This window comes from Coregonus clupeaformis, chromosome 26, assembly GCF_020615455.1.
Source record: "Coregonus clupeaformis isolate EN_2021a chromosome 26, ASM2061545v1, whole genome shotgun sequence".
NCBI classification, from domain to species: domain Eukaryota; kingdom Metazoa; phylum Chordata; class Actinopteri; order Salmoniformes; family Salmonidae; genus Coregonus; species Coregonus clupeaformis.
The window spans coordinates 20896077-21184434 of NC_059217.1; the positions used below are offsets into that span (position 1 = coordinate 20896077).

At 43.6% G+C, this 288358-nt stretch overlaps 7 protein-coding genes, 1 long non-coding RNA gene and 1 pseudogene across 17 annotated transcripts in view; 3 read left to right on the forward strand and 6 right to left on the reverse strand.

Moving 5' to 3' along the window:
* Nucleotides 1-6912, reverse strand: part of LOC121540300 (metalloprotease TIKI2) — a 107082-nt gene extending 100170 nt beyond the window's left edge. For both annotated transcript variants that reach the window (XM_041849070.2, XM_041849069.2), the window contains exons 1-2: nt 6353-6912; nt 2981-3550 (exon numbers count right to left, since the gene is read on the reverse strand). In XM_041849070.2, the coding sequence (XP_041705004.2) occupies nt 2981-3550; nt 6353-6460 (678 nt within the window). In that variant the 5' untranslated portion in view covers nt 6461-6912. The remainder of the gene's footprint in view (nt 1-2980; nt 3551-6352) is intronic.
* Nucleotides 6913-36019: 29107 nt separating this feature from the next.
* LOC121540299 (leupaxin) lies at nt 36020-43308 on the reverse strand. 2 transcript variants are annotated; one of them, XM_041849067.1, is made up of 9 exons: nt 43230-43308; nt 38683-38774; nt 38509-38579; nt 38239-38341; nt 37510-37791; nt 37211-37384; nt 36993-37074; nt 36704-36852; nt 36020-36496 (listed from the first exon to the last, which is right to left on the reverse strand). In XM_041849067.1, the coding sequence occupies exons 1-9, from the start codon at nt 43240-43242 to the stop codon at nt 36230-36232; spliced, it is 1233 nt and encodes a 410-aa protein (XP_041705001.1). In that variant the 5' UTR covers nt 43243-43308; the 3' UTR covers nt 36020-36229. The 2 variants fall into 2 exon arrangements, with proteins under 2 accessions (XP_041705001.1, XP_041705002.1); XM_041849068.1 differs by lacking the exon at nt 43230-43308 and having other exon boundaries at nt 38509-38608; nt 38683-38766.
* A 22766-nt stretch (nt 43309-66074) lies between these two features.
* LOC121540298 lies at nt 66075-70757 on the forward strand. Of its 2 annotated transcripts, XR_005995478.2 has the most exons (7): nt 66075-66454; nt 67008-67212; nt 67369-67400; nt 67514-67711; nt 68539-68644; nt 69502-69829; nt 69994-70757. It is a non-coding gene; the product is annotated as an uncharacterized LOC121540298 (long non-coding RNA). The 2 variants fall into 2 exon arrangements; XR_005995479.2 differs by lacking the exon at nt 66075-66454 and having other exon boundaries at nt 66804-67212.
* A 234-nt stretch (nt 70758-70991) lies between these two features.
* Nucleotides 70992-113675, forward strand: LOC121540297 (F-BAR domain only protein 1-like). The gene is given in 28 exon segments (XM_041849066.2): nt 70992-71120; nt 91212-91262; nt 100106-100197; nt 101702-101776; nt 102186-102327; nt 102718-102870; nt 103836-103940; nt 104590-104688; nt 104907-105003; nt 105092-105209; nt 105424-105448; nt 106622-106682; nt 107060-107244; nt 107741-107765; nt 107891-107947; nt 108589-108640; nt 108890-109017; nt 109162-109310; nt 109312-110176; nt 110316-110422; nt 110550-110718; nt 110840-110954; nt 111059-111214; nt 111602-111734; nt 111899-112095; nt 112302-112366; nt 112962-113129; nt 113263-113675. Coding segments are annotated over 27 exon segments (3594 nt in total). The 5' UTR covers nt 70992-71120; nt 91212-91235; the 3' UTR covers nt 113292-113675.
* A 1844-nt stretch (nt 113676-115519) lies between these two features.
* Nucleotides 115520-172237, reverse strand: LOC121540296 (DNA-binding protein RFX2). Of its 2 annotated transcripts, none has more exons than XM_041849064.2 (18): nt 172052-172237; nt 147843-147956; nt 141880-141969; nt 141330-141412; nt 130515-130782; nt 129196-129270; nt 127613-127794; nt 127339-127458; nt 126875-126996; nt 126508-126626; nt 124239-124351; nt 122422-122573; nt 120652-120749; nt 120384-120533; nt 120021-120229; nt 118462-118615; nt 118223-118265; nt 115520-118114 (listed from the first exon to the last, which is right to left on the reverse strand). In XM_041849064.2, the coding sequence occupies exons 2-18, from the start codon at nt 147945-147947 to the stop codon at nt 117999-118001; spliced, it is 2199 nt and encodes a 732-aa protein (XP_041704998.1). In that variant the 5' UTR covers nt 147948-147956; nt 172052-172237; the 3' UTR covers nt 115520-117998. The 2 variants fall into 2 exon arrangements, with proteins under 2 accessions (XP_041704998.1, XP_041704997.1); XM_041849063.2 differs by having other exon boundaries at nt 126875-127059.
* A 1221-nt stretch (nt 172238-173458) lies between these two features.
* On the forward strand, nt 173459-218654 carry LOC121540294 (long-chain-fatty-acid--CoA ligase ACSBG2). Of its 4 annotated transcripts, none has more exons than XM_041849061.2 (15): nt 173459-173574; nt 191430-191568; nt 191954-192069; nt 198218-198486; nt 202950-203038; nt 208113-208233; nt 208363-208443; nt 208669-208818; nt 211702-211878; nt 212506-212687; nt 212976-213218; nt 213428-213645; nt 213840-213979; nt 215067-215313; nt 216139-218654. In XM_041849061.2, the coding sequence occupies exons 2-15, from the start codon at nt 191453-191455 to the stop codon at nt 216255-216257; spliced, it is 2268 nt and encodes a 755-aa protein (XP_041704995.2). In that variant the 5' UTR covers nt 173459-173574; nt 191430-191452; the 3' UTR covers nt 216258-218654. The 4 variants fall into 4 exon arrangements, with proteins under 4 accessions (XP_041704995.2, XP_041704993.2, XP_041704994.2 ...); XM_041849059.2 differs by lacking the exon at nt 173459-173574 and adding an exon at nt 174630-174864; XM_041849060.2 differs by lacking the exon at nt 173459-173574 and adding an exon at nt 186818-186962.
* A 3626-nt stretch (nt 218655-222280) lies between these two features.
* Nucleotides 222281-242631, reverse strand: LOC121540293 (protein ENL-like). Of its 2 annotated transcripts, none has more exons than XM_041849058.2 (11): nt 242533-242631; nt 238406-238586; nt 236801-236883; nt 235839-235982; nt 234999-235124; nt 230210-230951; nt 229934-230042; nt 229484-229583; nt 226164-226232; nt 225797-225868; nt 222281-225446 (listed from the first exon to the last, which is right to left on the reverse strand). In XM_041849058.2, exons 1-11 carry the CDS (start codon nt 242542-242544, stop codon nt 225318-225320), a joined length of 1767 nt encoding a protein of 588 aa, XP_041704992.2. In that variant the 5' UTR covers nt 242545-242631; the 3' UTR covers nt 222281-225317. The 2 variants fall into 2 exon arrangements, with proteins under 2 accessions (XP_041704992.2, XP_045063705.1); XM_045207770.1 differs by having other exon boundaries at nt 226155-226232.
* A 7166-nt stretch (nt 242632-249797) lies between these two features.
* On the reverse strand, nt 249798-254827 carry LOC121539900 (annotated as a pseudogene).
* Nucleotides 254828-259631: 4804 nt separating this feature from the next.
* LOC121540292 (unconventional myosin-If-like) lies at nt 259632-286053 on the reverse strand. 2 transcript variants are annotated; one of them, XM_041849057.2, is made up of 28 exons: nt 285876-286053; nt 283454-283585; nt 281063-281152; nt 280621-280715; nt 279996-280083; nt 279781-279870; nt 278682-278813; nt 278313-278447; nt 277955-278087; nt 277647-277843; nt 277469-277549; nt 277262-277348; nt 277069-277155; nt 272578-272745; nt 272355-272440; nt 270483-270564; nt 270277-270383; nt 269937-270035; nt 269474-269618; nt 263375-263489; nt 263060-263229; nt 262763-262908; nt 262360-262506; nt 262076-262224; nt 261844-261906; nt 261445-261649; nt 261061-261236; nt 259632-260583 (listed from the first exon to the last, which is right to left on the reverse strand). In XM_041849057.2, exons 1-28 carry the CDS (start codon nt 285876-285878, stop codon nt 260507-260509), a joined length of 3285 nt encoding a protein of 1094 aa, XP_041704991.2. In that variant the 5' UTR covers nt 285879-286053; the 3' UTR covers nt 259632-260506. The 2 variants fall into 2 exon arrangements, with proteins under 2 accessions (XP_041704991.2, XP_045063707.1); XM_045207772.1 differs by lacking the exon at nt 285876-286053 and having other exon boundaries at nt 281063-281187; nt 283454-283529.
* Nucleotides 286054-288358: the final 2305 nt, after the last annotated feature.

Genomic DNA, 288358 nt, shown 5'->3' on the forward strand with positions numbered 1-288358 from the left:
AGCTGTGATGTCATCTCCCCCCGACAAGGGCCTGTGCCTCGGCTGCAATGTGACCCAGAGTAAATAAATATGGGTATTTATACACCAGGCCAGACGCTGAGAGGCAGAGAGAGACACAGGCAGCAGAGGCTCTGGTCTAGATGTAGATATAGACGTAACGCAATGAGCCGAGGGAGTGGGAGGGAGCAGGTTGTGTGGTTGTTGTTGACTCACTCACAAAGGCCGGTGACCAGCTTGCACCCCTCTAGACAGCCTGGCTTTCTGCAGGTTCCCCCTCGGTACAGATAGCGTGCCTTTGGAGAGTGTTTGGTGCTGGCTGGCCCACCCAGCTGTCGGCCTGCATCGCCCTCCATAGCGCTGGAGATTAAACATGCTTCCCCTCTGCCATTGTTTCCACAGCCTCACTGCTGCCTCAATACTGCTGCACACAGAAATCAAAGTGTTATCAGGTCTGTGAGAGCTCCAGAGCTCCGTCTGTAGGGTCCAGCGCCAACCTCTCAGGGCCCAGCATCCCAGCCTCCACACTGGCCTGTCCCCCGTACCACCACCTCCTCCACCGAGCTGCCGCAGGATGCACTACTCACCGTGGGGGGGAACTGTTTATCAGTTACACCTCTCATCCAGACAAATTACTTCTTGTGAGGTTAGGGGACCCAGGGCGATGGCTGACCCAGTGATGCCACTCTGTCCCCATGCTGAGAAGCCGAGGGGCAGGGAGGGGAGAGGAGGCTGAGCAGGGCTAGCCCATGCCCCAGGTCAAGCTACACAGTTCTAGGTCACTGACTGTGCAGGGGCCAGGTGCCTATGAAAAGCTTATGGCAGATGATGAATCACCAGCCTTCATGTTTCGGAGACCCTCTTGGCGATGCGAGAGCAGCAAGTTACAGGATATTGTAAGCGGCTACTTTTATAGGGAAAAAATAATAATGTGGGCCGGCAGGGTTTGGAGCTGTTCCCAAGTCAGATCCCCCACCAGAGAAGAAGTGGAGCTCATGTTTCAGATTAGGGTTCGCACTGACATGATGCACATCACTCTTTCCCTCCTCTCCCTCCCTCGCTTTCACTCGCTCTCTCTAGCTTCTTTCAGTCTATCTGTTAGCCTGACCTCATATTTGTTCCAATCAACCATATAGAGAGATCCAATCAACCATAGTGTTCAAATTATATCTCAAATTATAATAATTGACAATAATTGTTTCCATGTCACTTTCATTTCAGGCTTTGAACTCTTTTCATACAATTTTTGAGGGAGTTGCGATCTCAAAGGTCCAAAAGTCCATTCTGCTACACAGTTTAACTCAAGTTATTCATTATCCAGATTTTATTAAAATAACCTCCAACAATACACCTGCCTCATAAAACGGTCTCTTCCTAGGAACAACAGAAAGGCAGGCAGTCCTCCAACACTTTGTATTGGTGATTTACTAAAGTTCTCATTGGATATAAGTAAAAATTGGCTATATGTGCTTTTTGGTCTTCATTTAAGGTTATGGTTAGGCATAACGTTAGCACTGTGGTTAAGGATAGGGTTAAGGTTAAGGTTAGGGTTAAGGTTAGGGTTAGGTTTAAAATCAGATTTTAAGAAGAGAATTGTAGAAATAGGCGGGGTTTATGACGTTTTGGCTGTGGTAACTAGTGACCTCCAAATAACAGGCATGACACTTAGAGTTGTAATGGTAGAGTATTAGCTCCAGGTATGGTCATTAGAAACTACCCCTTATATTATCACTTTATTCTGTATACTACTACACTGAGAAGCAGTGCATGCCTTGGCCTTGCAACATTGCTCCGTTGTAGGGAAGTTGTGTTCCAGGTTCCCACGCAGCTGCAGGGCAACTGTGTGTGTGTGTGCGTTTTTGGTTTTACTATCCTTGTGGGGACTAGAAGTGGGGACATTTCACTGGTACCCACAAGGAAAAAGGCTATTTTAGGCTTAGGGTTTAGGTTTAGGGTTAGGGTTACAATTAGGGTTAGGGTTAGGGTTAGGGTTAGAATTAGGGTTAGGGGTTAGGTTTACGGTTAGGGTTAGGGTTAGGGTTAAAGGTTAACTGTTAGGGTTAGGGGTTAGGGAAAGTAGGATGTGTGCGTGCGCGCGTGTGTGTGCTTTTTGACAGCGTAGTTAGGAGGTGCTGATGAAAGAGGAGAGGCTGTGCCTGGGCCCAGTGCCTCTCAAATTAGCGCAGGAGCCCCGCAGCCTGTCACATGGAGGCCCAGGCACTCCGAGATTCTGTGTGTGTGTGTGTGTGTGTGTGTGTGTGTGTGTGTGTGTGTGTGTGTGTGTGTGTGTGTGCGTGCGTGTGTGTGTCGCTCTCTGAGGACCAGAGAGCACACGTATGAGCACAAATTACGGGAGAACATCCTCTCAGTCCTAGCTCGTCAAAGGCATGCCTGGAGCTCCCAGAGTTTGGAAAAATACACTTGAGTTGACCTCCGCCTAACCATTCCTGGGCCATCCTTTATTTAGACCTCCATGTTGCCCGTCCTCTATAGCCCTTCCAAGGAGAGATAAAAGATACTCCCCATGTTTATGTCATCAAGTAATTAGGCTATTCTGTCCATCTTTCAGTGTTAAGTTACAGAGCAAGATACTAGCAGTGGTAGTATCATGAGGACCCAGACAGGCAGTCAGCCCAGTAAAAAGAGAGCTACGCCTCCCACACTCTCACCTTCACTAATTCATCACTTACATCTGTCATCCTGACACCTCGTCAGCTGATTCAGCTCTGATGTCTGTTTGTTTTGTAAGGCTCAGGAGCATTCATAACTTTAAAACCATCTACAAAGCTTTGAAACATAACATTTCTAATAATCTTTTTCTCCTTCCATTGTCATCTACATTCTCCACCATCTCCTCCCAAGACATGTCTCCCTTCCCCTAAATCCCCTGCCCCCAGCCGCCAACAAATTGAATCCAACAATCATATCTAACTCCAATGATCATGTCCAACCCCCACCCCCTCCATGTAGCCCCATCTCTTACCTGGGAGAAGTTGAGTCCGTTGAGGGGGTGACACTGCTCCTCCACCCGCTCCACCGCTCCTGTCCTCTTCCCCATGCGGTCGGCCTCCTGGGCCAGGAACAGGTCCAGTACGGGGATACCCCGCGACCTCACGTCCGACTCCGTCAGAGAGTTGACCATCAGCATCACCCAGACAGGCCTCTTCCTCTCCCAGTTCCCTGCGATGGCGTTGAAGAGGTAGTCAGCATACAGCCCTCGGCCCCGCTGGTCCGCCGTCATCCAGTAGGGCATCATGTGCTTAACGTAGTCCAGGTGGCGTTTGAGGCGGCGGTACAGGTCCCGGGGCAGCAGGGTCTGCAGGTTCTCCCCGTGGGGCAGCAGCTGGCAGCTGGTCAGCTTGGAGATCGTCAGGGGGTCGGTCAGGTCCAGCTCGAAGAATACATTTCCGCTGGTCTGGAAGGCCCGTTTGGAGACGTCTGGGATAAAGTCCCATACACGGGTGTAGGGAACATGGATGGTCCCGAAAAGATAGGATGGAGGGTAGGGAGCTGGGTGCTTCACTGTCCAGAGGAATGAGTTCATGTCACTTTGCTATGGGGGTGGATGGGGGTTGAGGGGGAGGAGGAGGAGGATGAGGAGATGAGAGATTATGACAATCAGCATTAGGAATACAGTATCATAACCTTCTGAGTAAAGGCTATCTACAATAGTAAATTGAAAACTACTTTTTGTGATTAAGAGATTAAAAACAGCCTTTTTAGTACATCTGGCTGAGATACAGGTCAATGCAATAGAATCTGTTGAAATGTCATCTCCAGATACAGACAGGGGACCCAATGAAACCCTGTTAGCTAGCTTCCACTGTGCTGTACTATGCTGCTCTCTGTCTGTCTGCTGTTCTGAGGCAGTGAGTTTATAGTGAAGCTTTCTCCTTGTAAAGAGACCCCAGTGTATTGTCAAGGTGCATAGCTGTGCTGCCAATGCCTCTGTGAAGCTGGAAAGCTTTTCAAGTGTTGCTACAGCAGTATAAACATAATGAACCATATAAAACTGCTGCAATCCACCTATCTGGGATATGGTTTCCTTGAGGATTTTTTGTTGTTGTTGCAAAAGTCATTGGAACAGATAGCCTACACAAACAACAAAATGCACACACATAGGCCTTTGCTGAAAATTTGGTCAGACGTGGCTAATGTATCTGGTTTACTGAACACTATAAAATTCTGATCAAATGGAAAAAGCAATGTGTATGTGTCTATTTCTTGCAGTTCATTAACATTCCAGGGATTTCATAAGGGTCGATTATTCCCTCTTTCCACAAACATTTATAGATCATAGCTCTGCAAAACATAATGCAAATCATTGAGATGCTGTTTTGATGGGAATGAGGAAAAATGTAAACAAGCAACATAACTATGAAATGATCCAAGTGGCTATCAAAGTAGTTCTTAGAGAGATTTATGCATTGCACAACAAACTATTATTTTGTGAAATGCTTGCTTCTGTTCAAATTGATCTATTTTCATTGGCGTTGATAGTATAGTACACTGACATTGGACCAAAGAGAAAGCCACTTCAGTGTTATTAAACCAAATGGAAAGCCTGGTCTATGGGAAAGGAAGCAATTAAATAGAAGCATTTGGTAGGCTTAGTAGTACATATAATGTTATTAACTTCACATGCTCCTGCTGTATTTCAATTCATAAATTAAATTAGCATAATTTTCTGGCACAATCTTTGTATTGAGCATAGTTTTTTACTGAAATGTTTGCACATCATCTCACACACAAATTATTTTCACATTGGACATTCACATAGCCTAAGTACATCAAATAAATGCACGGATGATGCCCCCTCTCTAACCATCATAGTTTGATTATATTTTGACAACTTAATCATTAACTTGTCAAAGTATGTTCGTCAAATTCACGGAGACTTCTGTCCGATCGAATAAGGATAGTTGAACTCGTTGACTAGGCGGAGCAGAGTCCTGAGGAAAGGCTCTCTCCTCGCGTTGCGCGGTGTTTTCTATGAGCGCTCGCGCTGGAGCACTGACGTGAACAGCTCAATTTTATTGGGTAATTAATTACTTTTGACACAAAACAGGGAGCTCTGTACTGACGTATTAGAAATCACACGAAGGGGGAACACTTCTGCAGTTAATCTCTGACAACAATGCCATTATCACAGATAATGAAACAGATTAACAATACCAAAAATACAATCATTTTGTGGACTATGTTGTTGCAACGCTATCAAGTCATCCCTGATAAATATTTTCAATAATGTATTCTAACATTTGTATTTTATTAATAGATAACATCATGCCCGGTTAAAATGATCTGTAATTAACGTTAGTGCTGGGGTCATGCAATTTCAGCTCAGATGTATTGCGTTTCTATCTGGGAATTTGTAGCATGTCCAAGCCAGCGATGTGCGCGTGCGGCACGCACTGTGTCCAGTCATGATTCTAATTAAGTTCCTTCTGATCGTGTTTATTTGAAACTAGATCAGTTTTGAAAGGTCAGTGAAACTTTTACAAATAAATGTATGTGAAGTTAAATCACCCGTGGGTGTTCCCCACTTTCTTTTGTCACATGGCGGACGAGAACGATGTTTCGCTTAGCAACTGCTTCCATTTTTTCAAGCCCAGATTTCTGTGAGGAAACTCAGGAATATGTCAAGTAACATAAATTATTTTCAGAGGTGCCATTGGAAGCAACTTTGCTGATTGGAAAATGTTTCAATTCTAGGAAGCCTTTAAATAATGGATTATCCTAATAAAGTATGATGACATAATAATAACCTAATAATAATCATATTAATAACCTACTACTTCTACTACTACTAATAATAATAATAATAATAACCTACTACTACATCTACTACTAATAATAATAATACATGTGCTATAATAGACTATAATTGGGTAGCCTAATAAAGTTGCTATAAACAAAATTATTGTTCTTGTTACACGTGTAGGTAGTTATTATAGCATGTCAATATTTCAATGACAATAAAACTCAAAGTTGCTATTGTTATTGTTAATTTGGTTGTTACACAAAACCCAATAACAACACAATATCTCACTTTTTTGCTATAGGCCTACCGTTGCACATAGAAAAAACTCATTCAGGAACACTGTCTAAGCAAAGTGCATTTATTTTACTCAGAAACAGGACAGCCTTTTATTTTTATTTTGTTTTATTATTTGCGGTAGCCTATTGGGCCAGTTATAGGCTAGGCTAGACACATAGGCCGACATTTGCAATTAACTTAAAATATTTCGCTAGACGGCTATCCATTGAAGGATATCTTCATGTTTGACATTGCCTTAAGACATTCCTGAAACAGGTAAAGACCATGTAGCTGTAATGACCGAGCACAACTCACCGACTTCGGTGGGTCACATTGCCTTGGTCTCTCGCGGATGTCCAGGGGTGCGACAGCGTGCAATAGAGTGGTAAGTAGGAACCATCGAAGTCCTGGCGAGCAGACCATCTCGAGATGAGAGGAGAGTGGTGTCGACAGGCTGTCTTGGATACTTCAAGCCTCCCCTTGTTTTTTTCTCGCTCTTTACTGTCCTTTGCCTCCTAATACGTAATAAAATCGAGCCGGAGGAGACGGGGTTCGGCTCACATGTGCCGTTCGGAAGGAGGGCATGGACCATTCCGACTCTCCGCCATTCCCGAACCCCAGGCAGCTCGTAACCGGCTATGCGTTCTGCTTTCACTGTCTCTTCTCACTCGGCGCTGTCCTGTCGCAGGCAGTAACCTATTCAGCAGTTGCAGGGGAAAGTTTTCCCAGTGTGCTCTAGAAGTTGTGTGTGCCTGGCTGGTTGAGTGGAGGTGGAACGCTTTTAATATTTCCCCCCACTGCTTATTTTAAGAGGAGGGGAGCGCAGGTTCTGAGGGGATAGGGAGAGCACAGGTTTGCGTGTGAGTGAGAGATGATATGGGAGATCGAGTTGTATAAAAATCTGTAATTCAAGTGCGTAAAACCCTGCACGAATAAAAACAAATGCAATGCCCAACCACTGGAGGGCAGGTGGCAGGCACAATGTTGCCAGTCTGGTGCCGTTCATGCGAGGAATAATTCAAAAGTCTAAATTAGTTATATTAACATGTTGTCATCTGTTTCCTTTTCATTAGGTTCACATTTATCACTGTCATTGATTGTTTGACACTTTTTGTGCAAAACTTTAATATGGGTCCTTAGACCCAGTGTCCCAATCATGAGTGATTAATGCCTACAAATAAACATCTCAGTAAAGACAACTGTGAAGAGTGTTTTATTTATTTATCCTATAATAGCACTCTTAAGATATAGTAATCGTGTATAATTCTGAATGGTTCGGATGAATGGCCATGTTGAGAGCCCTAGTTGTCCCTCTCTTCAGGACAAGCCATTCTTTGTCCTCTGTCTTGTTTTAACTCTCTCCTGTCTCCTCTCCATCCTCTGTTCGTCTCTGGACAACTGGTCTGTGTTTGACTTTGACTGTCCTCACAGTTCTACAACTGGAGCCTACACATGTAACAACTTCTCTGTTTGTTCTGTGGTTGTTGGTTAAATGTTTTTCATCTCCTTCTATGTTTACATTGTGGACTCGTGATTGTTTCATCTAAGAACTGGTCCTACATCAGTATACTATGAGTTTGATTTATGGTTCTGTTTACCCCACAGTATTGGTATGAAAACATTTTCAAAGTACCTAATTTCATGAATCAGTGCATATATACATATATATACAGTGGGCTCCAAAAGTATTGGGACAGTGACACATGTGTTGTTGTTTTGGCTCTGTACTCCAGCACTTTGGATTTCAAATGATACAAAGTGCAGACCATCAGCTTTAATGTGAGGGTATGTTCATCTATATCAGGTGAACGATTTAGAAATTGCAGCGCCTTTGTACATAGTCCCTCCATTTTAGGGGACCAAAAGTATTGGGACAAATTCACTTATATGTGTATTAAAGTAGTCAAAAGTGTAGTGTTTGGTCCCATATTCCTAGCACGCAATGATTACACAGTGGTGTAAAGTACTTATGTAAAAATAATTTAAAGTACTATATAGGAGTTTTTTTGGGTATCTGTACTTTACTATTTATATTTTTGACAACTTATACTTTTACTTCACTACATTTCTAATGAAAATTATGTACTTTTTACTCCATCCATTTTCCCTGACACCCAAAAGTGCTCCTTACATTTTGAATGCTTAGCAGGACAAGAAAATGGTCCAATTCATGCACTTATCAAGAGAACATCCCTGGTCAACCCTACTGCCTCTGATCTGGCGGACTCACGAAACACACATGCTTCATTTGTAATTGATGTCTAAGTGTTAGAGTGTGCCCTTGGCTATCCGTAAATACAAAAATGGAGAAAAAAAATGGTGCCTTCTGGTTTGCTTAATATAAGGAATTTTTAATTATTTATACTTTTACTTTGACTTTTGATACTTAAGTATATTTGATGAATTACATTTACTTTTGATACTTAAGTATATTTAAAACCAAATACTTTTACACTTTTACTCAAGTAGTATTTTACTGGGTGACTTTCACTTTTACTTGAGTCATTTTCTATTGAGGTATCTGTACTTTTACTCAAGTATGACAATTGGGTACTTTTTCCACCACTGTGATTAGATCAAGTTTGTGACTCTTTTTTTATTTTTTTATTTAAAAGTTTGTGATTACAAACTTGATGGATGCATTTGCTGTTTGTTTTGGTTGTGTTTCAGATTTTTGTGCCCAATATAAATGAATGGTAAATAATGTATTGTCTCATTTTGGAGTCACTTTTATTGTAAATAAGAATAGAATATGTTTCTAAACACTTCTCAATTCATGTGGATTCTACCATGATTACGGATAGTCCTGAATGAATCATGAATAATAATGAGTGAGAAAGTTACAGACGCACAAATATCATACCCCCAAGACATGCTAACCTCTCACCATTACAATAACAGGGAAGGTTAGCATTTCTGGGGGGGTGGGGGGGAAATGATATTTATGCATCTGTAACTTTCTCACTCATCATTATTCAAGAATTATTCCGGATTTTCCGTAATCATGGTAGCATCCACATTAATGTAGAAGTGTTTAGATACATATTCTATTCTTATTTATAATAAAAGTTACTCCAAAATGACACAATACATTATTAACCATTCATTTCTATTGGGCACAAAACAGCAAATGCATCCAACAAATGTGTAAAGTCACAAGCTTGATGTAGTCATTGCGTGCTATGAATATGGGACCAAATACTTAACTTTTTACTACTTTAGTACACATACAGTATAAGTGAATTTGTCCCAATATTATTATTGGGGGGACTATGTACAAAAAGTGCTGTAATTTCTAAATGTTTCTGGAGTGCAGAGCCAAAACAACAACAAATGTGTCACTGTCCCAACACTTTTGGAGCTCACTGTAAGAATGCTTCCCTCCTACTTGGCCTACTCATATCTAATCTGATCTTAATCTATGTATTTGCCCTTGCAACTCAGTTTTTCCCCCTTGCAGTTAGTTATTGTGCAAGACAGGTGTGTGTGATTTCAGTTGCATCCTCATCTGTTGTAATGCAGACACAGTTACCTGCTTTAACCACACATTGTGAAAGGCTTCTCTTTGAAGGAGGCTGGTTGACATCCTTGGCTGGTTAGAGAAGGCTTATGAGCGGCTGCATGTAGGAGATTCCTGGACAGGGGCCAGGTGGATTTACAGCATATATGGACCAGAGACAGGCAGCATAAGAAAATACTTAAAAGTGAATGTTCTGTTTGCAAACCACAGAAAACACTCACTGCTGAAAATAGATGTCTGGGGACATATTAGCAAGACACAGGCACAGAGAGAGGGAGGGAGAGAGGGAGAGAGGGAGGGAGAGAGGGAGAGAGGTAGGGAGTGAGGGTGAAGGCGAGAGCACGAGCGGGGCAGCGGGCAGAGAGAGAGAAAGTAAGTGAGACAGAACTCTTATTCTCTGCATGTGGACATTGTTTCCATTCCATTCATAAGTTATCTTTGTAATTGGGAAACTTGTACAATAAATCCATGATTGGACCTGTCATTGTTGATATGCACTTTCTGACATTGATCACATACTGCAGCATAATATGTTTCTATAACAAAAAGTATGTGCATGAGTATGATGGACAAAGAGAAAGAGAGCACTAACAAAGGTCCTGGTAATGTATCCTGGTATTGCCTGCTGGCCCACAGGTCTATGGGTCCTTGTGGCTTCATGACAGCCGGCCTGATGTTCTGCAGAAGGCCATGGCCACAAAGCTGAGGTATTAGCTCTCAGTCTCTCTCTCTGCCTGCGTCTCTCTTTTGTATTGGTGAGTCATGAGAGAGTTACAGCCCCACCACATAAAATAGGACACTTTCATGTCCATTGTAACTGTTTTACAGTGTATGTTAGTGTTCATCATGTGAAGAGGGACCCCTAGTGGTAGGATATAGAAGTGGGTTGATACCATTCACACAACATTTGTACATTTTAGTAGTATAGCAGACACTCTTATCCAGAGCAACGTACAGTAGTGAGTTCATACATTTTCATAAATGTTTTGTACTGGTCCCCCGTAGAAACTGAACCCACAACCCTGGCATTGCAAGCGCCATGCTCTACCAACTGAGCCACACGGGACCTAGCCTGCAGTCAAAGGACAAGGGTTGAGAGAGACATAGCCAGTCAATAGTCAGAGACATAGATTTGGACATGTAGTGAATAATAGATAAAGAAAGAAAGAACATCACAGAGAATGTGAATAAGGATGATCATGGATGAAGATGATGAATCTAGAGAATGGCCCAACACTACTTTAGGCTTCTTTACTTCAGAGGAGACGCTGAAAATGTGATTATCTGTGGAGACCTGGCGTCAGCCTGACGTGCCCCTTTCACCCACACACTGCCTTCAGCTACACTACACACTGTCACCCCCCTCTTCTCTCTATGTTCAGCCTGCTGCAATATCTTCCTGCTTTGTGGACTTCGAATAATATTGATAAAAAAAGTTATTGTGGTTTTGCTTTCTGGATGTCCTGGGGTAGCGGGGGGTAAAGGGCTTTGTTGTGGGGAAGATAGGTGTCAGTTGATCCAGAGGAACTCTCCGTCATATATAATGGTCTCCAGGCAGCGATACAGTACTGTGTAGAATCTACCGCTAGATCTGTGTTCAACTTCTGTGTTCTTCCTGTCCATATGACTGGTTCTGTGTTTATGGAGCACACAGAGACTGAAACAGTGTTTTGGACAACATAGTCGAGAGGAGGAGGTTAACCACTGTACATCAGGATGCTCAGGGGTTGTGTGTGTGTGTGTGTGTGTTTTCCATTGTTTCTGCTGTAGGGTCACCCCTGGCATGTAAACACATGCAGTGGATGGCCGTAGCTATCTCTCAGAGATCAGAAGGAGTGAGAGGAGGGAAGAGATTGGAGATAGAGATAGATGGATAGGGGTGACAGTCTGAGGGTTGTTTTGCTGCTTGGAATCTGTTCTCTCCTCGTTTTGGATTATATACAGTGGGGATGACAAGTATTTGATACACTGCCGATTTTGCAGGTTTTCCTACTTACAAAGCATGTAGAGGTCTGTAATTTTTTATCATAGGTACACTTCAACTGTGAGAGACGGAATCTAAAACAAAAATCAAGAAAATCACATTGTATGATTTTTAAGTAATTAATTTGCATTTTATTGCATGACATACGTATTTGATCACCTACCAACCAGTAAGAATTCCGGCTCTCACAGACCTGTTAGTTTTTCTTTAAGAAGCCCTCCTGTTCTCCACTCATTACCTGTATTAACTGCACCTGTTTGAACTCATTACCTGTATAAAAGACACCTGTCCACACACTCAATCAAACAGACTCCAACCTCTCCACAATGGCCAAGACCAGAGAGCTGTGTAAGGACATCAGGGATAAAATTGTAGACCTGCACAAGGCTGGGATGGGCTACAGGACAATAGGCAAGCAGCTTGGTGAGAAGGCAACAACTGTTGGCGCAATTATTAGAAAATGGAAGAAGTTCAAGATGACGGTCAATCAACCTCGGTCTGGGGCTCCATGCAAGAACTCACCTCGTGGGGCATCAATGATCATGAGGAAGGTGAGGGATCAGCCCAGAACTACACGGCAGGACCTGATCAATGACCTGAAGAGAGCTGGGACCACAGTCTCAAAGAAAACCATTAGTAACACACTACGCCGTCATGGATTAAAATCCTGCAGCGCACGCAAGGTCCCTCTGCTCAAGCCAGCGCATGTCCAGGCCCGTCTGAAGTTTGCCAACATCTGGATGATCCAGAGGAGGAATGGGAGAAGGTCATGTGGTCTGATGAGACAAAAATAGAGCTTTTTGGTCTATACTCCACTCGCCGTGTTTGGAGGAAGAAGAAGGATGAGTACAACCCCAAGAACACCATGTCCCAACCGTGGAGGTGGAAACATCAGTCTTTGGGGATGCTTTTCTGCAAAGGGGACAGGACGACTGCACCGTATTGAGGGGAGGATGGATGGGGCCATGTATCGCGAGATCTTGGCCAACAACCTCCTTCCCTCAGTAAGAGCATTGAAGATGGGTCGTGGCTGGGTCTTCCAGCATGACAACGACCCGAAACACACAGCCAGGGCAACTAAGGAGTGGCTCCGTAAGAAGCATCACAAGGTCCTGGAGTGGCCTAGCCAGTCTCCAGACCTGAACCCAATAGAAAATCTTTGGAGGGAGCTGAAAGTCTGTATTGCCCAGCGACAGCCCCGAAACCTGAAGGATCTGGAGAAGGTCTGTATGGAGGAGTGGGCCAAAATCCCTGCTGCAGTGTGTGCAAACCTGGTCAAGACCTACAGGAAACGTATGATCTCTGTAATTGCAAACAAAGGTTTCTGTACCAAATATTAAGTTCTGCTTTTCTGATGTATCAAATACTTATGTCATGCAATAAAATGCAAATTAATTACTTAAAAATCATACAATGTGATTTTCTGGATTTTTGTTTTAGATTCCGTCTCTCACAGTTGAAGTGGCTCTCTCTCTCTCACTCTCTCTCTCTCTCTCTCTCTCTCTCTCTCTCTCTCTCTCTCTCTCTCTCTCTCTCACTCACACACACAGACACACAAACACATATTAATATTCTCTTTACCGAGGCACACATGGACCCCTGCATTTGTCTTCTGAAGCACATTGAGCACTGACATCAAAGGACTGACTGGCTGGCACACTCACTCATTCTCTAATCACATTATGCATTGTGTCTTCCCATTGATTCCAGGCCATGTGAGTTATTGTATGATGTATTTTCGAAGCTCCCTGCTAGCCTTCCCATCCATACTCCATACCCCTGAGAGGGCATGAGAGGAGGAGATGGGAATGACTGGAGTTTCTCCTGCTGATAAGTAAATCTATCTGCATTAGAATTGTAAAAGAATCATAGAAGAAGAATGATGGTCTGTCTTCACTCATAATGTAGGTTTACAGCAGCCACTGTAGAGCTCAGAGCCAGACAAAGGATGCTGTGGATATCAAAATATTATGGAAATAACAAGTATGACATTGTTGCCAGTCAACAATCCATTCACATTTGCTATTCTAGTCCATCAGACAGCTTATCCTGGTTGGAGTGGTTGTGAAACCAACCTGCCAAACCACTGCTTCAGCGTCATGGCTAGAAGGTATCCAGCTTTTGTCAAATGAATGTCAAAAGTTGAAATGTTTTGCTTTTTAGCTAACCCTAACCATAACTATTTTCATAACCTTAACCTAATTATCCTAACCTGCTACGTAAATTTTCCTAACCTGCTGCTTAAATTCTCCTAACCTGCTACAAAAAGTCAAATCTGACATTAATTTGACAAAAGCTGGATCCCTTCTAGCCATGTCCCTGCTTCAGGGCTCATAGAGAAACACACAAACACCCTGCACTATGATGTCATACCGGGTGGGTAATTCTTAAATTGCATTGGTAAATGCTGTCCCTTGACTTTGGCAACATGTTAAAACACTTTAAAATGAGAAAAACATGACAAACAATATTTGTTTCTATTTAACTGTTATTTTATATGAAAACATGTCCTTTATACAGCAAAACATATATTTGTATGCATTATAAAAACTACTGGTGGCTAGCAAATTGGCTTGTCCCACTGGTGATATGTAGAGGTGTAGTGACATGTTTTGGGGATGTAGAAATATACACTACCGTTCACTTAGAAATGTCCTTGTTTTCGAAAGAAAAGCAATTTTTTTGTCCATTAAAATGACATCAAATTGATCAGAAATACAGTGTAGACATTGTTAATGTTGTAAATGGCTATTGTAGCTGGAAACGGCTGATTTATTATGGAATATCTACATAGGTGTACAGAGGCCCATTATCAGCAACCATCAGTCCTGTGTTCCAATGGCACGTTGTGTTTGCTAATCCAAGTTTATCATTTTAAAAGGCTAATTAATCATTAGAAAACCCTTTTGCAATTATGTTAGCACAGCTGAAAACTGGCCTTCTTGAGACTAGTTGAGTATCTGGAGCATCAGCAATTGTGGGTTCGATTACAGGCTCAAAATGGCCAGAAACAAAGAACTTTCTTCTGATACTCGTCAGTCTATTCTTGTTCTGAGAAATTAAGGCTATTCCATGCGAGAAATTGCTAAGAAACTGAAGATCTTGTACAACGCTGTGTACTACTCCCTTCACAGAACAGCACAAACTGTCTCTAACCAGAATAGAAAGAGGAGTAGGAGGCCCCGGTGCACAACTGAGCAAGAGGACAAATACATTAGAGTGTCTAGTTTGAGAAACAGACGCCTCACAGGTCCTCAACTGGCAGCTTCATTAAATAGTACCCGCAAACACCAGTCTCAACATCAACAGTGAAGAGGCGACTCTGGGATGCTGACCTTCTAGGCAGAGTTGCAAAGAAAAAGCCTTATCTCAGACTGGCCAATAAAAAGAAAATATTAAGATGGGCAAAAGAACACAGACACTGGACAGAGGAAGATTGGAAAAAAGTGTTATGGACAGACAAATCGAAGTTTGAGGTGTTCGGATCACAAAGAAGAACATTTGTGAGACGCAGACCAAATGAAAAGATGCTGGAGGAGTGCTTGATGCCATCTGTCAAGCATGGTGGAGGCAATGTGATGGTCTGGGGGTGCTTGGGTGGTGGTAAAGTGGGAGATTTGTACAGGGTAAAAGGGATCTTGAAGAAGGAAGGCTATCACTCCATTTTGCAACGCCATGCCATACCCTGTGGACGGCACTTGATTGGAGCCAATTTCCTCCTACAACAGGACAATGACCCAAAGCACAGCTCCAAACTATGCAATAAATATTTAGGGAAGAAGCAGTCAGCTGGTATTCTGTCTATAATGGAGTGGCCAGCACAGTCACCGGATCTCAACCCTATTGAACTGTTGTGGGAGCAGCTTGACCGTATGCTACGTAAGAAGTGCCCATCAAGCCAATCCAACTTGTGGGAGGTGCTTCAGGAAGCATGGGGTGAAATCTCTTCAGATTACCTCAACAAATTGACAACTAGAATGCCAACGGTCTGCAAGGCTGTAATTGCTGCAAATGGAGGATTCTTTGACGAAAACAATGTTTGAAGGACACAATTATTATTTAAATTAAAAATCATTATTTCTAACCTTGTCAATGACTACATTTCCTATGCATTTTGCTATATTTCCAATTCAAACTCATTTCATGTATGTTTTCATTGAAAACAAGGACATTTCTAAGTGACCCCAAACTTTTGAACGGTAGTGTATATCTATTATTTGAATGCTAGACAGTGAACAAAAGTATTTCATATGTTGTATTGTCACGCCCTGACAGAGTTCGCTAGTTGGTTTGGTCAGGGTGTGAATATCTATGTATTTGAATATCTATGTTTTGTATTTCTATGTTGGCCGGGTGTGGTTCCCAATCAGAGGCAGCTGTCGATCGTTGTCTCTGATTGGGGATCATACTTAGGCAGCCATGTTGCCTACCTATGTTGTGGGATCTTGTTTCTGTGTGTTTGGCTTGTTTGATGTTAGCCTTTAGAACTTCACGTTACGTTGCTTTTGTTGTTTTGTTCGGTGTTTATTCAATAAACGAACATGTACGCATACCATGCTGCACCTTGGTCCAATCCTGTACTCAACGAGCGTGACATGTATAGATCAATAAAAACAAAGATAGCTGTTAAAATACCTATTATTCTACTAGTATAATGTGTGTCCCTCAGTTTTACGTCATTGGTGTTGCCACCTTGAAAATCACTGATTACAATGATATACAAGGACCTTGACGGCTCTCCACAGCCGACTGGCCGGTACTCTGCAGGGATCCCTCCCCGAAGGGGTCTCCCCCTTCCCTGGAGAACAGAGCTAGTAGGATGCTCCTGGATTACTTGGGGGATGTTCCTGTTCTCGACCCTACCAACCAGCCATGGAAATATGTCACTCGCCGTGGAAGTCGAATACAGCGTCCTCTTGCAACGGGGGCCTCCTTGGAGATGGTAAGCCCGGACCGGACAGAGACCAGAAACGGCTTCGCCGCCCTGGATCCAGAGGTTCCGGTGCCTTCTTCCTTGGGGGCTTCCGATTCGAGATCGGCTCCAGAGATACCTGCGCCTTTGTCCTCTGTTATGTCTCCCTCTCCGGTGGCTTCTAACTCAGGTTCAGATCCTCAGAGCTCCCACCCTCATCAGACCGTGAGGCTGCCTGAGAGTCCGGCCCAGTCATCATCCACGATGGATACTACAGCTGGCTCAGGTCGATCGGCCCCCACCGCCCTTTTGCGAAACCACTCGAGGCGAAAGAACGGACCTCCTCAGCCATTGCATCAGCTGTTGTCATCGGCAGCTCTATTGTAACAAACATCTAGGTTCCTTGGGCAAAAACCCTGTGCTATCCTGGAGCACGAGTACAGGACATTATAAGGCCGCTTCTGACCGTTCTACAACAAGGGTCAAACAACATCAGGAGGGCTTGCTCGTAACTTCTGAAAATAGATTTTAAAGGACTGATTCTAGCACTGAAAGATTCCAAAAAGCGGCCAATCATTTCAGGTCCGGTACCATCGTTGGGCCGCGGGTGTGAAAGATTCAGCAGGCTACTGACATTACACACCTGGCTAAAAGATTACAGTAGCTCTGTTAGAATCACTTTTATAGATAACTTCGACACTTCCTGGAAACAGAAGATGTTCTACAGGAATGACAGAGTCCATCCAAATCATCTTGGCTCCTGGACTCTGTCCACACGTTTCAAGGCTGCGTTAAGACAATGACTTATCAATGACCCAAGACCAGCTCAGTTAATCCCTACCATTGTGTCGCTGAGTTGTCATAATGCTGCAGCAAATGTACATTATCCCAGGGGTGTTGGCAGACATAATGTAAGTAACTTAATTTATGTCCCCCAAACTGCCCTGAATGCCTCTGATGATCCTACAGCTACTGTATGCAGTAATCATGTGCCTATGAACCAGAGTTATACTGTTTGCAATGAGGCGATGTGCCCTAGTAGGAAGTCCACTGAGTGCAGAGTGAGCTGCACAATAAGCTCCAAAATAAATAACATGAGCAAGTCTACTACTGATAAGCTTCCCAGTAAAACATTAAAAACAATCAAGAATCCCAGAAAGTGCTAAAAATAGCCCATATTAACATATGTAGCCTAAGAAACAAGGTTCATGAAGTCAATAACTTGCTAGTAACAGATTACATTCATATTCTGACTATCTCTGAAACTCACTTTGACAATACCTTTGATGATACAGTGGTAGCAATACATGGTTATAACATCTACAGAAAATACAGAAATGCCAATGGGGGCGGTGTTGCAGTCTATATTCAGAACCACATTTCTGTAAAGCTTAGAGAGGATCTCATGTTAAATACTGTTGATGTAATATGGCTACAGGTTCATCTGCCCATTCTTGTGGGAAGCTGCTATAGACCACCAAGTGCTAACAGTCAGTATCTGGATAATATGTGTGAAATGCTTGATAATGTCTGTGGTGTGTAATGAGGAGCAACCAGATGCTGCACTTGACACATTTATGAAATTGCTTATTCCAGTTACTAATAAGCATGCACCCATTAAGAAAATGACTGTAAAAACTGTTAAATCCCCTTGAATGTATGAGGAATTGAAAAATGGTATGGATAAGAGGGATGAGGCAAAAGGTATGGCAAATAATTCTGGCAGCACAACCGATTGACAAATGTACTGCAAATTGAGAAATCATGTGACTAAACTAAATAAAAAGAAGAAGAAACTATACTATAAAACAAAGATAAATTATATAAAGAATGATAGTAAAAAGCTTTGGAGCACCTTAAATGACATTTTGGGCAAAAGATAAACTCAGCTCCATCATTCATTGAATCCGATGGCTCATTCATCACAAAACTCTGATATTGCTAACTACTTTAATAATTTTTTCATTGGCAAGATTAGCAAACTTAGGCATGACATGCCAGCAACAAACGCTGACACTACATATCCAAGTATATATGACCAAGTTATGAAAGACAAGCATTGTACTTTTTAATTCTGTAAAGTGAGTGTGGAAGAGGTGAAATAATTATTGTTGTCTATCAACAAACTTGGATGGAAAATTATTGAGGATAATAGCGGAAAATATTGCCAATCCTATTTGCCATTTCTTCAATGTAAGCCTACTAGAAACTGAGTGCCCCCAGGCCTGGAGGGAAGCTAAAGTCATTCTGATACCTAAGAATAGTAAAGCCCCCTTTACTGGCTCAAATAGCCGACCAATCAGCCTATTACCAACCCTTAGTAAACTTTTGAAAGAAATGTGTTTGACAAGATACAATGCTATTTTAGAGTAAACAAATTGACAACAGACTTTCAGCATGCTTATAGGGAAGGACATTCAACAAGCACAGCACATACACAAATGACTGATGATTGGCTGAGAGAAATTGATGATAAAAATATTTTGGGGGCTGTTTTGTTAGACTTAAGTGCAGCTTTTGACATTATCGATCATAGTCTGCTGCTGTAAAAACTTGTGTTATGGCTTTACACCTCCTGCTATATTGTGGATAAAGAGTCCAACAGAACACAGAGGGTGTTCTTTAATGGAAGCCTCTCCAACAGAATCCAGGTAGAATCAGGAATTCCCCAGGGCAGCTGTCTAGGCCCCTTACTTTTTTCAGTCTTTACTAACGACATGCCACTGGCTTTGAGTAAAGTGTGTCTATGTATGCGAATGACTCAACACTATACACGTCAGCTACTACAGCGACTGAAATGACAGCAACACTTAACAAAGAGCTGCAGTTAATTTCAGGATGTGGCAAGGAATAAGTTAGTCCTAAATACTTCAAACTAAAACCATTGTATTTGGGACAAATCATTCACTAAACCCTAAACCTCAAATGAATATTGTAATGAATAATGTGGAAATTGAGCAAGTTGAGGTTACTAAACTGCTTGGAATAACGCTGGATTTTAAACTGTCATGGTCAAAACATATTGATACAACAGAGGCCCCGTGTAGCTCAGTTGGTAGAGCATGGTGTTTGCAACGCCAGGGTTGTGGGTTTGATTCCCACGAGGGGCCAGTATGAAAAATGTATGCACTCACTGACTGTAAGTTGCTCTGGATAAGAGTGTCTGCTAAATGACTAAAATGTGAATGTAATAATAAAGTGCTGCTCTGCCTTCTTAACAACACTATCAACAAGTCAGGTCCTATAGGCCCTAGTTTTGTCGCACCTGGACTACTGTTCAGTCATGTGGTCAGGTGCCACAAAGACTTAGGAAAATTACAATTGGCTCAGAACAGGGCAGCACGGCTGGCCCTTAAATGTACACGGGGAGCTAACATTAATGATATGCATGTCACTCTCTCATGGCTCAAAGTGGAGGAGAGATTGACTTCATCACCACTTGTGTAAGAAGTGTTGACAAGCTGAATGCACCGAGCTGTCTGTTTAAACTACTAGCACACAGCTCGGACACCCATGCATACCACACAAGACATGCCACCAGAGGTCTCTTCACAATCCCCAAGTCCAGAACAGACTATGGGAGGCGCACAGTACTACATAGAGCCATGACTACATGGAACTCTACGCCACATTAGCAGTAGAATCAGATTTAAAAAACAGATAAAAATACACCTATGTAACAGCGGGGACTGTGAAGAGACACACACAAATGGACAGACACGCATACGCACACAAACGCTAGCACACGCACTCTACACACATGTACATTGTAATATTGTTGAATGGTGGTATTATACATTTTGTATTGTAGATATGTAGTGGTGTAATAATGTTATATGATGTACTGTTTTATCTTTTGTTTTATATGTAATGTAAGTGCCTTAATGTGTTTGGACCCTAGGAAGTGTAGCTGCTGCTTTGGCTAATGGGGATCCCTAATAAATACAAATACAAAAGTGGCAAACTGTTATCCGGGGAGGGGTCTACAGTATATTAAGGACAATTATTAGCCAATCAGACCCGTTTAGTATGTCATCAATTTGAGGATTCCATTGATACAGTAATTTGATGTGTCTAAATCCAAAGTGTCACTTGGTGTTAGTCAATTTAAATGAAGGGAAATAACATTGTGAGCAAAATTATTAATCATACTGTATCACTTTAGTAACTTATTTAAAAACGATTTATGACCTTAGATTTGAGCATTTGTGGCCTCCATATCAGAAAATGTACCATACCTACTGGTGGCACAATGTTATTATAATGGTAAAAATATATATTAGTTGATTTAGAATGGGGAGATGTACCCAAATACATTTAAATATATATATTTTTATAGGAACATGAAGTACATTTTTCCCCAAATGCCATCATAATTCAAGAACAACCCGGGTCCTACTGGTCCACAGACACCACTGCATGCTGGTTTTAGGATCAGTCTTTCTTTAGAATCAGTCTTCAGACTGTATTGAATAGAGATCTGGACATGACCTTACTTTGAAGATTGCCATTTAATTTAGTTATTTATGACCTTAGATTCTGTGGGCTCAAATATGGGCTTGTTTTTTGGAGACGATACTCAGATATAGCTGGTCGTCCCATGTTGTACGGTGCTGGTTTTGTGCTCTACCTATTCCTTCTGTCTGTGAGCTGACCAGGGACAGCGGCCATGAATCCAGTGCTCTGCCCAGAGAAACAAAGCCAGACCTGTGTTGGAGCCGCAGAAAGCTGTGTGTGGCTGCTAGTGTTTTCATCAGGGGTGAAACCTTAACCCTGTTTATCCTGCGTTCATCTACAGTTTATTTAGTATTTGTCTAGAACATCTCAGACTGACTCACCAACTCTGGGGTGGGACTGTGTTCTGCTGCTGTGCCTTATAACATCATTCAGAATATTACTTTATTCGTGGGTGGTTGTGTGTCTGTTCTGAATACTCTTTATTCATTATTATTGAATTAACACCCAATAATGTTTACCCATCATTTATATCAATCATACCTGTATGTCAACCTTGACCAGAACCAACTCTTTGTTGTCAGCTGCTGAACACCTCCTAGTTGAGGCTTTCAGTAGTTCACAGTCATTACATTATAAGATTTTGGAGGAGGTCTGGTATTCGTCAGATCCTATCAAGACATCTATCCTTGAGTGCTGCCTGTCCAACATAGCCTACACTGTATGCCGCTGGGTCTTCCTGGACTGCAGTGCTGGGAGCAGGGACGGCCTGTTCAATAGGGCGATATGGGCGACGCACTGCCAAACGGGAAAAGGAAGGGATTTTTTTTCTAATCAATTATATCACGGCAACAGTAGTTATCAGTGTTGTAATCTGATCTGACTGCCACTAAATGTCAAATCAGGCTAAAGTCGTGCTTCAAATGGCCCCGCCCGTTTTTGGGCGATTTCAGTCAGGTTGAAAATCGCCCAGAAGTCTCTCATAGCCTGTCATGTAAAATCTATTTTTTCAAATTTCAAAGCTTTCAATACATTCTCTATGGGTGTCTGTGGGCTTGCACTTACACGCTTTCGTCATACGTGACGTAACCATGAACGTAACTAAGCAAATAGCGGCTAGCAGCGTCTCTTTGCGACCTGCAGTGTGGCGTTATTTTATGCTTTTAATTTGTACACTTAGTGGCGTTATTTTATGTTTTTAATTTGTACACTTAGTTTACAAACATTCTGCCAACCATGGATTTCGAGTGGTGGGTTTTGGACTGATCTTGTTGATCGTGTACATACCCGCTACGAACGGACTAAATAATGAAAACGTTGCTGGCAGCGGAATCCAATACAGCTGGGAGACTTGGCTGGATGACAGAGTCCCGGACAGAGAAGTGGAGCCGGCCGGCTTCACCCTGGTCGGAGCGGACCTCGATCTGACAGTCACAGGGAAAATCGATCCTGGTAAGAGAGCGACTCTGTACCCCCGAGCCCCCGACATTGAACTGCTTTCTGTGTCACTGTGACCTTACTATCTGCCCCGTGAGTTCCCCCAATTGTTTGTTACCGTTGTGTACTGTTGATAATCACAAGTTTACTGGAGAACTGAGACCAAGTAGAGACTTTGGACAGGGTGGATATGGTATAATAAAGGCAGTTTATTCAGAGGTAAAGATATCTGGAATCGCGTGCACGGACTCGTTCGTCAAACTCTTAGGGAGCTATCTGAAGAGAGCCCCGAAAACATTGTGTGCTGACATTTTATACAATAAATGATGTAGGTTGAATCTAGTAGTTCTGATCTTCTGATTGGTCCTGATGAGTTGGGCGAGGTCCCCTCCACTGTTGCATTGGCTCTGAGTCGGGTTCTCTGTCTTCAAATGTTCAGCCTAAAGAGAGGGGATTTTTTGTGTGTGTGTGTGTGTGTGTTTAACAGTGATGATGTGTGTGTGTGTGTGTGTGTGTTTAACAGTGATGATGTGTGTGTGTGTGTGTGTTATCAGTGATGATGTGTGTGTGTGTGTGTGTGTGTGTCCTCAGAGCAAGAACTCGTGAGTTGGAAGAACTGAGAGACCTATGGCGTGGGTGTTGTCCTTGGCCACCTGCTGACAAGGCTGACAAGATAGGACTCTTTTGTCCATTGTTATAGGATAGGAACAGCATTGATTGAAAACAAACGCCCAACACAAAATGGGTCATGCACAAGATTTTAGTCAGACCAAGCTATAACATTATATATTTACTACGACAGTACATTCAACCAAAAGCTAATATAACAAAGGCATCAGAGATTATTTATAATCTGTCACAGAAACTGGAATCCATCTCCCCAGATCAGTCAATAAATGCTTCTGGTATTGACTTATATGCTGCCCCTGTCTTCATGTTGTTGCTGGACATATCTTTTTTAAAATGTGTGTAGGTCACCTAAATCATCAGAAAAATTGCCCCTCCTGAGAATTTTTTCAGGAGCCGCCACTGGCTGGGAGCAACATGCCTCCAGCCTGTAACCCTATACCCAACTAACTCTCACAACCCACCCAGATATAGGCGCAAAAGGGCAAACTTTTAAACTCTGACGCCTTGACTGATAGCGAGCGCAGTATGGAGGCTTCACAGATAACGGTCCTCAGATCTCAGTGATTAATAAGGTCTAGAGAAATGCCAGGATGGAGCGTGAGGCCGTGGGAGAGAGACCAACTGAGATGTTTCTAGGGAAATACATTTGAAAGGCCCTTGTCTATGTATGTTATGTTGTTGTGGTAATGCAGAGCGACTTCTCTGTTTCCTTTCCATCATTATTTTGATGGTCTTCCCTCTTTTATTTTTCAAAATCCCTCTCTTGTCTTGTTTTCCGTTCCTTGATCAAAGCGAGGGGCTCAGAGTGACACAGACTCTGTGTCGGTCTCCCACAACCCAGAGGACCCTGGTCCATTTGTCATGGTAGTAAATCCCCCGAGTGACATAACTAAAGCCACTGATGGACTGAAAGAGAGGAGGAAAGATGGCGGAAAAGAGGAAAGGTCTGCTCAGTGAAGCTGAACCTGGCCCTGTCTCCCCAACCCCTCCACGTGTGTGTAGTCAGCCGGCTTCCTTGTCCAGACTGCACGCCTCTCTGGGCATCTCTACAGCCTCTCCTCACTCACACTTGACTTGTTCTCCTGCTTGACTTAGAGCAGAAGTGCTGTCAGCGGGGCCTGTCAGGAAGCCGCCTCAGCTCCCCCTCTCCCAAACAGAGCAGAAACACATGAAACAGCCAGGCCTTTATGAGTGAACTGTAACATACACACACACACAGAACAGAGAGGCCTTCCAGGAAAAGAGTAGAAGTAATTTTCTGCTTCTTCAGCTGATCCCAAACATGTGTCAAGGTTTATACTGTAATCTACTGTACGCCTAAGAAAAGAAAATACAACTTTCATTTTTCTATTTTTATTGTCCCGCCAGGATCCATGTTTGTACTGCTGGGAGGATGTTGTGACTGTGTCTCTTTGGCCATGTGTGTGTGTGTGTGTGTGTGTGTGTGTGTGTGTGTGTGCGTGCGTGCGTGCGTGCGTGCGTGCGTGCGTGCGTGTGTGTGTGTGTGTGTGTGTGTGTGTGTGTGTGTGTGCATATGAGTGCATGTGTGTATGTTTATATATATAGTATGCCTCTCATCTACTGGCACTGCACTGTATCTACAAGACTCAGCAGGTGTACTCTAATACTGTATGTGTTAGGTAAGGATACTATATCCTTCCTCAACCCGGTAGAGAGCTGAGTTCAGCTCTATAGCTCAGTCCCTTGAGGCTCCAGCCTAGCACATCAATAACAATAATACTGACAGCCCCTAGTCCCCACCAGGCCTCTTGCCCTCCTCATAGAAGATTAATTGTTGCTGATCTCGCAGGTATGTTCAACCTCGTCCCTAGCGGAGTCAGACCCAGACCAGACCCAGACCAGAACCAGGCAGCAGGCATGGAGTGACCGTTAACGCCCCACCAGGCTCCTGTGGGTAGCAGAGCCCAGCTCCATTCATTACCTGATACCTGATGGACACACATCACCTAAATGCAGTGCTGTAGAGAGGTAGAGAGGGCTGAGCCAGCAGGCCAGCCATGAAGTTCAGGTCCTGACCACTGTGAGTGGAGTGGAGTTTGTTGGAGGCTGGACCGCCTGTTCAGGTATACACAGGGTTTGTTTTAGTGATGTGGGTGAGAGGGAAGAACCACAGAGGGTTAAAACACACATTACACTGCGGGAGGTTAAAAACTCAGCAGCAGCACGCACAGCAGGTCGCCCACTTGATTTATGAGTGAGGGCTGAGCACAGAACAACTGGGGCGAGGAACAGGACCATGATTGAAAATCACATCGCCTCCAATATTACGGCCACTCACTCACTGGAAACGTTTGCCGATGATTGTCACATTTTGAAATTGCAGTTTTCATATTGAAGCTGCCAAAATATTATTTCATGAGTAATTTCGGCACACGCCACGATACAGAGCCCGCTGTCCAGCTGAATTGAATTTCTGCTCTGTCAATGAGTGGCGTGTCGAGTCCATAAAAGGTCCTTCACATGGCCTACTGCTCCCACTCTCACTGCTCTCTCTCACTCTCCTATCATGATTCTAAAAGTGCAGCCATTTCAGTTCACCCGGGTTATATTGTGAAACCTCTGAGGATTGTGTTTGTGTTAGATGCATTGTGGGCAACTGGGCATGTCATAACTGGTATCAGTGGTTAGTTTGCAGTTGATCATGTCTAAATGAGGCATGGCTGGTTGACAGGCATGTGAGTACAGAAAGATAGACAGTGGGCAGATAACACTGTGGTGATGCAGGCTGTGCTTTGACACCACTCACAGTGTTCACAGACCATATCATAACAACAACCCGCTCCAGATATGTAAAACATGATCCCTGCTCAATTAGTGGTTAAAGAGCATTATCATTTAGTTGGCGAAACATTACTGTAACTTTAATGGTAGATGGCTTATCTAAATTATAACAATGGCACACTTTGTTTACATCAAGGCCCTCCAGGTACCAACATCATGTGTAAAAGCACTGAAACACAAATTAGTAAGAGAAGTTGAAGGGGAGGCTAGAGACAACAGAACAAATACATTGTACACAGAGAGATAATACATAAATTAGATTACCATAGTTACAGGTCGCTCTCGATTGAAGACACAGAGACAGTTGTGTGTCTCTGGTTTTCTCAGTACTATGCAAGTCTCCATTTGTTTGACAATGTCACAATGTTTCCATACAAATTCAAGACGTCTGCATAATTGGAGGAGATCTTCTTTACAAATGTGGTTCTTATTTTCTGCTATTATCATTGGACATGTCCACACCACATGTCCACATTTTGTTTTGAAGACGCTGGATTCTGAGCCTAAATGAGCCGCAGAGTCCGTTATTTGAGATTTTATCCCCTTTAAGCCCCGACAGAGACTTCTCTGTTTGGTGGAAACATTTCAGAGCCCAACCACCAGTTACCATCCAGAGAGAGGGGGAAAAGATGGAGTGATGGAGATATATATGTTGTGAAGCTCAATATGTGACTGCTTTGGTCTTTGACAGTCTGCCACCATTGTAGCTTTGGGGATAAACAAGTAGATATGAAAGTATCTGATTTCGATATGAAAGCTTTGACCTAGCTGAACAAATGATACATCTTATACCATTATTTTTATATAGCCATGTCGCTTCATCAGATCTTGGCTCTGGAAAACTCTATGGGTCTATAGAGGAAACACCATATATGAGCAAGTTACATAAACATTACAAACATTTCTCTAATCTGTATAATTATAGTAATCAAAGAGGTCATCCTTGTGATGAAAGCTATGCATGGAGTTTTGAATTACAGTCCACTAAATAATTATTATGCTTTAAAAAAATCTATGCCTTGTCCTTCACCAGGTGCAGTTTTTCCCACAGACAGATGGACAGACAGGGCTATCTGTTTATAGTGTGATGGTTCCATGGCACTGACAGAGTGTCACTGTAAGAAATAGGAGGATTAGTGATTAGGAAAAGCCCTTCCCAGTCATTTTGTTTGGAAACATTGCTGAAGTGTCTTTCAGCACATTACTGTAAACCTGGATTGTCTCAGTGAAATCTAATGGACGTTATGTCAAACACAAGCTGAGGTGCTGGAAACAGGATGTCTGCTAATGAAATTACTGTAAGTTTGTGGCGGGATGTGTGTGTGTGTGTCTGTGTGTCTGTGTGTGTGTGCGTACGTGTGTGTGTGTGTTGTGTAGCCTAATGTTTTCTATGGCAGGCCTGCTAAAGGAAGGCTGACCCTGTGGTCTCCTCCTGCAGTGTTTGTGATTTATCACCCAGCCGCCCCTGTTCGTCGTTTGGCCTCCCCAAACCCAGGAGGCCATTCAGCTCTCTGTCAGCAGGGCCGTTATGTGGCTAACCATCCCTCTTTAAAACAAATCTCATAATGATCTGGTCTCAACCCACTGCAGGGTCTATACCCTCCTTTAGTACCCGGCCCCAACCCCAGCTTCAACCCTAGCCCCAGCCTGAAGCCCCAACCCTGGCCCAGCCCCAGCCCGAAGCCCCAGCCCTGGCCCAACCGCAGCCCCAACCCCAGACCCAGTCCGAAGCCCCAACCCTGGCCCAGCCGCAGCCCCAACCCTGGCCCAGCCCCAGCCCGAAGCCCCAGCCCTGGCCCAACCGCAGCCCCAACCCCAGCCCCAGCCCGAAGCCCCAACCCTGGCCCAGCCCCAGCCCGAAGCCCCAAATCTGGCCCAGCCCCAGCCCGAAGCTCCAACCCTGGCCCAGCCCCAGCCCAAAGCCCCAACCCTGGCCCAGCCGCAGCCCAAAGCCCCAACCCTGGCCCAGCCGCAGCCCTACACTACAGTAGCCTAACCCTATGGTAGCCTAGGTTATGGCTAGGGTTAGGGTTGAATCGGGGAGGGGAGGTTAGAGTTAGGGTAAGGGTTAGGGTTAGGGTTAGGGTTGAGCCGGGGTGTTAATCCTAGCTTCATTTCCACATCCTGCTTAACCTTAACCCTAGCCATGAACCTGACTTTAACCCTAACCTTAGCCCTAGCCTTATCTGCAATTCTATCTAAACCCTAACCCTAGCCCCATCCACATCTTTACTTGAGCCATAGCTTCAGCCTTTTCCCCAGTCATGATCCAAAACATACAGAAGTATAGTTACACATACGTAGCAATTCACATATTCTCATAGAGTCCTCAAACCCACTCACATAAATGGTAAAAATAACTATTTATCTTCTTGACATTGAAAGACAACAAACAGAAGTGGTTAATTGTCCTATAAATCTTTCTCATATCCCCTGATTTTAGTAAGTGTCTGGTCTCTGTGGTCAGTCCCTGTTGGGCCTTGCAGCAGACTCGGCAGCTCTCTCTCTCTCTCTCTCTCTCTCTCTCTCTCTCTCTCTCTCTCTCTCTCTCTCTCTCTCTCTCATTTCTCTCACGTCTATTGGTCTCTCGATATCTGTAGCTCTCTCACTCTTTTTCTCTCTCACTGCTCACTCTCATTGGGAGAGTCTGTGTGATGGGGAACATGAGGGTTCAGTGAGACTTTTGGCAGCAGATGTGAGAGAGTTGAGACTGTGGTGGAAAAGTATCCAATTGTCATACTTGAGTAAAAGTAAAGATACCTTAATAAAAATTGACTCAAGTAAAAGTGAAAGTCCCCCAGTAAAAATCTAAAGTATTTGGTTTTAAATATACTTTAGTATCAAAAGTAAATTGAATTGCAAAAATATACTTAAGTATCAAAAGTAAAAGTATAAATAATTTCAAATTGCTTATATTAAGCAAACCAGATGGCACAATTTTCTTGTTTTCTATTATTTACAGATAGCCAGGGGCACACTACAACACGCAGACATCATTTACGAACAAAGAATTTGTGTTTAGTGAGTCCTCCAGATCAGAGGCAGTAGGGATGACCAAGGACGTTCTCTTGATACAGTGAGGGAAAATAGTATTTGATCCCCTGCTGATTTTGTACGTTTGCCCACTGACAAAGACATGATCAGTCTATAATTTTAATGGTAGGTTTATTTGAACAGTGAGAGACAGAATAACAACAACAAAAAATCCAGAAAAACGCATGTCAAAAATGTTATAAATTGATTTGCATTTTAATGAGGGAAATAAGTATTTGACCCCTCTGCAAAACATGACTTAGTACTTTTTTTTATTTTTATTTTTTATTTTTTTATATATATATTCCCCTTTATTACTTTTCAACCCCACCATCCTTTCCCTACTTGGAGTAAATTAGTGAACAACAACGCCCAGGCCTCTACTTCCGGTCTATACTTACTATCTACACCTTATGGACAGAGTTAATTTTACAATAATTCTATATATATATATATATATATATATATATATATATATATATATATATATATATATATTTATTTATTTTTTTGCTCCTGAACTTCTTCTACTCTCAACCTCTCCGATCATTTTCATGATGTCCATCCGGTTTGCTTCTAAATGCCATATCTTTCTAACTGTGCTCTTTCCCAAAAGCTCCCAACATACAACCTATATACTTATTATGGACACAGTATGCTTACATTATTAGCTATCTTTGTTATTATTTGTTGTTATTTGTTATTAGTCCCATCCTTCAACTCTATTCAATACCTCCCATCTATCTCTTAACACCATCCATATAGGATTTCTATTTGCCATATATATTTCAACCGTACTGTGATGTTTTACAAAAGTTCTGAACCTTTCTATTCTCATTGCTTCTACAGATTGTGAATTAAAAATAAACATTTTTGCTAAAAGTATTATTATATTATTGATTGATTGACTATGACTTTTCAGATCACCCAGTAATGCTATCTGCAAGGTTAGTTCCAGGTAAATATTGACTTAGTACTTGGTGGCAAAACCCTTGTTGGCAATCACAGAGGTCAGACGTTTCTTGTAGTTGGCCACCAGGTTTGCACACATCTCAGGAGGGATTTTGTCCCACTCCGCTTTGCAGATCTTCTCCAAGTCATTAAGGTTTCGAGGCTGACGTTTGGCAACTCTTACCTTCAGCTCCCTCCACATAATTTCTATGGGATTAAGGTCTGGATTCTGGCTAGGCCACTCCAGGACCTTAATGTGCTCTTCTTGAGCCACTCCTTTGTTGCCTTGGCCGTGTGTTTTGGGTCATTGTCATGCTGGAATGCCCATCCATGATCCCTTAGCATAAAAACACCCCCAAAGCATAATGTTTCCACCTCCATGTTTGACGGTGGGGATGGTGTTCTTGGGGTCATAGGCAGCATTCCTCCTCCTCCAAACACGACGAGTTGAGTTGATGCCAAATAGCTCGATTTTGGTCTCATCTGACCACAACACTTTCACCCAGTTCTCCTCTGAATCATTCAGATGTTCATGGCAAACTTCAGACGGCCCTGTATATGTGCTTTCTTGAGCAGGGGGACCTTGCGGGCGCTGCAGGATTTCAGTCCTTCACGGCGTAGTGTGTTAACAATTGTTTTCTTGGTGACTATGGTCCCAGCTGCCTTGAGATCATTGACAAGATCCTCCCATGTAGTTCTGGGCTGATTCCGCACTGTTCTCATGATCATTGCAACTCCATGAGGTGAGATCTTGCATGGAGCCCCAGGCCGAGGGAGATTGACAGGTCTTTTGTGTTTCTTCCATTTGCGAATAATCGCACCAATTGTTGTCACCTTCTCACCAAGCTGCTTGTCGATGGTCTTGTAGCCCATTCCAGCCTTGTGAAGGTCTACAATCTTGTCCCTGACATCCTTGGAGAGCTCTTTGGTCTTGGCCATGGTGGAGAGTTTGGAATCTGATTGATTGATTGCTTCTGTGGACAGGTGTCTTTTATACAGATAACAAACTTAGATTAGGAGCACTCCCTTTAAGAGTGTGCTCCTAATCTCAGCTCATTACCTGTATAAAAGACACCTGGGAGCCAGAAATCTTTCTGATTAAGAGGGGGTCAAATACTTATTTCCCTCATTAAAATGCAAATCAATTTATAAAAATGTTTACATTCGTTTTTCTGGATTTTTGTTGTTGTTATTCTGTCTCTCACTGTTCAAATAAACCTACCATTAAAATTAAAGACTGATCATTTCTTTGTCAGTGGTCAAACGTACAAAATCAGCAGGGGATCAAATAGTGTGTGAATTGGAAAATTTTACTGTCTTGCTAAGCATTCAAAATGTAATGAGTACTTTTGGGTGTCAGAGAAAATGTATGGAGTAAAAAGTACATTATTTTCTTTAGGAATGTAGTGGAGTAAAAATAAAAGTAGTCAAAAATATAAATAGTAAATTACAGATACCCCCAAAAACTACTTAAGTTATACTTTACACCACTGAGTGTACAACACATTAACGAATGTTGAAAAAGTGTGTGTTCATATTTATTTGTGTGTATGCATGTGTGTGCACATGTGTTAGTGTGTGTGTATGCGTCAGTGTGTATGTGTGTGTCAGCCTGCGTTTACTATTGGTGTTAGACAGTAAGAGAGGAGAGCAGGTCGAGGAGGCTCAGCCAAGGACAACAGGAAGTGCCTGAGGACAGAGGAGCCAGTCATTAATCAGGTGTGATACCTGCACCCTCCGCCAGCCCAGCAAGGGCAGCAGGACTGGGCCAAGTGAAACACAGCCAGCCCACAGCCCAGAGGGACCAGGACTGGATCGGCCCCAGCGTGAATACACTGGCCTAATTAACTTCTCTGCTCCTAAGTCACCGCCTGTGTTACTGTGGAAGTAATTAGAGGGGTGTTGAAATTGTCACTTTTTCTCTCCACTTAAAAAACCAAATCCATTCACACCTCCAGGAACACTGACCTCTCATATATGGACATATGGAGTCTGACGTATATACAGCACCAAGGAAGGACCACCTTGTAAACCAATATCCTTATTACCTACCCTGGCTGTAGTCAAATTAAACTATTTTCCCAGTGTAAGATAATGTGAGGTAATGTTTTAACACTTAGGGACTTTGAAATGGACATGGACCATTGAGTCTCGTTAAAACGGCCCACATTTGTTGAAGTGAATATCTTTACAGGCTTTTTTCTCTGTTTGGTCAGTTAGAATAACAGCTTACTCTGCATTGCCAGCGCCTAGGTTCAAGCTGAGCACTGAAGCTGTGCTAATTCGGTTATTTATGAAAGTCAGTGATGCTGACCAGTGAAACCATGGATACGGGCCTATTTGTGGTGGAAAAGTACACCAGGGTCATTATTGTAGTTGGCAACAGATTTCATATTTTTTTGCTCCCCAATTAATCATGACTGTGTCTCACTGCAGGCAACTAATTCCATAACAATGATGCTCACACAGACACACAGAGGATCAACTGTTGAGAAAAAGCCTTAGTACTCTGAGGACTCGTCACTCGTCTTTGTGAGCCTATCTTGCCACCATTTTGTCTGTTTCAAATTTGCCTGCATCCACAACCCTCATATGTTCCTTGATACTTTGGGGCCTGGCAGAAGTATCAAGGAACATATGAGGGTTGTGGACGCAGGCAAATGACCCTTGTATCTGTTTGGGTTCAGAGAGTTTGTTTTCGCTGGTTTTCTCAAGTGTGTTAATGTCTGTTGTGTCTGCCTCTGCCCTCAGGTCATGAGTGAACTCCACTCAGCTATACTCTCATCACCATAATGGAATCTTCTTTAATAAACAGAACTAAGATGCCATCTACATGTGTGAATACTGGTCTGCTGGCTGTCAAACAGATTAACTGAGATGTATTAGACAGTTATTGGCTGAAACGTTGATTGAGGGTACATGTCAACTCTGGGTTTATGAGGTAGAAGGCCACCCTCGCCTGGTTGTGACCCTGCGTACCCCCCTGCGTACCCCCCTACCCCCAGTGGGGTGACACAGGGGCCTCAGGCAGTTTGGGGCGAGGGTAGGGTTTCAGTGTCACACTGGGGTAACTCTCCCTATTGCCCTCCTCCTCACCCTCTGGCCTTCTCCAGCCTCCAGCCGCTAGCTCAGTATGCCTTTCCATGCCCCAGTCCACTCCACGGGTCTCTGTTACCCCGTTACACAGCAGTAAATGTCACCTGAGTTACATTCCCCCCAGCACCCACAGACAGCCCTTTATTCACCGCCTTCTAGAAGAGCCACCACTCACATTTCATGTTCGCTAGGTTTATTATGCGCCAATAACCTTTTCCTCCCCTCAGTTGGATCACTCCTCTTGAAGTATGTAAAGTGCTTGTGTATTTTTGGCCTGTTTCGTTTTATATCTTGATTCGTTTTCTGTTTTAATGTGGTTTGAGACTGTCTTCATTGCTGTCTGGTCAAGAAGACTTACACACCCCAGCCAGGATTAATGTCAGCGTGTATGTCAGAGGCATTTCACTGAAATCTACATTTAACCTGACCAATATAAGTTTACAGCTATGAAAAGCTTTTATACAGGAAACGGTGTGTTAAACAAGGCTTAGAAATCATATGAGAGAGAGGTACATTAACAAACAGAGCAGAGGGCTTGGCCAGACACAGGAGTAGGTTGTGACACCAGCCCACGTTAATCCAGGATAGGAGAACAGGAGACTTGATCTAATGTGCTGATGACAACATGATTTATCCCCTCCTCAATGTCCAGTCACACACTGCCTGCACACAGCCAGTAGTCCTATACATCAGCAGAGAAGTGCCTCCTTTGTAGGCCCCCAGTATTACACCATATTACAACCTGGCTGTGTGCCTTGAGTTACCGTAAGTGGTGTGGGTTGGTGCTCACTTCTGTTGTTAAAGCTTCTCCTGGAACCTTCACTATTTGTTTCAGCACCCTACTCAATCTCTCATAGACTGCAATAGAAGGGTCAGTGTGGAGAATTCTTCAAAACCTGACACAGTAACTTGGTTCCAGAGAGAATATGCCAATGTAAACTGTCAGAGCCATAGAGAAGTCTCTTGATAAACTACAGTCGGAAAGCATCCTTGGCTCTGCCAGCATGGATCACCCCTCTGCCAACCCGTGGCACTGAGGACATCTTTATGGAGACCATGGATCTTCCTCCAGGAAAAACTCAACTGGATTTGGTTGATTTCTGTTATTCTTTCTCCATCTTTAAATATTTTGTGACCATGATTAATTCATTTAAACAGAATTTAGGCGATATTGATACACCTTAAGCGATTCAAAGTTCACAAATGTATAATTTGATTTAATGTTTCAGACATTAGAAATAATATTTTCATGATCTGCTCTATTATGTCATTACATTTCAATGAGGCATTCAGATGGTAACTCTTTTCCTTGGTAAGCCTATTCTAAACAAACACTCCTGTTCATTGCCACGAATACGTGGTTATACACTGAGTGTACAAAACATTATGAACACCTTCCTAATATTGAGTTGCACCCCTCCTTTTGCCCACAGAACAGCCTCAATTCGTCGGGCATGGACTCTACAAAGTGTTTTGAAAGCGTTCCACAGGGATGCTGGCCCATGTTGACTCTAATGCTTCCCACAGTTGCTGGATGTTCTTTGGGTGGTAGACCATTCTTGATACAAACAGGAAACTGTAGTGTGTGAAAAACACAGCAGCGTTGCAGTTATTGACACAAACCGGTGCGCCTGGCATCTACTACCATACCCCATTCCAAGGCACTTAAATCTTTTGTCTTGCCCATTCACCCTCTGAATGGCACACATTCATACACAATCCATGTCTCATATGTCTCAAGGCTTAAAAATCATTCTTTAACCTGTCTTCTCCCCTTCATCTACACTGATTGAAGTGGATTTAACAAGTGACATCAATAAGGGATCATAGCTTTCACCTGGATTCACCTGGTCAGTCTGTCATGGAAAGAGCAGAAATTCTTAATGTTTTGTACCCTCAGTGTATATCCACATGCAACGCAGGACAGGACACAAAATAAATTAAATGAATCGTTTATTTCTCTATTATTATTAATTTCACATATACACTACCGTTCAAAAGTTTGGGGTCACTTAGAAATGTCCTTGTTTTTCGAAAGAAAATCAATTTTTTGTCCATTAAAATAACATCAAATTGATCAGAAATACAGTGTAGACATTCTTAATGTTGTAAATGGCAATTGTAGCTGGAAACGGCTGATTTTGTATGGAATATCTACATAGGCGTACAGAGGCCCATTATCAGCAACCATCAGTCCTGTGTTCCAATGGCACGTTGTGTTTGCTAATCCAAGTTTATCATTTTAAAAGGCTAATTGATCATTAGAAAACCCTTTTGCAATTATGTTAGCACAGCTGAAAACTGTTGTGCTGATTAAAGAAGCAATAAAACTGACCTTCTTGAGACTAGTTGAGTATCTGGAGCATCAGCAATTGTGGGTTCGATTACAGGCTCAAAATGGCCAGAAACAAATAACTTTCTTCTGAAACTCGTCAGTCTATTCTTGTTCTGAGAAATTAAGGCTATTCCATGCGAGAAATTGCCAAGAAACTGAAGATCTTGTATAACGCTGTGTACTACTCCCTTCACAGAACAGCGCAAACTGGCTCTAACCAGAATAGAAAGAGGAGTGGGAGGCCCCGGTACACAACTGAGCAAGAGGACAAATATGTTAGAGTGTCTAGTTTAAGAAACAGACGCCTCACAGGTCCTCAACTGGCAGCTTCATTAAATAGTACCCGCAAAACACCAGTCTCAACGTCAACAGTGAAGAGGCGACTCCGGGATGCTGACCTTCTAGGCAGAGTTGCAAAGAAAAAGCCATATCTCAGACTGGCCAATAAAAATAAAAGATTAAGATGGGCAGTCTGAGATATAGCTTTTTTTTTTCCAACTCTGCCTAGAAGGTCAGCATCCCGCAGTCACCTCTTCACTGTTGAGACTGGTGTTTTGCGGGTACTATTTAATGAAGCTGCCAGTTGAGGACCTGTGAGGCACCTGTTTCTCAAACTAGACACCCTAATGTATTTGCCCTCTTGCTCATTTGTGCACCGGGGCCTCCCACTCCTCTATCTATTCTGGTTAGAGCCATTTTGCACTGTTCTGTGAAGGGCCAAGTAAAGCCCCCCTGGCCAAACCCTCCCCTAACCCAGACGACGCTGGGCCAATTGTGTGCCGCCCTATGGGACTCCCAGTCACGGCCGGTTATAACACAGCCTGGGATCGAACCTGGGTCTGTAGTGATGCCTCAAGCACTGCGATGCAGTGCCTTAGACCGCTGCGCCACTCGGGAGGCCTAATAGTTTATTTTTCATTTCGTATGCGGATATTGCCTTGATGATTTGTGTGGGATTTTCCACATAAGTATGACTTTTTTCAGGTTAATTTGATTACCTTATATATTAACTGGGTACTATTATTACAGTATAAGTCTTACACAAACAGTTTGGTGTGGCAGGCTGAGCAGTAGGGTTTCCCTGCCTGCTCCTTGAACACCCCTTGGCTGAGTTTACGCAGACAGAAGGCACACACAAAGTGCTCAGGGTGGAACTTGCGCTCCAAAGCAGAGATGCAGCGGCCAGAGATGGGCTCTCCACAGCCCCCACACAGTGTACCCTGTCGGGAGTGGAAGTGCAGAGAGCACAGGGGACGACCATCCAGCTCCAGGAAACAACCATCGGTGAAGGGCTTCAGACAGTCCTGGAGGGATGGAGAGAAGGAGAAACAGATCACTCATTCTATCTAGTTGATATAGTAGGCCTACTCTTTTTTGGAGATTGAAGAGGATTATGAAAATATCAGCACAATGTTGCATTGTGGCTGTTGGCTGTTCAAAGTGTATTGTCTGAGTAATGGTAGAAGTTTCGAAGCCGAAGCCATGTGTGTGATCTGTGGTGAGCGACTCACTGAGCAGACAAAGCAGTTGGGATGCCAGGTGCCATTGGCTGCAGTCAGGTAGTTCTCTCTCACAGGGTCTCCACAACCAGTGCACTTTGGAGCAAATAGATGGTAAAAGTCTCTGTGACAGTACGGCTTCCCGTCCTTCTCCAGAAAACCTATGGCACATCAAAGGACACACACACAAAGAGAGGAGAGTGTTCTCAGTCACACTGTGGTCTAAAACGTATGTTACCCTATAGGGAACAGTAGTGGTTGTTGTGCTATCTGTCAGGCAGATAGATGTGTGCTCCCTCACCTTCAGCCCCAAAGAGCTCCCCACAGTGGGAACAGAAGAAGTGCTCAGGGTGCCAGGAGCGGTCCATCGCTGTCAGAATGTTCTGAGAGAGAGGTCAAAGAGCCCAGCATGTGGTGAGGTAAACCCAACGACAACAGATCTAGAGAGGTGGTGAGTTGGTTTTGTGCAGCGTTAGATAATGGTGATAATACAGTCCAATCTAAAGAGAAGGAGTGTACCTGCAGAATGGGGCCCTTGCAGTAATCACAGCGAGGTGAGAAGAGGTGCTGGTAGTCTTTCTCACAGTAGGCCTTCCCCTCCCTCTCAAAAAAGCCACTGGTGCCCAGCTCAGCCTGACACACCACACAAACAAAGTGTTCTGGGTGCCACACCTGGCCCAGGGCTGTGATCATCTGCAGAATGAAATAAAGTGGTAAGAAATAAATATACTTTGTTTCATATGCTGTCCATAGTACTTTTGATTGATCATCTTCGCCTATAATGTTATTTTGAAATCAAGCTTTTGTCTGGTTTTTACCTTTCCCACAATGACCTTGCCACAGGAAGCACAGTGGCCCTTCGCCACTGTTCGTACACCCATCTTCTCCATATCAGAGCTCAGGCCTCCCAGAAGGTCATCTATGGCGTCCGTTTTTCTCTGTGTTGACGCCTTGCGCTCCAGATCAGAAGTCTTTGGGCTGTTGGTGCTCTCCTGTTCCGCTTGGGGGTCATCCTTTTCTTTATTTTCTACAACCTGTGTTTTTTTGACTGACTTCTGGACAAGTGGTGGTGGGGTTGAGGGAGCGGGAGGGTCTGGGAGCTAAAGATGAGAAAAAGCTGTGTGTCCTCAAAACAGAATTGCATCTGTTCATATGCATCTAAAACATGTCTTTAACAGTTGTATATCTCAAAATTATATTACATTTGGTGGCACTAGTGGTACTAAAGCTGACCAATATTTGTTTAGTTTGGTTATACTGCCCTCTGCTGTCAGATCAAGTCAACTTCACTGAAAGACACAGGGAGAATCTCAATTGCATTTGCTTGATTCTCCCCATCTCTCCTTGCCTCCTTCTCAAAACCCATTGGATGAGAAGCCATTTGATGGGAAGCTCAGAGGTCCCTCCCCTCTGACCTTCTCATACAATGGGTTTTGAGAAGGGGGCGAGGAAAGAGGACACAAGGAAACAAGGAAATGCATTCTTCCACAGTCGTCCTCTGCTCATGCTCTGACCAAAGGTGTATTCAATGATAGATGCTTCCTCACCCCCATCTCCAGGCCAAGTAACAAATCCTCCATTATGGAGTCCAGCTCTCTGGTAGCAGAGCAAGGACTCAGCAGACCGGCATCCACTGGAGCTGGTAACTCACTGACAAACACACAGAGAAAATCACAGATGAGCACTGGTATGCAGTGGACACTGGACAGATTCTACTGGAATCTGAGGTGATAAATCTGAGTCTCAGTTATATCTGTATGGTCTCACCCAGGGTCATAACGTATGGCTATCTGTGGGCTGACCTACCAGTGGCTCACCTGTATACATCGGTGCTGTCTGTCTCATTTTCTTTCTTTGGAGGGAGACCAATAGGACACACCTTTGGGACCTGTGGGAAATTCCACATAACACATAGAGCTAGAAGACACATCCAGTTGTAATACTTGGACAAAATACTAAACAACAACTGCTAGAGGTGATTTGGTCATTACCTGTCCATATGTGTTGGCTGTATCACTTTCTTTCTTCTGAGTAGCCAACTCTGGATCAGCTAAGTTGAAAGCCAGCTCTTCTAGGATAAGATCTGTAAAACACATATATGATGTGGTATGGTATGGTACTACAGTATCAATCAGAAAAAGCACTTCCGACAGACTTCCTCTGAGGTGAGTTATAATGCCTCACTACGTTCTCCTCTTGCCTATTGCAAGGTGCACCCATTGATCTGCTGTGGTTGCTTCCAGTGGTGTAAAGTACTTAATTAAAAATACTTTAAAGTACTTCTTAAGTAGTTTTTTTGGGTATCTGTACTTTACGTTACCATTTATATTTTTGACAACTTTTACTTTTACTAGTGTAATAAAAAGCATGAGCTGGCGCACACCCAGAGAACATTATTTAGTGTAGAGGTGCTGACTAACAGGGAATAAACTGTAAGCTATAAAAACAAATAAAGAGAGTTGCACACTCTATGTATAAACTCCCAGTCATTTATTGGGTAAGAATCCACCAACGTTTCAGCATCACTGTGCCTTCTTCAATGATGCCGAAACGTTGGTGGTTTCTTACCCAATAAATTACTGGGAGTTTATACATAGAGTGTGCGACTCTCTTTATTTGTTTTTATTACTTTTACTTTTACACCATGACATTCCTAAAGAAAAGAATGTACTTTTTACTCCATATATTTTCCCTGACACCTAAAAGTACTAGTTACATTTTGAATGCTTAGCAGGACAGGAAAATGGTCCAATTCACACACTTATCAAGAGAACATCCCTGGTCATCTCCACTGCCTCTGATCTGGCGGACTCACTAAACACAAATGCTTTGCTTGTAAATTATGTCTGAGTGTTGGAGTGTGCCCCTGGCTATCCATAAATTAAAAGAACATGAAAAATGTGCTTTCAGATTTGCTTAACCAAATACTTTTAGACTTTTACTTGAGTCATTTTCTATTAAGGTATCTTTACTTTTACTCAAGTGTGAAAATTGGGTACTTTTTCCACCACTGGCTGTTTCATAAAGTGCTGCTTCCTGAGGATATGATAGAAGAGATGTTACAGACAAGATCCTCAAAGAAGAAGTGACACTTTTGAAACTGATGCACTCTATGACTAAAAAACAGTCTTATTCTGACTTTTAACTCACATATATTCTGCTGACAGTAGCCTATGAAAGGGAACATTGCATATAACTATTAAGTATTGTGCTCATTTTAAGAGGAAGTTTATCATAAGTTCTTCACAAGTAAGTCATAACTAAAACATATATTAAGTGCCTTCAGAAAGTATTCATACCCCTTGACTTATTCCACATTTGTTGTGTTACAGCCTGAATTCAAAATATTTTAAATATTATTTTTTTCACCCATCTACAAACAATACCCCATAATGACAAAGTAAAAACATGTTTTTGGAAATGTTTGTACATTTATTGAAAATGAAATACAGAAATATCTCATTTACATAAGTATTCACACTCCTGAGTCAATACTTTGTAGAAGCACCTTTGGCGGCGATTACATATATGAGTCTTTTTGGATTGTACAATATTTGCACATTATTCTTTTGAAAATTCTTCAAGCTCTGTCATGTTGATTGTTGATCATTGCTAGACAGCCATTTTCAAGTCTTGCCATAGATTTTCAAGCCAATTTAAGTCAAAACTGTAACTAGGCCACTCAGGAACATTCTATGTCGTCTTGGTAAGCAACTCCAGTGTAGATTTGGCCTTGTGTTTTGATACACCATCCAAAGCCTAATTGATAACTTCACCATGCTCAGAGGGATATTCAGTGTCTGCCAAACGGTGCCCTTCTTTGCGAGGCATTGAAAAACCTCCCTGGTCTTTGTGGTTAAAACAGTACTTGAAATTCACCACTCGATTGAGGGACCTTGCAGATAATTGTATGTGTGGGGAACAGAGATGTGGTAGTCATTCAAAACTCATGTTAACCAATAACAGTCTAAGCCCTGTCTAATGCTATATGGAATTGTTTTAAGAAGGTCATACCCAGGATCATTTTGCTATTGATTTTGAATGTTAAGACCCCTTGAAGTATAAAAAATATATATATTTGATGAAAATTTTTATTTGGCCTTAGATTCACTACATTGACCAACAGATAGTCCCCCCAAAAAAATCTAAAGGAAGTTTGTTCTGAAGTGTTTGCCCTATATCTGAGAGATCAGGAAACATTTTTACTTTTTTTGACATGTACAGTGGGGGAAAAAAGTATTTAGTCAGCCACCAATTGTGCAAGTTCTCCCACTTAAAAAGATGAGAGAGGACTGTAATTTTCATCATAGGTACATGTCAACTATGACAGACAAAATGAGATTTCTTTTTCCAGAAAATCACATTGTAGGATTTTTAATGAATTTATTTGCCAGACGTGTCCCCCTGCTTAAGCCAGTACATGTCCAGGCCCGTCTGAAGTTTGCTAGAGTGCATTTGGATGATCCAGAAGAGGATTGGGAGAATGTCATATGGTCAGATGAAACCAAAATAGAACTTTTTGGTAAAAACTCAACTCGTCGTGTTTGGAGGACAAAGAATGCTGAGTTGCATCCAAAGAACACCATACCTACTGTGAAGCATGGGGGTGGAAACATCATGCTTTGGGGCTGTTTTTCTGCAAAGGGACCAGGACGACTGATCCGTGTAAAGGAAAGAATGAATGGGGCCATGTATCGTGAGATTTTGAGTGAAAACCTCCTTCCATCAGCAAGGGCATTGAAGATGAAACGTGGCTGGGTCTTTCAGCATGACAATTATCCCAAACACACCGCCCGGGCAACGAAGGAGTGGCTTCGTAAGAAGCATTTCAAGGTCCTGGAGTGGCCTAGCCAGTCTCCAGATCTCAACCCCATAGAAAATCTTTGGAGGGAGTTGAAAGTCTGTGTTGCCCAGCGACAGCCCCAAAACATCACTGCTCTAGAGGAGATCTGCATGGAGGAATGGGCCAAAATACCAGCAACAGTGTGTGAAAACCTTGTGAAGACTTACAGAAAACATTTGACCTGTGTCATTGCCAACAAAGGGTATATAACAAAGTATTGAGAAACTTTTGTTATTGACCAAATACTTATTTTCCACCATAATTTGCAAATAAATAAATTAAAAATCCTACAATGTGATTTTCTGGAGAGAAAAAATTCTCATTTTGTCTGTCATAGTTGACGTGTACCTATGATGAAAATACAGGCCTCTCTCATCTTTTGAAGTGGGAGAACTTGCACAATTGGTGGCTGACTAAATACTTTTTTCCCCCACTGTATTTAACCCCTTATTTTTGGCACTAAACAGTCTCCATATATACTTCCATTCATTTTTTCAACTGGGACTGGGGGACCTTCAGATGAGTCTTGTGAACACATGTACGTGTTCTTGAGAGTCTCACCTTTCCACAGAGGGGTCATATTAATGTGTAGCCCAAACTGTTTGGACGCTACAGACAGAAGTTGGCAGATCATCTGTACTGACTTCAGACGAGCTCCAAGACGCTTGAGGGGGGTCGTAGAGCAAAACAGAGAACACCATCGTGTTCGTAACAGTCTCATCATTCCATTGAGGAGTCACAGTTTGGAGGCCAAACTGTTTGGACGTTACAGACGATTTTGTGAGAAGACTGATTTTCAGGATGCCTCATGGTCTGACAAACACCGCTCTAGCTCTGTCACCTTTCACCACAGATGCAGAAGTGCGACATAGGCGGATGAGGGGGATTGAGAAGACACATCCAACGCAAAAAACAAATATGTTTCATTTAAACTGACAGATTTTTATGGGGATTTTTGTATTATGCTAATTCGATTTCCCCGGAAGTGCAGACATCAACCTTAGGGTTAACCACTATTACCGAACACAGAATGATTCAAAGCAAATTATTATGCGATTTGTTAAGCACATTTTTACTCCTGAACTTATTTAGGCTTGCTATAACAAAGGGGTTGAATATTTATTGACTCAAGACAATTCAGCTTTTAACTTTTTATACATTTCTAAAACGTTCTACAAACAAAATTCCACTTTGACATTATGGGGTACAAAATCTCAATTTAATCCATTTTCAATTCAAGCTGTAAAACAACAACATTTGGAAAAAGTAAAGGGGTGTGAATACTTTCTTAAGGCACTGTAAATCCCTATCCACTGGATTTCTCACAAATTTTATTTGGTTGGTAGTAGGACGGAATCATATCAGTGACTTCAGTCAACAACCTCAAGAATCCATTTGCCTATCAACAGAGAACCTTCTTTATGATTCACTGTGAATTTACATCAACAGTCATGTCTACAAAAATACATTTTATACAGATTTGATATGATCCATATGATATGATTAGCATGCCCAATGTAATACACGCTTCATTCACCACATACAACAAAACCTTTACATGTACATTTTCATGAGCATAGCATTTTTATATTTTATTTGTGCTCAGATTTATCGATGTGTGTATTTCCTTTATAGTTTTATCTATTGTATTTTGTTTTATAACACAACAGCAGCAGAGGAAAAAAGTATACTCACCCAGCTCATCCATGCTTGCTCAATGTACTTATCAATGTGCATGAGCCTACATGTTCGGTTGTACGTGTGTGTGTGTGTGTGTGTGTGTGTGTGTGTGTGTGTGTGTGTGTGTGTGTGTGTGTGTGTGTGTGTGTGTGTGTGTGTGTGTGTGTGTGTGTGTGTTACTGACAGTTACTGTGGTAACCGGCACACTTTAATCAGGTCGAAACTGTCATTTCCTTTTGTCAGTGTTTTTTGCTAACTTGAATTTCTCTTAGTGCACTGCTACCTTCCTGACGACACAGACTACATTCTAAGTCATTTTCTACTTATATTCTTAAAACATATGATCTGGTGAATAGTTTAACACATTTCATTTGGTTTATTTGATGATTTAAAAACCTAATACAACCACACAAGTGGATACAAAGCACAGGTTGCATGTACACAAATGTTTTATCAATAGCTATCTCCTAAATGCTGATGGTATATGGGTTAATGGGTCAACTATCAATATGAAAAATTAGAGGGTATACCCCCCACCCCCAAAAAATGGACTAGGGGTAGATTAAAACTTTTATTCAACTTTTTTCAAACAGGAAAGACAAGAGCCATGTACAGTGCATTCGGAAAGTATTCAGACCCCTTTACTTTTTCCACATTGTCACGAATTCCGCCGAGACTGCTCCTCCTCCTTGTTCGGGAAGGCTTCGGCGTTCGTCGTCCCCGGAGTACTAGCTGCTACCACTTGATGTTCTCTATGTTTGTTTGGTTTTGTCTTGTTGGTGCACCTGTTTCGTATTATGTATTGATTATGTCACCTATACGTTTCCTTTGGTTTTGTTTGCAGTTGTGTGTTGTTGTCCGCCTGTCCGTTGGTGATTTGTTATTGCTCTCTTGTATTTAGTGTATTGACGCACTGTATGCGTAATTGCTCGCCTCCGTTGTTTTGAGGCCCGTTATTTTGTATTGTCGTGTTTGACAAGTAAAGTCGGTTTGACTAAGCTTCTGTGTCCTGCGCCTGACTCCAACACCACATCCACATCAGCTCGTGACAGAACAACACACCTTACTATGGAGTCAGCAGGAGCAGCGGCGGCGACCGAGTCGCTGGAGGATCGGGTCAGCTGCCAGGACGCCATGATCCAGCAACTCGGCTCCGCCATGCAGGAGGTGATGAACACCCTGCGCCGATGGGAAAGGGGAGGCGTGCCCACACCTCCTCCTACATTACCACCACCATCGGCCAGCCCCACCAGACCAGCTCCGGAATCCAGTGGAATTCGGCTCTCGCTCCCGAGGGCGTATGATGGCACCGCAGCCGGGTGTCAGGGGTTCCTCCTGCAGGTGGAACTCTACCTGGCCACCATACACCCGGCGCCCTCGGGATACGAGAGCGTTTCCGCCCTCATCTCCTGTCTCTCCGGCAAGGCGTTGGAGTGGGCCAATGCCGAATGGAGGGGAATAGACACCGCCACCATCAGCTACGCGGAGTTCTCCCGCCGCTTCAGGGCTGTTTTCGATCACCCTCCTGAGGGTAAAGCGGCGGGGGAGCGTCTGTTCCACCTCCGACAGGGGAAGAGGAGCGCACAGGAGTTCGCCCTGGATTTCCGGACTCTAGCGGCGGATGCGGGGTGGAATGAGAGGGCCCTCATCGACCACTATCGGTGTAGCCTGCGTGAGGACGTTCGTCGAGAGCTGGCCTGCAGGGACACCAATCTGTCCTTCGACCAGCTAGTAGACATGTCCATCCGTCTGGATACCCTGCTGGCCACCCGCGGACGTCCCGAGTTGGGGCCGTCCATTCCATCCCCCAGCACCTCCGAGCCGAGCCCTATGGAGCTCGGGGGTGCTGGCGCTAGAGAGAGAAGGAGAGAGAACCCGAGGGGAGCCGTCCCCTGCACCAGCTGTGGCCGTGGAGGACACACTGCGGCTAGGTGCTGGGGAGGGTCTCAGGGGAATCGGGGCAACAGGTCGCGCACTGGGGGAGTCATTTCAGGTGAGTAGGCGCCCCACTCACCCAGAGCTCTCTGTTGTTCACTTGTGTATACCTGTGGTATTTCCTCAGGTTGCATCTCATTCCCAGCATAAGGCGCTAGTCGATTCAGGCGCCGCTGGGAATTTTATTGATCGGAAATTTTGTTCTAGGTTAGGGATTCCCCTCCTGCCCGTCGATGCACCCTTTCCTGTCCATGCCCTAGATAGCCGCCCGTTGGGATCTGGGTTGATTAGGGGAGGTCACAGCGCCACTAAAGATGAAGACGCAGGGGGGTCATGAGGAGATTATTCAGTTGTACCTAATTGACTCTCCTGCGTATCCCGTGGTGCTGGGGCTTCCTTGGTTAATCACCCATGACCCCACCATTTCGTGGCAACAGAGGGCTCTCAAGGAATGGTCTGGCCAGTGTGTTGGGCAATGTTTAGGTGTTTCCGTTGGAGCGACCACGGTGGAGAGTCCGAACCAAGTGCCCGCAATGCACATTCCCCCTGAGTATGAGGATTTGGCACTCGTGTTCAGCAAGACGAGGGCGACGCGATTGCCACCTCATAGACAGGGAGATTGTGCGATAAACCTCCAGACAGGTGCGGCACTCCCGCGGAGCCATGTGTATCCTCTGTCTCAAGAGGAGACGGCGGCTATGGAGACATACATAGCTGAGTCCCTGAGACAAGGATACATATGGCCCTCCACTTCCCCTGCGTCCTCGAGTTTCTTTTTTGTGAAGAAGGATGGAGGGTTGCGCCCGTGTATTGATTACCGTAGTCTCAATCAGATCACTGTGAAATACAGTTACCCTCTTCCTCTGATTGCGAGTATGACTGAATCATTACGCAGAGCGCGTTTCTTCACAAAACTGGATCTCAGGAGCGCTTATAACTTGGTGCGCATTAGGGAGGGAGATGAATGGAAGACGGCATTTAGTACCACCTCAGGTCATTATGAGTATCTTGTCATGCCATACGGGTTAATGAATGCTCCTTCAGTCTTCCAATCATTTGTGGACGAGATCTTCCGGGACCTGCATGGGCAGGGAGTGGTAGTGTACATTGACGACATCCTAGTGTACTCTGCTACACAAGCCGAGCATGTAGCCCTGGTGCGCCGAGTGTTGGGTAGGCTGTTGGAGCATGACTTGTATGTCAAGGCAGAGAAATGTCAGTTTTTTCCAGGAGTCCATCTCCTTCTTGGGTCATCGGTTGTCCGCGTCAGGGGTGAAGATGGAGATTGACCGTGTGTCAGCCGTGCGTAACTGGCAAACCCCAACCACTGTTAAAGAGGTGCAGCAGTTTTTGGGTTTTGCCAATTACTACCGGAGGTTTATCCGGGGTTTTGGACAGGTGGCAGCTCCCATTACTTCCCTGCTGAAGGGGGGCCCGGTGCGTTTGCAGTGGTCGGCTGAAGCGGACAGGGCGTTTTGTAAACTGAAGGACCTGTTCACTTCGGCTCCGGTGCTGGCGCACCTGGACCCCGCTTTAGCGTTCCAGGTAGAGGTGGACGCGTCAGAGGCCGGTATTGGGGCAGTACTGTCGCAACGCTCCGGCACGCCTCCTAAGCTCCGTCCCTGCGCTTTTTATTCTAAAAAGCTCAGCCCGGCGGAACGTAATTATGACGTAGGTGACAGGGAGCTGTTAGCCGTGGTTCAAGCCCTAAAGGTGTGGAGGCATTGGCTTGAGGGGGCTCAACACCCTTTTCTCATTCTGTATATCCGGGCAGCTAGGAGATTGAACCCTCGTCAGGCTAGGTGGAACATGTTTCTGACCCGGTTCGTTTTTAAGATCACTTACATCCCAGGGTCCCAGAACGGTAAGGCAGACGCCCTGTCCCGGCGGTATGACACAGAGGAGAGGTCCATTGAGCCCACTCCCATACTGCCGGAGTCTTGTCTGGTGGCACCGGTGGTATGGGAGGTCGATGCGGAAATTGAGCGGGCATTACGCACCGACCCTACTCCCCCAGAGTGTCCAGTGGGTCGGACGTACGTGCCGCTCGAGGTCCGTGATCGTCTCATTTATTGGGCTCATACGTCACCCTCCTCTGGACATCCAGGTATTGGCCGGACAGTGCACTGCCTTAGTGTTAAGTACTGGTGGCCAACTTTGGCTAGGGACGTGAGGGTTTATGTCTCCTCCTGCTCGGTGTGAGCTCAGTGTAAGGTGCCTAGACACCTGCCCAGGGGGAAGTTACAACCCCTGCCTGTTCCACAACGGCCGTGGTCTCACCTCTCGGTGGACTTTGTCACGGACCTTCCCCCCTCTCAGGGGAATACCACTATTCTGGTCGTTGTGGATCGGTTCTCTAAGGCCTGTCGTCTCATTCCAATGCCGGGTCTCCCTACTGCCCTACAGACCGCTGAGGCTTTGTTCACCCACGTCTTCCGGCACTACGGGGTTCCCGAGGATATAGTGTCTGATCGGGGTCCCCAATTCACCTCTAGAGTCTGGAGGGCGTTCATGGAACGCTTGGGGGTATCGGTTAGCCTTACCTTGGGTTACCACCCTGAGAGTAACGGGCAGGTGGAGAGAGTGAACCAGGATGTGGGTAGGTTTCTGAGATCCTATTGCCAGGGCCGGCCGGAGGAGTGGTCGGGGTATATCCCCTGGGCAGAGATGGCTCAGAACTCTCTTCGCCACTCCTCTACTAACCTGACCCCTTTTCAGTGCGTGTGAGGGTATCAGCCGGTTCTGGCACCGTGGCATCAGAGCCAGATCGAGGCTCCTGCGGTGGATGAGTGGTTTCGGCGCTCGGAGGAGACGTGGAACGCTGCACACGTACATCTGCAGCGGGCCATCCGCAGGCAGAAGGCGAGCGCCGATCTCCACCGCAGTGAGGGTCCAGTATACGCCCCTGGAGATCGAGTCTGGCTCTCGACTCGAAACCTGCCCCTTCGCCTGCCCTGCCGGAAGCTTGACCGGCGGTTTGTGGGGCCATTTAAAGTCCTGAGGAGATTGAACGAGGTGTGTTACAAGTTGCAACTGCCTAATGACTATCACATTAACCCCTCGTTCCATGTGTTTCTCCTCAGGCCGGTGGTAGCTGGTCCACTCCAGGAGAATGAGATAAGAGAGACCCCTCCGCCCCCACTGGACATCGAGGGGGCTCCGGCGTACTCAGTCCGGTTCATCGTGGATTCGAGACGTCGGATGGGGGGTCTACAATATCTCGTGGAGTGGGAGGGGTACGGTCCGGAGGAACGGTGCTGGGTGCCTAGGAGGGACATTTTAGATCCATCCCTCCTGACTGAGTTCCACCGTAGTCATCCTACACGCCCTGCTCCACGTCCTCCTGGCCGTCCCCGAGGCCGGGGTCGGCGCACGGCGTCAAGGGGGGGGTACTGTCACGAATTCCGCCGAGACTGCTCCTCCTCCTTGTTCGGGCAGGCTTCGGCGTTCGTCGTCCCCGGAGTACTAGCTGCTACCGCTTGATGTTCTCTATGTTTGTTTGGTTTGTCTTGTTGGTGCACCTGTTTCGTATTATGTATTGATTATGTCACCTATAAGTTTCCTTTTTTTTGCAGTTGTGTGTTGTTGTCCGCCTGTCCATTGGTGATTTGTTATTGCTCTCTTGTATTTAGTGTATTGACGCACTGTATGCGTAATCGCTCGCCTCCGTTGTTTTGAGGTCCGTTATTTTGTATTGTCGTGTTTGACAAGTAAAGTCGGTTTGACTAAGCTTCTGTGTCCTGCGCCTGACTCCAACACCACATCCACATCAGCTCGTGACACACATTTTGTTATGTTGCAGCCTTATTCTAAAATTGATTAAATAAAGAATGTTCTCATCAATCTACACACAATACCCCATAATGAGAAAGCGAAAGCAGGTTTTTAGAAATTCTTGCAAATGCATTAAAAATAAAAAACAGAAATACCTTATTTACATAAATATTCAGACCCTTTGCTATGAGACTCGAAATTGAGCTCAGGTGCATCCTGTTTCCATTGATCATCCTTGAGATGTTTCTACAACTTGATTGGAGTCCACCTATGGTAAATTCAATTGATTGGACATGATTTGGAAAGGCACACACCTGTCTATATAAGGTCCCACAGTTGACAGTGCATGTCAGAGCAAAAACCAAGCCATGAGGTCGAAGGAATTTTCCGTAGAGCTCCGATACAGGATTGTGTCGAGGCACAGATCTGGGGAAGGGTAGCAAAACATTTCTGCAGCATTGTAGGTCCCCAAGAACACAGTGGCCTCCATCATTCTTAAATGGAAGAAGTTTGGAACCACCAAGACTCTTCCTAGAGCTGGCCGCCCGGCCAAACTGAGCAATCAGGGGAAAGGGCCTTGGTCAGGGAGGTGACCAAGAACCTGATGGTCACACTGACAGAGCTCCAGAGTTCCTCTGTGGAGATGGGAGAACCTTCCAGAAGGACAACCATCTCTGCAGCACTCCACCAATCAGGCCTTTATGGTAGAGTGGCCAGACGGAAGGCACTCCTCAGTAAAAGGCACATGATGGCCCGCTTGGAGAACCAAGATTCTTTGGCCTGAATGCCAAGCGTCACCTATGGAGGAAACCTGGCACCATCCCTACTGTGAAGCATGGTGGTGGCAACATCATGCTGTGGGGATGTTTTTCAGCGGCAGGGACTGGGACACTAGTCAGGATCGAGGGAAAGATGAACGGAGCAAAGTACAGAGAGATCCTTGATGAAAATCTGCTCCAGAGCACTCAGGACCTCAGACTGTGGCGAAGGTTCACCTTCCAACAGGACAACGACCCTAAGCACACAGCCAAGACAACGCAGGAGTGGCTTCGGGGCAAGTCTCTGAAATTTCTTGAGTGGACCAGCCAGAGCCCGGACTTGAACCCGATCGAACATCTCTGGAGAGACCTGAAAATAGTTGTGCAGCGACGCTCCCCATCCAACCTGACAGAGCTTGAGAGGATCTGCAGAGAACAATGGGAGAAACTCCCCAAATACAGGGGTGCCAAGCTTGTAGCGTCATACCCAAGAAGACTCAAGGCTGTAATCGCTGCCAAAGGTGCTTCAACAAAGTACTGAGTAAAGCGTCTAAATACTTATGTAAATGTGATATTTCAGTTTTTATAAAAACCTGTTTTTGCTTTGTCAGTATGGGGTATTGTGTGTAGATTAATGAGGGGGAAAAAACAATTTAATCAATTTTAGAATATTGCTGTAACGTAACAAAATGTGGAAAAAAGTCAAGGGGTCTGAATACTTTCCGAATGCACTGTATCTACAAATTCACCTGGCTAATTGATAGTCTAATTGAGTCCTACCTCCCGAGTGGCTAAGTGGTCTAAGCCACTGCATCGCAGTGCTAGCTGTGCCACTAGAGATCCTGGTTCGAATCCAGGCTCTGTCGTAGCCGGCCGTGACCGGGAGACCCATGGGGCGGCGCACAATTGTCCCAGGGTAGGGAAGGGAATGGCCGGCAGGGATGTAGCTCAGTTGGTAGAGCATGGCGTTTGCAACGCCAGAGTTGTGGGTTCGATTCCCACGGGGGGCTAGTATGAAAAAAGATATATATATATATACAAAAATTATGTATGCACTCACTAACTGTAAGTCGCTCTGGATAAGAGCGTCTGCTAAATGACGTAAATGTAAATGAGGAGTGACATGATGCTGTGCTGTTACATGTGTAAATGACCTGGTATAACAGCAAAATGAGCTAAACAGAAACATCTGCTAACTACTTTAATCATTGCATTATTGCAAATGCTCAGGCAAGAAAAATTGCCCTGCACTTATATGTAATATAACCTATTCTTGGACCTAGGGAGTGTGTATGAACTATGTGGAATATGGTTTGACCATTGGCTTCTCTGAAAACAGGTACTGACAGGAGGCGCGACGAGAACGCTGATCCAGTGCCCCCCCCCAAAAATTTTTTTTAAATGTTTTGGGATTGGAATAAAACCTCAAGGTATGAATAAAACTGATTTGTGTGGAAAAACTATTTACAACATATTTACAGACTTTGGGAGCATGTGGTCCTTGAAAAACTCCTCTAGTCCAGCAATATGAGTCTACCAGAGGACGTCACGCTGGATGGGGATGGTGATGGAGCCTAGTGATCCACAAAACAAAGAAAAAAGTGTAAATTCCAGTGATGTGGAGCTACCCTTGGACCTGGTGCAAGTAAGGATGGTCTTCACGGAGGCGGTAAGACCCTCCCTCCTCCTGGATATAGAAATCCTTTGACTTCACTGCCTCTTCAATGGTAAGGTCCCTTGCACCATATGGACATCCGGTGAGGCACCCAAGATCCCAGACCCCGTGACCCAAAGCCCTGACTCCTGCACATCCATCCCTGTAGCCATTTTGAACGCCTTGATGTCCTCCTCTTCGTTATCTGTGCCCGACTTTACAGACAACGCCCATCCAATGACTGTGATCTGAGGACCCTTTTTAGCAGCGACAAGGTAACGCGCTTGGCCCTAACCACTACTCCAAAATTGCTGGCAGTCAACCTCCCTCTCCCGGTGGAGTGCCAATTGGGGTTGGTGCGCTGTCCAACTGTTGCCTGCTGTATAGCCTCCTGCTGCTCCTCTGACAGTGCCATGCCAGCCAGGATGCCTGCATGCCCCAGGTGCCCTTGTTTTTTAACAATGTCTGGTACAGACAGGGATAGCAGAGCCATGCCATTCCACTGAACCTGCCCCAGATACGGTTCCTTAGCCACTGAAGATCCTTCTCTGTGGGTTCTCGGGACAGAGGGTTGTAGTCTTCGGCCGGGGACAGGTCCTCCACTGACTGCACCTGGTTGGGCACGGCTGGCTTCCTACATTCGCATTCCACATCCGTACAGCCGATATTGTCAACCGCAAAAATAGCCAACGCAGTCGCATGGCTACACTTATGAGCTCCACGGGGGCATTCGCATGTGGTAGAGAGAATTATCTGGTCACCTATAGAGAGAGACCTGCCAAGAGTTAAGTGCCACATGCCTCTCAATGCATGAGTTTGAACACCATGAAATTAATTTGTTGCAAGAAATGTGCTATATAAATAAAGTTTGATTTGATTGATAACATTACAGCTGTATAATATTTAAGAAACTGTCATTTTCACATGAGGACAAGTGCAGTTTTTCAATAAACTTTTAATTGATAACTTAGGATATCAATCATAGCTTGGGAAGGATACTATAAACCAAGACTGTGTGAATGCATGTACCACTCTGAATAATAAATATAAATAAATACTGTGCCTTTGAAGATTTGTCTCTGGTCATGCAACTACAATACAGACTGGATGTCTAAAGTCAATTCTGAATGTCAATAGATTTTTTTATGCTCATCCTTGAAAAATACCATAAGGTCTAAAATAGACACCAAAGTCGACATAGCCTACTGTACAAACAATTATCTAGGCTAAGTAATACAACATTATTTTTTGATCTACTGCTCTGCTAACTAGCTAGCTAAAGTGTAGTCAGTGGCTAGCTAAAACAGAGAAAGGGCCCTGGTGGCACAACATAATCAAAGGTCTGACTGCACAGAGATGCTTGGGAAAATGCTTGGATCTGATCTCCATCACCTAGGACTTGACATAGGTTAATCAAATCTAAAAGTCTTGTCAATATTTGCTCAATCTTGCATGCTTTCTCAAACAGCTGTAACTGTATATGCATTTGTAAATCAGGTCCTTTCTTGAGTTGGGCTCTGGGATGTAACAACCATTGAGCATCTGAGCTTATGATTGATTGTGGAGGAAAGGGTTTGAGTGTGTGTGTGTGTGTGTGTGTGTGTGTGTGTGTGTGTGTGTGTGTGTGTGTGTGTGTGTGTGTGTGTGTGTGTGTGTGTGTATCCCACATCTGTTGCAAGGGGGTAAGGACGTTAGGGAGAATATAGGATGAACCACAATAATTGTTTGCTAAAATAATAATTGCTACAGGGCGATAGTCACTAGCCAGTCTCCAGACCTGAACCCAATATAAAATCTTTGGAGGGAGCTGAAAGTCCGTATTGCCCAGCGACAGCCCCGAAACCTGAAGGATCTGGAGAAGGTCTGTATGGAGGAGTGGGCCAAAATCCCTGCTGCAGTGTGTGCAAACCTGGTCAAGACCTACAGGAAACGTATGATCTCTGTAATTGCAAACAAAGGTTTCTGGACCAAATATTAAGTTCTGCTTTTCTGATGTATCAAATACTTATGTCATGCAATAAAATGCAAATTAATTACTTAAAAATCATACAATATGATTTTCTGGATTTTTGTTTTAGATTCCGTCTCTCACAGTTGAAGTGTACCTATGATAAAAATTACAGACCTCTACATGCTTTGTAAGTAGGAACCTGCAAAATCGGCAGTGTATCAAATACTTGTTCTCCCCACTGTATATGGACACTCAATCACTATGGTACTTCTTATTGGTAAATTTACAAACATATATTATGATAAATAGATTTGAAACTTGTATCTCATTATGTTAAGTGGTGAAATAATTATAGCCAGTTATAATTGTAATGGCTTAGCAGATAATAAGAAAAGAAGAACAATATTTACATGGCTCAAAGTGAAGGAATATACACTGCTCAAAAAAATAAAGGGAACACTAAAATAACACATCCTAGATCTGAATGAATGAAATAATCTTATTAAATACTTTTTTCTTTACATAGTTGAATGTGCTGACAACAAAATCACACAAAAATTATCAATGGAAATCAAATTTATCAACCCATTGAGGTCTGGATTTGGAGTCACCCTCAAAATTAAAGTGGAAAACCACACTACAGGCTGATCCAACTTTGATGTAATGTCCTTAAAACAAGTCAAAATGAGGCTCAGTAGTGTGTGTGTGTGGCCTCTATGTGCCTGTATGACCTCCCTACAACGCCTGGGCATGCTCCTGATGAGGTGGCGGATGGTCTCCTGAGGGATCTCCTCCCAGACCTGGACTAAAGCATCCGCCAGCTCCTGGACAATCTGTGGTGCAACGTGGCGTTGGTGGATGGAGCGAGACATGATGTCCCAGATGTGCTCAATTGGATTCAGGTCTGGGGAACGGGCAGGCCAGTCCATAGCATCAATGCCTTCCTCTTGCAGGAACTGCTGACACACTCCAGCCACATGAGGTCTAGCATTGTCTTGCATTAGGAGGAACCCAGGGCCAACCGCACCAGCATATGGTCTCACAAGGGGTCTGAGGATCTCATCTCGGTACCTAATGGCAGTCAGGCTACCTCTGTCGAGCACATGGAGGGCTGTGTGGCCCCCCAAAGAAATGCCACCACACACCATGACTGACCCACCGCCAAACCGATCATGCTGAAGGATGTTGCAGGCAGCAGAACGTTCTCCACGGCGTCTCCAGACTCTGTCACGTCTGTCACATGTGCTCAGTGTGAACCTGCTTTCATCTGTGAAGAGCACAGGGCGCCAGTGGCGAATTTGCCAATCTTGGTGTTCTCTGGCAAATGCCAAACGTCCTGCACGGTGTTGGGCTGTAAGCACAACCCCCACCTGTGGACGTCGGGCCCTCATACCACCCTCATGGAGTCTGTTTCTGACCGTTTGAGCAGACACATGCACATTTGTGGCCAGCTGGAGGTCATTTTGCAGGGCTCTGGCAGTGCTCCTCCTGCTTCACCTTGCACAAAGGCGGAGGTAGCAGTTCTGCTGCTGGGTTGTTGCCCTCCTACGGCCTCCTCCACGTCTCCTGATGTACTGGCCTGTCTCCTGGTAGCACCTCCATGCTCTGGACACTACGCTGACAGACACAGCAAAACTTCTTGCCACAGCTCGCATTGATGTGCCATCCTGGATGAGCTGCACTACCTGAGCCACTTGTGTGGGTTGTAGACTCCGTCTCATGCTACCACTAGAGTGAAAGCACCGCCAGCATTCAAAAGTGACCAAAACATCAGCCAGGAAGCATAGGAACTGAGAAGTGGTCTGTGGTCACCACCTGCAAAACCAGTCCTTTATTGGGGGTGTCTTGCTAATTGCCTATAATTTCCACCTGTTGTCTATTCCATTTGCACAACAGCATGTGACATGTATTGTCAATCAGTGTTGCTTCCTAAGTGGACAGTTTGATTTCACAGAAGTGTGATTGACTTGGAGTTACATTGTGTTGTTTAAGTGTTCCCTTTATTTTTTTGAGCAGTGTAATATCTATTGTTTACAGGAAACTCATTCAACAATTCTAGATGAAGCTGTGTGGAAAAAGGACTGGGGGGAGGGGGGGGAATATACTTCTCCAATGGGGTAAGAAACTCTTAACAGTAATTTTGATCCGAATGTGCAAATTGTCCAAACAGATCAGCAAGGTCGATGGATGATTTTAAATGAACAGATATGGCTCATTAACCTTTACGGACCAAATAATGATGATCCATGCTTCTTTGACAATATATATAATAAATTATCAACCCTGCAAGCAATACAAGACTCTATTATTATGGTGGGAGATTATAATACTGTTTTAAATAGCTCAATGGACCGTAAAGGAACTCACACTACAAACTATCACCCTCATGCTCTTAAGGAAATCATGAATGTCATGGATACATTAGAACTAGTTAAATATCCTGACCTAGTGAGATAAACATGGCGGAGACTCAATCAAGCTAGTCGTCTTGACTTCTTTCTTATGTCACTCATTGGCGCCAAAAGTTTTAAAAGTGTTGATAGGCGACATAATGCGGTCGGACCATCATATAATTGGCATATACATTACTCTTACTGAATTTCCACATGGGCAAATCAAATGTTATTTGTCACATACAGTGGGGAAAAAAAGTATTTAGTCAGCCACCAATTGTGCAAGTTCTCCCACTTAAAAATATGAGAGAGGCCTGTAATTTTCATCATAGGTACACGTCAATTATGACAGACAAAATGAGAAAAATAAATCCAGAAAATCACATTGTAGGATTTTTAATGAATTTATTTGCAAATTATGGTGGAAAATAAGTATTTGGTCAATAACAAAAGTTTCTCAATACTTTGTTATATACCCTTTGTTGGCAATGACACAGGTCAAACGTTTTCTGTAAGTCTTCGCAAGGTTTTCACACACTGTTGCTGGTATTTTGGCCCATTCCTCCATGCAGATCTCCTCTAGAGCAGTGATGTTTTGGGGCTGTCGAAGGGCAACACAGACTTTCAACTCCCTCCAAAGATTTTCTATGGGGTTATAATAATAATAATAATAATAATATGCCATTTAGCAGACGCTTTTATCCAAAGCGACTTACAGTCATGCGTGCATACATTTTTTTTTGTGTATGGGTGGTCCCGGGGATCGAACCCACTACCTTGGCGTTACAAGCGCCCTGCTCTACCAGCTGAACTACTGAGATCTGGAGACTGGCTAGGCCACTCCAGGACCTTGAAATGCTTCTTACGAAGCCACTCCTTCGTTGCCCGGGCGGTGTGTTTGGGATCATTGTCATGCTGAAAGACCCAGCCACGTTTCATCTTCAATGCCCTTGCTGATGGAAGGAGGTTTTCACTCAAAATCTCACGATACATGGCCCCATTCATTATTTCCTTTACACGGATCAGTTGTCCTGGTCCCTTTGCAGAAAAACTGCCCCAAAGCATGATGTTTCCACCCCCATGCTTCACAGTAGGTATGGTGTTCTTTGGATGCAACTCAGCATTCTTTGTCCTCCAAACACGACGAGTTGAGTTTTTACCAAAAAGTTATATTTTGGTTTCATCTGAACATATGACATTCTCCCAATCCTCTTCTGGATCATCCAAATGCACTCTAGCAAATTTCAGACGGGCCTGGACATGTACTGGCTTAAGCAGGGGGACACGTCTGGCACTGCAGGATTTGAGTCCCTGGCGGCGTAGTGTGTTACTGATGGTAGGCTTTGTTACTTTGGTCCCAGCTCTCTGCAGGTCATTCACTAGGTCCCCCCGTGTGGTTCTGGGATTTTTGCTCACCGTTCTTGTGATCATTTTGAACCCACGGGGTGAGATCTTGCGTGGAGCCCCAGATCGAGGGAGATTATCAGTGGTCTTGTATGTCTTCCATTTCCTAATAATTGCTCCCACAGTTGATTTCTTCAAACCAAGCTGCTTACCTATTACAGATGCAGTCTTCCCAGCCTGGGGCAGGTCTACAAATTTTGTTTCTGGTGTCCTTTGACAGCTCTTTGGTCTTGGCCATAGTGGAGTTTGGAGTGTGACTGTTTGAGGTTGTGGACAGGTGTCTTTTATACTGATAACAAGTTCAAACAGGTGCCATTAATACAGGTAACAAGTGGAGGACAGAAGAAGAAGTTACAGGTCTGTGAGAGCCAGAAATCTTGCTTGTTTGTAGGTGACAAAATACTTATTTTCCACCATAATTTGCAAATAAATTCATTAAAAATCCTACAATGTGATTTTCTGGATTTTTTTTCCTCAATTTGTCTGTCATAGTTGACGTGTACCTATGATGCAAATTACAGGCCTCTCTCATCTTTTTAAGTGGAAGAACTTGCACAATTGGTGGCTGACTAAATACTTTTTTCCCCCACTGTACATGTGTTTAGCAGATATTATAGCGGGTGTAGCGAAATGCTTGTGCTTCTAGCTCAGACAGTGCAGTAATATCTAACAAGTAATATCTAACAATTTCAAAACATATACCTAATACACACAAAACTAGTAAGGAATGGAATTTAAGAAAATATGCATATATGGACAAACAATGACAGAGCGTCATGGACTAAGATACAGTAGAATATTATAGAATAGAATGCAGTATATACATATGAGATGAGTAGTGCAAGATATGTAAACATTATTCAAGTGACTGTAAACATTATTAAAGTGACTAGTGTTCCATTTCTTAAAGTGCCCAGTGATTTCAATAGGCAGCAGCAGCCTCTGATGTGCTAGTGATGGCTATTTAACAGTCTGATGGCCTTGAGATAGGAGCTGTTTTTCATTCTCTCGGTCCCAGCTTTGATGCACCTGTACTGACCTCGCCTTCTGGATGATAGCGGTGTGAACAGGCAGTGGCTCGGGTGGTTGATGTCCTTGATGACATCGGGTGCTGTATGTGTCTTGGAGGGCGGGTAGTTTGCCCCCGATAATGCGTTCGGCAGACCGCACCACCCTCTGGAGAGCCCTGTGGTTGCGGGCGGTGCAGTTGCCGTACCAGGTGGAGATACAGCCCAACAGGATGCTCTCAATTGTGCATCTGTAAAAGTTTGTGAGGGTTTTAGGTGCCAAGCCAAATTTCTTCAGCCTCCTGAGGTTGAAGATGCTCTGTTGCACCTTCTTCACCACACTGTCTGCGTGGGTGGACCATTTCAGTTTGTCTGTGATGTGTACGCCAAGGAACTTGAAGCTTTCCTTGAAGTGGGTCTAGGGTGACAGGTAAGGTAGAGGTGATATGATCCTTGACTAGTCTCTCAAAGCACTTCATGATGACAGAAGTGAGTGCTACATGGCGATAGTCATTTAGTTCAGTTACCTTTGCTTTCTTGGGTACAGGAACAATGGTGGCCATCTTGAAGCATGTGGGAACAGCAGACTGGGAAAAGGAGAGATTGAATATGTCCATAAACACACCAGCCAGCTGGTCTTCGCATGCTCTGAGGACGCGGCCAAGGATGCCATCTGGGCTGGCAGCCTTGCGGGGGTTAACATGCTTAAATGTCTTAATCACGTCGGCCACAGAGAAGGAGAGAACACAGTCCTTGGTAGTGGGCCTCGTCAGTGGTACTGTGTTATCCTCAAAGCGGGCGAAGAAGGTGTTTAGCTTGTCTGGAAGCGAGACGTCGGTGTCGGCGACGTGGTTGGTTTTCCTTTTGTAGTCTGGGATTATCTGTAGACCCTGCCACATACGTCTCGTGTCTGAGCCGTTGAATTGTGACTCCACTTTGTCTCTATACTGATGTTTTGCCAGTTTAATTCCCTTGTGGAGTGAGTAGCTACAGTGGGGAAAAAAAGCATTTGGTCAGCCACCAATTGTGCAAGTTCTCCCACTTAAAAAGATGAGAGAGGCCTGTAATTTTCATCATAGGTACACGTCAACTATGACAGACAAAATGAGGGAAAAAAATCCAGAAAATCACATTGTAGGATTTGTAATGAATTTATTTGCAAATTATGGTGGAAAAAAAGTATTTGGTCACCTACAAACAAGCAAGATTTCTGGCTCTCACAGACCTGTAACTTCTTCTTTAAGAGGCTCCTCTGTCCTCCACTCATTACCTGTATTAATGGCACCTGTTTGAACTTGTTATCAGTATAAAAGACACCTGTCCACAACCTCAAACAGTCACACTCCAAACTCCACTATGGCCAAGACCAAAGAGCTGTCAAAGGACACCAGAAACAAAATGGTAGACCTGCCCCAGGCTGGGAAGACTGAATCTGTAATAGGTAAGCAGCTTGGTTTGAAGAAATCAACTGTGGGAGCAATTATTAGGAAATGGAAGACATACAAGACCACTGATAATCTCCCTCTATCTGGGGCTCCATGCAAGATCTCACCCCGTGGGGTCAAAATGATCACAAGAACGGTGAGCAAAAATCCCAGAACCACACGGGGGGACCTAGTGAATGACCTGCAGAGAGCTGGGACCAAAGTAACAAAGCCTACCATCAGTAACACACTACGCCGCCAGGGACTCAAATCCTGCAGTGCAGACGTGTCCCCCTGCTTAAGCCAGTACATGTCCAGGCCCGTCTGAAGTTTGCTAGAGTGCATTTGGATGATCCAGAAGAGGATTGGGAGAATGTCATATGGTCAGATGAAACCAAAATATAACTTTTTGGTAAAAACTCAACTCGTCGTGTTTGGAGGACAAAGAATGATGAGTTGCATCCAAAGAACACCATACCTACTGTGAAGCATGGGGTGGAAACATCATGCTTTGGGGCTGTTTTTCTGCAAAGGGACCCAGGACGACTGATCCGTGTAAAGGAAAGAATGAATGGGGCCATATGTCGTGTATGAAGATTATGACTAGTCTTGAGGGACAAAGAATAACTGTTTATCTTAAGTTTGAATGTAGCAGTTGGAGGGTGAAGCCCCAAGGGAGACTGGTGATTGGACGAAAAAGGGAGCAACCCATTTATTGCCATTGTTTATAAGTATGGGTTAGACAAAGGGAAAGGCAGAAGCATTCAGATTAATTTGGGACGGGGCTTCTCCAGACTCCGCGGGTCTGTAACTTACGCTGTAACCTCGTGATTTTAATAAAAGCCTTTGAACACGGTGCAGCCTAAGCGGACTCCTTGATTGACGGCAACAGCCACGAACAACAGACACGACACATGTATCGTGAGATTTTGAGTGAAAACCTCCTTCCATCAGCAAGGGCATTGAAGATGAAACGTGGCTGGGTCTTTCAGCATGACAATGATCCCAAACACACCGCCCGGGCAACGAAGGAGTGGCTTCGTAAGAATAATTTCAAGGTCCTGGAGTGGCCTAGCCAGTCTTCAGATCTCAACCCCATAGAAAATCTTTGGAGGGAGTTGAAAGTCCGTGCTGCCCAGCGACAGCCCCAAAACATTACTGCTCTAGAGGAGATCTGCATGGAGGAATGGGCCAAAATACCAGCAACAGTGTGTGAAAACCTTGTGAAGACTTACAGAAAACGTTTGACCTGTGTCATTGCCAACAAAGGGTATATAACAAAGTATTTAGAAACTTTTGTTATTGACCAAATACTTATTTTCCACCATAATTTGCAAATAAATTCATAAAAAATCCTACAATGTGATTTTCTGGATTTTTTTTCCTCATTTTGTCTGTCATAGTTGACGTGTACCTATGATGAAAATTACAGGCCTCTCTCATCTTTTTAAGTGGGAGAACTTGCACAATTGGTGGCTGACTAAATACTTTTTTTCCCCACTGTACACTGTTTGTATTCTGCCATATTCCCAGTCACCTTGCCAATCAAAGCCTATTGGATGATAACTTGTTTTTAACTATGACAGAGGAATTTATAACTGAATTTTTCCGACATAACATAGGTACAGCAAATCCCCTTATTGTATGGGACACTTTTAAATGTGCCTTTAGAGGCCATGCAATTCAGTACCCCACTCGAAAACAAAAGCAATTTAGGTCAAAAGAGTCCATACTAACAAAGGAAATAGAAGGTCTAACAGAACACATAGATAGCAATAAAAACTGTAACATAGAGGCTCAGAATAAATTAGAGGAAAAACAAAAAGAAATGGAGGAACTTATTCAAGAAAGATCAAGTGTAATACATTATAAAAATAAAGCAAACTGGATGGAATATGGGGAAGAATGCACCAAATTCTGTTTTAATCTTCAACATAGAAATGCTACCAAAAATAATTTACTGAAATTGGTTACAAATGACAGTCACCCATGATTCACCAAATGATACTTTGAAGGAGGAAGCAAAATACTTTAAGCATATGTTTTTGTTTCAGTTGCCTCCATCTCCTCTAACTGCAGCTAATTGTATGGATTTTTTTTCACTTGATAATGTAAAATTAACAGCCATACAGAAAGACTAATGTGAAGGTGAAATTACAGAGGAGGAACTTCTGGTTGCAATTAAAGACTTTATGTCTGGGAAAACTCCAGGGTTGGATGGCATACCAGTTGAGGTATACCAAACCTTTTTTTGATATACTCAGAGGACCATTATTAGCATGCTGTAACCACTCCTATGTAAATGGTAGATTATCAGACACTCAAGAAGGTCTGATTTCATTATTACTGAAACAAGATACAAGTGGGAAATATAAAGATCCAGTCCATTTAAGAAATTGGAGGCCCCTTACACTTCAGTGTTGTGATGCAAAAAGTATAGCAAAATGTATAGCACATAGAATTAAAAAGGTATTGTCGGATATTATTCATTCTAATCAGACAGGTTTTTTACATGGAAGATACATTGGAGATAATATAAGGCAAGTACTAGAAACAATCGAACACTATGAAAAATCTGGGAAACCAGGCCTTCATAGCTTACTTTGAAAAGGCATTTGATAAAGTACAACTGGAGTTTATATATAAATGCCTGGAGCATTTCAATTTTGGAGAATCTCTTATAAAATGGGTTAAAATCATGTATAGTAACCGTAGGTGTCAAATAGTAAACAATGTCTATTTCTCAGAAAGTTTTAAACTGTCAAGAGGAGTACAACAAGGATGTCCACTATCAGCATATCTATTTATTATGGCCATCGAAATGTTAGCTATTGAAATCAGATCCAACAATAATATCAAGGGATTAGAAATCCAGGGCTTAAAAACAAAGGTGTCATTGTACGCTGATGATTCATGTTTTCTTTTAAATCTACAACTTGAATCCCCCCACAGCCTCATAGAGGATCTAGATACATTTTCTAATTACAACCAAATTTTGATAAATGTACTATATTACGTATTGGATCACTAAAAAATACAATTTTTACATTACTGTGTAGTTTACCAGTAAAATGGTCTGATGGTGATGTGGATATACTCAGCATACATTTTCCAAAATAAATAAATGATCTCACTCCAATACATTTTGATAGAAAGTTAGCAAAAATAGATACATTCTTGCTACCATGGAAAGGTAAATACCTGTCTATTTGTGGAAGAATCACCCTGATTAACTCTTTAGTATTATCCCAGTTTACCTATTTGCTTATAATAATAATAATATGCCATTTAGCAGACGCTTTTATCCGAAGCGACTTACAGTCATGTGTGCATAAATTTTTACGTATGGGTGGTCCCGGGATCGAACCCACTACCCTGGCGTTAAATGCTCCACGCTCTACCAATTTAGCTACAGAGGACCACGGTCTCTACAGAGGACTTATGGTCTTGCCTAAGTCTAGCGAACAGTTTTTTAAATTATATGAGAAAAATGATTTCCATTTTATTAGGAACGGCAAGCCAGACAAAATTAAACGGGCCTATTTATATAATTAATATGAATTCGGAGGACAGAAATGATTAAATATTAAAGCATTAGACCTATCCCTAAAAGCTTCAGTCATACAAAAGTTATACTTAAATTCGAACTGGTTCTCTAGCAATTAGTAAGATTGTCTCACCCCATGTTCAAGAATGGCCTTTTTCCCTTTATTCAGATTACAACCTCTCACTTTCAGTTATTTGAAAAGGAAATAATCTCCCAAATATCACTATTTCTAAAACAAGCCATAGAAAGTTGGCTGCAATTTCAATTTAATCCTCCAGAAACGACAGAACAAATAATGCAACAAATATTGTGGTTAAACTCAAATATACTAATTGATTAAAAAAAAAAAAAAAAAGTTTAAAAAAGGTATAATCTTCGTAAATGTAGAGGCCTAAGCGTTGTTGTTCACTAGTTTACTCCAATTAGGTGAGGGGTGGTGGGGTTGGAAAGTAATAAAGGAAAATATATATTTTTAAAGGATATGTATATAAACATATCCCTTTTTCAGGATCCTGTCTTTCAGACCCATGGGGCGGCGTACAATTGGCCCAGCGTCGTCCAGGGTAGGGGATGTTCTTGTCCCATCGTGCACTAGCGACTCCTGTGGCGGGCCGGGCGCAGTGCACGGTGACTCAGTCACCAGGTGTACAGTGTTTCCTCCGACACATTGGTGCGGCTGGCTTCCGGGTTAATCGGGCACTGTGTCAAGAAGCAGTGCGGCTTGGTTGGGTTGTGTTTCGGAGGACGCATGGCTCTCGACCTTCACCTCTCCCGTGTCCGTACGGGAGTTGCAGCGATGGGCAAGACTGTAACTACCAATTGGGGAGATAAAGGGGGTAAAATACACACAAAAAAAACCAGAAAAAAAAAAAACAGCTTGAGGCAATTAAGGTCACAGTTATAAAAACATAGGACACTAATGAGGCCTTTCTACTGACTCTGAAAAACACCAAAAGAAAGATGCCCAGGGTCCCTGCTCATCTGCGTGAACGTGCCTTAGGCATGCTGCAAGGAGGCATGAGGACTGCAGATGTGGCCAGGGCAATAAATTGCAAGTCCATACTGTGAGACGCCTAAGACAGTGCTACAGGGAGACAGGACGGACAGCTGATCGTCCTCGCAGTGGCAGACCACGTGTAAGAACACCTGCACAGGATCGGTACATCCGAACATCACACCTGCGGGACAGGTACAGAATGGCAACAACAACTGCCTGAGTTACAGCAAGAACGCACAATCCCTCCATCAGTGCTCAGACTGTCCGCAATAGGCTGAGAGAGGCTGGACTGAGGGCTTGTTGGCCTGTTGTAAGGCAGGTCCTCACCAGACATCACCGGCAACAACGTCGCCTATGGGCACAAACCCACCGTCGCTGGACCAGACAGGACTGGCAAAAAGTGCTCTTCACTGACGAGTTGCGGTTTTGTCTCACCAGGGGTGATGGTCGGATTCGTGTTTATCGACGAAGGAATGAGCTTTACACCGAGGCCTGTACTCTGGAGCGGGATCGATTTGGAGGTGGAGGGTCCATCATGGTCTGGGGCGGTGTGTCACAGCATCATCGGACTGAGCTGTCATTGGAGGCAATCTCAACGCTGTGTGTTACAGGGAAGACATCCTCCTCCCTCATGTGGTACCCTTCCTGCAGGCTCATCCTGACATGACCCTCCAGCATGACAATGCCAGCAGCCGTACTGCTCGTTCTGTGCGTGATTTCCTGCAAGACAGGAATATCAGTGTTCTGCCATGGCCAGCGAAGAGCCCAGATCTCAATCCCATTAAGCATGTCTGCTTTGTTCAGGTACACATTATTCAATTTCTGTTAGTTTGTTAACAAGAAATGTGTGGAGTGGTTGAAAAACAAGTTTTAGTTACTCCAACCTAAGTGTATGTAAACTTCCGACTTCAACTGTATCTGTATATATATATATATATACATATATATATGTATGTATATGCTTTGCTGGTGACACTGTCTGTGATTTATTTAGAATTCAAGGCACACTTAACCAACATGGCTACCACAGCATTCTGCAGCGATACGCCATCACATCTGATTTGGGCTTAGTGGGACTATCATTTGTTTTTAAACAGGACAATGACCCAACACACCTCCAGGTTGTGTAAGGGTAAAGTTGTCACAACTGCGAACATGCTGCTCTCTCTCCTCTCGCTCACGTGACTCAGTAGTGCTCTCTCAACACAAACACACACACACTCACACCCACTCTTCCGGCCCTCCCCATCACTCACTTACTCAACAACAGCCTGCCTCACTGCCTGACAGTCAGCAGCAGGTCACAGTGAAATATATATTTTTTAAGAGAAATGCAATGGCGGCCGCGGTTTAACTTAGAAATAGCCCAAAAACCTGCAACCCGTGACCAATACATTTTTCACAAGCGACATCATTTTCAAAGTAGCCGAATTTAGTGGGAAAACCATGAACATGGCAACACTGGGTGACGTAATGTCCCCATGAGTGACAGAACACTGAGCTAATAACTAGAGAAGATTACCAACCCCTACGCTCTGTATTTTCCGCTGGCTGCCACTCCACCACTGAAAGCACTGAGCTAGGCTGAAACACCTGCGTTTTGGAGCTGCCTTACTCAAGAAAGCAAAAAGGAGACCATGTTTGTATACGGCTTTATTAACTCAATATTTATTTTTTACATTGTTTGCAAACTGATATGTGACACGTATTAATGCCAAAATAACATTCCAAACAGGCAACAAAATTATTTATTTAAAAAAGATATGTTTTAGCTAAACAGGTGGGGCTCAAAACAGGTGGTGCTCTGCCCCACCTGCCCTGAATGACGGGCCGCCACTGACTGAGTAATATTTATTGTGATGTTAATGTATTATATGTATTCAATTGACTGGATGTATTCAAGTTACCGGATGTATACCTCTAGAGCAGGCTTACCCTACGAGGTTTGGCGCCTGCTGGTTTTCTGTTCTACCTGATAATTAATTGCACCCACCTGGTGTCTCAGGTTTAAATCAGTCCCTGATTAGAGGGGAACAATGAAAAAACGCAGTGGAACTGGCTTCGACGTCCAGAGTTGAGTTTGAGGGCTCTGGCCGTTATTTAAGTAGGTGTGTTTAACAGTGGTGTATGACCTGACGAAGATCCAACTCGGATGGAAACGTTGTATTTTTTGTGCGTCTGATTAAATCGCCATGGGAGCACACCAGAGTTGAGGACATTAATTTTTTCTTTGATACGTTCTTCTGTCCTACACTTGATAAGTTGGATGTGAATATTTTCATATTTTGTTATGTTGCTCACGAGTATAATTCATTGGCAGATCCCTCCTGATGACTTGGATGGAATTATGTGATTCTTCCTTAACCCATCGGAAGTTCCACCCAGTTGACAAAATGGTGAAAGTCCTCAATGATGCTGCCCATGCTAAAACGGCTTTTGGGCACTAGAGTCCTATATCTATCTCTATAGGTCGCCCCCTCTTTTAGAATCAGCAAATGTATTATATAATTAAATATAAATGTACACAGTTAATCTTCCAAAATACATTATCACATGAATGTAGTCATCATGACTGTTTCAGACATTTCAGTTTACAGCTCTTTTGTGTTGTGTCTTGGGATCTTCTGTAATTTTGCTTACTAGCTCTGACTTTGCTGATAACTACTTTATTGAGGAAAAGTATACTCACTATGCCTATGATATGTGGTTGTCCCACCTAGCTATCTTAAGATTAATGCACTAACTGTAAGTCGCACTGGATAACAACAACTGCTAAATGACAAAAATGTAAAAATGTAAATGTAGGTGTCAAAGGATGGGGGAAATAATTTAAGCTGTAATATTTTGACACAAAGAAATTATATGGTATTACAATAACTATAGTGGCCAGTGTAAAGTTAGCATTGATATACATTGTAACGTTGGCCTCTTTCCTGTTGTTCATGCCAGGGCTGATGGACCAGGTTAGTGACCCTCTGACCATGGCGTCGGCGTCTACTCCAAAAGCCGTCAGACGGGAGCGGTGCACGGAGATAGACGCTCGGCGGAGTAAGTCTTGTGTGCATCTGGGGTCATGCCTGCAGACCTGGGGTCAGCTGAAGAACCACCTGGGCTTCTCTTTGCACTCTGAGCTCATCCACTACCTACTGCAGAGGTAAGACCTCAGACCAGACTGGGCTGATGGTGGCACTGGTAACAAACGGCATACAATCTTCATGGCTCATCTTTATTACACAACTATAACATTGGAGTAATATTATGTTGGCTATTATTCATTTAGCAAAATGTCTTCCCCCTCTCTTCTCTTCAGCTATTTTTCTAAAGTGTGTGCCAAATGCTAAGGTAAAGACATTTTCCCAATAACATACAATATACAGTTTCATTAATGTGAATATGTACTGTACATATAAGCCTGTTTTTTTAATGATGATGTAAAAGTGTGTTTGGTCCACTAGGCAGTATGAAAGGGGACATGGCTGCCTTGGTGACATCAAGAGAAATGTCCTATTGGTCCACACTCACCGGCAACAGTGCACCTTCCCACCCACCCTCCACTACCATGGAGAAGTAGGCAGCTGGCACAGATACGAGCCAGTCAAAGGGAGAGGCAGTGAAGCAGAGAAGCGGCCCAAAGCACTTACCATCTCAGACAGGTGTGAAGTACTGTAGCTCTCCAGAGGAGGTCCTCTCCCCATGTACTCAGGGGAAGGAAATGAGAGAATCTTCTGATGTGTTAGAGGCAGAACTGTGTGTGTGTTATGTCTGTGAGGGAGGACATCTGCTCTCATAGCAAACTAGTCAGAGTGGCTGTGAATAAGAGGGGGGGAGAGGGGAAACGAGGCAATGTGGAGTGGGATATTACCCCTTCAGGTTCAACTAGGTCCAAAGGGAGGAGAGGAGCGAAGGACTCAAAAAGGAGAGTGTCACAGGGAGGCGTTGTCTTACTGTGAGGAGGACCAGGGGTTGTGATGGAGCAAGGCCCGTGATGACCCAAGAGGAGGCAATCTTTTTTGACAATTTTAAAACACAATACAACCACACATGTGGATACAGTACAATGCCATTAAAATCATAGAAGATGACACAAAAAAGTAAAAAAAATATGTCCATTGTGGTCCTCATGAATATACATAAAAACAAAATAACACAAGATTATAACATGAAAACAAAATACATATCAAATTAATTTCATCAATAGAGAGTTAACCTTAAAATGAATAAAATAGATAGAGAGCAACTCAAGAGTTCTGAAATGCCAGTGTTGACTCAACATCACCATGTTGTTTGCTCATATCCAGGAAATGATAATGCACAGGAAGCTTCAGCTGCAGGAAATTACACAATGCCAGCAGAGTCCTTGCAGTCATGGCAGAATTGGTCAAGTTGAATAGTTTGCTTCATGCACAACTCCTTGCATGTATTTGTTGTTCAAATCATAATCAACCCAACCTCATGGTGATCTAATTGTATGTTTCCATAGGTGGCTGGCTGGCTATGTAATGTGATGATGATGATGATGACGATGATGAGGACCCCGGCAACATCACTGGAGAGAAGGATATCCCTTCACCCAGCAGGTTTTAATGGTACCATTTATTTAATAATCCAAGAAGGAAATAAAATGTGAATGAACATGTTGGAAACTTGTATCACCACTTTGTTGCACTTCGTGGTGATCTAATTGTAGTACCAGCGAGAAGCTGAAGGGGACACAGAGGAAAGCAGTTCAGTCAGAGGCAGAGAGAGATACTGTAGGTCAGGGACGAGGAGGAGGTGGCTTTTGATAGCAACAGGTGGCTTTTGAAGGTATTTTCTCACACTTCCTTAATTTGCCAGATTGGATTATTTGATTAAAACCATTAAATGGATTTTCAAGTCAAAGACGCTGGGATGAAAGTCATGAAAGTGAACATAGTTCAAAGGATTCCTATCTGCACATACTGTGCAATAAATTAAATTCATTTTCTTTCATTTGGTTTGGATTTTAAAGAGGAGCCAGCTGACAATGTTCCTCAGATTGTCAGCAAAAATAAAAGGTTTGTGCAGTGTCACTTCTAAGTTATTTCTATCTGTTTATTGTCATCCTAATTTAATATTCCCAGAAAAATAACACCAAAGGCAATCTTGCCTTGTGAGTTTAACGGCTGTGGGAAAATCTTCTCCTCTCGGCAGTACCTCAATGTGAGTCCAGCAGCATAGCTGAAGATGACCACTCACTATCTACTTATTACAGCCACCGCAAGGTCAAATACACTAAACTCCATTCTATCTTGGTCCTCTGTAGCTCAGCTGGTAGAGCACGGCGCTTGTAACGCCAAGGTAGTGGGTTCGATCCCCGGGACCACCCATACACAAAAATGTATGCACGCATGACTGTAAGTCGCTTTGGATAAAAGCGTCTGCTAAATGGCTTATTATTTATCTTATCTCACCTTTTGTTCAGCATCATATGAAGTACCAGCACTTCCACCAGAGGACATTCACCTGCTCTCACATTCCCTGTGGGACTTCAAGAAGCACCTGAAGGAGCATGAGAAGCTGCACAACAATGAGGCTCAACATTTCCGTGTTATGATTCTTTATTATCATCCTTTGCTTCTGCACAACATGCTGAAGTAATGATTGTCTGAGTAGCTATTTGTAGGGCCCTGCGAACTCTGGCTTTTGTCTTGAGATCAGAGGGACATCTGTGAGTTCTGTGCCTGGGTGTTCCGCACCAACAGTCACCTTCACATCCACCACCGCATCCACACCAGAGAGAAGCCTATTCAGTGAGTGTTCTCTGTCATAGCAACAGCACTCAAGGACTATTTTTCAGTTTATTTTATACTGAAAGTATAGTCAAAACTTGTTTGGTATATGGGTTGTGGTCCTTATGAGTGTCCATCTATCTATACTTTTGCCTCATCCCTCTTCCTCTCTCCATCTCTACCAGGTGTGAGGTGTGTGTGGCTTCACCTACTGTCAGAAGGCCTCTCTCAACTTGCACATGAAAAAGCACAACATTGACGACAGACCAGTTCCCCTGAGAGGTCTGCAACCGGCACTTGGAGAAGAGTTACAACCTGACCGCTCACCACCGCAAAAGCCACCCTGACCCTGACTAGACCTTGAGCTTAACCATCACCACCTCCAACACTGAATCACCCCTCACTGCTACCCCAGTCCATGTCCCAGCACAGCAGTGACACTACCGCCACAGCCACAGCCACAGCCACAGCCACAGGCGACTGCTTTATCCTTGTAGTGACATGAAACACTGAGACTGTGTTTTGCTCCACGTTTACACCTGTAGAGATGTGTGGCATATCAGGGTCCCTCTATTGACTGTAAATAATGGTCCTTTGGTGTTTTGTGACCCAAATGGCCAGCATGTCAGTTTCTCTATGCAGTCCATGGACAGTGTCCATACTGAAGACGAGCAGTCTCTCCTTCATTCTTATGTGTGTTTTTGTTACATGACCCAATGTTTTGGTAAAGAAGGGTAATGATTGAGAAGACCACCTTTGGGTGTTGCTTTTGTATAAATATTTTACAATGCAGCTTTATTTATGAGGAAAGTATGTCGAAGGGAGGGGGAAAATTAAATGTTTGTTACATTTTCTTCTATGATCTTGCATGACCTTGAAAGACAAATGACATTACACATTTTATCTATGAGGAAATGTGAATATATTATTAAACCCCCTTTAATCTGGCTTTCAATACGTCAGTTTTATTGATTGAAGCCCACATTGGCCAACACAGCCACTCACTAACAGGTGGGCGCTATGTTTAGATTTTTTTTCTTCATCCAATTGGCGCATAGAAATTCTAGAGGACCCGCCTTCAAATGCTTGCTATGCCTACAACATAGTTATCTAGGCTTGATTGACAAGTATATCAACCAATAGGGACAGATGGGTGGGAATTTGCGCGCACACTGAAAACTGCCTAGAGAAATTGTGCCTCTGCCTACTATCAAATCACTTTGGGCATTATACACGCTACGGCTGGAGCTGGACAGGTGAATGACTGAAGATGGAAAATGTACTATAAAGGTTTTCCAGGAAAAAAATACAGGTAATTAACAATTATTTAGGCTGGGTCCTGTAAAATAGCTTGCTTTGTAACTAGCGCGAGGAACTGCATAATGCCGTGCGGTCTTCAGCAGCATGACAGAAGACAATGTAGAATTCTAGCTTGTACGCTAACAGTAGCAGACAACTGACAACGTTTTTGACCTAAGCTTGTTGCCAACCTTTAACTGGATATTGGTCATGTTATATTATTAAATTATCAGAAATATAGATGAAGCTTTACTTGTTGTATTTGCTAAATAGACAGTTTAATGGCTAATTATGGAAAACTACTCAGTTTGCAAAGCTGTCAGATTATACTTTTGATAGTAAAAAAAACATTGATTTATGTACATTTTACATTGACATTTTAGTAATTTAGCAGACGCTCTTACCCAAAGCGACTTACAGGAGCAATTAGGGTTAAGTGCCATGCTCACGGGCACATCGACAGATTTTTCACCTAGTCGGCTCGGGGATTTAAAACCAGTGACCTTTCGGTTACTGGCTTAACGCTCTTAACCGCTAGGCTAGGCTAGGCTACCTGCCGCCCCATCAAATGTGTTATTAAAGATAGCGTAATTAGAGACTCGACTAATCGAATGCTTTGACAATGTTTATTTTGAACATGAGTAACTTGGTTGATGATATTGCTGGTTGGAAGAACTAAAAGTCACCGCTGACTGTCACAGATGCTGACTGTTTTGATGTTTTTCAGGTTGTTGTTTTTTACCACTTATTTGTGTGTGTGTGTATCCCTATACACCCCTTATATTCATCTTGGTAGAATCATATCCTCCTTCGATAGTCCAAGATGTCAACAGTCAGAGATACTTATTAAATGACCATGATGTTGATAAAAGGTCTAGAAAGTTACTTAACTTGAAAACTGTTCCAGAAATTGCCAGGTTTTCTATTTAGTATTGTATGGAATACCCTGTGCAATTTTCTTTTTTTAAATAATGATGATAGTGGAAGAAAAATTCCACATTGACACCTGTTCTCCAATTGTGTTCTAACCTTCTCAAAGTAAGAAATATAATGCCATTAGCTCTTATTCTAAAGCTAGTTTGAAACCAACTAGGCTTATATGACAATTCTGTAGGAGAGGTTGATGAATGCTCACTTGATGATGTTTCTGTGTTCAGATTGCAATCTGCATGTTTTTCTAAACAGAGAACAGAAATCTTCATAGAGACAAGTTTCTTGATCAGTGTTGAAAAAGTAATATAAGTACTGATATTGGAAGGTGAAGAAAACCCTCCCTTATGTCTTGAACAAGTGAAACTCTCTACTCAGCTAGAGGTGAGAGAGCTTGGTGATTCATGGAGGTGTGGGTGGGACTGGGAATTAAGAGATGTGGAGGGGTTTCAATTAGATTAAGAAATATGTACCAACTTCATGGCCTCTTGCCAGTTGACTTCTTGAGTAGTTGAGCATTTAGGTATGTATTCTGCAAAGTATTTTATCTTAAAAAAAGTATGTTTATTTATGAGTTGCACTCTGAAAGCTTAACCTACCTTTCTGTCTCATCTCTATTAGCTTTTCATTATGGAGATTTCTATCAGCTTTAGTTTGACCAGAGGCAGAAATTCACCTGATAATCATAGTGGGAAATATAGGTGGGTTGAGGTCCGGTTTCTAATCAGGTACCTATTGAAGCCAGCACAACATCCCTTAACTCAGAAAACCTCTGCATCTGAAATCATAACCATCCAATCTCTCTGGAGGGGTGAGCTGAGGTTGTGTGGTGCTGGCTGCTGCTGGTCCCAGCAGGTCTCTCAGGCAGCGGCAGGTAGGCCCTTACTGCTGGAGATCACACTGAGCTTAACAGTGGAGGCGTTGACCCCCGCCAGGCCTGTTGATCTGGGACCAGGCAGGCATCTCAGCAGCCTCTCTCTCTCTCTGCCCGCTGCCATCATCAGGTCCCTGCTAGCTCTCCTCCCAGAACAGAACAGAGACATCTGAAGCATGCTGAAATTACAGGCCATATTTCACTGTCAGACACCATCCACATCACCCAGCCTCGGCCCCTAAAAGGCTGCGATGTGGGGAGCAGCAAGGAGGAAGAGAAGAAAGGCAAGGCCAGGGGGAATAAGAGTCCTACTTTGCATTTAGATTAGAATTGACTGTGTGTCTGTGTTTTGCTGTTGATTAGCCTAAAGCCTGATCAGAGCCTGCCTGCAGAGCCGGCCACCTCAGCCTGCGAGGAGAATACTCGGGCTCCCGAGTGGCGCAGCGGTCTAAGGCACTGCATCTCAGTGCTTGAGGCGTCACTACAGACCCCCTGGTTCAATTCCAGGCTGTATCACAACCGGCCGTGATTGGGAGTCTCATAGGGCAGCGCACAATTGGCCCAGCATCGTCCGGGTTTGGCTGGTGTAGGCCGTCATTGTATATAAGAATTTGTTCTTAACTGACTTGCCTAGTTAAATAAAGGTTAAATAAAAATACAAATAAAAAATACCATATCAATATAAGGGGGCTAACTCCGCTCTGCAATCAGAGCACTCAATTCAATCATTTTATGGCACTGGGGAAAATAAGCATCTCACATGATCCTTAAAGCTAGAATCCTTAGTTGCTTCACACATTTTAGGACTTATAAATTAATTATGTATACCCATTGATTCTTGAAGAATATAACTTATAAATAAATGCCTCATGAACTTAGTTCAACTGTCGTACCCCATCAGAACCCAAAATATAAGCTTGTTTTATGCCAATGTTTGTAAACAACGTAAATGTAAACAAACACTGTTGAAAATTATACATTTGATCAGTCCTTAGTATTTTATTAGGATCCCCATTAGCTGTTGCAATAGCAGCAGCTACTCTTTCTGGGGTCCATAGCTTTGTCTATGAATTTGAGTGGTTACATTTCCCCAGCCCCATCCCCTAGCTTTTTAGCCAAACGGGCTGAGAGGACACTTTGTTATTGTTTCAATTAAGGATTCTAGCTTGAAGGATTTTCAGTCATCATGATCTAGCTGGCTCCCTGTGCCCTCACAGCTCTCCCATACAGTATAGTATGGTGCTACTATATGGTGGCAATGAATTAATGATGGACATCCCCTGCCTGTAATGTAAGCTACAGAGCTGCTGGCCGTGGCCTCCTTGGATCTTGCCAAGCAGAGCAGAGCCATGAGGCAAGGCCTGGGCTTGTGCAGCCGGTGGCCATGCTACTAAGCATAGGGTCTCTAGCAGATGGATCTCTCTGGCCACGAGTATCCACCGTGGGGCTGGCTGCAGGAACAGACCTCACTCTATGCTGGGTTACTGATTCATTTCAAGCTGTGCTAAGCGGACCAGTGATAAAGGGAGCTCGATATTAGGATTTCCCAGGTCGAAATGCATCACAGGTTGTTGACATGGTGGCTGACTACTGTGACGTCAAATCTATTTTGTGTAATTCCATATAATATGGGATGTTGCAGTACAAAAGGAGGAGAGTTATGATGTTGTTCAGCACCTTGTGTTACCAATCATGTTTCTAATCTGGGTCACCCAAAAGCACATGGTGACCCAAAATAAAACCATGCTGAAGGAGATGAGCGAGAGAGAGAGAGAGAGAGAGAGAGGCCTCCTTGTGTATAAATCTGGATCTACATAATGTTTTTTTCTGGTCGCTGTTTTGTCATCTCAATTAGCAGCTGGACTATGCAAATGTATTCTTACCTAATTTTGATTTGTATGATGTTTTTGAATGTTTTGTTATGCCATGTTCACAGACATCCATTCTGAATGGACTGCCAGTGCTCACCATGCTGTCATGCTCTGCTCAGTGCTGGGTCTGTCTGTGCTGGAAGTGATGCCTGGCAGGCTGGCTCCTTGTCATAGACTGTACTGGACTGCACCGTATGCTACAGGGACAACAACACATTCAGCTCCAAACAATGGGGAGCAGGGAGGAGAGCATACTCTGGTTCTGCCTGATTATGCTGCTGCTACCTGGGTAGAGGAGGGAGAGAACATTTGACACAGAGGTTTGTTCATGTGTACAGCTTGATGGTGTTGAGGTCCAAATTGATGCAGCAACAGCACATTACATCAAGCCAGTGAATAGGGAAATCAATGATTGCATGTAGGCTACGTTTAATTGCAATTCTGATGAACATGGGCCTTTGTGCTGAGACTGTTCTGATTAACATAGGCGTTGCTGAGAGTGCCAGCCTGGCTTCATTAGGAAATGCATCGGCGACGTTGTCCCCACAGTGAAGGTTCGCTGCTTCCCCAATCAATCTGGATTAACACAGAGGTTGGCACTAAGCTAAAGGACAGGGCTACCGCACACAGGGCTAACGCAGACAACCCTGGGGTGGAGACCCCATCCACATCGACGGTGCTGCAGTGGAGCGGGTCGAGAGCGTCAATCACTATGGACTTGAAATGGTCCACACACAAGTGCACAGTCGTGAAGAAGGCGCCTCTTCCCCTCAGGAGGTTGAAAAGGTTTGATATGGGCCTTCAAATCCTCAAAGTTCTACAGCTGCACCATTGACAGCATCTTGGCTGGCTGCATCACTGCTTGGTATGGCAACAGCACCTTATCCCTATGCATATCTACCTCTATCACACCAGTATCCCTGCACATTGTAAATAGGGTATTGGAACTGACCCTAATTTATTGTGTGTTTTTGTTCTACCGTACGTTATTTTTACTACTACATTGATATTGATTACTGCATTGTTGGGTTTCACTGTACTTGTGCATGTGACATTAAAACTTGAAACTTGATAATGGTCTGTCCCTTTCACATTGAATGAATCAACAGGAGCAAGTACAGCCAGCTCCATGTGGCCAGATGTGCCAGTCACTTTGGGGTGACTCAGACTGGCTCTGGAAGCATAGTCATTGGCAGGTGGGCAGGGAGGGTAGTGGGTACTTCAAAATGGGTCTAACAGGGAATTATCTCTTCTCCTCTCCCTGCCAAATCCGGTTTGATGAAGGACAGAGCGACATACTCTGCAGTGCAGTAGCTACTGACGCTGTCCTTGGAAAACACCTATAGCTACGACAGTTTGGCAAGATGCATCATAGATGTTACATCTGAGATTGGGGATTTAGCTATAGGTCACATGCATTTTACAGCTCTACTACTATATCAGTCTGTCATTTAGTGTAGGAGAGTGTGTTGATTGGTGGTAGCACTTTTCTCAGTTCTCTTCCATTTGTCTTGTTCCCCTATTCAGTTTGTTCTGTATAAAAGCCTTAGGCCTGTCTGTTCTTTTACGTGTCTCGTTTCACCATCCACCCACCCTGTCTTTCTGTTCCTCTCCCACCTCACTGCCTCTGCCAGTGACAGATGGGACCGTTAATAGCCTAGCAGACCGTATTCACTTGATTCTTGGCCGTGTCAATACTTTGACCCATTTTCTCTCTTCTCCAAGATGGAGGAGGCAGATATCTGGGGTTGTCATTAAGTCAGTGAAGGTGGGAGTTAGTCAATCCCCCCCCAGCCTCATGCCTTAAGAGGTGAGCTGAAGGAGGGTGGTGTGGGGATATAAGGACCAGGCAGGGAGCCTCCGCTGAACTGTCAACCCAGAGAGAAGCATCTGCCAGAAGCCCCACTTCAATTCCCTCCACCACAGGGAAGAAAGAGGGAGGCTGAATATGGGTGGAGAGATGCCATTTATTTGCTGCCAAAACAAGAGGAAGGGGACAGTTTATGGGGTGGGGGGACTGGAAGGTGCTTTTTATTTTTTTTCTTAAGCCCTAATTTTTTATGGCAGGCCATCTGGTTCTTGTCAGTAGTTGTTTGTTTGCTCTATTTCTACGGCATTAGACTCTAGACTACAGCCTGGGCTCTAAGTGCTGATGGCTTCTTCTCCACTGCTGTGTGCTGGTGATAGCGTAGCGCTGCCATGGCTGTGGTCTTCGACTGAGCCACCACTAGCCTGTCTGACACTCACAATCAGCAGGGGAAACGGCTGGAGCCCAGTCCAGGGTGGAGGCAGCACGACGCTTTACTGTTTCAAACTCACTAATGCTAAGCTGGTGAGACACAGAAAGGAACTAGGCCTATTAGCCCTTATGTGCTATTTTAATTATATTCCTTATCAGTCCACCCACCTCTGAGCTGTGTAACATGGAGAATGCTGTTCTCTCTCTCGCTCTCTCTCTCTCTCTCTCTGACCCTCTGTGTGTGACTCAGTGAGTCAGCTTGTACCAAATGGTTCCACCACAGTAGCTTCTACAGCAGCCCACCATGCTCAGCTCCTGTGGAATATACAGTTGAAGTTTACATACATACACCTTAGCCAAATACATTTAAACTCAGTTTTTCACAATTCCTGACATTTAGTCCTAGGAAAAATTCCCTGTCTTAGGTCAGTTAGGATCACCACTTTATTTTAAGAATGTGAAATGTCAGAATAATAGTAGAGAATGATTTATTTCAGCTTTTATTTATTTCATCACATTCCCAGTGGGTCAGAAGTTTACATACACTCAATTAGTATTTGGTAGCATTGCCTTTAAATTGTTTAACTTGGGTCAAACGTTTCGGGTAGCCTTCCACAAGCTTCCCACAATAAGTTGGGTGAATATTGGCCCATTCCTCCTGGCACAGCTGGTGTAACTGAGTCAGGTTTGTAGGCCTCCTTGCTCGCACACGCTTTTCCAGTTCTGCCCACATATTTTCAATAGGATTGAGGTCAGGGCTTTGTGATGGCCACTCCAATACCTTGACTTTGTTGTCCTTAAGCCATTTTGCCACAACTTTGGAAGTATGCTTGGGGTCATTGTCCATTCGGAAGACTCATTTAGGACCAAGCTTTAACTTCCTGACTGATGTCTTGAGATGTTGCTTCAATATATCCACATAATTTTCCTTCCTCATGATACCATCTATTTTGTGAAGTGCACCAGTCCCTCCTGCAGCAAAGCACCCTCACAGCATGATGCTGCCACCCCTGTTCTTCACGGTTGGGATGGTGTTCTTCGGCTTGCAAGCACTCCCTTTTTCCTCCAAACATAACGATGATCATTATGGCCAAACAGTTCTGTTTTTGTTTCATCAGACCAGAGGACATTTCTCCAAAAAGTACGATCTTTGTCCCCATGTGCAGTTGCAAATTGTAGTTTGGCATTTGGAAATTGCTCCCAAGGATGAACCAGATTTGTGGAGGTCTACAATGTTTTTTGTGAGGTCTTGGCTGATTTCTTTTAATTTTCCCATGATGTCAAGCAAAGAGTCACTGAGTTTGAAGGTAGGCCTTGAAATACATCCACAGGTGCACCTTCAATTGACTCAAATTGTCAATTAGCCTATCAGAAGCTTCTAAAGCCATGACATCATTTTCTGGAATTTTCCAAGCTGTTTAAAGGCACAGTCAATTTAGTGTATGTAAACGTCTGACCCACTGGAATTGTGATACAGTGAATTATAAGTGAAATAATCTGTCTCTAAACAATTGTTGGAAAAATGACTTGTGTCATGCACAAAGTAGATGTCCTAACCGACTTGCCTAAACTATATTTTGTTAACAAGAAATTTGTGTAGTGGTTGAAAAAACAAGTTTTAATGACTCCAACCTAAGTGTATGTAAACTTCCGACTTCAACTGTAAATTACCAGAGGAATCTCAATGCACAACACTGTTCTAGTCTTTGTTTACCGCTGGTCCAGGGTTTCCGTTAGCTGGTTATTGCCAACTTTTGTCCCCCCCACAAAAAAAGAAAAGCCGATGATTATTATTTGTATTTATTTACCATGAGGGAAAAAAGTATTTGATCCAGAAAAACGCATGTCAAAAATGTTAAATTGATTTGCATTTTAATTAGGGAAATAAGTATTTGACCCCTCTGCAAAGCATGACTTAGTACTTGGTGGCAAAACCCTTGTTGGCAATCACAGAGGTCAGAAGTTTCTTGTAGTTGGCCACCAGGTTTGCACACATCTCAGGAGGGATTGTGTCCCACTCCTCTTTGCAGATCTTCTCCAAGTCATTAAGGTTTCGAGCCTGACGTTTAGCAACTTGAACCTTCAGCTCCCTCCACAGATTTTCTATGGGATTAAGGTCTGGAGACTGGCTAGGCCACTCCAGGACCTTAATGTGCTCTTCTTGAGCCACTCCTTTGTTGCCTTGGCCGTGTGTTTTGGGTCATTGTCATGCTGGAATACCCATCCACGACCCATTTTCCATGCCCTGGCTGAGGGAAGGAGGTTCTCACCCAAGATTTGACGGTACATGGTCCCGTCCATCGTCCCTTTGATGCGGTGAAGTTGTCCTGTCCCCTTAGCAGAAAACCCCCCCCAAAGCATAATGTTTCCACCTCCGTGTTTGACGGTGGGGATGGTGTTCTTGGGGTCATAGGCAGCATTCCTCCTCCTCCAAACACGGCGAGTTGAGTTGATGCCAAAGAGCTCGATTTTGGTCTCATCTGACCACAACACTTTCACCCAGTTCTCCTCTGAATCATTCAGATGTTCATTGGCAAACTTCAGACGGGCCTGTATATGTGCTTTCTTGAGCAGGGGGACCTTGTGGGCGCTGCAGGATTTCAGTCCTTCACGGCGTAGTGTGTTACCAATTGTTTTCTTGGTGACTATGGTCCCAGCTGCCTTGAGATCATTGACAAGATCCTCCCGTGTAGTTCTGGGCTGATTCCTCACCGTTCTCATGATCATTCAAACTCCACGAGGTGAGATCTTGCATGGAGCCCCAAGCCGAGGGAGATTGACAGTTCTTTTGTTTCTTCCATTTGCGAATAATCGCACCAACTGTTGTCACCTTCTCATCAAGCTGGAAACTGGATGTTCTCTTTTAATTTCTGTTAGTTTTTAGCATTTATTTTGCCTTTTAATGTTTTTTGTAGGCCTTGTGTAGGTCTACAATCTTGTCCCTGACATCCTTGGAGAGATCTTTGGTCTTGGCCATGGTGGAGAGTTTGGAATCTGATTGATTGCTTCTGTAGACAGGTGTCTTTTATACAGGTAACAAACTGAGATTAGGAGCACTCCCTTTAAGAGTGTGCTCCTAATCTCAGCTCGTTACCTGTATAAAAGACACCTGGGAGCCAGACATCTTTCTGATTTGAGAGGGGGTCAAATACTTATTTCCCTCATTAAAATGCGAATCAATTTATAACATTTTTGACGTGTTTTTCTGGATTTTTTTGTTATTCTGTCTCTCACTGTTCAAATAAACCTACCATTAAAATTATAGACTGATCATTTCTTTGTCAGTGGGCAAACGTACAAAATCAGCAGGGGATCAAATACTCTTTCCCCTCATTGTAAATAACATTTTGCCGGCCAAATTGACCGGGAGAAAAAAAACTGTAGGCAGTCTATCAGCACGTCACCCGCCACAATGTGAGCTGGAGGCAGTATGCATTTTGAAAACATACTTAATTGTTTGAAACATGAATATTTTACTTCATATTATGAGGCATGTCTTACCTTGCTTGAAAATCTGACCATAGACGCATGGAGGCAATTCTGGTATAAAGACTTCATAGGAGGTGCATGAGTTTCAAGTTTGGGGAAGCATACAATTGATCCTAACATTTCTAACGATCTGCGTGCCGGTTACAGTGCATTCGGAAAGTATTTTTCCACATTTTGTTATGTTACAGCCTTATTCTAAAATTGATCAATTCGTTTTTTCCCCTCATCAATCTACACACAATATCCCATAATGACAAGGTGAAACAGGTTTTTAGAAACATCAAATGTATTTAAAAAATGGAAATTTCACGTTTTACATAAGTATTCAGACACTTTACTCAGTACTTTGTTGAAGTGCCTTTTGGCAGCGGTTACAGCCTTGAGTCTTCTTGGGTATGACGCTATAAGCTTGGCACGCCTGTATTTGGGGAGTTTCTCCCATTGTTCTCTGCAGATCCTCTCAAGCTCTCAGGTTGAATGGGGAGCGTCGCTGCACAGCTATTTTCAGGTCTCTCCAGGGATGTTCGATCGGGTTCAAGTCCGGGCTCTGGCTGGGCCACTCAAGGACATTCAGAGACTTGTCCCGAAGCCACTTCTGCGTTGGCTTGGCTGTGTGATTAGAGTCGTTGTCCTGTTGGAAGGTGAACCTTCGCCCCAGTCTGAGGTCCTGAGCACTCTAGAGCAGGTTTTCATCAAGGATCTCGCTGTACTTTGCTCCGTTCATCTTTCCCTCGATCCTGACTAGTCTCCCAGTCCCTGCCACTGAAAAACATCTCCACAGCATGATACTACTACCACCATGCTTCACCATAGGATAGGGATGGTGCCAGGTTTCCATCCAGATGTGACGCTTGGCATTCAGGCCAAAAAGTTCAATCTTGGTTTCATCAGATCAGAGAATCTTGTTTCTCATGGTCTAAGTTATTTAGGTGCCTTTTGGCAAACTCCAAGCGGGCTGTCATGTGCCTTTTACTGAGGAGTAGCTTCCGTCTGGCCACTCTACCATAAAGGCCTGATTGGTGGAGTGCTGCAGAAATGTCTTTCTGGAAGGTTCTCCCATCTCCACAGAGGAACTCTGCAGCTATGTCAGAGTGACCATTTGTGTTCTTGGTCACCTTCCTGACCAAGGCTCTTCTCCCCCGATTGCTCAGTTTGGCCCGGGTGGCCAGCTCTAGGAAGAGTCTTGGTGGTTCCAAACTTCTTCAATTTTTAAGAATGATGGAGGCCACTGTGTTCTTGGGGATCTTCAATGCTGCAGAAATGTTTTTGTACCCTTCCCCAGATCTGTGCCTTGACACAATCCTGTCTCGGAGCTCTACGGACAATTCCTTCGACCTCATGACTTGGTTTTTGCTCTGACATGCACTGTCAACTGTGTGACCTTTTTATATAGACAGGTGTGTGCCTTTCCAAATCACATCCAATCAATTGAATTTACCACAGGTGGGCTCCAATCAAGTTGTAGAACTATCTCAAAGATGATCAATGGAAACCGGATGCACCTGATCTCAATTTCGAGTCTCATAGCAGTGTTTCTGAATACTTATGTAAATAAGGTATTTGTTTTTTATTTGTTATATATTTGCAACATTTTCTAAAAACCTGTTTTCACTTTGTCATTATGGGGGATTGTGTGTAGATTGATGAGGGGGGGAAATATTTCATCAATTTTAGAGTAAGGCTGTAACGTAACAATGTGGAAAAAGTCAAGGGGTCTGAATACTTTCCGAATGCACTGTATGATTTTCATATGCGTATTTTCATTTCAATAATTACATTTTCATTTTTCAATCATTTGTCTCGTGGTTAATCATAACAATCTTAATTAAAATGATACAAATATAAAAGTACAATTTAAACTAATGTGAGAGCACCGGCCTCTGCCCATATGGACACATTGATACACCGTGATCATTGCTGTCTAAATGAGCGCATGGAACTGAGAGATGGCCAATGCAGACGTTGGCCTATAACTTCCATTGTCAAGTAAGTAAAAATACATAAATGCAGGTCTTTCAATCACATTCATCTCTCTACTCAGCCTGTCTGCCTGCCTTTCTGTCTTGACTTGAGCTATAACTAGTGAAGTGCAACATTATCAAATCAATCAACTGGATCCAGGAAAGCTGTCTCTAGTGAACTTGCAACATTGTATCAACTATTCCAGGCCCTCAGTTTCTGGCCAGTGAGCTCGGGATAGACAGCTGTTTTTGCGCAAGGGAAAGTGATAGAAATAAGAAGAACATGATTAAGTAAGCATACAGGGTCAGTTCCAGTGCCATATTTACAACTTCTACAGTGCCTTGCAAAAGTATTAATCCCCCTTGGTGTTTTTCCTATTTTGTTGCATTACAACCTGTAATATAAATTGCTTTTTATTTGGATTTCATGTAATGGACATACACAAAATAGTCAAAATTGGTGAAGTGAAATGAAAAAAATAACTTGTTAAAAAAAAAAAAAAAAAAAGATAACGGAAAGGTGGTGCATGCATATGTATTCACCCCCTTTGCTATGAAGCCCCTAAAATAAGATCTGGTGCAACCAATTACCTTCAGAAGTCACATAATTGTGCAATCTGTGTCACATGATCTGTCACATGATCTCAGGAGTGCGGGACAAGAGTAACAAATGTCTTCGGGAAAATTAACGAAAATATAACAAAATTCTGTTCTCTTGTGGCTCTTTAGGGGTTAACAGTTCAGGGATGTCTCTTCCACATCCAAAGTCATAATTCTCACTCGCTCAGATAACTTTTCCCCAGCCTTACTGTAGTCCACGTTGCAGCTAGTGGCCAACCCAGCAAAAAGTCCTTCCAAATGTCTCTCACGTATTTCCACAGGTGCATATATCCAAAGGTGAGTATTTCCCAAAGGTAAGTATCTCCAAATCCTTATATTCCTCATGGAAGTGGACGTGCAGCACTCTTGTCCTCCAGAGAGCCCAGGTTGGAGACTGTGTCTCTTCCCTTCCCAAACCTTCAGCTCATCAGCTCCTCATTTGTTTCAGCTGCGTGGGAAGATTGGCCATAGAGGGGTGGAGTTCCCGACCATACCAGCAGATGGAGCCATAGCTGTCTGGGTTTGCAGCCACCTCAGGGATGTAACGTCCCTCCAGGACACAGCCTCTCGTGACATCACACATCCCCTCTCTCGGGACCGACGTCCTGTCGGGGTAAAGGCAGCGAAGAAGGCATCACGCCGGGAGAGGGCGTCCGCATTGCCGTGGTGCTTGCCAGACTGCTCTCTCTTCAACTCCTCCAACTCTAGGACCAGGGACTCAGCCTCCTGTTGTCTCTCCTTGAGTTTCTTACTGAACGCATCAGCCTTGGTTTTAGCAGAGTTTAGCTTCTGTTGAGCAGCTTTCAGTTCCTTCTCTCTCTCTGCCTCCGCATTCTTCATCTTGTTCTCCAACACCTTGTACTTCTCCTCTGCCTTCTTCTGGACCTCCTTACTACTGCGCAGGGTCTCCTCACACTCCTCGATGGTCCTGCGCAGCCTCTCCAGCTCCTCCTGTTGCTTAGGGAAGGAGCTCTGTTGGAGTTTAGCCTGGAGGATATCTAACTCTTCTGTCTTCATGTCTAACTGTTGCTTTAACAAACGATACCTCTCAGCGGTCCCCTTCAGACCAGACAGTTCTTTGTCCAGATTCTGTAGCTCCGTCTCTGTGTCGGTCTGGGCACCTGCCATCCCTATCCGAGCCCGGGCGGGAGTGAGTAACTCGGAGGATTGCACCGGAGCCTTCCCAGGATGAGTCTTGCCTCTCCGTTTCCGAGGTACTCGGGTTATCCTCTCCTGAGACTCTCTCCAGAGTGGGTAAAAGGCTGGGCAGTCTCGTCCAATTAGGGACAGGGACGGGGAGGGGAATCAACCACCCCGCCGTCGTGTGTATGGTTCCCCGTGTGCTGGTCATTGTAAGTTCAGTAATGGGGTATTCTCTGGTGTCCCCATGGACACAGGAAACTGGGAGGACTTTTCCCGGGGTCAGACACGTTGGGCCCACCAAATCCCCTTACGCACCAGGGTGGCCCGGCTACCAGAATCCAGTAAGGTCTCCACATCATGGTGATTCACAGTTACCGGGCAGGTGGGGGGGTCGATCTGGGCCGCCATCTACGACTCCCAAGAGCGAGGCAAAACGGTGTGTGGGTGCTGAGCTGGAGGACTCCGCAGTGGGCATAGGTTCTCGGCTGGTTTCCCACACTGCCAGGAGATATGTCCCATCTCCCCACACCGGTAACACTGTCGAGTTTCCCCTCCTGGTATACTCTTCTTGGACCCGCCTGGTTTCTGGCTCCCCCTGGAGCCGGGATAAGTCCTGACGTGGCTGGGTTCGAGACCTTGGGGGTCCTTTGGACGGGTTCTTCCCATTTGTGGTGGGGCCGCCTCCTGGGGTCTTTTTCGGGAAGCATTCAGCATCTCCGCTGTGGCCTGGTACTTTTCCACAGCTTCCACGGTCAGATCAGCCGTGGTCAAGGCCTGTTGACTGATGAACCGCTTTTGCCTCATAAGGCAGGGGCGCGTAGGTAACGATCCACCACAACGGCCTCCACCACCGCCGCTGCTGTATTCCTCTGCGGATCCAGCCATTTCCTTGCGATTCGGACAAGTTCATGCATCTGCGCCCGAGGAGGTTGGTCTGGTTGGAAGGTCCAGCTGTGAAAGCGCTGGGCCATACCAAACTTTGTGAGTCCATATCTGCTGAGGATCTCAGACTTCAGGGCATCATAGTCAGTAACCTGGTCAGGGCCCAGGTCCCGGACAGCATTCAGCGATTCCCCCGGTTAGAAAGGGGGCTAACAGACCAACCCACTGTTGCTTGGGCCAGGCTTCCCCTAGTGGCCGTGGCCTCAAATGCATGCAGGTATGCCTCAATGTCATCGGTAGCTCCCATCTTAGATATAAAGTCACTTGCCTTTATTGGGCGGGTATTTTGGACCACCCTCTGTCTCTGCAACTGCAATTTCCTCTGCCTTCAGAAGGTTGGCTTTCTTTTGCTCCTCCAAGAGAGCCACGTTTGCTTGCATCTGGGCTTGCTGGCCAGCAACAAGGGCTTTTCAATATGTCCTCCATTTCAGTCGGCGGGGAGCCTACGGCCAACTTGGAAAAACTGGGTGATCAAACCTTCGGTATCCTCCTCTGACATGCACTATTAACGCGAGCGTGCCCGTATTCTCCACCATCTGTGACGTCACGAGAGGCTACACAGCTTTCAGCGGGATTGCTCAAGTAGTGCAAGGAGACAAGGTTCAAACAAAACAAGGATTTTATTATAGGTCTTGGGAAATTAACGAAAATATAACAAAATTCTGTTCTCTTGTGGCTCTTTAAGGGTTAACAGTTCAGGATGTCTCTTCCACATCCAAAGTCATAATTCTCACTCGCTCAGATAACTTTTCCCCAGCCTTACTGTAGTCCACGTTGCAGCTAGTGGCCAACCCAGCAAAAAAGTCCTTCCAAATGTCTCTCACGTATTTCCACAGGTGCATATATCCAAAGGTGAGTATTTCCCAAAGGTAAGTATCTCCAAATCCTTATATTCCTCATGGAAGTGGACGTGCAGCACTCTTGTCCTCCAGAGAGCCCAGGTTGGAGACTGTGTCTCTTCCCTTCCCAAACCTTCAGCTCATCAGCTCCTCATTTGTTTCAGCTGCGTGGGAAGATTGGCACCATAAAGAGGGGTGGAGTTCCCGACCATACTCAGTATATATACACCTGTTCTGAATGGCCCCAGAGTCTGCAACACCACTAAGCAAGGGGCACCACCAAGCAAGCAGCACCATGAAGACCAAGGAGCCCATCTTAATCTTTTCTTTTTATTGGCCAGTCTGAGATATGGCTTTTTCTTTGCAACTCTGCCTAGAAGGTCAGCATCCCGGAACCGCCTCTTCACTGTTGATGTTGAGACTGGTATTTTGCGGGTACTATTTAATGAAGCTGCCAGTTGAGTTTCTCAGAACAAGAATAGACTGAGTTTCAGAAGAAAGTTATTTGTTTCTGGCCATTTTGAGCCTGTAATCAAACTCACAATTGCTGATGCTCCAGATACTCAACTAGTCTCAAGAAGGCCAGTTTTATTGCTTCTTTAATCAGCACAACAGTTTTCAGCTGTGCCAACATATTTGCAAAAGGGTTTTCTAATGATCAATTAGCCTTTTTAAAATGATAAACTTGGATTAGCAAACACAACGTGCCATTGGAACACAGGACTGATGGTTGCTGATAATGGGCCTCTGTACGCCTATGTAGATATTCCATTAAAAATCTGCCGTTTCCAGCTACAATAGCCATTTACAACATTAAGAATGTCTACACTGTATTTCTGATCAATTTGATGTTATTTTAATGGACAAAAAAATAGATTTTCTTTCGAAAACAAGGACATTTCTAAGTGACCCCAAACTTTTGAACGGTAGTGTATATTCAAGAAACATTATCTTCACACACATTTTAGATGCTTTTCACTGACAGCCGCAACTCAATAATCAGCTAGGCCTTTTGCCTCGCGCCCCGCCTATGAAAGACTTCCTCATATGCCATTTCTCTCCTGTTCTATTGGTTTTCATATCAACTTTCTTTCGTTGTCCAGAAGCCGAAGGCACTCATGTTAGCAACCCATTATAGTTTCACCCTCTTTCTAAGTTTATAATGGAGATTTTCATCTGTCATATACCGCTCGCATCAGGTGCAGTGTTTAGAATTGGTGTTTTCCCGCAAATTGCATTTTGGCAAATGTTTGAAAATTACGTTTTATTGGCTGCTTCATTACAGGAGTTGCATGGTATGTTAAAATGAATTACCATCATCTAAATGTGATTTTTGTCATTCTGAGAACCGTGGGTGGACACCCTAATGGGACGCCCAATGCATATGGGGACGGTAAATTAAAATCTTCCCGGTCACGTTGTATGGCGCCACATTTTCCTAACAGAAATCCTGTTCTGGTTACTCTCAAATCCACACTCTTTTAATAGAACATCCAATTGTGTTGTTTTCTAAGTCCACAACAATGCTTAAACCACAACAGGAGACCACTTTTGAGGTCTGGGAAAAATCGAAGAAATGTTAAATTATGTGTAGTTAGACTTTAATTCAAGTGCCCCTGCACCTAGCACTGTTGTTTGGTTAGCGTGTTTCTGTAGCGCACATGACATATACCCACTGGATTGATGCAAATAATCATGATATCATTCTGGTAGGCATACGCTACTTTGTAGCTACCAAATGTTTTAATTGAGTAGGTTTCTGGGAAAGCCTTTCTATCTACCAGAAGACTGTTATAGCCTGTCATAAACCTGGACATTTTACTTCATATTATGAGACCGGTCTTAACTTGCTTCAAAGAAGCCAAGCCAAAATCCTACCAGAGAAATGTTGAGGGAAATATTTGTTGCGTCTTTAGATCTCCCCTCTTTCTACATTTTAACGGAAATGTCCATCTCTGTCCATGAAACCGCTCGCATGCGCATTTTAGAACGTTGTTTCCCCACAAATTGCATTGGGAACATTCACGCTGGGTATATGGAATATTTCTTTTTTTATATATATTTTTATTTAACCAGGTAAGCCAGTTGAGAACAAGTTCTCATTTACAACTGCGACCTGGCCAAGATAAAGCAAAGCAGTGCGATTAAAAACAACAACACAGAGTTACATATGGGGTAAACATAAAGTCAAAAATACAACAGAAAATATATGTGTGCGAATGTAGTAAGTTATGGAGGTAAGGCAATAAATAGGCCATAGTGCAAAATAGTTACAAATTTCGTATTAACACTGGAATGATAGATGTGCAAATAGAGATACTGGGGTGTAAATTAGCAAAATAATGGGGATGAGGTAGTTGGGTGGGCTAATTACAGAATGGCTGTGTACAGGTGCAGTGATCGGTAAGCTGCTCTGACAACTGACGCTAAAAGTTAGTGAGGGAGATAAGTCTCCAGCTTCAGAGATTTTTGCAGTTCGTTCCAGTCATTTGCAGCAGAGAACTGGAAGGAATGGCAGCCAAAGGAGGTGTTGGCTTTGGGGATGACCAGTGAGATATACCTGCTTGAGCGCAGACTACGGGTGGGTGTTGCTATGGTGACCAGTGAGCTAAGATAAGACAGGGATTTGCCTAGCAGTGATTTATAGATGACCTGGAGCCAGTGGGTTTGGCGACGAATATGTAGTGAGGGCCAGCCAACAAGAGCGTACAGGTCACAATGGTGGGTAGTATATGGGGCTTTGGTGACAAAACGGATGGCACTGTGATAGACTACATCCAATTTGCTGAGTAGAGTGTTGGAGGCTATTTTGTAAATGACATCGCCGAAGTAAAGGATCGGTAGGATAGTCAGTTTTACGAGGGCATGTTTGGCAGCATGAGTGAAGGAGGCTTTGTTGCGAAATAGGAAGCCGATTCTAGATTTAACTTTTGATTGGAGATTCTTAATGTGAGTCTGGAAGGAGAGTTTACAGTCTAACCAGACACCTAGGTATTTGTAGTTGTCCACATACTCTAGGTCAGACCCACCGAGAGTAGTGATTCTAGACGGGTGGGCGGGTGCAAGCAGCGTTTGGTTGAAGAGCATGCATTTAGTTTTACTAGTGTTTAAGAGCAGTTGGAGGCAACGGAAGGAGTGTTTTATGGCGTTGAAGCTCGTTTGGAGGTTTGTTAACAGTGTCCAATGAAGGGCCAGATGTATACAAAATGGTGTCGTCTGCATAGAGGTGGATCCGAGCGTCACCAGCAGCAAGAGCGACATTATTGATATACACAGAGAATAGAGTCGGCCCGAGAATTGAACCCTGTGGCACGCCCGTAGAGACTGCTAGAGGTCCAGACAACAGGCCCTCCGATTTGACACATTGAACTCTATCTGAGAAGTAGTTGGTGAACCAGGCGAGGCAGTCATTTGAGAAACCAAGGCTATTTAGTCTGCCAATAAGAATGCGGTGGTTGACAGAGTCGAAAGCCTTGGCCAGGTCGATGAAGACGTGTGTGTGTGTGTGTATGTATGTGTGTATATATATATATATATATATATATATATATATATATATATTATTTTATATATATATATAATATAATATATACCTGCGTATAGCCTCCACTACACCACTGATTCTAGCCCCACACCAATCTCTCCTCTCAGCAACTATGTGTGAAGCATGGCACTTTATGCTTGCCGCTCGCCACCACCAGCCAGTGGTCCAGCTAGACAGCCAAACAGATCCCTCTGTCTAACTGATCCCACCTCTCCTCGTCTACTCTATCACCCTGGGTCTGTGTTGGAGAGCAGAGTGGGTACTTGGGAGCTGGTTGCAGTATCTCACTTTCAGCCATGCTGCCAAATGAGAGCCCTCTCCAGGGGCCCCGAGTCCAAGTGCTGAGTTAATTAATGGTGTGTGTGTGTGAGAGCTTGTGTGTGGTGTGTGTGTGTGTTCCCCTGTCCAACAGCAGGTTGTCCTGCCTGAGCTAGGGTCAGCCACTCCTCTGAGAAAGCCCTGCCGTCAGCACAATATAACATATCCAGGCAGGGACCATACCATCCCCTCTTACCCTCTCCTCTTAGCAAAATAACAGGGAACCTACAGCCAGGCCTTCCCTGGAGAAACGCTGAGCCTGCAGAGTCACACACACACACTCACACTCACTCACTCACTCACTCACTCACTCACTCACTCACTCACTCACTCACTCACTCACTCACTCACTCACTCACTCACTCACTCACTCACTCACTCACTCATCTTTGCTATGTGCTTGGAAGGCTACTATTATTCATGATGAGCAGATAGCTAGGAGCTAATTGAGCAGGAATGAAATCCCCCACAGTGGAAGGCAGTGTGGATGGGTGGAGAAACGCTATAGGGGGTCAGGAGGTGTATGTTCAGCTGTTGCTGTGTTTCCTCCTGCCTCCAGTCAATTGAAATCTGCTCTGCCAGAACAGAAGCCAATGGTCACGAATCTCACTTCACAGTCAGAAAAGAGACCATGGTTCTTGTTGAGTCACTGTGTTGTAGAGGCTCTTTGTGTGTGTCCTCACCTTAGTAGACCTGCTGCTGTCAATCTCTCCAGGCCCAATCTGGGAGGTGGGTGACTGGGGAGGGGGAGGCGCTATTAGAGGTATGGCTAGTCTCTCAGCTCTTTACAACCAGAGTGAGTGAGCACACCGGAGAGATCTTTATTCATCGTGATAGGGCACACTCCTTGGTGGCTGTGTCAGATCAATCTCCCTCCCTCCCCTGTGTCAGCCTCTCCATCTCCTTTGAAGTGAACGGTTAAACAAACCCTGGCTGTCCCCTCAGTACACTCTGGCCTTCATTCAGCTAAAGGTGTCCATTGTCTACTTGCCTACGCCAGCTTGTTTTTAATAAGACCACTCCCTGTCCGCCTCCAGAAGTTTTCCTTTATTCTTTGTACAATAAAGTGTCAGTGTGTCTATTTTTGGGTCTGAGAGGAGGCTTTTCATGAAACCCAATACATTGTTACAGTACCTGTACAAAGGGAGATTCAGCCCACTGCAAGAGCAAGATATCGATAGCAATTCAGCACAGGGAAAACAACATTCCATTTGTAGAGTTGTCTCATTATTGGTGTGAATGTTGGTTCAGTGCCACTGGCTAACTCTGGTCAATGATACAGGAGAGCAGAGGGCTGTAGCCTCGTTTCTGTTTCTGTCCCATCTGTAATGTTTTTTTCCTCTCTTTATTGCAGATCCCTATAAAACTCTGAGTGAAGATGGAATTCTTTAAAAACAACTTCTGGGTGAGTCTATTGGATGTATTATTATGTTATATGAGGATCATTGGCAGCTCAACATGGAGAGGTGAAAACAGACAGTCAGATTGCTTTATATGACAATTTATTTTATTTGGCCATTATGCTTGAAAACTTTAGACCCTTTTACTACTCATTTCTATGCAGATTGCAGAAGCTAATAAAAACCCAAACACTCAGACCGTATGTGACACTGACAGTATAAATAATGGGCCTACCCTTCAGATAATGCTGTACAACTCTTCTGTACATGGCGGACACCAATGCATGTAGGTTGACTGGCCAATTCCATCCTTTCCCTGAATCACATATGAGTCATGATGCCTTACATTCAGAGTTCATATTCTGTGAATGATACTGAACCACCACCCTACAGCACGACATGTTGCACTCTACCAATCTGTCTCCTGAGTGATCTATCTATCTGAATCATAGAGCGGAGGCTGCCTAGTCTCCTTGGTGATGGTGGGAGTAGGGGCACAGGGTTCATTCCTGACACAGATGAACACAGATCATTACATCTTTACAATGCCTGGAAAGGGAACCAACAGGAACCACATCAATATGTTATAACAGTCCTATAACCTGTGTATTAACTGCACAGAATAAGCATGACAGCAATGTAACCCTGACTGTAGCCCCACTAGCCTGATAAGAGAGACTGGAACAGGCCTTAGTCAGCTATTCCTAGGGGACTATGACTGTGTTCTGCTCTCCTCTGCACACCTGGCTGAGCTATTCAGGTGTGTCCTAGTTCTAATATACCACCACTGCCCATTCACCGTGAAAGGGGAAGGATATTTTGGGTAAGACACTGTGCCAAAAAGTAAAAGTAACAATTGAGTCAGAGAGGAAACCATACCAGCCAGCCAGGAATTCAATTTGCTTAAGGAAATGAGATTCCTATCATTGATTGAATTCAAAGGTTTTTATAGGTCGCAACATTTAGAGAATCTAAAGTTCTTATTATTGTTTAGTTGTTGGGGGATATCTGATTATGCTGATTATGATCATTGTTTGTTTCTCTCCCCGTTCCTCATTCACTGCCTCAGAAAGTATGTGCCAGTGTGTGTGTACATGAAGCCTCTCTCTGTGGTGCTGGATCCCCGCTGTCCTCATTGTGTAGAGTTGTGTTGTGTGACTGACTGTGATAGAGGCAGAGTTGAGTGTGTTATTGTGAGGAGCAGAGCGAGCCGGGCTGTCTTGTCTGCTCTGCCTGCCTGCTGGCTTACCAGCAGCAAGTCATGTGATCCTGGCTGCCTTTGTGTGGCTGCAGGCAGCAGGGCCTCCATGCCTATGGAGGGGAGAGGAGACCTCCATTGTGTGGAACAAAGACCGGTCAAAGGTGCTTCCCTCCAACTCAAACCAGGAGGGATGCAACTCTCTCTCTGACAGTCGAACATCATTCTGTGTCTACAGGCGGCACTGTGTGAATTCCATGTTGGCCATCTACATAATGATGTTGGCTTCTCTTCCTAGTCTTAATTAGTCAACAGAGGGATGGAGGAGGAATAGCCATCTGTTATGATTAGGTGCATTCTTAATGAAGTCCTCACTACAAGTCCTTGGGAGTAGAACGACTCCTGCCTTTCAGATGAAAGAAGGGTGTGTACAGTTTGGGTGTGACGCTCCATTCAGTGCTTTCATCAAAACCTGTGGCGACCCGTCATTCAGGGCACCTGTTTTAAGCCCCACCTGTTTAGCTAAAAAAATAAAATAAATGTTGCCTGTTTTCCATGTTATTTTGGCATTAATACGTGTCACATATCAGTTTGCAAACAATGTAAAAAAAAGAAATTGAGTTAATAAAGCCGCATAGAAACATGGTTTCTTTTTTGCTTTCTTAAGGCAGCTCCAAAACGCAGGTGTTTCAGCCTAGCTCAGTGCTTTCTGTGGTGGAGGGGCAGCCAGCGGAAAATACAGAGCGTAGGGGTTGGTAATCTTCTCTAGTTGCGCTGTGATTGGCTCAGTGTTCTGTCACTCATGGGGACACTATGTCACCTCAAAATCTACAGGGAGAGCTAGGCAGTTCAAGCCCCCTTGGGTGCTGCCATAGATTTACATTAGAAGTGCCCAACCAAGAAGGCTCAAGGTCATTGGCCACAAATAAAATGACATCAAATCACGTTATATCTACCGTAGCTTTGATTGGAGTGATCATGTCAACATCATACTTTCAAAATCTTAGCTAGCAGTCATCATCATGAATCACATGGACAATCTACTGGTAAATCCTTGTATTTTTTGTAGTCCTTTTTATTTTTTTATTTAACTAGGCAAGTCCGTTAAGAACAAATTCTTATTTACAATGATGGCCTACACCGGCCAAACCCGGACGATGCTGGGCCAATTGTGCGCCGCCCTATGGGACTCCCAATCACGGCCGGTTGTGATACAGCCTGGAATCGAACCAGGGGGTCTGTAATGACGCCTCAAGCACTGAGATGCAGTGTTTTAGACCGCTGCGCCACTCGGGAGCCCATCCTTGTCATATGAAGAGAAATTATAGATAAAACGTATCGGTGTTCATCGACCATTGGACAGTAACATTACACAACAAGTTGGAAATTGCAAATTCAACAATGAGTGGTTTGGAAGGAATCAGTGGCTAACTGCAAGCGTCCCTATTTTGCTTCCCCTGCCTGCTATTTGGTGGAGAGTGTGTGTGTGTGTGTGTGGTCCAAGTCTGGGTTTAAGGGTCTCTTTTCCAAGCTTAAAAGGATAAACATTCACACGCAACACCATGGGCCAGAAAAGGTTGAATATATTGGCTGTGCTGTCAAGCCAGCATGACTTCTGCCACGTTCAAAACAACTGGAAACTCAGAACTGGGAAATCTCAGACTTCAGTGAGTTCAAGACAACTGGGAACTCGAGTTCCGACTGGGAAAATAAGTTTTCAACGGTCGTCCGAATCGGAATTCAAGTCGGGAACTCAGTCCTCTTTCTAGAGCTCCGACCTGAAATTCACTGACGTCATGATTCGACCTTGTTTTTTTCAGAGTTCCCAGCTATCTTGAAAGCACCTTAAATCCAGAGAATGCCATACTTTGACAAAGTTTCATGACAAATATTGTCCACAAGAAGGACCGCCGCGCCACCTTCCTGTTCAAGTGAGCACAGCACAACTGTGAGTCCAAAAATATATTGTATGCTGCTGCATAAATTATGCAATATGCCAGGGAGATATGTATACTGTAGCTAAGAAAGTAATACTAAGTGTATGTTGTGTAGTAAGCTGTTAGTAGCCCATGTGCCTCACCCTAATAATTTGGTCCCTTTCCCCCTCATAACTTAGCCTACTGTTCTGACTTGGTGGTGCACATGTAGCCTATAGCCTGTTTTAGAGAAGTGTCATCATCGAATATTGTAAGAGCTTTCATTGTCTGCTTATATGCCCCCTTTATTTATCCTACGGTTCTGACTTGGTGTACAGGGAGAATACTGTAAGAACGGCCCATGTTCTGAATGCTGTCGCTGTACAAGTGCTGAACAAATAGTTATATTGACTACATCAGTCTTAGCTCGCTCATTTCATGTCTTAATCGGAATTACGGGTTGCCTCTTATCTGCTCATCGTTCCCTAATGCCATAGTTTGTACATCTCAATTGTCAGTAGAAACCATATTTGTTTAAGCAAGTCAGCGATATCAGCAATGTTTTTAAAAAAAGGCAGTAAATGAGGCTGAATTAACTGTTTTGCTGCCAGACAAGGCTCCGCTGATAGCCAGGTGTAACAGTGGTAAGGATTCACTCCATGGTGCTGAAAAGAAAGCTCTGCTGTTGGGACAGCTTTATGTAGGACCTAACAGTTTCTGGGCTTGACATGCTAAAATCGCCACTGATCCTAACACAGACATGTTAATGCCTGTTAAGTTCATGAGAATATGCCCCTGATATCCAATTCCCCTTTGAGATGGCTGAATGGGCGCTCTTGCATTGAACACCATGAATCCTTAAATGTCTCCTTTTTACCGAAGAACGGTCCGTTCAGTCCGTTCCTCCAGAGTCCAGACCCACTAATGCACTACCAGTAGGAATTCTAGCAGGACTGTGAGTTGGATGAATCGTCCATGTCTTTTTATATAGTTCTCTGCTAGGCTTCATCTGGGCACACTGTCCGTTTGTTCCAAGAAATGGGCCCTGCTCTCCTAGGTGAATTTATACCCAACCAATCATTCATCAGCAGAATGAACCCAGTGTTGCATCTGCTCTGCTCTTCCCTCGTCAATTTGTGCCTGGCTGTGTCTCTGGGACTCACAGGGCTCTGAGGTCCGGAGTGGACGGATGTAAACCCAGTGGCCAGGAATGTTACCAGAGGACCCACTTTCTCTCTCTCTTCACATCGCTCTCTCTCTCCCTCTGCCTCTCTTTACCGCTCTCTCTCTTTCCTCTTTAAATCTTTATCTCCCCTTCCTCCATGTGGAACTGTTCTTTGCTCTGCTAAATTAGATGAATGGCAGCAGGATAGTGGCTCACTGTCCAGTTACATAAAGAGACATTTCAGGGAATTTGCCGTCAGGTTCCTGAGGCCAGATGCAAATGTTCTGGTGATGGTAATAAAAGCATGAGCGTGGACTGCGGTGTGTGTGTGTGTGTGTTAGTGCATTGTTCTCAGTCTCTGTCATGGGTTAGTCCTGCGCTCAGGGTCTCACGTGTACCACTGGGCTCCATCCACTCACCTGCGGCCCAATGGGGCACTGAAGCCATTAATCAGTGTGGCAACAGGGACAGGCGTGTGTGTGATCTGATCTCATAGTGCAGCGCTACACTGGTGAACAACCACAAACCCTCTGGTAACTGGCCAAGGAGTGAACCATATTCCCCTCCGGTTTACTGGTCAGGGACTGAACCACAACCCATAGTATGTCTCTACTCTGGTCAGGCAGTGAACCTCACCAACACTGCATCTGAGGCTGAGGTCTCTAGTCCACACCCCCCATCCTCCACTTACCCAATTAAGCCGGACACGCTCTAGCAGGGGGATCCAGACACAGCTTCTTTATCTAACCACGCCAGTTCCCATTGAGGTTTGCCTTCCAGCACACCATTTAAAGGAGCATCCCATGCCTCGTCTGTACAGTAATTAACTTTGTTCAGACCTGAGGGGGAAAGCCAGGGATACTTCTAATTTGAATCAAGTGAGAGTCATTAGCTGGCCACCGTGCACTGCACAGTACAAAGATGAAATGGGGCTGCAAGTCTTGGCTGGCTAACAGCAGTGAGCAGGCAGGGAGGGAGGGAGAGAGAGAGGGTGAGGAGAGGGGAGGCTGCTGGACGTGGGAGCACCGCTCGCTGGGCGAGAGATTAGGGAGTAATGGAAGGAGTGAGGGAGAAGACCCCCTCCCCCAACCCAAACATCCCACGGGGCACCCTGCTCCTCAGGAGGAACAGATGGGTCCGGTGATGTGTGTTAAACAACAACTGTGTAACTAATAGCTGTAAAACATTAACCTGGCCATTACCTGACCTGACTGGACTGACAGAAGATGCTGCTCAGTGTTGCATGGAGTACTAATGAATATCAGCCATGGTGAGAAATTTGTGAGTTGTCTGGATGCCTCCACACAGACCCTCTGTCGCTCCTCTCGTCTCCCACAGCTCACATTGTAATTGTAATGAGCTCTCTCTCTCTTGCATGAGCAAAACGCTCTTCGTCTTCATTGATTTAAAAGGAGGGAGGGAGAAGTAGGGGAGCTGCATAAATCAGACCGAAAAATAACTGTCAAAGACCACTGGTCATGGTGTGGAATATGAAACAGATCTGTATGATGAATGATCTCAGATGGTGATAGGTTTTGCTATAATTCATAATTTTATTCATGGATTTAACTCTTAGGACATCTTTTGGATTCTACGTTTTTTAGGGTGCGATACTGACACACCTCAACATATACACACACTCACACAAACACACTCAGCAAAACACACACACACGTCTGTCTGTCACATTAATGAAAGAGCGGTCATCCTTCTCTCCCACTGTGTCTGTTACCAGAGGAACACGCCACTTCCATACAGCTATGACTTTGTTGTAACAGGTTAGGCGAATTAGGTTAAGGTTAGAAAAAGGGTTAGGGTTAGCGAAAATGCTCTCCTAACCTGCTTTGAAAAGTCACTTTTATTGTGTTTTTAGGGAGTCCCAATTAGCTAGCCATTATTTCTCCTTTCAGGAAACACAAAGGCCTAGCCACCATATTAAATGTACCTCTTGTTTTCATTAACTGATAAAATAATTGTCATACTAACTAAAGCACAAATGTGTCCATAATTGTCAGCTTCGATTGAGACCAAGAGTAAAATGGGAATTAGGCCTCACTCTAGATTAGGCTATTTTGTTTCTGTGAAATAAGCCTTTATTATTGTCTAGCTGACTAAGGCCTTGTTGTCTCTTTTTAACTCCTTTCACAGAAGTTATTTGGCAGTTGAACAGACTGAACAGTAGTAGCTTTATGTATTGTTTGTTTGGGGTTCCTCTTCTGAAAATGACCTGTCACTCATCGTTACATTCACTGCGTGGATGACTGCTTGGGACCTGGTGGTTCAATATCCTTGTTGCTTTGTTTTCAACTCTAATTTGACTATTTGCTAATATGTTTGAATGATTGCCTAGGCCTATGCCTTATATGAATATACTGTAGGCTATGTTTTAGATGCTGTGTGTGTGCACGCGGCATTCACACGGGCGATGCAGCACCTGGTCAGAGAAGTCAGCGTAGTGAAGGGAACTAGATACCTGCTTTGTTTAGGGCTGAGCAGGGCAGCTCACCTTCCTCTGGGTGCAGATGGGAGAGAGGGACGGACAAAGACTCTGGCATCATTTCACTTTCATAGAGAAGGAAAGGTATTGGAGAATCACATGTGAATTAACATCTCTGCATTAACTAGTGTACTGTATGTCTGTAGTTAACTAATCAAATGGGTTTGAACCAGGGATGAAAGTAGATTGAATATCTTCCTGCTACGGGACCTCCTATGTGTGCACGTGCTTGAGCATGCACCCAAAACATGTATGGGCCTAATCATAGAATTACATATAGAATCCCTATTAATTCAATAGTATCTCTGTGGGCCTAGTTGTAAAGATTTGTCATTTCACTTATAAAATGTATTACCTTTTATTGTGGCATAAACCAGTCATGATGTTCTCATCTGATTTGTGAAACAATCACTTCAAAGGGATCCTTTACTAGGCTACCAGCACACGTTCATCCACTCGAAACAAATTTCCATCCTCTAAACAGTGGTGAATGGAAAGAGACATCTGTTACACAAAACACCAAAAAGTGTCATGACATTTGGTAATTGTCATTAGGTGTCTCTGCGTCGGCCACTCATCTCTGCCTTGGCAAAATGTCAGTTCTCGTTGGAGCGTAGGCTATACCACACGTTTTCAAGTCCATTCACACATTGTTCATACCTCTGACATGCGTTAATGATAAATAATGATGTAATAGCCTACAGTTTTCTTGACATTTTCTTGTAGTTTTTGTGATGGGCTCATGTTTTACCAGTACCGTGTACCCCCACTATTTATTTTGCCGGGACGCCGTACCGGACCGTACCGCCTTACTTTCACCCCTGGTTTGAATCCAAATCCTATGAACCCTACTGAGGCCATCAGCCCACCACCACTCTCCTGCCTGAGTAGACCGATGTCTCAAAGCAACGACTGTGTTTGTCTGTTTGTTTGGTGTCTGTGTGTGTTTGGTGTCTGTGTGTGTTTGGTGTCTGTAACTGACGGTGGTTGTGGTGTTGGCCTGCTCCTAGCTTCTCTCTGGGAACCTTGGCATTCCAGCCATTCCCCTGCTACTTGGGAAAAGTGTGTGTCCCTCTTAGCAGGGTATTTATAGTGTTGAGGTGCAGCTGCCTGCCTGTCTGGACAGCCTACACAACGGCCCTGCTGTTGACATCAAAGTGGGTGCTTCAAGGAACAAGATATTTTTAATGCTGCCTCGGTTAACTCCACTGTTATGGGATGACTCTGTTTTGTATTGTCTGTAGGAAGGGAATCCTGTTTTTTTTAAATGGGACGGCTCTTAAACTTCTTGTTCACATTGCCTTCCTTATGCCAGTCTTGACGAAATCTGCACAAGGCTGCTAAGGTGCAGGAAGACAAAAGAAGAAAGCTTCTGCACACTTTGGGTCAATGCAAATTCTGATTTATGCTATTGTAGCACAATAGATCTGAAATTTGCATCGCCCCTGTGGAAAGACTTCTTCAGCCTATGAATATTACATTTTTGAAGAACAACTCGGCTTGCCCTGTCTGCCTGTCTATGAAAGATGGAGGAAAAATACATTTATTTTTGTTTCCTTAAACCAGTGTCATGATTGCTTGTGGTTCCCCACCAACAAGAGAAACAAGAAAAACATCCAGAGTATTAAAGGTCATGGAAGAAAACTAAATGACTTGTGTTTATGTGATCACCAGCTCCCAGGCATGCTTCTGTTGGAGAGATAAAGACATTTCTGTTTTCTCCAACCCTGTGTCAAGCTTGGTTCTGGTTGCTTAACAACAAGAGAAACATCCACAATATTAAAGGTCATGATGAAATAAAACAGTATTTGTTTTGTTTGTGTTCATTTTTACCACCTTTTTACCTTTAAAATCAATGCTACTATGCTCCAAGGGTCCTCAATGAATAAGTAACAGAGAGAAGTGTTAACCGAATTTCAATAAGAAAAATATATTTATTGGGGTCATAGGTTTGTCTGACATTGCCTGCCATTTGTCACGTCTTTCATATTGAAGAATCTATAAAGCTCACCTCATAGAGATGCAGTACATTCTAATTCTGTGGCTCACCCAAGGTGTTTGTGTTTTTGCAGGGGGAGAAGAATGCAGGTTTTGACATGTTGTACCACAACATGAAGCATGGCCAGATTGCTACCAAGGAGCTGGCAGAGTTTGTCCGCGAGAGGTGAGGTGTTGTTTGGGCTGGGATGTATAGGAGTGATGTTTCTTAATCAGTTTTTCTTTCAACTCATCCATCCATTTGAGACGTTCATAAATGTTTTGAAGTTTGCCTTTAAAAAGACTGATTCCAATACTGGCTACAGGGCCTTGCTGTTTCCTTTCAGATCACGTCTTTGATGGAGCCGCTCCTCTCCACTGTCACACCTGCCTTCTAATCCACACAACTGTGCTGTATTTGAACTCAGACCAGCACACAGGAGTGTTAAGAGACACACACACATTTGCGCACACACACTCTCACGCAATACAAGACACAGCCCTCAAGACAAGGAGCTCCCTGTCTTACTATACAAACGCACGCACGCACGCACGCAGTAGCTGTGTTTTTGCCTGTTATCTGGGCACTCAGCTCAGGTAACATGCTCAGTCTGAATAATCCTCCTCCTGGATTGTTTTCCCAGAAGTCGTCTGTATTTATTCAGTCTGTTAATGAGTCAATTAGCTGGTATTAGAACACTCATTGTAGTATTTAAGCCTGGGCTTTACAGGGCCTTTCTCACAGAGGGGAATACAACAACCTGCACTGTCAGACTGTCATAATCTTGACTTTTATTCATAAGATCCGAACCACTGCACATTCCCCACAGAAGGGAGGAAATTCAGTTATCTACTTGGAGACAACAAAGTGTCAGTCAGGAAATGAAATAAGACGTTGTAGGGAAGCTGGCTCTCTCAGCACAGACAGAGTAACCAACCCATTGAGCTGATTGATTCCCCACGCTCAGCTCTTCTCTATGGGTCTGAGCTCTTTCTCAATCTGGATCTTCTATGTATCTAAAATTTGAATCTAGGAGTGGTTGATTTAGAAATGTCAAGTATTCGAACCCTTTGTAGGCCTAGCTACCCATCTTCAAGGTGTACTACTTCTCCAAGGGATTTCTCTGTTGCCGGAGGCCTGTGAAACTGCAGTGATTTCTCTGTTGCCGGAGGTCTGTGAAACTGCAGTGATTTCTCTGTTGCCGGAGGCCTGTGAAACTGCAGTGATTTCTCTGTTGCCGGAGGCCTGTGAAACTGCAGTGATTTGTTTTCGGTTTGTTTGTTTTACTTTTCTCTTTCCTCGTCAGGGTGGGAGGAGGGGTTTTTACCGCGGGTGCTACAGATGGTTATTAAAGTTGTATGTTCCTCCTGCAGAAATGAGGCCATTTATTATTTAAATTCGGGTTAGGGCAACATTTACAGAGTACTGAAGCTAAATCTTTATTTTCCCTTTGCCTGGTTGTTTATGCCTTATGTTTGTGCTTTATTATGCTCTGTACATAATAATATGACATATTATGCTAGTAAGATATGCAGTCGTTTTGTGTGAGCCGGAAGGGTATGAGTGTAGATTTATCTGCAGTTGGATGCAGGATTTCCAATGCTGAGACTGCATAGACCATCCCTGCCTGGTTTGTTACTGACCAGCCACGGGCTCATAGGGAATGACTCGATCTATCTGTGGTTCTCAGGGCTGCCATCGAGGAGACCTACTCCAAGTCCATGAGCAAACTGTCCAAAATGGCAAGCAATGGAAGCCCACTAGGGTGAGTATATTAGAAAACTCTTGCCATCAACATCTCAGTTTAGAGAGCAGTATTCTTATCATAATGAAATCAACTGTTTCATATGCTGGCAGGGTGCCTAGAGGATTTACAGTAGTTTGTCTGTATGGTTTGATTCTCTAGGGCAGGGTCTATGATTACTAGCAGGTCAGGGATGTGGTCTACTCCATCCTCCCAGATTTCTCTGCCTTCTTCACTTCCTGTGTGTGTTGCTTTGGTTTGTTTGACTCTAGAAATGCACCATAAAGATGAACTTTAATGTCATATTACCTTTCAAACAAAATGTATGAAATTGCGTCTGTTAATGTATGTGATTTAATAGATTTTTAAAAACACGATGTTGGTGTTAGGACCTTATAATGTAGGTGACATATTTCTCTGTGTCCCTTAGGACGTTTGCTCCTATGTGGGACGTGTTCCGGGTGTCATCAGACAAGCTGGCTCTCTGCCACCTGGAGCTGATGCGTAAGATGAACGACCTCATCCGGGACATCAACAAGTATGGTGACGAGCAGGTTAAAGTTCACCGCAAGGTAACATGATGCCCCACTTCTCACCATATGACCCCTCTGTCCCCCCCATCACTCATTATATTATAAACTGGGTGGTTCGAGCCCTGAATGCTGATTGGCTGAAAGCTGTGGTATATCAGACCATATACAACGGGTATGACAAAACATTTATTTTTACTGCTCTAATTAGGTTGGTAACCAGTTTATAATAGCAATAAGGCACCTCGGGGGGTTTGTGGTATATTGTCAATTTTCCACGGCTAAGGGCTGAATCCAGGCACTCCATGTTGCGTCGTGGATAAGAAAAGCCCTTAGCCGTGGTATATTGGCCATATTCCACACCCCCTCGGGCCTTATTGCTTAAATATATAATTACCATTTAATAATATGTGCATGGTGTGTTTCTCACAGACCAAGGAGGAGCAGGTGGGGACCCTGGAGGCTGTTCAGGCCGTCCAGGTGCAGAGTGGTCACCTCCAGAAGTTCAGGGAGGGCTACCACGCCAAGTGTATTGAGCTGGACAGACTGAGGAAAGAGGGAGCTCCCCAGAAAGAACTGGAGAAGGTCTGTCACTAGGCATCAATGAACACATTCCGTATAATACAGTATAGCTGTCTTAACTGTTATAAGAGCACAGGGTGCCTTATGTTAATGAATGAATAGTTGCTGAAAGTACACTGAATAAGAGAAAGTTGAACAAGGTTGTTATTATTATAACAGATAATTTGTTCTCAATGATGACTCACCAGGATGAATAAAGGTTACACTAATGACTGGATGAAGTCTATAATCTTCCCCTCTCTCTCACTAGGTGGAGATGAAGTCTATAATCTTCCCCTCTCTCTCACTAGGCGGAGATGAAGTCTATAATCTTCCCCTCTCTCTCACTAGGCGGAGATGAAGTCTATAATCTTCCCCTCTCTCTCACTAGGTGGAGATGAAGTCTATAATCTTCCCCTCTCTCTCACTAGGTGGAGATGAAGTCTATAATCTTCCCCTCTCTCTCACTAGGTGGAGATGAAGTCTATAATCTTCCCCTCTCTCTCACTAGGCGGAGATGAAGTCTATAATCTCCCCCTCTCTCTCACTAGGCGGAGATGAAGTCTATAATCTTCCCTCTCTCTCACTAGGCGGAGATGAAGTCTATAATCTTCCCTCTCTCTCACTAGGTGGAGATGAAGTCTATAATCTTCCCCTCTCTCTCACTAGGTGGAGATGAAGTCTATAATCTTCCCCTCTCTCTCACTAGGTGGAGATGAAGTCTATAATCTTCCCCTCTCTCTCACTAGGCGGAGATGAAGTCTATAATCTTCCCCTCTCTCTCACTAGGTGGAGATGAAGTCTATAATCTTCCCCTCTCTCTCACTAGGTGGAGATGAAGTCTATAATCTTCCCCTCTCTCTCACTAGGCGGAGATGAAGTCTATAATCTCCCCCTCTCTCTCACTAGGCGGAGATGAAGTCTATAATCTTTCCCTCTCTCTCACTAGGCGGAGATGAAGTCTATAATCTTCCCCTCTCTCTCACTAGGCGGAGATGAAGTCTAAGAAAGCTGCAGAGTCGTTTGCTGTGTGTATAGAGAAGTATAACCGCGTGGGAGGAGACTTTGAGCAGAAGATGAGCGAATCAGCCCAGGTCAGTCAGTGCACTGGGCCTGGGGCGGGTTACTTAGACAGACTCCCTGGAGGAACCAGACCTGTTATATCACTGTGGCCCAATCCTGGGGTTCCCTTAAGTTAACATAAACCTTTTTTGTTCACAATGAACATGTCTCCATGGCAACCTTCACAGTTTCCAAGGAAACCCTCAACAAACCCGATGAACGGTGCTATATTTGGTTATTAAATGATGGCTGGAATCCTGGTGACCAATTACCTGTTAATAGCTACAATGGGAGATCTGTCCCTAATTATGAGTGAGAAGGAGAGAGCTCAGTGTGTTTTCATGAAGACAACAGCCCAGAGCATGACAGGGGGAAATGACCTGTTCTTTTAAGCTATTACTCTAGCCCACATGCAGTGTTGTGATTATTACCTGGGATGGGAGTTATATTATGCTCCCCTGCCTTGGTCTGTACCTGGTTCTATTCCTGTACAGTTGCCTCTGGTCTTTGTCTTGGGGTTCTTTTGGTTTATTTCTTACCACTTAGCTCTACTTAAGTAGCATTTTGTGATGTTTTATGGGTATTTTGAGTAGCATTTTGTTGTGCTTTGGGGTAGTTTGCTGTAATTAGGACCCATCTTGGTGTCTGAACACCGTTGTTGGGTTCTCGTCCTTTGTACAGAAGTTCCAGGACATTGAGGAGGCCCACCTGAGGCAGATGAAACAGCTGATCAAGGGATACTCCCACTCCATAGAGGACACCCATGTCCAGGTGGGACAGGTAGGTCACCCAGGCACTGACCCAGGCCAGGAGAGTCTGTCTGGAGGGATTTAACTGACCTCTCTGAGGGGTTGTCTCCTGCTACAGTCAAACTGAACCACAGTCAAATTTCACACACAGAGCACATCCACAACACACACTCCAGTCCAAACCCCTCTCTCTTCTCTTTCTCTTGAGCTGCTCTCTGACTGCATTGAGCCCCTCTCTCCTCTGTTCAGGTCCATGAGGAGTTCAAACAGAACGTGGAGAACATCGGCATAGATAACCTCATCCAGAAGTTTGCAGAGCAGAAGGGCACAGGCAAGGACAGACCAGGTATACCACACAGACACCATAAACAGATGGTTTGATCCCAGCATGGGCACGATTAGTCCTCACTGTGGTGTGTCCCTATGTGTGGCAGCCCTGGTGGGGTTTGAGGAGTACATGACAGCTTTAGTACCGGAGGGGAGTAAGAAGAGTCGAGGAAAAGCCTTCAGGATTCCTGGACTGGGCAAGAGGGACAAAGAGCCAGACTCAACGTGAGCACACACACACAGACGTGCGCGTACAACACAGGCAGACAGAAACCCAGCTATTTTTACCAAGCAGCCAAGATAAATGGAAATTACTGGAGAGATGTCGTCACACGCACTCAGATGATAAATCCCAATTACCCTCACTTTCTTTTGTCAGCTCCATCTGTGATACTATCTTGTTACTTCGCTACATTCACCTTTGTGTTTCTTTTTGCAGGGATTCGGCTGTGACGGAGACACCAGTGAGTATATGCTAATTCACAGTTGTACACAGTGGCTTAAAAACCATCAAGTCAATGGCAGTTCTTCCATTATCAGTTCTACATCCCTGGTGGTGGTGATTTAAACAGCATATCACTGTGCCCCCCTGCCAACTTACTGGCAGACACATCAATGCTGTGTGTGTGTGTGTGTGTGTGTGTGTGTGTGTTGCGGTTTGTGTGTCGAATTTGTGCGTGTGTATGAGCAAGGGAGAGTAATCATATGTGTGCCAATGGCATGTCTGGCAGCGTTTGGTTACCTTGTCTAGTTTTATTATTGTGAGCAGTGGCGGATAAAGTACCCAATTGTCATACTTGAGTAAAAGTAAATATACTTTAATAGAAAATTACTCAAGTAAAAGTGAGTCACCCAGTAAAATACTACTTGAGTAAAAGTATTTGGTTTTAAATATACTTAAGTATCAAAAGTAAATGTAATTGCTAAAATATACTTAAGTATCTAAGTCATTTCAGATTCCTTATATTAAGCAAACAAGACGGCACAATTTTCTTGATTTAATAAAAACAATTTTACAGATAGCCAGGGACACAGTCCAACACTCAGACATCATTTACAAACAAAGCATTTGTGTTTAGTGAGTCCGCCAGATCAGAGGCAGTAAGGATGACCAGGGATGTTCTCTTGATAAGTGTGTGAATTGGACCATTTTCTTGTCCTGCTGAGCATTCAAAATGTAACGAGTACTTTTTGGGGTCAGGAAAATGCATGGAATAAAATGTAAATTATGTTCTTTAGGAATGTAGTGAAGTATTTTTTTTTTTTAAATATATAGAAATTACAGATTCCCCCAAAAACGACTTAAGTAGTACTTTAAAGTATTTAAAGGGGTTTTTGAGGTTGGCTGGAGATCAGTGGGCTGCCAGGACTGTTTTAACAGACAAGTGTCACATATGAGGAGGAGGAGGGGTGGGTTGTATAGAGCAAACAGAGATCTTATTATATAAGAACCTACTGGGCCCCTCAAACCACCATTTATCCAGGTCCTAGTTTTCACACATTGCTCCTAAAGCTATCTAACACTCCTGATGATAACATCACAGGGTTAAGGGTTGTTATGGTACTTTAAGCATATCAAACACTTGGAGAAAGTGTTTGTTTGTATCTAACATGGGTATTCTCTATTCTGCACACAGAACTCTCCCCTGGAGGTGGATGAGGAGGGGTTTGTCATCCGAGCAGACGTCAATCAGAATGATATCCTTTGCAGTGACAATGACTATCAGACGAGAGGCTATCTCTACTGTATTGTAGTAATAATACCTTGGACAGACCTCTTTATCTTCATAATGAAAACAAGGCTTCCTGCCACTGTGTAAGAGAGTATTCTAGATGGTCTCCTATGAGATGAGTAGAACATTAAGTCTCCCTGCCCCCTGAGAGACATTTAAATGGACTGAAATGCTCTCTGTCTGACCCTAGTCCAGCTCCATTCCATTATCAGTGAATGAGGCTGGACAATGGAAACCCTGACACTCCCAAAGTTGTCCAAGGCATTAGGCTCTTCCCTGTCCATTTTAGTCAGTCCACTGTCCACCCTCAGTCACATCACTTTTTCTTGACTCTGTCTGCACGCTGCTCGACGGAGGACAAGGAGGACAACTTCTACTCCAGCGACTCTGACTTTGATGATGAGGAGCCCAAGAAGTTCCACGTCCAGATCCGTCCGGTGGGCAGCAGCAGCTGCAGCAACTCTGCTGCTACAGAGATGGAGCTAAAGGCCACCGTGGGGGCACTCACACTGCCCCCCAACAGAGGGGTACGACGGGGAGAGAGAAGGGGAAAGGGGGAGGTTTAACCCAACCCCTCTGAACCAGAGAGGTGCGGGGGGCTGCCTTAATCGACATCCATGTCATCAACGCCCGGAGAACAGTGGGTTAACTGCCTTGCTCAGCGGCAGGATGACCGATTTTTACCTTGTCAGCTCGGGGATTCAATCCAGCAAACTTTCGGTTACTGGCCCAACGCTCCTACCCGCCAGGCTACCTGCCACCCCTAGGGGGAAGGAGTGGGTACAGGACCAGAGGGGAGGCATGGGATGAAATGTGTTGTGGATTTTCACATGGTGTGGGATCAAAAGTCTAAGATTTATGAAAAAGATAAGCTCAGAAATGTTTATCTGTTTATTATGCCATGTTTGTTTTTCCTGCTATTACCTCTCCATGTTGGTGCAATAACAGCAGGATGTAAACATTCTAAGTTGTTTAGATATTGCCAGACAGTGTAATTAACAACTCTGCTCTCTCTCATTCCAGGTGTCAATCAAACGACATCTCTCCAGTAAGTTCCATTAAAACCGGCTTCTTGTTAAAAATATCTGTATCTGTTTGTCTCTGTCTGTATGTTTTACGCATTTCTCTGTGTGTGTGTGTTGTCCTCTGACTCCTCTTGACCTCTCTCCACAGGAAACAGCAGTACTACAGTACGTTCAGAGGGGGAGGGAGAGGGCGCCACCCACAGGGGTAAGTAGTTAGCACTCTCACTCTCCACTGTTTCTGCAGCATCAGCAGTCCACTCTCCACTGCCCTGACCCTTACCATGTACTTTATCATTTCACCGTATTCTATCAGTGTTAAAAGGTCATAAACATCTGTTTCATATGGTATTCATGCACAAGGATACTATTACTCTATCTTTAAGGTTACTACCAGTCTGAAGTGATGTTGTGAATGGGATTTACTGTATTGCTTCTGGATAGGCTTAACAGTGCATATCCATCCGGTGATGCATCGTCAAGGTTGCTGACATTGGCTGAATGACACTGTCTATTTGTCACACTTCGGTCTGTGTGGCACATGATTTATTAGTGAGGGATAAGCAGCCTTTGATGCTACAGTAGGAGGCTATTTGTGGAGGAGATGGGATAAAGCAGGGGAAATGAGCAGGCAGGATTAATGATGAGTGCCTTGATTAAAACAGTAGCATAAAGCGCTGGGCTGATGTTGCTTAGAGAAGCCAGGCTAATGGCTGGTATTTATCTTTATGGAAGGTAATGGGTATTCCCTTACAGCTGCCCACCATCAGCACTCTAGCTAATCACATCTCCCCCTGATTGGGGACCAGTCACAAATTAAATTTCACTAACTGTGTGTGTACTTTGCAGAGGGAGAGCAGGACGGCCTACGCAGATCCACCTCCAGTCCAGATCACAGTAGGTGAGTGAATGTCAGTCACACTCCACTCCTCCCCTCTCTCCTCCCTCTGAAGTACATAGCTGTAGCAGGGAGATGGAGAGATGCTGTGGGAGAGGAACCCAGCAGGAGATCTGATGATAGTACTGCATCACCTGACATTATCTCTGGCTGTGCTTTTTGTTCGCTCCTGGTAATGTATTATCTCCCTCTCTCCTTCCCTCACTGTCTCTTTCCCTCTCTCATTCCATCTGTCTCTCACCCACCCTCTAGGTTGAGTTCTACTGCGTCAGGCTCGGACAGTCTCTTTGGACCTCCTCTGGAGTCGGCCTTCAAGTCAAAAAGCTTTGCTGGTAGAGATCAGCTACAGAGAGCAGAGAGTGCATTTGGTGCATCTGAATGTAAATACGGTTTAAAGTATTATGATGTATGATTGATAGGGACAGAAGTTTTTCCAGTCAGTAAAAACTCCTGATCCTATATATGCATGTATGATACATACTGTTTTAGATAGTAGAATGATCGTCTCTCCTTGTTCCCTCCAGATGCTGCCTTCTCCTCTGACTCCTCCTCTCCTGAGAACGTTGAGGACTCAGGGCTGGACTCACCTTCCCATCAGCCCCTGGACCCCTCCCCTGAGCCGGCTGGTTGGGCAGCGTGGCCGTCAGCAGGTCAGAATAAAGAACCAGCAGGACTGGGCAGGCCAGAAGACCCCTTCCTCACTGTCTTTAGAGACCCTTCCCCGGGACGCAGCCCCCACCCCCCAGGATGACCCTGCCAGTATCTGGGCAGCTGCTCCACGATCCCCCCGCCCCCCTCCAGACATGGACCCCTCAGCCCTCTGCTTCCCAGCCTTTTCCCAGTCCCTGGCCCCTCCAGAGCTGGAGCCGGCCCTGTGGAGCTGTAAACACATCCCTCCTGAGGACCCCTTCCTGGTCGCCTTCGAGAGGACCGTCATCCAGGAGACCCTGCCCCCCCCTGACGCCTGGGCCCCCCCACGCCCGCGGCCCTCCAGAAACGGAAGGGGGATAGAGGTACAGGGCGAGCCCTTCTCCGGCTCCCTTAGTGACAGTAAAACCCTCCCCGCCCCCTCCTCCTGCTCTCGCAAGGATAGGGACAGGAAACGAGACCGTAGTGCCCCGCCCCCAGAATCACCTGACGACCCATTCGCTATCACTATGATTGGCAGCCCCACCCACCAGTCAGCCCTAGCTGCTGCGACAGGAGTCCTGACCCACATCGGCAGCAGTAGTAGGCTGACCCCCAACTCCAACTCCCTCCCCTTATCCCATCCTAAGAAGGAGCTGGTCCACTGGAACTCTGTCCACAACCCCTTCAGTGAGGGGACCTCGGCTGGGTCTCTGGCCCTGGGTGGACTGGTCCAGGAGGGAGGGAGGAAGCAGCGCGAGTCACGCAGCGAAAGCGAGCCACGCAGGAGCGGCCTGCCTCTCACACGGCATTCTGGGCCACAGGAGGACCTGTGCTTTTCTACTGATAAAGACCAGAACTGTCTGGACCTGAACACACCACAGCCGCCCTGCAACCTGGGCTCACACAAGGGTATGACTGTTGAACACTACATTACTGGGCTCAGATGTCTATGCGCTAGCTATCTTTTGAGATTGTACAACTATGTTTCACTCTATTCAAAACTCCACGCTGTCTATTACAGGTTGTAATATTGGTAATATTCCTCCAGGTTCGAAGCATAGCTTCAGGCAGGACAGTGCAGAGCTGCTGGTGGCAGCCCCTCCCAGACCAGCCAGAGCCAAGAGGTCCTCAGGCAGACAGAGTGGCTGTGAGAGAGTGAGTGTCTTCAGGAAAATCAACCTGACTACAGAAGCTCTGGTCTGGTCTCACTCCCAGACCTGTGAATTTTACAGCTATAAGCCTGTAGACTACTTAATGAAACCTGTTTCCTGTGTGTCTTCAGTCCAGGTCAGTGTGCTCGTCTCCTCAGCCGGACCCCAGCCCAGACCTCACCTCGTCGTCCTCCTCCAGCCCCAGTGAGTGGGGGGCCCAGACCCGCGCCCCCAGCCCTGCCAGAGGTGGGCAGCCCTCACCCCTCTCACACCTGCACCAAGACCATGCGTGCCTACACAGTTAGTCTGAACACAACCCTTTTCATACCAGTTTTTTTAAAGATACTCAATAGCATAAAGCGCTTATGAATAAGGACATTGTGCCTTGAACTTGTCATAGACATAGCTATTCTTCCCACAGTGCATCTGTCTCGCGGTCCGAGCCCGATCTCCCTGAGCACCCAGGAGTCCTGGCCTGTGGCTGCAGCTATCACAGAATACATCAATGCTTACTTCAAAGGTGGACAGCATAACCGGTCAGTATACATAAGCCGTCTGTACACCAGATCCAATGTTATTACCTTTTATACACAGGCCTGCTGAAAGCTGAGTGTGCGCGTTTCTCTTCTCTCTTCTCCAGCTGTCTGGTGAAGATCACAGGAGATCTCACCATGTCTTTTCCTGCTGGAATCACTCGTATCTTCACTGCTAACCCCAACGCCCCGGTCCTCAGCTTTCGATTGGTCAACATCTCCCGGGTTAACCACTTTCTGCCCAATCAGAAGCTGCTTTACAGGTAGATTAATATGGGCTATGGGATTGGTTGTGAGGTTATGATGTATAGACAGGTTGCGTGACAACTTCACACAAATTATCTGCGCACATCGCAGGGGTAGAAGGCTGTGTGTCGTTATGATTCTGAATGATCCGATAGCTAGTAACAATGACAAGAAGCTGCCATGTGGGGAATCATAGGGGGCTTGTTTCAGCTAGTTTTATCTGGTTCTTGATACCATGTCTTGTTTTTAGGTGTTTTGACTTAAACCACGTCTATGACAATACGGCTAAAATTCGCCCCCGAAGATGCACACGCATTGGTTTTGTTGCTAAACAACACACCCGTCTACAGATTGCTGAAATGGTAGGATATATCTCATTCTCCTGAGTGTGTTATACTCTACAGTGACCCCTCTCAGAGTGACCCAGACACCAGGGACTTCTGGTTCAACATGCAGGCACTGAACCTTTACCTGCAGAGAGAGGCGGAGCTCAACCCCCAGGCGTCCTACTATAACGTGGCCCTACTCAAGTACCAGGTGAGTGATGAAGTACAGTGTTACTCTCTTACCCTCTGTCATCTGAAGTTACACACAAGTATTTTTCAAGATACGTATTTTCCTCTGTCTTCCAAATGACAGCATTGTCCTAACATCAACAACCTTTTCTCCTTTCTTCCCTCTCTCCCTCCCACCCCTCTCAGGTGTCGTCCCAGGACCCTGGTCGTGCTCCCCTCCTGCTGTCAGCAGAGTGTCAGCGTAGTGGCACAGTGACCCGTGTGTCACTGGACTACCACTGCTGCCCTGCCACCGCCCCCTCCACCCAGCTCACTGCTGTGCAGGTGCTGCTGCCCCTCGACCACACCGCCACAGACCTGCAGTGCCAGCCCCCAGCCTCCTGGTGAGTGGGGATGGAAGCATGGTAGTGGGATTGAAAGGGGGATATAAGGTGGGCGGAGGATGGAAGGTGGGCCGAGGGATAGAGGGATAGTGAGAGTAGGAGAAAGGACAGATTGAAGGTCAGCGAGAGGGTGAGGACAGACTGGGAAAGAGAGAGGAGTGGGAACTGGGTTGGCCCCACTGACCCTCTATTGTCTGCCTTCACAGGAATGCTGAGGAACGACAGCTACTGTGGAAACTACCCAACCTCTCCCCCACCAACCACAGCAAAGGTTACTGACCTGTCTCTGTCTTTCTGTCTGGCCGTCAGTCTGTCTACAATACATCCGCACCCATCTCACTCAGTGGCCACATATCGGTCATATTCTAGCTATATAAATTATAGGTAAGGAAATATAAATGCAGTATAATGTTCTTTATTCCAAGTCTGGCCCTTGACAACATAATCGCATTGAGTGCCACCCTCTTCTCTATTTTAATATGCAGCCTTTATGAAGGTATCATTATCTTAAATATCAAGATTAGCATATGAAAGCTGAGCCTGTGAGTGGAAGATGGGTCAGTGCTGGTGATAAGATAAGGGAGAATTGGCAGGGATGGTTATTACAAAAAAAACATTTTAGTCATTAAGCAGACACAGTTATCCAGAGCGACTTACAATTAGTGCATTCATCTTAAAATGGTTAGGTGAGACAAGACATCACAATCGTATAAAGTAGATTTTCCCTCAAAGTATTTATCAGCAGTCAGTGCTAGTGGGAAAAGACAAGAGCCTTTTTTTTTTTTTTTTATAACAAGCCAGTGTTATTAACTTGCTCCTGTTAGTGTAGGGGAACTGAAGAATGTGTCAATTGTTGGTTGTTCCAGGCTCTGGCACTCTGTGTGCCAGCTGGCAGTGCCTGGAGGTTCCTCGCGGACCTCCCCCCAGCCTGGCAGTCCAGTTTGTGGGCTCCGGGGCCTCTCTGTCGGGCATGGACGTGGAGCTGGTGGGCAGCCGCTACCGTATGTCCCTGGTCAAGAAGAGATTTGCCACAGGTATAGTACAGTAACATCATATGTTATTAGGCCTGGCCAATAAGATAGTGTGTGGGCCTTGGAGTTTCACAAAAGGTTATATGAAAAAAAAAGTTAATGGGTTTCACCACATATGTTTGTGTCTCCTTGGCAGGGAAGTACATGGCAGGCTGCTCCTTGTGAGGAGCAGTAGGAGTTCCTGGAGTACACATTGCACTTTTAGCCCTCTGGGCCATACTGACCTCCTTCCCAGGGAGGTAGAGGACAGACAGACTGGGACCAGGCACCGTGCTCACTCCTGCCTTTGGAGGAGAATGTGCACTTAACATGTCCTTGCTGCTAAAATGGACCAAGCTCGTTTTCAGACCTATACCTTTTTTTTGCTCTGTGTTGTACACACAATCCTCTCCCTTTTCCAGGGGAGTGTACCCTTCTTTTTTCTTGTATTGAATCTTGTTTGTTGTGTTTGCATTGTGTTCTGTGCACCTTTTATATCAGGAGTTTGAAAACTGGATGTAAGAAGTTGGTTTTATTGAAGAGAAAGAACTGTTTATGAATGAATATAAACATATACATATACTACTTACATAATGTCTTGAACAGAATTTCCATGGAGACTTGAATTTTAAATGTATGTAAATGAAGAATATTTCTGCGCATATACAGTGGATTTAAAGTCTACACACCCCTGTTAAAATGCCAGGTTGTTGTGATGTAAAAGAATGAGGCAAAGATAAATCATGTCAGAACTTTTTCCACCTTTAATGTGACCTATAACGTGAACAATTCAATTGAAAAATAAACTGAAATCTGAGGGGGAAAAATACAAAATAAAAAAACTCACAATAACCTGGTTGCATAAGTGTGCACACCCTTAAACTAATACTTTGTTGAAGCACCTTTTGATTTTATTACAGCACTCAGTCTTTTTGGGTAGGAGTCTGTTAGCATGGCACATCTTGACGTGGCAATATTTGCCCACTCTTCTTTGCAAAAGTGCTCCAAAGCTGTCAGATTGCGAGGACATTTCTTGTGCACAGCCCTCTTCAGATCACCCCAGAGATGTTCAATTGAATTCAGGTCTGGGCACTGGCTGGGCCATTCCAAAACGTTAATCTTCTTCTGGTGAAGCCATGCTTTTGTGGATTTGGATGTGTGCTTTGGGTCGTTGTCGTGCTGAAAGTTGAACTTCCTCTTCAGCTTTCTAACGGACGCCTGAAGGTTTTGTGCCAAAATTGCCTGGTATTTGGAACTGTTCATAATTCCCTCCACCCTGACTAAGGCCCCGGTTCCAGCTGAAGAAAAACAGCCCCAAAGCATGATGCTGCCACCACCATGCTTCACTGTGGGTATGGTGTTATTTCGGTGATGTGCAGTGTTGTTTTTGCGCCAAACATACCTTTTGGAATTATGGCCAAAAAGTTCAACCTTGGTTTCATCAGACCATAACACATTTTCCCACGTGCTTTTGGGGGACTTGATGTTTGTTTTTGCAAACTTCAGCCGGGCTTGGATGTTTTTCTTTGTAAGAAAAGGCTTCCGTCTTGCCACCCTACCCCATAGCTCATTCATATGCAGAATACGGGAGATTGTTGTCACACAGCCAGTACTTGCCAGAAATTCCTGCAGTTCCTTTAATGTTGCTGTAGGCCTCTTGGAAGCCTCCCTGACCAGTTTTCTTCTCGTCTTTTCATAAATTTGAGGGACGTCCAGTTCTTGGTAATGTCTCTGTTGTGCCATATTTTCTCCACTTGATGATGACTGTCTTCACTGTGTTCCATGGTATATGTAATGCTTTGGAAATTATTTTGTACCCTTCTCCTGACTGAAATCTTTCAACAATGAGATCCCTCTGATGCCTTGGAAGCTCTCTGCGGACCATGGCTTTTGCTCTGAGATGCAACTAAGACAATGTCAGGATAATCCTACTAGAACAGCTGAACTTTATTTGTGATTAATCAGTCACTTTTAAATGATGGCAGGTGTGTAATGACTTCTATTTAACGTGAGTTTGAATGTGATTGGTTAATTCTGAACACAGCCACATCCCCAGTTATGAGGGTGTGCACACTTATGCAACCAGGTTATTGTAAGGTTATTATTTTTAATTTTTCCCCCTCAAAGATTTGTTTGTTTTTCAATTTAATTGTTCACATTATAGGTCACATTAACAGTGGAAAAAGTTATTACGTGATTTATCTTTCTCTTCTTTTACATCACAAAAACCTGGCATTTTAACAGGGGTGTGTAGACTTTTTATATCCACTGTAGACTGAATCATTGTGAGCGGTTACAGTATTAACAGTTCATTGGCCAGGAAGACACATTGAACATTTTTAGTAAAGCTGCTGTTCTTCCAAAATATACATTTCATTTGACTTTCTAATTAATAAATGAATGTGGCCAAAAACGATGGTTTCCACCAATTTATTACACATTGATCAGTACAAAACAGTTGAACTATGCAGTTTGTTACAGACTGTATGCCCTCAAGCTAGGTAAAGTGTAGTCAAGAATAGGTTTAAAAATACATAAAAATAAGGGTTCAATATACTTGTAAGAAGAACCAGATTTAGTTCAATAAAAAATAATCCTCAGCCAAAAGTCTAAACAGCATTACAAAAAACATTAAAGTTCACATAGAAATTACTTTCCCAAGCACTTAAAAGGCAAAGTACTGTGACAGGCACAAGTTACAAAGAGCTCAGGATTCTCAAGCTACTACAAACTGAGGGGGAAAAGTGAAATTCAACCAAAAGTGTTTTGAAATTAAAGTTCATGTAAATCAGTAATTAAATCAGTTATATTTATTCATAAATAGAAATGGAAATTCTCCCAATATGGACACGTGACTGACGTTTCATAGTTTAATTGGGCACTTACACCCCAAATATCAACATTGTTACAGTTAAATATTGATGTGTTGACCATAAGACACAGAAAATGATCAAAACAAGACAAAACGTCTGCGTCACACATCAGTCCCAGCCACTAAATAATCAAAGCAAGGAGGACATCCCCTTTAAAAGCACAAACAGTACAGTATGGGAAGAGGGAAATGATTGGGGAAAGACCAAGTGCTGGATTCAATCCGTATCGCGGAAGATCCGCATTAAAATGTTAAGGTAATTTCCAATTGAGCCGACATATGCAGCGTTTACCGTGAATGCAGACTCCGAACATTGCCTTTAAATTTAAATCGTACTCTAGCGCAGATCTTCCACAATACTTCTGTGTGATATGGGTTGAATCCAGCCCCACGTGATCCCGAAGGCCATTAATAAACACATACATTTTCTACATCATATTAAGAAATATATTTATGTATGAACGTTTAACAGTTTGTTGGTTTCGCACAATCAGTCCTCCTACAGTACAATTGTACGGCTATATAATATGTAATCATCTTAGAGCAACAGCCTCGAGCCGTTTGCACTTTCATATATCAAGCAATAGAAACTAAACATGGATTGGGATATTCTGAATATTTCCCTCTCCAATCAAAATGGAACGAGTCCATTTGAGTAAACGGTAACATTAAGGGGGAGAGCCACACTATCTGAACTCAGAGCATCAGTTGAACTGAACAGATGCAACTAGAGTTTCCTTTAAAAGGGTTTTGGCTTCGGAGGTCCAACGCTCTTTCACGTTTTGGTAAATACATACTATTTTACATCCCTTAAGAAATTCCACATGGCCCAGTTTGGGCCAGACATACGGCTCCACAAAATGGATGCCAGACACACCTCCAGTTAACCCAGAAGGTAGAGCATCATATATACATACAATCTGGTGGTTTCCTGAACACAGTCCACCACTCTCCTTTCAGTCTTTAAAACATCAGTCTTTAAAACATCAATCTAAATGTCTCATCAACATAGATGCAACTGGCTTGTCCTAGACTCTGGGGTGTGACATCTAGAAACACCCCCAAAGTTCTACAGTCATGGATCAATGAGACCAGCATTGTGTGCATCCTGAAATTGAGTTGATGCCAAACACCATCATAGAATTGTTACAATTTGGATGAAAAGTGATATATATACATGGAGAAGGTTACTTGAGTATGGGGGAGTTGGTAGAATTAACAGTAACAGTGGCTACTCTTTATATAGTTGCCTCATAAGAACAGAGCAGAGCATAGAAAAGGATGAGGTAACTAATCATCTCATACAGCCAGGGTGTTAGAGGTCCCTGCCTTCCCATCAACTATGAGACTAGGGGCTTTTTTCTGCATGAAGCCCTACTGACAGAGCCAAGGGAGTGGCCACGCTGGTGGGACAGGTCCTTTGGGTCAGTGGGTTGCATCAATGTGCGTTGAGCTGCCAGTAGCAGCAGAGGCAACACGTATAGAATACTCCTACTACACCTACAGGTTTAAAGGTGCTTTAGAATGTCTGAGGTTCTGAAACAATACATTCATACTGCGGTAGAGGCACAGCTGAGGGAGGAGATAGACATCTGTAGTAGTGGCGGTTAAAGAGAGCATCTAAGGCACTGAAATGACACTATGGCACAGCTAATAAAGGATAAGAAACACACACCACTCATACGAAGTTACACGTATCCAACATGGGTACTGCACATAGTCATCCTTATTCACAGTTGCAAAACAGGAAAAAAAGAACTGTATACCCCTATCAGGTCAAACCAGCCCCCCTTGGTGAGCATTCATTGTTTTCCCTGGGATAAAGAGTCCCCCTTTAAATACACTAACTAGGAGGAGTGGTAGGGTAGGGGCTGAGCCTGCTGCTCTTCTCTATATACACTGAACACACTGGCTGTGTAGCAGGCTGGGCTAGCCTCGCGGCTCTTAGTGTGCTGACAGGACCAGGAGAGCCCAGAGCTTCAGCAGGGCTCCTGAGGGTGGGTCACGGGCCTCATCTGGTCTCAGATCTCCTGCAGCGAGTGGTTGATTTCGATCCTCTCCCTTTTCACGGCCGGCTCGTTGGGCCCCCGGCCCTCGTCACTGCCCATGTCACTCATGTCGTCTGAGAAGGAAGGGTCTGAGATGGGAACAAAAGCGGTTAACAAGAGGTAAGGTTTAGATTTATACCACATTGAGACATAGGGATAACAAGTCAAACACTAGGAGCCAGGGGGAGTAGACCGACCTTTGTCCATGAGCATGGGCATCATCGAGTTTAGGTCACTGAACTGTGTTTCAGAAGAAAGGAGACATTTTATTAGTAATGGGCTAATACAGATTTACATGCTGTCAACAGGCCATTTTACTCATAACCAGAAACTCTCACCATAGAACCTGGTGTGCGATAAAATATGCATAATTATTTTTGCAGGAGTTCCACATGATAGCTCAAGGAAACCGGTACTTGAAAGGCCGCCCACTCACCTCTCCCATGACAGCGATGGGCGTCTCTCCGGTTGCCTGGGCGACGCGGTGCTCCACCAGGTAGAACATGTACTCGTCATAGAGCAGCCTGATGAGGTGGAAGGAGCCGAAACTAGCGGCACTACGCAGGGTCAAGTCCCTGATCACCATGGAGCTGGAGAAGGGGAGGAGGCAATCAGAGAAATTACATTAACACAGCCCCACTGAGCGTCAATCTGCCCCTGCCACACGAAGCTAACCACCACATTCATCAGCCTGCAAATACTACCATGCCTTAGTGAAAATGCATACTGTATATATACACAGGTAACTGCCAAAATAAAGGAAACGCCAATATAAAGTGTCTTAATAGGGTGTTGGGCCACCACGAGCCAGAACAGCTTCAATGCACCTTGGCAAAGATTCTACAAGTGTCTGGAACTCTATTATATGACCCTAAGCATGACCCTAAGCACTTAAGCTTTCAAAAATATTTGTATTCCTCATTTACTCAAGCGTTTCCTTTATTTTGGCAGTTACACACATACATTCATATATACATTAGTGGATTCGGCTATTTCAGCCACACCCGTAGCTGAAAGGTGTATAAAATGGAGCACACAGTCATGCAATCTCCATGGACAAACATTGGCCTTACTGAAGAGCTCAGTGACTTTCAACGTGGCACCGTCATAGGATGCCACCTTTCCAACAAGTCAGTTCGTCAAATTTCTGCCCTGCTTCATGAAATGTGTTTCCACGGCCGAGCAGCCGCACACAAGCCTAAGATCACCATGCGCAATGCCAAGCGTCGGCTGGAGTGGTGTAAAGCTCGCCGCCATTGGACTCTGGAGCAGTGGAAACGCGTTCTCTGGAGTGATGAATCACGCTTCACCATCTGGCAGTCCGACGGACAAATCTGGGTTTGGCCGATGCCAGGAGAACGCTACCTGCCCGAATGCATAGTGCAAACTGTAAAGTTTGGTGGGGGAGGAATAATGGTCTGGGGCTGTTTTTCATGGTTCAGGCTAGGCCCCTTAGTTACAGTGAAGGGAAATCTTAACGCTACAGCATACAGTGACATTCTAGACGATTCTGTGCTTCCAACTTTGTAGCAACTGTTTGGGGAAGGCCCTTTCCTGTTTCAGCATGACAATGCCCACGTGCACAAAGCGAGGTCCATACAGAAATGGTTTGTCGAGATCGGTGTTGAAGAACTTGACTGGTCTGTACAGAGCACTGACCTCAACCCCAGCGAACACCTTTGGGATGAATTGGAATGCCGACAGCGAGCCAAGCCTAATCGCCCAACATCAGTGCCCGATCTCACTAATGCTCTTGTGGCTGAATGGAAGCAAGTCCCCGCAGCAATGTTCCAACATCTAGTGGAACGCCTTCCCAGAAGAGTGGAGGCTGTTACAGCAGCAAAAGGGGGGACCAACTCCATATTAATGCACATGATTTTGGAATGAGATGTTTGACGAGCAGGTGTCCACATACTTTTGGTTATGTAGTGTATCTATCTATCGAGATCAAGCCATCTATCGAGATCTATCTATCGAGATCAATAGGGTCCATACCTGTAGAAGGACCACTTCAGCAGGAACTGTCTTGCAGCCCTGGGGAAGCTGGGGCTGCCCTCATGGGGCTTGAGGACCTGGTTGACCACGTTGTCCAGCCAGGCGGCCCACTGGTCCAGAGAGCTCTGCTGCTGCAGGGTCACCTTGAAGTCCTGCTCCAGCCGCTGGACCACAGTCTCGTCACACTGGCATACCCACGACGCCTGCTCCTGTAGACCAACACACACACACAGACAGACACACCAAGTCAGAGGATATACAAGGTAAAGGTACAAACAGAAATGCGCGCACACACACACATAGTGGGAAGAAAACACTACCAACAAAGATGTACCCAAGGAATTATTAGTTGAATGGACCTACCTGTACATTGGCGAAGTCGACGCGGTTGAGGTCGCTGAGCATCTGATTGATCTGGGAGGTGTTCTGCAGCACGGCGCGGGCCGCCTGGGCCAGGTGGTTCAGAGAGGTGTACCGACGCAAGGTCTGAGCAAACGCACTCACCACCGCCGCCTACAGGACATACAAGAGAGATGGTTAACTTCACCTGGGAATGTACCGCGTGTAATGTATATCTGGGAGTTCAGCTGTCCCCAGAAAGACTACGAGGGTGTTGGAGGGTGTTTTGTACCTTGGTGCGGACAATCTCATTGGGAAAGTCGCTCATGGCTGTGGTCAGCCAGCCCTCCAGACTCTTGGCAAAGTTGCGAATAGCCTGAGTGAGAGTACCTGCAATACAAAACAGAGCTGAAATAAAAGTCACTGACCATTGAGTGCGATAATGTGGTAATGATAATGTTATGATCATGTACAGTCGTGGTCAAAAGTTTTGAGAATGACACAAATATTAATTTTCACAATGTCTGCTGCCTCAATTTTTATGATGGCAATTTGCATTTACTCCAGAATGTTATGAAGAGTGATCAGTTGAATTGCAATTAATTGCAAAGTCCCTCTTTGCCATGAAAATGAACTTAATCCCCCAAAAACATTTCCACTGCATTTCAGCCCTGCCACAAAAGGACCAGCTGACATCATGTCAGTGATTCTCTCGTTAACACAGGTGAGAGTGTTGACGAGGACAAGGCTGGAGATCACTCTGTCATGCTGATTGAGTTAGAATAACAGACTGGAAGCTTTAAAAAGGAGGGTGGTGCTTGAAATCATTGTTCTTCCTCTGTTAACCATGGTTACCTGCAAGGAAACATGTGCCGTTATCATTGCTTTGCACAAAAAGGGCTTCACAGGCAAGGATATTGCTGCTAGTAAGATTGCACCTAAATCAACAATTTATCGGATCATCAAGAACTTCAAGGAGAGAAGTTAAATTGTTGTGAAGAAGGCTTCAGGGCGCCCAAGAAAGTCCAGCAATCGCCAGGACCGTCTTCTAAAGTTGATTCAGCTGCGGGATCGGGGCACCACCAGTGCAGAGCTTGCTCAGAATGGCAGCAGGCAGGTGTGAGTGCATCTGCATGCACAGTGAGGCGAATACTTTTGGAGGATGGCCTGGTGTCAAGAAGGGCAGCGAGGAAGCCACTTCTCTCGAGGAAAAACATCAGGGACAGACTGATATTCTGCAAAAGGTACAGGGATTGGACTGCTGAGGACTGGGGTAAAGTCATTTTCTCTGATGAATCCCCTTTTCCGATTGTTTGGGGCATCCGGAAAAAAGCTTGTCCGGAGAAGACAAGGTGAGCGCTACCATCAGTCCTGTGTCATGCCAACAGTAAAGCATCCTGAGACCATTCATGTGTGGGGTTGCTTCTCAGCCAAGGGAGTGGGCTCACTCACAATTTTGCCTAAGAACACAGCCATGAATAAAGAATGGTACCAACACATCCTCCGAGAGCAACTTCTCCCAACCATCCAAGAACAGTTCGGTGACGAACAATGCCTTTTCCAGCATGATGGAGCACCTTGCCATAAGGCGAAAGTGATAACTAAGTGGCTCGGGGAACAAAACATCGACATTTTGGGTCCATGGCCAGGAAACTCCCCAGACCTTAATCCCATTGAGAACTTGTGGTCAATCCTCAAGAGGCGGGTGGACAAACAAAAACCCACAAACTCCAAGCATTGATTATGCAAGAATGGGCTGCCATCAGTCAGGATGTGGCCCAGAAGTTAATTGACAGCATGCCAGGGCAGATTGAAGAGGTCTTGAAAAAGAAGGGTCAACACTGCAAATATTGACTCTTTGCATAAACTTAATGTAATTGTCAATAAAAGCCTTTGACACTTATGGAATGCTTGTAATTATACTTCAGTATACCATAGTAACATCTGACAAAAATATCTAAAAACACTGAAGCAGCAAACTTTGTGAAGACCAATACTTGTGTCATTCTCAAAACTTTTGACCACGACTGTAGTAATGCTGAAGTTAGGCAGGTGTACTGACTGGGGACAGGGCGCAGCACGTCAGGGATGAGGATCTCCACCAGGGCCTGGTACAGGATGTGGTCACAGCTCCTCATCCACAGCTTGACAGGCTCATACTTGCACAGAGCCATCAGCTTCTCCCTGGGGATCACCCCCTCCATGTCCTCATCACTGTACACACACACACGGCATACAATCACTAAAAGCACCGTTTTCAATCACAGAAAACATACACTGCTCAAAAAAATGAAGGGAACACCAAAATAACACATCCTAGATCTGAATGAATGAAATAATCTTATTAAATACTTTTTTCTTTACATAGTTAATGTGCTGACAACAAAATCACACAAAAATTATCAATGGAAATCAAATGTATCAACCCATGGAGGTCTGGATTTGGAGTCACCCTCAAAATTAAAGTGGAAAACCACACTACAGGCTGATCCAAATTTGATGTAATGTCCTTAAAACAAGTCAAAATGAGGCTCAGTAGTGTGTGTGGCCTCCACGTGCCTGTATGACCTCCCTACAACGCCTGGGCATGCTCCTGATGAGGTGGCGGATGGTCTCCTGAGGGATCTCCTCCCAGACCTGGACTAAAGCATCCGCCAACTCCTGGACAGTCTGTGGTGCAACGTGGCGTTGGTGGATGGAGCGAGACATGATGTCCCAGATGTGCTCAATTGGATTCAGGTCTGGGGAACGGGCGGGCCAGTCCATAGCATCAATGCCTTCCTCTTGCAGGAACTGCTGACACACTCCAGCCACATGAGGTCTAGCATTGTCTTGCATTAGGAGGAACCCAGGGCCAACTGCACCAGCATATGGTCTAACAAGGGGCCTGAGGATCTCATCTCGGTACCTAATGGCAGTCAGGCTACCTCTGGCAAGCACATGGAGGGCTGTGCGGCCCCCAAAGAAATGCCACCCACACCATGACTGATCCACCGCCAAACCGGTCATGCTGAAGGATGTTGCAGGCAGCAGAACGTTCTCCACGGGCGTCTCCAGACTCTGTCACGTCTGTCACATGTGCTCAGTGTGAACCTGCTTTCATCTGTGAAGAGCACAGGGCGCCAGTGGCGAATTTGCCAATCTTGGTGTTCTCTGGCAAATGCCAAACGTCCTGCACGGTGTTGGGCTGTAAGCACAACCCCCACCTGTGGACGTCGGGCCCTCATACCACCCTCATGGAGTCTGTTTCTGACCGTTTGAGCAGACACATGCACATTTGTGGCCTGCTGGAGGTCATTTTGCAGGGCTCTGGCAGTGCTCCTCCTGCTCCTCCTTGCACAAAGGCGGAGGTAGCAGTTCTGCTGCTGGGTTGTTGCCCTCCTACGGCCTCCTCCACGTCTCCTGATGTACTGGCCTGTCTCCTGATAGCTGACAGACACAGCAAACCTTCTTGCCACAGCTCGCATTGATGTGCCATCCTGGATGAGCTGCACTACCTGAGCCACTTGTGTGGGTTGTAGACTCCGTCTCATGCTACCACTAGAGTGAAAGCACCGCCAGCATTCAAAAGTGACCAAAACATCAGCCAGGAAGCATAGGAACTGAGAAGTGGTCTGTGGTCACCACCTGCAAAACCTGTATTGGGGGTGTCTTGCTAATTGCCTATAATTTCCACCTGTTGTCTATTCCATTTGCACAACAGCATGTGAAATGTATTGTAAATCAGTGTTGCTTCCTAAGTGGACAGTTTGATTTCACAGAAGTGTGATTGACTTGGAGTTACATTGTGTTGTTTAAGTGTTCCCTTTGTTTTTTGAGCAGTGTACATGCATTTTCCTAATTCAAATATTACTTTCTCAATCCTCTCAGTTGTCTGACCTGTTGGGGATGGTGGTGGTTCCGTCACTAGATGGTGCTGTTGAATACCAGAAGGTCTGCCACAGCTTCTCAATGTAGTGGAACTGGAGGTTCATCACCACATCCAGAGTAGCCTACGGGAGAGGAGGAGGAGGGGAGAAGGGGAGGACAAAACACAGAGCTGAGCCATGGCAACCAGACACACAACAAAGTTTCTCTGTAGCAGCCTCCCGACTGAGCCCTCATGGTTAGAGGCTGATGCCAAGCTAAACGCTGCCTTCCTTCCAACCCATTGATCCCAAACCAGAACAGATCATATTTGAGAGTGATATTTACTACTAATTCAACTCTAATATGGCTTTAACATGGACTACAGTGTGTGCTATAATTGTGTAGTTCCCTGCTCCCTGTAATATTGGGAAGCCTCAACTCCCCACCCACACACGACTTCCTCATTCCTGTTTGCGTGTTTGAACTCTCACATACCGAGTTCTAAGCATGCACTACACACTAATCAACTCGCCAATCAAATCTCCACATGACAGATTTACTATACTAAAGATTTACTAACTCACTATACAATTTTCCAGTAACTTTATGGGCTAAAAGGAGACATCGTCACAGTGACAACGTCAACATAATTGAAATGACACCAAAATGGCCACAGATATAGCCTAAGGTATGTTTAAATATCACATAATATGGACAGTGAAGCCGCAGCCAACCCTCAGTAACAGAGCAGCAGTTAGCCTCCTGTATGTTCTGTCTATCAGTGCTCTGTGGTTAGTGGTACAGTGTCTCTATTCACTCTTCACACCATGCCCAGAGATTCTCCTTTGGCAGGACATGCTCCCAGTCTCCAGTTACAGCCCAGCAGAGTATAAGCTTTCCTTCAATCACATGATATGTTTTTGCTTCCTCTCCAAGGATCACTATGGCAACCGTGTTTACCGTTGCCCTGGACAACAGCTTAAACACTAAACTCCAAAACGAAAAGAAGAATTCCCCTGCCCCTACAAACAAGTGTTTTACCTCTCCAGTTGACACAAAGGAAAAACAGCATGCCTTAAAAACTATGGCTAGAGAGAGCGAGAGAAAGAGCGAGAGGAGCATGCTGGGACTGAGGTTCCTTAACGCTGCCCCCACACACATACACTTCTTTATGTGGTTTCGACTGATTTATACATTTCCTTCCACGCTGGAGTTTTTATTGCTAATTTTATAATTCAACTCACAACACCCGCAGGCTTCATTGGCGTGGTTGATAGCAGGATATTTTGCTCTTATTAATAACTGACATATAATAATAAATGCATGTATGGACGCCAAAGCCAATGAATATGAATGTGTATAGATAATTAATGCATTGCTTGTTTGGACAAATGTTCAAATACAACATCTACAGCTGTATTTCCACTAAAAGCAGGGTGAGGAATAAGTTCTTCCTGGACCTACACCTTGATTTGTCCTTTGTATGCTTGTTACCTTTATTTGCATTGTACATTTCAATTACCATCAATAAACCTCCTAGTATAAAGTTAACAGATGGTTGTTTGTTCACAAAGAGAAAAGCGCATAAACATTAAACACACACAAACACACAGAGAGCTGTGAGTGACAGAAATGCGCCGGCCAGACAAAGGCAGGAGCCCATGTGCCCGTCCAATGACAAGGCAACACAAAGGCCCACGGGGAGGTGAGCACAAAAAGATACCAAGATGTCCACCCAGCACGCTGAAAGGTTAATTGGCATGTCTTGAAAGCTGAGCTGAGATGAAAGGAGACTGGAACAAAAGGAGCGTGGTGTGGCTGGACAAAGGGAGGCCACAGATAATATGATAAACCCACGGCTTCAGTGCTTTAATGAAGCTTTTCAGGGCTCTCTCCCTTTCTTCTCTCTCTGTAGCTTGGAAAGTCCCCCAAAAATGTACATTAAACATTTCACCCCCTCACTCATCACTGTATCCCATCCAGGGAGTTGGTATTCTCTTCAGTCACATTCAACAGTAACTAAGGATGTTCTAGCACCAACTAGCACCAGCTCTGAAATGTTGCTTCCCCCATACATAATTTCATCAAATTTGCAGTGCCGTCGACTAGGACAGGACACCTGTTGAGGGCTGCAGTCTCTCGCTCTCGCTGGCAGCGCCTGCGGCACCAGAACAGACCACACCAGAGCAGTGCAGTTTGCAGCTAGTTGGCGCTGTGTCGTACGCTGTGTCGTACGCTGTGTCGTACGCTGTGTCGTACGCTGTGTCGTACGCTGTGTCGTACGCTGTGTCGTACGTACCTCACAGTGGTCCCTGTACAGGTTCTGCAGCTTCTTCACGTCGTTCATGTTGATGCGCTCGGGGAGGGGCTGGGTGCCCATGTCAGGGGTGGGGAACGGGGGCAGGACATGAGACACATCTGCGGACACGATGACACAGTCAAATCCCAAACAACGACAAAGAGGTGTTTAATAATACTGTGAAGCGACATAATTAAATCTTGCATCCAGTGATTAAACTGGGCTGGCCCTACCCTAGGCTGCCATGCAAGCAGTCTAAAAGCCCTTCATCATTACGGTTTTATCCTCAGTGTTCACAAACTATGGCATTAATGCGAGCTCTGTTTTGGTACAGGGGACCTGATGCTCTGTCAGTGTGGCTCCTTACCGATGTACTGCTGGTGGTGCTGGCTCTGGGCTGCCACAGACTGCTCTGGGGTGCTGGCTGAGTGCTGGGAGCCTCCTGACAGGCTGTCCCCCATGCCATCCACCTTCTGGAGGGGCTTGAACCTGCGGAAAGGGGAGAGGGCAGCACAGCTATGTTGGGTGGGGCTGGGAAGAACTAAAGGATGACTGGGAGAGGAGAGGAAGCACAAACGAGGAGAGGAGAAGAGGGTGGAGAATAAAGGCAGGTGTGAGGTTAAATAAACCATGTCTCTGAAATGAGGACGAGTGCAGCGTTTCACTCAATTGCAGAGAAGCATTTCAAAATCTACAAAAGTCATGTGGGCAGAGGCAGGGGACATGAAGTCAAATGTTTAAAAAATATCAAAAGGAACTGGATCAAAGCTTTGGCAGACAGTATGGACAGATAAGAGAGAAGAGGTGGAGGATGTGAGCGGGAGGGTTCACCTCTGTTTCTGGTGCATGGGTTGCTGTCTCATGGCCATGTACTGAGAGTCCTCTTGCAGTCTGTTGAGTGGTGAGTCTGGCTTCAGTCTGATGCCGTAGTAGTGGTACTTGGAGTTGCCCCTGGAACAAACAGGAACATCGGGGGTTAATAAGGACATTTTGTAAATCGGTGTTATCATCATCAGAATAAATACTATCACCATCATCAATCAATCATTCCAATCCATCATTAACATGATCCTACACCTGCTCTTCATCTCCATCATGGTCATACCTAGTGCCGAGGCGGCGGGTCCTGAGGCCCATGAAGACGGAGCGGATGAGTTTCCCGAAGGAGGCAGCGTTGACCGGGTCCAGTTTCTGCTCCTGACAGTGGCGCAAGTAGTGGTTGTAGAGGGAGCTCCGGGGCAGGCTCACTCCCTCCGCTGTCTCATAGTTATCCAGCAGCCACTGCAGCTACACACACACCCAGCACAGAGACACACCGTCAGTCCCACCTACTGCTGCACTCTGATCCTTACAGTACCTCAGAGGAGGCTGGTGGGAGGAGCTATAGGAGGACGGGCTCATTGTAATAGCTGGAATGGAATCAATGGAACGGTATCAAACACATCAAATATATTGAAACCACGTGTTTGCCTCTGTTCCATTTCCTTCCATTCCAGCCATTACAATGAGCTTGTCCTCCTATAGCTCCTCCTACCAGCCTCCTCTGCAGTACCACCATCCTGCAGCTGTCTGCCCAACCAGAGGGAGAGCACTGCCTTCTATTATCACATCAAAGGAGAGCAGAAACACACACAGGTACACGTACACACACACACACACCTGTTTAGTGAGTTTAAACATGAGGGAGAGAATGTAGATGTTGGCTTAAAATTGTCGGGGGGGTGAATGAGTGTATTTGACGTGATAATTGCTCATTCATTGCCTCATCAGAAGACCACATATTATACCTGTGGACTAGAGCAATATAGAACCCTGCTCGCCCTATTCTCCAATAGAGAGGACTTCCCTGTCTGTGTGGATGGTGAATGGTGGAGAGGTAAAAGGATGATGATCGGCAGTTGGAAAATAAATACAAGCTGTGGGCATGGATATTTATCTCTATTTACAGGGTGGCCAGACTGAGTGTGGCAGACACAGCATGAAGTGGACTAGACACTTGATGACAATAATATAAGCTGTCAGGAGCTGCTTGATAATATAGAGATTCTAGATAGGTGACCAAGGGTTAAGAGCGGGAATGGAGAAGAATCCCCTAGCGTCCAATGAAATAGCTGGTTTAAATGGCAGCTCTGGTAAAGTAGTCAAGTAGTACTGCATCTCATTACCATAGCACTCTGTTATTATGGAGATGTGTGTCGCTGTTGCCAACACGCCGGCTCACATTATACAACATGTAATTGTTGACAAATAGTGAGTGTGTGTCTTGATTCGCTTGTGCATGTGTGCGTGTGTCTGGTTCCCTGACAGTTGAAAAGGGGGGAGGGCGTTGTGTGGCTATAACAATCACATAGCGGTCATCATGTGGAATCTGAAAACGCAAGAGGTTAAATATGCATAGCTTCTGTCAAAACATGGCCAAGGCAAGCCCAGCCAGCAGCAAGTCTCCCAATCAACAAGTTGTGGTTGAGCAACAAATGGCAGCAAATGCAAGGAAAGCCTATGGTCAGACGACAATGTAGTGTTTTGGGCCACAGCACAGTAAGGCTAGCATTAGCAGAAGTCTGTCAGTATGGTCCCTTCAGCAGTAAGAGAAGAGACCACAGTGACAAGTGGTAGTGTAGCCCACAGCCAGGGAGACAAAGGCGGGCCTTTCTAGTCCTTTTCAAAGAAAGTTCCTGGTTGACTTACATGGCTGTTGAGCAGGCTGCTTTTGTGAGTTGCAATCCCTTCAGACTTTTGGAGGTTTTCAATCGCCATTTCAAGCTAAAGAAAAAAAAGGAGCATGCAAAAAAAAGTATTAAATGTGAGGAAGCAAAAAAGGAGGGAAACGAAAAAGAGAGGGAGAGAGGAGTTGAGGTGAAGGGGGGTAGACAGGGAAAACAAAATCACTAAACAGAAAGGAAATAAGACGGTTAGCTGCAGCCAGATCTCTGCATTTCTATTACACTCAGTCAGTCAGTGTTGCGGCCAAATTCATTATTGGCTGACAAAAGCATGCAAATGAGGGGGTCTCAAGGGGTTAAGCTGCTGACTGAAGGCCTTCCTGGTTTGACACTATGCAAATAGCTCCGCAAACAGGGCCACGTTAACACCATGCTCAATGACAATGAGTTGACAAATTCCACCTTTCCCCCCCAAAAAAAATCATCACACAATGCAAAACATGACTAGTTATATGTAACGGTCGGTCACTGTTGCAACCAATTCAAGACAAGGACTGGCCTAATACAAAATACATCTTACAGGAGATATAGATTTCCATATAATCCCCCTCTTTTCTTTCCGTTTGTTATCCCAAAGGAACCATTTCAATGAATTTACCAGATCATTTAGATACTTTTCTGCAGTATCATGGACTAGAGAAAATAGAAAGAGGTTAAACTAGTGGGCATAGTGAATGATAAAACCAGGGGCTGGGTTTGCTTTAAAGAGGGGGGGGGAGAGAAAAGACACCCACAGAAAGATGCGTGGTATAGTGGCCAAACCTGAGAAGAAAAAGAGCAGGCATCGTTCCAAGGCTTTAAAAAGGCTCCCAAGGGCTGTTGGCCAAATGGTAATGAGGCCGAGGGGTTGCTTTGTTTCGCAGGGCGCTCAAGTGCCTGTGAAAAACTCTAAAACAAGGCAGCACTGAATTATTTAAGCCAGCCTGCGCCCTGCGTCCCCTGTCCTGCTCTTCCCGTAACGCCATGGGGCACTGGGGAGGTTGAGGCCCATCCCATACTCAGGTTTCCCTGAGGCTCAGCAGCTTAAAAAGCTGTTTAGTAATGGCAACCATAAACCATCCCTCGTGTATATAATGATTTGGAATTACTGACTCTCAGAAATGGGCATTAATTTCTCAATTGTTGGTGCCTCTACTATTCCATAATGTTTGATGGATTTACATAGTCACATCACAATAATTTCACTGAGAAACCTACTGGACTGGAAACATCATTCTCCCTACTAAATCCTAACAAACAGCCAACAAGGACACAGAGTATATGTAACCCATCCAAGGTGCTCACCATAGCAGAGGAGGAGCGGGAGGAGTGTGAGGCGTGGTGGCGACCCCCATCCATGCCCCCGCCGTGGATCAGGTAGGTGCTGCCGCCAGAGATGATCTGACTGCCGCCCACATCCATGGTGATGCCCACCATACCGTGGGGCGGCCCGCCGCCGGCCGAAGAGACCACCGTGGTGACCTGGGCACCCCCACCCTGAGAGTCAAAGTAGGCTCCTCCACTACCTTGTCCATACAGCTGGGCCTCAGGGTTATAGGAGTAGGCTGTCCGGCTGGGGAGAGAGGTGCCATAAGGTAAAGGCATGACAGATCTATACAGAGTGAAACAATCACATACTGTAACATTACATCACTTAGCTTATGTTTCTATTATAGTATTACCTTAGGGTTGCAAAGAGAGGGTACTGTGCCTTGAATTTTTCCTCATTTTGTTGTGTTACAGACAGAATTTTAAATGGCTTAAATTTAGATTTTTTTGGTCACTGGCCTACATACAATACCCCATAATATCAAAGTGGAAATTTGTTTATTTTTAATTTTCAAATTAAAATCTGAAATGTCTTGAGTCAATAAGTATTCTAGCCCTTTGTTATGGCAAGTCAAAAATTAGTTCAGTAGTAAAAATGTGCTTAACATGTCACATAATAAGTCGCATGGACTCACTCTGTGTGCAATCATAGTGTTTAACATGATTTTAGAATGACTACCTCATCTCTGTACCCCACACATACAATTATCTGTAAGGTCCCTCAGTCAAGTAGAGAATTTCAAAACACAGATTCAACCAGGGAGGTGTTCCAATGCCTCACAAAGAAGGGCACCTATTGGTAGATGGGTAAAAAAAAAATATCCCTTGAATATCCCTTTAAGCATGGTGAAGTTATTAATTACACTTTGGATGGTGTATCAATACACCCAGTCACTACAAAGATACAGGCGTCCTTCCTAACTCAGTTGCCGGAGAGGAAGGAAACCGATCAGGGATTTCAACATGAGGCCAATTGTGACTTTAAAACAGTTTAATGGCTGTGATAGGAGAAAACTGTGGATGGATCAACAACATTGTAGTTACTCCACAATACTAACTTATTTGAAAGATGGAAAAGGAGGAAAAGTAGGCTATAGCAGTTATTTATTCAGACCCACAACCATTCAACCTTCATGAAGAGAAGTGAAAGCTTTCTGCATCTAATTCTAGTCCTATATTATTGAAGGAGGTCATTAGAATGATAGGACAACAAAACGTATTTCATTTAACTGTTGAAAGAGAGGAAGGAATGAAGCAACAATAGAGAGAAATATTATGAAAGGTAGGCTATATACAGTACATTCGGAAAGTATTCAGACCCCTTCACTTTTTCCACATTTTGTTACATTACAGCCTTATTCTGAAATGGATTAAATAAAAAAATTTCCTCATCAATCTACAAACAATACCCCATAATGACAAAGTGAAAATAACTTTTAGGCCATTTATGCTCATTTTTAAAAACAGAAATACCTCATTTACATAAGTATTCAGACCCTTTGCTATGAGACTCAAAATTGAGCTCAGGTGCATCCTGATTCCATTGATCATCCTTGAGATGTTTCTACAACTTGATTTGAGTCCACCTGTGGTAAATTCAATTGATTGGACATGATTTGGAAAGGCACACACCTGTCTATAAAAAGGTCCCACAGATGACAGTGCACGTCAGAGCAAAAACCAAGCCAAGATGTCCATAGAGCTCCAAGATAGGATGCTGTCGAGGCACAGATCTGGGGAAGAGTACCAAATAAAAATCATTCTTAAATGGAAGAAGTTTAGAACCACCAAGACTCTTCCTAGAGCTGCCCCCCCGGCCAAACTGAGCAATCGGAGGCGAAGGGTCTTGGTCAGGGAAGTGACCAAGAACCTGATGGTCACTCTGACAGCGCTCCAGAGTTCCTCTGTGGAGATGGGAGAACCTTCCAGAAGAACAACCATCTCTGCAGCACTCCACCAATCAGGCCTTTATGGTAGACGAAAGCCACTCTTCAGTAGTAGGCACATGACAGCCCACTTGGAGTTTTCCAAAAGGCACCTAAAGGACTCTGACCATAAGAAATAAGATTATCTGGTCTGATGAAACCAAGATTGAACTCTTTGGCCTGAATGCCAAGCGTCACGTCTGTAGGAAACGAGGCACTATCCCTACGGTGAAGCATGGTGGTGGACGCATCATGCTGTGGGGATGTTTTTCAGCGGCAGGGACTGGGAGACTAGTCAGGATCGAGAGAAAGATGAACGGAGCAAAGTACAGAGAGATCCTTGATGAAAACCTTCTCCAGAGCGCTCAGGATCTCAGACTGGGGTGAAGGTTCACCTTCCAACAGGACAACGACCATAAGCACACAGCCAAGACAGTGCAGGAGTGGCTTCGGTACAAGTCTCTGAATGTCCTTGAGTGGCCCAGCCAGAGCCTGGACTTTAACCCAATCCAACATCTCTGGAGAGACCTGAAAATAGCTGTGCAGTGACGCTCCCTATCCAACCAGATAGAGCTTGAGAGGATCTGCAGAGAAGAATGGGAGAAACTCCCCAAATACAGGTGTGCCAAGCTTGTAGCGTCATACCCAAGATGACTCGAGGCTGTAATCGCTGCCAAAGGTGCTTCAACAAAGTACTAAGTAAAGGGTCTGAATACTTATGTAAATGTAATATTTCCGTTTTTTTTTATTTTATACATTTGCTAAAAACCCGTTTTTGCTTTGTCATTATGGGGTATTGTGTGTAGATTGATGAGGGGGAAAAAACAATTGAATCCATTTTAGAATAAGGCTGTAACGTAACAAAATGTGGGAAAAGTCAAGGGGTCTAAATACTTTCCGAAAGCCCTTTTATATTTCAAAATTAAAATCAAATTCGCTAGCCTACACGTGTAACTTTGTAGGCCGCATGTGCTGCCCCAGAATCGCATGTTCTTGTTTGCTTTATCATGGTTTGAACGACATGCGTAATTCCAGTCCATATACAGTGGGGAAAAAAAGTATTTAGTCAGCCACCAATTGTGCAAGTTCTCCCACTTAAAAAGATGAGAGAGGCCTGTAATTTTCATCATATGTACACGTCAACTATGACAGACAAATTGAGAAAAGAAAATCCAAAAAATCACATTGTAGGATTTGTAATGAATTTATTTGCAAATTATGGTGGAAAATAAGTATTTGGTCACCTACAAACAAGCAAGATTTCTGGCTCTCACAGACCTGTAACTTCTTCTTTAAGAGGCTCCTCTGTCCTCCACTCGTTACCTGTATTAATGGCACCTGTTTGAACTTGTTATCAGTATAAAAGACACCTGTCCACAACCTCAAACAGTCACACTCCAAACTCCACTATGGCCAAGACCAAAGAGCTGTCAAAGGACACCAGAAACAAAATTGTAGACCTGCACCAGGCTGGGAAGACTGAATCTGCAATAGGTAAGCAGCTTGGTTTGAAGAAATCAACTGTGGGAGCAATTATTAGGAAATGGAAGACATAAAAGACCACTGATAATCTCCCTCGATCTGGGGCTCCACGCAAGATCTCACCCCGTGGGGTCAAAATGATCACAAGAACGGTGAGCAAAAATCCCAGAACCACACGGGGGGACCGAGTGAATGACCTGCAGAGAGCTGGGACCAAAGTAACAAAGCCTACCATCAGTAACACACTACGCCGCCAGGGACTCAAATCCTGCAGTGCCAGACGTGTCCCCCTGCTTAAGCCAGTACATGTCCAGGCCCGTCTGAAGTTTGCTAGAGTGCATTTGGATGATCCAGAAGAGGATTGGGAGAATGTCATATGGTCAGATGAAACCAAAATATAACTTTTTGGTAAAAACTCAACACGTCGTGTTTGGAGGACAAAGAATGCTGAGTTGCATCCAAAGAACACCATACCTACTGTGAAGCATGGGGATGGAAACATCATGCTTTGGGGCTGTTTTTCTGCAAAGGGACCAGGACGACTGATCCGTGTAAAGGAAAGAATGAATGGGGCCATGTATCGTGAGATTTTGAGTGAAAACCTCCTTCCATCAGCAAGGGCATTGAAGATGAAACGTGGCTGGGTCTTTCAGCATGACAATGATCCCAAACACACCGCCCGGGCAACGAAGGAGTGGCTTCGTAAGAAGCATTTCAAGGTCCTGGAGTGGCCTAGCCAGTCTCCAGATCTCAACCCCATAGAAAATCTTTGGAGGGAGTTGAAAGTCCGTGTTGCCCAGCGACAGCCCCAAAACATCACTGCTCTAGAGGAGATCAACATGGAGGAATGGGCCAAAATACCAGCAACAGTGTGTGAAAACCTTGTGAAGACTTACAGAAAACGTTTGACCTGTGTCATTGCCAACAAAGGGTATATAACAAAGTATTGAGAAACTTTTGTTATTGACCAAATACTTATTTTCCACCATAATTTGCAAATAAATTCATAAAAAAATCCTACAATGTGATTTTCTGGATTTTTTTTCTCATTTTGTCTGTCATAGTTGACGTGTACATATGATGAAAATTACAGGCCTCTCTCATCTTTTTAAGTGGGAGAACTTGCACAATTGGTGGCTGACTAAATACTTCTCCCCCCCACTGTAATACAATAAAGTAATACAGTTCACACTCAAAAAGATTAGCCTACTGGAGCTAGTTTCATTTATTTACCCAAGAGAGCATATAGCTAGCTACATCTATGTGCTTTTGTGTTTTTCTGTAGTGCGAAATGTGCAGTAGCCTATATCATATATGTATTGGATAATGGCACAATCATTTTGGCTTTTTTGGGTTTGGGCTCATCAAATGTCGTTAATGTAGGGCTCATAAAATGTATTTAATATATGGCTCATCAGGCTCAGGTAGCATCAAGTTTGAATTTTCATGCTGATCAAAGCTCTAATCAAATCCAGACATATTTATATGCTTTATTATACTTTTGAATGACACTTCCGGTTTTGGCGGAAAATACCGGGTGACCCAGGAGAAAAGTGATTTATTCTTGGGATGGAACATTTGTAAAATACCGGGAAAATATTCAACCCTAACATGAACTAATGCCTTGTCATTAAAACCACTTCAGCCTACTCTGATGTTTTTATCCTGAACTGTACCCAATGATTTATGAAAACTTGCTTGATAGGTCGATGTCCTCATTGTGGTTTTACAGACGTGTTTAATATGTTTTATGTACATACTTTATTTGAATATTTATGAAATGCACATTGTTATATTTGGTAACACATTTTTATTTGTCCTTGACTCCAACCCCATTCGATGCACTGAACGGATGTGGGTGGAGCAATGTCTACATAAGTGACAAAGGCTTTGAGACCGATACGTAGCTTAATAAAGAACAGTGATACTAGCAAGAGCAGTGTGCGGTTTTCTCTTTTCTTTCATGTAAGCCTACCTTAGATTGGCACATAATTCACGGCGGGTTTAGATTCGCGGGCAATTGATCAACCGCAGTGCTGTCCATGGTGCTGAATCTCCGCTACTGCTTATCTATTTGATTAGCGGAGAATCAGATATGTAGACTTTGTTCCCTCTGACAAAATCCCCACAATAAGAGGGTTATCATAAAGTAAAAAAACGCCCACAACCTTCAAAGAGAAAAGGACTAAACTGCATCTTTCGGTCAAAGGGCTAAAGCTAATGTAGTTTTCACTAGATTGTAATAACATAGGCCTAATATTGTACCAGTTGGCCAACAGTGCTTCATAGGCCTACATTAACAAAATAGTGTGGTAACATTAATTGATTAAATTGCAACAAATACAACAAGAAACCGTTAGATTCATTTACATTTTAGTCATTTAGCAGACACTCTTATCCAGAGCGACTTACAGTTAGTGAGTGCATACATAAAAAATTAAAATAATAATCATACTGCCCCCCCGTGGGAATCGAACCCACAACCCTGGCGTTGAAAGACTCAACTGTAATCACTGCCAAAGGTGCTTCTACAAAGTATTGACTCAGGGGTGTGAATACTTATGTAAATTAGATATGTGTATTTCATTTTCAATAAATTTGCCACATTTTCTAAAAACATGTTTTCACTTTATCATTATGGGGTATTGTGTGTAGATGGGTGAGAAAAAAAATGTGAATCAATTTTGAATTCAGGCTGTAACACAACACAATGTGGAAGGCACTGTATATTACTGGAAACGTTCAAAGTTTACCAGTAAACTACCAGAATTTGGTATCTTTTAAGGATTTTACAGTGGGGGAAAAAAGTATTTAGTCAGCCACCAATTGTGCAAGTTCTCCCACTTAAAAAGATGAGAGAGGCCTGTAATTTTCATCATAGGTACACGTCAACTATGACAGACACATTTAGATTTTTTTTCTCCAGAAAATCACATTGTAGGATTTTTTATGAATTTATTTGCAAATTATGGTGGAAAATAAGTATTTGGTCAATAACAAAACAACTCAGCATTCTTTGTCCTCCAAACACGACGAGTTGAGTTTTTACCAAAAAGTTCTATTTTGGTTTCATCTGACCATATGACATTCTCCCAATCCTCTTCTGGATCATCCAAATGCACTCTAGCAAACTTCAGACGGGCCTGGACATGTACTGGCTTAAGCAGGGGGACACGTCTGGCACTGCAGGATTTGAGTCCCTGGCGGCGTAGTGTGTTACTGATGGTAGGCTTTGTTACTTTGGTCCCAGCTCTCTGCAGGTCATTCACTCGGTCCCCCCGTGTGGTTCTGGGATTTTTGTTCACCGTTCTTGTGATCATTTTGACCCCACGGGGTGAGATCTTGCGTGGAGCCCCAGATCGAGGGAGATTATCAGTGGTCTTGTATGTCTTCCATTTCCTAATAATTGCTCCCACAGTTGATTTCTTCAAACCAAGCTGCTTACCTATTGCAGATTCAGTCTTCCCAGCCTGGTGCAGGTCTACAATTTTGTTCTAGTGTCCTTTGACAGCTCTTTGGACTTGGCCATAGTGGAGTTTGGAGTGTGACTGTTTGAGGTTGTGGACAGGTGTCTTTTATACTGATAACAAGTTCAAACAGGTGCCATTAATACAGGTAACGAGTGGAGGACAGAGGAGCCTCTTAAAGAAGAAGTTACAGGTCTGTGAGAGCCAGAAATCTTGCTTGTTTGTAGGTGACCAAATACTTATTTTCCACCATAATTTGCAAATAAATTCATTAAAAATCCTACAATGCGATTTTCTGGAGAAAAAAAATCTCAATGTGTCTGTCATAGTTGACGTGTACCTATGATGAAAATTACAGGCCTCTCTCATCTTTTTAAGTTGGAGAACTTGCACAATTGGTGGCTGACTAAATACTTTTTTTTCCCCACTGTAAAAGAAAACATGAATCATCAGCGTACAATGACACCTTCGTTTTTAAGCCCTGGATTTCTAATCCCTTGATATTATTGTTGGATCTGATTTTAATAGCTAACATCTCGATGGCAATAATAAATAGATATGCCGATAGTGGACAACCTCATTTCACTCCTCTTGACAGTTTAAAACTTTCTGAGAAATAGCCATTATTTACTATTTTACACCTAGGGTTACTATACATGATTTTAACCCAATTTATAAGAGATTGTCCAAAATTGAAATGCTCCAGGCATTTATATATAAACCCCAGTTGTACTTTATCAAATGCCTTTTCGAAGTCTGCTATTAATAGTAGGCCTGGTTTCCCAGATTTTTCAATGTTCTATTGTTTCCAGTACTTGCCTTATATTATCTCCAATGTATCGCCCCATGTAAAAAACCTGTCTGATTAGAATGAATAATGTGCTATACATTTTGCTATAATTTTTGCATCACAACACTGAAGTGTAAGGGGCCGCCAATTTTTTTAATGGACTGGATCTTTATATTTTCCACTAGTATCCTGTTTCAGTAATAATGAAATCAGACCTTCTTGAGTGTCGGATAATCTACCATTTACATAGGAGTGGTTAAAACATGCTAATAACGGTCCTCTGTGTATATCAAAAAAGGTTTGGTATACCTCGACTGGTATGCCATCCAACCCTGGAGTTTTCCCGGACTTTAGTCTTTAATTGCATCCAGAAGTTCCTCCTCTGTAATTTCACCTTCACATGAGTCTTTCTGTATGGCTATTAATTTTACATTATCAATAGGGAAAAAATCTCTACAATTTGCTTCAGTTAGAGAAAATGGAGGCGACTGAAACGAAAACATATGCTTAAAATACTTTGTTTCCTCCTTCAAAATATCATTTGGTGAATCATGGGTGACTCCGTCATTTGTAACCAGTTTCAATAAATTATTTTAGGTAGCATTCCTATGTTGAAGATTAAAAAAGAACTGTGCATTCTTCCCCATATTCCATCCAGTTTGCTTAATTTTTATAATATATTACACTTGATCTTTCTTGAATAAGTTTCTCCATTTATTTATTTTTTTCCTCTAATTTATTCTGAGCCTCTATGTTACAGTTTTTATTGCTATCTATCTGTTCGGTTAGACCTTCTATTTCCTTTGTTAGTGTGGACTCTTTTGACCTAAATTGATTTTGTTTTCGAGATGAGTACTGAATTGCATGGCCTCTAAAGGCACATTTAAAGGTGTCCCATACAATAAGGGGATTTGTGCTGTACCTATGTTATGTCTGAAAAAATAAGTTATAAATTCCTCTGTCCTAGTTAAAAACAAGTTATCATCCAATTGGATTAAATGATTCTACTGCTTGCATCAGTTACCTGATGTGGAATAGAGTTCCATGTAGTCATGGCTCTATGTAGTACTGTGCGCCTTCCATAGTCCGTTCTGGACTTGGGGATTGTGAAGAGACCTCTGGTGGCATGTCTTGTGGGGTATGCATGGGTGGCCGAGCTGTGTGCTAGTAGTTTAAACAGACAGCTTGGTGCATTCAGCTTGTCAACACTTCTTACAAAAACAAGTAGTGATGAAGTCAATCTCTCCTCCACTTTGAGTCATGAGAGATTGCATATAATTAATGTTAACGCCCCATGCACATTTAAGGCCAGCCGTGCTGCCCTGTTCTGAGTCAATTGTAATTTTCCTAAGTCCCTCTTTGTGGCACCTGACCACACGACTGAACAGTAGTCCAGGTGCGACAAAACTAGGGCCTGTAGGACCTGCCTTGTTGATAGTGTTGTTAAGAAGGCAGAGCAGCGCTTTATTATGGACAGACTTCTCCCCATCTTAGCTACTGTTGTATGAACATGTTTTGACCATGACAGTTTACAATCCAGGATTACTCCAAGCAGTTTAGTCACCTCAACTTGCTCAATTTCCACATTATTCATTACAAGGTTTAGTTGAGGTTTAGGGTTTAGTGAATGATTTGTCCCAAATACAATGCTTTTAGTTTTTTTAATATTTAGGACTAACTTATTCCTTGCCACCCATTCTGAAACTTTGCCACCCATTCTGAAACTAACTGCAGCTTATGTTAAGTGTTGCAGTCATTTCAGTAGCTGATGTGTATAGTGTTGAGTCATCCGCATACATAGACACACTGGCTTTACTCATTAGTAAAGATTGAAAAAAGTAAGGGGCCTAGACAGCTGCCCTGGGGAATTCCTGATTCTACCTGGATTATGTTGGAGAGGCTTCCATTAAAGAACACCCTCTGTGTTCTGTTAGACAGGTAACTCTTTATCCACAATATAGTAGGGGGTGTAAAGCCATAACACATACGTTTTTCCAGCAGCATACTATGATTGATAATGTCAAAAGCCGCACTGAAGTCTAACAAAACAGTCCCCACAATCTTTTTATCATCAATTTCTCTCAGGCAATCATCAGTCATTTGTGCTGTGCTTGTTGAATGTCCTTCCCTATAAGCGTGCTGAAAGTCTGTTGTCAAATAGTTTACTGTAAAATAGCATTGTATGTTGTCAAACACAATTTTTCCCAAAAGTTTACTAAGGGTTGGTAACAGGCTGATTGGTTGGCTATTTGAGTCAGTAAAGGGGGCTTTACTATTCTTAGGTAGCGGAATGACTTTTGCTTCCCTCCAGGCCTACTTTCTACTAGGCTTAAATTGAAGATATGACAAATAGGAGTGTCAATATCATCCGCTATTATTCTCATTTTCCATCCAAGTTGTCAGACCCCGGTGGCTTGTAATTGTTGATAGACAACAATTATTTCACCTCTTCCACACCGACTTTACGGAATTCTAAATTACAATGCTTGTCTTTCATAATTTTGTCAGAGAGACTTGGATGTGTAGTGTCAGCGTTTGTTGCTGGCATGTTACACCTAAATTTGATAATCTTGCCAATGCAAAAAAAATCATTAAAGTAGTTGGCAATATCAGTGGGTTTTGTAATGAATGAGTCATCTGATTCAATGAATGATGGAGCGGAGTTTGCCTTTTTGCCCAAAATGTAATTTAAGGTGCTCCAAAACTTTTTACTATCATTCTATATATTATTTATCTTTGTTTCATAGTATAGATTCTTATTTCTCAATTTGCAGTACGTTTGCCAATCGGTTGTGCTACCAGACTTTTTTGACATAGTAACACTGGATTTTCGGTGGGTTTATTGAAATAATGTTGATTAATTATGAAAAATATTAATAACATTCCACCCATGAGGCCACTAGAGGGCCGATTTGGTCATTTGACTGCAGGAAAGGGTTTTAATTACCAGAATTAATGAAGATTCCAGTAACTTTGGTAAATTACCGGTAGCTTTGCAACCCTAATTACACATATACAATCTCACATTAAGTGTTCTATTAGCTTTAATGGTATTCTATTTAGAAGCATTTTAAAGGTGTCTGGAACACGTTCCTTTGCCTTAAATGAAGAGCACTGCAGTACTTACATGGTTCCATTAGTGTAAACTGCCTCTCCCCCCTCTCCTACATATTGAACCTGGGAGGGATAAACATGCTGGACCTGCTGAACCTATGCAGAGAGAGAGAGAAACCCATGAATCAACCTTTGAGCACTATTATCAAGAGGGAGTATCCACCTCTAGGCTGTTTCTCATTCCTTGAAATTAGATAGGATATCTATGCTTGTTATGAATCAGAAGAAACCTTCAATGTAACTCATGTCTTGCATAATCATAATCTTGATCATATCTTAACGCAGTGCTGTCAGTAGGTGGCAGTGAGACCAAAGTGTCAAACTGTGAAAAAAGAAAATCCCTGCTGAGCACTTGAAGCACATCTAATTGAGATCTAACAGTTAGAAACCCATACCATTCCAGAAAGAAAGCTTACAATACAGTGGAGAATGTAATCGGTATCAATATGTCTGATGCTACTGTGAATGGAGCCATGCTCTGTGCATGTGGCTAAAGCTAGACTGACTGAGTGTCCTGGGTGCTGGGGAGAAGGAAGGAGGGGTGAGGAGGAGACAGTGTGTACCTGCTGAGGGACCTGTTGCACCCGAGGGACTGACAGCTGCTGCACCTGCGCTCCCTTCTGGGCCGATCCTGTGGCCTGAACCAGCACCCTCTGGAGGGAGAGGAAACGCACCATTATTGGTAAGCACATAAAATGCCCACACACAGACTATGCCTATTTAGAAAAAAAATATTCAACTACAATCCCTAAGCCCCTAAAGAGCATCAGAGAATCACAGAAGAAACAGGGAATTTGACTGGATTTTCTACATGACTTTTGATATAATATCCTTCCTTATGTGCATTGTGGCTTGTGCAAAACCTTTCTTCTGTCAACTTCAACACAAATATGAAGTGAATGCTGGTGGGAAAGATGATGCTATCCAATCCAGCAGCAGTGCAGCAAACACATTTTTGTGTCGGCCCATTCTAGGCTTTCAGTAATTACAGGCGACCCACACATTTTTTTTTGTTTGTTTTTTTGTAATCTTTATTTTAACAGGGAAAAACAGACTGAGACCTGGATCTCTTTTACGGCTGTGCCCTGTGTAAACATGTTGACATGTACAGTTTTAGACATACAGACAAGAACATTTCAAACATACAAAACAAAAACACAATTCAACAGAAACAATCACAGACAACATCATATTGATCCTCCATAACATTTTTAAAATGGGCAAGGGACACCAGAGTGTCTAACTTAAGCTGGATCTGTGGTTTGTTCCATAAATAAGGTGCAAAGGAACTGAAGGCAGTCCTACCCAACTCTGTGGAGACCACAGGAGTCTCTAATGTAATCCACATCTGTGATCTGGTTTTAAAATTAATATATCTAGTGGAAATTAATGATGATATATATGGAGGTGCTTTATAAATAAACAAGAGAGCATGTTGCTCTCGCCTCACAGATAGAGAGGCCCAACCCACATGTTGATATAGGAAACAGTGATGAGTTTTGTAACTATCACCTGTGATAAACCTGAGTGCACAATGGTAAATAGCATCCAGTGGTTTTAATGTGTTTGCCGATGCATGCATATAGATAATATCACCATAATCTAAAACGGACATAAAAGTAGCCTGCACAATTTGTTTTCTATTTACGGAGGACAGACAAGCCCTGTTTCTGTAAAGGAACCCTATCTTGAATTTGAGCTTTTTTCCCAATTCAGTAACATGTTTTTTAAAAGAAAGCCTATCATCTAACCATACCCCTAAGTATTTATATGCAGAGACCTGTTTGATTTGAGTACCATCCAAGCTAGTGATTACAAAAGTGTTTCTAATTGAGAGTTTAGACCTAGAAAAAAACATGACATTTGTTTTCTTAGCGTTTAAAACAAGTTTAAGCTGTAAAAGAGACCCCTGTAGTATCCTAAAATCAGACTCCAACTGCATTAAAGCTTGGTCCGCTGTTGGAGCAATAGAGTACATCACTGTGACATCAGCATATAAATGGAATTTACATTATCTGATATCATCACCAATGTTGTTTATATAAAGTGAGAACAATAGTGGGCCAATTATTGAACCCTGAGGGACCCCTTTAAGTAACTGTAAGGGGTCAGACTTGACCCCGTCGACCATGACGGCCTGAGTTCTATCTTTAAGATAGTCATAAAACCATCGACAGGCATCAGTGCCCAGTCCTATAGATGACAGCTTACTCAAAAGGATAGCATGGTCTACTGTGTCAAAAGCTTTTGACAAATCTACAAACAACGCAGCACAGTGCTTTCTATCATCTAAGGCATTTGAAATATCATTTACAACAAGCATAGTGGCCGATGTGGTACTGTGTTTAGATCTAAAACCAGATTGATTGGTGCTAAAAATACTGTTAACAGAAAGAAAATATTGTAACTGTTTGTTGACTATAGATTCTAGGATCTTTGCCAGACAAGGGAGCCTAGAGATGGGTCGATAGTTATCCAAATCACTATCGTCACCTCCCTTATGTAATGGCAGAACAAAAGCTGCTTTCCACACCTTAGGGATATTTCCTGTGCTTAATGTTAGATTAAAAATGTGTGTCACTGAACCAGCAATGATAGGTGCAGCACACTTAAGTAAGTACGGGTCTAAATTGTCAGCGCCTAAGGATTTCTTAGTATCAATGGCACACAGGGCAGCTAGAACCTCTGCTTCAGTTATTTTCTGGAAACTAAAAACAGGGTTACCATTTTTCAGAGTAACGGTTGAAAAGCAAGACGAAAAATCAACTAACTGGCCAGTACCACAATGGCCACTTTTCTTTTCAAATAAAAAATCAGCAGAGATGAAACGCTTATTAAAAGCATCACAAATATCATTTTTTTCACTTAGAATACAGGAGTCTGAGATAATTTGCTTAGGAAGAGAAACAGCAGAATTCCCCCGTTTCAGTGAATTAACGGTTTTCCAGAATTTTGCAGGATCTCCTGCAGAATCTGTCATAGCATTAAGGAAGTAATTTGATTTTGCCTTTTTGAGAGCTGCAGTACATTTATTTCTCAATTGCCTAAAAAACAGCCAATCAGCTGGAGTACCTGTTTTCCTCGCCAAGGCCCAGGCCCAATTCTTTTGCAGAAAAAGACCTGACAATTCAGGAGAGAACCAAGAACTGGTTTGGTTTCTTACTCTGTGATTCTTAAGCGGGGCATGTTTATCAGACATAGAGGTAACAATAGAAGAGAAAAAAGCAAGGGCTAAAACCGGGTCCAGAAAGCAGCAAGTGGATAAAAGCTGTATGTTTATTTGGGGCCAGCGTTTTTCTTTGGCGGTCGCTGATGACCACTCCTGGTTTCCCTCTTTAGGGGAATGTTAAATTGAGATTTGTTTACATGACAACAAAAATAAATACCATTAGTTTTCTCTAAAAGCCTGAGATATGTCAGTGGCAGACTGCGGTGTAGTATAGGCCTTCAGTTCAGAACTGGCTTCTCTCAAGCATAGCCAGCTGTCAAGGCAAATATGATGCGCTATCCAAAAATATTAACATAAGGATATTTACTGCTTGGTTTCTATGGATTCTCTCGTCGACCAATGTCCTTTTCTCAGAACGTTGAACAGCTGTGGCAATACAAGGTTATAGGTCCTACTTGTACTAATCAGAAACTCCTGCCTGATCACACACAACAACATGGTATCAAATTATTTATGATGCCTTTATCTACATGTAGGCTAATGCTTGCGTGCATACGTAAAAATGTATGCACGCATGACTGTAAGTCGCTTTGGATAAAAGCGTCTGCTAAATGACATATTATTATATTATTGTTGATATATTTATGGTGCCTTCAAAGTATTCACACCCCTTGACTTTTTCCACATTTTGTTGTGTTACAAAGTGGGATTAAATAGTCATTTTTGGTCAACGATCTACACAAAATACTCATGTCAAAGTGGAAGAAAAATTATTACATTTATGAAAAATAAAACACTAATATATCTTGATTAGATAAGTATTCATACCCCTGAGCCAATACGTGTTAGAAACACCTTTGGCAACAATTACAGCTGTGAGACTTTTTCGGTAAGTCTCAAAGCTTTGCACACCTGGATTGTACAATATTTGCCCATTATTCTTTTCAAAATTCTTCAACTCCAGTGTAGATTTGGCCTTGTGTTTTAGGTTATTGTCCTGCTGAAAGGTGAAGTCATCTCCCAGTGTCTGTTGGAAAGAAGACTGAACCAGGTTTTCCTCTAGGATTTTGCCTATGCTTAGCTGTATTCTGTTTCTTTATATCCAAAAAAAAAAATCCCTAGTCCTTTCTGATGACAAGTATACCCATAACATGATGCAGCCACCACCGTGTTTGAAAATTTGCCCCAAACATAACCCTTTTTTATTCAGGACAATTTTTTTTCTTTTTTGCCATGTGCCTTGATGCAAACCGGATGCATGTTTTGGAATAGTTTTATTCTGTACAGGCTTCCTTCTTTTCACTTTGTCATTTAGGTTAGTATTGTGGAGTAACTACAATGTTGTTGACCCATCCTCAGTTCTCATATCACAACCATTAAACTCTGTAACCGTTTTAAAATCACCATTGGCCTCATGGTGAAATCCCTGAGCAGTTTTCTTCCTCTCCAGCAACTGAGTTAGGAAGGACGCCTGTATCTTTGTAGTGACTGGGTGTATTGATACACCATCCAAAGCCTACTCACCATGCTCAGAGGGATATTCAGCGTCTGCCTATATTTTAAATTATTTTATATTTTATTAATCAGTGGGTGCCCTTTGTTTCAAAGCATTGTAAAAACCTCCCTGGTCTGTGTGGTTGAATCTGTGCTTGAAATTCACTACTCGATTGAGGGACCTTACAGATGTAAGAAATAATGTTAACCACTATTATTGAACACAGAATGAGTCCATGCAATTTATTATGCGATTTGTTAAGTACATTTTTACTCCTGAACTTATTTAGGCTTGCTATAACAAAGGGGTTGAATACTTATTAACTCAAGACATTTCAGTTTTTCATTTTGTATACATTTTGAAAAATTCCTACAAGCATTCCACTTTGGCATTATGGGGTGTTGTGTGTGTAGATCAGTGACACAAAATCTAAATGTAATCCATTTTAACTTCAGGCTGTAACAACAAAATGTGGAAACAGTAAAGGGGTGTGAATACTTTCTGAAGGCACTGTATGTGGTTCTTACTATACAGGAAATACATTCACATTAAAGGATTGCTCTGAAGTGTAATAAATCTGGAATCTGTCATGATACATTATTAATGAAATCAACAGGTTTTTGAGAATTCTGCTGCTCTTCCCCAGTGCATGGGTGTGAGAGGGGTTTGGCTCCCATTGGGAGAATATCATGTTTGTGAGCGAGTACTCTGATGTGGAAAAACACCTGGCTACCCCTACCCCAGCCACCAGCTCTGCACCCTCCGCTGCAACTTGCCCATGACCCCCCTGCTTCTCCTTCACCCAAATTCAGACAGCTGATGTTCTGAAAGAGCTGCAAAATCTGGACCCCTACAAATCAGCTGGACTAGACAATCTGGACCCTTTCTTTCTAAAATTTGCCGACGGAATTGTCACAACCCCTATTACTAGCCTGTTCAACCTCTCTTTCGTATTGTCTGAGATCCCCAGAGATTGGAAAGCTGCCACGGTCATCCCCCTCTTCAAAAGGGGGTGACACTCCCTAGATTCAAACTGTTAAAGACCTATATCCATCCTGCCCTGCCTTTCGAAAGTATTTGAAAGCCAAGTTAACAAACAGATCACCGACCATTTCGAATCCCACCGTACCTTCTCGGCGGGTCTGACTTAGAATATGTGGACAACTACAAATACCTAGGTGTCTGGTTAGACCGTAAACTCTCCTTCCAGACTCACATTAAGCATCTCCAATCCAAAGTTAAATCTCCTTCCTTCCAGTTCTCTGCTGCCAATGACTGGAACGAACTGCAAAAATCTCTGAAGCTGGAGACTCTTATCTCCCTCACTAACTTTAAGCATCAGTTGTCAGAGCAGCTTACCGATCACTGCACCTGTACACAGCCCAGCTGTAATTAGCCCACCCAACTACCTCATCCCCATATTGTTATTTATTTTGCTAATTTGCACCCCAGTATCTCTATTTGCACATCATCTTCTGCACATTTATCACTCCAGTGTTAATACTAAATTGTAATTATTTTGCACTATGGCCTATTTATTGCCTTACCTCCATAACTTACTACATTTGCACACACTGTAGATAGATTTTAAATTTTTTGTTTTTGACTGTACGTTTTGTTTATCCCATATGTAACTCTGTGCTGTTGTTTTTATCGCACTGCTTTGCTTTATCTTGGCCAGGTCAATGTTGTAAATGAGAACTTGTTCTCAACTGGCTTACCTGGTTAAATAAAGGTGAAATGTAGAGTTCTGTGTTGTTAGTAGTGGGGTGAGTGCTGTGAGGAAGAGTGTTGTGGTTGAGTGAGATAGACCACTGCGCTGCATGTGAGGGAGTGCAGCCTGGTTTTGTGTAGTAGTGTACCTGTTGTGAGGCTGGGACGGGCTGCACCACAGGGGCCTGGGTAGAGGTGGACGTACGCAGCGCCACACTGGACGTCGAATCGGACCCTCCCTCTGAACTCTGCATGCTGGGACCCTACAGGGCAGAGCGGGATGAGAGGAGGAGGAGAGAGGGAAGAGGAGTGGGATTGAGCACAAGGACATACAAGAGAATAGTCAAGACGCGCAGCCTTGTCAGACAGGACAGGAGAACAGTCAGAATGCATCCCTACTCAGAGCCAGGCCTGCACATGTGCTGCCATGAAGGGGGTCCAAGTCACCTCACCTCTGGCATTTATCACTGGAATATTAACAACCCTGGTAAAGCCAGCAGCAAACTGCTACTTAGTATTAGTCCAGCTGCTAGGAAGGAAGCAGGTGGAAAAGTTATGGTGAAAACCATTGTTGTGAGTATTGTCAGGACTTACTGGTACCCCAAACTCTGACTAACATTGGGTGAAAATGTGCACCGCATGGCAAAAGGGAGTGAGGAGAGCTAAAAATGGAGTGACACAAAGGCTCTCTCTTTTAGAGAGAGAAAGAGAGGGAGGGGTTGTAGGGAAGAATGGAACTGCAAGGGGGTTAAGGAAAAAAAACTTCCACAGCCTCTCCAAAAAAATGGCAGTGCTGCTCCTAGCACCGCCAGGGTCCTGATGATATCCAGCATTTGTTTCAAATGAGAGCCGTTCTCTGGGGGCTCCAATAATCCAGCTGATATGAGGAAATTCTTTAATGCTTTGTAAACGTTTGCCAGTTGCTATGGTGAGGAATCCATGACGACCACCCTCAACCCTTGCCCCACTCTTCTCCCTCCCCCCGCTGCTCCCTCCTTCCTCTTTTCTTTTTAAAGCTCATGCACAGGAACTTTCGAGTGTGGCTACAGAGCAAGGGAGGGTTGGGTGTCTTTGCGGGAGGGAGGGAGGGAGGCAGCACATCTCTAGAAGATCAGCAGCTAAACAAATGAGGCCTAATCAGTCAGCAGACATGGACAAGCCTCTTCCGTTACTTATTCATCCTCAATCAGTGGCCAGGAGGAGCAGCCGTAAAGGGGCAATATGCGATTGCTACATCCATTTGTGGACTTTTAAAATTAATTATGTATACCTATTGATTCTTGAAGAATAAAACGTATAAATGCCTCATGAGCTTAGTTCAACTGTCGTACTCCATCAGAACCCAAATGATAAGCTTGTTTTAATTCCATTGTTTGTAAAAACAGTGTAAATGTAAACAAACACTGTATAGTGTTAAAACGTGGTTAAAACTATAATTTGGATCTCATTGGTGGTCAGTCCTTGCATCCATAGCCCTGCCTATGAATTTGAGAGTGGTTACATTTATCTAGCCCCATTCCTCAGCTTTTTACCAAAACGGTGTCGGGGTGTCCCATTGTTGTTGTTGTTTCAACTGCAGATTTCCCCTTTAAACAAGGCCACCATACCAGAAACATGCTCAACAAGGAAAATAATTTACAGACTGATAACCACTCCCTATATATATACACAATTACTGCTATAAAAGCCCCATCATTACACAGGATAATAATACACAAAGCTTTATCACATCTACCATAATCAAAGCTGATATGTAAACAGTATCACTGCTTGCTTGCTTGCTGCCTGTTAGATCAGTACTACACTGCCTGAAGCACGAATAGCTTACAGTGCCCATTAACAGGCTGCTTTTAAGACTGTTTGATTAGACAGTCATTAATCATCAAGCTAGTGGGTAGGCAACAGGTGCTGTTCAGCTTTGCTCAAACACCCCCAACTCTTTACATTTCAGTATTTTTAAAAATCTGTTTTTACACATAAGAGAGAGTAGAGTTAGAGAGTGAGTGAATGTAAAATACATTGTGATTGCTAAGATTCTGGTGGCAAATTTCTTCAGAGCTGTACACCAAATGAAAGACAGATGACAAATACAAAAATATTAACATTAGGGCATGAGGACAATTACATATTACATTTTAGTCATTTAGCAGACGCTCTTATCCAGAGCGACTTACAGGAGCAATTAGGGTTAAGTGCCTTGCTCAAGGGCACATCGACAGATTTTTCACCTAGTCGGCTCGGGGATTAGAACCAGCGACCTTTCGGTTACTGGCACAACGCTCTTAACCACTAAGCTACCTGCCGCCCAATTAGTTGTGAGCAACACCATACCTAGGCTAATCAAACGGAATTGTGAAGTACTATTTTTCACAACAATGGACGTGAACCAGGGTTTCCATTAGCCGGAAATAGACGGCTTTTGGCCGATAAAAAAATTGAAAAGCCGATAAATAAAATTGGTGCAGGCCAATTGATCAGGAGAAGAAGAAAAAAATCCCATTGCGAAAATAATGCTTTTTAGTCCATGTAAATCCATTTGACTGGTCATGCTTATCAGTCTATAGGGATTAAATTGGCACGTGTTACAGTATTTCAAACAGCAAATGCATAGGCAACGGAAGGCAGGCTTCATCAGCCACTTTGCAATGAGCTGGAGGCCGTATGCATTTTGAAAACATATACTTAATTGTTTGAAACCTTAACGTTTTACTACATATTATGAGGCATGTCTTACATTGCTTCAAAGTAGCCTAGCCAAAATCAGACCATATCCGTGGAAGCAATTATTTGACATACATTTTCTTTCATTGCCCAGTAGCCAAAGGCACAATCCTAGTCATATTAGAAAACCAAGCTAGTTGTTGCATATTAGATCTCCCCTCTTTCAACATTTCTAATGGATATTTTCATCTCTGTCACATGCTTTTGACGACAGGGATTTCCTGCTAACTGCATTGTGGAACAAATTCACACGTAGACTACTGCCGTGTGCACATTGCTACGCTTATAATGTGAAGAAATAATAGTTCAACATTTTAAGCTAAACGTTCTGATCTGTGGCATCAGACACATTGCTTCAAAAAAATATAAATAACATTTTGCCTAGGCCTACTGGTTGGATGATTTTGGGATCTATCGTCCCACAACTGTCCCAGAGTCTGTTTGGAATATGCTATTTCTTTCTCAACAAGCTGACCAATAGAATAGGTACACTTTTCTACTATGGGGGATAGTAGATTGACATAGGCTAGAGTGATTTTGCTGTTCCTTCCTCGTCTTGTTAGCTGAGGAAAAGTAAATGTGGACAGTTATTCTAACATCTTCAAAGTGCGCATCAGAATTGGGTAATAGTCATTGCATCCTTGACTTGCATGTTCTGTTAATGTGAATTACCATAATCTAAATGTGATTTGTCATTCTGAGCACCGTGGGTGGACGCCCTAATCCGGTTACGCACCCAATGCATATGGGTCCGGTAAATTTCTCAAATGTCCAGTACATTAAAATGCTGCCGGTCAAATGTCCGGCGCCACATTTTCCTAACGGAAACCCTGGCACGGACTATCACAGAGCTGGTGTGCCACTGACATTTTCCACACAGGAGGATTGGCAAAGACACTCCTGTCTAGATGAGTAATAGCCTTATAGCCAAATGGTGTAGCTGATGTTGAAATTCTTCCATTACTTTAGGCTGCCATTTGTCAATCGTTGTCTAACCATTAATCACAGGATAAAACTCAATATAAAACTGTTTGAGGAGACAGCCAAGTCCTCTATGTAACCTCTCGAAACAGTCACAAAAAGCCTCTGTCACTTTCAGCCACCTCTAGTCCCTCTCATATGTATTTGTCAGACAGGAGGCAAAATTAGCACCCGTCTGTAAGGGTCCAGAGCAGACTATAGACAGACAATCCTCCTTTATTTGTCTATTCCTCACATTATTCCTTGTGGCAAACTTGTAATACAAAAGCAAATAATCACAGTACTCATTTAGCATTTTCTGAAGAAGTTAATGTGATGCACCAGAGCTTTTGGATAAATTCAGCCAGTAGTTTTGAAAGTAGTGCTCACAAGCCAAAACGGGTCCCCTAAAATTGTGCATAAAAAATATATGTATTTGTTTGTAAAATTTGTATGATATGTTAAGAATGTTTAAGTGCTTAAGATCCCGGACTACATCTTTAAAAAGGAAAACATTTTTATTTAAAGCTCCAGCGGCCAGATGTTTCAAAAGGAAGGAATTTGTCCGTGGGGTGTCAGTTGAGTTATAAATACACTGATAACAATCCCTGCAGTTATCTTTGGACTTCTTTCCTTAGCGCGGTTATTATGCACTGAAGGGAGGGAGTGGGAGCAGTGGAGTGGGGTGGGGTGGTGTAGGGGCTCATAAACCTAGGCTTTGTCCTTTAAAGTTTTCATGCTTAAAGCTCAAATAAGTGGGTGTTTTGGTAGTAGTGGTGAAGGGCGCCATGCGTTGGACTGGAGGGAGAGAGTGCAGGCAGACAGGCTGGTTAGAGGGCTTTCTCCCCAAGCCTCTATGAGTTGAGCCCCCCATGAAGGTTAAAAGCCACACAAATTCCCCACCAGCTGCTATGAGCGGCAGGAACACTGCGGGAGCCCCAGCAAACCACTGCAGAACCCAACTGTGAATGGGCTGCACTTTATAACAGAAACATTCTCCTCACAGCCGAGACCACTTCACACACAAACCCCGAAATAATTAGCTCGTCTTCACTCAAGCAAATCACAAATGAGCAATTAAGACAATTGTGTGAGCGGACCAATTTCCCTCTGTTAAACCATTTCCTGGTTGCTAAAATTCAAATAGTTAGCTTAATTTCATTTTATATGACAAAACAAGCAAGTATAGTGTAGAGAACCATTGTACCATCTAAACTGCTGCGAAATATATTTTCCATAACCAAAAATATTGTATTTTCAGCTGTTTGAAGCTGGTGTACAAACCCGAAAGTAAAAGACACAAAAACGAAACTTAAGAATGGGTAGCATAGAAATAGCACATATAGAACAGATCTACCGCTTCTTAGACTTGCTTTCAATGAGAATGAAAGATCTATAACACACATTTCTATGTGAATTTGGTAGGATCGCCCTAAAAGTTACATATTGCAGCTTTAAAGCGTCACCTGAGTTTTAAAAGCTGTGAGGGAAAGGGAGAAATTAGGAACATGTCAATTTTAGACCTCTTAAAGTTAAGCGTGCAGTACTATAAACTTATACCTGCTATTTGGTATGAAAATCTGGACAATATTTAAACATCTGTCACTGACAAATCTAACTTAAACAGCGCTCAATCTAAGAAAAACACATACAGATGTTCAATTAAAAACAGGAGCCCACAGTCTTGGCTCTTGTTTGCACTGGCCCACATTGTTTGCAGAGCAACAACGGTTGCTAGTGGCAACACCGTCCACTCCCGTTTCCAGGAGCCTGTTGCTATGCAACCAACAGAATACTTCCCAAACCAAACAATGCCATCCCCCCAACTGATCCCTCTATCTCACACTAAGCAGAAACTTACAACAATAAATAGGTAAGCTATTCATTTCAGACACCGGGGGGGGGGGACAGAGGGCAGACTCATTCCTGTGCCATGGAGAGGAAAGATTATATAAAAACTCCATGCTGGTTTCAACTGTTCTCTCTCTTTTATGCACTCAGTGGTCAAATGAAGGAGGAATGTTTAAGTCATCAGAAAGGCCACAGCCGATCCTCGAAGCTTGGCTTACACCTCCACATTCCAAAAACAACAATTACTTTTAAAGCCAAGCAAAGATTACTTTTCCAACATGTATAATCCATGCAGCAGGAAGGAGACATAAGCACCTTGAGGAGAGCACTGCCACAGACTAGTCCGACTCCAGGGGCTTTTACTGCACATCGGAAGTTGAAACAACCAGGCAATAAAGCATGGACACTTGTTGCCATTAAACTCCTGTCTATGGGGGACATTTGTGCACCACTGCTTTGTTCACCATATCCTGCCCCCACCCCAACGCCCAATCCCTAGCCTATTCCTTAAGTTATATAACAGATAAATGTACTTCAAAAGAGAAGCAACAAGCTTTCCATAAGACTTTCTACTCTGAAAAAAGTTAAATCAATGTAATCTTTATTGGGTAACCAATCTAACAGCCATCCCCATTGTAAGAAACCCAGGTTGGCTTCTTTTTTATTCTATAAAAAAAATAAAAAAACATAGCACAAAGGCGCACGCACAAAAAGCAAATTAAGATATGATAAGAGATTTTCACGACAGAGGCTGTTCTTCAAGCCTGTCTCATGAATTTGTGGCTAATCCAATGAAAGCAGCTCTTGGGATCTGCAGATGGCGAAGATGGAGGGAGAGGAGGGGATGTGGCCAGCTATCAGATGAGAGGTGCTGTTCAAGGGGCCGATAAACCAGCCACTGATCCTGGATCCACTCTCTCCCCGTTTCCACCTCTGGTCACAGCTCGTCGACACGCCATTTGTTACCATGTGGAGCGCAGGCCTGACAGCCAGAGAATTATCAAACGGTTGCCAAGGAGACTGTGTTAACCCATACACCTCCCCCAACCCCCCACCTCTGTAACCCTTTGCAGATTTCCTCCACCACCACCACCTCCCATCCCCATTCTACATACACCCCTAAGATGAATAACACTGTGTTAGAGGATAATAAAGTACAGTTGTGAGGAGCAGTCAACCTGCTGGAAAACAAAGCAGAAGGGCAGGGATGAATTAAGTGTCCTGAAAGTAATCTGTTGCATGTGGTTGTCTCTCTCTTTAATTATCATTTATCTCCTGTTTTTCCGGCGGGGTGATGACAGAGTGCAGGAGGGAACATCAGTCTTTGTTGTCATGCCACCTTGTTGCCCATAGAGATAGAAAAACTGTTTGTGGAATGCAACGAAACTGTTCCAACATGGCAGCTAGCATGGAGACGGTTTTATGTTTCACATCCATCACATCTGAAGGTGGCGATATAGCCTAGACAAAAGCTAATTGAAACATCACTAAGTGATGCTCAATGTATTTTTACCAAGTCATTGTCCGCAAAAAATATTGATTCTAATAATTTTGGATTTCAAATAAACTCATTGCATGGCACCATAGACTTGGTGCCATTATCAGCACAGACAAATACACCAGCCAATTGTGGGCACCAGATGAAACACAACCTAAGGCATTCCTATAATAATGAACTAATAATGCAAACATTAAAACAAATAAACTGCTTTGTAGCTCCCCATGTTGCCTATTACCATTTAGTTTGACAATGTAGAACATTTTACAAACAATACATTGTCTAGACCTAGACAGTTTGACTCTACTGGTAATGGGTGAAGTGTGCACTGTAGACACATCTTTTCAAGCATTCCAGAAAATCCATTCCATCTGAGTGTCAAAGCAGATGAGGTCGGAACGGCATCTTAAAAGAATCATACACAGCAAGATGCAAAGAAAAAACTCCTAAAGCTACTCTGTCATGCAACATTTTCTAGACATTACGTGTGCTTTCTGTTAGAAGTCTTCCTCTGATTTCTTACTACACTAGTTGAGCAGCTTTCCCTTTGATAATCCAAAGAAAAACATGACCTGTTGCATGGTATCATCATAGATGGATCACATTTAAACAAAACAACCTGTGACTAAGAACATGAAGTGGGTTAAGGCTCATTGGGTTAAGCTTTAGTCCAGACCAGGGTTTCTGCTAGGAAAATTTGCCGCTGGACAACGTGACCGGCAAAATTCTAATTTACCGGACATTTGAGAAATTAGGGTTTTTCTTTATTTTTACTATTTTCTACATTGTAGAATAATAGTGAAGACATCAAAACTATGAAATAACACATATGGAATCATGTAGTAGCCAAAAACGTGTTAAACAAATCAAACTATATTTTATATTTGAAAATCTTCAAATAGCCACCCTTTGCCTTGATGACAGCTTTGCACACTATTGGCATTCTCTCAACCAGCTTCACCTGGAATGCTTTTCCAACAGTCTTGAAGGAGTTCCCACATATGCTGAGCACTTGTTGGCTGCTTTTCCTTCATTCTGCGGTTCGACTCATCCCAAACCATCTCAATTTGGTTGAGGTCGGGGGATTGTGGAGGCCAGGTCATCTGATGCAGCACTCCATCACTCTCCTTCTTGGTAAAATAGCCCGTACACAGCCTGGAGGTGTGTTGGGTCATTGACCTGTTGAAAAACAGATGATAGTCCCACTAAACCCAAACCAGATGGGATGGTGTATCGCTGCAGAACGCTGTGGTAGCCATGCTGGTTAAGTGTGCCTTGAATTCTAAATAAAATCACAGACCGTGTCACCAGCAAAGCACCCCCACTCCATAACACCTCCTCCTCCAAGCTTTACGGTGGGAAATACACATGCGGAGATCATCCGTTCACCCACACCGCATCTCACAAAGACATGGCGGTTGGAACCAGAAATCTCCAATTTGGACTCCAGACCCAAGGACAAATTACCACCAGTCTAATGTCCATTGCTCGTGTTTCTTGGCCAAAGCAAGTATCTTCTTCTTATTGGTGTCCTTTAGTAGTGGTTTCTTTGCAGCAATTCGACCATGAAGGCCTGATTCACACAGTCTCCTCTGAAGAGTTGATGTTGAGATGTGTCTGTTACTTGACCTTTGTGAAGCATTTATTTGGGCTGCAATTTCTGAGGCTGGTAACTCTAATGAACGTATCCTCTGCAGCAGAGGTAACTCTGGGTCTTCCATTCCTGTGGCGGTCCTCATGAGAGCCAGTTTCATCATAGCGCTTGATGGCTTTTGCGACTGCACTTGAAAAGTTCTTGAAATGTTCCATATTGACTGACTTCATGTCTTAAAGTAATGATGGACTGTCGTTTCTCTTTGCTTATTTGAGCTGTTCTTGCCATAATATGGACCTGGTCTTTTACCAAATAGGGCTATCTTCTGTATACCCCACTACCTTGTCACAACACAACTGATTGGCTCAAATGCATTAAGGGAAAAAAGTCCACAAATTAACTTTTAAGAAGGCACACCTGTTAATTGAAATGCATTCCAGGTGACTACCTCATGAAGCTGGTTGAGAGAATGCCAAGAATGTACAAAGCTGTGGCTATTTGTTTAACACTTTTTTGGTTACTACATGATTCCATATGTGTTATTTCATAGTTTTGATGTCTTCACTATTATTCTACAATGTAGAAAATAGTAAAAATAAAGAAAAAACGTTGAATGAGTAGGTGTTCTAAAACCTTTGACCGGCAGTGTATATGCATTGGGTGTGTAACGCTAAAAATCACATTTAGAGTATTGTAATTCATCTTAATCCTTAAGAGCCTATGCGTCAATCTAATGAACATAATAAAAAAAAATCCACATCAGTCTGTCAATTTAAACTAGATATCTTTTTTTGGGTTGCATGGGCAGCGTCTTAATCCACCGCATCCTCCTATGTCGCCCTTCAACATCTGCAGTGGAAGGTTTGTCAGACCAAGACACATCCTGAAACTCGGTCTTCTCACGAAAACGTCTGTAGCGTCCGAACGTTTGGCCTACTAACTAAAATGACCTCCCTATGGAAAGGTGAGACTCTGACGAGCACTATGGTGTTCTCTACGACCCCCACAAGTGTCACGGGACTCATCTGAAGGTGACCCATAACAAATTAATGGAAATATGGAGGTAGTTTTGTGGCAACAAAACTAAGAGGTTAAATATGTGTCCAAAAAAACTAAAATATTTGCTGAGCTTTCTTATATCTCATAGATATAAAAGACACTTCAAAACCTTATTCCTTATTTTTTACTGTCTTTATTGCCATTTATTAATGTGTTATTCAATGTGTTTCTATTGGCCATAGTAGTAAAGGCCAAATTCTATATTTTACATATATATTTTTATACCTAAAGGGGTCCTAAAATTTAAAATCAAATAGCTAAATGGTCCATGGTATGACAACCTTAAAACAATTCCATATGTTAGCTTAGTAGAACCCTTTTATTCAGATTACAACCTCTCACTTTCAGTTATTTGAAAAGGAAATCATCTCCCAAATATCACTATTTCTAAAAACAAGCCATAGAAAGTTGGTTGCAATTTCAATTTAATCATCCAGAAATTACAGAATGCAACAAATATTTTGGTTAAACTCAAATATACTAATAGATAAAAAACCATTTTATTTTACAAGCTACTAACAAAAACATATGGAAATGTCTGCTCTACCCAAAATTACAACCAACTAATTGCAGCATTACCACAAAAATGGAAGAGGAAAGTGGAAGGAGGAAAAAGTAAGGAACTTGTCTGTCGGCCTTGCATTAAAGACCATAATTGGTTAAAGAAAATTGTGATGAATAAACAAGTTTACCAGTTTCATTTAAGGACCAAAAGATTGACAGCCGTCCCATACAGATTGCAAAATAGTTGGAATGAGATTTTTGACGTACCGATTCCATGGCATAGTGTTTATGAACTGATACGCAAAACGACGCCGGATTCAAAACCTATAATTTTTCAATTTAAATTACTATATAAAATTCTTGCTACCAATAGAATGTTATTTGTATGGGGGATACAATCTTCCCAGCTCTGCAGATTTGGCTGTGAAGAGACAGAATCATTAGTTTTGGTACTGTCCATTTGTAGCTTGTTTTTGGACACAGGTCCAGGAATGGCTGAAGGATTGCAATATTTGCATGGAGCTGACCCTGCAGATAGCACTACTGGGTGATCTGAAAGGTCAGTCAATCGATCAATAATATAATAATACTTTTAGCAAAAATGTTTATTTTCAATTCACAAACTGTAGAAACAATGAGAATAGAAAGGTTCAAAACTTTTGTAAAACATCACAGTACAGTTGAAAAATATATGGCAAATAGAAATCCAATATGGATGGTGTTATTTGAAGTTGAAGGATGGGACTAAAAACAACTAACAACAACTAATAACAACAAGATAACTAATGTAAAGCATACTGTGTCCATAATAAGTATATAGGTTGAGAGATTTTGTGAAAGAGCACAGTTAGAAAGATATGGCATTTAGAAACAAACCGGATGGACATCATGAAAATGATCAGAGAGGTTGAGGGTAGAGGAAGTTCAGGAGTAAAAACAAACAAAATATAATTATTGTAAAATTGACTGTGTCCATAAAATGTATATAGTATGTATAAGCTGGAAGTAGAGGCCTAAGCATTGTTGTTCACTAGTTTACTCCAATTAGGGAAGGGGTGGTGGGGTTGTATATGTGTATGGTAAGGAGATATATATATATATATATATATATATATATATATACACAGTGGGGAGAACAAGTATTTGATACACTGACGATTTTGCAGGTTTTCCTACTTACAAATCATGTAGAGGTCTGTAATTTTATCATAGGTACACTTAAACTGTGAGAGACGGAATCTAAAACAAAAATCCAGAAAATCACATTGTATGATTTTTAAGTAATTAATTTGCATTTTATTGCATGACATAAGTATTTGATACATCAGAAAAGCAGAACTTAATATTTGGTACAGAAACCTTTGTTTGCAATTACAAAGATCATACGTTTCCTGTAGGTCTTGACCAGGTTTGCACACACTGCAGCAGGGATTTTGGCCCACTCCTCCATACAGACCTTCTCCAGATCCTTCAGGTTTCGGGGCTGTCGCTGGGCAATACGGACTTTCAGCTCCCTCCAAAGATTTTCTACTGGGTTCAGGTCTGGAGACTGGCTAGGCCACTCCAGGACCTTGAGATGCTTCTTACGGAGCCACTCCTTAGTTGCCCTGGCTGTGTGTTTCGGGTCGTTGTCATGCTGGAAGACCCAGCCACGACCCATCTTCAATGCTCTTACTGAGGGAAGGAGGTTGTTGGCCAAGATCTCGCGATACATGGCCCCATCCATCCTCCCCTCAATACGGTGCAGTCGTCCTGTCCCCTTCGCAGAAAAGATTCCCAAAGAATGATGTTTCCACCTCCATGCTTCACAGTTGGGATGGTGTTCTTGGGGTTGTACTCATCCTTCTTCTTCCTCCAAACATGGCGAGTGGAGTTTAGACCAAAAAGCTCTATTTTTGTCTCATCAGACAACATGATCTTCTCCCATTCCTCCTCTGGATCATCCAGATGGTCATTGGCAAACTTCAGACGGGCCTGGACATGCGCTGGCTTGAGCAGAGATACCTTGCGTGCGCTGCAGGATTTTAATCCATGACGGCGTAGTGTGTTACTAATGGTTTTCTTTGAGACTGTGGTCCCAGCTCTCTTCAGGTCATTGACCAGGTCCTGCCGTGTAGTTCTGGGCTGATCCCTCACCTTCCTCATGATCATTGATGCCCCACGAGGTGAGATCTTGCATGGAGCCCCAGACCGAGGGTGATTGACCGTCATCTTGAACTTCTTCCATTTTCTAATAATTGCGCCAACAGTTGTTGCCTTCTCACCATGCTGCTTGCCTATTGTCCTGTAGCCCATCCCAGCCTGTGCAGGTCTACAATTTTATCTCTGATGTCCTTACACAGCTCTCTGGTCTTGGCCATTGTGGAGAGGTTGGAGTCTGTTTGATTGAGTGTGTGGACAGGTGTCTTTTATACAGGTAACGAGTGTAGAGCGAGTGTACTGTAGCTCAGCTGGTAGAGCACGGCGCTTGTAACGCCAAGGTAGTGGGTTCGATCCCCGGGACCACCCATACACAAAAAAATGTATGCACGCATGACTGCAAGTCGCTTTGGATAAAAGCGTCTGCTAAATGGCATATTATTATTATTATTATTATTATTATTCAAACAGGTGCAGTTAATACAGGTAATGAGTGGAGAACAGGAGGGCTTCTTAAAGAAAAACTAACAGGTCTATGAGAGCCGGAATTCTGACTGGTTGGTAGGTGATCAAATACTTATGTCATGCAATAAAATGCAAATGAATTACTTAAAAATCATATAATGTGATTTTCTGGATTTTTTTTGTTTTGATTATGTCTCTCACAGTTGAAGTGTACCTATGAAGGGAAAAAAGTATTTGATCCCCTGCTGATTTTGTACGTTTGCCCACTGACAAAGACATGATCAGACTATACTTTTAGTGGTAGGTTTATTTGAACAGTGAGAGACAGAATAACAACAACAAAATCCAGAAAAAACACATGTCAAAAATGTTAAATTGATTTGCATTTTAATTAGGGAAATAAGTATTTGACCCCTGATTTAGTACTTGGTGGCAAAACCCTTGTTGGCAAAAATCACAGAGGTCAGACGTTTCTTGTAGTTGGCCACCAGGTTTGCACACATCTCAGGAGGGATTTTGTCCCACTCCTCTTTGCAGATCTTCTCCAAGTCATTAAGGTTTCGAGGCTGACGTTTGGCAACTCAAACCTTCAGCTCCCTCCACAGATTTTCTATGGGATTAAGGTCTGGAGACTGGCTAGGCCACTCCAGGACCTTAATGTGCTCCTACTTGAGCCACTCCTTTGTTGCCTTGGCCGTGTGTTTTGGTCATTGTCATGCTGGAATACCCATCCACGACCCATTTTCAATGCCCTGGCTGAGGGAAGGAGGTTCTCACCCAAGATTTGACGGTACATGGCGCCGTCCATCGTCTCTTTGATGCGGTGAAGTTGTCCTGTCCCCATAGCAGAAAAACACCTCCAAAGCATAATGTTTCCACCTCCATGTTTGACGGTGGGGATGGTGTTCTTGGGGTCATAGGCAGCATTCCTCCTCCTCCAAACACGGCAAGTTGAGTTGATGCCAAAGAGCTCCATTTTGGTCTCATCTGACCACAACACTTTCACCCAGTTCTCCTCTGAATCATTCAGATTGGCAAACTTCAGACGGGTCTGTATATGTGCTTTCTTGAGCAGTGGGACCTTGCGGGCGCTGCAGGATTTCAGTCCTTCACGGCGTAGTGTGTTACCAATTGTTTTCTTGGTGACTATGGTCCCAAGATCATTGACAAGATCCTCCCGTGTAGTTCTGGGCTGATTCCTCACCGTTCTCATGATTATTGCAACTCCACGAGGTGAGATCTTGCATGGAGCCCCAGGCTGAGGGAGATTGACAGTTATTTTGTGTTTCTTCCATTTGCGAATAAATCGCACCAACTGTTGTCACCTTCTCACCAAGCTGCTTGGCGATGGTCTTGTAGCCCATTCCAGCCTTGTGTAGGTCTACAATCTTGTCCCTGACATCCTTGGAGAGCTCTTTGGTCTTGGCCACGGTGGAGAGTTTGGAATCTGATTGATTGATTGCTTCTGTGGACAGGTGTCTTTTATACAGGTAACAAGCTGAGATTAGGAGCACTCCCTTTAAGAGTGTGCTCCTAATCTCAGCTCGTTACCTGTATAAAAGAAACCTGGGAGCCAGAAATCTTTCTGATTGAGAGGGGGTCAAATACTTATTTCCCTCATTAAAATGCAAATCAATTTATAATTTTTCTGGATTTTTTTGTTGTTATTCTGTCTCTCACTGTTCAAATAAACCTACCATTAAAATTATAGACTGATCGTGTCTTTGTCAGTGGGCAAACGTACAAAATCAGCAGGGGATCAAATCCTTTTTTCCCTCACTGTATACCGGCTAACGGAAACCCTGGTCCAGACTTTCCCTAAACTGTAGGTGGAACTGCTTTAGTGCTCTGGGCTCACTAACGTGTTAACCTGGTCCTAAAACCCAAGCACATATCCATTAAGGTAGGTTGACTAATCTTGCAGCTGTAATTTGAGAAAATATTTAATTCAAGGGTTTCTGGATAACTCCTAATGAACATAAGGCTCAAATAAATTCAGTGCCTCTGCTGCTTTGCAAGTTCACTATCACAGTAAGCCATGGACTATGACTTTTCATAATCACATCCCAGGCATATCTAAATATAAACCCACATTAGCTTCCTGTCGAGATGTGCATATTATCTTTTCACTTTCAAAGACTAAAGTATGCAAGCGGTAACTGCCTGTAGAAGAAAGGCTGAGAGCAGTCAAAACAGACAAAGCACATTTCAGATCTCTTTTCAGTTGCTCTTGTGCAGGGGTGAATCATTTTTTCCAGACTGAGAGATACCGGAGAGATGACCTCAGTAGCTGGCAGAGGTAGTGCTCCAGCTATCATCCTGGCCTCTGAACCCAAGTAGCAGGTTTTATCTCACAAGAGGAATCTGCATTTCCTTGACAGGGGATTCACTCCATGCAGACATGACACACAGTAATTGATCATACAATTTCACAAGCAATACGTTAAACAAACCAATGAGTCACCCAGTAAATGGTTTCCCCATTAAACGTACAAATGGTTTATCATGCAATGGATAGTATGCTGACCACTTCTAGTCTTCTACTATCCGATGAATGTGACTCAACCAGTCTGTTTTATCCTTACAATACAACATCACAATCTCCGTGACTGCTAAATGGCAGCAAGGTTCAATATAATCTATCTATTAATTCAGCTAACACGCCAAAATCTAACAGCAATATGATGGGCCTCTTCCTGAGTTGATATTAAGAACTTATTAGTAGTAAGAAGATATTACAGATGGGTGTTGGTTCCTACATTTAATGACAACATGACTGTGTGGTTGTATATGACATCAGTCAATGTCAATTTCTTAATAAATCAAACATTTAAAATGGTTAATGTAGTCTTACTGGCTGTTGTGTCAGAGAGGAACTTTTTGGATGTCTTATCATTGTGACTCATGGGTTCATGTTGATTAGAGGAAGAAAAATGCTACAATTTGTCTGAAGGACAATTTGAGGAGTGCTTTCAGCTAGGGCTGTTACGGTGACCGATATTACCGCCACACCGGCGGTCACGAGTCATGATGGCAGTCAAATTCCACGTGACCGTTTAGTCACGGTAATTATGCTTCTCCTAGCTCTGTTGCTGCTGATGGTCATTAGTATCCTACCAAATTTGCTAACTGCCTGGTACTCAGCACTCCATTGTCCCTCTAATCACTCTGACATCAATGCAAATGTTATCGAAAGTCTAATCAAACACTTAATGAGAGCCCATGAGCTCATGTTGCGCAACATTTCTATAGGCTATGCAATTGCGTGAGAAAACAGAGTTTTGATGGCCTCTATTAAAAAGAGGAGGATCCCATCAGCTTTCTATAGGCTAGGCCTATTATTTTTATTTCTCAACTTTCCTAATATTAAACACATTGCTTCTCTTTACAACAGGAGTATAGCCTACCTGGCTGGCATGATGAAATGAACCACGGGAAAAGCGTCCTCCATTCGCTATTTAAGCGCATAGATTACATACATTTTTTCCCCTGTCCCTGTTTCGAGACAGGTGCATGATAATGGTCCATTCTAAATCAAAACAAATTTCACACATATTATTTAGTATATTTAAAGACAAGATTAAATCAAGAATAGTGTGATGGGGTGCCAATATTAGCCTATCATTTGTGAATGACGCCCAGCTTGTGTGCATTAAGGAAAGAAACAGCGCATGCCTTTTTTAGCAACTTTTTCAAATCATAGTCGCACACCTCATGTAGCCTAGCCCATAGGCCTATATGTTTTAATAAGGTTTGTATCACAACTTAAGTGGCCAAATAACTTCTTAAAATTAAGCACATGAATCCACTTTACAACGGGTGTAGAGCCTAACTGGCATACATATGCAACGCGTGAGTATGAAGTTTGGGGAAGATTTTCACCATAAAAATGCTCCTTTATAATAAAAGCATTTCATGCATAATCGCATTTGCGGTCACTTTTGAGAATGGTGTTTTCCCGTTAATTGCATTTTGGAACATTCGCGCTTATAGCCTACAGCCGTGTGCACATTGCTGCGCTCATAATGTGAAGAAATAGCCTAATAGTTTATCAACATTTTAAGATAAACGTTCTGATCTGTTGCGTCAGCCTCATTGCTTTTAAAATGTTTTTTGATGCGAGTGGGTGTATTAATTTGGGATCTATTGCATCCCACAACTGTCCCAGACTATGTTTGGAATATTTATTTCTCTCACAGAATAGGTCAACATTTGTACTATGGGGGATAGTACATGGACATAGGCTAGTGATTTTTCTGTTCGTTAGGCCTACTCATCTTGTTGCTGACAAAAAGTAAATGTGGACAGTTCTTCCAACATCTTCAATATGCGCCTTGGAATTCGATAAGGACACGCGCAGTTGCGTCCCCGATGTGTCTGTCTTCACTTGTAGCCTGTGAGAAGGACCCGATCATGTGACGGGCATTGGCTAATAAGAATGTATATATCTGAGAGAGCCATGTGAGTGCGAGGTGTTTCGGAGCACGCAGCCGGGAGAAGATAATTATAATTATTATATTCAGCCCAAGGGCACAATGGCCACTGGTTGCAAAAGGCATGGATTTTTTAAGGGGCATTACGGCCAAACAAAGGGGATGCTGACGGGAAATTCGAGGCATTATCAAGTGCTTGTCAAATTATGAATGAGAGACTGTTGCAGAGACTGTGCAGCCCGCGCAAAAAACAAAGCAGAGCTCATGCCTTTCATGCAACTTTTTTCAAATCATCATTAGAGTCGCATCATGCAGCCTTAGAATGTATTAAAAGTCAAAACATATAACCCAACGTTTGGATCACAACTACAGTTGCATAAATAACTCTAAATTAAGCATATAGGAGGACCTGTTTCTTTGTTAACCATTCAACACAGAATAGCCTTGTGCGTACTCCCTCAAATATTTTGGAGAAAATATCCTTTCTATTCTATTCAGCTATGTTCAATTGTATTCTTCATACTACAAAATAATGCCATGGAATTCTAAACTAATCTAAGCTAAATGAACTAGTATAGCCCACAGCCATATGACATAGTCAGATCAGGGCCTAACATAAGGACAACTCAGAGTATGCTATTCTGTTCTTCTGAAATAAACTACATTTTCTTCATATTGTGTTTCTTTAGACCTGTCTAAAATAAATAACAGATTTATTGTGATGGTATGGGCTATATTAAATGGATTTATTAGACTTTTTAAAATGTAGATGTTCTATCAGTGGCTTGTAGGCTATGCGTGGATGCCAGGAGCTGCTAAATGTGTTTGTTAATTAACGGTCAATTACCATGAGACCGGCAGTTATTTGCTTGACAATCACCGGCTGACAAAATGTCATGACCACCACAGCCCTACTTTCAGCCCTAAACCCAGGAAGCCTTCCACCTGCAAGGCCTGCGAGCCTCCTCTGCCCCTGTTCCTTGTCAAATCCTCTTATTAAATTGCTTCTGAAGTGCAGCCATGCAGACAGCAAAGAAACGGTAAGTAGCCTGCTCACAAATCTAAGCAAATCTCTTCTCAATGGACATACCGTTATTATTTTGAAGCAAGTTCATGGTCATACTTGTTATAATACAGTGAGGGAAAAAAGTATTTGATCCCCTGCTGATTTTGTACGTTTGCCCACTGACAAAGAAATTATCAGTCTATCATTTTAAATGGTAGGTTTATTTGAACAGTGAGAGACAGAAGCAATCAATCAATCAGATTCCAAACTCTCCACCATGGCCAAGACAAAAGAGCTCTCCAAGGATGTCAGGGACAACATTGTAGACCCACACAAGGCTGGAATGGGCTACAAGACCATCGCCAAGCAGCTTGGTGAGAAGGTGACAACAGTTGGTGCGATTATTCGCAAATGGAAGAAACACAAAATAACTGTCAATCTCCCTCAGCCTGGGGCTCCATGCAAGATCTCACCTCGTGGAGTTGCAATGATCATGAGAACGGTGAGGAATCAGCCCAGAACTACACGGGAGGATCTTGTCAATCATCTCAAGGCAGCTGGGACCATAGTCACCAAGAAAACAATTGGTAACACACTACGCCGTGAAGGACTGAAATCCTGCAGCGCCCGCAAGGTCCCCCTGCTCAAGAAAGCACATATACAGGGCCGTCTGAAGTTTGCCAATGAACATCTGAATGATTCAGAGGAGAACTGGGTGAAAGTGTTGTGGTCAGATGAGACCAAAATCGAGCTCTTTGGCATCAACTCAACATGCCGTGTTTGGAGGAGGAGGAATGCTGCCTATGACCCCAAGAACACCATCCCCACCGTCAAACATGGAGATGGAAACATTATGCTTTGGGGGTGTTTTTCTGCTAAGGGGACAGGACAACTTCACCGCATCAAAGGGACGATGGACGGGGCCATGTACCGTCAAATCTTGGGTGAGAACCTCCTTCCCTCAGCCAGGGCATTGAAAATGGGTCGTGGATGGGTATTCCAGCATGACAATGACCCAAAACACACGGCCAAGGCAACAAAGGAGTGGCTCAAGAAGAAGCACATTAAGGTCCTGGAGTGGCCTAGCCAGTCTCCAGACCTTAATCCCATAGAAAATCTGTGGAGGGAGCTGAAGGTTCGAGTTGCCAAACGTCAGCCTCAAAACCTTAATGACTTGGAGAAGATCTGCAAAGCGGAGTGGGACAAAATCCCTCCTGAGATATGTGCAAACCTGGTGGCCAACTACAAGAAACGTCTGACCTCTGTGATTTTTGCCACCAAGTACTAAGTCATGTTTTGCAGAGGGGTCAAATACATAATTCCCTCATTAAAATGCAAATCAATTTATAAAATTTTTGACATGGGTTTTTCTGGATTTTTTTGTTGTTATTCTGTCTCTCACTGTTCAAATAAACCTACCATTAAAATTATAGACCGATCATGTCTTTGTCAGTGGGCAAACGTACAAAATCAGCAGGGGATCAAATACTTTTTCCCCCTCACTGTATATAATATATGCCATTTATCAGACACTTTTATCTAAACGTGATGTGCAGTAATGCGTGCATACTTGTTGCTTTTTTAACATGAGAAATGAAAACATCCACATAAAAATAAATATTTGGACTAAGGAAAACTCCACAAAAGAAAAGAACCAGAGAGAGAAAGTGGAGAGAGGGTTGGGGGAGGTCTACGGTCTCTGGCTGAAAAAAGTTGAGGGGGGGCCATCATTGTGATGCAAATGTCAGAACCCTGTCTGCTGTTTGTGGCAGGAAATTTAATTAGCAGTTGTGTAGCTACGATACAAATCAGGTGGAATGTAAAGAATGCCCCTGGTGACGAGAGAGAGAAAACAACTGAAAAACATTTAATTTCACAACAAGTTTTAACCTGTTGCTACTGAGAGCCAATCATGGGTTACGTTTTTTGTACCTGGTGAGACTGGTTCTCAGTAGCTTGGAGACAAAAACCTACTTTGTGATTTCCAAATCGCACTACCTGTGTCGACAACTTAACACTGTCTGCAAGACAAAACAGATTTACTGCACGTGGACACTTGAAATTAAAGAATTTCCCTCGTTGGTTTTGTACAAGTGGTGGCGGAGTTAAGAGTTAACTGTAATAACAACAGAGAAAAAAACAACCTGAGTCCTGCCCCTTTCTTATGTAGAAAACCGCCACACCATTACTTTCCATGTACACATTAACAACTCCCCAAAGGTATTAATCTTCTTCTCTGTGCCTCTGCTCTGTTCAGTGAATTCATGACATTTCTGACTGGAGGTTTGGCAAATCTCATTAAAATCAGAGTTAATGTCAGATAATCAAATGTACAGAGACCAGATGGCTCAGTAAGCACAGCAAGGACGAATTCCAATTTTAAATGCTCTTGGATCTTAACACCATAACTGTAAAAACAACAGTGATGACATCTACATAAATTAGGCATGCTGCTGCTAGTGCACCAACTATTGGCTTTTAAAATAGGATGTGAATCAAAAGCTACTAAAATAATTGAATGGCTGATAACTCGTGTAAAAAAAAATGGGCCATCAGCACCACACATTGATTGACTGGGTTCTGGCAAATGCTCCAGCAGTGAACCATTGCCAGCAATCGAGATTAGCCTACTCTGTCGTGATGACAATTCTTTGAAAAAAGTATGTTCTTAACATTGTTCATTTGTGACATGCAGAATTGCTTCTATCAAGTGGTCTGATTTTGTGCAGACACTCAATAACTTATCAGGCAGCCATTGGCCGGGTATTAGACTGAGCGCCTCTCCTCAGTGCTGGAACTCATCCAGATTAGCTAAATACAGCATAAACACATACACACAGTGGACATTTGACCTCCCCCCACCCACAGGGACCACTGCAGCTGTCCATTTGAGAGCTGCACTGTACCAGGGACCTTAAAACCTCAACATGGTATAGGGTTACTGTGGACACTGCTAAAACCATCACAAAAGCAACACCAGAGTGGATGCTTAAGACAGGGGTCCATAGGAAGAGTACAGACAGGACTAAACCTGGACCACAGGCAGCAGTGGTGAATCACAGGTCACAGTGGCATTCATCGCTGGGAGGCACCGAAGTATGACCACAATCACAGGCTGTATGTAGGCTGTGTCAATAACGAAGCCACTGGCAGACCAAAAGAAAATATATGTTGAAAGTTACCCAGTAAACTCAAACAGCATGTATTCCTTCACCTGATCCAAATGTTTTTTTTTGTTTGTTGCTTGAGCATGCCTTAAAAAAGGTTTTGATGTTTGTTGATTAAGAAGGCTACTCAAGAGGAAAGATGTCATTTTCAATGGAGCACAAGAAAGACACCCACTTCCCAAAATACAATTAGTACAAAACCTCAGAATGGGTTTAACTAGTCAGTACCAGCTTCTTTCCATTCCGTCTCACTCTCCTCTATTGAGCACCTTTTCCACCTGACCTGCCTCTGCTAGCCAAAACTTTGTACACCCGCCACATCCAGGGAGATGAAAATAACCTGATTAAAAACACTGACTTTTAAAAGAATAACACGTTACCCCCTGGCCCAACCCATCCCCTCACTTTCCATGACTTTGGGTGTATTTATATATCAAGTTGCCATGTAAACATAACAGCAGCACGATCGGATTCTGGCTGCATGGAGGTTCAGGGACATTTATTTTCTTTGTAGACCAATCAAAGCTAGATTACTTCAGAATTAGGCTACTTTGTCAAAAAAAAGTGCAGTAATCCCTTAAACATTGATTTTATCCTTGTTCAAGATCAGGGTGTATTAGTAAAATAAGAATTAGACTGCAAGAAATTTAGTTTAGTTTTGAAGGAAACTTTAAGAGCACAGTCCCTATAGGCCTATTTAGTGGAGTAGCAGACTAACAACCTTCAACAAAAGACCCATTAAGAGATGGCACTCAAAAAGCCACCATCAACCTAACTCTCATAAATATACAGACTGGCTAATGAAAATACACAAAATATACTCCCCATTTCACATGAAAGGAAACAGGTATTGGGCTTCATCAATAATACATCTCAACATGAATCATTCAGTTCTCCGCCTTGGGAGAGGCATCCTATGGGGAAGTGCACCTGTGACGGTGTATTCCATTACCAGAAAACAGATATTTAATTAAAATAGTTAATTAAAAGAGTGCATTTTCATGCCACAAAGATTATTAACAACTGTTGCAACTACAGCAAACAGGTCTCACAAAGGAGCGTCTGACAGCTGTCATTAGTTTAGGATGAACTCAGTTGGGACCAGAGACAAAAAAACAAAATCTTTGAAAGGCAACCCAACCAAACTGCATATAAATTGTCAGCGGAGACAAATTATTCAAGAAATTAATGCAATATCAGAGTACAGTGAAGGGCTTCGCTGTAGTCATTGCATTAGCCACTTCCGTGCCTATTATCCTCATTATCACCATGGTTTTCACTGGTATGGGCACTCGGCTCTAAAGATAATTATATAGCGCAGCACGCCTAATGAGAACTAACACCTGGACGATATGTCACTATCTTGGATAGAACTCATCAACTGCCCTGGCTCTGTTGAACAGGTGTAACATCACCGTGGTGAATGGTGATGAACTGTTCCTAGAAATTTGGACTGAAGTCAGACAAGCGGAGTCAAGCTGTTAAAGTTAATGTCTCCTGATGTCCATCTGATCTTTGAGATATTTTGATCTGGGGCACAGTTTAGGGTTCCACATTCAGCTGAATTGTATAATAAATGATAAGTATATTTGTTTCAAAGGTGTGATAATGTCTCAAATTTCATATGGGATAACTATATTAAACCACTCAAAATAATTAGCCACAAATTAGAAAAGGACCACTGAGGAGGAATAACTATCATAGCACCACCTAGCTGTAACATCTTTTTGGTAATCATATTTTTTAAGGTGTGGAAAATATGTATAGTTAGCTAAGAATATGGTTATTAACGTGTTATAGCATAATTACTATTTGCTTTGGCTTAGCCTACTTACAGCTTTTCAATCAGCTTTTACACAGCCTCTTAGTAAAACAAAAAAGCATGCGAAATAAACTGTGCCATCAATGCACCCCCTTCCCAAAACGAGATCGACACGACAGTGGCACCCAGGTACCCTGAATTTGATGTAGCCAGTAAGCCGGCAAGCTTTCCGCGTGTTGTGTAACAGGATAGGTAATAAACATAACTAGCAAATAACGACTAACGTTACTCACTGTTAGTGAGCTATTGGAGATGAGCTCGCGCCACTGTTCCATGTTTAAAAAGTTTCGCATTGCGAATAGAACGAGTAACGACTGTTGGCAGCGAGATTCAATATTATCGATCTATTAATTCAGCTAACACGTCGACATTAGAGATGGGTGTTGGTAAAATATAATAATTGTCCGTCCAATTTTGGAATAGCTATGCTTAGCTATTTAAGGTAGACTAATGCTAACGTTAACTGACCCAGCTGGAGCTAGCTAGCTAATGTTGGCTAATTCGGATAGCTGTGCGATAAACAGTTGGTATAGTAGGTGAATGCATTTGGTGTGCACCATGTATAATCGAGCTAACTTAGCTAAATTGAGTTAGAAATTTCAGCAAGTTGTCAGTCACATCCACAAAGTAAAATTTAACAAAATGTTCACCCATGATGAGATATTTTAGCTAACGTTAGCTAGCTACTGTACAACATGTAGGTAGCTAGCTTGGCGGCTTCAGAGCAGGCATATATGATAGCAGAAAAAAACGATAATTCCATTCTGCATACAACCTGGCACAAAGCTTAAACCCGTGTATAAAAATTAAAAATGTGTACAAATATGGAACTAACTTAGCTAAATAGTTAGTAATACGATAGTTCACTTGCTGGTAAACTTATAGAAATGGCTAACAAGCAATCGCGTTGGATGGAGTAAACGACGTTAGCTTAGCTAACTGGCTAGTTAACGTTAGGTAGCTAATGCTTGACAGAAGATTCGTGGGGTGGATGTGACGAAGGGAAAGTAACGTTAGCTAACGTTACCTAGAAAGCTAACTAGGGTATGAAAGATAGATTGGTGTGCATTCAATACCACAGTATCGTTATCCCAAATTAGAATACATGTATCGTCTCAACTCCGTAAAGATATATTCACCTTTGCCTTGTATAAGTTCTGCCCTGGCTGTGCTCTCTTTCCCCTCTCTCACTTGCTCGTTGAGTTCCAATTGCTTCTGCTGCTGTTGCTGAGTGTTGCGCCCGTTGGTAAGTAACTGTCTCCACGGCTACAGTCACTATGGCGCGCGGGGGTCTCGAGGCAACTGTTGCTATCCTCTCCTTCTTACGTCAGTGGCCAAAATAAATAAATATATATCTTTATATATATATATATCTATATATATATATATATATGAGGGCGGAATACTGCATTGACTCCGCCCACTAAGGCAAATCGACCACTAGACCACTAGAGGGCGCTCTGACCTTATTAATCTCAGGTAAGGCCAGAAACGTATACATTTGGTCACGAATTTTAGATGTATGTGTGAGGGATCCAACAATCTGCAGATTTGTGCCATTTGTTTCTTGCAACATTTCACAGAATGTATAAAACATCTATGGTAATTCATTAATTGGGTAATGCCAGAGCGAGAGAGTAGAAGTGGATACCACAAGAAAGTTAATGTGCAGCTGCTGAAAAAAAAGCATCTATTGAGGAAAGGTCAACACAAAAAAAGAATCAACAATAATGCTGTAATCAGTAATGTGTGTAATAAATATAAATGTAATGAATGTAACCTCTAGTCTAGTCTAAATAGGACCTTGCCAGTGCGTAAAATCTCAACCACTTGGTAGCAGTAGTTTTTCCATAGCTGCTAGACAGTGCCTCTCAATGTTCTCTTTCTCTTCCACTTATTGCTACTTGTACTATCTATCAACCCTAATTTCACCTGGGATTTGAAACACGGATTTTCTCTACAGAGACCAAGACCTTGCTCTACCTGAAAATCCTCGGCATGCTCGGGTCTGCTACCCTTATTTAGAGCAAAGGAGGACACAAAAATGGTTTATATTGCATCTTAAAATGGTTTTATGATGTATATGGTTTTGAAGACATTATCCCAGAAGAAAATGCTGTAAGGACCTAGCTAGGGTCATATCCTTTTTGTGTGCTCATGTTTTTTTTGTTTTTTTATCAATGTATTACCAGAGAGAAATATGGTCGGTTATTGTTGGTACAGTCAAAAATGTTTTTATGGATGTAGGTTTCCACATACTTTAGAAGTCATTTCAAGATATTATAATAAAAAAATAGAATAAAACACATTTGTAACACGTTTATCATTATTATGGGCACCAACATACAAACAACGTCATCCCCTGAATGTGGTGGATGTAAAATGTTTCATCACCACTATTATTTGTTCTACTATTAGGGAAATTATTTCAAACGACACGTTGATCTTTTAAGTCAGATACAAAACTTTCGGTTTGAAATTACATGGCCAAATTAAAGGCGTGCTTAAACTCCGCCACGTCACATTCTCCTCACAAAGAATCAGCATGCGCACACTTGCAGGCCAGGGCAGGTGACGTTCACGTGTCTGTATTCCCTAATCAACAACTTCGGCGTCAAAGTTTGTTTCTATCAGGAAAAAGGTTGATTGTTTTGTTTTGACGGTAAGGTCCAACATTACTTTGACTTACTAGCAAATACTTTTGACAACACAAGTTAACTAACGATATCGGTGCTGAACGCGTGCTGCTGACTCAGAAATGGTGTAGCGAACGTTCGGAGAGGAGCTGTAGGTTTTGTTCACGATGATGCGCTTAATTGAAATGGAATATCTTAGTTGAAACGGGGACATTTGTAATTTGAACCTAATTTGGTTAACCTTCGCTACAATTAGCCATTCTTCTAGCTGACGTTACTTTTGTTTGCACACGACGGCTGGTTTGACAGCTAATTAACTAGGTAACGTTACCGGTAGTAGAGCTTAAGTTACACTAAAGCTACCCTTAAGAAAACTAAAGTTACTTTAAGAAAGTTCACTATATCGATATACTTCGTGATAAATGATCGTATCTAAGTCTGAAATATCATAGATTACAAATTGCAAGAATTGAACACTGGAGTCGGATGTTAACAGAAGTAAAAAGTAATTAACTACTGAAAACACTACCAAGAGTTGAATTTAGTTCAACTGCCACCAAGCTACTGTAAAATGTAGTTGAATTACTAGTTGGAACTAAATGTAGTTCACTCCAACACTGCAAACTAGTTGCTTTCAGTTTATAAAACTTATAAAACGTTAAAAAATTATATCCAGTGTAATAGGATATAATTAGGGGGCCTGGTCCGCCCTACCGTATTTAAATATTGGTAATTTATTTGCATGATGGAGAGGGGCGCCGACAGAATGAATCATCAATCGCACATAAAGCATCCGAGCGAAAAAGCCTGTCTCAGTATGAGTAGTCCATGTGTGATGCTGTCTGGCCAAAAAGAGTATGGCATGTCGTGCTTTTGGCCAGACCGCATCAGATACATGGGCTACATATAGTATTTATTTTATTTTTAGGTCATTTAGCAGACGCTCTTATCCAGAGCGACTTACAGAAGCAATTAGGGTTAAGTGCCTTGCTCAAGGGCACATCGACAGATTGTTCACCTAGTCGGCTCGGGGATTAGCCACTCTTAACCACTAAGCTACCTGCCGCCCCAGTATAGGGCTTTCCAACCCTGTTCCTGGAGAGCGACCATCCTGATATAGTAAGACACAAGGGCGCTGTTTTGCTTGCTCGGATGCTTTCTCCCACTTGCAAATTGAAGGAAGTTGGCGGCGCAATGCACTGTTCAGATGCTGGAATTATTTTTTCACGAACGTGTGAAGGTAACCTGCTTTTTGACGTGATTTGACAATTGGAAGAAAACACGACTGGTTTTGTCATGAATGGTCACATTAAAAGGTAATACATTTTTACAGTTAAATTACATGTATTTACTATAAAACCCATTTAAATGTGTGCACGCAACTGCGTGCGTACATAGGAGGTCCTTTGAAAAAAACTTGGCCCTATAGAAATCAAATGCCCGTACTACTGATTCGTTCTGGTGCCGGTCCTGCTTGATTCACTGTACTGTGAACGGGGAGAATTCATGAAGGGGATGTCAATGATATGTAGTAACATCGCTGGATGCAGCAGCACAGCCACGCAAGCCTCGCCCATCACGGGGAGATGGGCTCACCAGCGATCATGTGATGGTCCGGTGGATCTCTGCGTTTCTCATGGCAATTGGCTGAAGCGATCTTGCTATAGTGGAAGGACACATCTTGTCTCCTTTTATTAATGAGCATTTTCAGGGCTGGTCCTTGCCGTTCTGCTGCCCTAGGTGACACCAAAAAAATGCTGCCCCTTGCAAAACTAAAAGTCCCAGTGAGCAAAATGACATTGAAAATGTGTATTTTCCAGACGTTGAAGTTAGGTTCAATTTAGGTTCTGAAAAGTAAAAAATACTTATTTTCCAGATGTTGAAAATGCGTATTTCCCAGTAGTTGAAAATATGTATTTTCCGGATTTTGAAATCGGGCTCATTTTTGGTTCTGAATGAAAGTTGAAAAGAAGTCATTTTATATAGACTTCTATGTTTGGGCCAAATCAAGGCTGGTCCAGACCGGACAAAATATGAACCAAACATAGACATCTATGATTGGTTCAGATTTGGCCCGGGCCGGACCAAAAACCAATGTTCGTGGATGTGGAAATGAAGGCTGGAACGAACTGCACAAAAAAAGACGTCGGCGTTGGTCCATGCTTACTGAGGTGTAGCCCATCTGTGTGGTAAGCCAACCATTTGTAAAAATCCAAAGAAAGACTTCGGCTTGTGCTTACTGGGGTGTAGCCTACAATGTTGCCTGCAATGGAAATGCCCATCCATGTTGTAGGCCCACCGTTTGTAAAACAGGCTGTTGCATTTGCTTTGTTAGTCCTGTTAGATTCTTGTGACTAATCAATTTGGCTATTTAAGCTCTGGTCCTGTGTAGCTCAGTTGGTAGAGCATGGCGTTTGCAATGCCTGGGTTGTGGGTTCGTTTCCCACGGGGGGCCAGTATGAAAAAAAATAATAATAAAGAAATATGCAGTAACTGTAAGTCGCTCTGGATAAGAGCGTCTGCTAAATGACTAAAATGTAATATCAGCTAGCCAACTTTATCAGGAGTTATCGTGAGCCTATTTGCAATGTGTTTACACAATGGGAAATGCAGAAATATTAAATTTTTTCGCTATGATCAGCTTGTCAAAAATTGATGGATACAAACTTGAAACCACTGATCGTGACAATGGGGTGAAACTCCTGGACAATAGTTGTGATTGTCCATTCCATATTGTCCATTTTACTTTGACCTGTCCTGTTAGGATATGTTTTGTTAACATGACAGCGCATTTATTTGATTGAGCGCCATTTAGGTTAGGCTATTTTATCATAGAAACCTGCATGATGTAAAAAGTGTCAGTCTCGTTACATTGTCATACATTTTATCTCCAGCCTGTAGGCTACAGAAAAGGCCACATACTCGTTCTATCATATCCTATATCTGCTACATGATTTATGTTAATTTTTTTGGCAGAATGTTGGTGGAGCGCCACAGCGATGCGTTTCTCCAACAGCACCCTGGAGAGGCGCGCTTGGACTGGACTAGCAAAATATTTTGCACCCCTGCCTATGACAAAGTGGGCACTGCTTATCACAGGGCGGCATCAGCGCTCACATTAAAAGCCCATATGCCACTGGTTGAGAGAAATTGTCATTGTTTTTGGGCAGAATTATGTGAGGTTTTATGTGTTGTTGTTGGAGGTGCGTCTTGATCAGTTTAGCCATCGGCGGCCGCCTAATCCTTCCTAATGAGCGGGCCGACCGTGAGCATCTTCATTCTCCTGTGACTGATTGTTCGTCCCTCAAAGTAAGGTGCACATATAGTAGTCCTGGCAGGCTGTCACCTTGCACAGTTCTATGTAAATTAGGGCTGACCCCATTGTTTGGTCAATAGGCTGTTGGCTCTCCCTTTCAATAACCACTGCATGAAAGGGAAAAATGTAATGCTCTGATCCAGTGGAAACGTCATAAAATACCTGATTACTACTTATCCCTTGCACACATAGCCTACAGCTGTGTTGGGCCCAAGCTCACTGGCACTGGAAACTGAGGCAGTGTCATGCAGCATAAGTATTCTGATCATGGAGTTACGAACGCGTCAAGCGTCTACATCTACATTTAAATGAGTCCACAGTGTGTCCGGATTCCCTTTTCCCGCGCTATAATCAAATGCCAGAATGCATTCTACAAATAGTGGAATAGGCGCTAGCGAGCAACGCTAAAGGGATTGCAAATGGGTTAGCATAACTCTAGCCAAACTAAAAATAGCAAACACATTCCTCACACGCTAGGAATGTATTTCTTCCAACGTTATAATGAAAAGGTGCCTCTCGGTCCCAAAACGCATGTTTTCTGGAGACTTGTGGGAGGAGTGCTGATGATGTCGCCCACTGAATGCGCTTTCGGTAGCCTGATTGGTCCAGACTGAGGAGAAATGCGCGCACAATGCATCCCTGACCACAACCTGAAGTGGTCAACCAGATCTAAACACAATCAGACCACAAAGCGACGTTTTTGGGTTTTGACCCCATCTTTGGGTCTAGACCCCAATTAAATTATTAAAATTATTAAATTTTCAATGTGATCTTCGTATTCTGATAGCAGAAGTCGCATGTAAGTGTCGAGTGTAGACACGACCTGAGGCACCAGAATATTTTATACGATGTTGCAAGTTTGCTAGCTTTCGGGCCAGACACATTTTGATAGTTGATACAATGTTTCAAGTTCATTGCAGACAGGCCATGCATAGCCAATGTGGTTTTATAGGATATTTATTTTATCACTGTGTTTTCTACCTACAGGCTGCAATGTTTTTATTTGTTGGCTTTATTTAGGCAATTTTTACATATATGCCAATAGAAGTTACTTTTAGATTTGTATAATTTTCATTTAGAACTTTTTACTTTTTATTTTTTTGGACTTACAAGGACTATTATAAATGAAACTGTTCAATGAAAATGTTTATGTGAAAATTAGAACTGGCATGCAGATCGGCAGAAATTGTAAGATAAATTGCCGACCCCTGATGTAGCCTATTACCAGCAACTTCAGGAGCGTAACTGCAGAATCTGCGAAGGCCAGCAGCAGCGGGAGGAGGGGGGTCGGGAACAGTTATTTTTCTTCTTCTGGTTAGGCTATCTTGATCTGTGGCTCCTCTTGAGTCATTTGTGTGTCTTCATAATTTAATCAAACAGTGTGCTTAAAGCATCAGCCAAGCCCAGTACATATAAACTCAGCAAAAAAAGAAACGTCAACTGCGTTTATTTTCAGCGAACTTAACGTGTAAATATTTGTATGAACATAACAAGATTCAACAACTGAGACATAAACTGAACAAGTCCCACAGACGTGACTAACATAAATTGAATAATGTGTCCCTGAACAAAGGGGGGGTCAAATCAAAAGTAACAGTCAGTATCTGGTGTGGCCACCAGCTGCATTAAGTACTGCAGTGCATCTCCTCCTCATGGACTGCACCAGATTTTCCAGTTCTTGCTGTGAGATGTTACTCCACTCTTCCACCAAGGCACCTGCAAGTTCCTGGACATTTCTGGGGTGAATGGCCCTAGCCCTCACCCTCCGATCCAACAGGTCCCAGACGTGCTCAATGGGATTGAGATCTGGGCTCTTCGCTGGCCATGGCAGAACACTGACATTCCTGTCTTGCAGGAAATCACACACAGAACGAGCAGTATGGCTGGTGGCATTGTCACGCTGGATGGTCATGTCAGGATGAGCCTGCAGGAAGGGTACCACATGAGGGAGGAGGATGTTTTCCCTGTAACGCACAGCGTTGAGATTGCCTGCAATGACAACAAGCTCAGTCCGATGATGCTATGACACACTGCCCCAGACCATGACCGACCCTCCCTCCAAATTGATCCCGCTCCAGAGTACAGGCCTTGGTGTAACGCTCATTCCTTTGACGATAAACGCGAATCTGACCATTACCCCTGGTGAGAAAAAAACGTGACTTGTCAGTGAAGAGCACTTTTTGCCAGTCCTGTCTGGTCCAGCGATGTTAGGCTTGTGCCATAGGCGACGTTGTTGCCGGTGATGTCTGGTGAGGACCTGCCTTACAACAGGCCTATAAGCCCTCAGTCCAGCCTCTCTCAGCCTATTGCGGACAGTCTGTCACGAGAATATCTATCTCTAATATTCAAGCTTTGAATAATTCCCAGAGGTTGTAAGGCTGTAGTTAATTAAGAATTAAACAAATTCTCCAGTCTGCAATGGATCAGCAATTTTATTCAGAGAGCGCTCTGGCGCTAAAAACACACAGCCTTTTTATATGCGTCCACACAAAGGACTTTGCTCTGCCCACCTTTAGGCGGCCTGTAAATTTACACAGAATGGTTAGTTTGACAGTTTCTAGGTTTCCTTTCTCCTGGAATGTTTGTCTCAGCAGTTTCTAACCCCCTTCTCTGTTAGTGGGTTTATTGTCTTATATAACTAACACAGTTTACACATTTATACAGTATTGGGGTGGAATCTTTTTAGTAATTATAATAAACATACAAATTCATCTATCACAGTCTGAGCACTGATGAAGGGATTGTGCGTTCCTGGTGGAACTCGGGCAGTTGTTGCCATCCTGTACCTGTCCCGCAGGTGTGATGTACCGATCCTGTGCAGGTGTTGTTACACGTGGTCTACCACTGTGAGGACGATCAGCTGTCCGTCCTGTCTCCCTGTAGCGCTGTCTTAGACGTCTCACAGTACGGACATTGCGATTTATTGCCATTGCCACATCTGCAGTCCTCATGCCTCCTTGCAGCATGCCTAAGGCACATTCAGGCAGATGAGCAGGGACCCTGGGTATCTTTCTTTTGGTGTTTTTCAGAGTCCGTAGAAAGGCCTCTTTAGTGTCCTAAGTTTTCATAACTGTGACCTTAATTGCCTACCGTCTGTAAGCTGTTAGTGTCTTAATGACTGTTCCACAAGTGCATGTTCATTAATTGTTTATGGTTCATTGAATAATAATAATAATATGCCATTTAGCAGACGCTTTTATCCAAAGCGACTTAGTCATGCGTGCATTTATTATTATTTTTATTTTTTGTGTATGGGTGGTCCCGGGGATCGAACCCACTACCTTGGCGTTACAAGCGCCGTGCTCTACCAGCTGAGCTACAGAGGACCACAAAGTACAGAGAACACGCATGGGAAACAGTGTTTAAACACTTTACAATGAAGATCTGTGAAGTTATTTGGATTTTTACAAATGATCTTTGAAAGACAGGGTCCTGAAAAAGGGACGTTGGGTCCTGAAAAAGGGACGTTGGGTCCTGAAAAAGGGACGTTTATTTTTTTTGTGTGTATGTGTATATATGTATATATACGTACACACACGGCTCTGGAAAAAATTAAGAGTTTGGGAAAAATTTACATTTTTGTTTTATTCTATAAACTACTGACAACATTTCTCCCAAATTCCAAATAAAAATATTGTCATTTAGAGCATGTATTTGCAGAAAATTACAACTGGTCAAAATAACAAAAAATATACGGTTTTGTCAGACCTCGAATAATGCAAAGGAAAAAAAGTTCATGTTCATTTTCAAACAACACAATACTAATGTTTTAACTTAGGAAGAGTTCCGAAATCAATATTTGGTGGAATAACCCTGATTTTCAATCACAGCTTTCATGCGTCTTGGCATGCTCTCCATCAGTCTTTCACATTGATGTTGGGTGACTTTATGCCACTCCTGGCGCAAAAATTGAAGCAGCTCGGCTTTGTTTGATGGCTTGTGACCATCCATCTTCCTCTTGATCACATTCCAGAAGTTTTCAATGGGGTTCAGGTCTAGAGATTGGGCTGGCCATGACAGGGTCTTCATCTGGTGGTCCTCCATCCACACCTTGATTGACCTGGCTGTGTGGCATGGCGCATTGTCCTGCTGGAAAAAGCAATCCTCAGAGTTGGGGAACAATGTCAGAGCAAAAGGAAGCACGTTTTCTTCCAGGACAACCTTGTACGTGGCTTGATTCATGCGTCCTTCACAAAGACAAATCTGCCCGATTCCAGCCTTGCTGAAGCACCCCCAGATCATCACGATCTTCCACCAAATTTCACAGTGGGTGCGAGACACTGTGGCTTGTAGGCCTCTCCAGGTCTCAGTCTAACCATTAAACGACCAGGTGTTGGGCAAAGCTGAAAATTGGACTCATCAGAGATGACCTTACTCCAGTCCTCTACGGTCCAATCCTTATGGTCTTTTGCAAACCTCAGCCTGGCTCTTCTTTGCTTCTCATTGATGAAGGGCTTTTTTCTAGCTTTGCACGACTTCAGCCCTGCCCCTATGAGCCTGTTTCGAACCGTCCTCGCCATGCACTTCACCCCAGCTGCCGTTTGCCATTCTTTTTGTAGGTCACTTGATGTCATCCTACGGTTGTTGAGTGACATTCGAATGAGTTGGTGGTCAGTAGAGTCATTTTCGCGTCTGTAGCTTTGTTGTCAATGTCTGCTGCTTGACCTTGTTCTTATGAACCGTTGTCTTTGAGATTTTAAGGATGGAAGCAACCTGACGCTCACTGTATCCCTCTGCGAGTAAAGCCAGAATTGAACCCTTCTTTTCCTCACTCAAAACATTCCTTTTCAACTCTTTTGGCATGGTCAATAGTTATTTTTTGATTTAATATTACTTTTGAGGTACTTTTAGGACCAGCTGGATAGCAAAACAGTGCTATTGCAAGAGGATAGTGATGACCACAGCAGTGGTTTTTATACTTTTCCTCGTTAAATAAGATTTGGTTCAGGTGATCACCTAATCAGTACCTAATTCAGTAGAATGAGGTGTGCCTGTGTTGGAATTCAACAGACACTGGAATGGAATGGCTGTCATACATGTAGAGATGCTGATTTAAGAAGAAATTGCAGTGGTCTCTTAATTTTTTCCAGATATATAGCTATATATTAGTTGATTTTATTAAAACAAATGGGGTGTGTCAATATATGGAAAAATACAATGATACAATTTCTACTAATCGATTGGTTGAAAGAAGACTTGGTTGACCAAGGTTATTATTTTTTTTGTCTGGGACAGTCCTAAAAATGTAGGCTATATGATAATGCAATGGCAAATGACCGGTTTTGTCTTTCTCTCCATTTCCCATGACCTGCAAATTCTCACCAATCAGTGTTGTCCAGTTGGGAAGCTCTTTCTCAGCCTTGGTGTCATTGGCTACATTCTTGTGATCAGCACTAACTAGTGTGGCATGGTATTCTGAAACTTTGGTACTTTTTTGATACTAGAACATGAAAAATGGTTCGGTACTAGAATTTGTTAATTTTGGTTAGGGTTGGGCGGTATGCAGATACCTTCACAAGGGGCGCTATTTTTTATTTATTTTTGAAACTTAAAGGCCCCAAAACCGTCACTTACCAGAATGCTAACAAAATGCTAACAAGTACTAAGGAATCCTCATAGAGTATGCTAACAAGCGCTTTGTAAACATTTTGTACAGTTCCTGACCTAAACTATACACGCTCTGGATAAGAGCGTCTGCTAAATGACTTAAATGTTAAAGTAACTCAAAGGCTACATAGTTTGCCGCACGCACAAAACGAATATTAGCCAGCAAGGCTAATGATCCAGGAGGGGGTTCTCTGCTGTTACCAAGTGAATGCTTGATTTTTGGAAGAAGCTAGCTAACCACTTAGCTAGATGGCTAACTAGCTACAAAATTAGCAAAACAGATGCACAACTGCAGAGCATTTAGCACATTTTAGACAGTTAACTTAATAGTTATAAGATATCTAGCTGGCAAGCATTTAGTTGTGAATTCCATACTGTAATTAGATCACCTGGCGCATGCTGCACAACAGTGAGTGACTCAAGGCTCCGGTCTCTCGTTTTATGTTTGTAAACAAACATCACGTGACTGGGGACTACCATATGCTACATAATAATGTAATAGGTGAAATGAAGAACGCAATGTTCTTTATCTCCTAACGTATTGCACAAGTTGACTAGGTATTTACTTAAGTAGCTACAAATATTCATATTTATTAAACTTCAAAGAAATAGTTTCAACTTTATTAACTGTATTGAAAAACCATCCTGTGGCTTTTTCTAAATACCCTGGCATACGGTATATACGTATATATGGTATACCGCCCAAGCCTAGTAGCTGAGTTTGTCTGGATCAAGTGCCATTCTGTGACATTGGTTTATTAATATGCCTTTTTTGCAGTGGTATCGTTTTGGTATTGAGTATCGAGAATTGTGATATAAAACCTTATATCAAAGTCAATTCTGTTATCGGGACAACACTAGCACAAACCCTCTATGCAAAAGTAATTTATGCTAGTACAGTCACCACCACATTAATCACATCCTCTGTGCTTTAAGTCTGGGTTCAATAGTTGCAAAAAACGTGGGTAGTTTTACTTATCTTGGTCATTCAGTTTGAAAGAGAATATGGGAACTTCCCGGTTTCCTTTTTGCATTGTGACCCTAAACTGCCCTAAAGAGGTAGGAGGGGGATTCCCTCTATCTAGTCATCAGTTAAGACACCTGCTAAACTACACTGCTCAAAAAAGGGAACACTAAAATAACACATCCTAGATCTGAATGAATGAAATAATCATATTAAATACTTTTTTCTTTACATAGTTGAATGTGCTGACAACAAAATCACAAATTATCAATGGAAATCAAATTGATCAACCCATGGAGGTCTGGATTTGGAGTCACCCTCAAAATTAAAGTGGAAAACCACACTACAGGCTGATCCAACTTTGATGTAATGTCCTTAAAACAAGTCAAAATGAGGCTCAGTAGTGTGTGTGTGTGTGTGTGTGTGTGTGTGGCCTCCATGTGCCTGTATGACCTCCCTACAACGCCTGGGCATGCTCCTGATGAGGTGGCGGATGGTCTCCTGAGGGATCTCCTCCCAGACCTGGACTAAAGCATCCGCCAGCTCCTGGACAGTCTGTGGTGCAACGTGGCGTTGGTGGATGGAGCGAGACATGATGCCCAGATGTGCGCAATTGGATTCAGGTCTGGGGAACGGGCGGGCCAGTCCATAGCATCAATGCCTTCCTCTTGCAGGAACTGCTGACACACTCCAGCCACATGAGGTCTAGCATTGTCTTGCATTAGGAGGAACCCAGGGCCAACCGCACCAGCATATGGTCTCACAAGGGGTCTGAGGATCTCATCTCGGTACCTAATGGCAGTCAGGCTACCTCTGTCGAGCACATGGAGGGCTGTGTGGCCCCCCAAAGAAATGCCACCACACACCATGACTGACCCACCGCCAAACCGATCATGCTGGAGGATGTTGCAGGCAGCAGAACGTTCTCCACGGCGTCTCCAGACTCTGTCACGTCTGTCACATGTGCTCAGTGTGAACCTGCTTTTATCTGTGAAGAGCACAGGGCGCCAGTGGCGAATTTGCCAATCTTGGTGTTCTCTGGCAAATGCCAAACGTCCTGCACGGTGTTGGGCTGTAAGCACAACCCCCACCTGTGGACGTCGGGCCCTCATACCACCCTCATGGAGTCTGTTTCTGACCGTTTGAGCAGACACATGCACATTTGTGGCCTGCTGGAGGTAATTTTGCAGGGCTCTGGCAGTGCTCCTCCTGCTCCTCCTTGCACAAAGGCGGAGGTAGCGGTCCTGCTGCTGGGTTGTTGCCCTCCTACGGCCTACTCCATGTCTCCTGATGTACTGGCCTGTCTCCTGGTAGCGCCTCCATGCTCTGGACACTACGCTGACAGACACAGCAAACCACCTTGCCACAGCTCGCATTGATGTGCCATCCTGGATGAGCTGCACTACCTGAGCCACTTGTGTGGGTTGTAGACTCCGTCTCATGCTACCACTAGAGTGAAAGCACCGCCAGCATTCAAAAGTGACCAAAACATCAGCCAGGAAGCATAGGAACTGAGAAGTGGTCTGTGGTCACCACCTGCAAAACCAGTCCTTTATTGGAGGTGTCTTGCTAATTGCCTATAATTTCCACCTGTTGTCTATTCCATTTGCACAAAAGCATGTGAAATTTATTGTCAGTCAGTGTTGCTTTCTAAGTGGACAGTTTGATTTCACAGAAGTGTGATTGACTTGGAGTTACATTGTGTTGTTTAAGTGTTCCCTTTAATTTTTTTGAGCAGTGTACTAAGACTTAATTTTAGGTTCAGGAAATGGATGTTTATCTCAAATTAATAGTACAATCCGGAGTCTTTCAGCTCAAATGCACATGATTTACTTACTTAGCCTATTTTGTTGATAATTGAATAGGACTAATAAATAGCCTAATGCATGGCTGACTACTACTGTCTGCATTTATTCCAGATGAGGGTAGGCTAATTCACTTGGCCCATATATTGTTTCAATTTCGAGAGGAGCAGAACTTTTCTCTCCCGACACTTATGCCACATTTCTACAATCTACATTTTGTCATTTTTATTTTCTAATGATCTGTCGCTCAATAAACATGCCTGGGTGAGAATAAATAATAATAGGCTTGGATAACGACATAAGGACAGACATCATCAGCAATGGAATAATGACTAAGTAGGCCTACTAAACTACGCGAAGTAGACAGAATACGGCTTCAGCAAAGTCGACAGGGAAAATGAGAGCGGAGGGAGAGCTTGGACTCAGCAGGCTCAACCAATACCCCGCCCGTTTCTTTAGACAGAAGATTACTGTTTTCCGATCACTGATAATTGCAAAAAATACTTGTCATAATCGTATTCGGAAAATTCTCCATATCCGTTACGATACTCGTTTTGTCCGAGTACTCAGCACACCCCTAGTCTAGAGGATTTGTAAGGGGCCGGACAGACAGATTTTGTATCCTTCAAAAACGAATAGGCTAATGGTTTTTCAATGGAGCTCATACGTTGACAACTGAGCGCCTCCATAGTTTGGTCCTTAGTTTTACATATGAAACTCTCCTGAGTTTTTACTGTCAAAAGTTTGTCTGAACTTTGAGGGGACAAAACGGTTTGACATTTTGTCTGTTTGCATCAGTCTGTCTGACCTAACTCTTCGCCTACAGCAGTGATTACAAAATTGTCTATTTTGATAATTTGGTGATTCATTCTCCTGTAATCATTATTCTGTTTGCACCTTTTCTATTACATTTCAGTAAATTCAGTCCTGAGACTCAGTCTTGTGTATTGGGCCTTAAACCTTTTTTTTTTTTGTGGTGAATGAGTTATTAGTGGATGGATTTATTAACTACAAGTAATATAACATCCTATAAATGTGTATATATATATAACTGATGGAAGACCAAAGGCGCCAATAGTTTGGGTTACTTATTTGATGTAGCAACAGTAACTAGGTCAGCAGGATAAGGATGTCCTGGCAATGTTATTATCCATTTAGTCTCTGGAAAGTCAAAGCTCAGCTAGCACAGCTGCTGGATTGCTATAGCAACCTGGCCTGATAACCAGATGAACCGCCCCTTCCTTGTCCTGTAGTAACCCCAGCTGACATCTGCATTGTTTGTGTGTGGTGCAGAAGTGTGTGCGGGGGGATAGGTCTGGTGGGGTCCTCACAGCATCATCCAAGAGAAGAGGGAGGAAATGGTATTTCACCAACTGCAGACCCATTCCCCTCCCTCTTGCATTCATTTGGCTGACGTGACCGTGTATGTGGGACGAGTCTTGTGGTGTGAGCCCTTTCAGCCAATGAAAAGGGCTGTAGTGTTGGAATACTAGTGGGGGAAGTGTGCAAGGATGTCTGCAGGAAAGAGGCTAGCGCTGAGAGGGTGGGGTTTTGGAGGAGGGACAAACTCAGAGTTTGAAAATGAATGATGTGTTACAGAGACTGACGCCAGCATATTTTGTGTCTAGCGGCTGACAGAATACAACGCGTGTTTACGCAGTCCAGAGAACCGGCAACCAGAACTGAAACAAGAGATCAGAAGTTTGCTTACTAGGATGCACTGTAAGTCCTTCTACATGATTTAGAATTAGATGTACAGCCCTTTCACTTGGGTAGCCTAAATCTGACAGGCAACCGCTTACGTCAGTTGATACGTATGATCTTTATATCAATAATCTTCTGGCTTTGGCTTTTGGGAAGGCATTTCTCTAGCATCATTGGGCTCTTTTTAAAGGTGTGGCATTTCCTTTAGGATGTGAGCTGATGGTTCCTTTGTACCATCAGTATTTACATCTGAGTCCCTCTGTCTGTGTTCTTTGTTTTAAATTTGAACCATGTCCTTAAGGTTTAGTTCTTACATTAACAGTACGTTATTGAATTCAAAACAACTAATGTACTACTGCTATGAAGGCTGATATGTGGTACTGGTTCATCCACCTCACTAGCCCATGTGGTTAGCAGGTATGTGTGCTGGCTGGGATGCAGCATCCAGCCCTCCATGTAGAGCTAATAGGACAGGGTAGGGTGAGGCAGAAAGAATTACTGGGACTCCTTGCCAGGCTGCTGCTGCCAGAAACAGCAGTTGGGTGGATGGATTGATGGGAACTTGATTCACCCCCAGTGTTTGAGCAGCCTTAGAAACAGGTCCAGGCAGAAGGGTGAGTTGGCCATCTGGGAGAGGCAGGCAGAGCGAGAGATGGGAAGGAGAGGGATTTGAATAATGTAGCAAGTGCTTTCTTTGCATCTGAAATTCTCTAAAATGTTGGGTATTTAAATGCTGTGTGGGTGGAGAGAGGGCTTGGTTTTTGTGTGTGGGGAGACCCTGCTTGGTTTTGGAGACGCCCAGTTTTGGGGAGGATTTGTTTCAGTTGTAGTTAATGCTGGTGTCTGAGAATATATTTAATGTGACTTTTTCAAGAAAAGCCTCTACTCAAATTAGCCAAACAGTCTATGGTTGCAATCAGTTTTTGAATGGACATCATTTGGCAGTTATGTGTACTGGACATACTGTTTGGGACCTAATCCTCTCTTAATTGAGTGGAACGAGGCAGTCATTTGCTATTGTGATGAAACTGTGCGCAATGTAGGGCTGCACGATATGGGCAAAAATCTAATTGCTATAAAAAAAAAAAATATTACAAATATTGCGATTTGATATGCAATATGGATCAAAACACTTGGGTGAACTGTTGGAATCTTAGAAATACAATGATTTATATTAAGAAGCAAAGCCCCAAGAGGAGAGAATGAAGTAAACAATAAAAACGGACGCTGCGCCTCATATTGCATGCGATAATGATCTCTCGCGATATGGATATTGCACATGTCAATATTCCAATGCGATTTTGATTAATTCTGCAGCCCTAGCACAATGCTAAATCCATCTGAGCTGTACCCAGTGAGCATTGAGGGAATCTTCATGGCAGGCCATCAGCATGTGCAACATCATTCAGGCATTATAATGAACTGGGCCTGGTGGGTCGGGTGGTGACCACCCATTCAAATTGAGGACCACAAAAACCTGTTGACTGCATGCTTTTTGGTCAGTGCATGCATTGCAGAGTGAATCTTGAGCATGAGGAACTGCCTGCTTAAGTGATGGGGCGGGGCTTGGTGTGTGGGGGATTGGGATGTGGCCAAACGAGCACTCCATCAACTCTAGTAATAAATTAAAAGTAAAAAGAACTGACAGACAGCAAAGTGGCGTTTCAAAATATCGCAGCCTCTTGCAATATGGATTATCGTGCAGCCCTAGCACCCACCCCCGTACATTACAGCCATGCAGCGTGAGCCCTGGCCACAGCTGTGTCTGATTGTGTGTGACCATGGGGAATCTTGCAGCTGCTCTGTTACTGGTGGAAGGAAGAAGAGAGTACAATGGCAACTATTGTAGGGGGGCTGTCGGGTGTAAGCGGTGAGCTCACTCCATGGCATCTGCCTCCTTGGCTGGGCTGAGACAGGCTCTGCAGGAATGGGTAATGAGCTGACAGCAGTGTCACCGAGGGAGCGGGGAGGTAGAATCTATCAATCTGCTGAGGTACGGCCCATAAACCATGAATCAGATATTTGTTTTTTTTTTTTGTTTTTTACAACCAACCACTCAGCACCAGGTTATGAAATTTGACTGAGTTTTAATAAGGGTTTGCTGCACCCTGTCCCTGGCTCAGGAGAATGTTTCTGCTCTGTGACCTCCCCATGGAGGCTGTTTTCTTTCCTCCTGCCGCTGCTTAATTGTCCTCAGCTGGTGAACTAAGATGGCCTATTGTGGAATAGGCTAAAAGGGCCGCTGGTATGTGTTTTCAATGCACAGAGAGCCAGGCCTAGATAAACAGGACCGCAGCCGGTGTTGGCTCTCCAGCAAGGGGGTCGAGTCGATGGTGGAGCGGGGTTACGTGGTCGTGGTTATTGTTCTACAGCGCTGACGTGTTTCCTGTGCCGTGTTGATGACAGATGGGACGTGCGCTCTGCTCAGCTCTCCCCCTCTTGGTTAACCTCCCACAATGGAACAAACAGATCAACAGGGGCTGAACTGTGCTCCGTTTGAGTCTCTTTCACACAGATGGAGCCATTGAAGTTCAATAACCAGAGGATGAACGAGCCAGCCAAATGAGTCCATCTTATGCAACCTCTGCTGCCCCGTTGTCGTCATGTGTCCACATGGCTTTATATCTCTGAAAGGGGGTTTCATAACACGATTAGGCCTAAATGTTAATTTAGGCTTCTACTGATTTTAGGAAACGACCACATTGAATAAACATGGTTTATTAGTTTTGGCTGAAAGCAGTTACTTAAAAGGAAGCCTCATTTGTTTAAAAAAAAGCACAGTTCAGTCTACAGTAGCTGTTTTTGTAATGGCACCTCTTGGATCTGTACCCATTTGAGTCCTGTCGACACTTACTGTTGTAAAATACCGTTGTAAAAAGATGTCCATAAAAGCATTTGGTGATCAAAACTATTTAGCTTTGCCGACTGCTCTCCAAGCAGTGTAATGACTGAGACCATGTGTTATGTTTATCCAGAGACCAGAGCATGACCCTGTGACATGCAGCACAGTGGTGGGAGTCTTGTGAGCCGTTTGGCAGTCACATGCTACAGCAGGTTCTACTCTAAGGCAGTGGTTCCCAAACCGTGGCGTGCGCAAAATTGCACAAGGGTGCAATTTTGAAATTGGGTAGTGGGGGGGGGGACTGTCAAATTATGACGTCAGTGAACTTCAGGTCGGGAAGTCTGAGCTCTAGAAAGTTTCCGAGTTGGATGACCGTTCAAAACTATTTTCCCCGGTCGGATCTTGTTTCTTTCGGAGTTCCCAGTTGTTTTGAACACTGCATTAGTCTCAGCAGAGAGAGGGTCTGCCTCTCACGGTCCCTGCTCTCTCCTTCGGTGAGGCTGACTAGAGAGAGGGGACACAGTCTTCCACCGGATGGTGAAACTCGAGTCTCACCGCATCTGCCTCAGGTACAAGTTCATGTTGTTCCTATGACTAGACAAAGTGAAATATTCCTCGATATTAAAATAGACATGACGAGCTGCTAATAATAATAAAAACGCAGGGCTATTGATACACTTGGCTACTCATTCATTGCAACTGCAGCGCGAGTGGAAGTAGAGAAGCATGTTTTATGTTTTGTAATAGTGTTTGAATAAAGTGTTGACAGTGCTGAATACAACTTAGACATGAACTCGCGCATAAAAACAGCAGCTCTTTGCTGTGTTCTTTGACAGTCTCTCTGGTCATGGTTTTAAAAGTTATGAAATCTCACGTAGGCTAGTATCAAACTTTGCTGGGGTTGTGGAAGCTATTGGTAGGCATGGTGATTTGAGCTATACGATTGGCCAGCGCAGTAGGCACACTCGATTTATCCAGAGATCTCCCGCTCCGCCGGGTAGGCAGAGTTTGTCTTTTCGGACAAATGATATGGTTCAAAATGGGAACACTTTGCCTACCGGTGCGCATGACTTCTGAATCAAGTGCACTTACCGCCAACAGCGCAACACGGGGGAAAAAAGGAGCGCAAGCCTTTATGCCTTTATCGTTGGCTTTTCTACAGAAATGTTTGGTGATGGACTAGGATGCCTTGAACATCCATCGACTGGTTGGTGACCACTGCCTTAGAGCTATTCATAACTACAATAACAAGAAAATGAGCTTTAAAACGGCCAAATTCTCTGCACCCCATGATAATGTGTAGAATTGCAGAAAATTAGCTTTAAACCTGCTACATTTTCTCTCCACCAACAAGAGGTGTGTGTGAACAGTTTGTCATGAACAGTGCTTGTGCCCATAGAAATAGACTGGGTGCGGGATGTTCCCCAATGCTGGTTGGGGGGCCTGAGTGAAAACGTTTGGGAACCCCTGCTCTAAGGAAGGACTGATGCTCTTTGTGTCACATTTGTCTCGAAGCCTGACCGAAACTTCAGACACTTACCGCTGGGGAAACTCTGTCCCTGAGATTTGTGTGTGGGTCATGTGTGAATGAGTCATATGCTGTGTCTTACTGTCCCCTATCTCCATCTCTCTTCCCCCCGCAGTTACTGTGTGTGAGCCTACTGCCATGTCCACAGCTGTGGTGATGGACCCCCCCAGGGACGTCAGCTACCTGCGGTCACCCTGTGGCATCGGGGACAGCGTCGCCTCACTGGATGACGTCACTGTGGATTTCATAGCCAAGTACGTACCTGGATTGAAACCATTATCTGGTCCGATGGTGTGACGCTTGTTTGGACTGTTGATCGAAAGGCTCTCGTCACACAGGAATGATGCAATCTGATAGGAAACGATGACCAGCACCCTGTCACTGTCTTAACACCTCCACATCAAATGACTGCGTACAGAGATATTTGACCTACTTCATCACACAAAGATGACAGGGCACATTCCTTACACTTTGTCATGTCAACATTGTAAACTGGTTTCGAAAGAATGTGCTGTCAGTTAACAAGACAGGTTCTTTACCTTCTGACACTGAAAGGCTTCATCTTAGACATGGCAGTGGAATGCAGCAGGACAGGACTGGGAATCCACTTAACATTGTTTATAACGTTTTTCCCCTCAGTGAGTCATCAGAGGAGGAGTCAGCCGGTGAGAGGGAAGAGGAGATTGGGGCCAACACTGAGCTCACCAACCACCCCACAGACATCCCTACTGAACAGCCCACACACACAGAGACTGGTGAGCTGACATATACAGACACACATTTACATGGCAAACACCACAAGGAGAGCATTTTAGAAAGGACGCAAAACAATGTAGGAAACTGGCTTACAACTGTTAGTGTACACAAACTGGTTCACACACACTCTTGAGGTTGGCACTTGGGTACAGAAGGTATACCAGTACATTAATTGTGAGGTAGACAAAATTCATTGTCCCATTTTCAACTTTGAGGAAATGGGCCAAAGGGAAGGGAGGTGAAGTGAGGTCCCAAACTTCCCTTTCCTGTCTCCTCTGGCCAAGAACATTCAGTCATCAACATTCCTAATGCCCTAAGTATGAAAACTATATTAGGGGGGGCTGGCGTTTAGAAAACCCCATCCTAAAGCTATTCAAAACTTCAAATGAATAAATTAATTCACATTTCAAAGTGTTGAGATTTGTCAGTTGGTCAGTAAACCCTATGTTGCTCTTAAATCAGTGGAGCTTTCTCTTCCATCACATCCACCTGTAGCATGAGGATCTGGCTGAGGCTGGCACCATGGCCTTGTGCGGCTGTTGAATAAAGAAGTGTTTGGTCATAAACAGTCCCCCCCTGAATTCCCAGGAGGTTCAACCCACAGCTCTGTGCTGTTGACAACACACAGCAACACGGTGCTCTATGAAAACGGGGTCAGCATAACACCAGGCCAAATGATCCCTAGCTTCTCTGTTGCTATTTCAGTTTTATACTTCTTTCAAAAGCTTCAAAATATTGGATTATCTATAGTTCCAGTCTTAACATGGTGACCTTTCAATTTTTTTTATTAAGACTGCTAATAGTACTAGGTGAGTTAGAGCTTCTGTTTCTCTGGCTAACCTAGCATAGCAGGCGTAAAATAAATACCTGAAACTACACTACATAGTATGTGGACACCCCTTCAAATTAGTGGATTCAGCTATTTCAGCCACACCTGTTGCTGACAGGTGTATAAAATCGAGCACACAGCCATGCAATCACCATAGACAAAAATTGGCAGTAGAATGGCCCGTACGGAAGAGCTCAGACAACGGCTCAGCCGTGAAGTGATAGGCCACACAAGCTCACAGAATGGGACCGCCGAGTGCTGAAGCGCGTAAAAATCATCTGTCCTCTGCAACACTCACTACCGAGTTCCAAGCTGCATCTGGAAGCAACGTCAGCACAAGAACTGTTCGTCGGGAGCTTCATGAAATGGGTCTCCATGGCCGAGCAGCTGCACATAAGCCTAAGATCACCATGCGCAATGCCAAGCGTCGGCTGGAGTGGTGTAAAGCTCACCGCCATTGGACTTTGTAAACGCGTGAATCTGTACTTCCAACTTTGTGGCAACAGTTTGGGGAAGGCCCTTTCCTGTTTCAGCATGACAATGCCCCCGTGCACAAAGCGAGGTCCATACAGAAATGGTTTGTCGAGATCAGTGTGGAAGAACATGACTGGCCTGAACAGAGCCCTGACCTCAACCCCATCGAACACATTTGGGATGAATTGGAACCGCCGACTGCGAGCCAGGCCTAATCGCCCGACATCACTAACGCTCTTGTGGCTGAATGGAAGCAAGTCCCCGCAACAATGTTCCAACATCTAGTGGAACGCCTTCCCAGAAGAGTGGAGGCTGTTATAGCAGCAAAGGATGTTCAATGAGGTGTCCATACTTTTGGCCATGTAATGTATACTGAACAAAAATATAAACGCAATATTTTAAAGATTTTACAGGTCATGTAAGGAAATCAGTCAATTTAAATACATTCATTAGGCCCTAATCTATGGATTTCACATGACTGGGAATACAGAAATGCATCTGTTGGTCACAGACACCTTTTAAAATAAAATAAAAGTAGGGGCGTGGATCAGAACCAGTCAGTATCTGGTGTGACCATTTGCCTCATGCAGCGCGACATCTCTTTCACATAGTTGATCAGGCTGTTGATTGTGGCATGTGGAATGTTGTCCCACTGCTCTTCAATGGCTGTGCAAAGTTGCTAGATATTGGCGGGAACTAGAGCACGCTGTCATACACGTCGATCCAAAGCATCCCAAACATGCTCAATGGATGACATGTTTGAGTATGCAGGCCATGGAAGAACTGGGACATTTTCAGCTTCCAGGAATTGTGTATAGGTCCTTACGGCATGGTTGTGTACAGGTCCCTACAACATGGGGCTGTGCATTATCATGCTGAAACATGTGATGGCAGCGGATGAATGGCACAACAATGGGCCTCATGATCTCGTCATGGTATGTGTGCGTTCAAATTGCCATCAATAAAATGCAATTGTGTTAGTTGTCCGTAGCTTATGCCTGCCCATACCATAACCCCACTGCCACCATGGGGCGCTCCGTTCACAACATTGACATCAGGAAACCGCTCACCCACACAACGCCATACAAATGGTCTGCGGTTGTGAGACCGGTTGGATGTACTCTAAAACAACATTGGAGGCAGTTTATGGTAGAGATGAACATTCAATTATTTGGCAACAGCTCTTATGGACATTCCTGCAGTCAGCATGCCAATTGCGCGCTCCCTCCGAACTTCAGACATCTGTGGCATTGTTGTGTGACACAACTGCATGTTGTAGTGGCCTTTTATTGTCCCCAGCACAAGATGCACATATTGTAAGGGTCATGCTGTTTAATCATCTTCTTGAGATGCCACACCTGTCATGTGGATGGATTATCTTGGCAAAGGAGAAATGCTCACTACATGTTTTGTTTATATTTTCAGTGTAGATTTCCTACATACTGGTCTTAAGGAAAAGAGACAAAACTGTCGGGAGGGTTCTTCTGCAATGTAAAACCAATTCAGTAAATGTGGAGGAGGAGTTAAGATGGAACATCATCTTGTTAACGTCCAAAAGCGGAAGTCGCTTGACTCGTCACAGGCTCGCTTTCCATTTCCCCTGAAAACCGGAATATCCATTGAGGATGTTGAGGACTCTGCAGAGGCTAGTTTCTGGCTAATGGGCCCCCATTTTTTAAATAACTGGCTATAATATTTGTATTATGTTTTTTTACAGAATTAATTATTGAACAGGACAGTCTGATAACTAGCTCTGAGGGGTTCACAGTTCAGTCTCCTGCCCTGTTAGTCCCTACTAGTGGGAGCTCTCCTTGTGCGGCCTGTGTGCCCGGACTCTGTAGGGGCTGCCAAGGCAGTCATTGGGATCCCCTGTCTGGCCCTCCCTTGTTTTGTCTGGTGTTGGGCTGATTGGCGACTCACACTGGGCCTGGTGTGTGTACCGGCAGAGACTGGGGGCCAGGGTCAGCACAACCCACTGCCTCTGGCTCTCCACAAACACTGCAGACAACAGTGGAGCAAACACGAGGACAAACGGCTACTGGGATTTAAGACCAGAAGTCAGAGCAGCCTCCCTGTCACGAGAATTTCTATCTCTAATTAAACTCAATGCTTTGAATAATTCCCAGAGGGTGTAAGGCTCTGGTTTAATCATGAATTAAACAAGGTCCAGAGTCAGCAAGAATCATCAGTATGTTTATTCATGAGAGCTCTGGTGCCCAAACACACACACAAAGGAACTTAGCTCCGCCCACCTTTAGGCGGCCTGTACATTTCCACAGTCTAACCCACTCTGTTAGTGGGTTTATAATGATAACCCTAACACAGTTTACACAGTCATCAGTATCGGGGTGGAACAATTTGTCATTAACCATAATTCCTCTCACTCCCTCATGTCCCTAAAGAGGGTCTAAGCTAATTTCTGTGAGTGCCTGTGTAAGCAGGAGGCACGCCATTCAAAGTGATTGGTTGGACTTCCTCGTGGGGTTTGGGAGCCGTTTGACAGATTGATTTGCATGTGTCTGCATACTGGGCATTTACGCCCATCACCAATGTTCCTTCTAAGTTGCGGGTGCTCACAAAATGTGTATATTTCTAGCCATCTTTGAAAAGTGAGTCAGGTAAGAGCTTTTTTATGTCTTAAAGGGGCAGTGTTTTATTTTGGGACAGGCTTGACTAAGCTAAGCTGCCAATTGGCGGAGGATAGCATACAGTGAGGGAAAAAAGTATTTGATCCCCAGCTGATTTTGTACGTTTGCCCACTGACAAATAAATGATCAGTCTATAATTTGAATGGTACGTTTATTTGAGTGAGAGACAGAATAACAACAACAAAATCCAGAAAAACGCATGTCAAAAATGTTATAAATTGATTTGCATTTTAATGAGGGAAATAAGTATTTGACCCCCTCTCAATCAGAAAGATTTCTGGCTCCCAGGTGTCTTTCATACAGGTAACGAGCTGAGATTAGGAGCACACTCTTAAAGGTGCCAGAAATCCACCATGGCCAAGACCAAAGAGCTCTCCAAGGATGTCAGGGACTAGATTGTAGACCTACACAAGGCTGGAATGGGCTACCATCGTCAAGCAGCTGGGTGAGAAGGTGACAACAGTTGGTGAGATTATTCGCAAATGGAAGAAACACAAAAGACCTGTCAATCTCCCTCGGCCTGGGGCTCCATGCAAGATCTTGCAATGATCATGAGAATGGTGAGGAATCAGCCCAGAACTACACGGGAGGATCTTGTCAATCATCTCAAGGCAGCTGGGACCATAGTCACCAAGAAAACAATTGGTAACACACTACGCCGTGAAGGACTGAAATCCTGCAGCGCCCGCAAGGTCCCCCTGCTCAAGAAAGCACATATACATGCCCGTCTGAAGTTTGCCAATGAGCATCTGAATGATTCAGAGGAGAACTGGGTGAACGTGTTGTGGTCAGATGAGACCAAAATCGAGCTCTTTGGCATCAACTCAACTCGCCGTGTTTGGAGGAGGAGGAATGCTGCCTATGACCCCAAGAACACCATCCCCACTGTCAAACAAGGAGGTGGAAACATTATGCTTTGGGGGTGTTTTTCTGCTAAGGGGACAGGACAACTTCACCGCATCAAAGGGATGATGGACGGGGCCATGTACCGTCAAATCTTGGGTGAGAACCTCCTTCCCTCAGCCAGGGCATTGAAAATGGGTCGTGGATGGGTATTACAGCATGACAATGGCCCAAAACACACGGCCAAGGCAACAAAGGAGTGGCTCAAGAAGAAGTACATTAAGGTCCTGGAGTGGCCTAGCCAGTCTCCAGACCTTAATCCCACTGACGTTCGAGTTCCCAAACATCAGCCTCAAAAACTTAATGACTTGGAGAAGATCTGCAAAGAGGAGTGGGACAAAATCCCTCCTGAGATGTAGCCACCAGGTTTGCACACAAGAAACGTCTGACCTCTGTGATTGCCAACAAGGGTTTTGCCACCAAGTACTAAGTCATGTTTTGCAGAGGGGTCAAATACTTATTTCCCTCATTTAAAATGCAAATCAATTTATAACATTTATGACATGCGTTTTTCTGGATTTTTTTGTTGTTATTATGTCTCTCACTGTTCAAATAAACCTACCATTAAAATTATAGACTGATCATTTTTGTCAGTGGGCAAACATACAAAATCAGCAGGGGATCAAATACTTTTTTCACTCACTGTACATTTTTATCTGATCAATAATTAATGAATTATTAATTAATGGTTTCTTGCATCAAACACAATACAACATTTTCTGTCACCTCCTTGTCTGAGTGGCTAAACAGATTCATGTCAAGGCCTGCATTTTCTTCAACCATCATGGAATGTAGGCCTACATTGAACACCACACGTTGGCTGCTGCTGTAGGCTGTATCATAGAACGGCTATTTCAATGGCTATTTCCATATTCAGATGTTATGGGATGCATTTTCTCCATTGTTTTCTCCATTGCCTACATCATGATCAAATAGTCACAGTAGCCTACTTGGCCAATGTTAAAACTAACTCAAAGTGGGTACAGCCTCAGTGTTCACAGTAAAAGCATGCCAGAAGTTGCACAGAATTTTCACAACTCAGGTTTGCGCTCAGCAGACCTGAAATTTGCTCAGTGCCGGAAAAAATTGGAGGGAACATTGGCCATCACCATCACTAAAGTGTCCAGAAAGGGAAAGAAAGCACTCAAATCATCTCGCACATTTTATCCACTTAATATCCCTCTTTTCTGAGGTGCTATAAAAAGTGAGTCTAGACAAAGCTCACCAATCAAACACTCCTTTCCTTCTCAATTGACTTGCCTTGGTAAAAAACTACAACCCTCTCTCCCTCAGTGAGTGCCCAGCGACCAGACTCCCTGTCCCTGGCGGTGGCTGAGCCAGAGCGGTGGACGTCCAGGGGTGACGGGGAGGTGAAGCTGAGGATGGGAGAGTCGGGCTTTGCCGCTGAGCCCTCACTTACTGTAGACCAGATGTTTAAAACTGCAGTGGAGAGGTTTGGCAGCTACACCGCCCTGGGCTGGAAGGAGGGAGAACAGACTAAGACCATCAACTACCAGGAGTACTACCAGGCCTGCCGCACCGCTGCCAAGAGCTTCCTCAAGGTGAGACTAAACACACAGACCAACTGTACTTATGGAAATCAGACCATAACTGACACTTTACTGCTGTAAATATGGATGCCAGAACAGTGTTGCAATAGGAAACGATAAGGGTTCCATACCGATAGGAGATGTAAAGTATTATAAAATACTGGTGCTCATGTCTCCACATTTCCAGTCATAACAAAGGTTTATAAATATCAGTTCCTAAAGTGCAACAAAGAAACAAAGTATGAGAACAAGTTCTCTGTTGGCAAGGCAACAATGTATCCTCAAACCAAATATGAAGCCAAGCAGAAGAGAACCACTGTGGAGGATGTGTGCCCTTTTTAAGAAGGGAGGCTTTCGATTACTTCCCCTCTAACTGATCATAGTCCACCATCCTAACCTCAGATCAGTGTGTGTTTTAACCTTGTGGTGGCCGTGTCACTGTCACCAGCATGCGTAGGGTGAGATGAAAGGTCAGTGACGTGGGAGGTAGAGGCAGCGTGCTGCTGGGGGCAACCTCTAGATGCAGGCCATGCTAGAGTGGGGCGATATGGACCAAAAATCCATATTGTGATAAATTGCCTGAATTAATGCGATAATGATAAATAGAACGATACAATTATAATATTAATGTGCAACACCGTTTTTTAATTATCCTTTAAACTACTAGTTTGTTAATGGGACAATTGATGGCTACAAACATAAATCATATCTCTAGTATAGGCTACGTATCGTGATGAACGATAGCCGCGAAATGCCTGCGATAAGTGGTCGGTGTCTAATGTTCGGTTTATCGTCCCAGCTCTAGGCCACGCTACTGTTTATTGTGAAACTCCATACTGTACACCAGAGTGAGGGCTAGGGCTGGCTCAGGCCCAGGGGAAGCCACACATCCACAAATCTCAACCTGACTGCCTCCACTTGGAAGGAGAGGGAGAACAATAGTGTCTGGGTGAGGGTGTAAGTGCTACTCTGCATTGACCCACAAACGCAGGCAAACAGCCGTACATTTCTGGTTGAAGTATCATGATGCTGTATTTTATTGCTACTCCTGTTATGAAAGACTCTAGTCATTCAAAAATAATTTTCTGGCTGTGCCTCAAGCAAGGGTTCATTTTGTTCATATTTGGTTTCGCTTCACCTTCCCCTTTTATCTGAACTCTTAGAAAAATTAATATAAACAAGCATTGTATCCATTATGTACCTCTTCTAGGTGGCAATGTGAGATCTACAGTTGAAGTCGGAGGTTTACATACACCTTAGCCAAATACATTTAAACTCAGTTTTTCACAATTCCTGACATTTAATCCTAGTAAAAATTCCCTGTCTTAGGTCAGTTAGGATCACCACTTTATTTTAAGAATGTGAAATGTCAGAATAATAGTAGAGATTTATCTGAGCTTTTATTTCTTTCATCACATTCCCAGTTGGTCAGAAGTTTACATACACTCAATTAGTATTTGGTAGCATTGCCTTTAAATTGTTTAACTTGGGTCAAACGTTTCGGGTAGCCTTCCACAAGCTTCCCACAATAAGTTGGGTAAATTTTGGCCCATTCCTCCTGACAGAGCTGTTGTAACTGAGTCAGGTTTGTAGGCCTCCTTGCTCGCACATGCCTTTTCAGTTCTGCCCACACATTTTCTATAGGATTGAGGTCAGGTCTTTGTGATGGCCACTCCAATACCTTGACTTTGTTGTCCTTAAGCCATTTTGCCACAACTTTGGAAGGATGCTTGGGGTCATTGTCCATTTGGAAGACCCATTTGCGACCAAGCTTCAACTTCCTGACTGATGTCTTGATGTTGCTTCAATATATCCACATAATTTTCCTTCCTCATGATGCCATCTATTTTGTGAAGTGCACCAGTCCCTCCTGCAGCAAAGCACCCCCACAGCATGATGCTGCCACCCCCGTGCTTCACGGTTGGGATGGTGTTCTTCGGCTTGCAAGCACCCCCCTTTATCCTCCAAACATAACGATGGTCTTTATGGCCAAACAGTTCGATTTTTGTTTCATCAGACTAGAGGACATTTCTCCAAAAAGTACGATCTTTGTCCCCATGTGCAGTTGCAAAGCGTAGTCTGGCTTTTTTTATGGTGGTTTTGGAGCAGTGGCTTCTTCCTTGCTGAGCGGCCTTTCAGGTTATGTCGATACAGGACTCGTTGTATTGTGGATATACACTGCTCAAAAAAATAAAGGGAACACTTAAACAACACAATGTAACTCCAAGTCAATCACACTTCTGTGAAATCAAACTGTCCACTTAGGAAGCAACACTGATTGACAATACATTTCACATGTTGTTGTGCAAATGGAATATACAACAGGTGGAAATTATAGGCAATTAGCAAGACACCCCCAATAAAAAAGTGGTTCTGCAGGTGGTGACCACAGACCACTTCTCAGTTCCTATGCTTCCTGGCTGATGTTTTGGTCACTTTTGAATGCTGGCGGTGCTTTCACTCTAGTGGTAGCATGAGACGGAGTCTACAACCCACACAAGTGGCTCAGGTAGTGCAGCTCATCCAGGATGGCACATCAATGCGAGCTGTGGCAAGAAGGTTTGCTGTGTCTGTCAGCGTAGTGTCCAGAGCATGGAGGCGCTACCAGGAGACAGGCCAGTACATCAGGAGACGTGGAGGAGGCCGTGGGAGGGCAACAACCCAGCAGCAGGACCGCTACCTCCGCCTTTGTGCAAGGAGGAGCAGGAGGAGCACTGCCAGAGCCCTGCAAAATGACCTCCAGCAGGCCACAAATGTGCATGTGTCTGCTCAAACGGTCAGAAACAGACTCCATGAGGGTGGTATGAGGGCCCGACGTCCACAGGTGGGGGTTGTGCTTACAGCCCAACACCGTGCAGGACGTTTGGCATTTGCCAGAGAACACCAAGATTGGCAAATTCGCCACTGGCGCCCTGTGCTCTTCACAGATGAAAGCAGGTTCACACTGAGCACATGTGACAGACGTGACAGAGTCTGGAGACGCCGTGGAGAATGTTCTGCTGCCTGCAACATCCTCCAGCATGACCGGTTTGGCGGTGGGTCAGTCATGGTGTGGGGTGGCATTTCTTTGGGGGCCGCACAGCCCTCCATGTGCTCGCCAGAGGTAGCCTGACTGCCATTAGGTACCGAGATGAGATCCTCAGACCCCTTGTGAGACCATATGCTGGTGCGGTTGGCCCTGGGTTCCTCCTAATGCAAGACAATGCTAGACCTCATGTGGCTGGAGTGTGTCAGCAGTTCCTGCAAAAGGAAGGCATTATTGCTATGGACTGGCCCGCCCGTTCCCCAGACCTGAATCCAATTGAGCACATCTGGGACATCATGTCTCGCTCCATCCACCAACGCCACGTTGCACCACAGACTGTCCAGGAGTTGGCGGATGCTTTAGTCCAGGTCTGGGAGGAGATCCCTCATGAGACCATCCGCCACCTCATCAGGAGCATGCCCAGGCGTTGTAGGGAAGTCATACAGGCACGTGGAGGCCACACACACTACTGAGCCTCATTTTGACCCTTTTTAAGGACATTACATCAAAGTTGGATCAGCCTGCAGTGTGGTTTTCTACTTTAATTTTGAGGGTGACTCCAAATCCAGACCTCCATGGGTTGATAAATTTGATTTCCATTGATAATTTTTGTGTGATTTTGTTGTCAGCACATTCAACTATGTAAAGAAAAAAGTATTTAATAAGATTATTTCATTCATTCAGATCTAGGATGTGTTGTTTAAGTGTTCCCTTTATTTTTTTGAGCAGTGTAGATACTTTTGTACCTGTTTCCTCCAGCATCTTCACAAGGTCTTTTGCTGTTGTTCTGGGATTGATTTGCACTTTTCGCACCAAAGTACGTTCATCTCTAGGAGACAGAACGCATCTCCTTCCTAAGCGGTATGATGGCTGCGTGGTCCCATGGTGTTTATACTTGCGTACTATTGTATGTACAGATGAACGTGGTACCTTCAGGCTTTTGGAAATTGCTCCCAAGGATGAACCAGACTTGTGGAGGTCTACACATTTCTTTCTGAGGTCTTGGCTGATTTCCTTTGATTTTCCCATAATGTCAAGCAAAGAGGCACTGAGTTTGAAGGTAGGCCTTGAAATACATCCATAGGTACACCTCCAATTGACTCAAATGATGTCAATTAACCTATCAGAAGCATCTAAAGCCATGACATCATTTTCTGGAATTTTCCAAGCTGTTTAAAGGCAGTCAACTTTGTATGTAAACTTCTGACCCACTGGAATTGTGATACAGTGAATTATAAGTTAAATAATCTGTCTCTAAACAATTGTTGGAAAAATGTGTCATGCACAAAGTAGATATCCTAACCGACTTGCCAAAACTATAGTTTGTTAACACGAAATTTGTGGAGTGGTTGAAAAACAAGCATTAATGACTCCAACCTAAGTGTATGTAAACTTCCGACTTCAACTGTATGTGTACATATTTTATCATGCTGTGTGTGTGTGTCCACAGCTTGGCTTGGAGCGCTACCATGGGGTTGGCATTCTGGGCTTCAACTCTGCTGAGTGGTTCATATCTGACATTGCTGCCATTCTGGCTGGGTGAGTCTCTCTACACTTCTGTTCACAAGGGGGTCTGACACACTCCCTGTCACTTACACTAGCCCTGTCATGTGTTCGTGTGATGTGCAGAATGTTCCCTGCTCACTGATCTACTGTAGCCCAGTCTATATTGTGTAGGTAAGTAACTTATGTGACTACTGCCAAAGACCTGAGATCAAAATCAGATCCTATGTTCTTCGTCACATGCTTCGTAAACAACAGGTGTGGACTAACAGTGAAATGCTTACTTACGGGCCCTTCCCAACAATGCAGAGAGAAAGACAATAGAGAAATTATAGAAGAAAAAAGAACAAACGCATAATAGTAATAGATACACGAGTAACGATAACTTGGCTATATACAGGGGGTGCCTAGTCGATGTGCAGGGTCTTATGGCTTGGGGGTAGAAGCTGTTCAGGGTACTGTTGGTTCCAGACTTGGTGCATCGGTAGCGCTTGCCGAGCAGTCGCAATTGTTTTGTTTTTTTCATGGTGCACAAGACACCCGTCTGATTGGCGCCCATCTCAGTGGACTAATCCATTGCGGAGGCCATGGGGATGTCACTGTCCATCACTCTAAGACGTGATGCTGAAATTGTATATGGTTATATTATGTACAAATAATGGTGCAACACTAATATCATTTTAAATAATATTATTTTATAACTAATGCACTTTCTCCCATGGTTCTGGAACATAATCTTCAGTGCGCCGTAGAATTGGCACCTTTCCCTATGTTGCTATGTGCATAATAGAAAAGCTAACCAGCCTCTTGGGATTGAGAAAAAGGTGGCGGAGGCAGCAGCAGCAGAGATGAGAAAACAGCCCTTGCCTTAGCCTAATTGTCCAAGAAAATTGAGGAGAGCGTAAACCCCAACTTAATTAGGACTATAGTCAATAGCCTGACAGTTAAATGTGCCTGGCTTTATTTATTTATTTATATATATATATATATATATATATAATCTACAGCAATAAGACAGATCTTGCTTCTGTTGAGTGTTTGTTTAATAGCCTACTGATTCCGTGAGCACCAAGCCTCATGCAACAGCAAAATGTCGGATAAAGCAATTTCACAGATTCGTCTGTTTTTTATCTTTGCTATGCTGTAATAAAGGCTTTACAAAAGTTTTCATTAGAACAGACTGGTATTACTTATAATTTATTTAGTGTTTACACTGTTCCAAACAGGCAGAAAAATAATATTGTAATCTAACAAAATATGCACTCAGCTCTCACTCCTATACCCTCCCTTTTCTTGAGCTCCTTATTGTTGTTATTATTATTGTCATTATAATAATGAGTAATGTCGTTATCATTCGTAGGCTTTGTGTAGTAGCTTTGTATAGTAGCCTTGTATAACCACCATCGAGCTGTAGGCCTAAGAGCGCGTCCTGTTTAGTCTTAAAACCGTAACTTACTTAGGCCTATATTTCAATATATAGGCTACTGTATCAATCAATCATTCATGCTTTGAAATGCAATCAAGCATTTTAGTTTTAAAATTAAATAACAAAGGGAGCTTTGAATAATTAGTCTAAACAATAAATAAACCGCAATTCACAAATGCATGCAACTGTTTTTAGTCTGCTGTAATACAGGCTTTTTCTTTCGTTAGAACAGTCTTCGTTAGACTCTTGTACATTTATTTAGTGAAGAATATTATTGTAATCTATCAGCAACTGTTTGGCACACACAATACTCACGCAACGCTTGCTCCTATATGCTCCTTTTTCTTGATCTCCAGTAGTTTCCACAACTAAGTCAAATGTCTTCCACAGATCTGACTTCCCCTTTCCCTCCTGAGCAACCAGTAAACATTTGCCTGTTTCAATTATTATTATTTTTTCGTCCTCCGCATCCATTTTGCTCTCACGTGTTCGCAGTTTGTTATAACCAATTTATTGATGCGATTATGATAGGCTGTAGGTCAGGCCCTATTGGTCACAGAGCATATGAGCGGAGTGGAGCGGGAGCGAGCGTGGAGCGTGAGCGGACGGATTTTGAACAGAGCGCAGAGCGGCATTTTTAAAAGGACGGTGCGTCGCCCTATGTCCCGCTCCAATTTCGCTCGCTCACACCACGAGTCTGAAGCATGCTCAAGCCTGACCCAGAATCCATCTGTTTAATTTAATTTGTGTCGTCCATGAATTTGTATTTTATAGAGCGAGAGGAGCAGCAGCAGCAACAAGAGAAAAGGGTTGAGGAATTCAAAAGTTTATTCACTGCACGCAAAGGCCCAACCATAACAAGGGAGAGAAAAAGAGAGCTGGATGTAGCATTTTTTAAAATGATTTTCATGGACTATGAACCGATGAGTAAAGGAGAACGTGAAGGGATGCAACACTTCACCAGCGCAGCTCAACCGGGCTACACCCCCCCAAGAAACTATGATAAATCAGTACTTTACTTTGTCAAATTGACATCTGAGATGCCCCATTCACATGCTTCAGCTGGCGATGAAAAACGCTGTTAACGAGCACGACAACATTAATAGGCTGTTAGTGAAAGTCGGGCACCTGGTGAAAAGTGTACGCAAGAGCACAGAGGAAACCGACCAATTAGGTGTCCGCCCCACAAATGCCTGCGCCATTCGATGGAGCAGCCAGCTGCGGATGATTCAGTCGTTCATCCGGTTGTTCCAAAAAGACCCGTTATGGCAAAACAAACTCAAGTCTAATGTTGCTAACATCACCCTGAATCAAGTACGGCAGCTGACGCACCTTGTCAGTGTGCTGACACCACTAGCAGACCTCACAGACAAAATGCAGAAGGAGCTGGGGAACCTGGGGATGATCCTCCCTGCTGTCACAGAAATCAAAATCCCTGCTCACCGATTACACTCACGCTGCACTTCCAATGGGCATCGCTGCTTTTGCAGAAACATTGGCAAACAACGTGTCAATTCGCTATGGAATATACTATACTGATTAACATCTAATTTTAGCGTCAGTGTTAGATCCCCGTTTCAAGACAGAATGGATAATCCGAGATGAGTCTGTATGCAACAAATTCGGGGAGATAAAGTAAGGCTGTGGTTTAAGCTAAAAGTGAAATACATGCAGATTTTGTTCCTTTTTTGGAGTGAGCGGGGGCGATTTGAGTGGAGCGTGATGCAAACTGCGTTGAGCGCTGAGCGATAATGAGCGGACTGGCCTGATGTGGCTTTGAGCGGGGGGAGCGGAGGGGTGAACAGCTCCGTGAGCGAGGAGCTGAGATTCTCACCGCTCCACTCCGCTCATATGCTCTGATTGGTCACATGCATGCAACGCTTAAATGTTTCACAAAGAGAGCAAGGGTTGAGGGAATAGGGAATGTTTTTCCTAAACAAATGAGGGATTTCAGTAACGGAACTTTTCAGTCAAACAAGTAAGAAACGAAATGGAGGAAATTATGTTGCAGCTTCAGCACGGACAGCGCAATAAACACTTGCTGTGCTGTGGTGCCTTTTTGCTGCAGGAGAGGCGCAGCCGGGAACTATACTGAACAAAAATATAAACGCAAAAATTTCTAAGATTTTACTTGAGTTACTGTTCATATAAGGAAATCAGTCAATTGAAGTACATTCATTAGGCCCTAATCAATGGATTTCACATGACTGGGAATACAGATATGCATCCGTTGGTCACCTTGAAAAAAAAAATTGGCCTCAGGATCTCATCACGGTATCTCTGTGCGTTCAAATTGCCATCGATAAAATGCAATTGTGTTCGTTGTCATAGCTTATGCCTGCCCATACCATAACCACACCGCCACCATGGGGCACTCTGTTCACAACATTGACATCAGCAAACCTCTCGCCCACACAACACCGTACAAGAGGTCTGCGGTTGTGAGGCCGGTTGGACGTACTGTCAAATTCTCTAAAATGACAGAGGCGGCTTATGGTAGAGAATTTAACATTCAATTTCCTGGCAACAGCTCTGGTGGACAGTCCTGCAGTCAGCATGCCAATTGCACGCTCCCTCAACTTGAGACATCTGTGGCATTGTGTTGTGACAAAACTGCACATTTTAGTGGCCTTTTATTGTCCCCAGCACAAGGTGCACCTGTGTAATGATCATGCTGTTTAATCATCTTCTTAATATGCCACACCTGTCAGGTGGATGGATTATCTTGGCTAAGAAGAAATGCTCACTGACATGGATTTTAAACATTTGTGCACAAAATTTGAGAGAAATGAGCTTTTTGTGCATATGGAATATTTCTGGGAACTTTTATTTCAGATCATGAAACATGTTACGAACTTCCCTCTTGCACCCATTTCAGCAAATGGGTAGTACCTGCTCTATATAAGCAACCAATTCCAAAGTTTCCAATGAATTGGCCAATACACCCTGTTGTGCTTACTTAACTCGTGGCGGCCCATCACATTACCTCAGAGTTGGAGATGTACCGCGCGACAGACCCCCACCCCCCCTTATGAGAGTCACAAGTATGAATCTGGCACTGAAGAAGGCAGTGTCATGGTGCGTTCGTAGCTAAATGCAACATCAAAACATTATTTATAAAAAGCTATTCATTTCATGTGTTTTTTTTTAACGCTCTATAATTTGTTTACAAGCATGATGGCTGTACTTTTAGTGTACGCTTGACACGGCTTGTTGGCCATTAGCCAATCGGCGTTTCTCAACAAGTTCAAATCCCATGAATGCGTCCAACTGGTATTTACGACTTCGCAACTGGTAAATTCCCACCTCCCTACAAACGTAGCATCAGAGTGGAAACTTGAGGCCCAACATAACAATCCGATAAACAACAGACAATGCAAGGTACATTGTGAATGCTGAACATTGTGAATGGCATTTTAATTTTCTCCAAAACCGCAATACGTACCGAACCGCAGGTTTGGTGAACCGTAACACCCCTAGTACAGACTGTTACAATTACTGACTGTTCTGGATGGATTAACAATGCTGTGACTCCTCACATCTTGCATTGTTCTTTCATGATGAGCATAACTTTATGAAATACATACTTACCTAGCAGAGTTGCCAAACCTGTCTGTGGGAAAGGAATCTTGAGTTTCATGGAACATAAAGGCAACATGACTCACTGTTGTCTTGTGTTGCCAGTGGGTTTGCAGTGGGTATCTACACCACCAACTCCCCAGAGGCGTGCCAGTACTTAGCAGAGAACTGCAAGGCCAACATTGTCGTGGTGGAGAACCACAAACAGCTGCAGAAGATCCTACAGGTAAGCACAGAGGATGGAGAGCTTTGGATTTGATTAGATTCATCAATACATCAGGGATACCTTCAACCTTTTTTTAAAACCTTAATCGGTGTATTCCTCAACTGCTGATAACTATTCTCTATCCTCTAGGTTCAAGACAAGCTGCCACACCTGAAAGCCATTATCCAGTACAAAGATGCACTTAAAGAGAAGAGACCAAACCTCTACACGGTATGAATGTCAAACTATTTAATTTAATTTGAACATTTAGAAGTTGGATCAATGCCTTCTGTGTCTTTAGAAGTGTTCATAACGCACTACAGTTCCTGCAGGTTTGTATGAAAAATGTATGCACTCACTAACTGTAAGTCGCTCTGGATAAGAGCGTCTGCTAAATGACTAAAATGTTTGTGTCCCCCCACTGTATCCTGAATGTATCTTGTATTCTCTGTACAGTGGCCGGAGTTTATGGAGCTGGGCCGTGATGAGTCCAACATTCAGCTGGATAACATCATCGCTACCCAGAAACCCAACCAGTGCTGCACACTGATCTACACATCAGGGACCACGGGCCAGCCCAAAGGAGTGATGCTCAGCCATGACAATGTGAGTGACACCCACCAGTAACATTAGACTGCCAGGTGGTGAAGGTGGGCAACAGCACCTCTGCTACGCTGATCCTCAACACAGGGGGCCCCACAAGGGTATGTGTTCAGCCCCCTCCTGTACTCCCTGTTCACCCATGACTGTGTGGCCACACGTCTCCAACTGAACCATTAAGTTTGCAGACGACACAAGTGGTAGGCCTGATTACCAACAACGACGAGACAGCCTACAGGGAGGGGGTGAGGGCCCAGGCGGAGTGGTGCCAGGAAAATAACCTCTCCCTCAACATCAACAAAACGAAGGAGCTGATCGTGGACTTCAGGAGACCGCAGAGGGAGCACTTCCACATCGACAGGGCCGCAATGGAGAGGGCGAAAAGCTTAAAGTTCCTCTGCGTGCACATCACTGACAACCTGAAATGGTCCATACAGTGTGGTGAAGAATGCGCAACAGCGCCTCTTCAACCTCTGGAGGCTGAAGAAATGTGTCTTGGCCCCTAAGACCCTCACAAACTTCTACAGATGTACCATTGAGAGCATCCTGTCGGGCTGTATCACCGCCTGGTACGGCAACATCACCGTCCGCAACCGCAGTGCTTTCCAGAGGGTGGTGCAGTCAGCCCAACGCATCAACTGGGGCACAGTGCCTGCCCTCCAGGACATCTACAGCACCCGGTGTCACAGGAATGCCAGTAAGATCGTCAAGGACCTCAGCCACCCAAGCCACGGCCTGTTCACCCCGCTAACATCTAGAAGGTGAAGACGGTACAGGTGCATCAAAGCTGGGACCAAGAAACTGAAAAACGGCTTCTCGCTCCAGGCCATCAGACTGTTAGTCACCACTAGCCGGCCTCCGCCCTGTTTTACCCACTTTATATGTACAGTTGAAGTCAGAAGTTTACATACACCTTAGCCAAATACATTTAAACTCAGTTTTTCACAATTCCTGACATTTAATCCTAGTAAAAATTCCCTGTCTTAGGTCAGTTAGGATCACCACTTTTATTTTAAGAATGTGAAATGTCAGAATAATAGTAGATTTCTTTCAGCTTTTATTTATTTCATCACATTCCCAGTGGGTCAGAAGTTTACATACACTCAATTAGTATTTTGTAGCATTGCCTTTAAATTGTTTAACTTGGGTCAAACGTTTTGGGTAGCCTTCCACAAGCTTCCCACAATAAGTTGGGTGAATTTTGACCCATTCCTCCTGACAGAGCTGGTGTAACTGAGTCAGGTTTGTAGGCCTCCTTGCTCGCACACGCCTTTTCAGTTCTGCCCACACATTTTCTATAGGATTGAGGTCAGGGCTTTGTGATGGCCACTCCAATACCTTGACTTTGTTGTCCTTAAGCCATTTTGCCACAACTTTGGAAGTATGCTTGGGGTCATTGTCCATTTGGAAGACCCATTTGCGACCATGCTTTAACTTCCTGACTGATGTCTTGATGTTGCTTCAATATATCCACATAATTTTCCTTCCTCATGATGCCATCTATTTTGTGAAGTGCACCAGTCCTTCCTGCAGCAAAGCACCACCACAGCATGATGCTGCCACCCCCGTGCTTCACAGTTGGGATGGTGTTCTTCGGCTTGCAAGCAGCCCCCTTTTTCCTCCAAACATAACGATGGTCATTATGGCCAAACAGTTCTGTTTTTGTTTCATCAGACCAGAGGACATTTCTCCAAAAAGTACGATCTTTGTCCCCATGTGCAGTTGCAAAGCGTAGTCTGGCTTTTTTTATGGTGGTTTTGGAGCAGTGGCTTCTTCCTTGCTGAGCGGCCTTTCAGGTTATGTCAATATAGGACTCGTTTTACTGTGGATATAGATACTGTTGTACCTGTTTCCTCCAGCATCTTCACAAGGTCCTTTGTTGTTCTGGGATTGATTTGCACGTTTCGCACCAAAGTACGTTCATCTCTAGGAGACAGAACGCGTCTCCTTCCTGAGCGGTATGACTGCTGCGTGGTCCCATGGTGTTTATACTTACGTACTATTGTTTGTACAGATGAACGTGGTACCTTCAGGCGCAAGGATGAACCAGACTTGTGGAGGTCTACAATATTTTTCTTGAGGTTTTGGCTGATTTCTTTTGATTTTTCCCATGATGTCAAGCAAAGAGGCACTGAGTTTGAAGTTAGGCCTTGAAATACATCCACAGGTAAACCTCCAATTGACTCAAATGGTCAATTAGCCTATCAGAAGCTTCTAAAGCCATGACACCATTTTCTGGAATTTTCCAAGCTGTTTTAAGGCACAGTCAACTTAGTGTATGTAAACTTCTGACCCACTGGAATTGTGATACAATTGTTGGAAAAATTACTTGTCATGCACAAAGTAGATGTCCTAACCGACTTTCCAAAACTATAGTTTGTTAACAAGAAATTTGTGGAGTGGTTGAAAAACGAGTTTTAATGACTCCAACCTAAGTGTATGTAAACTTCCGACTTCAACTCTATATACTGTATTCTAGTCATGGCTCATCCTATATAACTACTGCTGTACACACTTTTTCTATCCATAAACTGTCCATAATGTCTGTATACGCCATCATATACATATTTATATTTTGGACTGACATTGCGCGTTCTAATATTTCTGTATTTCTTAATTCCTTTTTAATGTTTTTGATTTGCGTGTATTGTTAGGTGTTACTGCACTGTTGGAGCTAGGAATATAAGCATTTCGTTACACCCACGATAACGTCTGCAAAATGTGATTTTAGTCTTTGGCTGCACATTTGTAAAGATCTATGAGAATGATACACTATCAGAATGATGTAAACGTATCAAAATGTAGCCTCATATCTATTCAAAATCCACCTTTTGGTCCGAGTTTACTTGTGAATGACCGGTGTTGTAATGACTGTCTGTCTCTCTGTAGCTGACATGGACAGCGTTCGCCGTAGGCCGCCATGTCCGGCTGACAGAAGCCACCAAGTCTCAGGAGATAGTTGTCAGCTACCTGCCCCTCAGCCACATCGCTGCTCAGATGGTGGACATCTGGGTCACCATGAAGGTCGGAGGGGCAACCTATTTTGCCCAGCCAGACGCACTGAAGGTGAGGGTCTATTCTCATTTATAAGAGGACCTTTTCCAGTTTCTCCATGTGACTGAGAAGATTGTCATGCAGTCCGTTACTCCCCCTTGTTCTCTCCCTCATTTTAGATTAAACCTAGTGTGTAATCCAGTTAAGGGATGCAGATTAAGTTAAATTGATACCCTGAGGGGGACACGTACTCACACAAGACTACTCTTTGTTTTCGCCATTGATCAGTTCATTAGTGTAGTGTTTCCCAACTCCAGTCCTCGAGTAACCCCCAATAGCCCACATTTTTGTTGTAGCCCCGGACAAAAACACCTGATTCAACTTGTCAAGGGCTTGATGATTAGTTGGCACGTAGAATCAGGAGTGCTTGTCTGGGGTCACAACAAAAAATATGTGCTATTGGGAGTATTCTAGGACTGACGTTGGGAAACACTGCATTAGTGTATCTGCTCTCTGTAAAAAGGGTTCTCTTCCCAAAATAAGCATCAGCTTTACTAAATGCATCACGTTGCAAACGCTTTTGAACAGTTGAACTGTCTTTCTCAATATGCTAGTGTCAGTATTACTTCGCGCGCGCGCACACTCTTTGTGCTTACAAACCCCTTTAGTGTGAATGCCTCCCTTCCTATCTCTTCTCAGGGCTCCCTGGTTAACACGATGAGAGAGGTGCGTCCCACAGCCTTTATGGGCGTACCACGCGTCTGGGAGAAGATGCAGGAGAAGATGAAGTCCATCGGGGCCAAGTCGTCCACCGTGCGCAGGAAGGTGGCAGTCTGGGCCAAAGGAGTGGGGCTGCAGACTAACCTCAGGAAGATGAACCAGTATGTATTACTAATGGAGCCTATTGAGTAGGGTGAGGGGGATCTGTGTTCTAATTGACCTGTTGCACCACCTGTGGTTCTGACTTCTTCTTAGCGTTTTTAATTTTTTAAAGTAATACTACAGTCACAAACATGACAGAACAGGATGAGTCGTTTTCATGCCCACGCACAGTTTAATAATGCTTGCACAGTATGTACAGGAGTGAACTACAGCCTGGGGTATAAAGATATATAGTAGACATGTTCTGATGTTGTATTAAACTTCTGCTTCCCCTCCTGCCTGCTCAGGAATGGCGCAATGACAAGGACGCCCATGAACTACCGCCTAGCCAAGAAGCTGGTGTTCAGAAAGGTCCGTAAGGCCCTGGGCCTGGACCGCTGCACCAAGTGTTACACGGGCGCCGCCCCCATCACCAAGGATACCCTGGAGTTCTTCCTCAGCCTGGACATTCCAGTGTTAGAGCTGTATGGAATGAGTGAGAGCACTGGGCCTCACACCATCTCTCTGCCTGACCAATTCCGCCTCACCAGGTAACTTACAGCATATACTCTCCACACTCCCCTGAACACACAATGCCTGACATGACATATTTCCATGCTCACTCAAGACAAATTCATTCGAACAGGCTCAGGCACATGCATACATCGGCTTTTAGCAAGTGTATTTGCTGTCGATTTACTGTATATTCTTCATGTATGTGATTTAAGAACTGCAAAGTTAAAGTGTTTTGTCTCCCCAGCGTTGGGAAGTTGATCCCTGGCTGTGAGACTAAGATCCACAGTCCTGACCAGGAGGGCAATGGGGAGATCTGCTTCTGGGGGCGCCACGTCTTCATGGGCTACCTAAACCAGGCTGACAAGACAGAGGACGCCCTGGACGCTGAGGGCTGGCTGCACTCTGGAGACCTGGGCAAACACGACGACAACGGCTTCCTGTTCATCACCGGACGCATCAAAGGTACGCAGTCTTCTCTACACACTATTAACCCCCCAAAAAAAAAAAACCTAGGCCAATCATCAGATTCCAGCTTTAAACGGAACAGACTGAAGTTAGTTGAAAGCCTCAGTTAGTTGATGAAAGATGGAATTTTGTCTGGTTCCACAAGTTTGAATTATCGTAATTAAAATGTCAGATTCAATGTGTGTTTCCAGAGCTGATCATCACAGCGGGTGGAGAGAACATCCCTCCAGTGCCAATCGAAGATGCTGTGAAGGAGGCTGTGTCGCTGGTTAGCAACGCCATGCTCATTGGAGACAAGAGGAAGTTCCTTGCCATGCTGCTCACCATTAAGGTATGACCAGTTAGCTACAGTATTGTTGGTGTAAAACCAAATCCCCATCCCAACTCATACCCCATTTAATTCAAGAAAGGTCATCTTTCTTCTAAATTCTGACAACCATTTTTATTTAGAACAAGGATGTTATAAAATCCTTTAGATTGTGTAACATCCTTTAGATGGCTATCTATTGCAGCCACTTCAAGAGTATCTGTTAGTTGAGAAATACCATGTGTAATCAGATGCAGCCTCTTGAGATTGCACAGTGCTGTGTAAACTGCTTATCATGTAATCATAGGATGAGGCAAGACATCATAGTGGATTATAATATTTGAGCAAAATCACAATTCCTCTTTATTGTAAGGCATGCAATTCAACTTCTGCTCGACCACTTCCACCTGGTGGGAAGAACTGCCATTCTTTATGGTATCATTGTCAGTTAACCCTTGGCCTACAATGGTCGCACCCCCATGGAAATCGAATTAACATAATACAAAAATCCCTATTAAAAATCTCAGTTTAAGCTAGAGCTGTTTTTTGCATGGACTGCATCTCAATCCTCCGATATTGCCCATCCACATCTGCGGTGAAAGGTGGCAAAGCTAGAGCGGTGTTTGTCAGACCATGAGACCTCACAAACGTCTGAACGGTTTGGCCTACAAACTATAATGACCTCTCCTTTGAAAGCTGAGACTCTCACAAACACGATAGGACAGACACTTCAGAACAAACTTCCTTTAGATTTATTTTGGGGGGAGTATCTGATGTAGTGAATCTGTTATTCAATATGTTTCTATTGGCAAATAGCAGTAATGCCAAATTCAATGTTTCATCCAATAATTTTGTTATATATATTTTTTTGATACCTTAAGGGGTCTTAAAATTAAAAATCAAATAGCTAAATGATCCTTGGTATGACCATCTTAAAACAATTCCATATGTTTAGAAGGCTTAGACAGGGCTTAGACTCTAGAGGGTTAATGGCATTGATTAATGAAACAGAGAAATTATCCATGCACAAAACAGCCTTCTAGGAAAATGCATATGTTGTTATTTTATCTCCTTCCTGACTAAAACTACATTTGTCTCTTTTACCCCTCAGTGCCAGGTGAACGGCGACACTGGTGCTCCTGAGGATGAGTTGACGCCAGAGGCTGTAGAGCTGTGCCAGAAGCTGGGCAGCAACGCCACGCGAGTCTCCGAGATTGCCGGCGGACGTGACCGGGTCATCCATGCCACTATCCAGGAGGGCATCAACCGCGTGAACGAGAACGCCACCTCCAATGCCCAGCGCATCCAGAAGTGGACCATCCTAGACCAGGACTTCTCCATCACCGGGGGAGAGCTGGGTAAGTGGGGGGGGCAGGCGGGCCCTGGGGTGGACAGTGTGCATGTTGGTTTAGTGCCATGTTCTTAACTGCTGGATGTTGTTTTTCTAGGTCATTACATAGACTGGACTCTATTTTCCATAATGTTCCTCATTTCATTTCCATAAATTAGATGTATATGGCACATTTCAATAGAATTGTTTTTGTTGCCCTTTCCTCAGTCTATTGCAGACCATGTCGTCACTCAGTAGTTTTCACCACCTATCCAGTGGCGGGTGTTGATGATCATAACAGCAGGATATACACTGAGTGTACAAAACATTAGGAATACCTGCTCTTTCCATGACAGACTGACCAGGTGAATCCAGGTGAAAGCTATGATCCCTTATTGATGTCACTTGTTAAATCCACTTCAATCAGTGTAGATGAAGGGGAGGAAACCGGTTAAAGAAGGGTTTTAAGCCTTGAGACAATTGAGACATGGATTGTGTATGTGTGCCATTCAGAGGGTGAATGGGCAAGACAACATTTTAAAGTGCTTTGAAAGGGGTATGGTAGTAGGTGCCAGGCGCACCGGTTTGAGTGTGTCAAGAATTGCAACGTTGTAGGGTTTTTCACTCAAGTTTCCCGTGTGTATCAAGGATGGTCCACCAGCTGTGGGAAGCATTGGAGTCAACATGAGCCTGCATCCTTGTGGAACACTTTCGACACCTTGTAGAGTCCATGCCCCGACGAATTGAGGCTGTTCTGAGGGCAAAAGGGGGTGCAACTGAATATTAGGAAGGTGCTCCTAATGTTTTGTACACTCAGTGTATAGCTGATGCAGTCTCTTTCTCTCTCTCTCAGGCCCCACTATGAAGCTGAAGAGGCCAGTGGTCATGAAGATGTACAAAGAACAAGTAGATAATTTCTACAAAGAGGTGGTGACCCCAAGCACTCCTGACAACCCCCTTCCCCCCAAATAGGCCTGGGACAAAGCAGAGCAATTCATAGAACCGCGACAAAAGACCTGCAAGTCTCTCACACATACGACACACATACCCCACCTCATACAGACTACCACTCCCTGTGCAATTCCCGTTTACTCCTGTGAAAATGTTTTGTTAGCTTCCTGCTTTGGTTATTGGGTTTTTGTTTACATTTGTGGGTGTTCTAAAGAAAAATATAAGGAACATCCATGAGAAGCCATTGTAAATCTTTATGATTTTTGAAGATTAGTTATTGATCTGATTTCAACTATTTATTTGTATTATTGTGATGAACAATAATATACGATAGATGAAGTACGTGATGAGGCATGGCATAGGATCCAACATTTCCATAGGAAATGGTAGTAGAATTTTGGGCTACGTTTTGAAAAAGCGTTACTCAAAATTATTTATTTTTCTTTAGTCAAAGTCAATACTTACTTGGACCAAATACACATTGGATGTGAAAGAATTATCCAGCTGAAAACTACAGATGCAAGTTTTTCCTTCACATCCAGGTGTTTGCTTCGTCTGGATAGAAAAAAAAGACATTAAGTGAATTGACAGGGAAAGAAAACACAGAGAACCTATAATTTTCCTATTATTATTGTATTGTTTTGCGCTGTCTGCATTGGTCTGGTTTCAGAGTTTTGATGAAAGTGTATCATTGTGTTATAGCTCTGTCCTAAATCATATATGCAGTTCTGCAATAAAAACACAAGACAAGTCCTGGGATGGCCAATGACAAATTAAGTTGTAGATTTAGTTAAAACCTTGGCGCCATAAGCACATGGCTCAATGTTGAACTTCTGCACCTACCTTGTCCTACAGAGAGCATCCAAATCACTTTTTTTAATGCGATGGAACCATATCATTCAAGCCATAATATTATTTTTTGTATCTGTGTTATGTATTTTGACATTGTCATACTACCTGCACAATTGCCTGGTCTTGTTGGAATGTTTTATAAAGATTGTGTGTAAAATTGCTGTGACCACTTAACTGTAAGTAGATTTAGACATTGCCTCTTTCCTCTGGTCTTTATTTAAACTGTTATATTACGTTCAATGTTTTTCAAAGAACTCGTTAGTCTTCAGATCATCAGTCTTGTCAAGCAGCGTGACGTCCTTTACACTTGCGCCACTGAACTGAGTTTGTCTTTCATTACATGTTCTCTCCCGAGTTACCTTAAGCTAAAACAGAAGAGAATAAAAGTGTACATAGAGGACATTTGATAGCATATCAAAATGAAGTAACCATTCATTCTGAAACCAATAATACCCAAGATTGGTGTGGACTTGGGTTTTCTCATATTACACTGCAAATACTCTCCCTAAGGTTCATGTATATGAATATGCCGTGTGGAATGTTGAAAACCCTGTATATCTGTCTCACTCAGTAACCTACTGTACATGTTCGGATCCTTGTGTAATTCTGAGTGTCTTACTTATTGTGGGTTTATTTGTATTTGGGCCACTTTTGTCAACTTTGTCAGTACTTGCAAATTATACTCCTTGTACATTGGAATAGGAAGAAATCGGGTTGATTCTGGCTTTCAGCACCTTTGACCATTGTCTTTGAAATACTTGAATTTAAAGAATAAAATATATATATATTGAGGTAATCTAATGCAATCCACAGATCCCATTTGTAAGCAGTTGTCACTACCATTCCATTGTCTCTGGAAAGTGAATAGGCCAAGACCCTTGCCGTTTGTAGAGATGTTAGAGGGCTTCCACATTCAGCAGCGAGAAGCTCAACAGCTGGAGACCAATATTGATGTTTCAGGAAGACTAGGAAATAAACTATTAGCTTACCAAGAAGACCGGCTTGTTTATCGAATGAAGTTGCATATGGACGGAAAAATATTGTCGAAAGTGGAGGTGACGTATCAGTTTTGTTCTTTTCCCAACTGATTTCTGCCTTCCTGCAGAATTCACTGGTGTCATAGCTTTGTTGATTCTTGTACTGACATGAAGACTTACTGAAGGTCTGTAGCTACTGCAGTTAGTCGGTCACAGCTCCATACCACCAACAAAGCCAAATGCAACTGCAGTCAACTTCCTTACACCACAAGGACTTTTAGCTGTTGACAGACCTGTCACTTTTTTTTTTACAAGCAGAGCAATCAATCTCTTAAAATGCATATAAGACAGTGAGAGGTCATGACTGCCATCTAAAGACAGAATACCGGTTTTACCTGACCCTCAACACTTGAGTTTTGAAAGCGTTTCTTTCTAGTATCGGGTGGAGAAGAAAGTGTGTGTGTCACTGGGTGTCTAGAGTTGATGAGCAGCGCCATCTTTAAACTAGCAGCTGCTGAGAGGAAAGAGAAACCTGAATGTTCCTTATGTATGTGATCTAGCTGGAAAATAAAGGTTATTTATTCTGAAATATCAAGAGCAGTTTCACTCATTTCCTGTTGAAAAATCTTCAATTTGACATTGAAACATACCAGGTTGGCACTTTTAAAGTAACTGCCCAGTGAAAATCTCACTTAACTAATATCCAAAACATAGCTGCGAGAAGCAATGAACGGGGCTCACAGGATCAGTTGGATAACAAAGCAAGCGTCATGTAGGAACGATCTTCCTTTATGTGCAAACATTGTATTATGATTATTTAGGTTAGCAGTCACCCGGAGAGCTGAATGAACCTGGAGTGAATCTGACATATGGTTCATTGGAAGATTATTTTTAGCATTAGTTACATGCTGCTTATCACAGCGCCACCTATAGGCCAATTGGTGCCATTATGTTTGTGCCAAATAAATAAATAAATATGAATCTATGCTTGAATTATTTGATCATGTCAATGGGATTTTTTTTTAATCTAAAAAGAACAAAAGCCTAATAATGTTGTTGACTCATCCTATACTTGTATTTGTGGCCAAAGCATGCATTTTAGAAAAACACTTCAAAAACCCCACTTGAAACTTATCACAGACTGTTTCAAAAAATGCTTGCTATTTCCTCATGTCATCAAATCAAATCAATAAAAAATTGCCACATGCGCCGAATACAACAGGTAGATTGACGAGGACATTTTTTTATTTAATCCATTTTAGAATAAGAATGTAACGTAACAAAATGTGGAAAAAGTCAAGGGGTCTGAATTCTGAATGCACTGTACAGTGGGGAAAACAAGTATTTGATACACTGCCGATTTTGCAGGTTTTCCTACTTACAAAGCATGTAGAGGTCTGTAATTTTTATCATAGGTACACTTCAACTGTGAGAGACGGAATCTATTTTTATCGCCCTCCAGGTTCCCTTGGAGAGTTCATCAATGAGCTTGACGCCTTGATAAGTTCCTTTCCGGAGGATGGCTCACCCCTCACAGTTCTGGGTGACTTTAACCTCCCTACGTCTACCTTTGACTAATTTCTCTCTGCCTCCTTCTTTCCACTCCTCTCCTCTTTTGACCTCACCCTCTCACTGTCCCCCCCTACTCACAAGGCAGGCAATACGCTTGACCTCATCTTTACTAGATGCTGTTCTTCTACTAATCTCACTGAAACTCCTCCATGTCTCTGACCACTACTGTGTATCCTTTTCTCTCTCGCTCTCCTCCAACACTACTCACTCTGCCTCTACTCAGATGGTAATGCGCCGTCGCAACCTTCGCTCTCTCTCCCGCTACTCTCTCCTCTTCCATCCTATCATCTCTTCCCTCTGCTCAATCCTTCTCCCTCCAATCTCCTGATTCTGCCTCCTCAACCCTCCTCTCCTCCCTTTCTGCATCCTTTGACTCTCTATGTCCCCTATCCTCCCGGCCGGCTCGGTCCTCCCCTCCTGCTCCGTGGCTTGACGACTCATTACGAGCTCACAGAACAGGGCTCCTGGCAGCCGAGGGGAAATGGAGGAAAACTAGACTCCCTGCGCACCTGGCATCTTTTCACTCCCTCCTCTCTACATTTTCTTCCTCTGTTTCTGCTGCTAAAGCCACTTTCTACCACTCTAAATTCCAAGCATCTGCCTCTAACCCTAGGAAGCTCTTTGCCACCTTCTCCTCCCTGCTTTCCTCCACGTGCTCTCACCACTGGTGTCCCCCAGGGCTCAGTTCTAGGCCCTCTCCTATTCTCGCTATACACCAAGTCACTTGGCTCTGTCATATCCTCACATGGCCTCTCCTATCATACGCAGACGACACACAACTAATCTTCTCCTTTCCCCCTTCTGATAACCAGGTGGCGAATCGCATCTCTGCATGTCTGGCAGACATATCAGTGTGGATGACGGATCACCACCTCAAGCTGAACCTCGGCAAGATGGAGCTGCTCTTCCTCCCGGGGAAGGACTGCCCGTTCCATGATCTCGCCATCACGGTTGACAACTCCGTTGTGTCCTCCTCCCAGAGTGCTAAGAGCCTTGGCGTGACCCTGGACAACATCCTGTCGTTCTCCGCTAACATCAAGGCAGTGACCCGATCCTGTAGGTTCATGCTCTACAACATTCGGAGAGTACGACCCTGCCTTACACAGGAAGCGGCACAGGTCCTAATCCAGGCACTTGTCATCTCCTGTCTGGATTACTGCAACTCGCTGTTGGCTGGGCTCCCTGCCTGTGCCATTAAACCCCTACAACTCATCCAGAATGCCACAGCCCGTCTGGTGTTCAACCTTCCCAAGTTCTCTCACGTCACCCCGCTCCTCCGCACACTCCACTGGCTTCCAGTTGAAGCTCGCATCTGCTACAAGACCATGGTGCTTGCCTACGGAGCTGTGAGGGGAACGGCACCTCCGTACCTTCAGGCTCTGATCAGTCCCTACACTCAAACGAGGGCATTGCATTCATTCCCAGTTGTTTTGAACGCGGCATAAACCTTGTCAGCGAAACTGATTGAACTCTGCAGTGCCCGATTCACCCCACAATCTGCTTAACATGAATGACCTCCATGTGACCTATATAATTCACCCCTTCCAATGGAGTCCATCCAGAGTTCAGAAGTTCAAACACTGGCCAACTATGAGCCACAACAACGACAGACAGTACTCAATGACTTTATTAATAATATATGATTTCAAAATAAAAAATAACATTAAAATAACATTTTTGTACTTAATACAACTTGCATTGTATGGCCACATGGTGGCATCGTATGCCAAGTTTAAAATACCAAATCGTGTTGTTCTGCCGTTCAGCCCATGGTAGCACTTTTATCACCCCTTCCCGCCAGCAAAACCTGCCTTGATAAATACAGCTAACCCGTTCCCTGTCACAAACTAGGTTTCCATCCATTTGGCGACAGATTTTCATGCGAATATTCTAAAATCCGCATAAAAACTATATGTGCATTTTCCCACCAGAGATGCGTTACCATCAAATTGACTCGTTGCAGATAAAAGGCTGTGCATGAATACGTAGTTTACATACAAATAAATACCTTTTGCGGTTAAATTACCATGTACCGAATAAAAAATACAATTTAAGGAGAGGGGGAGGGGGGCAGGACAGAGTTCGGGAAATACTGCTATAGCCAACAGCGCATATAGACTACATCAGTCTTTCTTAACTCCGGTCCTCGAGTACCCCCAACAGTACATATTTCTGTTGTGCCCAGGACAAGCATACTTGATTCTAGTTGTCAACTAATCATCAAGCCCTGACCAATTGAATCAGGTGTTTTTGTCCGGGGCTACAATATAAATGTGTGCCGTTGGAGGGTACTGGAGGACCGGAGTTGGGAAACACTGGCCTACGATGAGATTATTATTATGGACAAAATAGCGAGATTATTTGTATTTGTCAAACGGCAGCCGAGCATTGATTATCATGTCACCAGAATAAGACCCTCGATATTTATTAGAAAGGCTCATCACCTTGCACTTTCACCACCCTGTGAAATTCATCAGAATTGATTTAATCTGTAACCTAATAAACTGCATGCTTTTCCGACGAGAATCTGGGTTTAGATAGGTTTATTTCGATATGATGGTTATTATATCAATATTTGCGCATAAAAGCGTTTCCAGGGACATTTCTCGCATAATTCATTTTACCTACACAAAAAGAACCAACTTTGTCGACATTTGGAAAGTTTACCGGAAAATGTTCCGTCTCCAATAGGCCGGTCATTTTTTATCCGACATGTTCTTAACTCGCATAAAAAGGTTGGATGGAAACCTGGTTACAGACACGTATAACAACCACTGACACAGGAAACGCCCCTCTGCCCATGCCACCTCACATTCCTAAGGAACACAAAGTCACCATTCGCTGCTTTTTTGTCTGTTAAATTCCAGAGTAGATAGTCTACCTTTGCTTATCATACATTTAAATCTATATAATATAGTTTGAATTGAAATGGTATATTTTCCTATGGTGTTATTGTTTTAAAGTTTAAGGGATCGAAATTTGATAAAAATACAGATAAATATTGAACCAAAGAGGGGGTGACAGTTTATGCCTGGGCTTCGTAACCATACCTCATAGAGTACGGACAAATAGAACGCTGCCTCACTTTGAGTTAAAAACACTCAAATTATAATAGGACATACACATATGCTCACTGAAAAGTCCACCTTTTCCTCCTTGATATCGACATGGTTAGCTCATACATCAAACATATTCCCAACACCTGTTCCATGGTGTCCAACTGCAACAACTATGATACACAATACAACATTCAGGGAAGTTTTCCTTGATGCAACACTAGAATTAACAGAATTGACAGCATGTTTCTGTATGTATAATGACAAAACATGCCAATACAAATAAAAACAATTAAATAAGAATTTTAAAAAACGTTGGCAAAAAATCTATTTGTATTGCATGTAAATATTGTATAAAATTCTTAAAAATACAGTTTAGATAATTACTTAAGTACTGAAGTCACCACAGCCAAAAGTGCAGAGGTACATAAATAAAAGATTGACTGTTCGTAAATGGTAGGTGGGGTTCTCTGGGAGAACTGCACAGAGCTGCCTGCCACTCAACCCTTCAGCGGCCCCACCCCCCCACACCCTTCACCCTCGTGCCCCCATTCCATGACACAAGGGAAAAACTGAGCGCCCCCGGTCAAGGGGTAGAGTTCATGAACTAGGACTTCGGAGTTAAAAGTTCACACACACAAGAGGACAGCAACGTTCTCTTTTTCCACTCGCTTGACACACACAATCCATCACACTCACAGTTGCAAAGTTCATCTTTTAAAAATCACTTGCAGGGACTTCTGTTGAGATAGGCACACCCAGACAAATAAAGGGGTGGTGGACAGAGCAGAGTGGATGCTGAGAGCAACATAAGGCGGTTGTTGTTTCACTCCAGAACCACACATTGAGTCTTCAACACACCACGCCACGCCACAGCACAGCGCCCTCACAGAGGAGAAGGGGCAGAGATGTGTGTGTGCACTTTGTAGAGCCAGGCAACAGAATGGACATAACTATTAAAGCTATTAGCATTAGAATAAATAAAACTGTTCACGAGGTGAAACAGAAAGAAAGTTTGGGGGGAATGAAGCAGGGAGGGGATCACCCGAAGAGAGGAGAAGACTGACCATTAGTCTGAGTGTGAAACCACAGTGGATGTGAAGGCTAGAGGGGCCAGAGTAAGAGGAAGATGTCTAGCAGATTGACTGAGTGATAGGCCTGGTCTGGCACAGTCCCTTTCCATAGAAAACTACATCTCAGACAACAGAACATGAGCTATACAACCGTTCATATTACGATCTGGAAAGAAAAGGCAATCGTTTGGAGAAGACGCCTGAACTTTCCCTAAAGTACCACTGCTGATGCACAGTGTCTTAGGATTTCTGGAAGGCTTATGTTCCTAATAACAGCAGAGATAGATCACTGGAAGAAGCTTCAAATCTGCAGAGAAACCCCACGAGGAGCATCAACTGATTTCAAGAGAGGGCACTGTTAAGACAAAACTGGAGTTTCAGGCTTCCCAATTAACATTTAGTAACATTTAGTCAGAGGAGGGACTTTGCTCTTTAACCAGTGTCAGTGGACAGACATAAAGGCACTAAGAGGATAGTAGGTTTGTTGCTAGCCCTAGGAAATGAACAGTAATACATTCATAGCTCACAGGTATCTGAACTGCAATCCAAAATATACTCCAAACGTATCAGTACAAAAATTAAATGTAAAAAAGCGTGGCCCCTTTTTTTTCTCGGATCTGGGAGACTATGGCTACTTGTCACGTCTTTTTACCCCCCACCATTAAAAAGGCAATTCAGAAGTGATCCTTTCCCCAGCAGTTGAGCCCTTTCATGCACATCAAGATAGAAGGAAGGGGGGGTCAAGGTTCAGCTTTCAAAGAGAGGGAGTGAAGGGGAACTGAACTGACAAGAGATGAACCCCATCTAAAATACACCACCACCAACAGGCACATACACAACTTAGTGCCTGCATGTGTGAAGACACCCTGGAATGGGACCCAAATGCCTCTCACAGTGTGTGTTTAAGGGCTGTTGCTTGTGCTCAAGCTTAAAGAGTCACTAACCAAAGATATCATCCCCCCTAAAGCCTCTGAAATACTCACCCAGACACACTCTCCCTCACATACGCACGCACAGACAGGAAAATTCCTACAGAGATATGAACTCCAGCTGAGAGGAGGGGGAGGGGAGGAGTGTTGTGTTGTGTGAGTGGGGAGGAAGGAGATAGAGGGGTGAAGTATTGGGTTTGCAAAGGCTAGAAGTGAGGGGGGAGGGCAGGAGGGAGAGTAGAGTGGTCGCATTCCACAGTTCTGCACACAGGCTGCTCTGCTGTTCTCCACAAGAAACATATATAATACATCTCCTGCCAGACCCAGTCCAGACAGGCCAGCTCCTAGTCCTGTCATCTAGTCCAGTCCGGGTTCGAGGGACAGTGGCATAGCTGCTCTCTCTTACTCGGACCTCCTCCTCTCTCCTCCCCTCACCCTGTTCCTCTGTTCTTCTCCAGCGACTAGTGAAAGTGTGTGTTCTGTTGTTGTTCTGTGGTTTAGCTCTGTCTGGTGTGTGGCTGTAGCTTCTGTTACTACCCCCCCCCAGTGGGGGTCCAGGGACTGAGGAGGGAGAGTGGCCACCACCGGCCCTGCCACAATCCCCTGCGCTACAGGCTTGCTGTCACGTGGCTGTGGTCTCCAGGTAGCTCTGTAGTTTGCGGACGGTCGTCTCGTCCAGAGAGAACAGGTCAAAGTCAAAGGTGGTGTTGGTCACGTTGAAGTGGCCCGTCTCCTCAATAAGATTCACTATCTAAGGAGAGAGAGGAGAGGAGGACTTAGATGACGACGATATCACATTGATGATGACACAATAGCGTGGCCTGACAGTAGTGATGCTAGTGGAAAAGTATGTTTTGTAACACATGTATACACCTGACCACACACATGGTGGGTTGGCAGGTAGCTTAGTGGGTAAGAGCGTTGTGCCAGTAACCGAAAGGTCGCTGGTTCTAATCCCCGAGCCGACTAGGTGAAAAATCTGTCGATGTGCCCTTAAGCAAGGCACTTAACCCTAATTGCTCCTGTAAGTCGCTCTGGATAAGAGCGTCTGCTAAATGACTAAAATGTTGAAAAAAAACATGGCTAGTTATGGCTCCATACCTGCTGTAGGACGTTGCGCTCCCTCAGAGCCATCAGTCTGCGGTGGAGATCCACCAGCTCCTCTGTGTAGGCCTGGAGAACAGGAAGAGGGGGGAGTTTGTCGTTAGTGGAGCACTCCTTGAGTCTACAATTAGGTATACGATTACTGATTAACCAGTGTTTTCTACTGCAGTTTTACACCAGGAATGTATGGAGTGGTAAGCTGGTAGTGATATATCTATAATAGTGGTGATAAAGCAGTATTGTAGAATTTGAACAAGAGTATATTGAACACTACACTGGTAATATAACCACTTAATACAGATGTTTGAACACATGAAAAATAAGAAAAAAGGTAATGTAAATTGTGAGTATTTACCCTTCCTACCTTCTCGTATCCTTTCTTCAGCACCTTCTCTGGGCGGCTGCAGATGTCTGGGCTCTTCCTGCCCAAGACCTGCTCAGAGAGAGACGGAACACAGAGACAGAGAGACGGAGGACAGAGGGGAAAGCAGATAAACAGAGATCAGAATGGGAAGGATGGTGCTTTAGGAGAGCAAATATTAAACACACCACCACAGTTTTCTGTTGTGGTGCTAGGAATAAAAAAAACCCACTGCTTAGCCATCAATGATAACTACTGGTAATAACCCAAACGTCAACAAAGTACATTTGTAGAGGTATACCTGTTTGCAGGAGAAATTATCACATATAACTTTATTGCATTTTTGCATTGTAACTTATGACAATGTCCATAATATATCTGCCGCTAATAGTGGAATTATAGTGTTTCACAGTACTACTTACCCGCCAGTGTTGTGATTGGCAGTGATATTTGCCTATTGATTTCTCCCGCCGGAGCGGCATCCACTATTAGCGGCAGATAAAGTTGAAGTCAGAAGTTTACATACACTTAGGTTGGAGTCATTAAAACTTGTTTTTCAACCACTCCACACATTTCTTGTTAACAAACTATAGTTTTGGCAAGTCGTTTAGGACATCTACTTTGACACAAGTAATTTTTCCAACAATTGTTTACAGACAGATTATTTAACTTATAATTCACTGTATCACAATTCCAGTGGGTCAGAAGTTTACATACACTAAGTTGACTGTGCCTTTAAACAGCTTGGAAAATTCCAGAAAATTATGTAATGGCTTTAGAAGCTTCTGATAGGCTAATTGACATCATTTGAGTCAATTGGAGGTGTACCTGTGGATGTATTTCAAGGCCTACCTTCAAACTCAGTGCCTCTTTGCTTGACATCATGGGAAAATCAAAAGAAATCAGCCAAGACCTCAGAAAAAAAATTGTAGACCTCCACAAGTCTGGTTCATCCTTGGGAGCAATTTCCAAACGCCTGAAGGTACCACGTTCATCTGTACAAACAATAGTACGCAAGTATAAACACCATGGGACCACGCAGCCGTCATACCGCTCAAGAAGCAGATGCGTTCTGTCTCCTAGAGATGAACGTACTTTGGTGCGAAAAGTGCAAATCAATCCCAGAACAACAGCAAAGGACCTTGTGAAGATGCTGGAGGAAACAGGTACAAAATGATCTATATCTGGCCGCTCAACCTGGAAGAAGCCACTGCTCCAAAACCACCATAAAAAAAGCCAGACTACGCTTTGCAACTGCACATGGGGACAAAGATCGCACTTTTTGGAGAAATGTCCTCTGGTCTGACGAAACAAAAATAGAACTGTTTGGCCATAATGACCATCGTTATGTTTGGAGGATGGGGGGGCTTGCAAGCCGAAGAACACCATCCCAACCATGAAGCACGGGGGTGGCAGCATCATGCTGTGGGGGTGCTTTGCTGTAGGAGGGACTGGTGCACTTCACAAAATAGATGGCATCATGAGGAAGGAAAATTATTTGGATATATTGAAGCAACATCTCAAGACATCAGTCAGGAAGTTAAAGCATGGTCGCAAATGGGTCTTCCAAATGGACAATGACCCCAAGCATACTTCCAAAGTTGTGGCAAAATGGCTTAAGGACAACAAAGTCAAGGTATTGGAGTGGCCATCACAAAGCCCTGACCTCAATCCTATAGAAAGTTTGTGGGCAGAACTGAAAAAGCATGTGCGAGCAAGGAGGCCTACAAACCTGACTCAGTTACACCAGCTCTGTCAGGAGGAATGGGCCAAAATTCACCCAACTTATTGTGGGAAGCTTGTGTAAGGCTACCCGAAATGTTTGACCCAAGTTAAACAATTTAAAGGCAACGCTACCAAATACTGATTAAGTGTATGTAAACTTCTGACCCACTGGGAATGTGATGAAAGAAATAAAAGCTGAAAGAAATAATTCCCTCTACTATTATTCTGACATTTCACATTCTTAAAATAAAGTGGTGATCCTAACTGACCTAAGACAGGGAATTTTTTACTAGGATTAAATGTCAGGAATTGTGAAAAACTGAGTTTAAATGTTTTCGGCTAAGGTGTATGTAAACTTCCGACTTCAACTGTATATTATGGACATTTTCTGAAATTACAATGCAAAAATTATCTACAATTCTGTGTGTGAATTTAATGATGGGGCTTTTGTCAGAGGAGAGAAAATAGAGATAGAAATCTGGAGTGACAATGGAGATGGAGAAAACAGTCCAGTCCTGGAAGAGATTAGAGGAGCCGTGTTTTACCTTGTTATTGGAGGAGCCGTGTTTTACCTTGTTATTGGAGGAGCCGTGTTTTACCTTGTTATTGGAGGAGCCGTGTTTTACCTCGTTATTGGAGGAGCCGTGTTTTACCTCGTTATTGGAGGAGCCGTGTTTTACCTTGTTATTGGAGGAGCCGTGTTTTACCTCGTTATTGGAGGAGCCGTGTTTTACCTCGTTATTGGAGGAGCCGTGTTTTACCTCGTTATTGGAGGAGCCGTGTTTTACCTCGTTATTGGAGGAGCCGTGTTTTACCTTGTTATTGGAGGAGCCGTGTTTTACCTCGTTATTGGAGGAGCCGTGTTTTACCTTGTTATTGGAGGAGCCGTGTTTTACCTTGTTATTGGAGGAGCCGTGTTTTACCTTGTTATTGGAGGAGCCGTGTTTTACCTCGTTATTGGAGGAGCCGTGTTTTACCTTGTTATTGGAGGAGCCGTGTTTTACCTTGTTATTGGAGGAGCCGTGTTTTACCTTGTTATTGGAGGAGCCGTGTTTTACCTCGTTATTGGAGGAGCCGTGTTTTACCTTGTTATTGGAGGAGCCGTGTTTTACCTTGTTATTGGAGGAGCCGTGTTTTACCTTGTTATTGGAGGAGCCGTGTTTTACCTTGTTATTGGAGGAGCCGTGTTTTACCTTGTTATTGGAGGAGCCGTGTTTTACCTTGTTATTGGAGGAGCTGTGTTTTACCTTGTTATTGGAGGAGCTGTGTTTTACCTTGTTATTGGAGGAGCCGTGTTTTACCTTGTTATTGGAGGAGCCGTGTTTTACCTTGTTATTGGAGGAGCCGTGTTTTACCTTGTTATTGGAGGAGCTGTGTTTTACCTTGTTATTGGAGGAGCTGTGTTTTACCTTGTTATTGGAGGAGCCATGTTTTACCTTGTTATTGGAGGAGCTGTGTTTTACCTCGTTATTGGAGGAGCTGTGTTTTACCTCGTTATTGGAGGAGCTGTGTTTTACCTTGTTATTGGAGGAGCCATGTTTTACCTTGTTATTGGAGGAGCTGTGTTTTACCTCGTTATTGGAGGAGCTGTGTTTTACCTTGTTATTGGAGGAGCTGTGTTTCTGTGGAGGCGGCACCGGGTCTCGACTGGGGCGGTGCGAGCCGTCACTGCTGTCACTCTCGCTGTCCAGGCTCAGTCTGACAGGGAACAGGAGGGCAAAGGTCAGAAAGGCAGAAAGCTATTTAGCACAGGGAGCCTGTGTATGTAGGTGGTGGGTGGACACACATGTTTTGTAAAAGGATCAACAACTCCAATCAGTGTTTGCAGCTCAAATTATTAAAATCTTTAAAGATTTCCTTCGACAAACTGTAACACCTATAAAGAACGGCCAACACACATATGTGCTTATTTGCTAGAGATGTGTTTCATAAGTGCCACAAACATCAGTAGACTAACTGGTGAAAATGACCTAACTACAGAAGCATCAGAGGTCTATGACACAGTAAGGTAAAGAGTGAGAAATTGAGAGAAATTGAGAGAGACTGACCGTGAGTCACGGTTGGGCGGGTTGGTCTTGACAGGCGTCCCTTCCTCTGAGCTGCTGTCGTCATCTGACTCCTCTGACTGTAGGTCCTCCACCATAGAGCGCAGCGGGCCTAGAGTAGATGTACACACCGTCAACAGAGAACACTTGCTAAATCCACAGTACTATTCCTACATTAAAGCACAAACCAGGCCCCCTAAAGACATCCAATGTGTCAGAATGTCCTCTCCAGTGGATGTGTAAATTCCATGTTATCTGTCTAGAGAATGATAGGCTTACCTTGGCCTTGTTTCTGTCCAGGCTCAAAGTCAGATTCTGAGCTGGAATCAGAGCTGGAGCTGGAGTTAGAAGGACTGGAGGGGGCTGACTGCTCTGATTTGGACGAGGCTTCATCCTCAGAGTTGGACTCGTCAGACTCAGGCAGCTTCTTGGGCTCCTTGACCTCCTGAGTGTCGGCCTTGCTGCCCTTGGGCCAGCGACCCTCCTTGGGGGGTTTCTTCTCTGGGAAGCCAGGGGCGGCTGCAGACGACGAGGAGACCCGGGGAGAGGCTCCGGTGAAGGCCACTGCAGCTGCCCCTTTAGAGCCCTCTGAGCTGCTCTTCTTCTGCTTCTTGGCACTGGGTTTGGGAGACTCCACGGTGGAAGGCCGCTTCCCGGGGCCTTTGGACTCCAGCGGGCCCCCTCCTCCTCCTCCCCCACCACCCCCTCCCCCCCCTCCTTTGGGGGACATGCCCTCCATCTTGGCCTCCTTCAGGGTGAGTTTGGGCTCTTTGAAGGCGGCCTTGGGAAGGACCTTGCCCTCATCTTTGACTTTGATCTCTGCTGGCTTCTTGGAAGAGGAGGAAGAGGAGGGCTCGCGGGCGCACTTGCTGCTGATTCCTCCTCCCCCGTCGCGGTCGCTGTCGCCCTTGGACCCCGCCTTGCTCTCAGAGTCTTTACGGGGGCGTTCGCGGTGCTCCTTGGTCAGCTTGTGGGACTTCGGCCCTTTATTGCTGCCTCCACTGCCCTCTTTACTGGGCTCCTAAAAACAGGGACAATTACACATGATATCAAACTCACATCCCTATTCAATTAGGTGCTGGGCTGTAAATATATATAATAAAGATAAGTATGGTCCATTCACTCAGGTGCTCCGCCACCTATTTCTTGATTGTCAGCAAAGAAAGATCTGAGTGGGAGCATCATACCTGAGCAGATCCATCACTATGACAATCACTCCACTGTCAATGCACTTAGCCAAAGGCCCACTGAAGGACTGCCATTCACCTCCTGTGATCCTTATCATTCCACAACATCAGAGTATGTGAGCGGAGCTGGAGCGAGGAACGTCCCCAATTTGACTGGAGCGAGATTCCCAAAGGCTAGAGCGTCGGCCTTCCCGCCTGCTCCAATAGCGCTCATTTCACCAGCTCAGGGCATGCCCGGCCCAGCATGCATTTGTAGTCTACTTGTGTGCTGCTATAGCCCCTTGCTTTAGCTACTGTCATGGAGTTCACTAAATATTTTCATAAAGAAACTGATAAAACACACAGGTGAAAAATCAAGGTGACTTACAAAGATAAGGACCAAGAGCAAGAGGGAGTTCGGTGATGTAATGTCCACAAATAAAGAATAATTGTGCTTCTGAAAAGACACATAACCCGAAAGCATGATGGTGTAGTTACTACATGCACATGCTAAAAGAAAGGAACGAGGTGGGTAGCTAATTAAGTGTGTCATTGTAGCAAATTATTTATATACAAAAAAATCAGATCTCTTAAAAGAGATCCTTTATTTTTGTTATATTATCTATACATTTGGCCATCATTGATTTTGGCCCAATTGGCCTGGCATATTCCAACTTACAAGAAGCTTTCTGTTTTGATTGGGTTATTTTGCCTAAACCTTTAGGCCTACACATATATATACACATATATACACACACACACACACACACACATACATACATACATACATACATACATACATACAGTGAGGGAAAAAAGTATTTGATCCCCTGCTGATTTTGTACGTTTGCCAACTGACAAATAAATGATCAGTCTATAATTTTAATGGTAGGTTTATTTGAACAGTGAGAGACAGAATAACAACAAATAAATCCAGAAAAAACGCATGTCAAAAATGTTATAAATTGATTTGCATTTTAATGAGGGAAAGAAGTATTTGACCCCCTCTCAATCAGAAAGATTTCTGGCTCCCAGGTGTCTTTTATACAGGTAACGAGCTGAGATTAGGAGCACACTCTTAAAGGGAGTGCTCCTAATCTCAGTTTGTTACCTGTATAAAAGACACCTGTCCACAGAAGCAATAAATCAATCAGATTCCAAACTCTCCACCATGGCCAAGACCAAAGAGCTCTCCAAGGATGTCAGGGACAAGATTGTAGACCTACACAAGGCTGGAATGGGCTACAAGACCATCGCCAAGCAGCTTGGTGAGAAGGTGACAACAGTTGGTGCGATTATTCGCAAATAGAAGAAACACAAAAGAACTGTCAATCTCCTCGGCCTGGGGCTCCATGCAAGATCTCACCTCGTGGAGTTGCAATGATCATGAGAACGGTAAGGAATCAGCCCAGAACTACACGGGAGGATCTTGTCAATGATCTCAAGGCAGCTGGAACCATAGTCACCAAGAAAACAATTGGTAACACACTACGCCGTGAAGGACTGAATCCTGCAGCGCCCGCAAGGTCCCCCGCTCAAGAAAGCACATATACAGGGTCGTCTGAAGTTTGCCAATGAACATCTGAATGATTCAGAGGAGAACTGGGTGAAAGTGTTGTGGTCAGATGAGACCAAAATCGAGCTCTTTGGCATCAACTCAACTCGCTGTGTTTGGAGGAGGAGGAATTCTGCCTATGACCCCAAGAACACCATCCCCACCGTCAAACATGGAGGTGGAAACATTATGCTTTGGTAGTTTTTTCTGCTAAGGGGACAGGACAACTTCACCGCATCAAAGGGACGATGGACGGGGCCATGTACCGTCAAATCTTGGTTGAGAACCTCCTTCCCTCAGCCAGGGCATTGAAAATGGGTCGTGGATGGGTATTCAAGCATGACAATGACCCAAAACACACGGCCAAGGCAACAAAGGAGTGGCTGAAGAAGAAGCACATTAAGGTCCTGGAGTGGGCTAGCCAGTCTCCAGACCTTATTCCCATAGAAAATCCATGGAGGGAGCTGAAGGTTCGAGTTGCCAAACATCAGCCTCGAAACCTTAATGACTTGGAGAAGATCTGCAAAGAGGAGTGGAACAAAATCCCTCCTGAGATGTGTGCAAACCTGGTGGGCAACTACAAGAAACGTCTGACCTCTGTGATTGCCGACAAGGGTTTTGCCACCAAGTACTAAGTCATGTTTTGCAGAGAGGTCAAATACTTATTTCCCTCATTAAAATGCAAATCAATTTATAAAAAAATTTTACATGCGTTTTTCTGGATTATTTTGTTGTTATTCTGTCTCTCACTGTTCAAATAAACCTACCATTAAAATTATAGACTGATCATTTCTTTGTCAGTGGGCAAACGTACAAAATCAGCAGGGGATCAAATACGTTTTTCCCTCACTGTATATATGTAGGCCTAAAGGTTTAGGCAAAATAACCCAATCAAAACAGAAAGCTTCTTGTAAATTGGAATATGCCAGGCCAATATATATATATATATTTTTTTTAAATAAAAACTCTGCATCCCTGCCCAGCCTGGCAAGAATGGCCAAAAGTGTGTTTAGCATCCCCAGTAGCTTTGCAAGCGCGGAGAGGATATTCTCCACTGCTGGCCTGCTCTCCAGGCACCATCGCATGAGCTTGAAGCTACAGACTCTGGCCAAACTGGTGTTTGAATTCAAAAGGCACTGTAGACATTTACGTTTTACATTACATTTATGTCATTTAGCAGACGCTCTTATCCAGAGCGACTTACAGTTAGTGAATACATATTTTTTATTTTAAAAATTTATACTGGCCCCCCATGGGAATCGAACCCACAACCCTGGCGTTGCAAACGCCATACTCTATCAACTGAGCTACATCCCTGCCGGCCATTCCCTCCCCTACCCTGGACGACGCTGGGCCAATTGTGCGCCGCCCATGAGTCTCCCGGTCGCGGCCGGCTACGACAGAGCCTGGATTCGAACCAGGATCTCTAGTGGCACAGTTAGCACTGCGATGCAGTGCCTTAGACCACTGCGCCACTCAGGAGCTCAGTAGACTGAGCCTAATAAGGCATTTTCCATTTAATTTGTATTTAATTCTAAGTAAGTCACAGCCAATATAACCAATTTATAGACTATAATGATTTAATACTACGAAACGTTGTTTAAATGCTGAGCGCTTAATGTCCCTGACTCCTTACCTTAGTGTGTTGCACTCGCAAATGCTTCACAATGTATTTCTTTGTAGGCTATAGCCTTGAAATAATATAGCCTAAATAATTCATTTCCGTTCCTTCTTAGGCTCCCTGTCTGGCTCCTGACCTATTTAGAGTGTTTATATGCTGTTTAATATGACATGTAGCCTATTTATACAATGTGCGCTTCTTACATTCACCGTTTCATGTTTGTCAAAATACTTTTCATTCAAATCATATGGTTTGGTTTAAATACTTCAAAACCAAAATGGTAGGTCCAGGTAGTCACAAAAATAGATGGGTGTTGGTTAAATTGTGATTTTAATAAATGGAGCGGCAGCTCAACTCCGCTCACATACTCTGCACAACATGCATGCACGTATCCATACGCAGAACATTGATCGTCCATGTTGATACTATGATAATTCAACAGAGCGGTAAATGCAAAACCAGGATTGGATGTTTGTAATCATGCAGGTGTATTTGGGATCATCTGTGACCTAGAGTAGGCAGCAGAAGTCCAGCTGAATTAATGAAAGGATCCCATTATATGATTAGACTGGGGGGGGAAGACACACACAGGTTTCCTGTCCCTTATCTCAACTGTACTCTACTCTCCTATTCTCCCTACCCTATGCTGTATTGACTGGTTGAGCAATACTATACAGATTCCTACTCCTTTCTTATCAGTGTACTAGGCTAAGAAGTGCTGCTAACCTTTGATCCATGGGAGGTCTTGGTCTTCTTGGGGTCTGAGAAGGCAGACAGTGGGATGGTGGGGAGCATGGGGTAGTCTGGACTGGGCCTCGACACCGCCTCCGCCCCTTCAGGCACCACCATGACCTGAGAGAGAGACAAACAGGGAGAAGAGTGAGAACAAACACACCAGGGTTGGGGTCAATTCAGAATTGAGTTGCGATTTGCTCTTTAATTAGTAGAAATTGCTTATTTTTTCTACACATCACCATAGAAATGTTTATTTTACATCATGTTTGGTTATCAATACCATGTAGTATAAGGTTGAAGCATAACATTTCATTTTTTAAACTCATTGTCCTAAAACAATTTTAAATAATTAAAGTGGTCTGAAAATATTCTAAGATCATGTTGTGGGTTGTCTATAACCATTCATAATTCCCTTAATGTTTTTCAATATCAGAATACATTTCCCAGAATTCATTACATCAAACACTGCAGTATGGAAGAAAACAATCTAACATCTCATGACAAAGAAAATACTGTTTGACATCTGAGTTATAATCAAACTAATATGTGAAATGGTATGTGTATTCTTTGCATTAATAAGTGACATTTCCTTTTGATAAAATATTTGTCAAATGAATGAGACTTTCATGTTTCATGTGTTAGTTGAATTGGTTTGAATTAAATTCTACTTCCTTCAATTCAAATTCTGCTTCCTGTGGGGTGTGGCCAATTCCAATTAATTGTTTGAATTCAATTCAACCCTGAAACACAGACAATGTTCCCTCTTGCCATTCCATTTCCCACTTATTCCAACCAATCCCACATCCACCCTGTACCCCATCCCCAGCTCACCCCTCCAGCCTTGACCAACTTGCGTCTGAACTCCCGGGTGGGGTTGTTAAAGGTGAGCTTTTCACAGCGCAGGTGATTGACAGGGGGGTTCCCCTCCAGGTTCAGGAAGAGGTCATAGTTGAAGCACACCTTCTTGGGCTCCTCCTGTAAATAATAATGAATTCACATATCTAATTAGCCCAGCGCCACCGAGCCCTGTTAAGCCCTTATCCGAATATTATCAGCTAACAGTAAGAATAAGCGATTCCCCGACCAAGTCAATAAGAGGCATGCCTGGAGTGCACACTCTGATAAGCGCTAACATTCCACATTGGGAGAGAACTTCAGCAAACAGTATGACATTTTGGTAAACAAGTGGATTCTTTCTGATCACCCGCCACTTTCAGATCATGCCAGGAGTCATAGGGTTACAGATACAGGACACAGTAAAAACATTCACAGCAGACATACCAGATAAACGTAAGGCCTTTTTAAAACAGGCGCTACAGTGACATGAAGAGGAGTTGCAGCCAGACAGAGACAGCTGACAAGACACCAGCCAGACCAGCAGCCAAAGGCCCACTACCAGCATGACCAGTGTCACCACACACAGCCCCAGTATCACATGCACCTAAACCTGGTGTCGACACCCACACAAATACTGTCACATGACAGACTAAAAGCAGAACATGAACCATTGAGGAAATTAAACAACAGACACATGCGCGCATGTTGAATACCAACCAAATGACATGAATATTGACCAACGACCCTCAGAAAAACACCCATCTTATTCAGATTGTGCCGGTTAATATAAACAAGCCATTGTAGGAGAACTATATCAGATTTGATTTCAGGAAAAGGCCTAGAGCACCAGAGGAACTCTAATCCATTAGGAATCACGTAACAGTGGCCCATATCCTGAGGGATAGATTGACACTGTTAACATAGTACCATTACAGAGGCTCTGACGGAGCTCTCACCTTGTTCTTGAAGTAGACCTCGATGGGCATGAGGAACCCAGCGTAGCCCGACTCCTCCACTTTGTATGGTGGCTCCTTGCATACTGCAGAAACAACACCGGCACAGCATCAACATACATTCAGGAGGATAACATCAATGGCCATTGCTAGAAGGCTAATGGTGAACTAGCTCCAGCCTCCCATAGAGAGCCAGTCATTACAACCTGAAGGTAAAAGCTTATGGGAGCAATAATGTGCAATAACCATAATGACTGTGGACAGTGACACAAAGATTTGCAGTGACTTAATGAGGAGAGATGTGCCTGGTCTGGAGTACACCATAGAAGACATAATGTTTATTGACGTTCAGCACGAATGGACAAAATCTGACCGAGCAACATGCATGTTTGATGTAGTAGGTAACCCTCTGTAGGCCTTGTGTGTTTGCACTACACGCTACCGCAGAATACATTTTACAATATTGATTTAAACTGTTGTCAAGGTGAATCCAAGGTGAATCCCCCCCCCAAACTTTGGTTCTGAAATCCCCATCACCCACTAATTAACTTGCATTTTTTGCAGATTAAGTGTGAGCTAGTAATGCATCAATATTTATCGTTTACAAATTAGCAATGACATAGCCAATGAATATATAGCTAGCACAACTTTGGATTTCAGCCCCATCTCAAAATCAAATGGTTTTGACCGTTTGGACATTTTTAACTGAGAGATCTTCTCTTCTCCTCTCACGTCGGCCATGCAGTGCGCCTCACAAAGGTGATGAATGTCCTCATTTTGAAATTATCAAATGTACCATGTATATCTAAAAATGACCATATACACTGAATTTTTAAAGCAAAACTACCAAAAATATTGCTGATGGTGAACATGAACAATCAAAATAAATTATATTGTACGCCTTGTTCAGCAGGTATAGCCAGATGAGAGATGTCTCTCCAGTAGCTTACTTGGGTAAAACACCATTTCCAACAGTGCATAGCTAACAGTAACCTAGGAAATTACATAGTTTGGCACTAAACTAATAACGCTTAATATCACACTAGCCATTTTATCATTTCAATGCTGAAGGTGCCGCGCAGATGTGCAAGATCAGGAACAGGCCACCTACCTCGCGTTGGTCAGCGTGCAAAGCTGGGCACAGCGCACAGTTTGACTAGGCTATTGATATTGTCTGGGGTTGTTCGGAATGCAAAATTACTTCTAGATCAATGACTGTCAACACAGTTACATGCAGTTCGACACCGAAGGAGAGGACGCATCAGTTGTCACAAAATATGAGGTATTTTCAGAAGGTAGAAAGAATGTAACGAGCAAAAAAATGTAGGAGCTGGTGATTCATAACGTTTTAGTCGATTTTCTGACCTATGCATGCTGCATTTGGATCGGTTCAGGGTCCATGGACCGATGCACTTCTATCTTAAACATTTGAATCGGGGACCGATGCGTATCAGTGAATTGTTACATCCCTAGTGAATCCCCTCTCCCCTCCCCAGACAAAAACAAACAAAGTAATCATAGAACCAGTTTCAGCCAGGTTTGTGTGTGTGTGTGTGTGTTTGCGCACGAGCAAGTGTTGTTGTTGCAAGTTTGTTTTGTCCGACCCACCTCTCTTGGGTTTGGGGAAGCTCTCGTGCAGCCGGAAGACGACCTTCTCCACAAAGTGTTGTATGTCCCCCGTCTCAGGCCCTCGCACAAACACCATCCAGTCATGGGTGAAGCCCTCCGAGGTCACCTTCTTTCTCAACTGGGCTCGGTGTCCTAGCTCCAGCTTCACCTGCACTGTGCACTGCAGACACAGAGACAAGGTCAGACATACAAAAAAAGCTATTAGCACCTGAAATTGATCACTCATCGCAAGTTAGTAGCTAAGATAGGAAATAGTTTAGTTTATGGAAATTACAATTATTTGATACTACAATTTCAAAAAGGTTTGTTTTTCTGGGATGGTCACATCAGAAACTACACGGACTGTGATTCGTTACCGAGAACAATGATAGTAGTTGGACGGACATCCAAATGACATGCTGCAGCGATCGGGACAGCTACTAAAGAGGGATTGGGGGGAGGGACAGCTACTAAAGAGGGATTGAGGGGGAGGGACAGCTACTAAAGAGGGATTGGGGGAGGGACAGCTACTAAAGAGGGATTGGGGGGGAGGGACAGCTACTAAAGAGGGACTGGGGGGGGAGGGACAGCTACTAAAGAGGGATTGGGGGGAGGGACAGCTACTAAAGAGGGATTGTGGGGGGGGACAGCTACTAAAGAGGGATTGTGGGGGGGGACAGCTACTAAAGAGGAATTTGGGGGGAGGGACAGCTACTAAAGAGGAATTGGGGGGAGGGACAGCTACTAAAGAGGGATTGGGGGGGGGGGACAGCTACTAAAGAGGGATGGGGGGAGGGGGGAGGGACAGCTACTAAAGAGGGATTGTGGGGGGGACAGCTACTAAAGAGATTTTGGGGGAGGGACAGCTACTAAAGAGGGATTGGGGGGAGGGACAGCTACTAAAGAGGGATTGGGGGGAGGGACAGCTACTAAAGAGGGATTGTGGGGGGGGGGGGAGGGACAGCTACTAAAGAGGGATTGTGGGGGGGGGGACAGCTACTAAATAGGGATTGTGGGGGGGGACAGCTACTAAAGAGGGATTGTGGGGGGAGGGACAGCTACTAAAGAGGGATTGTGGGGGGAGGGACAGCTACTAAAGAGGGATTGTGGGGGGGAGGGGCAGCTACTAAAGAGGGATTGTGGGGGGAGGGGCAGCTACTAAAGAGGGATTGTGGGGGGAGGGACAGCTACTAAAGAGGGATTGTGGGGGGAGGGACAGCTACTAAAGAGGGATTGTGGGGGGGAGGGACAGCTACTAAAGAGGGATTGTGGGGGGAGGGGCAGCTACTAAAGAGGGATTGTGGGGGGAGGGGCAGCTACTAAAGAGGGATTGTGGGGGGAGAGGGGAGGGACAGCTACTAAAGAGGGATTGTGGGGGGAGGGGCAGCTACTAAAGAGAGATTGTGGAGGGAGGGACAGCTACTAAAGAGGGATTGTGGGGGGGAGGGACAGCTACTAAAGAGGGATTGTGGGGGGAGGGGCAGCTGCTAAAGAGGGATTGTGGGGGGAGGGGCAGCTACTAAAGAGGGATTGTGGGGGAGGGGCAGCTACTAAAGAGGGATTGTGGGGGGAGGAGGGACAGCTACTAAAGAGGGATTGTGGGGGAGGGACAGCTACTAAAGAGGAATTGTGGGGGGAGGGGGACAGCTACTAAAGAGGGATTGTGGGGGGAGGGACAGCTACTAAAGAGGGATTGTGGGGGGAGGGACAGCTACTAAAGAGGAATTGTGGGGGGAGGGACAGCTACTAAAGAGGGATTGTGGGGGGAAAACAGCTACTAAAGAGGAATTGTGGGGGGAGGGGGACAGCTACTAAAGAGGGATTGTGGGGGGAGGGACAGCTACTAAAGAGGGATTGTGGGGGGAGGGACAGCTACTAAAGAGGAATTGTGGGGGGAGGGACAGCTACTAAAGAGGGATTGTGGGGGGAGGAGGGACAGCTACTAAAGAGGGATTGTGGGGGAGGGACAGCTACTAAAGAGGGATTGTGTGGGGGGGCAGCTACTAAAGAGGAATTGGGAAAAGAGAGAGAGGGACAAGGGGACAGAAAAGGCACTTTATGTCCAGGCCTGAAGAATGTGGGGATTTGGCGCCTTCTCTCCACAGTGCTCGTGAGCTGTGACTGAGTGGAGGGATTAGGGGACAGGATTGAGATGAGTTGGTCTGGGACTGAGCCTCACACACACCCAGCCCTGGCGTCTTGCCCGGCCATTCTGTGGCAGTAATGCCCTTAAACTCCAGACGCCACCACACCCTGGTTCAGCGCAGCAGCCATTGAGCCCCTCCCCATCGACCAACCAGCTCCCCAGGATTACTGGCATCACCAAATACAGCTCAGAGACGACCCCATTCATACACTGAGATTATCACAAACAAAATAGGTCCGTGATGGTTGGCATTGACAATGACTCGAGGAAAAAGACAAGAGCACCGTCTACCCTGATGCTCACGGAATAAAGATTCTTGATTCATTTGAAACATTTATGGAGACAGAATGACGTTCAGTAACTTAATTTGGTTCACTTCCCTGCCACAACAGAGAGATAAAAAAATACATTGAGCCCCCATCTAAAATGGATATTCTGAAGGGAAATGCCCTACTTCGCAGACAAGCAGGCTCTCACAACAATGAACCCACACGTGCCATGAAAATAACACCCCTCATGACTAAATTAGGCCTAATCTCCACTAAGGGAAAAATCATCTGAAAGTCTCCTTTGATGAGGCACACAGACAAAAAATTAAAATTGGCAAATGTTGCTGCGCTCCCTCTGAAAACAACCTGCTTCTCGCTGCTCGAAGACAACAGACTACTCTATCAACAGACCACAACAGGACACACCTGCAGCACTTTGAGCTCTGTACAGGTGGGCAGGCCCACCAGACACCACAGCCCTTACAGAGATCACACTCCAGTATACTCCAATTATAAAACCATCTCTGGTGCATTATTGTGAACTGAACTGTGATTTCATGATATGGCACAAATCGTACAATGATAGAGTACAGACTAGACGTCATGGTGCACAACAACGAACATCAGTATTCTTTATGACATTTCCAGAAATAAGGCATGTAGCCAGTGGGCATTTAGCAAAAAAACAATTTGTGATGGTCTAGATTTTAGACATACGTTTATTTATAAAAAAAGTCTACATCCCATACAAACAAAACTTGAAAAGCACAAAAATACAATTAGTATGTCCTTAGGTGTTTCATGGTTGTTGATGGTGTACAGTTTTGTATTGTTTGCCATTGAGTAATTGGGTTAAACCGGATAAAACGATTAGTCCTTCCTTGTCGTCACGGAATTACACTGTTTGCATGCTTCAAAGGGGGTAACACCGGACAGTGACATGTTCCCACAAGTGGATTCTATGAGTCACTTTGATATGGAAATAGAGTTTGCGTTATCATGATGAGCATGAAAACTCCTACCTAGCTAGAGTAACAGCGGGTCAGAGTTACTGTTATGATATTTGAAAAAGATAAGATGGCCTACTAAGACAATGTGGACATGCATGGACGTTCCATAGCTTTCCCCCCAACCAACCACAGTATCCAGATAGCTGTTACACAATTTGTATGTCTAGGATTTTCAAATATCTTCATCAGTACAGAATCTTTGCCTTTAAACTGGTGATGTAATTCCCGCTTTTCAATTCCAATTCGTCGCCGCTAGATACACACCCCTCCTTCCCTCCCCTCCCCTCCACCCAGACCTGGAAAGAGCAATCCTTTCCACCGGCGTCTTGTAGCAGCTATTTACGTAGCTAGCGAAGGGCCGAGAACCCTAGCAGGTAGTAGCTCGTGCTAAATTAGGTTATGAACCCGGTAAGGAGTAAGTTATACATCTTACTTTCTCAATATATAAGGCCATAACACACAAGCAGGCAATAAATCCCTTTGTGTGCCCGTCTGATTGTGTGGCTAGCTAGCAATGCTGAGTTAGGCTAACGTTAGCCATCAAATACCGATGTATGCGAGTGTCGCTAGCTAGCCAACTATGAGTTCGATTAGCATGATTTTTTCGAGCACCAGGCATTCATTCTTGTCCCTGGCACAGCCTTCTAGTATTTTTTCGGTTAAAAGTTCAGGATTCACGAGGGGGCACAAAAGTCACTTTACCTGATTCTCCATTATTCTGTGGCTTCAGTGATTCTTCTAACGTTATTTATTTACAGCGGCGTTTCGCGAGGTTATTCCCTGCTCCTCATTGTGTGTCAATTTCAGCCTAAACCGGAAGTCAGACAGCACCCCTCCCCTTCCAGACGGCTACTGGCACGCAACCAAAACAGAAAGCTTTCTCACCCAATCAGGTAGGCTACATTTTAAGCCTTTTGTATTGCACCAACCGTAGCACTTCAGAGGTGGGACAAATACAATTCAAGTATTTTATGTAGCGTCTACGAGTGGGCGAGTTCGTTTTACATAGCCCGGTGCCTCGGATGAGCAGGGTTTGCAAATTGTATACCATTCCATTGGTCCTTAAGTGTAATCTCCACTCAACCGGGGCACCGGGCCATGCAAAACGAATTGTTCACTGACAAGGTGCTTGTCGGAATAGGTAAAGCAATAAAGATGTTGGTCCAAATGTGGAATGCACATATTTCATTAGAAGTTACATATAGTAACAGTGTATTTCCTCACAATTGAAAATATTCCCAAAGGAGTTCCTGTCCTTAATTGTATGTACCCAGGTGCATGCATGCCAATTAAAACCTCTTCAATGTAAAGTCCCCATATTTGGGGACCCTATTTATTATTTTTTAAATTCAGTCTAGTATGAGAACGGTAGCCTCTTAATGCAAAAGCAGGGTGTCTGCGGAAAGCTGAGTATATTGGCTATTGATCGGTGCCTCCAAATCTTTGGTATGACTTACTACTATATGGGTATACAGATTTATAACGGGCAGGCCGAGCCGATGACCTCATTTCAAGATGGCTGCTACCTACGTTCCGGTTAGCGTTGTGAAGCGTAAACGAAATAAACACGGAATACGTTGATACACACCGAAAGCAGGGACTCCACAGATCATGAGGATATCTTATTTGTCAGCATGTGACCTACCTTTATTGATCACCATCCCCGAGAGTCAAATGTTTATTTTACACAACGTTTTCACCAAACAGCAAACATCTTACAAGGTAAGCTTAGATTTGGTCTGTTTGAGCTATAGCTACATGGGGCGTATATCAAATTAATCCTTAGATTGGTAGGAACAAATCTAGCATATTGCCAATGTTATCTGATGATGTATGACTTAATGGCAACATCAAATGTCCACCAAGTGACTATATCTTTGCGCATCAAAAATATGATGCCTGCATATGCGCTGTAGGCATCCATATACCCTGTATGTCCCCCGACACCACCACAATGTTGTAGAGAGGTTGTTGTTGTTGTAGAAACTTAGTTTTTATACTGAACAATAACTTTTAGGCACATCCAGTGTGCAAAAACAGTTCAATTACCACATTCGGACACTTTGCAGAGGTTGAAAGGACACTTGAATGTACCCTGGATACCCCATTAAACCACAACAATGTTTTAGTGAGGTTGATATGGTAGAAATTGTGTTTAATACTGAACAAATAGCATTTAGGGATTGCAAATATGTAATACCACTGGAATTATCTAATTTACAGACATATGCCACTTTGGAGAGGTTTAGGGACACTTGGAAACGTCCCGTGACCACACCTGACACCACTTACTAAAACATCTGCCCATTTCTAGTTTCTAGTTCTAGTCTATCAATCCCATTGTATTTTCTGATATTGTTCACATGTTGTGGAAGCCATCTGATGTGTTTCCAGCTCTAGCAATCAATAATATACTTATAGCTTGCCAATGAAAGTTGGCAAAAACGTTTATTTTGTGTGTGCTTGATCTTGTGTATTCTGAACTATGTAACTCCTATCTTTCTTCTGATCATTTCCTTATAATCTCCCAGATGTCTTCTTTCCAAATATACCAAGTTGTTGCATGTTAGAATCATGTAATTACACATGAATAGCAGTTACTTTAGGGTATGTCTATTTAGGCGGAGCATAATTGAAACTGAAACATCATTGACATTTAAACATTTAAATTGTAATCAATTGGTGACATTGACATTAGTCATAAAATTAATTGCATTGCTTTCTACTAATGGGTGAAATTTAAAAACGTCTTTGATTTTGCTGATGGTAGGTTCTATCATATTTTGCTTTAAGGTAATACTGAGCATTGCATAGCATAGCATTGCATAGACCTGCAGGACATTGCAAATGGGCCTACATCAGAATACCAAATATGTCTGTGTTTGCTTAGTTTGAGACCATGACTTCCACTGCTATATGTTCATGAAAAGGGCAGAATAAAAACAACAGTTATATCCCACCAGCCACAGATGGAGGAGGCCTCCAAACTCTGACCCTTGACTTTTCTTTCAGCGCAGCATAATGCAAAGATCATGACAGACACAATCTGCTTTCTATGCTGCCACAAATGTGATGGTGTACTGGCTCTATTTCCAATGGTTAATAGAGAGCAGCATGGCTCCTAATAGAAGACGTCTATAGCCTCACAGAGACACAGGGACTAGAGGCACGCACTCTGCAGCGTAGCCTGTGGCGGTGGACAATTTGATGTGTGCTATTGGGCAGAGGGTCAGAGCTCTCTCTCAGCCCTGGCCTCTCTGTGTCACTCACACTGATCCAGTCTTTGAGGCATGGATCATTCTTTTTGAAACCCCCACCTGGCTGTCAATATAAACGTAACTTAGTCTATCTATTTTGCTTCTTCACTATTGAAGTGGTCACCACGTTTGATTAAGCCATCACTGAAAGGGTTTTCAATGGAATTGTATAAAATGTACAAACGCACAGACACACATATAGATCATTCATAAGGGTTGTTGTTACTCAATATGTAAGTCATACATAAAGTCTATGGTTGTTACATATTTACAACTTTACAGGGCTTACAAAATAAATACAAATATATTCTAATCTGTACACTAGATGTCACTGTTGCTGCTGAAAGTTAAGGAATATCATGTTCATGCCCCAATTTCTTTGTGTCAGAGATCTATTGCGTCTTTCAGGTAAGAATAGGGCTTTGAAAAAATGTCTACACTGTACCAAATGATTAAACATTTCTAGTTCATACTCCATTTATTTTCTTTAGTGGGGATTTCTGGTGGGTTTTCATTTTCCTTTTAGCAATGATCCTGATACAAAACACTGCAGAGGTAGCAAAAATATAAAGGTTTCAACCTTCTAGATGAATTTCTTTGCATTATGTCTGATGCTCAATAGATTGTTCAAAGTTACAGTTCATATAAGGAAATCAGTCAATTGAAATAAATTCATTAGGCCCTAATCTGTGGTCCTCTGTAGCTCAGCTGGTAGAGCACGGCGCTTGTAACGCCAAGGTAGTGGGTTCGATCCCCAGGACCACCCATACACAAAAATGTATGCACGCATGACTGTAAGTCGCTTTGGATAAAAGCGTCTGCTAAATGGCATATTATTATTATTAATCTATGGATTTCACATGACTGGGCAGGGGCGCAGCCATGGGCCAGGCCCAGCTAATCAGAATGAGTTTTTCCCAACAAAAGGGCTTTATTACAGACAGAAATACTCCTCAGTTTCATCAGCTGTCCGGGTGTTTGGTCTCAGACGATCCCACAGGTAAGAAGCCGGATGTGGAGGTCCTGGGCTGGCGTGGTTACACGTGGTCTGCGGTTGTGAGGTCGGTTGGACTTACTGCCAAATTCTCTAAAACGACGTTGGAGGCGGCTTATTGTGGAGAAATGAACATTCAATTATCTGGCAACAGCTCTGGTGGACATTCTTGCAGTCAGCATGCCAATTGCATGCTCCGTCAAAACTTGAGATATCTGAGGCATTGTCTTGTGTGACAAAACTGCACATCTTAGAGTGGCCTTTTATTGTCCCCAGCACAAGGTGCACCTGAGTAATGGTCATGCTGTTTAATCAGCTTCTTAATATGCCACACCTGTCAGGTGGATGGATTATCTTGGCAAAGGAGAAATGCTAATTAACAGGGATGTAAACAAATGTGTGCACAAAATGTGAGAGAAATAAGCTTTTTGTGCGTATGGAAAATGTCTGGGATGTTTTATTTCAGCTCATGAAACATGGGACCAACACTTTACATGTTGCGTTTATATTTTTGTTCAGTATATTTAGAAATGTCTCATTCATCAATGCATTTAATTCAGTAATGGTTAATCTTATTCATATAAAAATGTGATTGATCTCATAGAGGTAGAATCCCACTGTCACAAACGAGGCTCTCGCTGTTCCTCCTGCTCACCACCAGAGGGAACCCTCTCCTGAGTATTAAACCCCTGAACTTCATTTCCCACATACCTGGCTCTGATTACCGTTGCACCTGACTCCCATCAGTAGACTATTTAGGTGCTCTCTAACTCTCTCTCTTTGCGAAGTCTTGTTAGCCCTGGTGATCATTGCTGTGCGTTTTCGCCTGTGTCTGTCTACCCGTGGATTTACTCTGGACTGTTTTTCCCTCCTTGATTGTTTGCTGTCTGCCTTGGACTATATTCTTTACTGGACTGATTGTTGTAGCTTGCTGCCTGCACTGACCTTATGCCTGTACCTGGATTACGAGTTGCCTTATCCCTACTGTTGTGTCTGCTGGCGATTGACCCTGTTTGTACGACCAAGCTTGTAATAAAACTGCAAATGGATCCTCACTCTCCTGGAGCGTCATTACACCCACACATAACAAACCTTGACATGCTTCTTACATTTTCTGTAATAACATCCTAATATGCTTTGAGAGGAACTGAGAGAGATAACCAATACTTAAATGAATACATCTTAAGATCTCTGAACCAAGACAAAAACATTTACAGTGGGGAAAAAAAGTATTTAGTCAGCCACCAATTGTGCATGTTCTCCCACTTAAAAAGATGAGAGGCCTGTAATTTTCATCATAGGTACACGTCAACTATGACAGACAAAATGAGATTTTTTTCCCCAGAAAATCACATTGTAGGATTTTTAATGAATTTATTTGCAAATTATGGTGGAAAATAAGTATTTGGTCAATAACAAAAGTTTCTCAATACTTAGTTATATACCCTTTGTTGGCAATGACACAGGTCAAACGTTTTCTGTATGTCTTCACAAGGTTTTCACACACTGTTGCTGGTATTTTGGCCCATTCCTCCATGCAGATCTCCTCTAGAGCAGTGATGTTTTGGGGCTGTCGCTGGGCAACACGGACTTTCAACTCCCTCCAAAGATTTTCTATGGGGGTTGAGATCTGGAGACTGTCTAGGCCACTCCAGGACCTTGAAATGCTTCTTACGAAGCCACTCCTTCGTTGCCCGGGCGGTGTGTTTGGGATCATTGTAATGCTGAAAGACCCAGCCACGTTTCATCTTCAATGCCCTTGCTGATGGAAGGAGGTTTTCACTCAAAATCTCACGATACATGGCCCCATTCATTCTTTCCTTTACACGGATCAGTCGTCCTGGTCCCTTTGCAGAAAAACAGCCCCAAAGCATGATGTTTCCACCCCCATGCTTCACAGTAGGTATGGTGTTCTTTGGATGCAACTCAGCATTCTTTGTCCTCCAAACACGACGAGTTGAGTTTTTACCAAAAAGTTATATTTTGGTTTCATCTGACCATATGACATTCTCCCAATCCTTTTCTGGATCATCCAAATGCACTCTAGCAAACTTCAGACGGGCCTGGACATGTACTGGCTTAAGCAGGGGGACACATCTGGCACTGCAGGATTTGAGTCCCTGGCGGCGTAGTGTGTTACTGATGGTAGGCTTTGTTACTTTGGTCCCAGCTCTCTGCAGGTCATTCACTAGGTCCCCCCGTGTGGTTCTGGGATTTTTGCTCACCGTTCTTGTGATCATTTTGACCCCACGGGGTGAGATCTTGCGTGGAGCCCCAGATCGAGGGAGATTATCAGTGGTCTTGTATGTCTTCCATTTCCTAATAATTGCTCCCACAGTTGATTTATTCAAACCAAGCTGCTTACCTATTGCAGATTCAGTCTTCCCAGCCTGGTGCAGGTCTACAATTTTGTTTCTGGTGTCCTTTGACAGCTCTTTGGTCTTGGCCATAGTGGAGTTTGGAATGTGACTGTTTGAGGTTGTGGACAGGTGTCTTTTATACTGATAACAAGTTCAAGGTGCCATTAATACAGGTAACGAGTGGAGGACAGAGGAGCCTCTTAAAGAAGAAGTTACAGGTCTGTGAGAGCCAGAAATCTTGCTTGTTTGTAGGTGACCAAATACTTATTTTCCACCATAATTTGCAAATAAATTCATAAAAAATCCTACAAAGTGATTTTCTGGATTTTTTTTCTTCTCAATTTGTCTGTCATAGTTGACATGTACAGGCCTCTCTCATCTTTTTAAGTGGGAGAACATGCACAATTGGTAGCTGACTAAATACTTTTTTCCCCACTGTATGTTTATGTGGTTGTATAAAATGTCTTAAACTTAATTAGTTTAGTTCAGTTCACACATAATATTATATTATCCCTGAAAAGGGTGACAAAAGTAAAGTTATAGGTTATATAAACAAACTCTACAAGCCCTTTAACCCTGAAATGTTGTGGTTGTGATTCAGCCCTACATCTAATCATGTTATCATACCAAAACACAGATAAATACAAAATGGTTTTATAAAACATGATGTGCGAGGGACTCCCGAGTGGCGCAGCGGTCTAAGGCACTGCATCGCAGTGCTTGAGGCATCACTACAGACCCGGGTTTGATCCCAGGCTGTGTCATAGCCGGCCATGACCGGGAGACCCATGAGGCGACACACAGCGTCGTCTGGGTTAGGGGAGTGTTTGGCCAGCTGGGCGCCTCCTTGTGGCGGGCCGGGCACCTGCAAGCTGACTTTGGTCGCCAGATGGACGATGTTTCCTCCGACACATTGGTGCGGCTGGCTTCCGGGTTAAGCAAGCAATGTGTCAAGAAGCAGTGCGGCTTGGCAGGACCATGTTTCGGAGGACACATGGCTCTCGACCTTCGCCTCTCTCGAGTCCGTAGGGGAGTTGCAGCGATGGGACAAGACTGTAACTACCAATTTGGATATCACGAAAAAGGGATACAAAAAAACAACAATACATGATGTGTGGAGAATATCCATGCATATATGGACTCAAATTACAGATGAGTGCATTAATCAATGAACACAAAATGCATACAAACATACACACATTCATTCTCTCACACGTATACACCAAACATACTATGCAAACATCGAACTTGATGACCTGAGTGGCGTTGATTCTACTATCATATCAAATAAGAAGCAATCTAATGAATTGCAACCATTTCTCAAAACTGAGTCACTGCTAAGTAAAACGAAAGGCACAGCTTTTTTACAGTTTTACTTGCATGGCACTACATAGCACATTTTATCACCAAAGCCATCAAGTTGTCTCTTGCAGAAGTTGAAAGTTCTCTAGCATATTTTCTGAGTCTTGGTGGTTCCTTTCAGGACGATGTAAGGCAAGCCCAGGACCCAGTTGTCACTGGGCCAGTACTGAAGGCCTGGCAGGGAGTAGGGTATCTCATAGATGGCATCCAAGTAGGCTATCAGGGTGCTTGCGTAGGCTACAGCCATCACAATCACAATGTGCCTAGAGAGTGAATAGACACGTCAGTCTGTTCATGATTATTCACAACATCAAGAGAATATTATATCTAACTTCTATTCACATCAGTTTAGTTTTTGTCCTCTACCCTACTCTTACCAGATGCCATGCAGGTAGCAGAAGTTGAGCTTTTGCCAGAGGCTGCATCCGAAACGGCCACTGATCCAACATGTGATTGCCATCAACCACAGGCCAACAGCAGACCAGCATAACCATGACCTTCTGGTCAGTACAGCTGTGAGTGAGGAAAATAAAGCAGAGCGATAAACACAGAAAGAGCGAGAGAGATAGAGGAAGAAAGAGAATGAGAGTGAGCGATAGATAGACAGAAAGCAGTTATCAGACAGTGAACTACAGCCAGAGACAGTAATGTACAGTACATTAATGGGAGGTATTGCCTTACATCTTCATCTCCAGACCCAATGAGTAGATGTGGAAGGCAAAGCAGTTGAGGACGTAGGCGTTGGCAGTGGGTTTGACAAAGGAGCACAGGGTGGTGACAACAGTCATCACCATGACCAGCCGGGAGAAAGTCGTCCTGCAGGGGGCGAGAGAGAGAGACCGGGTTAGGGGTGGGGTGTAGGAGACACACAATGAACTTGAAGACAGTTGACAGGATTCACACGGCAGCACAGAAAACACTGGAAGGTAAATCAATGGGGACTATTGAACCAGGTGCCCTTTTTATAGTCAAATTGGGATTATGTTCACACTCTCATTAATATTGCATTCATCTTTTCCCACCCTTTACTTTAATATTAACACAGTGTTAATGGGAGAGTCATTCAGAAAGCCAGGGAGCCCCTCTCTCCGACTGGCTGGTGAATATAATACACTGCAGGCTGCTCCTGGCCTGGTTGTCAGGCTCCTGGCTTAGCATGGCTTCTGTTTCAACCTGGCGTGCCCTGTAAAAAGATCCTGTCATTGTCTCCTGCCTTATTAACAGCCTACAGTACGTACTGCCGTTTGTTCCATACAGAGAGAACAGGCGCATGATCCTGTAGCAGGGAGAACACACATGGACGCTGCCCCATGGCTACATTGAATAGAGACAGGCAGGCGACACATGGTACATGCTACTTCCAGTATTCACAGACAATGTTTTGGCTACAGAAGCCTTGAGCAGGTGTTATGGTGACCAACCTGTCCTTGATGAAGCAGGGGAATAGCCTGCGTGGGAATAGCCTGCGTGGGAACCAGAGTGTAGCAGAGCCCCAGCACCCACAGGATGGACAGCTCATCCAGCATCTGGCCCATGAAGCTCAGGGTCATGTGGAAGTAGGGAGAGAAGAGACCTGTAGGGAGGGGACACACATTAATGCCCCGTTCCTAAATGGGCTCTAGCCACGGCCCTACCCTGTATCTATGGGGTAAAGGTTAAGAGCTATTATGGAATTCAGAATGAACTGAAAGCAGACCGATGAGGCCACCTTGGGAGTGGTGTTACAGCTTAATGAAGGTTGGCCTGATGTTTGTTGAGACACACACCCACAAAGATCATCATGATCCAGACCAGGTGTACAGCCAGGTTTCTCTCCCTGGCGTAGGGGTGCAGCAGGTACAGCATGATGGGGGAGATCACGAAGAAGAACAGACTGCTCATCTGGAGAAACAGGAAGGAGTGTTCTAAAAGAGGGATTCACAATGTAATGCAGTGAGTGATGCACCTGTCCACTATATCTGTCATCATTGTGGCCATAAATGATTGTCCTCCTCGAACAGATGCAATACAACAATTAGACAAGTGAACTGCAATGTAGTTTTAAAAAGGTACAGTAAGCACAGAGGCGTATATCTCAGCTGGATATTGTAAGAAATAAATAATGTTCACTTACAGTGTTGAAGTACTCCACTATGTGTTCAGAGTGCCTGTAGTTCGCCTCACACCAGTCCAAATAGGAGCTTTCATAGGAGAACACACCTGTCATCTTCTCACTAGAAGAGAACCCTGACGGGGAGAAAGAATAGAGGATGACCATTCAGCCCATTATTTTCTGTTGCTTTCAGAGCTTCCAGCATAGAACACATTGTGACTAACAATGCGGATGTAGCCTTTTTCAAAGACTCCACATGCTGATCCACTTTTTGAACACTCCATAGCAGGGACTGGCTCAAGTGAAATGTCTTGTCTGTTTGTCCCCCTGTTGAAAAGATAAGTAAACATCCAGGAGTGGCTGCCTTATCATGGGCATTTTAAACCACAGGCACCAAAATGGATGCTTCAGTGTTAATTATGTTGTACTGAATTATAGTACTAGATCCAGCATGAGTAAAATGTCACAAACCAATTATAATAAAGATATATTATATTAGCTATACACTACCGGTCAACAGTTTTAGAACACCTACTCATTCAAGGGTTTTTCTTTATTTTTACTATTTTCTACATTGTAGAATAATAGTGAAGACATCAAAACTATGAAATAACACATATAGAATAATGTAGTAACCAAAAAAGTGTTAAACAAATCAAAATATATTTGAGATTCTTCAAATAGCCACCCTTTGCCTTGATGACAGCTTTGCACACTCTTGGCATTCTCTCAACCAACTTCACCTGGATATGGACTTGGTCTTTTACCAAATAGGGATATCTTCTGTATACCCCCTCTACCTTGTCACAACATAACTGATTGGCTCAAGCACACTTGTTAATTGAAATGCATTCCAGGTGACTACCTCATGAAGCTGGTTGAGAGAATGCCAAGAGTGTGCAAAGCTGTCATCAAGGCAAAGGGTGGCTATTTGAAGAATCTCAAATATCAAATATATTTTGATTTGTTTAACACTTTTTTGGTTACTACATGATTCCATATGTGTTATTTCATAGCGTTGAAGTCTTCACTATTATTCTACAATGTAGAAAATAGTAAAAAGAAAGAAAAACCCTTGAATGAGTAGGTGTTCTAAAACTTCTGACTGGTAGTGTATGTTGTTCAAAGATTACATCATAAATAGATGACAGAGTAGGAAGGACTGTCAATGCACACTGTTCTGCTTTCTCCATCCATACTGCAATCATGTGATGCTCTACAATTAGCTTTGAACCAAAGCAAATGTTATCTTAACACCATGTATGCAAGTAGGTTGCAAAAGACCTTGCATCGATAGACTCAATAAGAGTGAAATTGTCATCATCAAAACACCTGTCACCTGTGGTTATAAATTATTTTAACAACTAAATAGCACGTGTTTTATGGAATTGTATATGACCACCATCTCAGATGACTAGATAAAATTGATATAGAGCTTACCTCCCATTTTGTAATCCAAACACAACTACTTTCCTCTCCAAGTGGCAGGTGGATTTTAAGTAGGGGACGATCCAGTTGCACTGACATCATGCCCTGGTCTGGCAAGAAATACTACGGTTAAATTGACACAGTTCAAATTTAGACTTTAAGTTCAATGGAAACCAAATACGCATGGGTAAGTTTTACTCATGAACGTAAAACCTGATATCCAACCTCCGCAACAGGCAACGTGCTGTGATCAAACAAATATAACTAAAACCTACAATATTTAAGCATTAAGTTATTCATTATTGGCCTTTTTTTTTTAATGATTGTTTTTAGAGCTAATACATGCGTAAATGGCAAAAGCTGCGGCTTTTCATATTCTGTTTGGGCCAGGTGTGCCCGTGGGGATGACACCAGCGCACGAGTGTGAGGCCACTTCGGTCTGATGTCATCATGCCCTTTGCTTTTGACCGACGGCGTAGGTAGGCAATCTTTCGTTACGCGCGTTTCCAATTGTATTATTCATTTATTCTAGAAGCAAGAAGATTCCTGACAATGTTAATTGAAACTATGCACAAGGAGGTGAGTCGGCATAACTAGGTCAGTCAGCAGCACGCACACCTGTATAATCGTTATCAATAGGGTTTGTCCTATTATGAATGTCTTGACTGGCTTATTGCCTACTCTTTTATAAGTCACATAAGCAGTTCATTACGTCAATAGTGATTAGACTGCATGTTTTATCCCCACTTAATCCCCACACATTGCCATTCATTCAAAAAGTAATCTAGACCAATGCTAGTTTGAAACAAGATGAGGGCCAAAGAGCCCAGACAATCATACAGGTGTATTTTCATGTTAAGAAGTCAGGTCAGTGATGTAAAGCTCCATGGAATGAGGTCATAGTTGAGACCAGCTCTACTGGTCTGTCTGTGGATCATCAGAATAAGCAGGGGATCCTGCTCAGCAACAACACAGTCTGGCTATTATGCCTGTCTCCACAGGTACTAATGACAATACTCAGTTATTAGGGTTAGCAGTAGCCTACCATGTATGTTTAACATGCATCCCATAGCTCTTTGTATGGCTGTATTCATGGCGTATGTAATCTGCTCATAACAGAACATTTGGTTTTAGTTAATTGGTTATCCACTGGTTATTCACTAGGTATGCACTTTTCTACTATGCATATTCAACTGCATATTGTCAAGGCATGTTTTTATACAACATACTTGCTGCATGGTTCAGTAACTGTTCCAATGAATACTATAAACCTGCAGCCACACATTGACCATTGTAATTGATTAGCATTTCAATTTTGAACAAGTGAAGCTCCCAGTTTTATTCACGGCTCACCTGCTGGACCAGTGTTCCCAGCTGAAGAATAATCTGCTGCGCTGCACTCTCTTTTGTACACCTGTCATTCACAAACACCTATAGGAATCATTAGGCTACCAATTCCAGCTAACACATCTGTAATATTCATATGTGTCAGCATACTGAATTGTAATTGGATGCATTCTACCGTCGTATCATACTGCGCTATGATTGGTTAAGACCACCCAGGTGGTGAGGTCATCTTCAGATGATCATGGCCGGAGACACATGAACATGCCAGTTATAGCTAGCTAATAAAGAGCTACGTTTAGAAAGATCCTGTCGTCCTGCATTTGATTATTTTGTACAAAGCATACAAAACAAGACATGGTGTCAGAGTAAAAGGACTAAAATATGGATTTTGCTGGCGTTCCTTCACCTCGAATGGATTGGGGTTCTACATATCTACCCGATGCATGGCGTAAGTTCAAACAGCATGTGGAGCTAATATTCACGGGTCCTCCTGAAGGAAAGAGGAGAAGAGGAAAAGTGCAGCTACCTGCTCCTCTGGATCGGTGAAAAAGGGAGAGACATTTACAACACATGAACACTTACCAAGGTTGAATCAAAGGTACTGAAAACATACTACGATCGTTTTGAAGCATATGTTGTGCCAAAGACCAATACAATTTTCACTAGGTACAAATTCCATGAGAAAGTACAGGGAGCTAGCGAATCGTTTCAACAGTTTGTGTCTGAGCTGCGTCTGCTTGTGAAAGATTATGCAAACAAGGATGAGATGGTCAGGGACCGTATTGTATTTGGAATACACTCACCGCGAGTGAGAGAGAAACTTTTGATTGTTGGGTCTGAGCTAATGCTGGACAAAGCTATCGACAGCCAGATCTCACGAGCTAGCACAGGTTCAGATGAAAACCATTTTGGGCGGCAGCACGAGTGCATCACGTGAACAAGCAGTGCACGCAGTCAGGCAGACATCCAAGCACAACTCCGGTGCCCAGATAGCATGTTTCAGAACGGAGAGAGACAGAACTCCAAAACAAAGCGACACAGACTCTAAACGCCCCAAAACATGTGGATATTGTGGATACAAAGTGCATGGCGAACAGGGAAATTGCCCAGCTAAAGGCAAACAGTGTACTAAAGGTGGAAAATGGAATCACTTTGCAAAAGTGTGCAGAGCTTACCGTGGAAAAACAGTACATAGAGTGAGTGAAGATGAAATGTCAATCAAAGAGTCAAATGCTGATGAACTGTTTATTGATTCAGTGAGATATCAGAGACAAAGCAAATCTTTGCTGACATTGAGATAGGAACACAAGGCACAGAGCTAAAGTTCAAACTAGACACTGGTGCACAAGTAAACATTATTCCTCTGAATAATTACCAAAGCTTGACATCTGAGTGCGAGTTACAGCCCACCACGCGCAGACTGACTGGTTATGGTGGTGAACAGCTCCCAGGAAAAGGCACATGCACTTTCAAATGCAAATACAAGGAAAGTGACATGATGTGGACTTTTACATTGTTGACACCTGCAGTGCTAGGCCTTAAAGCATTTTTAGACATGGACCTCATCAAGCTAATTTTATCAGTGACAGCACCAGTAGAGACAGAGAATGTCATGGAGGTGTATGCTGATGTTTTTACAGGAATAGGACTATTCCCAGGATAATGTACCATTCACCTTGACCCAGACACAACCCCTGTGGTCTACCCACGAGAAAGATTCCCCTTGCTCTCCGCGCCCGTCTGAAGAAAGAGTTGGAGAGCATGGAGCAATCTGACATCGTCACCAAGGTTACAGAACCGACGGATTGGGTCAACGCGTTAGTGGTGGTGAAGAAACCACGCACAGGCAAGCTCAGAGTATGTCTCGACCCAAGAGACTTGAACAAGGCTATCAAACGCCCCCATTACCCCTTACCGGCGCTAGATGGCATCACACACAAGCTAGCGGGCGCACGCTACTTCAGTGTCATGGACGTCAGATCAGGCTACTGGGCTATCAAGCTCACAGAAGAGTCATCTAAGCTCACAACGTTCAACACACCGTTTGGAGGCTACAGGTTTCACTGCCTGCCTTTTGGGATTATCTCAGCCCAAGACGAGTTTCAGCGAAAGATCAACGAGGTGTACGAAGGCCTCGACGGAGTTGTGGCAATTGTGGACTACATCCTTGTCTATGGTCGAACCAAAAGAGGAACACGACAGAAACCTCAGCGCGATGCTGCAAAGGTCCTGTGAGAGAGGAGTCCGGCTCAACCCAGAGAAGAGCACAGTCGGCGCTACAGAGGTCAGCTACTTCGGACATCTTCTCACAGCGAATGGAATCAAGCCAGATCCGCAGAAGATCTCAGCCATAAAGGAAATGGAGCCACCAAAGAACCGCGCAGAGCTGGAAACAGTGCTTGGCATGGTCAACTACTTAGCCAAGTTCGCACCCAGCCTCTCCAATGCTAATGCACCCCTGCGTTAGCTGCTAAAACAGTCCAGTGAGTTCCTCTGGGACAAGCAACACAACATCGCTTTCCAGAAAGTGAAAGACTTGATCACGAGAGAACCAGGACCAATCCTTGCCTACTACGACCCCAACAAAGAGCTCAGACTCCAATTGGACGCGTCGAAGTAAGAAGGAAAACCCATCGGCTACGCTTCCAAATCTCTCACAGACTGTGAAATCAACTACGCTCAAATCGAAAAGGAGCTGTACGCCATTCTGTTCGGATGTAAGCGTTTCCATCAGTATGTCTATGGACGACAAGTCATTGTGGAATCCGACCACAAGCCCCTCGAGTCAATCATGAGGAAACCGCTAGCCGCAGCTCCGCCAAGGCTACAGAGAATGATCCTTCAACTACAAAAATACAACTTCACAATCACTCACCGTCCAGGCAAAGACATCCCTGTCGCAGACACACTCTCCAGGAAGTTTCTTACCTACAAGGACAGCAGCCTCAGTGAAGGCATGGACATGCAGGTGCACACTGTGTACAGCAACTTACCAGTTAGTGACACAAAACTGAAGGAGATCCGAGCAGAAACACACAACTCACACAGCTGAGGAAAGTCATACAGTCAGGATGGTCTGAGGAGAGGAGAAAATGCCCTCGGAGCGTCTCAGAGTTCTGGAACCATTGTGACGAACTATCACAGATCAACGAAATCATTTTCAAAGGAGAGAAAATCATCATTCCTACCAGTCTCAGAAAAGAGATTTTGACAAAGATCCATGCTGGATACATGGGCATGGAAAAGTGCAAACAGAGAGCACGGGACATTTTGTTTTGGCCCGGAATGTGCAAACAAATAGAGTACATGGTTGGTAAATGCCCCACCTGTCTTGAACGAAGCCCCTCAAACACAGAAGAGCCAATGTTACCTCACTGTATCCCAGACCGACCCTGGCAGGTCGTGGCAACCGATCTGTTCACCTGGAACAACGAGGACTACATCATAACAGTGGACTACTACAGCAGATACTTCGAACTCGACAAGCTTCACAGCACCACATCTGCAGCTGTGATACACAAGCTGAAAGCAGCCTTTGCCAGGCATGGCATTGTAGAGACTTTAATATCTGACAATGGCCCCTGTTACATATCAAATTAGTTTGAATCCTTCACAAAAGCATGTAATGGCCTTCCTGAAAAATCTGTGCAGATTGCTAAATCACTCATGAACAAAGTGGGCTCCCGAGTGGCGCAGCGGTCTAAGGCACTGCATCTCAGTGCTTGAGGCGTCACTACAGACCCCCTGGTTTGTTTCCAGGCTGTATCACAACCGGCTGTGATTGGGAGTCCCATAGGGCGGCGCACAATTGGCCCAGCGTCGTCCGGGTATGGCCGGTGTAGGCCGTCATTGTAAATAAGAATTTGTTCTTAACTGACTTGCCTAGTTAAATAAAGGTAAAAACAAGAGAGACCCCTACCTCAGTCTCCTTGAATACCGCAACACTCCAGTTGACAACTTCAAATCACCAGCCCAGCTGTTGATGAGCCGCAGACTTCGCTCCATCCTTCCCAGCACCAACCAGCAGCTGCAACCTGAGGTCGTCAGCTACAAGGAAATGCATGTAAAACGTGCACAGAGACAACAACACCAAAAGCGATACTACGACAGGTCAGCTAGACCACTGCCACCACTGAACGACGGAGAGTCAGTTAGAATCCAGGAACATGGCTACTGGAAGCCAGCAGTCGTCATCCAACCAGCTGACACTGAATGTTCATATCACGTTTGCACCGCAGAAGGAGCGGTGTACCGCCGCAATCGTCATCACCTACTGAACACAAAATAACAACACACTGAGGAGATGAATTGTTCCCCTGAAAGAGAACGGGATGGACTAAACACACACATAACACAACATACACCATCACTCATGCAACACCACAATAACTGTTGACTGACACAGAAGCATGCTCAGCTTCATATCACACAAGGTCAGGAAGAGAGGTCAAGCCTAGAGCTGTCCTAGACCTGTCAAAGGGTGTAGGCGGATCGCTGCCCTAAAAGAGTTCCGGACTGTAAACTTGTTATTGAAAAGTTAACTTGAAATGCTTTGGTATTGTATTTGTTTGAAATGTTGAGATGTCATTGCTGAGTTGCTGAAAAATATTTGTTCTAGAAGTAACAGTATGCTGAATCATTGTTTCAGAGTCTGTTATGTTGATGCAGTTGGTGCAGTATAAATGGTTACTTACCTCGAGTTCAAACTACAGAGCATGAATTCAAAAGAAACGCTTAAAATATGTAGAACATTTTTATTTATTTTTTTTAAAGAAGGGGGATGTAATATTCATATGTGTCAGCATACTGAATTGTAATTGGATGCATTCTACCGTCGTATCATACTGCGCTATGATTGGTTAAGACCACCCAGGTGGTGAGGTCATCTTCAGATGATCATGGCCGGAGACACATGAACATACCAGTTATAGCTAGCTAATAAAGAGGTACGTTTAGGAAGATCCTGTCGTGCTGCATTTTATTATTTTGTACAAAGCATACAAAACAAGACAACATCATACATAGCCATATTGAAGACAGCATTCGTACAGGGTTACGACACTTTGAACAACAAGGATGCATTCTAGGGTTCATCACAGATCGCTAACATGATGTAAGAACGAGGTGGGCTTCTAGCATAAAGTTTCATTTAGTTACACATGATGCCAATGATGACACAAACAGTGTATCAATAATGAATCCAACATAGCAGAAATTGTAGGGGGGAAAAAATCCAGCATATTTGTAATTAGAAGCTTATAACACCAAAGAACAATGTATATTATCATACATCAGTCAACCTTTTATTTTCAGAGCACTTGCAAGAATTTAAGACATGGAAATGGTGCAACAGTACCTCCTAGGGGTTGCTTACAGGTAGTATTTACTTAAATAGAAAATAGGGATTTTTGGGATGATTTTTCTTCTACACTTGATGGCCCTACATTTGTTCACATGGTTTATCACAAAGCAATGTTTTATGTGCATAAAATCATTGCATCCTCTTTTGAGTTAGCACCTCAAAGCTTTGCATCAAAGTCCTCGTCTGTGAAACTGGAATAAGGCCCAGTTAAATCAGTTATGTCTGACAATATAACACACATGAAAATGTAAAAAGGCACAGTCTTCTTTTTCAGCTAGCTTTTCAACTTGTTTCTTTCTCTGTACTGATATTGTTGTGCAGATAATACAAAGAACTGGTGTCAACATGATCCTGTTGAAACGCTTGTGAATCAGATATTACTGTTTGGCTTACAGGCAATTCACCATTGCTTTACAGTGGATCGTTATGTCTGTTGTACACATTCAGTTTGTTGGGCCACAGGACAGGCAGTCATCAGATTTTCTCCACATAGTTCCCAGGGAAGAGTCCCTCCTTGTCACGAAACCTGCCCCTCCACCAGCCTGATGCATCTACAAGGGAAAGGTAACCTAGCGGTTAAGAGCGTTGGGCCAGTAACCGAAAGGTCGCTGGTTCGAATCCCCAAGCTGACTAGGTGAGAAATCTGTCGATGTGGCCTTGAGCAAAGCATTTAACCCTAACTGCTCCTGTAAATCGCTCTGGATTAGAGCGTCTGCTAAATGACTAAAATTTCAAATGTAAAAAAAAAAATGAAAACAGAGAGATGAACAGCTGTGGACTACATACACATTACAGCCTAATGCCTCATCCAATTCAGGTCTGAGCATGAATTGATGCTGTGTGCTTATTCATGATCAGCACTTCAAGCATTACAGCAGTGGTGTACTAGTGCCAAGCGTCAAACACCTCAGTGTAGGTGCTCTAGTCTCCTCTTTCTTCCCCTTTCCTTTGTTCAGAATGGACACAGTTTCTTTTTTCACAAATAAACAATCGAGTACTATTCTATTCCCTCCATACGTGTACCTTACCTTCATTGAGCAGGTCGATGACATCATTGACGTCGAAGCTGAGCTCGTCTGTGTCCTGGCCAGCGTACTGGTACAACGCCCGGCAACGCGGGCCCATGGGGCGGGGCTTGGCCTTGGGCCGGCTGGACGGGGCCGGGGGCGGCCGCTGGCTGCTGATACTCCTCTTCCTCTGCATTCTGAAGAGAGATAGAAAGGGATGAGATATACAGGGAGAGAGAGATGAGAGCTCAACTTCTATCCTAGATATACAGAGAGAGAGAGATGAGAGCTCAACTTCTATCCTAGATATACAGGGAGAGAGAGATGAGAGCTCAACTTCTATCCTTCACTGCAGATAGTATATTTTTGTGAATTCCCACTGTATGCTCAGTTTATTCAGCTCACCCAGACACGCCCTGGTCAGGCACGTTGAGGAAGTCCAGGTTCCCCTGTTGAGTCTGAGTCTGGGCCGCGCCTCGTCTGGTATTCTGGGAGCCCAGTTTGGGGAGGGCAGCGCTGGGGGGGCGATTCTGTTTCTGGGAGGTGTAGGTGTGCTCTGACTGCTGGGGCGGTGGAGCACCTCTACCTCTGGGTGCACCATTCTGGGACCCTAGTCAAAGAAGAGGAACAGAGATACAAGGTAAACACAAGACAGACATACAGTATATCCATTCATACACTAATACCTCAACATAATTATCATGGTGGTGGTACACAGTTCATAGTAAGAAATACAAGTCCATGTTCATGGAGTGAGGCTTGCTGATGACGTAGGAACATGGCTGAACAGAATAATGAGTTTACCTCTGCTGGGAGGCTGACTCCTGCCGCCTGCACGGATCTGTAGCGCTCCCTTCTTGGTGGGCTCTGACAAAATAAACATGGAGAGTTTCAAAGGATGACATATTAAGATGAATAGGATATGTTATACCAAGTCAGCCTTAGTATTCTATAGATCTACATGTCCATCTGTATCTACAGTATGTCTCTCTCTTTTCTCCTTCTGTATGTGCTTCTCTCTCTTCCTGTTACTCACTGGAGGTCTTGGGCAGGCCGTCTCCCACGGTGATGGTGAGGGTCTTTCCAGCTGGTCTGATCTCTGCCAGGTCCCCCTGTCCCTTCTGGAACACCACAACACGGGTGCCCCCTCCGCCCCAGCCCTCCTTCTTCACCCTAAACTCCAGCCTACAGAGAGCCACAACAGCGGACATGAATGATATAGTCATTTTACTAGATGCTTTTATCCAAACTTAATCCAATCCACTAAACTATGGAGTCATATAGCAAGGATGTCGCTATCCAGTATGTGTGTAGTAATACCTGTCATTGAAGGAGAGAGGCAGCTTGTTCTTGGTCACCTCTTCATAGCGCTTACAGAGCAGGCTGAGGAACTCAGTCTTGAAGTTGGACTCCAGCAGACTGTCATACTGAGTCTCATGCACGATGAAGAAATCATCCTGTCTCATACTACAGAGAGTGGGAGAAATATATAAATGGAGAGTTTTAAGGGATTGGCTTTGGTAGAAGACAAAAAGAAGTGTCACACCCACACAGTAGGGTGATATAATAGCACAAAGGGAGTTTTAACAGATCCTGTGTTATCAGTTCCTGTTTATCATTAACCACTTTAACCACAAAAACTCCCAATGACACTGCCTGTAAATTACATCACACTGCACTGTTATACGCTATTCTAAGTTTAGCAGTGAGAAAAATCCTTTACCTGAGAGAGACAGAGTGGATACTCTCAAACTCCAGCTTCCGTTTTAACACCTCCTTTATCTGTCCCTTCTCTGGCCCCTTCTTCACCTTCTCTCTGCCTATCAGGTAGATGCCCTTGGGAGACAGAATCAGGTCCCTCTTGATGGACTGGAGAGAGAGAATAGGAGGGGGAGAGAATGAGAGAGAGTAAGTGGATATAAATGGAAGAAGGAAGAAGTTAACCCCATGCTGTGCTGTTAACCCAGACATTGGCTCTGTTTTCCTCAGCGCTCTGTGGGGGAGGAAAGGGTATGCTCACCTTGAACCTGCGGTCAAACTTGTTGACAGAATCTGCGAAGTCAATTCGCTCCCTCTTGGCCAGGAACTGTCTGAGCTCAGGCCTCTGCTCCAGTCCCAGGTAGTCTCCTACAAAGTTCCTGTTGATGCTGTTCCTCCTCCGCTCCTTAGAGTTGTACAGGATGTCTGAGGCTGGGGACAACATAGGAGAGAGAGTTCCTGGGAATGTTAAGGAAGACCCTCTGAGGGCATATTCATTGCTGTATCATTTATGTATAATCATTTTTCTTTCTTGTTCCATCCCCACACACCTCTCCAGGATCATTGACACACTCACCATCCTCCCTCATCTGTTCATATTTCCGCCTGGCGATGTACTTCCTCCAGGCCTTCTGGATGGTCCTGGCGAACGTGTCGAATTTCCTCTCCCTCATCTCCTCCAATAGGAAGAGCTAGAGGAGACGGAGGGGAGAGGGGAGAGGGAATGCTTAGATCAAATACATTACTTTTTTTTCCTTTTTTTTTCTGGGGGATGGATCAGCTTAAAATTGCAGATAGATTGTATCTTCTATCAATGTAATTGTCTGCATCACTTCCAATCCCCCATGTTTTTTATATATATACTCCCCTTTATTACTTTTCAACCCCGCCATCCTTTCCCTACTTGGAGTAAATTAGTGAACAACAATGCCCAGGCCTCTACTTCTGGCCTATACTTACTATCTACACCAGGGGTGTCAAACTCATTTTAGCTCAGGGGCCACATGGAGGAAAATCTATTCCCAAGTGGGCCGGACCGGAAAAATCATGGTATATATAACTTAAAAACAACAACTTCAGATTGTTTTCTTTGTTTTAATACGATCAACATACAACATAAAGCTGGAGCCTAAGGACAGTGTGTCCAAAATAGTACAAGCACAACATCACTATTAATCATAAAACACGTCAAGTTTATTTGAAAATTCTAAAGAAAAAGAACACACAAACACACAATGCCTCAGTGATTAACAGAACTGTTTCACAGATCACAGAACTATATCAGGGTGTCATTTCTCAGGCAGAAATGTAGATAAAAATAATGAAATCCTGTTCCCCAAACAAGTGCAAGAACCACAGAGTCAAGAATAGGTTAAATATACAAATAAAATAAAATCAATTAAAAACAATAGCACATCAACATAAAAACATATAAACATAAATCTGAAAGCGTTGCTCAAACTCCCGTAACAGTCCCGTTATTTTATCTTTGAACCGCTTCATGTCTGCCACATGTTGGGTCGCGCACACATTTTTCAGACAGGGGAAGTGAGCTGCATCACCACCGGCAAGTTGCGTCTCCCACAATGACAGCTTCAACTTGAAAGAACGTATGCTGTCATAATACTGCGTGACAACTTTGTTGCACCCTTGCAGCTGTTTGTTCAAGTTATTCAGGTGCTCTGTAACATCCACCATAAATGCAAGGTCCTGCATCCATTCTGCGGAATGAAATTCTAACACTGGTTTGCCCTTTTCTTCCATGAACTGTTCAATTTCTTCTCGTAAATCAAAGAAACGCCTCAGCACAGCACCTCGGCTTAACCATCTTACCTCAGTGTGGTATGGCAGGCCATAGATGTGGTCTTTCTCTCTGAGAAGGCTGTCAAACTGACAGTGATTCAGGCTTCTGGATAGGATTAAATTAACAGTTTGGATGACCACCTTCATGACGTTATCCATCTTTAATGACTTGCAACACAAAGCCTCCTGGTGCAAAATACAGTGAAAAGTCAAAAAATCACATCCTCCATTTGCAGATTGCACTTTCTCTCTGAACTTTGTCACAACGCCTGCTTTTTTCCCGATCATTGAGGCGCACCATCTGTAGCCAGGCTGACAGCGCGGGACCAGTCCACTCCGACCCTGTCCAGCGCGCCCGGCGAGTGCGGTAAAAATATCAGCTGCTGTCGTTGTATCTGTCATCGGCACCAACTCCACGAACTCCTCGGTGACGGTCAATGTGTCATCAACTCCGCGGATGAAAATGGCCAGTTGTGCAACATCTGTAATGTCCGTGCTTTCATCAATAGCAACCGAAAACGCAATAAATGACTTTACTTTTTGCTTCAACTGGCTGTCCAAATCCACTGAAAGATCGGAAATCCTGTCTGCAACTGTGTTTCTTGTCAGGCTAATATTTGCAAAAGCCTGCCGCTTTTCAGGGCACACAATCTCCGCTGCCTTCATCATGCATGTTTTTACAAATTCACCCTCACTAAATGGTTTTGAAGCCACTGCGATTTCATTAGCAATGAGGTAGCTAGCTTTCACTGCAGCGTCACTGATGTCTCGGCTGTGAGTAAACACAGACTGCTGTTTCTTCAGACCCACCAACAGTTCATTCACCTTCTCTCTTCTCCGCTGTCCTTGAAAGTTGTCATATTTGTCGGCATGAAGACTCACATAGTGGCGATGGTAATAAATATTGCGGGCAAAACAAAGTAGCTCATTGGCTGCACGTGCTTGACCTACTTGCTCTGCCCCGGTATAAACAGTTTGCTTGCTTAACACAATTGCTATTGCGCCATCCAGTGGACGCAATTGGAACAGCAGTTTATTTAATAGAAAAATTGCAGTGCATTTTTATACTTGACCTTTTTTTTTTTTTTTTTTTATCATCTCGCGGGCCGGATTAAACCCGTTTGCGGGCCTGATCCGGCCCGCAGGCCGGACGTTTGACACCCCTGATCTACACCTTATGGACACAGTTAATTTTACAATAATTCTATTATATATATATATTATTATTTTTTTGCTCCTGAACTTCTTCTACTCTCAACCTCTCCGATCATTTTCATGATGTCCATCCGGTTTGCTTCTATATGCCATATCTTTCTAACTGTGCTCTTTTCCAAAAGCTCCCAACATACAACCTATCTACTTATTATGGACACAGTATGCTTACATTATTAGCGATCTTTGTTATTATTTGTTCTTATTTGTTATTAGTCTCATCCTGTCACGATCGTTTACGGACGAGAAGGACCAAGGCGCAGCGTGATATGCATTCATATTTATTTACGGCTAAACACACGACAAAACAACAAACGAAACGTGAAGTCCAAGGTAGCATACAAACAACATACCTTACACGGAACAAGATCCCACAACCCACTAGTGCCAACAGGCTACCTAAGTATGGTCCCCAATCAGAGACAACGAGCTACAGCTGCCTCTGATTGGGAACCACCCTGGCCAACATAGATCTAAACGATCTAGAAACTAAACATAGAAAACACAACATAGAAACTACACACCCTGGCTCAACATTTAAGAGTCCCCAGAGCCAGGGTGTGACAGTACCCCCCCCCCCCAAAGGTGCGGACTCCGACCGAGCAACCTAAACATAACAGGGTAGGGGCCGGGTGGGCATTCCGCCTCGGAGGCGGATCCGGCTCCGGGCGTGACCACCACCTATTATCCGCCTCCCTGTTGCGCCCCTGGTCTGGTCTGGAACCGCTGACTGGAGCTGGACCCGACGACGGTGGATCGAACTGCTCTGGCTCGAGTGGAGCCGCTGACCGAGCTGGATCAGGCACCGGTGGAGCGGACTGCTCTGGCTCCGAGTGGAGCCGCTGACCGGAGCTGGACTGGACCCCGGTGGAGCGGATTGCTCTGGCTCCGGAGTGGAGCAGCTGACCGGTGCCGGACCAGGCACCGGTGGAACAGGCACGGGCCGTGCCGGACTGGACACACGCACCACTGGCTTGGTGCGGGGAGTAGGAACGGGCCGGACCTGGCTGATGACGCGCACCCCTGGCTTGGTGCGGGGAGCAGGAACGGGCCGTACCAGACTGGCGACGCGCACCACTGGCTTGGTGCGAGGGGCAGGAACAGGCCGGGCCGGGCTGGCGACGCGCACCACTGGCTTGGTGCGAGGAGCAGGAACAGGCCGGGCCGGGCTGGCGACGCGCACCACTGACTTGGTGCGAGGGACAGGAACGGGCCGAACCGTACTGGGAACACACACCACTGGCTTAGTGCGGGAAGCAGGAACGGGCCGGACCGGACTGGCGACACGCACCACTTGATTGGTGCGAGGAGCGGGACTGGGTTCCTTCATTAACCCCCGCTCCTTCTGCTGCCTAACCAGCTCCTCTCGCCGTGCCTCTACACTTTCCTTCTGCTCCCTCTGAACCAATGACCCCCCTAATCTGGTGGCCTCCTCTGCTAAACAGCGGAACCGCTCTATCGCGGCCTCCTGCTGCCTCGTCGTCCACGGCGTGAGCCCCCCCCCCCCCTAAATGTTTTGGGGGATTGTCTCTAAACCTTTCTATTCTCATTGCTTCTACAGATTGTGAATAAAAAATAAACATTATTATTATTGATCGATTGACTATGACTTTTCAGATCACCCAGTAATGCTATCTGCAAGGTTAGCTCCAGGTAAATATTGCAATCCTTTAGCCATTCCTGGACCTGTGTCCAAAAACAAGCTACAAATGGACAGAACCAAAACAAATGATCTAATGATTCTGTCTCTTCACAGCAAAATCTGCAGAGCTGGGAAGATTGTATCCCCCATATAAATAACATTCTATTGGTAGCAAGAATTTTATATAATAATTTAAATTAAAAGATTCTAATTTTTGAATCCGGTGTCGTTTTGCGTGTCAGTTCATAAACACTATGCCATGGGATCGGTACGTCAAAAATCTCTTCCCAACTATTTTGCGATCTATATGGGACGGCTGTCAATCCTTTGGTCCTTAAGTGAAACTGATATACTTTTTTATTTATCACAGTTTTATGTTCTTTAATGCAAGGCCGACAGACAAGTTCCTTACTTTCTCCCCCTTCCACTTTCCTCTTCCACTTTTGCGGTAAGGCTGCAATTATTTGGTTGTAATTTTGGGTAGAGCAGACATTTCCATATGTTTTTGTTAGCTGCATGTGCAACATAACTCCACCAGTCCTACCGATGATATCATTTACGAAGATTATACCTTTTTTAAACATTCTGTCAAAAAATAAAGGTTTTTTGTCAATTAGTATATTTGAATTTAACCACAATATTTGTAGCATTATTTGTTCTGTCGTTTCTGGAGGATTAAATTGAAATTGCAACCAACTTTCTATGGCTTGTTTTAGAAATAGTGATATTTGGGAGATGATTTCCTTTTCAAATGAGTTGTTGTAATCTGAATAAAGGGGAAAAGGCCTTTCTTGAACATTGGGTGAGACAATCTTACTAATTTGCTTGAGAACCAGTTCGGATTTAAGTATAACTTTTGTATGACTGAAGCTTTTAGTGATAGGTCTAATGCTTTAATATTTAATAATTTCTGTCCTCCGAATTCATATTCATTATATAAATAGGCCCTTTTAATTTTGTCTGGCTTGCCGTTCCAAATAAAATTGAATATTTTTTTCTAATATAATTTAAAAAACTGTTCTCTAGGCGTAGGCAAGACCATAAACAAATAGGTGAACTGGGATAATACTAAAGAGTTAATCAGGGTGATTTTTCCACAAATTGACAGGTATTTTCCTTTCCATGGTAGTAAGATCTTATCTATTTTTGCTAACTTTCTATTAAAATGTATTGAAGTGAGATCATTTATTTCCTTTGGGATATGTATTCCGAGTACATTTTATTGGTAAACTACATGGTAATGTAAAAATTTTATTTTTTAGTGATCCAATACATAATATAGTACATTTGTCATAATTTGGTTGTAATCCAGAGAGGTTAGAAAATGTATCTAGATCCTCTATGAGGCTGTGGAGGGATTCTATTTGTGGATTTAAAAGAAAACATGAATCATCAGCGTACACCTTTGTTTTTAAGCCCTGGATTTCTAATCCTCTGATATTATTATTGGATCTGATTTTAATAGCTAACATCTCGATGGCCACAATAGATATGCCGATAGTGGACAACCTTGTTTCACTCCTCTTGACAGTTTAAAACTTTCTGAGAAATAGCCATTATTTACTATTTTACACCTAGGGTTACTATACATGATATTGACCCATTTTATAAGAGATTCTCCAAAATTGAAATGATCCAGGCATTTATATATAAACCCCAGTCGAACTTTATCAAATGCCTTTTCGAAGTCTGCTATGAATATGAATTTCCCATATTTTCCATAGTGTTCTATTGTTTCCAATACTTGCCTTATATTATATCCAATGTATCTTCCATGTAAAAAACCTGTCTGATTAGAATGAATAATATCCGACAATACCTTTTTAATTCTATGCGCTATACATTTTGCTAGAATTTTTGCATCACAACACTGAAGTGTAAGGGGCTTCAAATACATTACTTTGCAGTGTATAGATGAATACCTCACACCTTTTAATACAGTTCATGTATTCACCCTTAAACCGGGAAGTCCCATTGAGAAACAGCACTTTTCCCAGGGAGAACTATGTTGGTCCCTACCGACTCTGGGGCCTTGACGAAGACCTTGGAGCGTCCCATCTGGTACTGGTCTGTGTCCATGTTGACAGAGCGGAGGAGATGCAGGACCCCTTGCTGCTCTCCCCCCCGCCAGCACGGCCACGTCTCCGCCGTCAGGATGGCATACCTGCAGGCCAAACACAGTGAGTCAGGCACTGGGTAGAGCATACAGTACACCCTCCATCCCCCCACACATACTGAGAGGACACCCAGCAGACACTGAAGGACACCCAGCAGACACTGAAGGACACCCAGCAGACACTGAAGGACACCCAGCAGACACTGAAGGACACCCAGCAGACACTGAGAGGACACCCAGCAGACACTGAAGGACACCCAGCAGACACTGAAGGACACCCAGCAGACACTGAAGGACACCCAGCAGACACTGAAGGACACCCAGCAGACACTGAAGGACACACACCTAAGAGTAAGTAAGACTCACCTCTGTAGGAACTTATTGAAGACTCTGCGGTAGGCGTAGCCGGCTCGACGTACACGGATATTCTCCCGCAGCCCAAGGTACTCCACCTGGTGCTTGGCCCTAAATACACACACACACACACACACACACACACACACACACACACACACACACACACACACACACACACACACACACACACACACACACACACACACACACACACACACACACACACACACAGGTTCAATATCCTCTATGTTCTAATGTTCCAAACTAGAGCATTATAGCTCCCTGCTGAATTCCCTAAATGTTCTGCTATTGTATATGATGTCTGTTAGGGGGTGTTATAGGGACACACCGACTCTCTTCCCAGTCCTTGGGTCTCTTAGTCTCGTTGGGTTTGATACATCGGATATAGTGGGGGGTGCACTTCATTAACGTGTTCACCAGATCATTGGCTTGTTTCTGCAGAGAGAACATAAGAGAGGGATGTACCACCACGTACTAATAACCTCAAACTCAACCACTGAACCATAGTGCTGGTAGTAGAGTGGGGACTGTTACCTTGATCTTAGAGCTAGCAGTGGTGGGCCTGCTCTTCTTGTCTGTGTTGAGGTTTTCAGGGAAGAGGCTGCGGATGAAGGCACTATGGGGACAAGATTGAGGACCATATTGAATTGCTTTTCACATTAAGTTAGGCTTGCAAGCATTTTAGCTAGGTAGCCTATGAAAACAAAAACTAAAAGTGTACTGAATGACAGAGCCATAGACCGTTTTGCCAACATGAAAGAGAGGAGGATGGCATTGGGGTTCAACTTTTTGTTTTTCCACTTGCGTGAGCAAGCACACACACAAACACACAGAAATCAGTGCCATGGACAGCCACATGATATTTAGCAACATCGATTGGGACTAAATTGTTTTTGGTATCTTTAAGTTTGTTTTCAGTGTATTAAACTAAGCCTTGTTGATTTGATGATGTTTAAGTTGAAATGGTGCTGGAATAGTGGAGGCGGTGCTCCTGTTGTCTTTGTGCTGACTTGCGGTAACTCTGTGGTTCTAAATCAGTAGTAAACTGTCAAAAACATGAACTTGCTTGACCATACTGCAGGTCATATAACTGTTTGTTACATGCAATATTTGCTTTGTGGACTTTACCGGACAGATGTTGCTCTCCGGTTTTGTGATTAAACAAACGTATGTGTAGTTGAATTTATTCCGCCACTGTGTGACTGTTGTCTTTTTGTTGTCACGGCGTTATTGTATATCACTGTGGCGTATGAACGAATGGGTTGTAGTCCCGTGTAGCTCAGTTGGTAGAGCATGGCGTTTGCAACTCCAGGGTTGTGGGTTCGTTTCCCACGGGGGACCAGTATGAAAAATAAAAATGTATGCACTCACTAACTGTAAGTCGCTCTGGATAAGAGCATCTGCTAAATGACTAAAATGTTAAATGTTATAGAGCAAACAATGCAAATATCAAATATCTAGCTAGATAAAAACTAAAAGCTTCCAGCAAAGTTCGGCACTCTCAGTTCTGAGTTCCGACACTTGTCAGATGGTAGTGTAACATCAGTAGTGCTTCGAAAACTGTGTCGGAGCTCCGGTATCAATCATCCCGTCATTAGGGAGCAATAATAAATATTCTGTTACATTAACATTTTAGTCATTTAGCAGACGCTCTTATCCAGAGCAACTTACAGTTAGTGAGTGCATACATACTTTTTTTACTTTTCATACTGGCCCCCCATGGAAATCGAACCCACAACCCTGGCGTTGCAAACGCCATGCTCTACCAACCGAGCTACATCCCTGCCGGCCATTCCCTCCCCTACCCTGGACGACGCTGGGCCAATTGTGCGCCGCCCCATGGGTCTCCTGGTCGCGGCCGGCTATGACAGAGCCTGGATTCGAACCAGGATCTCTAGTGGCACAGCTAGCACTGCGATGCAGTGCCTTAGACCACTGCGCCACTTGGGAGAAGAAGTTGCAATCTTCAGTTGGCTCCTCTTTCCTATATTCCTAAAATTATTAATGTGATATAATGCTTATGTCATTGAGAATGTATGAGCAGTTGAAATTTGGCCATAGAATCAATGACCAAAAAATGTTGTATTTTCAACGTCTGGAAAATATGTCTTTTTGACATCCAGAAAATACGTTGTTTTCATCTTTCATTCAGCACCTAAAATGCACCTGATTTCAACGTCAGAAAAATACATATTTTTAACGTCTGGAAAATATGTATTTTCAACGTGCAGATAATGTGTTTTCAATGTCCGGAAAATATGTATTTTCGACGTCCATAAATTGTACTTTCGACGTGAATAAAATATGTATTTTCACCTTTCGTTCAGCACATAAAATGAACCTGACGTCAAATAGGTTTTGCTTACTGGGATCTGTCTGTTAAGGTAAAGATGGAGGTATACATACTGTTCGCTGCTCTGCATGAGTTCAATAAGGTCAGTAAAAAGCACATCCCGGTTTCTCTCACAGAAGCCGTTTATTTCGTAGGAGACCTGAGGTGACAGATAATACATAATGTGTCAACCTTAAAATCCACACCAACCTTCACACCTCACCCACATCTACCCACATGAAGTGTTTACTTAAATCAGTTTTGAGTTTAGAACTCTTGTCTTCTCCTGGTACTCACCTTGCCTGCGTAGTGGTGGATGACGAAGCCAGAGTTCCAGCTGTTAAAGTGTTCGTGTGTGCCCACCGCCGCAGAGAGCTTCTGGAGCAGGGTGCCGTCTGCCCCCTCACCCTTGGCATGCATGGTGGCACACACATCATCCAGCACGCTCATGATGCCTGGCGGGTTCTGGGGGGGTGAGGGATTGTTAGAAATGTAGAGTGGTAGCCACAAACATAATATACAGTCACATCCGAAATGATTGGCACCATTGATAAAGTTTAGCAAAAAAGACTGTATCAAATTAATAACACAGATACTGAGCGACAGTGAGCTCCAAAAGTTTTGGGACAGTGACAATTTTGTTGTTTTGGCTCTGTACTTCAGCACTTTGGATTTGAAATGATACAGTGACTATGAGGTTAAAGTGCAGACTGTCAGCTTTAATTTGAGGGTATTTCCATCCATATCGGGTGAACCGTTTAGAAATTACAGCACTTTTTGTACATAGTCCCCCCAGTTTAGGAGACCAAAAGTATTGGGACAAATTCACTTATGTGTATTAAAGTACAGTACCAGTCAGGGTTTTTCTTTATTTTTACTATTTTCTACATTGTAGAATAATAGTGAAGACAAAACTATGAAATAACACATATGGAATCATGTAGTAACCAAAAAAGTGTCAAACAAATCAAAACATATGTTATATTTGAGATTCTTCAAAGTAGCCACCCTTTGCCTTGATGACAGCTTTGCACACTCTTGGCATTCTCTCAACCAGCTTCATGAGGTAGTCACCTGGAATGCATTTCAATTAACAGGTGTGCCTTGTTAAAAGTTAATTTGTGGAATTTCTTTCCTTCTTAATGCATTTGAGCCAATCAGTTGTGTTGTGACAAGGTAGGGGTGGTATATAATAATAATAATAATAATAATAATAATAATATGCCATTTAGCAGACGCTATATAGAAGATAGCCCTATTTGGTAAAAGACCAAGTCCATATTATTGCAAGGACCGCTCAAATAAGCAAAGAGAAACGACAGTCCGTTATTACTTCAAGACATGAAGGTCAGTCAATCCGGAGAACTTCAAGAACTTTGAAAGTTTCTTCAAGTGCAGTCGCAAAAACCATCGAGCGCTATGATGCAACTGGCTCTCATGAGGACCGCCACAGGAAAGGAAGACCCAGAGTTACTTCTGCTGCAGAGGACAAGTTCATTAGAGTTACCAGTCTCATAAATTGCAGCCCAAATAAATGCTTCACAGAGTTCAAGTAACAGACACATCTCAACATCAACTGTTCAGAGGAGACTGCGTGAATCAGGCCTTCATGGTCAAATTGCTGCAAAGAAACCACTACTAAAGGACACCAATAAGAAGAAGAGACTTGCTTGGGCCAAGAAACACGAGCAATGGACATTAGACCGGTGGAAATCTGTCCTTTGGTCTGATGAGTCCAGATTAGAGATTTTTGGTTCCAACCACCGTGTCTTTGTGAGACGCAGAGTAGGTGAACGGATGATTTCCGCATGTGTGGTTCCCACCGTGAAGCATGGATGAGGAGGTGTGATGGTGTGGGGGTGCTTTGCTGGTGACACTGTCTGTGATTTATTTAGAATTCAAGGCACACTTAACCAGCATGGCTACCACAGCATTCTGCAACGATACGCCATCCCATCTGGTTTGCGCTTAGTGGGACTATTCAACAGGACAATGACCCAACACACCTCCAGGCTGTGTAAGGGCTATTTGACCAAGAAGGAGAGTGATGGAGTGCTGCATCAGATGACCTGGCCTCCACAATCACCCGACCTCAACCCAATTGAGATGGTTTGGGATGAGTTGGACTGCAAAGTGAAGGAAAAGCAGCCAACAAGTGCTCAGCATATGTGGGAACTCTTTCAAGACTGTTGGAAAAGCATTCCAAGTGAAGCTGGTTGAGAGAATGCAAAGAGTGTGCAAAGCTGTCATCAAGGCAAAGGGTGGCTACTTTGACGAATCTCAAATATAAAATATATTTTGATTTGTTTAACACTTTTTGGGTTACTACATGATTCCATATGTGTTATTTCATAGTTTTGATGTCTTCACTATTATTCTACAATGTAGAAAATAGTAAAAATAAAGAAAAACCCTTGAATGAATAGGTGTGTCCAAACTTTTGACTGGTAGTGTAGTCAAAGGTTTAGTATTTCGTCCCATATTCCTACTCTACAAACTTGTTGGATGCATTTGCTGTTTGTTTTGGTTGTGTTTCAGATGATTTTGTGCCCAATAGAAATGAATGAATGGTAAATAATGTATTGTGTCATTTTGGAGTCACTTTTATTGTAAATAAGAATAAAATATGTTTCTAAACACTTCTACATTAATGTGGATGCTACCATGATTACACATAGTCCTGAATGAATTGTGAATAATGATGAATGAGAAAGTTACAGACGCACAAATGTCATACCCCCAAGACATGCTAACCTCTCACCATTACAATAACAGTGGAGGTTATCATTTTTTTGGGGGGGGTATGATATTTGTGCATCTGTAACTTTCTCACTCATCACTATTCACGATTCATTCAAGACTTACACTGTGTAATTAGCCCCAGAGATACTAGCCCCGAAGATAGGCTATGCAAAGTCATACCAACTTTGCCACTGTCACACACCAGCCGGCTGAAGCTAATTGGCAAATAATTAGGCTAACTCTTACCACCTGCAAACACACACAAGAGACACCCACACCCTGAAACTAACTCACGTTTGAATTCAGTCATGGCCGCTAGCATTTCTTAATTAAGCAAGTTTAAAACAGGAGGTCAAATCAGGAAGTGTAGTTGCCCTTTAAAGCTGCAATATGTAATTTCTTTGGCGACTTGACCAAATAACATATAAATATGTGTTATAGATCTGTCATTCGCATTAAAAGCAAGTCTAGGAAGTGGTAGATCTGTTCTATGTGCGCTATTTTTATGCTTCCCATTCTTAAGTTTTGTTTATGCGTCTTATACTTTTGGTTTTGTACACCAGCTTCAAACAGCTAAAAACAAAATAATTTTGGTTATGGAACGGATATTTGACAGCGGTTTAGATGGTACAATGATTATCTACACTATACTTGTTTGTATTGTCACAAACTGAAATTAGGCAAACAATTAGAATTTTAGCAACCAGGAAATGGAGGAACGATTTATGCATACTGCATCTTTAAGGAACTGTATTGTAGCCTTTTGTGGCTTTCCCTGGGGTATAAAAATGAGGTAACACGCATGCAAAATCCATTTGTCATCCATCACCATGGGGAAAGGCAAAGAATTCACTAATGAAAAGAGACAAATGGCTGTTGACTTTCATAAATCAGCCAATGGGTACAAAAAACCCACAGAAAACCGAATACACCACTTAACACTATTAGGGCAACAATGGAGAAGTTTAAAACCACTGGAACAGTGGTAAACTTACCTGGTAGAAGACCCAAGTGTATCTTGTCCCCACGCACAGTGAGGAAGATCGTTCCGGAGGCAAAGAAAAGTCTGAGGGCCACAGTTGTAGAATTACAGAACTTGGTCGCATCTTGGGGTCAACAAGTCTCCAAATCTACAATTAGACGCCACCTCCATGCCAATAGGCTATTTGGAAGGGTTGCCATAAAAAAGCCTATATTGAGAGCAACCAACAAATGTAAACGGATTGAGTTTGCTAAATTGCATTGGCATTTGGATTGGAACCGGGTGCTATGCTCAGATGAGACGAAAATAGAGCTCTTTGGCACGCACACCAGTGGTGGGTTAGGCCTCGAAAGAAGGATGCATATGCAGAAAATAATGTCATACCTACTGTAAAATATGCTGGTGGATCTTTGATGTTATGGAGATCATGAACTCTACCAAGTACCAGGACATTTTAGCCAAAAACCTGGTTGCCTCGGCCAGGAGGCTGAAACTTGGCCGCAATTGGATCTTCCAGCAAGACAATGATCCCAAGCAACATCAAAATCCACAAAGAAATTGTTAATTGAACACAAAATCAACATTTTGCAAAGGCCATCTCAGTCTATGGACTTGAAACCCACTGAAAACCTGTGGTTTGAATTGAAGAGGGCAGTCCATAAGCACAGACCGAAAGATATAAAGGATCTGGAAAGATTCTGTGTGGAGGAATGGTCTAAGAGCCCTCCCGATGTGATCTTCAATCTCATAAAACATGATAGAAAAAAGCTAAGTGCCGTTATCCTCGTAAAGGGTAGGTTTGCACAAAGTATTGAAAACAGGGGTGGCAATAATTTTGACACCCATCTTTTAAAAAAATGGTATTACTTGTTAAACACAATATATTTCTCTGACCAATTGTATTAGTATAAAATAATAATATTTTCACAATATACGTAATATTTGTATTATTTATTTGATAGTCTTTTTTGCTCATCTTTATCAAGGGTGCCAATACTTTTTGGATGTGACTGTAGATACATTTGAGGAAATTACATTGAGATATTGTGTCATTTTGAGCTTACCAACTTATTCTCGATGAGGTCACACACAACCTTGTTGTTGAAATACTCAATTGGTGTCCATTTGATTCCTTCCTGAACATACTCTTCCTGGGAGAAACATAGAGAGATAGACAATGCCAATATAACTATTAAACAACATCCAAGACACCTCTTAAAGAAATGTAAAGTGTTGATGTTTGAGAGTGGTTTGTACCTGTTCAGCCTTCAGTGTCAGCTCAATAAATATCTGCTGTAGCTTCTCGTTGACAAAGTTGATGCAGAACTGCTCAAACCCATTCCTCTGTCAGAAAGCACACATCCAGGTTAAAGAGAATGTTACAACATATTATCATCATAGCTATGTCTTGTCTCGTTATCCAATCAGAGATGTACATTTCTATGTATTTAATATACGATTTACCTGGAATATCTCAAAGCCATATATGTCAAGAACTCCGATGCTGTATTCTTCATGAGGTTTCTGTATGGCTTTGTTTATGGCCTGGTATGAGGATAATTAATTAGTATGAAACGGACATGTCATTACTGTATTTATGTCTGTGTGTGTATCATTGCAGTTTATAGTAGATGTCCCTAACCTCCACCAGGTAGTCAAAGAGTCGTGTGTAGAGGGCCTTAGCCAGGGCGTCGCGGGTGTAGGTGGATTGTTCCTGGTTGAGCGTCACATCGATGGATTCAGACTTTCCACCCCACTTCGAGTCCATCTTTCTGCTGGTCAGTTTGTCTTGCAGACGCGTTGGGTCAACGCCCAGCAGATAGGCAGGGAAGGCAAGCACTGGAAGGGAGAAAATACAAACAGGACAAATCCCCAATTTTTTCCATCTTCACTGGGTGTTGCATTTATGAATGTATTATGCATGTTTGCGCTCCCATGTCTCCCACTCACAGTCAGTGCTCTCCACCTGGCCATAGTTGCCTGCCTCTATGAAGCTGATGTTTCCAAGGTGCAGGATTCCTGCTATGATCTGCAGCGCCTGAGCCTGGTGGGCCTCTGGGATCCCAATCACATGCATGGCTTCCTGTGGACAAAATACAACAGAGAGGCATTACTCCTGGTCCTAACAACACACAACAACATCTAGAACTGGGACTGAGGGAATATGATGGAAGAATACGCAATAGAACAGTATATTTTGCAAATTATAAGCCTGTATTACAAATATAAACCGGAAGTGTCAATTTGCTCCCAGTGCTTCTGTGAAAAATGTGTATTCTATGTTTTAAACCCTGATGGAGTAAAGTACCATTGTCTCCTGAAAGTCCTTGCTGTCGTTGGTTCCGTCCACTTTGTATGTCCCTGACTGGTTCAGGTAGTAGTAGTATTCTGGAGTCATGATGCCCAGGCCTTCTTTCTGCTGGAGGTTGGCTCCCTCTATTAGCTAAATACAACAGTTCAGATAAATACAACTGAAAGTTACAGCACATTAATTACACGTCAACAATTCACACCCAGTTATGAAATACTACAGAACCGTTAATGTGCTCAAGGGTGAGAAGGTCATTCACCTTCTCACCCAGTTGTATGAAAGGCCAGTAGGAGGTGATGGGTAGGTAGTGAGAGAGTCATTGTGGGTAGCTGTGTCACTGCTGGCCTAGCTCAGGGCCTGACTGACCTGGTAGTAGACGTGGAAGTTCCTCTCGTTCTCATTCTGGCTCACCACCCTCGACTTCTCAAGGAGGAAGTTGGAGATTTTACCACCGTCCGGCTCTCCTCCTCTGCTAAACTGGATCTCAAAGTACTTACCCTGTTAGATCAGAACACACACACAAAAACATATCACTCAAATTATGACTTGAGGGTTCTGGTTTGGAGTGGGGATATAGCCCTAGTATGGACTGGTGAAATGAGAGCATCAGAGCAGTGACACAAGCTCCTCAAAGTTGTGGTAAACTCCCTAAAAATATATTTGTATGTAAATAACATAAACGTGTAGGAAGGATATTTAGCCTTTAAAGGGAAAATCCACTCAAAAACGATCTTTTAGTATTTTTTTCATTAGTCCACTGCATTTTGCATCATCATGATTATGTGGCTGGTGACACTTTGCTTCTTGAAAGTCCAATATCTTAAGAACTTGACTGCTGACATGCTAAACATTTGGGACTGTATCAACAGTAGACGAATGAAAACAATACCAAAATATGTTTTTTTGAGTGGATTCTCCTTTTAAGCAACCACTGATGGGTAAATTGTTGGTTACATTACTTTACTACACAGCTCTTTGATCTCATTGTGTTGCTCTTCCATAATAGAGGCCTGCAGTACATACAGCAGAGCACCTCAGAGGCAGGAAACACCAGAGGTGACAGGCACTCAGTTACAAAGGCTGTACTGTTGCATGTGGATGTGGCTAGGAACTGACGATAACGTCTCAGGGTCTCAGCAATAGGGAAAGGGGCGAGGGTGAAAGGTGACTGTTGCATACTGCTGCTGTGGGTATATAGTCTGCAGAATGCAGATCATCTCTGGTAGAGCACAGGAAAAACAACAACCTCTGTGCACAGTGTATTGGCTATAAGAATAGATAGCACGTGACTAACAGACCCGTTAGAGTTCCAAACAAATAGTTGCAGAAATGAACAGTTTACAGTATCAGTCTTACTTTGATAGGCCACATACAGTGTCTAGAGAAGAGGAGGAGGAACAAGATGAGGAGGATAGAAAGAGAAATAAGGGGAAAAGGAAGGTTGATTGCTGTACGTGTCCCTCACAAAGCGGCTGGAGTTGTTGTTGCGGACAGTCTTGGCGTTGCCGAAGGCCTCCAGCAGAGGATTAGACTGGAGGATGATGTCCTTCACATGCTGAAAGACACATACGGAGAAACATATCACGACACAGCACTTCAGAGTCTCCTTCACAGTCATTAGTAATGGCAATGCTAATAGTTGTTTTTTTAATGGTAATGGAAATGGTAATATTGTAATACCTGCACTTTATCACCTCCTCCTGATACTTTGGAGATGTAACCCATAATGTACTTTGCAGCCACAGTCTTCCCAGCTCCACTCTCCCCGCTGGCACAACACACACATAACACACAGACATATTAGGGGCAATGTCAATCACTTTGTGTGAAGCTTTCTGGAAAGGTGAACTATGGCTACACATGAAATTCATAGTTTATTTCCGGTATAAAGGAAATTAAACACTGATTCTTTGGTTCTTTGGTTCTTCGGTAGTTTTGAGAAAAACAGTGAAAGTTGGCCTCGGTGAGCTTGGGTGGCATGACACACATGAGAAGGCCTAAGGCAATGTTTCCCAACCCTGATCCTCGAGTACCCCCAACATTTTTATTGTAACCATGGACAAGCACACCTGATTCAACTTGTCAATTAATCATCAAGCCCTCAATGAGTTGAATGAGGTGTGTTTGTCAAGGGCTACAACAAAACTGTGTACTGTTGGGGCTACTCGAGAACCAGGGTTGGGAAACACTGGCCTAAGGTGTGTAAGACGGAGGCACAGAGAAGCACTAGGCCTACATCCTGCCTGCCAGAAGAAAGAGAAAGCAGACTTTATTAATAAAATGTGAGACTGTTATAATGACACACCTGATAATAACACACTGGTTCTCCTGATCGATCATCATGTTCCTGTACATGTTATCAGTCAGGGCGTAGATGTGGGGAGGGTTTTCATATTGGGCCTAGAGAGAGAGAGAGAGAGAGAGAGAGAGAGAGAGAGAGAGAGAGAGAGAGAGAGAGAGAGAGAGAGAGAGAGAGAGAGAGAGAGAGAGAGAGAGAGAGAGAGAGAGAGAGAGAGAGAGAGAGAGAGGGAGAGATGAATCTATACTGAACAATATAAACGCAACATGTAAAGTGTTGCTCCCATGTTTCATGAGCTGAAATAAAACATTCCCAAAATTTTCCATACGCACAAAAAGCTTATTTCTCTCAAATGTTGTGCACACATTTCATTTACTAAGGTAAACAAGGAAATTAATGGGCATATAAATGCCAAAGTAATCATTGAACAATAGGATGGTTTACTCACAGCCCCTTGGTAGAGTTCAATTTCCCGGTCAGTGAAATAGGGCATCTGTTTGAATGGGTTCACTGATATCAACACAGAGCCAATATAGGTCTGCACATGACTGTTACGGAATAGGGAGGGTGTTTCTGGTGAAATCATGTAATATTGAAACAATCACATTGAAATTGTTGATGATGATGTCAACCTTTCAAAAAGAAAAATATAAATATTTTTTCACACAAAGTATGACGTAAGTGCCAAATGTGCAGTGTACCAAAAATAGGGAAGTTTGCTGTTGAGTCATGCTGTGAATTCAAAAGAGGAACAGTGTAGTCCTGTTATTGCATACATACATGTGTGAAGATGTGTGGTAGGGGGATGACTGAGGCAAGGATGGTATGTTTGTTATTGTGTTGTTGCTAACGTGTCAATAGGAGCATCATCTATTGTCACCTATGATACAGAATGGAAGGACCAATGCTATGGGCCAGTGATATGACCTCAGTGATCTTTAATCTGAAATCTCTCTACATGGTATAAAGTCCTTTATAAGATGTTTTGTTTGTGTGCAGGTGTACATGTTTGTGTGTGAGTGTGTGTGCATGTAAGTGTGTGCCTATATATATATACAGTGGGGAAAAAAAGTATTTAGTCAGCCACCAATTGTGCAAGTTCTCCCACTTAAAAAGATGAGAGAGGCCTGTAATTTTCATCATAGGTACACGTCAACTATGACAGACAAATTGATTAAAACAATTCCAGAAAATCACATTGTAGGATTTTTAATGAATTTATTTTCAAATTATGGTGGAAAATAAGTATTTGGTCACCTACAAACAAGCAATATTTCTGGCTCTCACAGACCTGTAACTTCTTCTTTAAGAGGCTCCTCTGTCCTCCACTCGTTACCTGTATTAATGGCACCTGTTTGAACTTGTTATCAGTATAAAAGACACCTGTCCACAACCTCAAACAGTCACACTCCAAACTCCACTATGGCCAAGACCAAAGAGCTGTCAAAGGACACCAGAAAAAAAAATTGTAGACCTGCACCAGGCTGGGAAGACTGAATCTGCAATAGGTAAGCAGCTTGGTTTGAAGAAATCAACTGTGGGAACAATTATTAGGAAATGGAAGACATACAAGACCACTGATAATCTCCCTCGATCTGGGGCTCCACGCAAGATCTCACCCCGTGGGGTCAAAATGATCACAAGAACGGTGAGCAAAAATCCCAGAACCACATGGGGGGACCTAGTGAATGACCTGCAGAGAGCTGGGACCAAAGTAACAAAGCCTACCATCAGTAACACACTACGCCGCCAGGGACTCAAATCCCGCAGTGACAGACGTGTCCCCCTGCTTAAGCCAGTACATGTCCAGGCCCGTCTGAAGTTTGCTAGAGTGCATTTGGATGATCCAGAAGAGGATTGGGAGAATGTCATATGGTCAGATGAAACCAAAATAGAACTTTTGGGTAAAAACTCAACTCGTCGTGTTTGGAGGACAAAGAATGCTGAGTTGCATCCAAAGAACACCATACCTACTGTGAAGCATGGGGGTGGAAACATCATGCTTTGGGGCTGTTTTTCTGCAAAGGGACCAGGACGACTGATCCGTGTAAAGGAAAGAATGAATGGGGCCATGTATCGTGAGATTTTGAGTGAAAACCTCCTTCCATCAGCAAGGGCATTGAAGATGAAACGTGGCTGGGTCTTTCAGCATGACAATGATCCCAAACACACCGCCCGGGCAACGAAGGAGTGGCTTCGTAAGAAGCATTTCAAGGTCCTGGAGTGGCCTAGCCAGTCTCCAGATCTCAACCCCATAGAAAATCTTTGGAGGGAGTTGAAAGTCTGTGTTGCCCAGCGACAGCCCCAAAACATCACTGCTCTAGAGGAGATCTGCATGGAGGAATGGGCCAAAATACCAGCAACAGTGTGTGAAAACCTTGTGAAGACTTACAGAAAACATTTGACCTGTGTCATTGCCAACAAAGGGTATATAACAAAGTATTGAGAAACTTTTGTTATTGACCAAATACTTATTTTCCACCATAATTTGCAAATAAATTCATTAAAAATCCTACAATGTGATTTTCTGGATTTTTTTCTCATGTTGTCTGTCATAGTTGACGTGTACCTATGATGAAAATTACAGGCCTCTCTCATCTTTTTAAGTGGGAGAACTTGCACAATTGGTGGCTGACTAAATACTTTTTTTCCCCACTGTATATCAGTCTGAGAGAGTGTGTGTCTTCACAGTGTACTTCCCCGCCTATTTTTAACTTTCACTGAAGAGACATTTAAAGAATCAAGAACAGAGACATTAGAATACCCAACTCTTCACAGGAAAAATTGTTTTTGTGAGACTTGATAAAGGAACTCTCTAACAAACAATCAAATAGGATACAAAGATGAAGTCATCCATGAATCTCTTCTTCAAATTTTCCACAATGGCATCTTCGCTGATCTTGGACAGCAGCACCATGTCGTCCACACCGCTCTGCTTGACATTCTGACTCTGCCAGTGGTACTTACTGCCCTGCAGGAGAGCACGGTTAGGGTTAGGGAATGCACATCATTTTGTTTGTATTTAAGGTAGAGTGAAAAGCAGAGGTAGATCTGTAGAGGACCTAGTTCTTACTGAATGTGAGCTACAGTACATTATGAGAGGGTATCTACAAACAGGAGAAGGCAGGGTATAGAAAACCAGAGGAAGCATAGGCCTACTGTAATTGGAAGGCACATGCACCAGCAGACAACAGAGAGAAGTTTCTCAGCAGCAGGGTCTCTCTGTGTGTAACCGTGTCATTAAGAATGTGACTAACTGTGGTTATCCGTACAGGAAGCTGAGGAAAGTTACCAGGCAACGAGCAGTAGATGAGGTGAGCGTATGCCAATTTGGCCATCGCTGTAAAGTACTGCTTCCCACTCTGATCTACCAGAGTGATAACCAGTAGTTATGGTATCTGTTGAATATAGATGCCACCGATAGGAGTCTGTGGAATGGGAGGGCGCTCAGTTTAAAGTACACCATTAGGCCATGGTTTGCCAATTAAAGGACTACCTTTACATGTTCTACTCTCAACCCATGCCCACAATATGATGATCACTTTCACCACATAGTGCAGAGAGCTTCCTGACTTCCCCATCACCACAGTTGAGGTGGCCCAGGTTGGGCCAAAGATGTTGTATTACACTGGATGATATGGTCTTAGCCTTGTCTGGGTTCCCAACACCGGTTTGATTTGATGTGTGGTGGAACCTGAAAGTAGGTTACTGTGGTCTGAGTTACAACTGTCAACCAGCTGCTGATAACTTTGGTATTCTAATACATCTGTATATTTCAACACAAGTGAGTCAGTCAACTCTCTGGCTAATCAATCAATGATATTCAATTATCAGTAAGATAACATGTACAGTAGATACTGTAAGAAAACCAGCAGTCCTCGGGGGTGGTAATTCCTCGGGGGTGGTTGTTCACACTTTTCATGTGAACAACCTGACTTATAAGGCTGTATGTTTGGCACACATATCACACCACATCCATAAATAATCTGCTCGGCTCGAAAACAGCCGGGTAAAACCACAATTCTGACTGTACTCATTTCTTTCTCGCTCTCTCACTCTCCCACATCACCAGCATGGGACTGACACCTTGTTTTTACATACATACTGATGTGACTGTTGATCAAGTGATATGTTAAAATTGGCCCACTTTCTGCTGTGTAGTGTCAGACCTGAGAGATGTTTTGTGTTACTACTGTATTCCATTCATCATCACTGTGACTACTGTCAGCCTGTTGCAGAGAAAGTCATGACAAGGCATCAAAAATCTATCTATCAATGAAAACGGTCTTAATGTAAGCTTAATGTAAATTTGGCTAATTCTGTTATCTTTGAAATTCTGTGTTTGCATATCCAGTTAGGGGCAGGATCTGTGCTTGGGAGTGTGAGGAGGAAGTATTGTGATAGAAACCACAGGCCCCTCTGTCTCTCTCTCAGGGCTGCTGCACTTCCCTTCTCATGCCTCGCCAGTGCATCTTGAGAAACCCTCTCAGCTTTGCAACACGCCACTGCTGCAGTCCCTCCTTACATCCCTGCCGTTAGAACTTACCCAGCTCCTAAGGAACAATAGACACGTCTACTGCTCCTTTTTACATTTGATTGGACAGTTTTGAATGCTTTTGATCAATGCTGCCGTACCTACATGTATTTTTTCTCACATGTCTTGTTAAAGTCATGAGAATCCAATCTCTGATCATGAAAAAAACAACAATTGTAGCAGCAGCAGAGAAGCACACACTCTTACCACAAAATGTGAGGATATATCTATCCCTCTAGTGTAGGAACGCTCACTAAAACCTGAGCATCTTCTCCATTTAAGGAGTTCCATTCTCTACTACTTAACGTCCACTACCTACTGTTCTGCAGCACTTTGTTGTATGATAGTTGTTGAAAAGAGCGATAGAACACAGCAGTTATCTATTTTCCTTTCATCATCTTGGCATATCTTTAGCATTTCACATTACTTCCATTTATTGTGTAGGAGGAAGAATGGAACAGGTTTAAATCTCAGTCAGACACCATTGAACATTACTGTGCTTCACCATCGGTTCAAAGTCAGCAGTTGCCAGGCTTCAAAGTGCCAGCTTCAGGGCAGAATGTGAGACTTCACTGTACAGCTGTGTCAAGTGACCTCAATTTAACATATAAGGCCATGTTCTTCAGTAAGTCTGTGAGAGACATGAAACCTCAGTGTATAGATGGAGAGAATAGACAAGCCCTAGTGAGGAGAGTCTGCATCAGTGTGTGAGGTGGAGGTGTGTTACCATTGTGCCAGCGGTGGGTGTGCCCCTCTCGTCCTGCGGTCCTGCCTCAGCTGTCCAAAGTCTAGAGTGTGTGTGTGTGTCGGTAATCCCACACTAGCCCTTCACAGCACGGCCATCACAGTCAGGAAGTCTCCAGCACACACAGTCAGTCAGAGAGACACCTAGAAGACTTCAACATCCACAGCGCTCAAATTTACTTCCTCAAACACAGACCTAGAGCGAAACAAGAACTGATCTCTGCCTCAGAGGACACACACTCACAGACACAATAATCCTATATCTATAGATACCACTTCTTCTACTCTGTTGCATTTTCAATTCTTCGTACAGTCAATGTTTAGACCTAATTAACAGTCAATGTAAGCTGGAAGTAGAGGCCTAAGCATTGTTCTTCACTAGTTTACTCCAATTAGGGAAAGGGTGTTGGGGTTGGAAAGTAATAAAGGGGAATATATATATTTTTAATGGATATGTATGTGTATGTATGTATGTATGTATGTATGTATGTATGTATGTATGTATGTATGTATGTATGTATGTATGTATGTATGTATGTATGTATGTATGTATGTATGTATGTGTATGTATGTATATGTAGGTATGTATGTATGTATGTATGTATGTGTGTATGTATATATGTATATGTGTGTATATATATATATATGAAAATATGTATATGTATGTATATATGTATATAAAAAAACATGGGGGATTGGAAGTGATGCAGACAATTACATTGATGGAAGTTACAATCTATCTGCAATATTAAGCTGATCTACCCCCTAAAAAACTAAAAAACTAAAACAGGCAATGTACCTGTTATGGGATGTTATATCATACATTGTTAAAGTCAATGACAAATGTAATCTTTGATACAGACAGTATTTCATTCCATCAATCCCCACTCTATAACGTACCAATACTACAACTGATGATGTGCTGAGGAGAAGTCTATGGCACTTCAGTGTTTAATCTCCCTGTCACGACTTCCTCCGAAGCTGCCTCCCCTCCTTGTTCGGGCAGGCTTCGGCGTTCGTCGTCACCGGCTTACTAGCCACTGCCGCTCCATATATCATCATTCCATTTGTCTTGTCTTGTCAATTACACACACCTGGTTCATATTCCCCTCATTAGTACGTGTTTAAGTGTTCCCTCTGCCCCCCTTGTCCTTGTGGGTGGTTGTTCATTGTGAGGATTAGTAGCTCGGTTGAGCTCAGTATTTTGTATTGCCGGGGTATTTTCCCTGTGTGTATGTTTGTTCCAGTGCGCCTGTTTTGCGCACTGGACTGGTTACGCTGGATTACGGAATAAACTCTGTATACTGTGATTTACCCTCCTGCGCCTGACTCCTTCAAATCACGCATCACACTCCCATCTCTCTCTACATGATGCTTCAGTTGTTCACTCAGTACTCCACCCAGAGTCTCTCATCTTTAACATCTGAAAGGCTGGCAGTGAATGGTGCTACACCCATAATGAACTACATTTTCATTTTACATTTTTGTAATTTAGCAGATCCTCTTATCCAAAGCGACTTACAGTAGTGAGTGCATACATTTTCGTTCTGGTCCCCCGTGGAAATCGAACCCACAACACTGGCGTTGCAAGCACCATGCTCTACCAACTGAGCCACACAGGGTCAAGGCTTTTCACTGACAAATAGAGAGATTCACAGAGTGACACTGTAAGTGCAGTGGGCCTCGGATCAGGACAGTGTAATCATGAGTATAGAGCATACTGCTGAGAGATGTGGGGCTCCTAGTCTTCAATAGCCTCCTCAGTCTGGGTGAGCTCCAGCATACCCAGGAAGGCCCCAAGTTCTGCTCTGCTCTACTATGATGCAGGGCCTGAAACGTAACATGACACACAGTGGTGAGGATGACTCACACCATGCCTCAGGAACCATCAGCAGATTTTCCCTGAACAGGAAGAGCCTGAAGAAGACATCACAACACAACCTCACTGTGGAAACACTAGCTACAAGTCTTGCCCCATTACTTTCCATGGCATCTATGAGATACAAAAGCTGAAGAACATAGGCCCATCCAGGTATTTTCCCAGGTGCTGGAGTTGTAGGCAAACTCATGGAAAACAGAAAGGAAAACGCCACACTCTGCTGCTCATGCTGCCAGGTGATTTTATTTATAACAACGTTTCGACCCTTAGGTCTTCATCAGTTATCCATATCCCAGGGGGGTGGAAGGTCCTGTATATAGGGGCAGTACTCAGCATCACTTCCTGAAACTGGAGGTAAAAAATATTATAGTATAGGTTCACAATATTGACATTCAATTTATAAAAATATATGATCATACACAAGGAATGTGATCAATATTTACAGTAATAATATACAGTGTATTCGGAAAGTATTCAGATCCTTTCCCCTTTTCCACATTTTGTTACGTTACAGCCTTATTCTAAAATGGATAAAAAAAATATTTTTCCTCATCAATGTACACACAACACCCCATAATGACAAAGTG

Coding starts and splice junctions, on each gene's coding strand:
- LOC121540299 (XM_041849067.1), bottom strand. Junction 37,385..37,509: donor GCAAGGTCATTGTGGGAAAG/GTAAAAACCAGA, acceptor TTCATTCTGCAG/ATGATCACAGCCCTGGGCCA. Junction 36,497..36,703: donor CCAACTGCTTTGTCTGCTCA/GTGAGTCGCTCA, acceptor CCATCCCTCCAG/GACTGTCTGAAGCCCTTCAC.
- LOC121540296 (XM_041849063.2), bottom strand. CDS start 147,947: ATGCAGAGTTCAGAGGGAGGGTCCGATTCGACGTCCAGTGTGGCGCTG. Junction 127,795..129,195: donor GCAGCCTGCTCAACAGCCAT/GTAAGTCAACCA, acceptor GTGTGTGTGTAG/CTGCAGTGGCTGCTGGATAA. Junction 118,115..118,222: donor GCCCATGCTCATGGACAAAG/GTCGGTCTACTC, acceptor TTCCCATCTCAG/ACCCTTCCTTCTCAGACGAC.
- LOC121540294 (XM_041849059.2), top strand. Junction 208,234..208,362: donor AGCTGCAGAAGATCCTACAG/GTAAGCACAGAG, acceptor TCTATCCTCTAG/GTTCAAGACAAGCTGCCACA. Junction 213,980..215,066: donor CCATGCTGCTCACCATTAAG/GTATGACCAGTT, acceptor TTTACCCCTCAG/TGCCAGGTGAACGGCGACAC.
- LOC121540293 (XM_045207770.1), bottom strand. Junction 235,983..236,800: donor AGGTCTACTTCAAGAACAAG/GTGAGAGCTCCG, acceptor TATTATTTACAG/GAGGAGCCCAAGAAGGTGTG. Junction 229,584..229,933: donor CCGCCCAACCGTGACTCACG/GTCAGTCTCTCT, acceptor GTTCCCTGTCAG/ACTGAGCCTGGACAGCGAGA.
- LOC121540292 (XM_041849057.2), bottom strand. Junction 281,153..283,453: donor TCATGGATGACTTCATCTTT/GTATCCTATTTG, acceptor AGTCATGTGCAG/ACCTATATTGGCTCTGTGTT. Junction 279,871..279,995: donor GAGGAGGTGATAAAGTGCAG/GTATTACAATAT, acceptor TGTGTCTTTCAG/CATGTGAAGGACATCATCCT.